The sequence below is a fragment of the Talpa europaea genome (assembly GCF_964194135.1).
Source record: "Talpa europaea genome assembly, chromosome: 11".
NCBI lineage: Eukaryota > Metazoa > Chordata > Mammalia > Eulipotyphla > Talpidae > Talpa > Talpa europaea.
In genome coordinates, this window is record NC_140078.1 from 79,373,347 (window position 1) to 79,661,704 (window position 288,358).

The 288,358-nt window shown below is 37.8% G+C and overlaps 1 protein-coding gene across 23 annotated transcripts; it reads right to left on the reverse strand.

Moving 5' to 3' along the window:
- Nucleotides 1–35,131: 35,131 nt before the first annotated feature.
- On the reverse strand, nt 35,132–140,272 carry ARPP21 (cAMP regulated phosphoprotein 21; the record flags this gene model as incomplete). 23 transcript variants are annotated; one of them, XM_084248011.1, is made up of 19 exons in its annotated part: nt 140,102–140,272; nt 139,178–139,219; nt 138,335–138,424; nt 134,269–134,413; nt 132,844–132,922; nt 132,128–132,187; nt 131,270–131,410; nt 117,356–117,461; nt 115,401–115,502; nt 109,480–109,517; nt 107,539–107,595; nt 103,257–103,486; nt 95,867–96,097; nt 88,879–89,060; nt 87,932–88,036; nt 87,314–87,574; nt 82,771–82,897; nt 37,271–37,419; nt 35,132–35,389 (listed from the first exon to the last, which is right to left on the reverse strand). In XM_084248011.1, exons 1-19 carry the CDS (start codon nt 140,228–140,230, stop codon nt 35,132–35,134), a joined length of 2,532 nt encoding a protein of 843 aa, XP_084104137.1. In that variant the 5' UTR covers nt 140,231–140,272. The 23 variants fall into 23 exon arrangements, with proteins under 23 accessions (XP_084104137.1, XP_084104135.1, XP_084104134.1 ...); XM_084248009.1 differs by having other exon boundaries at nt 107,539–107,598; XM_084248008.1 differs by having other exon boundaries at nt 117,353–117,461.
- Between the last annotated feature and the right edge of the window lie 148,086 nt (nt 140,273–288,358).

Sequence of the window (288,358 nt, forward strand, 5' to 3'; positions counted from 1 at the left end):
GGACTCCAAAAGTCCAGCAACTCACCATCCTGTCTACTTGCAGCTGGGATAGAATGTAATTGACAGTGCTTCAAATGCAGCTCATCTGGCAGTGCAAGGAAGCCTATTCCACCCACCTTGATTGAGAAATCTTATTGATGCAGGTTGGTGGAGGATGGAGAAGCCCCGGGCATGAATACTCATACCCAGGTGAGTAGATTTCATGAGTAAACAAGTATCAATTTAATATGTGCCTTTGGTTGAATTTCTGAACATCAAATTAGTTGTTTTGGACCATTTTCCCCCAAATATTAGTTGACTTCTGGGGAAGTGAGTTTTCCACTTTGTCACTCTATTGCTAGAAGTCAGAAGTCCGCTGCAGATTTTTCAATCCTGCCTTTTGGGCTAGTGGGTGTGTGCAAATTACTTAGCCCATTCCTTTGTATCTTCGAGGTTCTATATGTCTCTGTATACATTGCATAGAACTGTAGTTTTGTTTTCTGAGAACTTATCTGTGAACGACATAAGTTAATGCATTTTTATTGACATTTGCATTTTTCTATATTTTGCCTTCAATTGTTCCTATTTCCTCCTCCCTTAATCTGTCAAAGCTTTATTTCTTTTAAAACTTTTTCCTCCTTTGCTTATTGGAAAATTTCAAATTCACTTTGGTTCTTCAGTGATTAACATATATAACTGAAAATTTTAGTAGATGTAACTAAAAAAATGAATATTAATATTCTTATACTCTTAATATAAGGCAAATTTAATTTCAAATACTGTCTTCCATTTTTTATTTTGTCTTATATTTTGATTACCTGTGATCTGGACATTAAGTATGCATATACTTTGTATTTTTGTAGCTCTGACAATTAGATATTAAAATAGTCTTCTATACTATCAATACTTCTTATTGTTTACCTGTGGCTTCCTTTGCTCACTGTCCTACTTAGCATTCCTCTCACATCACAGGGTACTTTCATGCTTATTTTCCTTTATTCTGAAATCCCTTTGATTAAATTTTTGGGTAAAATAACCCTCATTTTTGTTTCTCTGAAACTTCTTTATTTTTACCTCTTTAAATAATTTTAAGTTTCTTTCAGTATTTTTCTGGTATTATTTTTCTGTTATAACTTATCTTTTGTGTTCTGTTTTTGCTGTTGAGAAAGAAACTGTCTTGTTTCTTTTTTTAGAGTTTTGTCACTGGTTGCTGAGATCTTTTTGCCTTTGTTTAATACCAGTCACTACTATGTATCTCAGTATGGATTTCTTTTTCTTCATCATGGTTGAGATTTTTTGTTCCCTCTTAGGAGTAAGTTTTGCCTTAGAAATCTGACGATGGACTTGAGCCTACAAGATACAGAGGAGGGAAGAAAACAAAGTGTGGGAGTAGCAGGACTGTGGGTATGTTGGTGGTAGGTATCGTGTAGTGACATGCATCTGAGGAGGTGTGACCCTATGCCTCTGAATCTGATGCAGCATTATTAACCAGTGTTATCTGAAAAAATTGAGTTTTTGTGGCTTCTAATCCAAATTAGTATTAAGTACCACTCCGCCCTTAATCTGCATTTTTCTATATTTTGCCTTCAATTGTTCATATTTCCTCCTTCCCTGAATCTGTCAAGGGTTTATTTCTAGATTATAAGCTTTGGTTGTGGGTCTTTAGTTGTGGGTATTTAGTCAAAGCTCTCTGGGCTGCAAAATACAGAAAACTAATTTTAGTTAGGCAGAATGGGGACTTTACTATGAGAATGTAGATGTAAAAAGTTTGAATAATTTTACTATGGAAAAGTCAGGGGTTCAGCTGGGCCTACAGACAACTGTTAGAGGGTTATAGGGCCACTCTGGGTCAGTTTGAATTAATGGCTTATCTAAGTGAAGTGTTATGTTCCCATTGGGGTCATGAAAGAATGCAATCAGAGTGAGGGGGTATTAAGATCTCTGGAAAAGGAACAGTGTCTGAAAATATATTTCTGTTGCTTCAGCCACCCAGTTTGTGCTGTTTTGTTATGGCAGCCCTAATAAACTAATAGTTATATATTGTATGATTCCATTTATGTACTATGTTTGAAATAGTATAATTATGGAGACAGAGAATATATTAGAGGTTACCCTGGATTAGGAGGGTTTTGGGGGACAGTGTGTGGTAGCACCCACAAAAGAGTAACATGAGAGATCCTTGCAATGAAATTTTTCTGCACTTGACTTTGCTGATCACATGAATCTAATATGATAAACTGTAATACACACACACACACACACACACACACGAGAGTGTATGTGAGACTGATGATGTCCAAATGAGGATGTGATATCTTACTATCATGATGCCAAAAGTTACCTTTGGGGAAAACTGTGAAGGGTGTGGAGAATGTCTCTGATGTTGTTCTTATGATTGCATGTGAGTATACAATTGTCTCAAAAGTGAAAAAATTATGTTATCTTCCTCTTGAGATAATTTGAATTTATTTCTGGCAAATGTCTGGGATCTATACAATCCATGATTTCCATAGGCCAGTTTAAGGGCTCTATATGAAGTAAAGCTGAGATGTAGTCCATATGAAAGCTCTCATATTTCCATTTTACCTTTCTAGAATATAGGCATTTGTAGTTAAAATCAAAAGATTGGCAAGCAGTTCACTACTTGGGTTTTATAATAGTTATTTTTTTAATTCGAACACAGTCAACTAATTTACAGATTGTCTACAATACTTTCAAGCTACAACAGCAGAGTTGAATAGTTGTAACAACTGGTAGGATATATGAAGGCAGTGATATTTGCTACTTGTGCCCTTAAAGAAAATCCCTACTCCTAGTTCTAAGTGTAAATATTTTATACTTGGCAAGCTTGGAATCCAATTTTTATGTCCCCCTAAACCCATGAGGACATCAAATTACTGTTTAGTTTCTCAATCTCCCTTTATTTTAAATTCTGAGAAGGACTTTGGAGCAAATAAGGTTCAAATAACATTCTTACCTCTCTAAGTTTTCTTTTTCACCTAGATCTTTTTTTCAGTAATTCTTTAGAACCTTGTTAATCAATCCAGTATCTTCAATCAGGCTTTATTTCTAGTGATTCTAGGGATTCCCAGCAAGAGAATTGGTCTAATCTGCCTAGTCTGCTGTTACTAGAAGCAAAAGTCATAATCCTCTAGTTACAGTTTTCAGAGCACCTGATCAAACTGAAACTTCACAAGCTATGAAACATGACTTTTCAAGATCATAGCATCTAGGTCATATCCATCTGAAACTTCCAAATTGTGTTTCAGCATTTACTGGGGTTTTAGTTATCTTCATGATAAGTCCTTAGGGAATTCATGAGACTGACTGGTCTTGAGAATAATCTGAGAATCATTAAGCAAGATAGTCCTTAGAATATCATTATCTTCAGGTAGCACTTTAGAGTAACCAAAAAGAACAAGGTCAGGGACCTTCAACTTTGGAGGCTATTTAAGGGGAGAATTAAAAAGACAGAGTACTTTGATAAGCTTCAAAGAGGCACTTGAAAGAAATAGGAAGCATGCTGACTGGATGGGTGAGATGGGGTTTTATGATCATGAAGAGCAGCAGTGAGAAATTCAGGAATATGTAGCTCCAGCAGAGAGAGGAGAGTAAAAGGAGCAAAGAGATCCAATCGGATGCATAGGATTTGTTTGCACACTCTCTCTATATTTGTCCTTCCATTGACCGGTGGTCAACTCTGACCCTTTTGTGATGGCACCTCCAAATGTTTTGCACTATTTTGGTGCAGCCTTTCATCTTAGAATGTGTTGTCATGAGAACATGAATTCAGACAGACTTTTCTTTTACAATGAGATGAAAGCATTTTCCATTCAGGACATGTGATAAAGCCCTAAAAATCCCCCCACTGTGAAGTTCTAACCCACTTTCATTATAGTTTGAAAGATAGTAGCAAAGATATTATAGCTGCGTAGGAGCCAGAGATAGCAAAGTGATATTGTGTTAATTAGGAAAGTGATAGTATCTAGTGCAATAAGCTCATCTCTGCTTCACTGGTGTTTTGTCAGTCCTGTCCATTTGATTGTACCTTGAGAAAGTTACTGACAGCCAAAAGGCAAATAGATTGGAAATAGTAAAGAGAATTCTAATCATATTTCAAATTCTTACAACTTAAAAACATATATATTTTTTAATATTTTATTTTATGTAATCCTTATATCATTTTTCATTTTTGCACAATGTATGCATTTTTATTTTGGTTATATTCCCCATACAATTGCACCCCCCTTATTTTTGACCTAATCCTTCCTCTCCCTGCCCCACACCCCTGTAGTGTGTCTCTGCTTTATAGTTGCTTGTTGATTTAGATTTTTACTAAATTAATTAGTATTAATTAGTATTAATTAGTACTGTATTAATTAGTCTTTTTCTTGGTCCCTTATTTAGGTTTTCTAAATTCCTGCTATGAGCGAGACCATCTGATATTTTTCTTTTTCTTTCTGACTTATTTCGCTGAGCATGATCCCTTATAGCTCCATCCATGTTGCTGCAAACTGCATGTGTATATCTTTTTGATTGCTGAAAAATATTCCATTGTGTATATGTACCACATCTTCTTGATCCAGTCATCATCTGTTTTTGGGCATTTGGGTTGTTTCCATAGCTTAGCTATTGTAAATAGTGCTGCAATAAACATAGGGGTGCAGGTGCCCTTCGGAATTAATGTTTGTGTGTCCTTTGGGTAAATACCTAGGAGTGGAATTGCTGGATCATATGGAAACTCCTTCTTTAGCAGGTTGAGGAATTTCCACACAGCTCTCCATAGTGGTTGGACCAGTTTGCACTCCCACCAGCAGTGCAGGAGAGTTCCTTTTTCTCCACATCCTTGTCAACATTTATTGTTGCTAGTTTTTTCAATGTGTGCCATTCTCACTGGGGTAAGATGGTATCTCATTTTAACTATACTTAAAATGTCATCTTTAGAAAGCTCTTCTCAGGTAAACTGTAGTATTGATTTTACTTCATTTGGAGCAGGTGGATATCCAATCCAACTTGGGTCACTGCTAGTCTACAAAACACCTTTGTGGGAATTTGAAGTTACACCTTTCTCTTTGGGGGAGATACTGTTGCATGTGGGCTCCAGTAAGTGGACAGTGGATATATGTGAATTAAGAAGAGGAACTATGGACTGATGATCGGCAAAGGGATGTTGGACTGTACTTCAGGTGCTACTTACCCTCTTGGGTAGTGGCTTTTATGGACAAAATTAAATTTATGATGTCTCTGGAAGAAATCCTGTATCAATTATCGGAGTTGTGGCTGTGATTTATCTAGCATATGACTTGTAAAGTCATTTACCTTTCCTTTTATAAAGTTCTATTTTGAGGTTCAATTATGAGCTAGAGTTTATCATTGAAGCAGCATTGGTTTAGATCACTATGTATTTAGGAGTAAAGGTTCACACCTCTTTAGATGTGTGTTACCACCTAATACCTACCACCAAAATATAAATCTCCATTGGGATTCATTGGATGAGCTTCCCCCATTCTTCCATCCTACCCTCTTGTAACCACAGTTCTGCATTTAGAATCCAAGGCTCAGTTTGGGTTGGGCTCAGTTCTGTTCTTTGCTCTATTTCTTTACACACTTCATGTGTAAAGAAATCATTACATATTTGTCTCTCCTTTGAACTTATTCTGCTTAGCATAGTGTACTCCAGTCCCACCCATACTGTTGTAACTAGCAGGACTTCATCTTTTTTTATGTCTCGTATTAGTATTCCACATCACCTCTTTATCCATTCATCTGTCATTGGACATTTGGGTTGTCTCCATATCTTGGTTATTGTGATTAGTGCTGGAATGGACATAGGGGTACATTTATCTTTTTGAATAAGTGTTTTCATATTCTTCAGATAGATACCTAGGAGTGGAATAGCTGGATCATATGGTAGATCTCCGTGGTAGGTTAAATAAAAGTATATATATAAGACACTTTTCATATTATATTTTGGCATGTAACATCGAGTAAGCTGTTGGCATATATGATAGTGTTTATTTTTAGTGTTCTAAAATTTTTTTAAAGATTTTTTAGATTTTAGATTTTAAAGATTTTTTAAAATCTTTTGAGATACACTATGCTGTTTCAAAGGGACTGGAACACTATATGTACCTATTAATAGTGTACAAGGGCTGCCTTTTCTCCACATCCTCACCAGCACTTGTTTCTGATCTATTTTGAAATAGGTCATTCTTCCTGTGTGTGCAGAAGATATTTAGTTTTAATTTGCTGTTTGCTAATAAGTGATGATGAACATTTTTTCAGGTGCCTGTTGACCACCTGTGTGCTTTCTTAGGAGAAGTATCTATTTAGATCTTCTGCACATTATTTGATGGTGCTTTTTGTTATTGAGTTGTATGAGTTCCTTATATATCTTAGCTGTTAACCCCTTGTCAGATGTGTGATGTGCAAATATTTTCTCTCCTTCAGTAGGATGTCTTTGCATTTTTAATGGTAGTTAATTTTCCTGTGCAGAAGCTTTTTAATTTGATAAAGCCCCATTTTTTTAAAAAGTCTTTTGTTAATGGAGTTAAATCCCCAAAGACATCTCTAAGTTCAATGTCATGGAGTATATAAAATATTTTCTTCTGTATATTTTATGATTTCAGGTCTTTCAAGATTACATTTTAAAAGCTTTGACAATTTTCATTATAAATACGGAATTTTGAACATGAATTTAGCAAAGTAGTGTTTGGATGTCTACTACCATTACAGCTACTACTTTAATTAGTACTAACAATAGCATCTAACATTTTATAGTTAAAAAATCCCTCAGGCCAGAGTGTACAGCACATAATATATCAACCCTACAGGTAAAATAAGACAACAGAAATCTGTTTCCTTTAGTTGTAACAGTCTGAGCAAATGTCCTTGCCCATATGTTTTTAGTAATTGTTGCTGCATGAATGAATGAATGAATAACAGAGCATGACAACTACCTCTGCTGCAGAGCCTTTGAAATAACTCACTGTCTTTGGTAAAATCATAATTGCTTTAAAATCATAAATCTGGCTTTGAATTCTGTATCCACGATTTATGAGCTAGGGACTTCAGGGATGTTAATCAATCTTCCTAAGATTTTTTTTTTTTTACCTGTAAAATTGGGAAATAATTCACCTCTACAGGGTAATGGTGAATATTAAATAAAAGTATGTATGTAAAACACTCTGTGCATTACCCAACAGCCAATAAGCTTTTGACATATATGATAGTGTTTATATTTAGTTTTCTAAAAAATAAATCATATCCTCCCCCCTTTGTTGGTGTTACAATCATCAATTCAGTGTTGAAAACCAGAAATGTAGGAGTCTCTCGCTTTCCTCCTTAAAGCCAACAGTCAAATACAAATTAACCCCTCACAATGTTAGATAGATGAATATAGTCACGTTCCTGAATTCTGTCCTCACCATACCATCCTTTTGCTGGCATCTTCAAACTACCCTTCTCACTTTCTAGAAAACAAGTTGCAAACTTTTCATATGAGCACTCAAGTCAATTTACAATCCCCTCTTGCCTATCCCTTTAAACGTACTTTCAGCTTCTCCTTTCCCTATACCAGTCTTAAGCCAAGAGACTTTTACCTAGCTTAAAACTCATTAGTCTTTATTATAAAAACAATGATTGTATTAAATGCACTTTTTGAAACTACTTGTGCACCTCGCATTTCTAAGAAGCTTTGGAATAATCCCTTAGAAGTATCATGCACCATTCCATTTGATTGAGATTCATCTCCACTAGGTTTTGAGTTCTATGCATGCTTTTCCCATGTGTGGAATTTTCCCATTAGCTCATTCAAAGCAAGAATCTGACCTATGGTGCAAGTAAAGTTACAGGTTTCAAAAGCCCCATGCATTGTTGCATTTGGGGTATCTGGCAGTGACTGATTTGGGCCCTGCAATACCGTTCCAAAGCTTACACAGTCTTGGGGGGATTTGGAAGGGTTGAATCTTGCTATTAAATTCCACTTACTGTAATAATGAAAACAAAATATAACTGTCTCAGTAAGTTATCCTTTTATGGATTAAACAGTGAATTCTGGTTACGATCCATAAAGGGAAATCTTATCAAAGTGAATAAAATATTTACTGATATTACCCTTATATTGTCCCACAGATTCATATTTTCAGAGCTTAGACAAATGTCTTATAAGTTTCTAGATCAACTGCCTTAAGGCTAACTTGTTTAGCTCAGTGAACTTAAGGGAGAGTCAAGAAATCTAATGCTTTTATTCTACTGCTTTTCAAATAAATATATGTTTCTCAGGTCTTAGACTCAGCAGCAATTCCTACAAAAACATCTATGTATTATCATGATGTGAGGTCCTCTTAATCTGATTAAGTTTATATTGAACACCTCTTTGCAACTATCTCTCAAACACACACCACATCTCTTGCTAAGGGCTGTTTTAATTTCTAAATTATACCCTCTGCTGCAGTGTTTTTTCCCCTTCATCAAAAAGCTAAATAGAAAAAAGGAGTGACAGGAATTTGACAGCATCTGAAAAAGAACAAGAGGTACCATAAATTCATGAAACATATTTGTACTTTGCAAAGATCAAACTGGCAAATGTTCATGTAATATATTCAGATGAGCCTAATTCCATCTTCCGTGTGATGCTCACATTTGAACAAACAAAATGGCATTGTGGTTGGTATTCCCCAAATGCTTGCTGTTTTATCCTGTGCCTCTGTAAAGACAGAGGGTAGTTTTCTTTGAAGGATATGTTCCTGTCATGTGATTTAATTGTAGTTGGTCTTATTGCACAACTAAGTTGTATGTTTCCTGTACACATAAATATATGTGCACACACAAACATCCTAATCCTCTCCTGTCTGTATTTCTTCTCTATCTCTGAGTCTGTTTCTGCCCCCCTCCCTCTCCATCTACAACACACAGATGAAAATAAGTATGTGACAAGCAAGCTCACTAGAACAAGGATGACATAGAGTTACATTTTTTAAAATTCATCTAAACTTACACCTAGGTAGAATATTGTTATCCTGTTTTATTAAAAGGAATGATGAGACTCAAAAAATTTTCCATGATGTTTAATAGGTGTTCACATAATAGCACCAATGCATTCCATTATATTCTGTGGAGGAAAGAATTGGAAATAGCAAGAATTCTTCACTCTTAAAATAAAGGGCAAGATATTAGAACATAATGCATCTCAGAGAGATTAAGGAAAATGAAAATTCTGTAGCTCTTCTTTATCATAAGAATGGTGAAGGTCATCATTAGTTGACCTTATAAAATGTAATGAAACAGGACCACCATCTGTCTTGTCTTTTGACTGTACTTTACTGTTTTTTTCATTCTCAGAAGTAGTCACCATAATGGAAAAATTATTTCTTTTTTGATTTGTCTTTACAAATCAATTTTGGATTTATAAAATAGAGAGATATGGATGAGAGAAGAGTCAAGTATTAATGCTGTATTTGGGTTTTATCACTAACACTATAAAAATTAAAACTTTCCTGCCTGTCTTTTTCAAGCTCTTAAATACACTTAAATATTTGCTTCAGACAATCCTATGTTAGTTATCAAACACCAGCATGAGGAGGAGAAAGTGAAGGGAAAGGAGAGGAGGAAGGAGAAGAGAGAGAAGGTATGGAAATGGGAAGAAATGGGGTAGCAGGAGGTAGAAAAGAAAACTATTTACTCTTGAGAAAATTGATTTTGTAAAATTTTGAGCTTGATTTTTCTGTTAGACTATACCATCTTGGAATTGTTATTCTTTTTAGCAAAAGGGAATGCAGTAGGGAGGTATAATAATACTACAGGAACGAGAATAGACTTGACATCTCTCTGCTTTTGTCTATGGGATTTTACTTAAGAAATTGTGAAAGTAAATGAAGATTCCTCGCTGTTTTTAACTTTGGGAGATTCCTACCATTTTGGTTTTAAGAACATTCTTCTTTAAGATGAACATTCTAAGTGCCTTATCACATTGCCTCAGGTGATCCTTAGAAGAGTGAATGACAAAACAACTATCGCTACCTCATTTTATAAGTAAGACTGAATCGCAGAGAGTGTGCATAATGTCCTTTAGTTGGTTCTGAGATGACGCTAGCTAGAAAATTCAAAATAATTCATTCTAAGAACAGAGACCAGGAATGGCGATGCAAGAGTACCAGTTATCATTTACTGTTTAATAAATCACCTATAACTTAGAAGTGTAAAAAAAACATTTTCTCTTGAATTTTCAGTTTGGGTAGAACTTGATGGGACTAATATACCTCTGCTCCTTGGAGCACAGCTGGGATGGCTTCAATAGGATTTGAAGAATCCACAAATTTGGAAATCCACGTATTTGAGAAATATTGGAAAGTTGAAATATTGGAAAGCATGGAAATTTCCAGAAATTGCATTTATGCATATGGTGCTTATTTGTGGGTTTGGTTATTTGCATTCCAACAGCAGCATTTGCCTTTAATCCAATATCTGAACATGAGAAATGTGCATGTCAAGAATTGACCGCCACATTCCAGAGCAAATGGCAGCCTATCCCAGACAATCCCAACTTTGAATTCCCATTATATAAATTCACAACTATAAAAAGGTTTGCAACTGTTGTAGATAAAGAACACATGTGAAATTGAATATCAGAGCCAAGTGCAGCCATGCTACGTGTTCACCTTTCATTGAATCATCGAAACAGGTGCTATCAGAACTGAGACTACAAATATCAGTCGTCTGGACTCATAGCTGAGGCCCCAGGATCTCTGACACCAGAATGATACACAGACAAGATTCTGCAGCTGTCAGAATATCTGGTGTTTGAAACTGCATTCCATGATTTTTCACTGATAGGCCTCTTCCAGATGCCTTGGGATTTTTGTTACCATCTGGCAATGTTCCATATCCTTTATAATCTCAGTGTTTTATGATGATTAACTGGTTAAGCTTCACAAAAGCAGAGCATATATTAGACAGGAGGAGGCAGTGATGTCTTCCTTTCAGCAAGAGATAGAGATGTTCAAGCATTGGAAATAAGTTAGATGACTCATACATGATCATAATTCCACAGATTTTGACACCAGATCTTGTGCTGTTACTCCTTCATAGGATTGAACAATTTTATGTGCTGACATCTAACTTGAATGCTGAGCTTACAGGAATATATAAGACAAAAGACTAGATTGTCCTTGTGGAGCTCTGAGACTTAGAAACATATATATACTCAAAATGTTGGAGTGGTGAGGCATATAAAAAGCACAGAACAAGAACATGGAAGCTTGCAAGTCAGCACTCAAGGAGGCAAGGTCAACCTTCAGTCTTCAAATATGAGAATTAATTTTTCCTAATGGTGGTCATGTATATTTGTGTGTGATAGGAACGAGAGTAAGAGAAACAGTTTCTAGTGTCTAGAATGTGTAGATAGCATTGTGCAAGAACACACAGGGACAAGACATAGAACTTGCTCATGTCTGTACAGTCTTTGGCCCAAAATGTGGGCTGTGTAGTGGGCAAAAAGTGGACAATATAAAAATTATTTATAATTTACATTTTCCGACCCACATGGAATAAACCAGAGTGGTCTTAAAGCATTTCTAGAATGAGAGCAGTAACTATGACAATATATTAAAAAATGGTTAGGTGACCTTTAAAAGACATGATAAACATTTTGGTTGAAAAATCTATCCTGAACAAGAAGACAAAAAATAATGAATATATCTCAATTCCATGAGGTACAGAGAATCTAGTGATGGACACATTATACTTTTGCTCTTTTAGGTAAAATATGTTTAGGGTATGTGTTTTAACACCTTAAAGTAAAATGTGAAATTGTAGATAGCCAAGTACTTCTTAATCATTGACTCCTTTCTACAAACATATCCAGCTTGAATCTGAATGGCCTCAAAAGAAAACAATCATACCTATGTATTCAATTATTCCTGTTCTTAGGAACTTCTGCTAACATCTTAATCTTGTCTTTTTTTTCCTCCACTCATATTTGTCTTAATCCATAGTAGTCTAACCAGCTGTCCACTGTTAACTCTACTCCCACCCCCTAAACACATCCATGTTGCATCAGTTACTCATTGTCATGTAATAATTCTCAAATCTGATAAAATATATCACAATTTGGTCAGGAATTGGAACAGGGCTCAACCTGGCAGTTCTTTTGTTCTCTTTGATGCTGACTGGGGCCACTCAAGTGATTGCAATCAAATAAATATGCAGATGGAACTGGAACCTCCAAGATGAACTCTTGGCTTTCAGGGTCTCCTTTCACTTGCTCTCTACTCATGCAGTATTTTAGCTTGGTTTTCCACAGAGCGTGGAGGCTGGGTTTCAAAAGAGAAGTAGAAATTGACTGACATCTTAAAAACTGGGTTTGGGGGCTCCACAGTGTCACTTCACTGCATTCTATTATCACAGAAAGATACACACCTATTGCCTTAACCCGTAGATATCAGGAATGGTATTCACTTATAAGAATGGGAGTGTTGACAACTGTCTGGAGACTGTCTACCAAACAACTACCTTCTAATAAAATTCCTCTCAGGGATCACATTTAGCATGATTCCAAAGAAATTATAAACCACTTTTTGCAAACTGTCACAAGGTTCATTTTTTTCACATTGTATTAATTTCCTAGGACTTTACCAAAATAAAGCACCCCAAATTGGGTGGCTTAAAACAATAAGAATTTAGACTCATAAATATAGAGGTTTGGGAGATTGTCTAAAATGCAGGTTTTGGGAGGACTGGTATCTTCTGAGGACTGTGAGAAAGAATGTGTTCCCTGCTTCCTTCTGAAGTTCTGGCATTGTGTTTCTCAGCAACCCATGGCATTATTTGGCTTGTAGATACATTACCCCAACCTCTACCTCTGTCTTCATATGGCCCCCTCCTGCCTGTGTCTAGTATCTAAGGTTTCCTTATCATATAATGATAGCAGTCATCTTGGGGTAGGGTACACCTTTATCACCTCATCTTAATGTGAATACAGTTGCTAAGACCCTATTTCCTGGTAGCTCACATTCTGAGATACTGGGAGTTAGGACTTCAACATGACCTTTAGGGAACATAATCCAACCCACCACATGTATCCTGGAGAAGCATCGCCAAGGTGCTAACATCAGCTGCAACTAAGCTGTTGAACATTGCCTACTGCTGTCCTCTCCAATCATCTAATACGTGAATCTTTTTTTTTTAATATTTATTTATGCATACAAGAGCTGGGGTACAGGCCAGAGGTGTGGTGGTGAGAGGATTCACCAGAGAGAGTGGGGAACAGAACAGGCAGACTGACTGAAATACTGCTGAGGGGAGCAGCAGGTGAGTCAGGAGAGGTGTGCTGTGCCATGTGGGTTTCTCCCTGTCCTGCCGGGGATCAAACTTGTGCTGCAGAGGCTGCGGATTGTTTTGTAGTATGGTGCTTAACCCCTTGTGCCACCAGGGAGGCCCTAAAACTTGAGTCTTGATGATGGTGTCTGTCTCATTTTGATTCATAGCTCCTAGCTTGCTGCTAAACAAATTACAAATACCTATTGAATGTAGTGTCTTTTGATTAAGTGACCTCCTGAGTTCACATGTAACAAGAAGAATTGGAACATCTCTACCACTGCTGCATAAATACATGAATATAATCATGTAAAATCCTACACAATTGAAATAGTCTGACAAGGAGAAGTCACAGATCTCTAAGTTCAGAAGTACACCATGGATTCTGAAATTACAGTTATTTATTTAAAAGATAAAATCTTGCCTTTTGCAACAACATGGATAGAATTTGAGGTGATTATGCTAAGTGGAATTAAGGTAAAAGACAATTACGAGAGGGGTTCACTCAATATAGACTATAAATAACCAAAGCAAATAAACTGGCAAAACACAACAAAATAACTGACTCTGTACATAGTTTTTTTTTTTTAAATGTATGCATTATTATATGTTATCAGTGGGGAAGGGGAAGGAGGATTATTCAGTCCTTACAGGGGGTCAATTTGACAAAGTGATGACACTAGGTCTTAGTGGTGGGTCGCCTGGAGGCAAAAGATATATGGGTTCTGTTTTTCTGATCCAAGCAGCCGCTGTAATGATTGAGTTCAGTCTGTTTACATTAAATGCAATTGTTGATATTTAAAGCCTTATTAATGCCACTTTGCCTTTGGTTTTATGGTTCTATCAGTTTCTTTGTTAATTTTGTGTAGACTTTCTGCCCTTTGATTTGATAGGATAACTCCTTTCAACATTTTTTTGTAGATCAGGTCAACAATTGGCAGACTTTTCTAGGTTTTATTTGTCTGGGAAAAAAAATCTTTATTTTTCCTTCACTCCAGGACATAGCATTCCTAGCTGTTGTTTTTTATCACTGAGTATTTTGATTGTCATTCATTCTCTCATTGCCTTTACAGTTTCTATTGAGAAATCCGTTAATGCCTAATGGGTCTCTTGGAAGTTTCACTATTCTTTGTTTTGGTGTGTATAACGTATATAATAGGTGTTTTTTTAACTTCATGAACTTGTATATTTAGTTCCTGCCTCAGGTTTGGAAAAATTTTCCTCTATTATTTGTTTGAATAAGCTCTTTATTTGCCCCCCTCTTTCCCTTTATGGAATACCTTTATTCTTATGTTGCCTTTCCTAATGGAGCCATATAATTCTCAAGAAGTAATTCATTTTTCTAATATCTCATTTCTTCCACTGGGGTTCATTGTGCCTTACTGTCTTAAAGGTTTGATCCTTTATTTCATCTTTTTTGCTTCCATCACTTTCTTTAGAATTGATCTCATTTATTGAACTCTTTGCAGTCTGAATTTCTGTTACTGTCTTTTTTTTTTTTTACAGATTTATTTATTTATTCATAGAAGCACTGGGTACAGTCAGAAGCACGGGAGGGTGAGAGAATTCACCAGAGCAGAGTGGGGAACAGAACAGGCAGAAGGACTGAAGTGCATTCCTGAGGGAAGCAGAGGGCGTGGCAGGAGTGGTCTGCATGCCATGTGGTACCCTTGCCGGGGGCTGGGGATCGAACCGGCGCTGCAGAGACTGCTGGCAGCTTCGCAACCCAGCGCTCAACCACTGCGCCACCAGGGGAGGCTCTCTGTTGCTGTCTTATCTAAAATTTCAGTTTCTAATTTTGTCATTAATGTAATGTTTGTGTTCATTAATTTGTTTTTCTGAAATTTGTTGTTTGATTAGGTTTTCCTATTGCTCTTGTACCACTTTTACTTGCCTCCCTGTTTTTTTTTAATCACTTTGACTTTGAACTCTATCTGATAGGGAGCTAAAATCTTCCATACCTTTGTGGTGGGATTCTGGAGAGTTATTCTATGTGCTGTCATGTTCCCTGGAGGTTTCTATTTGCCATGTGTTAAACGTATTTTTTTATCTGCTGATTTTACAGCTTTAGATTTCTCTATTTAAAAAAATCGTAGCTATAATACAGAGAATTGAACTACTTTTACTTTTATAGCAGGTGACTCTGTGTTTATTTTGATTTGAATTTTTTTGGCATTTTCTGTCTTCTGTACATTCTGAGACCTGGTCTTGCAGTTGCTGCATCAGCAAGGTGGGGGAGAGGGCTGGAGGTGTCCAGATGCTGGTGAGAATTGAATCCAGGCTCTCATACTTATAAGTTGTTTATCCTCTGTATACTCTAAGCTGACCTGAACTATAAATGAAACTATAAATACTATTGCAGAGGTTGACTAGGATTAAATTATCTAGTACTATATATTGAGTGCTTAGCACCTTGGCTGGTACATAATCATTGCCCAGTAAATTATGTTATTATTATTACTGCTATTACAACTGCTGCTGTTGCTGCTCATACCACAAACTACTGAATACTGATGCAATTCTAAAGAGAGTCTCTACCTGCCATTGCTGCCTCAGTAGCTGAAAATATGTCAGAGATGGTCTGACTTACAAACATGGTCTGTGTGCCCTTAGAAAAAATAATGACAATATATATTTTATATTAGCTCTGATGGAGGGATCTGGGAGGAAATATATTTTTAAAGATATAAAGTTAGTTGACTCATGTTTTCAAACAGTCCTAGTGTTATCTTGCTTGGTTCAGGAAATGCAATTATCTTGCCACTAACAGACTTTGTTACTGTGCATTTTGATTTAGAGTGTGAAAGTGAGTTGGGGTCGGGGAGAGAGAACAAACAGATGCAGTAAGTGTTCTGCAGCCTGTGCCATGCTAGAAGCAGATTTCCAAATGCAACAACAGCTCTATTGCTGTGGGTCTTGCTCTCTACCCAATACAGTAGGATCACTGTAGGCATTTGGTAAAGACACATGCACTCTTCATCTTATTTGACATAAGGGTTAAAAAAGAGAGAACTCCCCAGAGTTTCAGTGACATGGACAGCTTTGTCAAAGAACTCAGGAATAAAATGGAAATTTCAATTTTTGTTGAGCGACTTGTTTGTTCAGCCTCACAAAGTCCATTTTTCTCCCTGACTGATCCTATTTTCAGATAGAATCATCACATGTCCAAATGCAATTGCTTAAATTGAATACGTGTGACTCACGGTCATGTTTACATAGTATTCTTTCAACTCTGGAGACCAAGCTAGTGATTTTGTCATCATCATGAACACTTAGCCAGCCTCCATCAGACATCCAGGGCTCATTTGTTCTCATTAAGAAATAAAATTACTGGCCACCTGTGCCACTGGCACATATGACTAGAGAAAAAGTACAAAAACTGCAGCAAGTCAGGAAAATGGCTCATAGGCTTTTAAAAATAATGGTTTCTGAATCTTACTAACCTCAACTATTCCCTTTTAACTTGCAGTTATTTTGTACGCTGACGTCAGAGTAATTTTTCCACAGCACAGTTTGCTTTCAGCACTACCAGGCCAAAGTCATCGCTAGAGTTTTGACTTTCAAGAAGTGATTTGTAGAGATGATGATATTTGAAATGGCTCCTAAAGGATTGGTGGGATTTCTATACCATTGGGTCAAAATGAAATTAATGTTTTTTCTGGGAGACATCAGATAACTGAAGTTGCAGTGAAAAGTCACCCCCAAATCTGGAGTGGTAGACCCAGAATTACAGTTCAGATCTGCTTATCTAAAATAGCAACCCTAGAAGCTATAAATTGATCAGAATACTGAAATGTTAAGTTTGAGCAGTTTAATGAAAGAAGAATAATTTATATTTAAAATAGATAAACTTCTCAAACAGATAAACAATAAAAATAAACTTCTTTACAGGAGATCAGAACAGTTATCAAATGAAAATAAAACAGGAAAACAATAGAGAAAATTCAGGAAATCAAAAACTAGTTCTTTAAAAGATAAAATTGATAAGTCTGGCCAAACTAATAGAGAGAGAGAGAGAGAGAGAGAGAAAGAGAGAGAATTTACCAATATTACAATACATTGGATTCCATTAAAAAGAAGCAATAATAAATATTGTTAACACATCTATACCCACAAATATAACTTCAAAAAAAACCAAATTTATATAATCTTACACAAGGGACATTTGATAATCTTAATAGACCATGTATTAGTTTCCAAGGGCTATGGTAATAAATTACCAAAACTTGGTGTCTTATAGCAATAGAAAGTCATTCTCTATGAGTTCTGGTAGCTAGAAGTATGACACTGAGGTCACCAGAAGAGACAGACTCCCTGTGAGGACTGGAGGAGAGAGTCCTTGCTGTTCCTGCCAGCTTCTACTGATTCCTGGAGTTCCTTGATTTAGAGGTACCTTGCTACTCTATCTGCCTCTCTCTTTCTATCATGTCTTTTGAATCTCTGGATGTCTTTCTCTTCTAAGGACACAATTGATTTAGAACAATGTGCTCCCATCTTGAGCCTACATTAACTTGATATCAAACACCAGTCTAGATCTATCAAGTAAATTGAAGCAATAATTGATGATTTTCTAAAACAGAAAGTACCAAACCCAGTAGTTTTACTCATGGGTTATGTCAAACATTGAATGAAAAAGTGATGTCAGCATCCCACAATCTCTTCAAGAAAATAGTGAGAGAGAAAACACTTTGTAACTCACTCTATGAGGACAGCATTATCTTAATACCAAGTCTGATAAACACATTACAAGAAAGAAAACTACCAACCAATAATAGTTCTTAAGAATGCACATAAAAATATCCTCAAAAGATTAGCAAATAAAATACAGCAATGTTTAAAACAAATTATATGTACAGCTTAGTGGGAATTATTTCAGGTATGCAAGCCTGGCTCAGCATTTGAAAACTAATGTGATCTAGCACATCAACAGGCTGAACAATGAACAATCAGAATTTGAAATTTACCAAACAATGCCCTCTGCTATAGCACCACAAAAAAATAGTCATTAATCTGAAAAATACCTCACAGAATCTGTTTTCATTAAATTACATAACTGTTAAAAAAAAAGTTAAGGTCTAAATAAATGTAGAAAAAGTCTGTTGATGGATTGGAAGTCTCAATAATGCTAAAATTTAATTATCTCAAACTTGACCTATAGATTCAATGTAATTCAAATCAAAATCCTATTGAGTTATTTTGTAGATTACTGATTGTAGTTTAATGGAAAGGTAAAGGATCTTGCCTTTCAAAGTTTAGCATCAAAACTCTACGAAACAAAGGCTCACTACTGATACTAAAATGTTATCAAACTTGAGGAATCAGGAAGCCATGGCATGGAAGCCATGTTGATGGAAGAGGAAAAATAGGTCAATAGAATATAATCCTGATCCTAGAAAGCAAAGTCAACTGTAGATACTATCTCAAAGCAATGGAGCATAGTTTCTCACTCCTGAAGTGTGAATTGAGCATAGTGACTTCTTCCAAAGAATATGGAAACAGGACAAATGAATAGTGACTTTATTATGGTAAACTATCAACCTATGTCAGCAGTAATCACTCATGTTCATATATGTATATGTGAAAGTATGTGATGAAAATAGAACCTTGTGATTTTCTCTTCCAACACATTAGCCCCGTTTAATCATTTAAAAAAAATGCACAGACAAATCCCTTTGAGGTGCATTCTACAAAATATCTGGGCATCAATCTTTAAAACTGTTAAGATCACCAAAAGCAAAAAAAGTCCGAGAGGAAAAAAAAGTCACAACCAAGAGGAATCTTGGGGGATAGATGTATTTTATGTAATATCCTTGATGGGATCCTGGAACGGACAGAGAGAAATCAAGGAAACCTAAAATATGGGCTTTATTTGATATATATAAAATATATCAATGTCATTTCATTAATTGCGACAAATGTACATACTATTGTAAGTTATTAACAATTTCTCCATTGATAGCTACAGGGGTGTGGTATATACAGGAACTCGTATTTTTACAATAGTTTGTAATCCTGAAACTTTTGTAAAGTAAAACTTTATTTAAGAAAGGCAGACTTTACAGTGTCTTCCCCTTGGGAACCAATCTGTATATAAGAAGATATTCAAGAAGTCTTCCAAAAATAAACACAGAGAACTGAAAGCATTGGTAACACCCAAGGGGTCAGGATTTTCTCACTGTTGTATTCTCTCCTTCCATGAAGAGTTTTAGAACCAGATATTCTAACACATTTCTCCTAAAAGTTTTTTTTCTTATGTATGATTTTTTTAAAGATTTATTTATTTATTTATACAGGCACTGGGTACAGTCAGAAGCACAGGAGGGTGAGAGAATTCACCAGAGCCAGAGTGGGGAACAGAACAGTCAGATTGATGAAGTACACTGCTGAGGGGAGCAGCGGGCGCGGCAGGAGAGGTCTGCACACCATGTGGGACACTTGCTGGTGGCCGGGGATCGAACTGGCGCTGAAGAACCGCAGCAGCGCTGAGCTTCGCAGCCCAGTGCTCAACCGCTGCACCACCGAGGAGGCCCTAAAAGTTTTCATATATGTCCCCTCTTTATTGCCTCCATGTCTTTATCCAAATTTCTTTTTGTACCTAGAATGAAATTCATGATTAAGCGTAAGAACTCTAAGCTCCACCAATATCATCAGACACAGTTAGAAGCCTGCATCATCTTCCACAACTTGCCTTAATCCTTCCATCCAATTTTTCCAAGTCAGAATAAAGCTCCTGGATTTACAATAGGTATAAGTATTTTTCACAATATCCTTCACATGATGTGATTTTTTTTTTACATCATTTTTTGTGCATGTTTTATCTCTCTCTGAGAAACAAAAACTTGATTGCTGGACCAAAGGCTGATTCAGCTCATATTATTTTACAGTCTCTTGCATAAAACAGAAGTTGTCCATTTGGGGGTTATTCAATAGATGACCTGTTCAGTTTGTAAAGGAGAGAACAGTTCAATTCTATTAGATTATATATAAACATTCTCAATTGTGTCTTCATATCTAACCATGCAGGATAGATGGATGTTGCAAGATTAATTTTACATGAGCAAGGCAATTGATGTCAAAGGAGAAAAAAAATCAACAAGGACTTCACTTCTGATTTTGACACATGTATTTTCTTGGGCCTCTGGGCATCAAAGTTTCCACTACAAGATTTGATGCATCATTTCCACAATAATAAAGATCTTCTTCAAACTTCTCTATTTCACATATCCAACGTCCTTTAAAAGATCTGAACAAATGTCAATTGCTTCCTGTTCCAGTTCATCATTCAAGATTCTTGACAGCATCCAATTTTAATGAACACCACCAGAGTGCCTGGTCCTTGTAAAGCAACTTGCTTCTCTTCTTGGCTGGTGGCCCACACTGACACTGCCTTGAGGATGTGGGTACAACAGAGTCTGTCTGAACAGATGTAGACACAAGCTACCCTCCATTTAATAGTCAATCAATTTAGCTGACAGGATGTCCTTTTGGCTAGGTACTTATGTACTTGTAAGTGTTGTCGACTGCCTGTAAAATTCTTAATCAGACTGATCTGTTTTTCTAAACATGTGCACTGGTTACATCCCTCATTCCACCATATAAATTTAATTCAGTTTCTACTCCTCTCAGTGATGAGAAATTCAAACTCAGTCTGATGTGAGGAGTCCCCTTTTTAAAATTATTTTTAATTTTATTGAAGTATCATCTTTTCACATCTTTGCTTGTATTGTGAAAGTAAAGGATTCCAACCCCCCTCCCCACTCAGTTGTAGTCACTGTAGTAAATATTGTTGGATTTTACAGCATTCATATGACATGGGGATATAGGATGTTTGGTCTTAGAGATAAGGTCATATGATTGCCTCGTAAATGTTCCTTATCTGAACTTAGAAATTAGTTTAAAGATGGTGTTTTCCCTTGCTGCTTGTCTAACAGGCATCTATTGATACTCAGGAACAGCTACAAGATTTGTAGGGTTCAGTGCAAAATGGTACTAGTCTTTGGCATAGAGCAAGAAGTTACAAATGCAAATACTTCTAAAGACTGGGCAGGTAACCTGAAATTGGGTTAGCAGGTTGTGGGTGAGGTGTTGTGAATGCTAGGACTGGTGCAGGATGGGGACAAATTCTCTGGAATAGTTGGGGTAACAAAGCAGCTAAGGCCCAGTGCTATGGATCCGCTGCTGCTCAAGAAAGGGTTGAGTTTTGGATTTCATGTGAAATCCTCAGCAACTCAGGCAAAACTTTGAAAACACTTTATTTATTTATTTATTTATTTTTAAATAGAGGCATGTTTATTTATTTGTTTGTTTGTTTTTTGTTTATACATGCACTGGGTACAGTCAGAAGTGTGGGAGGGTGAGAGAATTCACCAGAGCCAGAGCAGGGAGCAGAGCAGGCAGAAGGACCGAAGTACACTGCTGAGGGGAGCAGCGGGCGGCAGGAGAGGTCTGCGCGCCATGTGGGCAGCTCCTCCGGTGGCCGGGGAGCAGCCGGGGATCGAACCGGTGCCGCAGAGGCTGAGGGCAGCTTCGTAACCCAGCGCTCAACCGCTGCGCCACCGGGGAGGCCCCTGAAAACACTTTAATGACTAAATAAAACACGTTCTGACATATATTTAGGTGGCAATGTGATCATTTGTAGAGCTTTATAGTTCATGGTTTGGAGAGGTATTTGGAAGGCAGAATATTAGGAGAGTGAAATCTCTACCATTCATGGTAATTATAAATAGATTACATGGCATCCTTTTTCTTCCATTCATAAAACCTAACCAGAACTGTGGTCACAGATGAGAGCAAAAGGTGTATATAGGCAAAGGGCTTTGGGTTTCCCAGATAAGCATCACAAGACTGTTATAAAATAGTCTGCAATTTTTGTCCCCAACCACTGTGTCCAGACTTCATAAAATGTGATTTTTAAGCTTTTATCTCATCAACAGAAGGACTGCATTTTGTTCTGGCTGATAGAATGTGGTAGAAGTGCATGTGTTAGTTCTGAAACAAACTTCTTTCTTAAAACCCTGCCTTGCTGCTGTGAGAATAAGCAGCATAGCCTGTGGGAGGATGAGAGGTCACATGGACCCAATAAAATCCATCCTACTGAGGGCCGTTCTTTATCACCCAGAACATATCATCTAGAATGTTCATTTGGTTGGTTGCTGGAATCCAGATCTCAGTTGAAATTCATCTTTTCAGTCATTAAAAAATACTTGACTGATTTATGATGGTTATTTTAAATGTCTCCACTGATTCCAATGTCTTATATTATCTTTGGGTTTGCTTCTAACGTATCTGATTATTCCTTTATTTTATTCCCCTTGCACGTTTTAAAATTTTTGTGTGTGTCTAAGGTGGGCATTATGAATAAAAAAGGTTAAGGCTGATGATTTTTTTTTTTTCTCACAGGAGAGAAAGTATGGAGTAAGTTCATTTCAGAATATGTAAATAGTAATATGGAAACCAAGACATCTGGAGTCTACTGACAGTCTCACTGTGAACACTCAAATCACCCCAAGGAACCTCTGGTAACGTTAGATGCTTTCTACAGTTTTGGTATGTGCAAGAGTTTACAATTCAATGATTTCCTATTATTAAAATGATGTACAACACCATGCTGAAAGAAGAATAAGTAATGTTTAAACTTGATAATACCTTTTTGAGACTAGGAAATTTGAGCCCAAAACATCTATCACCTTACCTGGAGTTGTAGAAATTACTCAGGCCTTTCAAATAAGCTTCATTAGCAGACATTTGGTTGAATCAAGAAAAGAAATCTGGACCCTGGAGAAGCATACTTATTTTAAGATAATCCTGAATATGATTAATTCATTTGTTCAGCTAGCCTGTAGTGTTGGTATTCAGTGAGTGCCTAGTCAATGCTATTTACAGCAGCAGTAAAAATAGAGATAAACAGGTTACGTGAATTCCACTGAACACAGCAGTACTAACAGTGCCCAAATATCCAAAAAGTTCTGGAAAATATGATTTTACTAATGTTAGCAAATTATCTACAGCCTGTGGCACACATACTTCTTTTCTCCTTTGACATAGCTTTAGTTTTTCTTTCTCTACCAAGGAAGTCATATAGCCAATTAGGCAGCTGCTGTTCAGATGACAATGTGAAGCTATTTTTTTCCTAAGCAAACAGAAAATAAAATGCTGGCAGTATTCATGGGTGGATTGACCACAAAACCTTGAAAATCTGTCCTTTTATACAATATAATGTTTGTAAGAAGAAATGTCAGATTTCTCACTTGCAAAGATTCCCCGAACTCAGAAATGAAGCAATAAAACTAAAAGAACAACAGAGCAACTTTGCCAATGTGTTTTTAAAAAATGTTTACATTGAAATAGCAAAGATTTCAGGAGAAACTTGAGAATAAATTTAGCAAGCAATCATGTGTTTAGACAATTATTTTTATGAAATTATTGTTTTTGCATTTATCTCACAGCTTATATTTCAAATTTTTGAAGTTTTTAATGTAAATATACTCAATCCATTCTTCACCCACTTCTCTCCAGAATTAACCAACCACTAGCAGAATTTAATGCTATTGTTCACATGCATATTTTATTGCACCTTTTGAATTATGCTTTATCCATATTCATAAACCATACATAGTCTTATTTGAATGCTTTAAAAATTAAATATAATATTTAAAATATTTCTATTTTATACATATTCATAAACCACACACAGTGATATTTTGAATGTTTTAAAATAAATGTCACATTTTAAATATTTTGTTTTGACTATGTTTATCACAAATTGATGTTTTTGAGATTTTTAAATTCTGATGAGTATAGCTCTCATTCATTCATTATTGCTGTTGTATTATATTTCATTGTATGAATGTGTTCATTTATCTATTCTGCTTGTAGGCATTTAAGTCGATTCTAGTTTTTCTCTCTTGAAAACACTGCTGCTAATCATTCTTGTAAACATGTTCTTGTTTATCAAATGCAAGGAATACTCTATTTTCTGAAAGTGAAATTATTAGATGCTGTATGTGATTATTTCAACATCACTTTCTTTACCAAAGTGATGGTACCCATTTATATTCCCCCGCCGTGGGAGGTAAGAGCTCTGATTGCTCATATTTTTCACCTAATACTTTTTGTTACCAGATTTGTTAATTTTTGCTAATGTGATTAAGGTCAAAAATGGTATCTGGAATTTTAAATCTGTCATTTCCTCGATCACTACTGATATAGAAACTTTATTGAAATATGTTTCTTAAATGTTGTCCATTCAAGTTTACTTTTCTGTGTGTTGTTTGCTCAGTTCTGATCTCTATTTTTCTGTTGGGTTGTGTGTCCTACTGATTTATCTGTGTTCTTTGTATATTTCTAATACATAATATAGTCTACCCAATGGTTTCTTGTTTTACCTTGCCATGTGACTTTTCTTTATAGGAGTTATAAGGTTTATGGTAGTTGAAATTTGTTAATTATTTTGCTTTATTGTGATTTTTGTGTTCTCTTTAAAAAAATCAACACATAACCTGAGGAAATGAAGGTATTCTTTGTTTCTCATAATATTTTATAGCTCTGAATTTCACATTTAGGATTTTTTCAGCTTTATTGAGATACAATTAACAAATAAAATTGTAAGGTATTTAAAAAGTACAATGTGATGATTTGATATCCTTATATATTAAGAAAGGAGATGTGATGTAATTAACACATTACATGTTTAAGTTTTCAATCTTGTCAATGTGATTTCAGTATACCTTGTGAGATAAAAAACTCTAACTTTATTTTTTCCAGAGATTGCATATTGTCTCAATCACATCATTAGGATTAAAGTATCATTGTCCCACAGTTGGCATTGCATTTTTTTGCATATAGGTGTTTCTATTTGGGACCCTTTATTTTAGTTCTAAGAATTCACTGATGTTAATACTATGCAACCTTAACTGTGTACCTTTATAAAATGTCTTCATATTTGCTAGGGCAATGCCCTAAACCTGTTGCTTAATATTCACTTGATGTTCTTTGCTGTTTGTTATTCCATGTGAACTTTAGGATATACTTTAGATGTTCCTTAAAAAATATTGAAATGTTGTTTAAAATTGATTTTAACTGACAGTGTAACATATGGAGAGTTGATGTACTAGTTTACTATCACTGCCACAACAAAATACCATATCCTGCATGGCCTAAACAACAGAAATTTATTTTCTCACAGTTCTGGAGTCTGGAAGTCCAAGATCAACATATTGGCAGAATTTATTTAATGCCTCTAATTTGACTATATTGTTCTTTCCTTGTTTTGTTTTCAAGGTTTTAGTAGACATATACTCTTTTCTGGGATGGTCTTTAAAAATATCTCTATAATGGTTTACTTAAGATAGCTTCTTGGGACTTGCATGTGAATATTTTTGGGACTAGAATCTTACTGTAATAAAAAAAATCTCATATGTTACTTAGGTTTTTCACCATTTTTGGTAGTATTTTCAAATATTTTATCTAGTTTTAAAATTTATATAAATTTATATTGGGCATGCTAATATTTTATTTTTGGTTTATACTGAATTTCAATTTTATACTGTTTTTCCTTTCTGATATTATTTATCTTTCTCATTTTTTTATCATCCATCTTGATTTTATTAGTCTTTCCATTCACTTTGTTTATTTAAAATGGCAGGAAGGCATGACCCACTTTTCATAGTGTAGATTTTTTGAAGCGAGAAAGAGAGAGGCAGACAATATCTACTACCAAAGAAAGGCCATAGTGGAGGGGCAGAACACCAAAGCCTGTTGCTCCAATAAAAAGCTGTTTAATAATGTATTTTAAAAATAAACTGTACAAAGGGAACTCATTTTTAGCAAATGTCCACACACTCTATTTGTTCTTGAGAGCTCTGTGCCTCCAAAGAGGGCAAACACATGGCCAAGAGTGGTTCCTTTTCACACTCAGTAAATTATCCTAAAGGCTCTCTTACTCCTGAATAACCTAGATGGAATTGCTTCTTAGGCCCTGAATCAGATATAGTCTACACAGGATACAAATGTATCTCTTGTGTCTGTCAGGGATTTCAGTGATCATCTAGTCCATCTCACTGATCAACATAGCCACTGGATGATCTTTCTAAAGAGATAAAATCCCAAAATCCTCTTCCCTACCACCCACCAACTTACTAGTTCTGTCTCCCAAACTTCACGTTGATCATGCACCACCATGGGAACTGTGTGAGAGGTGCTTGGACATAGCTTCCTACAGGGTAGACATTTAGTCTCACTTTGTCCTTATAGTTATCAAATGAAGGAGAAGACACTGTCTCTATTTTGGAAATTACCAAAGATTCTAAAATTGAAAAATTTAAGAGAAGAAGATGGAGCAAAGTCAGGAAGAGGGGGCTTCAATGCAGTTATGTGCAAGATAATGACAATAACAAGGACAGAGGGGTTCTTATTAAGGGTTCAAGAAACAAAAAAGTGACTAGAAGAAGAAATGCATATAAAGAAGTGGAGACCTATCCATTGTCAAACATACACCCTCTGCAAGGACTTGAATTGCGGTCTTTTTGATTCAAAGTATGAGTCTTTCAGAAACACAACCAACCTCTGTCAAAGTGACAATGGACTTGAGCAGAGAGCATAGTCTGAGATCTGGCCACAGTTGGAGATCTGTAGACTTTGGGTATGTTATGAGATGAATTGTGTTCCTGCAGAAGACATGTTGATGGCCTGATCCCCAATATCAGTGAATTTTAACCTTATTTGGAAATAGGGTCTTTGCAGGTATAATCAAAGTAAGAGGAAGTCATGAAAGTACATCCTAACCCAGCTGGCCTACTGTCCTTATGGTAGAAGGAGACAGGATACAGACAGAGAGACACATAATACAGGAGGTTATATGGAGACACTAGAGTTCTGCTGCCACAATCTAGGGACACCTGGGACTACCAGAAGCTGAAAGAAGGGAGGAAGGATTCTTCCTAAAAAGTTTGGAGGGAACCTATCCTCCCAAAACCTTGATTTTGGACTTCATCCTCCAGAACTGAGAGAGAATGTATTTTTGTTGTTTTTAAATTACCAGTTTGTGAAACTTTGTTGTGGTCACCCTAGGAAACTAATATAGGGTTTCAGGACAAAAAAAAAAGTATATTTTGAATACCTGGAGGCAATTGTGGATCCTTAGCCATTGTGAGGTGGTCACTCCATGTGAAGTTGAGTCCACACTCAGGCATCTGAAACACAGTGTGCCCATCACTGCTGTTTTTGCACTCAGATGCCTTGATAACCTTAAGGACAAACTGAGACTTTAGATAGGAATAGAATTTTAGGAAAAATTTCAGTCCAATGTGACAGCCTCTTGGTTCATTTTAGAATCACATGCCAGGTTGCACCAAAAATTGGCTTAACCTCTGGTGAATAGCACTCAGCTAATATAGCATTTTGCATTTCTATGTACAAATGTAGAGCATCAAACGGAGAAGTTAAGGAACTTGCGTGAACAAACCCCAGTGTAAGTATGTATGAGGCTGTGTGTACAGAGAGTTGGTGGGTGCTTTCTGTTATTCAAACTCGGCCTTCTGATATCAGGTAAGAATGCTTTTCATAACCCATGCAGTAGGTAGAGCAATATGTTGGTATGAAGGAATAATTATTTCATGCATCCCAATGCCCAGTAATAGTGACTAATAGTTAAAAATTTGAATGAATGAATCAATTGCTTTAATGTTTAAATAAGTTTAGATAGTTAGACAGATGATGTGAACATATAGGTGTGTGTGTATGCACTCAAATGCCAACAAATACCCTTCAACACTGTTACAAGGAATAATATTGCACAACTAGAGGTCCTATGCTCTCCTTGTCTCTTTCACCATTAAATTTCCATTTTGAGTTTTACATTTTTGCGTAAGGAAAAAGAGAATAGAGATATCAAAGTCCCCTGGTACCTGTGGGTCCTCCCCTGGTGGAGAGGCAGCTCAGAGAGCCTGGCAAATCTTCAGCGAGGATAATGTGCAGGCGCAGTAAAGCAATAAATCATAAAATGATCTTCCAGCAATCCACTTGCAAGTTTTTTTTTTTTTTTATCTACTCTCTTTTAAACAACTCTTTTAATGGCATCTCACTGTTTCTCCCTTAGGAAATTATTTCATTGTATAATTGCCCTTGCTTCAAGTGAAATTTTCTTAATGTCCAATTTAAATTGCTTCTTTTTTCAGTCTCACGTCATTGCTTTCTATTACATTACTATTAAGCACCTTAAGTAACTCCACTCTCTTTTGAAAAGTATGAAATTGACTTGTGATTTTCATTTGAGAATGTGGCCTCATTTTTGAAGACCAGGACTTTTAAACACTTGAAAACTAGAGTGACTTTACTGTTTCCTTAAAAAAATATATACCAAGTATTTTTTTTTTAAAGATTCATTTATTTATTTATACAAGCACTGGGTACAGTCAGAAGCACGGGAGGGTGAGAGAATTCACCAGAGCCAGAGTGGGGAACAGAACAGGCAGACTGACGAGATACACTGCTGAGGGGAGCAGCGGGCGCGGCAGGAGAGGTCTGTCACGCCATGTGGGACCCTTGCCTGTGGCCGGGGAATGAACCTGAGTTGCAGAGGCTGCGGGCAGCTTTGCAGCCCAGTACTCAACCTCTGCGCCACCAGGGGAGGCCTACATATTTTTTTTTTTAATCAGCTGATAAACAGTCCCTGGGATTGATACAAAGGATTTAGACTGCACTGTGTACCTGGTGCTTCTTTCAAACAACCTGGTGATGGAGAGGGATGCACATGCATATTTCATCCAGCAAATATGAACCTGAATTAGCTGAGGAATGAATTTTACACAAAAGGGGGGCATATTTGCACAGATAGAGGTGCTGAATGATTGACTTGCTTGAGAATCCAGGAGAATCAGCTGCAAACTCTGTGCACAACAGAAAATTTCCTGAATAAAAACTTTCAGGGTAGAGAGGGAGAAATAAGGCCTTAAGTTGCCCCCACATTTAATCATCAGATTCTTGTGCCATCTTTATGGTGGTGCTGGCTCCTTCAGCAAGAACATGATTCAAAACTTCATGGTAAGCTGCCCTATTTTGAATTCCAGGAACTCTAATCTCTTTGCTGCATCTTCTCCCTCCTCACCCTTTGCATACTCTCCCCCAACCCTCTGTATATACCTGCCCCTCAAAGAGTGAGGCCTTGAACATTCAAAAAATGGCCCTTTGCACAGGATGTTGTGTAGCCAAGCCAGTCTACTTGTGCTTCATCCGCACACACAGGGACTTAGGAATGCCTGCCATGTTTGTGCCTTGATTGACCATCATATCCAATTTTGGGGCTTGCCATATTCAGATTTCTGCCTCCTCCTGTGTATTTGATATCGGACCTCTCCCCTCTCACTCTATGCCAATTCTGAGTGTAAAGTGGAAGAAAGCAGTAAAACAAAACAAATCAAAAAATGGACACAAACTCAAAGCACACCCTGAGCTGCTGCAGTCAGAGGGCTAGTGATGTGGTCTTAGAAGAAGAATCCTTATGATTGGGAAAGTATTGCTCAGCAGAGGAATCAGTTCTCTGATAGAGATTAATCAGGGAGTGATTTTTCTCTACAGAAGAGTATCAGGTGCTTTTCAGCCCCCAGTGTACACAATGCCAAGAACAGCAGAGAAAGCAGCTCAAAGAGTGAGAGACTCTGGCCATTGATGACACATAATAGCAGCAAATCCTTTTGTCGAGAACACGGGAATGCACCCGCTGAAAGCAGGTGATAAAGCATTGAACTTGAAACAAACCATAAAGCTGAAAACTATTGGAAAATAAGTTCACAGTCTGAAAGAGAACAATTAGTAGAGAGTTTTGGAGTGACTAACACAAGAAGCAAAGATTTCTGGTTTTGTGTAAAAGGGTGCAGTAAAAAATAAGGGTGCAGTAAAAAAATAGAGACCTTGAATAAATGTTCTTACTGTTTTTTTCAAAAGGTGGGTAGGAAGTAGATATCAGATTCTACTGCATATTGCGTGTCAGTGCAGAATATATTATAGAGTGAGCCTGACGCTGTTTCTCCAATTGTAGCTCAGTCACTCTACTAGTTTTAACCTGGGAGTTTACAGTGACCATCCCAGAAGCAAAAATAAGACATAGACTTGGAAATATGTGTGTGCATGCAATGGAATTACTAACTGTTAAGCGTTTAGAACTAGAACTTATTTATGACTTCTTTCAACAGTTGGTAATGGTAGCAAGATTTCACTGCCAAGACTTTACTTTTGTGTTCATCTCCGGTTTCTGAAGAGAATATTTCAAGTCTAACCCATTCTTTTGAGACTTACACCTCTTTATGAACCATAGCTGAGATCACATTTCCTCTCATTCAGAATCTTCTGATGCTGGACTTGGGTTGCCTGTTAACTCCTGACCAGCTCTCAAGGTCATGCCATCCAGGCCCACCGTGACCTTCTCAGGTCCAAATAACCTGAATGATCATTCATATGTCCCTCAGTCTCTTTTTTTCCCCTTAATTTCAGGCATATCTCTTGGTTGGAAGTGTGACTTGCCCAGCCTCATGTCTGCAGGCCCAAATACCACCTATGCAAAAGGTTAGGTAGAAACCTCATCAAACTACATACAGGGTCCACCTGATCCTCTTCTAAAATACCATTTTTAGGTGTATTTTTCTCAAGAACCATGACTAATTTCCTATTTTTTCCAGTTATTTATACACTGTGTAATTTATTCAGAAAACTCAAACTTCTTAAAAGCAAGGATTCCAGACTGTGGCATGATTGCTTAAAATGACTAAATATACCATGAAAGCTTGTTGGAGAAATGAATGCACAAATTACTTCTGTTCTCTTTTACACTCATACAGATGTACAAGTTGTCATTAGCAATAACTATTTTTATAGATCTATATAACCACTAGTATAATGTTAGATATAAATCAAGTCCATCAACATCAAGAATTACAAAAAAAGAATTGCAGAGGTTTTGAATTTTGGCACTTAGTCATTACCTTCCAGGCTCCCCATTCACAGAGGAAATAGTACATACCAGAGACAGTGACCAAATAATGTTCCAGTTGAATCACTGTTTTGATATGGCATTTTGATGTCAAACAGTGTGTATAGAAATGAAAACTCTATTTCATATCATTTTAGGACTGATAAAATTTTAAAAAATATTTTCTCTTATATTACTAGTCTTCTAATAGGTTTTGTGAACAGGGATATTATATTTTAGCTTGAGAAACTCTGCAAATAATGTCTTCCTCTTGGAAATGCATAATGTGAATGACAGATTGAAAGTTTCCAGAAATCATATAGCTTCTAAAAAGATTGCTTAACCTTCATTAACCTTGTCTCCCAATTATAATTGTCCTTGGGACATTTCCTTGGAAATGTCTCAAGGAGAGTCTTTCGTGGAAAAGTCTAGTAACTACTATTATAACTTATTACTTGGGTGGCAAAATCCAAAATATTTGTTTTGACTCTGTAGGGAGCAACATTATTTTTTTTTTTCAGTTTAGCCACCTTTTTATTTATTTATTTTTTACATCATTGTTCATTTTTAAACAATATTTGCTTCCCCCATCCCCAGGTGTAGTCCCCATAGAGTTTCCTTCACCAATGCCCTGGTGCACCTCAGTCCCCTGTGCTCCTCCCTCCCTCCCTCTGATCCCTTTCCTTCCTCCTCCCCTGCAGGATGTCTCTGATTTATAATGTCTGTTTTGTTGTGTTGTGTTTTGTATTGTTAGTCTTTTTTTTACACTGATGTCTTATTTGGTTTCTCTATATTCCTGCTAAAAGTGAAACCATGTGATATTTTTCCTTTTCCTTCTGATTTATTTCCCTGAGCATAATTCCTTCTAGCTCCATCCACATTGCTGCAAATGGTATACGATATTACTTGGGTGGCAAAATCCAAAAGATTTCTTTTGACTCTGCTGGGGGCAACCCTTTCTTTTTGGTGTGTAAATGGCTAAGCTGCCTGTGAAAGAAGGTGCCAGGTACAGGTGAAGGGTGAATCAGCTCCTTTGTCCTCAGTGTGGACCAGTGTATGCAGATCCAGGTAACAGGACGGGAATATGAAAGCACCCCAGCACACTCTGGCCAGGGCAAAGGTGGAGGTAGCATCTAAGTTAGCACATATTACATCTCAGAAGTCATATCTGCTGAAGCAGTTTTCCCCGGATGCATTTGCTTTGTCCTTCAAATGTCTCTTATAAAGCATCTCTGGCATACTGTACCCCACTTCCTTTGTTTTAATGATGTATAACTTCACTCTAAATCTTCCAACTGTACTTATAATTAGTTACATAATTCCATTTCCATAATGTTGTATAACACACTCTCTTATTCCACCCCACATCCTGTGGAACTTTATTAAAACAATAAAATAATTATGACTGAAATTCATCCATTCAAGAACACTTAGTTCCAACTATCACAGAATAACCAAATGCATTATGAAAGTTTCAATCTAAGTGCTTTAAATTTATTTGTATTCTTATTTTGAATGGTGCCACATAATTAGGACATAATCAAGTATGCAATAAAAGCTTGCTGAATAAGTGAATGCATAACTCACTTTTGTTCTCTCTTCCACTCCCACAGAGGTGGAGGAGCATCAGGACGGCTGTATCTCTGTGAAGGTATGCGTCTACATATCTCTTTATTAAGCATATAAACTGAATAATTTAAAATTGTGGTTGTTAAGAAATTATTAACCAACATGAAGTAACTGAATGTTTTCCTGACAATAAATTAAGTCTGAAAAAGCTTCACTTATAAAAATCTACCTTTATAGACATTTCAAATGTTTTAGCATAATGTAAGTACAACATATGATATGGAAGAACATAATGCTGGATGTAAATATGTAGTGAAAGTAGGGAAGGAGCTTCAGGCTGACATGGTATGTGAGTGGATCTATGCACTAAAAGTCAAAGGTCTAAATATAAAATAATGTAATATATTGAGTGGCCAGAGAGAGGGAAGCCTGTCTTTTTTACCAGCATGTATATGTTTCAAATCCATTGCAAACAAGCATCAGTTATTCTAAGAATCATTAAAGAAAATATAAAAATTTCTCTGCTCTCTATGAAAAAATAAATGTTCAGACTCATATTTGAATTCGGGATCACCGCCAAAAGCAGAAGGCTAAGTGGAGAAGACCTATATTGAAATCAATCTTTATTGGTCAGCCCCTCTCCTTCCATTAGAGGAAGATATTTATTGGGCAAATACATTGCTCCTCAGAGCAGTTACTGGTTTAAGAGCTACTCAGCATATTGCTGTAATGACTCAATAAAAAATGTTGCATCTTTTTTTAAAATAACATATTTCATGGTTAGGACTTCTTTATGATGAAGAAATCAGTAGACAAAGTTTTGGAAAAATGGGACATAAATGAACCTACTGAGAATACATGTCAGAGTTCTCTTTTTCCTTTAAAAGAAGACAATGGTATGAAATTAGGAAAGATAATCTGTTATGTGGTGTTTTAGGCTAGTCATTTATATGGAATATGTGATCATGTGAAAAATAACGGGAACCTTTGCTCAGATACTTTCCATAGCTCTCTCAGTGGTAAGTGTTTTTTTTTAGCTAGGGAGTATAAAATATAAAACTATTAGTCATTGTATTGTGATAGCAAAGTGAAGGCTGTGGGGTTTTATTGTCCTATTAAATATCTCCCAAAAGGGCCAAAGCTGAGAGTCAGTGTACTATTATTATTTTTCAAAGGTTGTCATAAATCAATCTTACCTGCAGAATCCACAGGGGTTTAAATGTTTGGGGATTAGAATAATTTTCTTTTAAATGTTTTTGCCAATGTTCTGGGCTTTTGTGACCAAAGATATATTGCTATAGCTTAACTCATTTTAAGATATCAGGGAAAACATCAACACCCTTGGGTTTCTGAATCACTGTCAATACTTGAGGCACTTGAAATCATGTGACATGATATAATTGGTACATTTAGACAATGCCACTTCTAATTTCACTTTAAATATAAGGGAGGTGGTAGAACCTAAGTGAAGATTTGGTACTGAGCTGTTGTTCCCAGAAACACTCCAATGTTCCTACTTGGGGAAGTATAGTGACAGGCTTTCAATGGCCCCAAACTTCAAAGCCAGGTATACATTAGTGGGCGGATGAATAGATGGCCTCTGATGTCCAGGACCCTTGTACTGTACGCCCAGCTGGCTAAGTGTTTGCCTACCACCCCTCCCAATATAATGTCTGTTCACCGACGAGTATCTACACTATCTTTTTTTATGCATTACTTGTGAAATATGTGCTTAAATGGTGGAGAGAAACAGAGGACACATGCTAGAAGCGGCAGTGAACCAAACTGGTGGTAAAAACATGACCTTCCTCCATAAGGTCAAATAATTTTATTTTGATTAAACACTACAATACAGTATATATCCATTAAAAAAAGAAAACTCTATGGTGTATATAAATTATTCCTTCCATTCATCATTTCTCTTCATTTCCATTACAGCTTTGGTACAAGGTGATTTCAGTATATAATTTTTTAAATACTTTAGCATCACAAACTCAACACAAAGTACAAAACTAATAATCCAAATAAGGGATATAATCTACACAGTGGTATTCAGTGGTAGGAGAAAATCTTACCTTGATGAATTCATGTCACTAGCTAAGCTATAAAGGCATACCTAGCAGACATGACAGAAATATGCACCATTAACCAACTAACATGTGTATTAGTCTTTGCTTTGTACAGAATACCAGCAGCATACATTTGAGCAATGAGTGAATACTTAAGTCCTCAGCCAGTTTTCCCACCTTGCTCCTCTTCCCTTAAAGGCCATGCGTTAATAGCTGAAGAACTGTACCTCAGCCAGAGCTCTCAGAATTTGACCTGCCACCCAGCATTGCTCATACTTGCACAGTTTGTCCTGCAGCTAGCTGACATCACGGGGACAGTGCTGGAGGGGCAGTGTGGACCAATCAGCCTGACATTGCTCTGAGGGGTCGGCGGTGTGACATTGCAGTAAACAGGTATTCCAGTAGCTGGGAGTGACCCTTGACCCGCCTGGTTAGGGAGCATGATTGGCTGTTGGTAGGACTGCTGGGGCAGTCCTTGAGAACCTTGGGTCATTGGCACCTGTAGAAGACACAAGAGAACTTTACATAGAAGAGGCTATAGGGATGATCACTTGAGCTTTCCAATTCCCTTATAGATGACACCAACTTCCACAAAGCACACCCAACACGCACGCACAACAAGCACGCACGCACAACAAGCACGCACGCACAACAAGCACGCACACCCAACAACAAGCACGCACACCCAACAACAAGCACGCACACCCAACAACAAGCACGCACACGCCCTCCTAGGGGGAGCGCAGGAGCAGCAGGGCGCCCTTATGGGTTGGCTCCTTGGCCGGGGCTCGAACTCAGGCTGCAGTGGTTAGAGCTGTGAGCCTTAGCCCCTAGGGAAGCCCTAACTTAGGCTGTGAAAGAATACCTATTGAGAAGCTGGAGCTAGAACCTGCTGCGAAAAAGGATCACCAGGGCCTGATGACAGGCTCTCCAGGACCAGATGCACCGAATCAGCTGAATTTACTAAATAAAGCATTATCATTTTGACTCTTCACTTGTAACTTTCAGGATGTAAATCACAAAAAAGGGGTGTACAACACTTTTACTTACTCAATGTAGGCTTAGCTTGGAAAATGCAATTGCTAGTCCCACAAATTCCTTTCAAATGAATCTGAGATACCTCTTTAAAATACCATAATTGGGCCTCACCTGGTGGCGCAGTGGGTGAGCGCCGCACTGTGAAGCCATCCATGGCCTCTGCAATGCCAGTTCGATTCCCGGCCAGCCATGGAGAAACCCACATGGTGCGGCAGACCTCTCCTGCCTCACCCGCTGCTCCCCTCAGCAGTGTCTTCGGTCCATGGGCCTGTTCTGTTCCCCACTCTGTCTCTGGTGAGTCCTCTCACCCTCCCGCACCCCTGACTGTACCCCAGTTCTTGTGTAAATAAATAAATCTTAAAAAATAAAATACTATAACTTCTGTGGAATGAAGTTTCTTTGCATGTATACAAAAATGCATAGAGGTGGGGCCTCCCTGGTGGAGTAGGTGGTTGAGCACAGCACTGTGAGGCTGTCCACAGCCTCTGCAGCATGAGTTCGATCCCTGGCCGGCTGGGGAGCAGCCCACATGGCGCAGAAGACCTCTCCTGTCTCGCCCTCTGCTCCCCTCAGCAGTGTATTTTGGTACATTTGCCTGTTCTACTCCCCTCACTCTCTGGTGAATCTTCTCACCCCCTCCTCCCACCCATGACTCTGGCCAGTATCCCCACTTCTTAAAAATTGCATAGGAGTTTAGAGAAGGTGAGAGGGGGACCCCCGTGAACTATGAAGAATTACTGATGCCTTGGAAGTAGATGTGGAGTGGTAACATACAACTCAAGAGGTGTGAACCTATAACCTTGATAACATACACAATATACCCAAGGATAGGTCAATAAAAATTTAATATAAAAAAGTGATTTTTCCCCAGTAAACAAAAATTCAGTATAATTTGATTTTTTCCCCAATAAACAAAAATTCAGTCCAATGATCCTCATGGATAGAACTTGAAAGAATTTCGTTCCATGAATAAAAGTGGTATTATGGGACCAAATTTAGCAGAGCATTCACTAAACCACACAAAGTATAGAAGCATATCTTTCCCCTTTTCTACACTGATTCAAAGTCAGCCTTCTACTGTCTACATCAGCAGGGGAGAGGGAGGATGAGGGGTCAAAACAGGGGAGGGAAAAGCATAAGAGACTACAGTGGTGGGAGAAATCTATGGGGACTACTCCTGTGTGGTGGGGGGGGGGCGGGGAAATACTGTACCAAAATGAGTCATGAGCTAAGAAAATACATTAATAATTTTTTTTATAAAACATCAACCACCAATAGTAGCTAAGCCTAGCACCCACCATTGCTACTCTATAGCACAATTTGCAAAGCTGCTGATACGCACCTGATAAGAAGACATTGTTGGGTAGGAGACCATCACACTCTGCACCGGAGTTCCCTGTTGGTTGCTCATCACGCTCTGACTCTGAGGTGGCTGCTGCACTCCCATTAGGCCTTGGAACCCCTGTTGACCGGACAAAACCGGCTGGTAACCTGCAAAAATAAAAACAAAAAAACAAACAAAAAACACTTTTTGAATTGGATGTGCCAGGAAGAACAGGAAGAAGTGATATTTCATAGGGGAGGGCATGTGTTCCCAAGGCAGCTTTCAGGCATCTCCATCTCCATGTGGGGAATGTGAGATCCAGAAAATTTATTTCCTGAAATGCTTCTAAAAGTGGCTAAGATCATGGTTCCAAAACATCCAGTGATATGCGCATCCTCATGCAGAACGGCCCAACAGATACGTTGTGACAATGCTAGATTCTTCATGACAGACAGGGACCTGTACTGACATCTGGTGATTGCTAACAATTGTGACCTTTGCATTTTTCTTTATAATCTGTGCTTCTCCAGATGCTGACACTAAAGATTTTTTTCCTCATCAAATTGATTCATTCTCTTACTCTTTCACCTGTTTTGCCCAAAGTCACTTCACACAGATAACACCGGTCTATTAATTTTATATTTTTCATTATATTTTTCACATTGTAGTCAACAAAATGATTCATTAACGTGAGTAATTCAATGCCCAGTGATTTAGACAAAAGGCCACAGTAAGTAGAAGGCATGGCAAGCTTTTATTCTTTCTTACCACTAGTTCCCAAGAGAAGGTTCCTGCTAAAACACCTACTGAGTAATTGCATACATATAATACAGGATACAACAACTAAGAAACTTGTCTGGCTTTTGGGTTGCTTGGTATTCTTTCTTTTCTAAGTGCACTAAAATTTATATATTCTAATTGTTTTCATTGTCACCACCACAAGGGGTTTAATATGCATTCTTAAAGAAAAGCTGTGAATTGTCCATATAAATCTTGGAAACAAAGTTCTTATTAAGGTGAAAATGATATGGTGGTAGACAAATAAAAGATTCACTTCCTATTGTAAAACAACGTTCTTGACAGAATTCATATTGACTATACAGACTCAATAAGTGGACTGTCGTCTTCATACAATTCGGAGACAAAAATTTTTTAAATCCTACATTTCCTTAACATAAACCCTAAGCTAAGTTATACAACCATATTTAAAAATTGAAATATAGGGTAAACAAATTCCTAATCAATAAGCATTGCTAAATGAGTGCATTGGAGAGCTTCAACTGTATGGAAGACTGATAACATTCTATAGTCTTTACAGAAGACAATACTATGCTGTCTTCACCATACACTCACAGGGAAACACGACTTGCAAATAGTAGCTGAATGAGGTCAGCCCAATTCATGACAGGAGAATGAAAAAACAGTGCAGTAAATTTGGAACACCTGAGAGAACAAGGTTGGCAGGAAAGCCAGGATGGGAGCCCTGCCCGAGGCTTGTAATGGGGGTCGCAGCAAATGTGTGCTTTTTAGTTACCCTTTAGCCTTTACATATGCCCCATTGTTTTATTTATTTTCAATGTTTTATTTTATATAATTCTTACATCATTTTTCATCTTTGCACAATGTATGCATTTTCATTTCGGTTATATTCCCCATACAATTGCACCCCCCCCTTATTTTGACTCTAGTTCTTCCTCTGCCCACCCCTCCCCCCCCCCCACCCTGTAGTGTATCTCTGGTTTACAGTTTCTTGTTGATTTTGATTATTACTTTGTATTGATTAGTGCTTTCCCTGGTCTCTTATTTAGGTTTTCTAAATTCCTGCTATGAGTGAGACCATCCAGTATTTTTCTTTTTCTTTCTGACTTATTTCATTGAGCATGATCCCTTCTAGCTCCATCCATGTTGCTGCAAACTGCATGTGTTTATCTTTTTTGATTGCTGAGTAATATTCCATGGTGTATATGTACCCCGTTGTTTTACATTCACATTACTCACCCTCTATCACCTTCACAGTGGTTTTAACTTATTTAAAAACATTTCGTAAAGACACCACACATTAAAATATAATTACGTGTAATAGCCACCTTCCCGCCAGCTACATTTTGTCCACACTGCAATTAAACTCTTCCTTCAGCAGGTCTGTTTAAGACTAGTCACATCAGCTTAGAGGTCTGCATACCTAAATTGTTTACAGTTTATACAAGGAAAAAACATTGTATTTGGGAACCAGAAATGCTACAAAGGCACATTCACTGTCCTCACACCCTCCCAGAATGTTTATATACAGAGACATTTTGTAATATTACTTACAAAAATTGTTCTCTACCATTTACCATTCCAGAGATCTTCCCCTCCAATACCCACTGGCCCTGCAAAATGATTTTTCTCTCTTATTGTTTTATTATGGCATTATTGCTAACTCCATCAAATTCATTATAGAATAAATTGCTATAGATGGAGGAAAATATCAATAATTTGGCACAACAGTAGAAAACATATAGCCAACAGTCTTCCTTACCATTTAGTTTCAGAGCAAAATGCCAGCAAAGGGAATGCATTCTCAAGTCCTCGCAATGGTGCACATAATAAAACCTTACTTCTGGTTGAAGAAGAGCTATGCTTTTAAATTTTTTACTTATATTGGATAATATAATGCAAGCCCAGTTGCCCTCAATGGACATTTTGAAGAATACACACAGCTACTACATAAACAAAAGCAGAGAGGAAAGGCTGAGAGGAGGCATGGAGGGGGCAGTGGCCTTGCCTCTGAAGATTATTTATGTATTTACTTATTGGAAACTTCCATCCTTTCACAGAGTCATCTTCAAAATGACTGTTTCACAGAGCCTGCTCAAAAATAAATTAAGGTGGCCTCTGAGAGATTTATTTATTACACCAGCTCTAAACCAAAATTGGGGTGAAAGCAAAATAAGTCTTATGATAATAGAGCTATTAAGACACACAAAAACCAGCATGTCTTGGTAGAACAAGGAAGCAAACACCAAATACTATTCAAGGAGAGAAAGAGAGAGATGAGGTTGTGTGACTTCATCCCAATAAAGGTGCAGAGCCTGAGACCAGGATTTCTCTTAGCTGAGAGCACAGAAGAAGTCACACCTCAGCTTCTCCTCATCCCCAGGCCTCCTCTGCTGATGATTTGTGAACTTCAATATTCAGTTATGCAGAGCAGTGTGCTACCAGCTCTGCACTGGAGTTCCCACAGTATACACACTTAAGGCAAATAAAGATTTATGTGGGGAGCAAATAATGCTTTATATTTCAGAATGAAAACTTAAGAGTAAGGAAAGCCCAATTTTTATTCATGAATCTCATTCATTTCTCAATTTGCTCTTCAGGCAAGACATTTATGCCTGGAATGGCTGAATTGGCGGTGCCCATTTCTTTAAATGATGCTACCAAGATAGGTAGCAGTTTGGTCCTTAAGACAGGAGGCTGTTTGGAATGGGAATCAGAGTTCTGGTCCAGGAAGAGACGAATAGAAATGTGCTAGCAGTGACCTAAGGATGAACTAGGCATGTCTGCCTGGGGATACGGCACTCAGAAGGCAGATATGGCAGCCCTGGTCCAACCTACTCCTCTCATATATTCAAATGCGGAATGTGTTACTTTGTCAATGCCTTGCTGTGAAATGATCAGTTTTTCATGTTTATTGAGGATTAGCAAGCTATAAATCATCTTACTAAACAACACCAGCACAGCATCTGCCCTGTAGGTTTGCTACAGAGTTCATAAAGACATGAGCTGTTGTTATTCAGTCCTTCTCATTTGCGATTAATTCAATTTTTCACTCAGATGTGTCACTTATTTTATGCAGGTGAGAAAGTTAGCAATGGACAAATGCTTCCTAGCAAATGAAAGTATGTACTCTGCTAAACTCGAAGGGTGCTAAGATTTAATAGTTTGAATATTATAAATCTGAAAATTTAATAGTGCTTCTATGAAACTGCAACAATTACTGATTATTTATAATTTAAGGATAATTCATTAATATTCTGGCTAGGAAATGTTTTCCTTGATACACACAGTTATGAAAAATCAGAAAGTAAATGGATTAAGAATTATAAATTGGCTTGATTGCAACTGATATTTTAAATCTCATTTAAATACTTTGTCACAGATCCAACCTTTTGGATGAATGAAATGATCACATAGTACATAGATTCTCAGGGTTTGTTACCTGGCTGTTGCTGTTGGTTATGGAGGCTGAAGACGGGAAAGGGAGTACTTGAGAGGGCAAGTAGCTATAGAATAAATTGATTGCAGGGCCTCCCCTGGTGGCACAGTGGTTGAGTGCTGGGCTGTGAAGCTGCCCACAGCCTCTGCAGTGCCTGTTCGATCCCTGACCGCCAGCGAGGGTCCTACATGGTGCACAGACCTCTCCTGCTGCACCCGCTGCTTCCCTCAGCAGTGTATTTCGTCAGTCTGCCTGTTCTGTTCCCTGCTCTGGCTCTGGTGAATTCTCTCACCCTCCTGTACTTCTGACTGTACCCAGTGCTTGTATAAATAAATAAATAAATCTTTAAAAAAAATCAGCAGCTTCTGCATCTTTAAAAAAAATTATGAAAAAAAGAATAAATTGATTGCAAAGTTAATCAGTTCTCACTGCTTCCACCAACCAAGCAGAGCAAGTTACATGTTAAATTTATTGAATGAAGTATCTTAATATGGTAGATGTCTTTTTGATAATTAAAATTAATAATCTGCTTAACAGAAAAATCAGTTATCTTGGTATAAATATTTCTCAGAGTTCCTAAGGAACAGACTAGTTACTTGATTATGCATCTCAAATTTGCTCTTTGTAGTTTTGAGATGCAGTTACAGTAGTTCAGCTGTGGCAAGGGTGGAGAACAATACGAAGAAGAAAAATACTTATCCAGAACTGGCTTTTCCCTTTGATGAATTTTTATAGTTCAGCATTGTGTCACTTTCCAAATATTGGTCTACTTCTCTTTCTTGCTTTCGTATTGTTTCTACATTTCCATCTTTGAAGATTTTCCATTATAAACTATCTAACTAACTATATTTGTGGATCACTTACTTTATTCCAAGCAGTGCATTAAACTCTTTCACCTGTTGTCGCAAGTCTGAGAGGCAGTCACTATTAATCAGCTCTTTTACAACAGAGGAAACTGTGACTTAGAGAGTTGTAAGAATGAACTTGTTAGGTCAGGAGGCGAGAAATCTAGAATTTAAGTTGTGGTTTTCTGACTTCATCACACTTTGCTTTTACTCACTAAATTATAGTACTACTTATTACATTCTTCCTACTCTCATACCCTAACATAATACCTTTAGTGTGGCAAGTGCTCAATGGATATTTATTGCATTAATTCTTTTTTTCAATAGTTTATTAAGTAAAAAGAGGACAAGAGCTGTGATCTACAGTTTGTTGAAGAAGATCTTGCTCTCATCAAAGAAAGAAAATTAAAGGTAAAGCATAATCACCATGTCAAATCTGCTCATACCACTCAATGACATGGAAAGGTTTGTCAGGTAATTGGACAACAGACAGTAGGGTGGAGCAGGGTGGGGTTTAGTCAAAAGAATTCTAGTGACTTTCTTTACTTCATTAGTTTCCAATCAGCAGAAACTACAGTTTTCAATTACCAGGGCCGTTTCAAATTATGCCTTTTCTGGCACTCTTTGAAGACCATATCTTTACTCTGGAGTCCTTTTTAAAAATGATTTTAAAATAAAATATAAGATGAAAATAACCAACTTCTCTATTAAATGTAAGTCAGTTTTGTCATTTCACTCTTTCTGGCAATGGACTGCCCCTAGAAAATCACTGGGCTTTGGGATACAAAAATAGTTCTTATAGTGTCTGAAAGATAAAAATAGGTAAGAGAAAGAAGACACACAGGGATATGTCAAGACAGCCAAGGATAGCACATGTGGACCTGGAGAAATCAAGACTTCCCTGGTTCTTGGCGATGGTTGTACTTCTGGAGTTGGTAGACTGCAATCACTATGCTTTCTAATTCTGTGAAAACTATGGATTTGTTTCTGAGTTTTATTTTGTTACTGAGTTTTATTTTGTTACTATAGTACTTCTCTAAGGCCAGGGCACCATTCATGCTTTATCCACCTCTGCATTTTGGAAGGTTTTGGCGGGGAGAACAGATGAAGAGCATGCAATCCTGGTATCGCTAAGGTTCCCTGAAAGAGGAAACACAGCCTATTCTACAGCAAGGTGGGCTTGGGGTAATAGATGTCCCAGGCCAACTACCCCAACCTCATGTGAAGTGGAGATAAACTCAACAGTTGTATGGACAGTGAAGCCTCTCAGAACCAGGGGATCCTTGGACACTCAGGAATCCATCTGATTTCACTGGCCTTTACAGGTGCCCAGTACATCTACTAGGTGGCAAATCCCAATGGAGTGGGATCAACTTTGAAAAGCCAGGTTTGATTCTCTTAAAGCATTTTGACTAGATGCTCACCTCCCAATTTACATGACCCAAAACCCCAACTACAACTTAGAACAAGAAAACAGGTCTATTTAGAAAACATTTTTTTTTAATCTTAAAACACATCAAAAATTAAAACAGGGTAAAAATAGCTAGACTGGAAATCATAATCAGACAGTACTCTGGTCACATATATGAAGTAAAATAGTATTAACTAATTAAAATGTCCTAACATTTCAAAAAGGAAGTACAAGAAATTGCTTTTATTTTTCTTCCATGCTTGTGAAACCCATTATGACTTCTTTCATCTTGTGCTCATCTGCCTTGTTTATGGCCCATCTCCGTGTCTATTCTCTTTCTTATCCTCACCATTTATTATTCAGTGGTTTTAATTCCCAAGGAACATGATGCAGAATGGCCTGAGGGGAGCCGGCATGAGAAGGAGGTAATGCAGACACAGCCCGTGAAGGCCAGTCCATTCTAATGAATTTGAGGAAAGCTGTGACAGGCCTTAAGTGGAACTCTGCTTCCTGAAGCAGTAGTTTTTCTTCGTACTTGCTCTTTTGCTCATTAGCTTTCATATTGCACAGAGTGTAATTCTTAAAAGCCTCTTTACTGTCCCCCGAGAACATCCACGCATGGGTCACTTTCTAATGGCAGTACACATCAGATGAACCCTCCTATTACTGCAAGCTCGGGGGCTTCTTCACTGCAATTATACCATCCTGATCCATGTTATCGCAACTACAAAGCTGGTTTTCTTTCTCTCTCCCTCTTTTTTTTTTTTAAATCAGGGCAAACATGAGAGACATTGTTAAATGACTAGAGGAATGGATCATGCACAGAATTTCAATGAATGCCTCCAAGGGAAGCCAGCATTGAATTCCATTTTAAATGGAAGAGGCTGTCATATTATTGAAGTAATTCTCTGAACTTTCCTGGCCCATAGTGCTGTGCTGACAGCCAGAGAGCTTCAACAACCCAGGGGGAGAGAAGCTTCATGAAAGACTTACAAACGTTTTACTTTCTTAATGAGGTTGTGTGGCTTAGAAGAAAATATGGCTTTTCGGCATTCTTGCTCCACCAGTGTTAATTATGGACAGACTTGAAACCAGGCTGGGTGGCAGCAAACTGCTCTGGGCAAAGGTAAGGTACTCTTTTCCCAGACTGGCTTGGGGCAAAGTCAAGATGGAAGTGGCTGTAATCACTGTTCCCATATAAACATTCCCCCCCATGGATATTTTCATTGATGCATTGCAGTTGATCAGTTGACTAGAATAGGCTAATCATGAGGTCAAAAGTTGTAGGGTCCGTCCGAACACCATTGTGATCCAATGGCTGTCACTGTCACAGAACTTCAGGGTAGCCCTCGCCAACTATTTTGAAAATAAATGTTATACTCAGATATAATCTGTAAAAATCCAGCTATCACTACAACTGGAAAAACTATCTCATAAGCAACTAATGGTGAATAAAAAGTGACCTCTATTAACTTTCCAAAGTATGCAAGGATTCTTATCTTTTTAAAATTTATTTTTGCATAAAAGAACTGGGGTGCAGGCCAGAGGTGCGGGGGGTGAGAGTTCTCCACAGAGACAATGGGGAGAAGAACAGGCAGATCTACTGAAACACACTACTGAGGGGAGCAGCAGGGAGACAGGTGAGGTCTCCGATAACTATCTTCTTTTGTTCATTTCTAGACTAGTATAGTTCTTACCCAAACATTATTCGAGTGGTAGAGGTAGCAGTGTAATTGTTTCATTGGTAGAGTCTACAGGGAGAAAAGCACCAATCTAGGGCAGAGAAAAAGAATATGAACTAACGCAGAGTGGCAGGAATGGAAATAAGAGGCACATTGGCCAAGTACATAGGATGTGAACCACCAGAAAGAGGCACCTAGGGATTATAGTGTCACCTATTTGGTGAACATGAGCATGGATTACCTGATTATGCCATAATCATGAATATCCATTAATAACCAGAACAAAAAACAAAATCCATGATTTGTAATACTTGATGATTTCCCTGGAATAAATATCACCACCATGGCCAATTTCAAACTACAAATAGCTTACAACCAACCAGTAAAATTCCTGACTTTTCAGTTTTCTTCTGAGTTAAAGGAAAAAAAAAAGATTGCTCTAGCACACCACTGACCTAAATTCAATGTCAAGCAGTCAAATTTTCAGTTCACTTCAATTTTGTTCTTTTTCCCTTTCCTTTTCAGGGCTTGTTAACTATTTGTTCTTTGACATTTGGTGCAAGAACAACAGGTTAGAAACTTGCAGTGCACTGGGCTAGCACTATGGTAGCTAAAGAGGGAAAGCGACTTATGGTGTGAGTGGAAAATTGAGAGGCATGTAGTAGAAATCTTCCAGAAGATAGGCTTGAACCTAGCATTAGAAGAAGATGAGTAGGTGTTTGCTAATGGGGTGGCCAGAAATGGGGATAATCAGGAGAAAGGTGGTATAAACATGATGACCAGCATGTGAAAAGCCTAGAGAGGTGACAGCTATGTTCAATGATTCTAAGTATTTAGAGGTGGTAGCAGGTTAGAAATGGGGAGAAAGCATAGGAGGGTAGAAAGGGAACAGGGTGTAAATCCCAGGGCCTTGAAAACCATTTGTGACACTGGAACTTCATGATGAAATGTTGAGGGTACATTGTAAGGTTTATAAGCAAAATGATAAAATAATAGATAGCCATTTCAAAATTTCCTTCAGGAATCACTGAGAGGGTACATACCTGGAGGTAGGGATTCTCCTGCAAGGCCATAACTGACTCAAGACATGAACTAGGTTTGCTGTGGTAGCAATGGAGAGAAGGGACACATTAGAGTAATATTTGGTGGTCACCCATCAGAAATTTGCATTTATGAACAGTAGGTTGGGAAGACAGAAAGGAACGATCCAAGAAAAATCCTAAGTTCTGATTTGGATAAGGGAGTTGACTGTGTGCCTTTTCCTGTAGATACAAAGGAGACAAGTAAATGGAGATCATCAGTAAACCCATGAGCTAATGGGTTCTGGACCTCAGGCAATGAATTCAGAGGTGCAGATTTGGAAGGGAAGTTGTCAGAACACAGTTTCTTCCACAGACAGTATATAAGAGGGTATACATTGAGTAGACAATCAAGATGGAGCCCTAGGCCTCCCTGGTGGCACAGGTGGTTGAGCGTTTGACTGTACTTTGGTTGTACTTTGACACTGTGAAGTGTACTTTGACACTGTGAAGCTGTCTGCACCCTCTGCAGTGTGGGTTCAATCCCAGCCAACTGGCGAGAATCCCACATGGTGCAGCAGACCTCTTCTGGCTCGCCCGCTGCTCCCCTCAGCAGTGTGTTTCAGTCAGTCTGCCTGTTCTGTTCCCCACTCTGTCTCTGGTGAATCCTCTCACCCTCCTGCATCTCTGGCCTGTACCCCAGTTCTTGTATGCATAAATAAATAAATCTTAAAAAAAGATGGAGCCCTAAAACACTATATTATTCAAATATTGTTCTGAGGTAATGAAAGTTCAATAGAAGGGAAGGAAAATGAGAAAAGGACCAGAAGAGAATGGCATCACGGAAGAGAGAGAGGGGAGATTTCAAGAAAGACAAACATGTTGGTGACTAAATCTGCAGCACTTTCAAGACAGAGAAGAAAGTAGAATCTGGGTGCCAAATCCTACTGCTGATCTTGACAAAAGCCAAGACAATGATGACTAAAGCAGTCAGGTAGGAAATGAAAGGAAAAACAGGGATTCCTTTGATGAACCTGACAGTGAAACCAAGGGCATGGTGGAGAGCTGAGTAGAGAGTGAGAGGGGGGCTTAGAGTTCACAAGATTTTTTGTTGTTTTAACATGAGGGGTGTGTGTGTGTGTGTGTGTACATATTTTGAAAATGGAAATAAAGGGAAAAAAGATTAAACACCAGGGAGGAAATAAGAAAATTTATGGACCTGTCAGGATTCATAGCACATTAAAAATCATTGGATGCACACAACCAACAAGGTTGGAACCTGAGTGTCAGGTTCCAACCTGAATCTAATTTTTCTCTCTGGACCATCTGAAAGCTTTCAGTGTCACCTCTCACTACTCTACACCTCATTTGATCCAGCAGTGAAGTGTCTGGGTCTTTTATAGCTGCCAACTTGAAGACAAAGAGCTCAGAGAGTTTATGAGGAGACACAGTAAACGAGGGAGACAGTGGGCTATGAGGAAGGATTATGGATACTCTTGTGGTGGGTGTGGTGTGGTAACATACATCTGATGACATGTGAACATGCACCCCTAAATCATACCAACTGTCATACACCAATGTGATCTCAACTAAAAAAATGCCATAAAAATAATTTTAGGAAGGTAACAGAAGACAACCATGTTAACTTCTGAAAAGAATCTGAAGGAAAGAGGACCTTATTTATGTTATAAGCCTGTTCAGTATCCCTCAACTCACATGAAATTGTAATTACTGAAGGAAGTCTTCAGTAAAGATGGACATGAAGCCCATGATCCCCAAAACTCTTCATTCAAAATCAATCAACAGGTCTACTGCTCAAGTAGGGAATCAAATTAAATTTCCATGAAGAAACTAAAGTGTCATACGATGTTTTCTGTTACATAGTGGAGACATTCTTTGAACACATACATGACAAGGTGTAATCTTTCTAGGAACTAGTTGCTTTCCATTTTCCCTTTATATCCAGATAGATATGATCAGTCAGTTTTACACCGTAGGATGTCAAAAAATTAAAAGGTCAGTTTATTACAAGCAAGAATGATTGACTGAGTCTGTATCCTATAGCATCTAGGTCAACACCAAGATCCCACAACTGAACTTAGTATAAATTTATGTCTATTTATGTCTTCTCCTATAACCAACACGTTCCAAGGATAATTTGGGGATAGACATTTATAAAGTCCTCACTATAAAGTTTGGGGAGCATATCTGAGTCCCTATTATTATGTATTATCAATATTCCTTCAGATGCCCCAAAAGCAAAGCCTCTGGATACCAGATCTTTCAATTTTAAGCAACAAAGAGATACTTCCTATTCACATATATAAACTCCAGACTATCCTTGCTAGCAGTAATAGTAAATATATTTAATCTCACTGTGTAGCAAATTGTTAGTTAAAGTGTTATTTTCATCTACACTGAGACAATCAGAAATTCTCAGGTTTATACATACAGATGTGCTGAACTTTTCAGCTGGCAAAATTGGTGGCTCTGGTCAACATATCAATCTTATTTCACAACAATTAAAGTGAAAATGCAATGGAAAGACAGGTGGTCTGTTCTCAGGTCTCTTTCATCATCCCTCCAGGTCAGGCTATCTCTACCATGACAGAGCAGTTTCATTTTTTAATGGTCTACTCTAGGGCGGGAAGAGAAATGACTCAGATCCTTCACTTGCTGCCTGTTCCCTTCAACCCAAGGCATTCAAGGGTAATACTTCCAGTTCATCATGTTTAGCTGCTTTATAAGCACCCAAGTGGAGCATAAGTATCTTAAGATAGTCACCTTGGTTTCCTGGGGTTCCTGTTAAGACTTCTGTGGAGCCCCCGCTCTACCTCACCCCCCACATTGCTCAGCTGGCTCTCTGAACCCTCAGGCAGAGGGACCCCTCTGGGTTGACGCCCCACTGCTGTCTTCAATGTCCCAGGCTGAAGGCCTGGGAAGGCTGCAAAGCCTCAGGTTCTTGCCCTGGCAAGACCCCAGTCTTCTCGCTCCTCCTTACCCAGTGAGGCTTACACGCTAGCATCTCAGAGCTTCAGAGTCTCACTGTTGGCCACTCAACCTTGCCTCATTATCTGATCCCCAACTCTGATCCCCTGCTTTCCCTGCTTCCCCTGCTGGCTAGAGCTCATTGCACTTTGCTCTTTGCACTTTCCATCTGTAATAGACTCATATTATATTTATTACTTACTTAAGTCCTGCTTCCCAGTAGATGATAATCTTCTAGAAAAGAAAGCATATCCTCTGGATCTCCTCCTCAGCCCATATTCTACTTTCAGTGTCTCAAGAACTTATTGAAGATGTTGATAAAGAAACTGCCCTTATTGTACTCACTATCCCAGAATCCTGCACTGGTGCTTAGTGGAAAATATGCCTCTAGGGAGGCACTAAGGCAGGGTTGGTGGCTGGCTGGGGGCTCAGGAGGTAACGGAGCCTTCCAGCCCCCTGCAAATCTTGACTCCTTCTCTGGGCTCTCCCTGGCATTTTCTCATGTTTTTGCCACTCCTGTAATCACACTGCTTGTCCTCCCACAGCTGTCCTGCACCTCTCAGTGACCCCACCCTTAGAACTCTGATCTCCAGGTGCAGCTGTGCGCACTCACGCGTGCCCGCACCGATGCGCAGGTATCCACAATCGGGCCCGTGTGCCTGCGCCCACGCTCTCAAGCACCTTCTGCATTAACATGGTCAAGGCTGCAGGTGATAGCCATGGAAACTAGTGGTGCAAAAAACCTAGTCAATTCATTTACCCTACAATGCCCAAACACAAAAACTTGAAGAAGTAATGTACTCAGAACAGAGAGCCCCAGTCCTGCCAATGCATGAGGGTGGCAGAAGGGAAACAATTTGTCACCATCACAACAGAATAAAGAATGAGTTTAGCAGATGTCAACTGTTTCTTATTCCATTTGACTCTGGGAAAAAGAAATTCTTTCTAACAGCAAGTCAAGAAGTCACAGTATAACATCCTAATGGAACCTCTTGCTATTGAGACAGTGGCAGGAGATAAGTCCAAAAAGAAAGGGAAGAGGAAACATGGGAGGGAGCTGAAAAAGGGAGTGAGAGAAGGAAGAGCAATTCATCTGAACAGATCATGTTGACATCTCAGATCTCCTGCTAGCATTTGGTGAGGCCTCTGGAAAACCAAGCTTGGGGTTTGGGATTTCGTGTGCATTAGGACAGAGCTTGCTGTGAGTTCGCTACCCAGTAGTGAGGCTCCCATGTGACTTGGCCTCAACCCTCCTTTGGCTTAAAAGAAAAGCAAACAAGGAATCTGAACCTCACCTATTTCCCTTTGGAGCACACAGCTGATACTCTGAGTTAGCTAATCTCTTCTGGGCTCTCATCAAGCCTCCAGTCATTCAACCTGACTGAACAATGAATCTGAGATCTTCTGGTTAATAAGCTCTGGGGATGAAGCTGAGGTGTAGTGGTCTCAGAAAGAACTGATCCAGGATTACATGGAATTCCTCATAACCTGAGACAAAATCCTATTTCTGTTGGTCACTCCACCAGGATACATGCCATGATGCTTCCAGCAAGCAGGACAGCTGAACTACCAGGAGTCTCTGCTTCCCAGTCACACTAAGGAATTGTTGTGTGATGTAGGTGAAGGTTAACGTGTGTTTCAGAGCTGAACAAGAATGCCATTTCCCTCCCACACATGTCAGTCCTATTATGTTATTACTAAGAGCTTGGAGAATACATCTTGGGTATGTGAACTACAGCTCACCTAACCTATACCCAGTAGCTTCCAACAGGCTTTTTGAAGATAACACACAGGAGGACATCAGGAAGAAAAACATGAATATAAGTGTTTTGTAGGTTCAGGGAATCATGGTAATGAGTTGCAAAAAAATGGTATAAAACAATTTTGAAATCAGCCCATTAACTGCATTTCAATGTTTAGTGTAGACATGAGTAGTTTTGACCAATAGTTGACATTCTGAGGCAGTCACATAGTGGGTATGCACAGTCCAGACTTGCATGAACTCAACCAAGAAAAGCAAGCTTCCTGCTCCTTCATCCCAAATGATACTAAACATTTATTGCAAGTGTTTTATTGCAGTCATTGAGCTAGGTACAGTGGGAATGGGTCAGTTATTACTCTCATTTTACAGAGGATGAAAATGAAGCACAAGACATCAACTGGATTGTTTTGGGTCACACAGCCCAAAAGTACCAGAATTAAAATGGGCTGTACTCCATAATCATCAAAACTGCATGGTATTGGAACAAGAACAGACACACAGACCAATGGAATCAAATAGAAAATCCAGAAATAAACCCACAGATTTATGGTCAACTAATCTTTGACAAAGGAGCAAAGACTATGCATTGGAGCAAAGAAAGTTTGTTCAATAAATGGTGCTGGGAAAACTGGGTTGCTACATGCAAAAGAATGAAGCTTGACCACTACCTCACACCATACACAAAAATCAACTCAAAATGGATTAAAGAACTAGACATAAGACCTGAAACCATAAAATACATAGAAGGAAATATAGGTGAAACACTATGTGATATGCACATCAAAGACATCTTTACAGACACATCACCCAAAGCAGTGATAGTGAAGACAAAGATAAACAGCTGGGACTACATCAAATTAAAGAGCTTCTGTACAGCAAAAGAGACAATAACAAAAACAAAGAGAAACCCCACCAACTGGGAGAACATTTTTGCACCCAACACTAATGATAAAGGACTGATCACAAAAATCTGCAAAGAGCTGAGGAGACTCAACAACAACAAAGAAAATAATCCTGTCAAAAAATGGGCAGAAGAGCTAAAAAGAAACTTCCCTGAAGAGGAAATGCAAATGGCCAACAGGCATATGAAAAAATGTTCAATATCACTTGTAATCAGGGAAATGCAAATCAAAACTACCATGAGATACCATCTTACACCAGTGAGAATGGCACATATTAAAAAAACTAGCAACAACAAATGTTGACGAGGGTGTGGAGAAAAAGGAACTCTTCTGCACTGTTGGTGGGAGTGCAAACTGGTCCAGCCACTATGGAGAACTGAGTGGAGATTTCTTGACCTACTAAACATAGAGCTTCCATATGATCCAGCAATTCCACTCCTAGGTATTTACCCAAAGGACACAGAAACATCAATTCAAAAGAGCACCTGCACCCCTATGTTTATAGCAGCACTGTTTACAATAGCTAAGCTTTGGAAACAACCCAAATACCCAAAAATAGATGACTGGATCAAGATGTGGTACATATACACCATGGAATATTACTCAGCATTCAAAAAAGATAAACACATGCAATTTGCAGCAACATGAATGGCACTGGAGGGGATCATGCTCAGCGAAATAAGCCAGAAAGAAAAAGAAAAATACCGGATGGTCTCACTCATAGCAGGAATCTAGAAAACTTAAATAAGGGACCAGGAAAATGAATAATTATAAGAAGGTGAAAATCAAAATCAACAAAAAACTATGAACCAGAGATACTCTATGGGGGGCAGGGGGCGGGGTGGGGAGGGATTGGGGTCAAAATAAGGGGGTTGCGATTGTATGGGGAATATGAAAATAAAATTTATTTAAAATTAAATAAATAAATAAAAGTAAAAAAAAAATAAAATGGGCTGAACTGCTGATTTCTTTCCCACCACTTGGAAGTCATGGAAAGTAATAGAATTCCACTCAAATGGATTCATCTGAAAAACTATCAATGAAGCAATCATTGCCAAAGGTGTTGGCAAGCTAAGGCGCAACCTGTGAGGGAAGCACCCAGATAGAATCTAGCAAGAGTGGGGAACTGAGTTGTCCCCTAAGTCTGAGCTTTCGGGGAAGACCCTGTGTTGTGGAAAGTCAGTAGAGAGGCCATCTGGAGAATCAAGGAGATCCCAAGAGAGTGGACGAAGGCTGAAGGGACTGATCTCTCTCCTGCTCTCTCCCTCTGCCCTTCCATCGCTGGCTGCGGATGCTTCCATTAACAAACACGCTGCCAGCCACAGGGCAAAGAAAGCTGAGCGATGAGGTCATCAGGGTTGGGAGAGGAGGGCAGAGAGTGGATATATAGCCACATGATGGCCACATCCCTTCCATCCACAGAGCACAAAGAATGCATTCCCATGCAGGCAGCCTTTCTCAGGCCACGGCTGCAATCTGTTCACACGCAGACTTTTAAAGAGTTGGGTAATGATTTTAGCAGAATCCCCTCTTGGTCTGATAGATCTTTTTATTTCCCTCAGAAATTATCCTTTTTAACACCTGATAATATGTCAGACTATGCACTTAACATGACTGCTTCAGCAATTAAGTAAATGTTAACTCTCAAATTCATATATCATTAGATATTAGGGCAGAATATTTAAATCTTTGCCCTAATGCTTGCCTTTCCATTTTGAGGAAATGGCAACATTTGTAGGGAATTGATCATAATTTAGGAAGTACTATTAAGTAATGTTACTGTTTAAATATCCTGTAGAGCAAAGAAAAAAAAAGTCAAATTATGATTCAACTCAAGCAGTACTACTCATTTTGTTGAATTTGACATTTTCCTTTGCTGACTGCAGAACCAGATGGCCGAGATCAAATGGATAACAATGGGCAAAGAATATTTTAGGGGAAATGAAAAAGAAAAAAGGAGGATCTAGTTTATTTTCACCATGACCCTAACTGATCCTGGCATTTCCCAAGCACATTTGCTATAGAAAATGCTTGCCTGTGAATTAGTATCAAGTTTAGTACATTTAGTCATAATTTTTCCCCAAATTTAAAGTGACTATCAGCAAGATGAAACAATATAAAGGAATACTTAAATGAGACTTTAAATTACAATTCTGATGTGAAATCTAAGGAGTTTCTGCTTCCTAATGGAAAAATCACAGACCCCGTAATCACACAAGTACTGATCATTAGCTCTTCCACCCACTGGTTCTGTGACTCGAGGAAGTTATCTAATATCTTTGAGCTTTTTTTTTGGTTTTCCTATTAACTGGGCACTAATAATTCCAACTTCTAAGGGCTTTTGTGAAGGTCAAGTAGATATTGGGTAATGTGACTCATAGTTTCTTAGCAACTAGCATTTGCTGTATGGTAATTGACATTTGTTTCCACCAAATGGAACTATGTAAATGCTCATTAACGAAGAATAAATTGGTTGATGATACTACCAGGATGAACTCTATCCATGCTCCCCAAAAACATCCTGGAACTGCTCCTCCTTGCTGACAATGCTCAGGCTTTAGTATTCAAAAGTTTCTCTGGGCCAAGGCACATCATTAAGTGCCAACCATATGAATGCTGCCAAGGATGATGCAGCGGGTCTGACCGTGAAGGTAGGCAGGGAGTGGAAAGGTCAAATACATGACCCCTGGGGAGCAGAAGTCCAGTAGGAATCATTTGGAAAGGCGGGTGGGCCTAGACTCCAAGCCTTGGGGAAGGGGGACTGCTACCTTGTAGCTTTTCTACCTTGTAGCTTTAAGTCAGCTGGTTGAGTTAGAGGTTCTACTCCATGTTTATCCTTAAAGACTCAGAAAAACGTGAGTCCCATTTAAGAAACAAACCCAGTTCCCTTCGGTCTCTTGTCTCCTAGTAAAAGCTCTGCTATCATCTCCCAAAAGTTACATTTGCTCCCCCTAATCAGGAAAAGGAGAGCTCCCCTTTACTTAAAACTCCCTCAGAGCAATGGGGTGCTAAGTGCACTCTGGGTTCAGGCAGGTACTGTTAAACCTTTTTCTGCCGAATTATTTAATGGAACCCCTGTCATAAACTTATCAAAGATAAGATACAAATCAGTGCCCCCTCTTCAGGTCCCTTGCCTTGTTGGCTGCACATGCTAAGGGCCCATGACACTATTTCAATGCTTCCAGGCACCTAGAACAAACAATGTCCATGCAGAGGAACAATCTTCCATTTTACAAATATTTCTAACCTAACCATTTTGTACTGATTTTGTGTGTGTGTGAGATGAAGCAACTGATTTGTAAGAAAAAAGTTTCATATTTTCAACAAACTTTGATTGTGGTATTGTCTCAAATGCAATATTCAATAATATTCATAATATATGTGGACCAATTTTACTTTTCTCCATTTAACAAGTGATACATGATGTTTCATTTACTTTCTATTTACCTCCCAAAGGAAAAAAAAAAAAGTCATGATTTGTGAACAAATATCTTTTGAAATGTTGGGCTTGGGGACCAAATTAAAGGCATGTTAGAGGAAAAAAATACATTGAAAAATATTTTTTAACTTGTTTGGAAAGGTTATACTTTATGCATTGAATATCAACTGGCTGGTTTTGATAATTTTTGTGTTTTGTTTCTAATTGAGGAGATAAGACAAAAGGATTCATTCTGCTCACTGCGAGCACTTACCCACAAATACCACTGTAGATTACAGATAGCCTTCATTTCTTCTAAAACAGAAACTCAAATTGGATATAAATGTCACAATTTTCCTCTTTTAAACTTTGTAATGTATTTATTTTTATCACTGTTTTTTTTTTTGTTTCATATACATTGGACAAAGAGTCACATAATAAAGATGAGTATCTATCTCCCTTATGTCTAACATTGCTTTTAAAAATAATGGAAGCAAATTTTGCTTTTATAGATAGGGTGACCACAAGTGTCTGTTAGTGCCTATTGCTCTAGAGTAATTATCAATGGTCTTCCTTTTTACTCTCGAATGTGTATGGACCCAGATGTTGATTTGTATAAGTCAGTGTGTGAACATATACACACACGTGCATATATTTACACATATAATCAATCACACGTGTGTGTTTACATGTGAATGCACAATCAGACATGTCTGTATACACAAATGTTCTTTTTAAATAAAAACAGTGAGGATTTTATTGAAATGAATTTAGAGAAATGTCACTCTGTGCTGCCCATGTGTTACATTATGTTTGTCCTATTTTTAATCGAAGAACCACTGTGTGTATAAGCTAAACAATGTATGACTTAGAATTAAAACTATTTCACTTTGGCAGATAACTGGTTCAGAACAGGGCCAAAGGGACGAGTGACTGAGTCAGACCATGCTGGTTTCTCTAATCTAGCAGCCTCCCACACAGAGTGCTTCTCTAGAATTTTTTTTTTGGGGGGGTGAAGGAAGGAGGAGAGGCTTGGTTATATCAATTGATGTATTAATCTTCTTAAAATTGATTAATATACTGTTTTCAACTACAGGAACTCCTGGAAACCCTTGATCCAGGGTTTGGAATTTGCTACTTATTTTCCTCATTAATCTTTGAAAGGGGATAAGAGGGCAATACAATAGGCACCACTGGAAAGTTTATTGATCAGCGACGCTGACATTTCATAGGTATGGAGAGTATAGATCACAGTGAACATATAATGAGCATCGTCAACCGTTTTTCCTAGTTAATTATCCCAGGCACATGCAAAAAACCATGTTGCATAAAATTTCCCTGGTTTCAGAAACTCCAGACCTCAAGAAGTCAAGAATTTAAAACTCCTGATCTAGCAGAAGAGAGGAGCAATTCTCACTCTGTATCATTGAAATATAATGCAAGTCAAAATGAAGTCCAATATTCTTAATACACTTCTCCAGAAAGATCCTAAGTATTAAAAAGAAGTGGAAGAGAAGGGAGGGAGAGAGGAGGGAGGGCTTGAAGAATTCACAAGGAATACATTTGCATTGATAAAAGAGCAATTTAATGTCACTTAGACAAGTTCAGGCATCTATGACTGAGAATCAGGAGGGGCTACCAACAGAAGAAAGATGTTCCTTTGAGAGGTCTTTGTGAATTGAATGTTGGAGAGAAATTTTCCTGATATAGACATCCCCAAGTAGAAAGCATATCATTTAAAATATTTCTTATTTAGTAGTATTTCCAGCCATTTTTAAAAATTGCTTATCATATGGGAAATCCTTATTAATCTGTTATTAAAATGGTATGCACATTTTGGAGGGTGATCTCTCTATTCTCAGCTATAGTCACAAGGAACACTTAACAGAGCAGTTAGGCTTTAGTACCTCGTCATCAATATGACTGTCTAACAGCAAAGCTGGGACACACACGCTGTCTTACAAAAGCGTTTGATTAAAGTGGAGTCAGCAGAGCCTCCTGATAAAAACATCAGCTTAGCTGACGCTGTGCCTTCATAGTGCTGCCAGGGAACACAAAGCTACAAATACCCATATTGAAATCAATGTAGCCAAAGAGGCAGCGTAGCACAATAATTAGTTTCATTATTAACTTACTAAAAAACACATATAGTTGTTTCTTTTGAGAATAAAATTTTAATTAAGGAAAGTTGGCATTTCAGCAGGTGAGGGACCTTGGAAAGCTTCTATGATGAAATTTCAGGACTGATAAGTCCTGCGTGGCCTGGCATTATTAACAAGATCATGATGAAGGACACAGTTGAGCAGTTTAAAAATAGATGATTGTAATTGCTTTACCTAGATGTGAAAGAGCTGCTAGTTGATACCTAATACCCATGACTACACATCTAATGAGCTCTCAGCGGATGCAAACATCTCATCCTAAGACCGGTAAAAAACATTTCTTTGGGAGAAGCAAGTATGATTATTGTTTTATTTTGCAGGTGCAAATTGTCAAGTCATGAGAGGCAGGATATTACAGCCAAGACCCCGCCTTGGGAGAGAGACTCTTGTGTACCCTACAGCACTCACTTCCTCGTCAAACCTCTATTTCCATCATCTGTAAAATGGGGAAGGTGATGTAATTGTGCTATCGATCTCAGAGGCTTGGGCTGTGGATTAAGTGGCATATAGACACTTTAGGCTTCTATCTGGCATATAGAAAATACTCAAGTTACTTTTATTTATAACTTAAAAAATATGATTTGAACATAGAAATGCACTTGCTGCTGAGAGTACATCACCCCTGGGGTTTGCCCAAAAGGCATTGCACTCTAATAATAAGCTTTATCCTGGAGTGCTATACTTTTTACTCATTTTTCAAGACACGGTTTTGAGTCCTATGAATAATAAGAAACTCAATGCTTAGGCTGAAGATATGGCTAAGCAAGCCATTTTTTTCAAGTACAAAATCCTTTTTATCTCACTTCAATAAAAAGGAAGATATCTATGGAGAACAGTCGGCTGTAGGCAAAAATAATTGCAATCTAATAATGCCAGGCTCCATTACAGAAGTAATTCTGGAGGAGCAGCTGACCCAGGTGCCAGCACACACCCTGCAGTGGAAGGCTGGCACTACAACATCGATCCAGGCAAAGCCGGTGCAGCTGTTCTCAGGCATCCAAAGCTCTTCAGCTTATCTGCAGCTAAGAAATCTGTGAATACCACACAGATGATTGCCCAAAATAAAGTGAAAAAAAGGAAGAATAGCTGTATCTTGTAGAGTTAAAGTCACTGGACCAGAAACAAGGCAGTTTGAAAAGACACTTGAAAAGACACAATGGAATTGTGAGAGAATCTGAGGGCATGGGGACACCCCCAGGAGGGCAACCTCATCATGTAAAAACATGCTGATCTCTCGAACAAGGATTCACAGTACTAATTACTGACCCATGGTCTGGCACCATGAAAACCTTCTCATTTTTACTCAGTTGTATGATTCTGAGTGAGTTATTCAACTTTGCCCTTAGTTTTCTAGCCAACAATTGATCTGCAAAGCTTGGTACCTGAATTAATTTGTATCTGTTTAAGATCTCTTTTGAAGCTAGCATTGTAAAACCTAAACAGGATTGTTTTATTGAATAACTGAATGAATAATTACTCAGATTCAAACTTTTCAAACTCTGGAAGGTGTTTCTAATTTAAACATCTCTTTCTTTCTTGCTCAGTTCCAAGAACAGCTGATACTGATACTGGATACTTCAACAGATGCCCCCAAATGCTTCAAATTAAATTGGTCAGTTTTATCAAAGGTTACATTTCTGACTCAGTGTAATAACCAATGGCAACCAAAATTAGAATTTTAATGGCCTCAAATAACAGCTACATTTGCTATTAAAAAATGAATATTTAGCCCATATTAAATCTGATAGTGTGGCCAAAAAACATCTTGCTGGATGTGAATTGGATTTTCACAATCATTAAGGTCAGTGTATATTAATATCTTATGGGAGAAAACAAACCAATGAAACAAATCTTGAAGTGAATAGAGATACTCCAACGTTCTTCAAATATATTGTGTTAATGTGTATGACCACACAATGATTTTGAAAGTCAATTTTCTTCAGCTTGATGGTAATTCCTTGAAGAGAAGGCTGTGCCTCATTGCTTACCTCATACCCTCCAGGCAGTACAATGCCTGCATACAGCAGGTGCCTAATAAATGTATTGTCATTGTTGAATGAAAGTTGATAGTAAAACAGTCTTATCACCTCATGTTATGTAATCTTTCATCTAGATAGCTTTCCTCCACAGACTAGATCCTGGAGGACACATGCAAAGAGACAATGAACAACAATATGGGTAAACTGCTTTGCCATCGACTGGGAAGAATTATGATTGTCATTTCTGACTTTCCATCTAGCCACGTGGGATGCTAGCTTGTGGGGACAGGAAGTTTCTAACCAAAGTAAAAGAAAGGAAACTATGGAGCCTCAAACACACACAGATGAGCTCTAAGACTCTTGGCAAAGCATATAGCTCACTAGCCTCAGTTTTGTAGGTGAAAAATTCCTCCCACTGCAACATAAATCACATGAATGACACAAACTATTAGGGTGTAAAGAGCTGTGGCATGAGTGAAACAGTCCACAGTCTACTGCCTATGGTTTTAATATTTTATGTGGAATTCTTCTGGCAGGCTATCTGCCATACTCAAACCTGATACACACCAATTGTGCCATCAAGAAAAGTTGGTGGAGTCACTGCCTACCAATGAAAACTCATAGGTATGTTCGTGCTGGATGTCACCCAGCAAAAGTCTTCTAAAAATGTAGCAGCAACTGTTTCATCACAAGCAGTCGATGCTTTTTGTGCTAAAAAGAACCACATGCTATTTCAGAATGCTCTGTCCTCAAATCATCGAGATAAAAGGCTGCAATGCCCAGAGTGAGGCTGCTTATCAACACAAGCATCAAATGGTTCCCAAGACTAAGAATGCTGAAGCATTTTACTAATCTTCCTAATCTATACTCTAAAAAGACAACCATTGGTAAAATCACACTACTCTTTCCTAAGTCAAGTTAGTGAAAAGGAAACAAAATATGCACAAGGAGTAATTTTAGACTTCAAAAAAAAAAAAAAAAAAAAAGATGTTCCTTTGTAAGGGAATTTAGAAGCCCAGCTGGGGGTGATGGGGAAAGACCATCCTGTAGAACAGGTTTGGCTTTCATCCCAGCAAAAGGGTATATTTCAGATGAATATTTTGCAGTCCACAAATGCTGTGGTTGAAAAGCTTCCTAGCCTTTAGACTGACACTAGTATAATGGGTCCTGTTCACTGTGACAACATAGCAAATCTAAGTAGTGAGTCACCGCGATTGTGAAACCTCTTCTTAGTGGGCTGAGTACCCCAACCTCCCACTGAATTGGATTTGGTTGGGTTTGCAGAAGATAAGCAAGGGGGCAACTGATGGAGTCAGGAACTGGGTAAGAGAGCGTGGATAATGAGGAGAGAAAATCCTGGTTAAACTGGGGATGATGGGAGAGTGTGGATGCTGACTTGAACACTGATTCTAAAGGATTGATAGGCAGGACTTTTTTTAAGAGGTAGGAAACGCTGATTTAGAGAGCCCCTTATCAGGTATAAACTATAAGGGTATGAAGTTATTACACATAGCTAGTGGGCAGTTGGTATAAAAATAAATAATCATTGCAAACTTCTACAGATGGGTGGAGAAGTTTAAAATTCCATGACAGGATAAGTCTCCTCTTGATAATAAAAGCAAAAAGAACTAAAACAAACTCAAATTTGGCAATGTGCATGGGAAAGCACTGATTTTGAAGACTTAAGTTTCTAATTATAAATCCAGCTTCTCCACACTCTTTTCACTACTTGGCATGAACTATCAAGTCCATGACAAACAAAAGTATTTTTCTTATCACCACAGAAGTGATGGCAAATTAATTTATAAATATTTAGCAGTTTTTCAGCCATGCCAATAAAAAATACACACACTTTATTGTCCATCATTCTGAATAGAGTCCTGAAATCATATCAAATTATGTTTTCCTCACTGGAAACTTCAGGCATAATGTTGTTATGTAATATATTTTCCCTCTCAAGAATCTAAGGGGTCAAATCAGGTTTGATTTCAGGTTTGGTTATTGTGATATAAAGGGGGAATTGGAAGTCGGTCCCAGGGATCACCATGGGCAAACATTTGACTCTGCAGTCTGATTTCTTGGCCTGCAGTCTACAAAGTCATGAGCAGAGTAGGTGATTTGCTCATCAGGTTTCTCCATGCATGGCAGATCCTCCAGGAACCATTTGTGCCTGGTCTTGTTTCTTTGAGCACTGTATTCACTGAGAACTGGAGTAGTCAGAGCTAAATGAAGTTTAACCCCAATTGCAAACATTTAATGCTCACGTCATTATAGCAATAACAAAGAAGTAAATTGCTACAACAAAATAAGCAGGATAAAAATTGCCTCATTTCTTGGTGAGTTTACATGACTGCTTTGGAATACTTTCTTCTTTCTTAAAAAAATATATATGTATATATTATGAGTTTCCTAATTTCATTCTAGGAAATGGGTTATGATGCATTACGATTTACACAAATGAAAGTCTTGGAGAGCATTGTGTCTATAAAGCATGAAGATAACTTATTGTTCTGGCAAATGATAAAACTGCTTACAGTGGCAGCTGTGATTTATTGAAGCAATTCAAATACACTTGGAAAGTATATTAGCTTTGCCTCTGCCCACAAAGGGCGCATTTGAGCAGGGTAGGACACACCAATGATAAATTACAGACCAGATACAAGTGAAGGCAATTGGCACATCAAATGCCTAAAGGCTCCAAATTATAGCAAGGATGTGTTTTCCATGATAATCCCTCACATGCAGTGGTATCTAGGGTAGGCAAAGAAACAAATTAGTGCCCGATTGTTTTATTCTGTGATAGTGCTTTTTTTCTTTTTAAATAACAAAGCTCCTCTTGCTATCAACCCTAACGAGATCAGCACCTACGCATTGCATTCAGCATTACCTTCTGCACATGTGCCATTAAAACTACAACTGGTGGAGACTTACAAATTGGTTCCAGAATGGAATTTGGCAGAACCGTGTGCCTATATTTTACCGAAGATTCCCAAATGCTCAGTTTCCTCTTTAAAGAATAAAAATGTGAGTTTTTAGCTATGCGACAGCATTTCAAACCAAGAGAGGTAAATTCCTAGTGGAAGTTCACTGAATGGAACATTTCACTGCTGTTGGCTATTAGATACTTCCCCATAGGGGAAAAGAGGTATCTTAGAATAGAGAGCCTTCAGAATTGGCTCTGGACACCTCATTTCTTCTGCAGCCTCTGCCAGGTATACAGAACTGCATTAGTGCTCAGTCATTACCATTCAGGTATCAAGATCTTACTAGCTGTCAACATTTTAAGTAAGCAATCTACTCTCATTATTGCATTTAGGCTTGGCTGAGCGAGTTCCAGGTTATCTTCATTTTACAGATAGAAAACAGTGGGGCATAGAGAGGTGAATTTGTCCAAGAACACATAGTTATATGTGGTGAAGAGTTGAAACCAGGTTATCTAACTCCTCAGTTCTTATCCCTACCCATGCCATTGTATATGACAAATTACATGCAATAATTATTGAGACTAATTTATTTAAAAGGACAGATTTTTTTCTTTTCTCATTTTTGATCTCAGTAGGTGGAAACTATATTCAATTAATTTAATAAACATTAAAAAGTTCCACTTTCATTTAGCCTCTTTCTTGGAGGGCTGAGTTTTGTTTTCTTGGCAAGAAAGCATGCAAATGGTATCCAAATTGACAAGAAATTCTGTGAAATAGATTTTTAAGGTCACTGATATTTCACTTATGCAATAAACTGAAGGAGCTAAGGCAAAGGGAAGGAGCATGTTAAGTACATGTTACAGCATTTCTGGGTTAAACAATATGCTTTTTGTTGTTCTTAGATAAACTTCTCAGTCATCATTCAGAATCAGTCTCAGATGTGCTTCTGCCAACACTCTCTCAATGCAAAACACAGTAGAAGAAAAAAATATGGGGCCATGGCAGTCCTGCTTAGAACTGGACAGTATGACAAATTTAAGCCAGGAAAAAGAAGTGCTGTGTTGGGATACTTAGGGGAAAAGACAACAACAACAACAACAACAAAAACCCAAACAAACAAAAAAACCCCTCAAAACTTATGTTCAGTGTATATTCTTTGTTCTAGCAAGGTGGGGAAGTGAAACCACTCCTACAAAAGTTCACTCCAAAACTGAAGTTCAATTACTTAAAAGGAAAATTTTCATAAAAATTCACCCAAATATCATTTTCCCTTTCCTTCAGCAATGAGACAAAAATGTACTTCTCAAGATTTTAATTCTAATGTTGTGACTTTGTATTTAATCAAAGAAATACAGAGAATAACTTCAGATCCTGAGGAGTGAAGAAGTTTTGGAAATAATAATCATTGAACTCCTTACTATAACTTAGCAGTTAAAAAACTCTCTTAACGCTTTGCATATCCATCCTCCTAAATATCTCTTACACCTATATTTATCATTCCTTGGCAAACTCTAAAACTAATTTTTTTTTTTTAGTAAAATTACCTTAAAAGCACAAAATGCATAGATATCTATGCAGGGTAACTGGAATGATCTAGCTTTTCTCTACCTTCCCACTGCTAGTTTCCACAGCAGCCACCTGTGGCCTATGCAAAAAGCACTTGGGAAGGCCTCCCTGGTGGCACAGGGGTTAAACACAGCACTGTCAAGCTACTGCCAGCCACTACAGCATAAGTTCAGCAGACCTCTCCTGTCTCACCCACTGCTCCCCTCAGCAGTATATTTCAGTACATCCACCTGAACTGCTCCCCATTCTGTTTCTGGTGAATCTTTTCACCACCTACACTTCTGGCTTACACCCCAGTTCTTGTATACATAAGTACATAAAAATCTTTGAAAAAAAAAGCACTTGGGAGCGTGAGCACAGGGCTCACACACCTGTAACTATTGACACTTGGGTCCAGAGATCATAGGGCACTCTCCCCTCAGGGCCAGTCAGCTTTTAAAGTAAAGACAACTATTAAAAATGAGCATTTCTAAAAATGCTATTGTTAATCATGTATGGGAAAGCAAGTCAATGCTGTAGCTATAATTTTTCTTGACAAGTATGTCTAAGAGATTTCACAGGAACTAAAATTATTATTTTTCTTAGCTTACCAACAAAAGTAAAACTGTCACCATATTTTTCTATGGGACAAGAAAAGGCACTACCATTTAATTTCTTAAAAAAAAGTCAAATTTTTAAAATGTCATTTTTTAGTTTAGTCATCGTTAGTAATTCAACCCCTTCTTAAAATCATATTTCCACTAAAAAATAGTCATTAGCAAAATTTTATTACTTCTAGATAATTTCTGACTATTTCCACAAGTAACAGTAATAAAAACTTTGGAGTAATAACAGTGAATGCATGATTTCTATATAGGTACTGTGGGGTGCCCCAACCTCTAAATTGCACTACAGTCACTCATGACTTTAAACACACAATTAATGCATTATATTCACTTCTGTCAAGTTCATAAGATTTTCAAATGACCCCTAAAGGAATTGTGATGGCCAGAATAGAATCACTGGGTTCCCTTTTTAGTGACTGTCCAAGCTCTATGTGGGTCCTGGGATTAAGTAACAACTCTATTCCTTAATAGGAGTAATTACACAATGCAAAGCACTGTGGAGGAGGTAACCTTCACCCAACTCATCACTCTTCATGAGGCATGTCATTGAGAGACAGGTGGCTGTTACCCACATAGGAAGACTTTTACCAAAACAATTTTATCAGATGCATAAACTGCAGTTCTAGGCAGGGACATCTTCCTCAGGATTTCAATCACAGCACAGGGTGTTCTCTTATGAGTTGAGAATGACTATGTAAGAATCCCACCTTCCACCCAGAGCCAGTTAGATGGGAAACACCTAGAGGGAGAACTATTCACCAAAACAATTGGGGTCATAACACATTCAAGGTATGCCATTAAATCATGAGAGAACTCTTGATATGTTCCTTAAGCCCTATCTATAGGATCTTCATACCCCCAAAATACACAGAATCACCAGTCATTGTGTTCAGTCTTCCTCTACCATGTTTAATTACATGCCCTTCTCAGTTGTCCCGTGGTTATTTCTAAACTCTACAGTATTACAGACTCAGAAAAACTGGGCTTTCTGAGTAAAGAATTAGTGACATTTAGTGAAAGAAGTCTTGGAGGGACAATGGAGAAGAACCCTCCCCAGCAGAATTGAGTAAGCAGGATAATGATGGTGTATTGCAGTTTACTGGATATCAGTGACCAATCTGGGTTTACGCTTCTGGTCATCAATACAATGCTAAATAAGGACAACAAATCCTGAATATATTCATGTTTTCAATTTTACTCTTAGAACTATCCTCTCCAATATTCAGTCTTACTAATTTAGGAAATGGTGCCATTTGTTCATTCAAGCAATATTGACTGCATACCTGCCATGCAAGGTCCACATTCACACATTTGGTATAAACTGGTAGTAAGTGGTCAAGGATATTTTCTTGCCCTTTACCCTCCATGAAACCAATATTTATAAAATATAGTAATGGCCTCTCTTGTGGTGCAGCGGGTAGAGCACAGCGCTGTGAAACTAGTTGCAGCCTCTGCAGTGCTGGTTCAATTCCTGGTCAGCCGTGGAGATACCCACATGGTGTGGCAGACCTCTCCTGTCTCACCCACTGCTCCTCTCAGCAGTGTATTTTGGTCAGTCTGCCTGTTCTGTTCCCCGCTATATCTCTGGTGAGTCCTCTTATCCTCCCGGGCCTCTGGCCTCTACCCCAGCTCTTGTATAAATAAATAAATCTTTTAAAAAAATAGTAGACATTGAGTAGACATAATAAAAAAAAATGAGGGTTTCAAATTCATCTCAGTCAGAGAAATAACCTGAATAACATCACACCTACATATGTATGCAATGCAGTTGCCAACATTATTCATTGCAGAAAATAAGTAAAATCTGAGAAAGAGTATCAGACCAGCATTGAAAACAGCACTTTTACTGCATTCAGGGCATAATCTACCTTGTTAACAACACAAATCAAGTCTTTTTGGCCTTTCCACTACAGAATATTTCTATAATTTTAGCTTAAAACATTTGAAGAACTGATAACTGACTTTTGGGAAAAAGTTTGTATATAAATAATGATATGCATTTCATGTATGTATGGCTGCATGCGTGTGTGTGTGTAGTTATACAAAGTTTTTTCCACACAAAGTTGGTGTCAAGTGCTCTGTGCTAATGGTACTGTTGCAGGATGCCATGAGGTCTGTGTCTCCAGGTATCAGTGGATTTTTGCCTGCTTTTAGTAGGTGTTCAATACACTGAATAAATAGATGCTCAGTTACAAAATCAGTGTTCTACTTTTCCTTAGAAATGAACCCTAGGGAGGGAAGAACACAAGGGACTGTGGAGATGGATCACGGGTGCTGTGGTGATGGGAGAATTTTGGGGACTCCACCTCAGAGGAGATATCAAATATTGCACAAAAATGAACAATGCTGTAAGAAAATAATATAAAATAATTGTTGAAACAGAACTCACGATATGTCTTCACAATACTCAATGACCTTACAAACAACTGTTACTCTTTCCAGTCTCCACATACTAAAATACATGCTATCTTAACTTTCCATTTCCCTCATTTAATAATAAAGAATTGCATTGGTTCTTACTTCCACTTGAATTAAATTGCCCTCAGAGAACATTAAAATATGCCTTTTAAAAGCAGAGTAGAACACAAAGTCTAAAATACTTCCTTGGGTTTCAAAGCAAGAGAAGAGGAAAAGGTGGGGCAGGCAGGATATTCTCCAGTAAAAGGTCCCTGACTTCATGTGAGCAGTGTTCATAAGTAAAGAAGAAACATTCATGAAGGCACAGAGGTCATGCAAGTAATTTATAAATAGTCAAAACCGTGGCAAAGCATCACTTTTCTTGTGTATCTTGCCTCCACCTGGCACTCAGTCACCTCCTAGCCTTCATCATCTCTTATCACAATCCTACATAGAGGTAAAGCAAACACTTTTTCTACCAGAATGTATTCCTGACAACACAACACCTCTGAAAATGTGGAAGGAAATGTGCCCCCAAGATGAACCTGATGGCATCCTGCCCACATGGATTTTTTAGAACATAGGGAAGGAAATACAAATCAGAAGAGTTCTCAAAGCAGATTAGCTTCAGGCCAGTGGTTCTTAAATATTAATGTCATATTAATTGCTTGAGAACGCATTTTGGCAAAGCTTATTTGTCTGAGCATTAGAATCAGTTATGCTTAGTTTATTTAAAAAAGGCTTATAAAAGAGACTGGAGAAATGCACCCTGCCCACAAAAATGGAGTAATCCTTGGGGACCAGTGGGGGCCAGTACTCAGCAATTCAGAAAAACTTAGTTATCTGCATTGTACATGAGCCGCCTTCCCTATTCTAATGCTGGTGGAACATCTCTGGATGCACAGTGATTTCAGGACTGTGAACATGTCGCTTATCCAGGGCTAGTTTACTTCATGTCACCACCTTTCCTGAAGAACAGTCTAACGGCCACAGTGCCGGGGTCTTTCACTTTACAATCTTTAAACTTTCAGGTTGCTTTCACAAAGCCTCCAAATCCTAGGTATGTAATGTCATCCAAATAAGTCAATAAAGTTCATTTCAAATTCCTTGAAGACCAACAGACATCAAACTCCTGGCTGATTTATTTTTCTACTTCCTACTTGTACTTCCATGCCTGTTAGCTCCCCAAATAAAGCCATCTGTGGTGATTTCACAGAGGTATGACTTCCCTGGAGAGTTCTCACATCCCCAAAGCCCTAGAGAGACTTCTGCAGAAATCCAGCGAGGGCCAGATGGCAGTGGTCACACAAGCGCTGGTTGTCACCAGCAGGCGGATGTGCAGAAGGCGACTTGCCGATCTTTGGGACAAGGCCACAGACCCCAAGGGCCACCACTGCGTGCACAGAACAGGAAGGGAGCTTCCGCCCCAGAGCTGGCCTTACTGTCCACATAGTTGGTAGGCAGCTCCTGTCACCGCAAACCATTAACAAACACAACAGTGGGGGGTTTAAAACAAAAACAAAAGAAATCTATATGTTGTCTTTTTACTCTACTATTCACAGCCTCTGGAATGGAAACCCAGACATGTCCTTTTTAGTTTCTAATCTCCATTTATGAACACTCACACAGATATTGTGTGATGTTTAATAGAGGTCATCCAGTCCCCGAAGGTATAATGTAATTTCTGCAACATGAGACTGGCTCAAAATGGGAAGGAACACAGGACTGCTGTTCCTGTGTTGGTTCATTCTAGTTGGTGGAGAACAATTCAGAATGCCAGTGCTCCCTGACAAATCATAAGGCGGCTTTCACAGAGCCCCCAGGTGCTTTTCCACACTTGATCTCTTTCTCCAAAACTGCAGCTGAAAAAAAAAAAAGGTAAATTCCTGCAAGTCAAGGAGAAAGGCCTCAGATAAAATAACAACAACAACAAAACCCTCCAACAACCTGATCTGGAATTGTAGACTCCAGAACTGTGACAAAGTGTTAATTATTTATGCCACAAAAAATTGCTGATGCCACTAATTCTCTGAACTTTTCTACATGCACCAAAGACTTATACGTGAGTAAGAGACAATAAATCTATTGGCAAATTCTTACATTATTAAAATTCCAAGATTAACAGGTACTTTGATTACTCTGAACTAGAAGAGAAAGCCTCTAGAGCTCAGTAAAGATCCTTCAATAACTGACATACTCAGCGGCAGAATAATTTAGAAATTGCCAGTTAATATGCATATTCCCTATCATTGTTTTGAGGAAGGAAATAATACAAGCTCAGTAAAGATCCTTCAATAACTGACATACTCAGTGGCAGAATAATTTAGAAATTGCCAGTTAATATGCATATTCCCTATCATTGTTTTGAGGAAGGAAATAATACAGGCAAGAGGGAAAAGTGGACTGGGAAGAGGGTGAGCTTAGGCTCTAGCTAATTGAAATTCATTGTTTTCCTGGGGTCTAGTGAAAGCTTAGGACTTGGAATCACTTCATCTGGTCCCCATCCTTGCTGCACAGTGTCCCTGAAATTACACTGCATAGATTCACCTACCCATAAATTGACATCTCTATTTTTCTTCCTGTCTTAAATAGGAGAAAAGCCTTCTGAGCTCACTGAGGACTGATTTAGAAACATACTTAATAAGTAGGTGATAAATTCTGCCAAATTAATACATTAATTTTCCCAGCCGTCACCAAACATACCATTACATGCTGCCCAAGTTTAAAAAATGTTTTATGCAGATCTCAGAGGCTGAAATAAAATATAGAAATAAGTGCTACCAGTCATTGCAATGGAGTTCATTTGGAAAACTACACACACACACATTTCTTGAAGCCCTATGTCACTTCTCTTTAAAGGGCTAGAAAACACTAGCTGACAGCAATATTGAAAAAAGGTCCATTTCACAGCTGAACTATTCTCAAACTAGAGCATGTGGTTGGTACTGGAGCTTTGAGCCAGAGGTTAAACCAATTCAGAGCAGCCCATTCTCATCTCAAGTGTAGTTTCTTTGCCTGGCAAACAGCAGTGCTGAGGGGCCCTCAGGAAGGATGTAGGGAGCAAAAATGTTTCCTTTTTTTTTTTTTTTTTTTTTGCCATATTCCTGTTGCCAAGGAAACAGTCCCTTTGTGTGGCATATGCACAGAGGCACTTGAGGTAGACTCCAACTCAGAGCTGAGAGTCTTGAATTGTGTCATTTCAACAATGGGAAATTGCAAAGACAAAAGAGCTTGACAGAAGGTGGAAAAATACCCTGAAACTTCTGTGGAGTCTTCCTTGTTTGGGGAGAGAAGCAGCAAAGCCAATAACAACAATATATTATGAAATATTTGATGAATATGGAACTTAAGAAAGACAGATGAGAGAGTTGACAATCTTAGCTCCCTATAATCTATGTTTTTTGATTAGAGAGGAAAGCAGGAGGGCAAGGATTGTGTCAGAAAACATCTCAAGTTGTCGTGAGTTACACAAGATGTTGTGGGGTATTTGGGGCTCCATCTGAATGGTCCTGGATGACTCAGGCAATGTCCGAGACCTCTCTAGACCTACAAGGTTAAGAGCAAGGTAATTAATCATTGATATTAAAATTGTGTCACATTATTACAGATTCCTGATGTTCCCCTCCTTATTGTTGCCACTATATAGAAATACACTCGAACCCTATGTAGTGTCCGTATATTCTGTCACATTATTAAATTCATTTAGTTCCAGTATTTTTATGTAGATTATTTGATTTTTTTGTGTATAAAAATGAGTATTTCCATAAATATGGTTTTACTTTAAGAAATTATGTCACAGAGGGGGCCTCCCTGGTGGTGCAAGGTGTTGAGCACTGCAGAGTGAAGCAGTGTACTTCGGTTAGTCTGCCTGTTCTGTTCCCCACTCTGTCTCTGGTGAATCCTCTTACCCTCCTGCATCTCTGGCCTGTGCCCACAGCTCTTGTATGCATAAATAAATAAATCTTCCAAAAAAAGAAATTTTGTCACAGAAATGTGGGCAGAATCATTTTACATGCAAGCATAATGTCATGAGGTATTTTGAATAAATAAAAATGCTATGTTAAGAAGAAAGTGGCATGATCTATGTTTATAATAAGTATATGTGTTGACAAAATGCATATACATACGCATAAAGGCAGGGAAAGAAGAGGCAAAAATAAAAATTCATTGTTAATAGGGAGATTCTGGGTCTTTAAAATTTTTTTTCCATTTACTCTAAAGACTATACAGTTTTCACAATTTATTAACAGTCACATACACAAAGTGAAACACACAAAAATACTGTTAAGATTGTATTCTCTTTTGCCTAACTCTTGCCGAAATGTCGAGCTAGGTAGGAGCCTTCCTCTCTGATTGGCAGAGGATTGTCCTCCATCTCACCTACCCAGCAAGAGCTGAGCCTTTGTTGTGACAGAGATCTAGTTTGCCTCTGCTGGGGAGATCAAGGCCTCCATCAAGATCCACTGAAAAGAGCCTTAAGCCTCGGACCTCTGGAACTTAACACTACACACTCCATGCACAGATGAGGAATCAGAGTGACATTTGTTTATAAATTGTTTTCCTTGGGAAAAAATGCATTCAAACACACTGGGAACTAGCGTGACAGACTCTCCTGCACATTCTCACAATTCCTCAAAATATACATCTTTCAGTAGTCTGCATTCTGCAAAGTACGTCTTTGGTGCTATTCTGACTCCTTTTCCTGCCATTTATTTATTTATCTTTATTTTACTTTTCCAGAATCAGGATCCAAAATGGCTCATAAGAAGTGCAATGGCGCTGGACCTACTGCAAAAATAAAAACAAAAAACAACAGAGCAAGAGCATCTGGGAGAACGTGAAAAATGCCATTTTAATGAGTCTCCAGGTACTTTCAAGGAAATGGTGTGGGAATCAGGGAGATGGCAGCAGGCAATTAGGGATGGGTGGGAATCCTGGAAAGGCATGCAAAGCATCTCTGCAGCCTGGGAGGATGGGCTGACAACTGTGAATAGCACCTGGATGAAGCCACAGAGGGATGCCTGTCGCAGCATGGAGACCTGGACAGGAGCAAAGTGTGAAGGCTTTTGCACATTGCTCAAGTGTTCTTCTGATGAACAGATGTATAAAAATGCCTCTGCCATGGAATTGTGCTGTAACAACTGAATCAATCTGTGACTTTACTTGTAAGATGTGATCCCCATCTGCTCTAAAGAGGGTATGTGAGTCACTGTGTTTCTTTTGCTAATACACTAACTCTACTGCACCTACACAATCTGGTAGCCATCCTGGGTTTCTGGACACAGGCACATCTGAAGTTCAAAGAGCAGCATATTTCAAGGCTACTTAGTGATTTGCCCAAAGGTTTCATTCAAATCTGAAACACCAAAGTATTTCATTAATAGTGAATCCCTGGGAAATGACCCATTTAAATGCTATGCAAAAGCCTGACAATTTTCCTGTAGTGGACCATGGTGTCTTTGAATTTGAGAAGAAAAAAAAAAAAAGTTCTTGAAGCAAAAAAAAAAAAAAAAAAAGAAACTTTACCAAAGACTCGAGAATAACTCCTAGATCTCAGTAACAGCTGACAGCAAAAATTATTAGTAACAAATGAACAAGAAATAAATGGGGGGGAGAAAATGTGGGGGGCCAAGTCAAGGCTACATATGGCACAAAAATTTCCAACTTCTCTTGATTTAGTTCAGTTAATCAGGTTTAGTTCAGTTAATCAAGCCTGATAGCTTGAGCAAGTAGTTTGGGCTCGTTAGCTATTTCTAAACCACACATGTTCTCTCTTAGAAAACTTAAGCCAAAAGTAAGAAAAGGAGAAATAGATAAGATAGAAACTAGTAGATCAATTTATAATAGAGGACAATCAATAAAAAAGGAAAAAATGGACAAGGATGATAGAATTTTTAAAAGTAAGAATTTGTACAATTTTCTTGCTACCTTTCTTTCCTTGTCATTTCTAATCCAACTCTCTCTCTTACTACTTCCCTTATCTTTATTCCTCCTTCTCTCCCTCTCCCTCTTCCTTTTCTCTCTCCTTTCTCTTTAAGATTTGCTATGTTTTCCTTATTCTTATTGCACAATACAAAGCAAACAGATAACGCTATGATCTGTCTTTACAGAAAAATAGAAATCCTAAGCATACTTATGTATACCAATAGTCCTTAACTGCCTAACAAATGAATTTGTAAACACCAAAAGGTGCATAAAATACAATGTGCTAAGGCAACTATTGCAAATCTATTAATAAATCCCTTTTATATTACCTCCTATGACACAGGGGAACCTGGACATCCACAGTGTTTTGGGAACCTATAAGATTTTTAGGCCTAAAAATAGAATGAATCCTATTATGGTTCCTAATAATGTTCACCTTTCTTGTGATCCCAGTTTAATACTTTTCAATTCCATTTCTATGTAAATGGAATAATTAAACCAATTAATGACAGACACATGAACATTTCCATAGAAACCCATTCCAGACGAGTATTTTCAGAACAGCATGTTCCACAAGGATTTATCCATGTGATTTCCACTAATGTTAACAGAAGTCAGACAATTAAATCTTCATGTAACTCCGTTATAATTTACCTCTGTGCTTTTAGTAACAATAATGCAGACATCCAATGTATAAATCTCTTCCTTAGAGCTGTTAAGTGTAACAATTTTTGTATTGCTTCTCTGAGTGATTATTCGTTATACATTTTCCCCTCAAATTAAAAAAAATACAGAGTTTAATGGGGTTTCAAATATTAACATGTTTGAAAATTATAAGTAGGATAATTTGTCAAGTACATTTTTTTAAAAATCATTAATTTCAGGAAGGTAATTTAAGATAAAAAGACAAAATCCTACTATCTCTAAATTAATGTATTTTATTGGTCACAATGGTATTTCAAATTCTTTAGCTCTGATGCTCCCTCTCCCCAACTTTGCCAACCCCAAGTGGGGAAAAAATCTAAGTAGGGAATCTCATAAGAACAAAGGGAGAGAAAGGAACTTTTTGTTTTTAAAGGTAATTTTATATTTTATTTATACAAGAGCTGGGGTACAGGGCAGAGATGTGGGGGGTGAGAGGATCCACCAGAGACAGAGTGGGGAACAGAACAGGCAGACGGACCGAAAGCACTGCTGAGGGGAGCAGTGGGTGAGACAGGAGAGGTCTGTCTCGCCATGTGGGATTCTCCCTGGCTGGCCTGGAATCGAACAGGCACTGCAGAGGCTGCGGACAGCTTCACAGTGCTGCTCTCAACCCGCTGCGCCACTGGGGAGGCCCGAGAAAGGAACTTTTAAAAATAAAACTCATCTCAGTTATATAGACTCTGACTGCTTAATAAGTCAAGCTAGAAATACAGGATTCACTGTCAGCTTTACTCAACTGCTCTGGTTAAATAAATTTATAGACTCCATTAAGGTACATTTTGCCACATCCCAAATGTGTTTCAGAACAACATTAAAGAGGCAATAACATTCTTTCTTACCAGAGCTGTTAGTATTAACAATATACTATTACAACAGAAACATTACTCCTCACCAAAAAGACTAAACACACTTCAGCTTATTGAACTTCCATGTACACCTTTCAGCACAGGAACAGAGACTTTTGTCTATTTCCAAATATACACATGACACAAATGATTAGACCTCACTAGAGATGCCAGCAAGCCATTGCATTGTTAAGCATTCAGAAGGAAACTGAAACGACTGAAGGAAAGAGCTGCCAGGCATCAAGGGTGATGTGAGCACATTTTCAGGGCCTGTTTATTCCCTGCCCTCTGAACATTTTCAAAACTAATCACTTGAAATGTATTTCAATGGGAGCATTATGGCTTTAAATTTATAGAAATTCCTAAGTAGCTAAACACACCAATAGCCAAATATACCGAACCCCCGAAAGGGTGCAAAAGGCCTGTGACATATTCTTTGGTGTTTGAGCTTTGAAAAATGTATATGTTATTCACTGATGTAATTGGTTTGTTGGATTTTCTATTTGATTTCATACCATTCAACTGCAGTTGTGCTTTCATTTATATTTGAATTGGGTGGCTGAGATGTTTCCACTTAGCCTTTTTAAATGTTCAAACATTCTCCCTTGAATTTCTCTCTCTCTCTCTCACTCTCCCTCTTCCCTCCCTCACAAACACACACATACACCCACACACACACACACACACACACACTCCCTGTAGGTACTAATATGAAAATAGATATGCATATCATTCTTTCAACACTTATGCATGCCTACTGTGTAGAGAGATCATGTTGTCATCTACAATTCAGATTTGTAAATGCTTACATATTATTTCTAAATGCTTACTAGCTATAATTTTTAAGATATATGCTGACTATGAAGCATTACATTTGTGTCTAAAACACAAGTCATGCTAAATCAAAGAGCAAATTTGAAGTGGGTCTTTTCCTTTTGAAAGAGCTTATACACAGACTGGCCATGGTTAAAAAAATCCTATCACATTGCTTTCACAATGGTAGACCAGTAGACCAGTAACATCAGCATCATTTGGAAGTGTGCTAGAATGCAGAATTCCAGAACATACCTCAGTACTGCTGAATTAAAATATGCTTTTGAGTAAGAATCTGGGTGGCTTATATATACTATAATATGAGGAACACTGGCTTCAGTAACCCTTCACCAAATACTCATATCATTTAAAGAGGAGGGAATGTCACTTAAAAGCTCTTGTTAGGAATCTTCAGAGGCTAAGAGTTGATTTGAATGTGGAAGGGACTAGAGGGAGTAGAATTGTTCTGCCTAGAGATAGAGGATATTTTGCATTTATGTTCCTGAGATGAACAGAAAAATACAATTTCCTGACACGTAGTTTCTATATCTGGGTGACTGACCCCCTTCAACTGTAAACTTCTTCACTGAAGAACTCCCAACACTAAATGTTGTTATGAATATGTAGAATGGAGTTTTGAATCAATGCAATCTATACCCTAAATGTCAGAGTATCCCCTACAAATTCTGGGATTGCTATTATCCTATCATCACTTAGAAAAATGAAATAAACAGGATCCACATTCCCTCTTTTGATTTCCTCTTTCCTAATGACTATTCTATCTGCTTTTTATTCATATACATTTTTCAATGCATTGTAATCTTCTTTATTTGCATTCATCGTTCTTCTCTCTGATTAACAGAACAGAGGAGATGGGTTGCAAGGCTTATTTCCTTATCAGAGCAGCAAAAGATGATACTCTGAGAGGCAGGAGCTTCCATCTTCTCTTTTATGAATGGGAAGGGGTGATGACCTTTCTCCAAGTTGTCTGGATGCAATTTTGACCCTTGTTTGTGTGCTCTCCATACAAGTGACATATGTTAAATGTTATTTAGTTCAAATAGTCCAAGGCAATACCCTAAGTCAGACTTTGTCAGACTTGTGAAACCAGCATTGGTTACTAAATCTGAGTAATGAAGGAGCAGAAGCCCCCTTTGTGGCTCTGAAGAAAAAGACTATGCTTTGTGCAGAGAAGATTGACCTTCTTCAGTTTCCCCACTTAGCTAATCTGTGTATTTAAGCTGCACTTCTATTTCCAAACATATCTTCTGATGGCTATTGAGAAGAGTAATACTAAGAAAAGAAAGTCCAAGTAAGGATTAGATGAAATGAGAGTGAAAAAAGTGAGTAAAGAAACAAAAAAAGTCTAAAGACCTCTACTATTGTCTCCAACAAGAAATTCTGACTCTGCTATTATAAGGCCAGCTGGAACTTCACTTAGTCAACAGAGATATGAGTTGAACAGAGTAGAAGTATATTAATAGGCTTAAGGAAGTTCCACAAAAGATGCTGGGGTTTTGCAAGTGTGATGCTTTTCTGAACTATATTTTGAAAGGTAAAACATTTTCATATAAAATGCTAGATGAAGCTGTTTTTTTTTTCTTTTCCCAAAACAAACCATCCAGCAGATGGTTGAGAGCTGGGGGAGGTGGGAGAGGACATGGATTAAAAAAAAAAAAGGATGACATATTGTCACAGTTTATAGAATCCATACCCCCAGGTTTTGTGTTTTTCCTCCCCTCCTGCTCTGCAACCATCTTAACTTCCTGTTGCTCTATTTTCATGATGTTTAAGAATACAAAACCTCCTGGTACATTTAGAAAATGTAGAACTGCTGGATTCTCTATGGTAAACAGCTATCAATATTATTTTTTTTAAACCTAAGCCTAACATAACTTTATTGACAATAAGCAGCAGTGCTGAAAGTATGGCAAGTGAGAGATAAGGGCATACGTTTATAGAAACAGCTTACCCAAACCCCAGTGGTCAGATGACCTTCACCTCCTATGCAATGTTTCTATATTCTTCGAGGAAATAAAACATTTATTTATTTGGGAAAGGAACATGACAACATGCTTCAAATAACTTCAAAGCCTACATTCTTGCACTTGAGGGACACTGGGAGTAACCTTAGCTTTGAGGTTCATTTTAGAACTCTACAAAGTCTTATTATAATCGAAGACATGAGCATCTACCTCTCAGCAACTGATAGACCTAGTGAATAGGAACTGAAAAACAAGGGGAAAAAGCAGGATTTAATTGACATGTTTAGAACATTTCAATCAGCAACAGCAGAATACCCAGTTTTTCAAGATGGAACCAAGATCACTCATATCCTGGACCATAAAACCAACATCAATACTTTTATAATAATTGAAACCATACATATCATATTCTCTGAATATATTGGAATGGGTCTATAATCAATAGCGGAGATGAAACAGGAAACTCTCCAAATCCCTGGGCATTAAACAACACAACTCTGAATAATCCATAGGCCAGAGAGGAAGACTCAAATGAAATATATATATACAAATGTATAAAAACAAAGATACAGTACATCAAAATAGTAGGGCACAGAATATGTAGGGGTGTGAAGGAAACTTAGAGTACTAAATACTTGCTTTAGAAAAAATGTCTACAACAATAATCTACCTTCCTACCTCAAAACCTACACAGTGTAGCACAAAACAAAACTAAAATGAGCAGAAGGGAGAAAATAATGAAGGCAAGAGTAGAAATCAATGAAATTGAAAGAGTAAAACATTAGAGAAAATCAATGGCAAAAGAGCTTGTTCTCAAAAAAATGGTCAATAAAATTGATAAATCTACCAATGTTGACAAAAATAAAAAGAAAGTAGCCATTTAGAAGTATTATAATATGAATGTTACTGATAACTTTCTTCTCATTGATTCAACAACTTAGAAGAAATGGGACCATTCTTTCATTATCCCAACTGCCCTAACGTGGAAAAGGTAAAATAGATAATCTGGAAATCCCTATAGCCATAGCAAATTGAACTCATAACTACAAAGTTCCAGAAATTGTTTTCAAATACAGTAAAAAACAGTGCTTCTGAAAATGTCAAGTCTAGATTATTTTACTGAAGAATTCTATCAAACATTTAAAAAAGATTTGGCACCATTTTTACACATTTCCCCCCCAAACAGAAAAGAATGGAGCACTTCCCAGCTCATTTCACGAGACTGATAATCTTTTGATAATAAACCTGAGATTAATCTTCCCCAAATGTCCATTTATGATTTTGGATAGCCCTTTACCACCTCATTTTTGTTGCTTTAGGAAATGTTCAAGATTTTGGTAAGCTCAAGAATGAAGCTACATATCTTCATTTTTAAGTCAAAATGAAACAGGAATTTGGAGTGGAGACACAGACCACGAGGATTTCCCCAATATCTTCTGTGTGATTTGTGCACAGATGTCTTGGCTCTTCTGCCATTTATTACTGACCAACTTTGCAAAGTAATATGGAACCCACTATAGGTTGCGAGGTAGAAGTTCAGAGTCCATTGTGTTCTGCTATTAAGCCAACCTGTAAACTTTCATAACTAATTAAATGTTACTTGCCTCTGTAACATGGGTTTCCTGATTTAATCCCAACATGCTTGTTTCTACATAATCATCCAAGCCAGTAAACTAATTCAAAACTAGTAACCGTGTTTACATTGTTACCATTCAGTCTTAAAATCACTTAAGTCTGATTGCTCCTCTGCAGTTGATCAGCCTTGGAACCCCAAGTAACTTACTTCACCTGTCTGAGTATCCATGTTGTACAAGAAGGGTGCTAGCAGCCAATATCTCTTATGTAAATTTGGAGTGGAGATTAAACAATGCTGCGTTTGTAAATACTGAGTACAGCAACTAGCCCTAATGGTGGATATAATCATTAACCTTTTTGTGTTCTTTTTGTGTTCTTAAAGATATTTTTAAGCAAGTGCTAACTTATAGTGACACCAATATTATCTGAAAGTGGTGTAATAGCTGCCTACTGAGATAAACTTGAATATTAAGGAACAAAAGATATGTTCACCAGTATTCTATTTCAGTATCTGATCACTGAGATAAATCTGTTCACATGTAAGGCAACCCCACTTCCAAATCATTTGAAATGTGAATATTTTGAAAACTACAAGGTTTTTAGCTATAACTTGTTAATCTGTCTTTCTATGCAGCTTTGGGTTATCAATGACTGCCTAATGCAGAATACTGTGCCCTTGAGTTGGGGATACCTGATCATACCAAATTGACATTTAAAAATTTTCCACTAGAGGTTTTTCTATAATACCTTTTCCCTATATATATGTAGTTACAAAGTCCAGACATCACTGGGCAAATCTACCATTTAATTTCAGCAACACTTTTTAACATAATATCCTTTACTTATAATCACTATCAACACAAGCTTCTTCTTCCATATGCAACTTTATCACCCACTTGTAGAGCCAATACCACAAAATCACCAGGAAGAAGAGCTGAAGACCCAATATTAGACCTCAGTCATGCAAGTCTCCTCTTTAATCAACTGTAAAATATCCAATTCTTTTTATACAAATTCAGTGTGTCTAGGTTTAAGGCCTAGGGAAGATATAGTGACTTACAGTGATTTCAATTTTGCCAAGAATGCAGGAGAAGGAAGAGACACTTTTCACTGCAATTAAATAAAGATTAAGAACATTGCCAAGAAGCAAATGGGATTAAAATCTCATTCGGCTAAAACTGACATAATTTTGTCCCACTCTAATACTTAATCAAGTGAAAGCTGAGTTTACTGTGGTACAATGGTAAATCTGGTGTCAGTGCCAGATGAAGATGGGAGAGGCTCAGATCCCAAGTGTATAAGATGGTGGGAGGTGGAGGAAGAGCCAGTCAGGGTATCACTGGAATGGTGTCATTTCTCACTGGTCTGGAGGCAGATTAAAGTTCTCCCAGGAAATATGACGTGTACAGTCATCCAAAGAGACTTCCCTCTATGAGACAGAGCATTAACATAGAGCTACTTCCCCCAAAACTCTGCCATGTTCCTTTGGGAGGCCTCCCTTAGTCTCCCCAAGCTCAGCATGAGGCCACCCTGGCTGTAGGGTGCAGTCTGTATACACTGTGACAGAACTGCCTGGATTTGATTAGCAGAGATGATTCTCAGTGAGGTTGGGGAGACCATCTGCCTCCTCAGACACTCAGTAAATCAACAATGTGGAAACCGCACTGGGAATTTAGGCTTGGTATGATGTGTGCTGGTCACAGAAGCCAGATGCTCAAAGGTCTTAGTCTTCATGTGTATGATGTTGTCACTTCCAGGGAAGTAAGTGCTTGTGTGCCATTTTCCCTTCTCTCCACCCCCACCCCTGCCCCCGACCACGTTAACTGCCATGCCTTTCCATGATACCTGGCACGCCTGTTTGCATTTTGAGGCTGCTGCTTGAGAATGCATTCTTTTGATTACAGTGCCATTATGCTGCTTTGGAGGTGGTATTTCCAGGTGATGTGGGAGCCTGGGACACGTTAAAGCCACCAGGCTGCCTTGGATTGGAGTTGGGGTCAGATAGGTCCCCATGTCGAGGGACTCCTGCCCACCTCCATGCTCTCCATGCTGTCTTTTAAAAGAGCAGAAACGTTCACACATGTTCTCCCTTGTATTGACACTCATCAGGAGTTGGTGGAGAAAAGTCAGTGAGAAACTCGAGGCTTGTCCTAAATCTAATTTTGTTGCCCAGTTAACATAGGCATTAAATTCTCTCAGTCCCTCACACACACCAGAGTTTGCAGGTTTGTGTTCTAGCACATTCCTTTGCGTGGACTATACTACTCTCACACCAACTCTGAGATCTCTCTTCAGACAATGGTCACTCCATGGCACTAAACAAAAGTTTAGAAAAATAATTATAATTACATATCTGCATGTTTCTTCTTCTAAAGGTATTGGTAACCAAAAGGAAAACCTCCCTCCTGACCCTAGACCCATGGCTAGGAGATTATAAATCACAAACATGAGATAAACATCAGGAGAAAATGAGACAGTTCAGAACGCCAACAACACATTTCAGGAGTGTAGATCTGAAATGACAGCAGTTAGCACTGAATGATAGAGACAATAACATTTCCCAACAATTAGAGACAACAAGCATTCCCAAATATCTTTTGTAAGATAGCTTATAATTTGAAACCCTTTTGTGTTCTTACCAATTAAAAGTATAAAGTCAACTCGGAGTCAAGATACACTCTTTCCCGAATGACTAAGGATCAAAACAAGAAAAGGTCTGCTTAACTGTACATTTCTCTAGTTCTTCTCCCACAGACTTCAGCTAGGCCATGCCATGAATGAACAAACAAGCAGTTATCCCCAAGTCAGAGGAATTTAATTATTGCTCCAACCTGACAAAACGCCACCGGTGTCAGCGTTGGGACCCTTAGGATGTCCCACTGGTATTCACCCTTGGCAAGAATCGTGCTTTTGGCCACAGCTTCTAAAAATGGCGCCTCTCCTATCTGTACAACAGACACATATCTGGACGCATTCCAGATGCAGAGACATATACGGAAGGCAGACAGCAGATGGGGAGCAGGCATTGCGCGCAGTGGTGGGGAGCGCGAGCCCTGTGGCATGACCTACTTACGGAAGGCAGAGTCCTGGGGCAGGCATCTTCGGCATGACAATGAGCAGTGTTCACTGCAGTTTGGTCAGCAGGAAGGGTACAAACCTCTCCCTGGCCCAAGTCCCTCAGCCCTGCTAGGATCCTGCTGAGCTCTGGGTCACGGCATCCCCTTGGGCGTGTGACACAGTAGGGAAAGAGACCGGTTCACTGTGAGACCTGCTACTCACTCTCGTACAGTGCATCGGCCCCCCTTCCCACTGCACAGTGGCTGCCGAGCTCTGGGCGGGAGGCTGTGGCCTTGGAGAGAGTGAGCCGTCCAGTCAGTTCCTGCGGGGCAGGGCTGTGCTGTCAGGGACCTTCTAAAAAGAGTGCATTCAGGAGGGTCTGGAACCACCTCGTCTGGTTCCCTAGCCTTAGGAACAGGGGCTAGAACGCTCTTTAAGTTGAAAAGGAAAAATAACAAAGGTTGACCTAGGAAGACAGGGCTGTGGGTGACCCTCTGCTTTAAAACAGACTGCGAAGTCCTAGCGCTGGTTTCTGGAGGGCTAGTGTAGGGTACATGCCTGTGCTGGGTGTCACCTTCTTGCACCTGCTACTTTTCCAATGGAGTTCATCAGAAACTCCATTTTCTTCTCTGAGGAAGGAAAATGATCCAATTTAAATGGCCAAGCTTGGATACTCATCCGAAGAGGGCAACTGAGATATTGACATGTAAAAATTCCCAGGTAAGAGGAGAAAATGGGCAACGGATTCCAAGTACCTGCTTGCTGTGCTGCCTGTGGCATCTGCTGAGCCCTCTGAGTGCTGTACTGAACAGAGGCGATGGGCCGGTACTGCTGTGTGGTTGAGGTAGGGTACTGACCAGATGGGTAGTAATAGATGGGCATCTGTGGAAGAAAGAGACAAATAGCAGGAAACTGAGAATTAAGAAATGTCTTTAAAACATACAACATATTATCATCTCATGAAGTGATATGATTCGAGTGTGAGGACAGCATGCAACCTTCCATGTCCTTGTGTGTGCATGTCACTCTTCCTGGGAAGAAACAGAACCTATTTCCCAAATCCTTGAATCTGAGCTGGCTTTGGGTCTCATATTGACCAATGCTGTTGGCAGAAATGATTATCTCCAAGACTCCCCAGGTCATCCTTAGGAAGACCTGCAGCTTCCACTCTCTAGCAGGAAAACCCACCCACTGGGAAAAAAAAGTGCAGATGCTCCTGCTGGAGAAAAAGGCATGTGCCTTATAGAGGCACCCTGCTCATGGGCCACACTAGCTTGCTGGGGAGACAGGCCATCTGAAATTGTCCAGCCCCAATCAATCACCAGAGTCAGTACCACATGCGACAGAATGAGCCACCCCTGCTGACCCTGCAGAGCTGGTCACCAGCACGATGACAGTTGTCTTGAGACACCGAATTTTGTTTTTTTAAAAAAAACAAGAGTGGATGATGATCATCTACAGCCAACTTGTTGTGGTAGTTTTAAATAGACCTAACTTGCATTTTTTTAATGGAAACACAGGTGAGACAAAAAAACTGCTACTCTCCAGCCTACAAGAAGCAGTGAAGGTGTTATGAAACATGGTGAGGTCTATTAAAGTGCTTGTTCTGCTTGGTATCTAGCCAGGATCCAAAAAAATGACATTCAGAGTAAAAAGGGATATATGTTTAAAATGTTGTTTGAGTCACCTATCACTTTGTAATGACTGAGAATGGCTGAAAATATTGTCATTACTTCCAATAAGATTCAAATCCAATGTCATCTGATCTGGAAAGATGTTTGCCCATCTCAGATCATCCATATTAAGGCCATTTTTTTTCTTACTAATCATATTTATTTTCATTTACAGACCTCTGACTTTTCTTCTCTCACCTTCTTTAAAGTATAAATAAAGGCATGTCAGTACATAGCCTGAGAGTATTACATGTACTTAGAATGAAACTGAGTGGGCCTCCCTGGTGGCAAGCTATGAGCTATTCACAGCCACTGTAGTATGAGTTTGATCCCCAGCCAGCCAGGGAGCATCCCACATAGTGCAGCAGACCTCTTCTGACTTGCCTGCTTCTCCCCTCAGCAGTGGATTTCAGTCAGTCTGCCTGTTCTGTTCCCCACTCTGCTTCTGGTGAATCCTCTCACCCCCTGCACCTCTGGCCCTACATCTCAGTTCTAGTATGCATAAATAAATAAATATTTTTAAAAAATGAATTAAACTGTGAGTGACCCATTTGAAAACTGTGATTTTGATGGTTATTTTGATTTCTGATTTGCGTGTGTCAGGTTGGACCTATCTATTTCATTATTGTGTTGAAACATAGGTTAGCTTGTTTCCCTGCCTTAGAGTAGTGACAAAAGATGACTTCACTTTGTGGATCCACGATTCTGCAATCCCAGGGAGTCATTGTGAACTATAATTCTGACTGTCTTAACAATGTGGCTATTCAAGGGTAAGAAATTGAATGAATCTGCAGCAAATACGGCTCGGTTGTAGACAACCGAATAATTTATTGTACATATTGCTTATAGTGATTTGATCTTACTACTTCGCCCTTGCTTTGTAAGGCAATTTATACCAATCAAAACCCAAATAATTATGGAGCAATAATAGGATTTAATTATGCTCTGGTAAATTGGAATGCCATTAAAGATTATTACTACCACATATCAGAAACCTTCTAATATTAAGAAAAAGGACAGCTGTTATCTAATTTTATTCATCACCATTATATTTCTATGTCTTCTAGGAAGAACAGCATTTCATTTCTTTAGGAAAGACTGTTTTGATTAACTCTGGTCTCTTCTCTTACATTCAATATGAAATATGAAAATACCTCAGGGATAAGAGATGGAGGCCAAACATTTGACAATTTCCTGATGGGCACCAAGGATATGAAGAAAAGCACAACTCCTTTTCAAGGGGAGGGGAAGGAATACAGGTTAAGGGAGGAGAGAGGAAGCCCCTCAGTTTTAGGACACAGAGGTTTTGATTTCTTCTTATTTGTTCTCCCAGTCTCCCCTACCTTCTTTGATACCTGACAAGATTTGCTAGGGTTTAGTTACTTCTGCTAACCTCTCCTTGATGCAGTGTCAGCCAACTTTTGGGCATTACATTCCCAACCATATGAAGCAAGTGGGAAATGGACACTTGGCTAATTGTCTTTCTCTCACATAGAGGAAGGGAGCTGTGCTGGCCCCAGAGGACTCTTTCAAGGATCATCATGAAAAGGTGGAAGGGAAGAGAGAAAGGAGCAAAAACAGCCTAAAGAGGAGGAAATGTATATTTTCAAGGAACTACATGAAAACATGAAGAATCAAAAAGTCAGTGGATTAGGAGGGAAAAAGAACAAGACACTATAAAATATAAGCACACTGATCACTTTCCTTCTTCAGTCCCTTTGTCTTGTACATGGGCTTCCTGCTTCAAATTCCAAGGGGCATTTAGAAAGCTCACATGATGTGCTACATGAAGTTGACCTTGAAGGTTATTAAATAAGTTCATTCTCTGCATAAATGTAATACATAGACCCATAGACCATCACTCAGGAGTCACTGTCCATAGTCAGGTAATCCTGTTTTCAAATGTTTGCTGCCATCAATGTCACTGTGGATTACCCCCTTCCCCTTTCACTGCAGTTCTTTTCAAAAGAAGTTCATGGATGTCCAGACTGATCACAAACAATGGACATGTGCTTTGTCTTTTTTTCTTCCTTACCTCTTCTATTTTTAAAACTATTGAAGAAGGAATGAATGTATCTCTGTTGCAGACACACCAGGGGATCTGAGCTGCCTCTGTTCCTGCAGTGCACAGATATTGAAATTCCTTCATCAAGATTTTTAAAATATCTTCAATTGCCTACTCTGCCAACTCTTTTTTTTTTAGATTTTATTTATTTATTTATATAAGCACTGGGTACAGTCAGAAGCACGGGAGGGTGAGAGAATTCACCAGAGCCAGAGTGGGGAACAGAACAGGCAGACTGACAAGATACACTGCTGAGGGGAGCAGCGGGCGCGGCAGGAGAGGTCTGTCACGCCATGTGGGACCCTCCCTGGTGGCCGGGGATCCAATCGGCGCTGCAGAGGCTGTGGGCAGCTTCGCAGCACAGTGCTCAACTGCTGTGCCACCAGGGGAGGCACGTACAACTCTTCTTTTTGATAGCAAAAATGGGTAAAAACAGATCTTACTTAGGCTAAAAAATAGCCCAATAATTAAACTTAAATAATTTAATTTATTAATAAAATGTATTAATATATTAATGAAGCCTTTTTTGCTATAACTTTCAATTTTTTCCACATCTCTTTAAATCCTACTAGCAAAGAGACATTACAAAGATGGCAACTGAAGATGAACTATTAATTAATCACTCAAAATAAAATGAACAACTGAGTGGAAATCTTTTTATGGTAGAGGGTTTTAGATGGTTTGAAAAGAAAATAATTTATTCAAGATGTTAAAGCAGTGAAATGAATGATACAAAGGTGACACTGTACTTTAAACAGCCCATCCAATGCAATATTTCATAATTAGGATAGAATTTGCTTGGGATATGTGTGCCTTGAAAATGGACCAGAAAATGTCTCTGTGCATTTTACAACTTGACAGTAATCACTTGCAATATTCTGCAAAGGGATACCCAAGAGAGCACCAGAGATGTTTGGTGGTGAACAGTAACACATAATCAGTCTTTGAAAAGACAGTAAAAATCAGTGATCTGTGGTGTCTTACATGCTCAAGTCAATTAAATATGATTAATGGCTACCTGTGAGAGCATGCGTGAGCTCCGCTTGCCCCCGGGGGAAGGAAAGGACAGTGGATGTCGACTTAGCTTCCTCTTTATATTCATAGAAGGTGCTCCTGCTTGGAGTACCCAATCAGCTCCAGAAAATATTTACGAATCAATAAAGAAGGAAAGAACACATTCCAGAGCAGCAGCAAGGGAGGCGAAATGTCCCCCGGGGCAGGCTGAGCCCACCCCAAGACTTTCCCCCTCTAGGCCATGCAGTAAGCAGGACACCAGACTGCAGGGACTGTTCTCCTTTGGCCTCTGCACCAGCAGCCCAGAAAATGGGATGTTCTCCCTTTGTGCTATGGGTGGCTGAGTTGGTCTCATGAAACCCATGTTTTGAGTCCCAAGCCTTTTCACCAGTGATAAGTAGAACAGGCCAGATTCCATAGGTGGAGAATAGAAAATAGCCCAGCAAGGCAAGCAGGCTGACCTATGGTGTCCTACATGGAAATATGGAGGTCAAAATGCATCACACATCAGCTTGAGGTCACAGATAGGAACAAAAGCACAATTACCTGTGCAGGTGGAGGCTGTTGCACAAATCCCTGTGGTGAGGGAGGGGCCTGGAGGACTTGTTGGGAGATGGGAGGCCCAGAGCCTGAGAACCCTCCTGCAGAAAGCTGCTGGCCTGTAGGAGCGATGACATAGCTTGGTTGTTGGGTTGGTTGCGGCATGAGGGATGATGGGTAGACAGGACCAGATGGGGGCTCAGGAGTCTCTCTTGAGGATTGCCGGCTCAAGGTCATCTGGCTGAACTGTGTGGTCACATCATCTCTCTGCAAGCCACAGAAATAAAGGAGGCAATCAGCAAGACCAGCCCAGTGATGGGAAGCACATAGAGGCAGATTCGTTTTCCTGCTTAGCTAGTAAACTCTTCAAAGTGGACAGATGACAGAAAGGAAACCATTCTTTTGGGGATGGGTTGCCATGTTCTGGAATGAAACATATTCTCTCTCTCTCTCTCTCTCACACACACACACACACACACACAAACACCTCTCAGAGTCACCCCAGGGCACCCACCCAGCACATGCAAGTGGTAAAGCCAGTGAATAACAGCCCCCCCCATCCCCTCTCCTTCCCCCCCCCCCCCCCCGCCCCGGGGGAAAAGCCACACACAGACAGTTCAGTACCATGGAGAACGGCTGCGGCGGAGTCACAGGCAGGAGATGCTGCGGAGGAAAAGACACGGCTGGATATTGCACTGACTGGGAGGAGGCCTGCAGCCCCTGCACAGACTGGAGGGAAAGAAACAGTGATCAGGTCACAGGGGAGACTGGAGTTAAATCTCACCAAAGGCTGTCTCATCTGAAGCATTCTGCTGTCCCTTAGTGTCTTGGGGATCAGTGCACCCAGGAGAGGGGAGCCAGCCACCCCCGGGGAAGTGGAAGCCATGCAGAACAGACCATCCGGTCTTGAGGGAGGCTTGGTGCACAGCGTGAGCGCTCCTTTAAGAAGTCACTGTGATACTCCTCATGTTATTTTGGGGGGTTACTGCCCTAAGACTAAGTAAGGAAAATAATGAATAACAAGGTTCACCCTAGTAACCTACCCTGGAATCCTTCAGGTCTCTTTGGACACTTCCATGTGTTTCCCTAGGAAACGAGGGCAGCTCAATCTCTCTCAAGGAGTTTATGAACATCCAGAGCACCTTGGAGAGAACTGACTGCTAATCTTCCCATTGATAAAGACTTTAATATGGTCTCTTTGCAGGCGGGAGCACTAGGTCTGTTGGCAGTAGGTGAGCAAGATGAGGCAAAGGCCTGGATGTCAATAGGAGTTCAGTCTATCTCTTGTGTACATTAAAAATAGTATCTAGACTTAAGAAAAAAACTTGCCATCCATTGCCCTAGTGTCATGTCCTCATTATGCAAGTTGTTGAATGGGGCACCCGTCTGTATGCAGATGAAATTCTCTCAGCCCAAACTAGGCACTCTGAGCTGCCAGGTTTTACTCATGAGGTAGAGTGGATGATGGTGTCACCAATGGAAAATACCTCCTCTTCCTGGTTAACTGCCACTCTGAGGACTATGCTTCATCTAGAACCCCTCACCTCTCTGCCTTCCAGCCATCTCCTCACCTGAGTGACCAGTGGGCTGGCCAGCTGTGGCTGCGGTGGCTGGACCTGCTGTTGTGGTTGAGGAGAGGGCTGCTGCTGAGGCTGCTGCTGGGACTGTCCCACCATTGCACTTCGCAGGGGCTGCTGGCCGGTGGGGGGGTTGTATATTGCAGGGGTTCCATCAGGATTCACAAAGGGCTGGCCTGCAAGGCAAAAGGACAGTGGCAATCCAGGACATTGGAGCCTTCACCAACATGAAGACTTAAATGCATATGACCCATTGGGTGAAGCCAGGTAACAGTGTGAGCCCAGAACGAAGTGAGCAGCAACAAATATGTCACACAGCTGCAGGGAGATTTGCTGAAGCTACACACCCCTGGGGACAGTGGCATCCAGTGAAGAAGGCCATTTGAGAAACGATCTACATGAAACCCTGTGTTTTGCAGCCCTGCATCTTCGCCATCAGCAAGATGGAAAATGACTACTTTCCATTTCCACAACTCCAGTTTCAGTGACTCATTATTTACCCGAAGACATTTGTTTAACTTCATCAGCCTCGTCATCAATTCAGAATCATTATTAATCCCAACATATATTATATATACAGCAGAACTTAACACATCTACTCACATACTTCTAAGATTGACACAACAAGGATTACAAGGGGATTTAGATTTTAAATGTGATGTGTAATAAACTCTTCACAGAATTATCTTGAAATAGCAAATACATATTACTTGCCTTTTGAAATAACATCATTCAGTACAGTTATTATTGCTGCTATTTCTGAATGTTTGTCTCTAAGCTGAAGTCATGGAAATATTTCCCATGAACCTGAGCAAAATGCCTGAAAAAAACAGAACTCCCAAAAGGAGGCTAGTATTTTAGAGGAGATCTTCCTTGTCTTGGTATCAAGGAGCTGGCTGGGTTCTTCACAAACACATCCCTGAAGCCTCCCCACACATCGGTGTGGTATCCAGGGCTTATGTGAGCACTTACTCAGGGTGCATGCATGTGATGGCAGAGGAGACCAGCCTTGTTCTGTAGTAGTAGATATAGGAAGACAAATGAAAGGTTACCAGAAATATGAGAAAATTCCCAACCAAAAGAAATAGGACAGAGGGGGAGAATATAGAATCTGACCCAAAGGAAACAATGCTCCAGTGAAAGAAATGTACGGTATTCAGTCAGAGCATTCATAAAATGGATGCTACACTAATTAGCTGATATATGTTAAGTCAAACCAGCTACATATGGGCAGCTTCTGTATGATTCCATTTTTATTACATGCAAGACCAGGCAACATGTATCAGTGACAATAGAAGTACAAATAATTGGGACCTCTGAGGGGAGGCAGGGAGCCTTCATGGGGACTAGACATGTGTACTACGATTCACTCTGCAAGTTGTTTACTCAGGTATTCACATATGCAAGTTTGTACCCAGGGCTACATGCCAGGTGTGTGTAGATCAGGCTCTTCATTGATTCGTAAGTTAAATTAAGAAAGTGAACTAGAATAGAATAGGTTGGAATTCAAATGCTGAGGTCATAAGGAAATACTGTCAGGTAGAGAGAAATGGACAACATTTCAGGTCAATTAGAAATTGCAGTAGCAGCTCTCCATTCCCATTATTATAGAAAATTTCAGCCCAAATATTTGTGTGCATGTGCAACAGGACACCTTAAATCCTGTCTATTCATACATATACCTGCCAGAAGTAAAGAAGTTCTGATAACAGTTTCACAACCAATCACAGTATGCTATGATGAAACAGCAAATGCACCAGAATTATATTCACAGAACAATCACTAAATTTAGAAAATGTTCTTCAAATGGCGCTTGTTTTCCTATCACTGTCATTTAATTTTAGCTGCATTTTGTTTAACTTAGTTTTTAAGTAAGTTTCTTCTAGATTTGATATCTGTAAGCATTTTCCCTCCAAAAACAGCAATTTGGGAAAGGATAAAAAAATCATTCAATATTCATAATGGATCAGCTCATTTAGTGGTCTATTATTTAGTTTCTTTTTTTAAATGTGTATCTTAAAAAATATAAGAGGACAATCTCAGGTACCGTAATATTCCAAAAACAAAATTCTTCACAGCAACCTCACCTGAAATCATTCCAAAATCCATCTCATTGTGTGCTTACACACACACACAAACACACACACACAAAATGACATGAGAAGAACATTGACGATATTCTTTGACTTTTGGTTTACCCCAGTGAGAACTGAGGAAGTGTGAAAAGTGACCATCCTACGGGTCATAAAAGTAACTCCAAAATATTCAGATGTTCTTTTTGATAAATTTTAGATTCTTTGTTTGAATCTTATTAATATGCTGTAGCCCAGAAGACAGAAATACTCCTAAATAATTGCATGTGAAAAGGACTAAGAGTTGTCTTCAGTGGAGGGAGATGGCAGGTTCTTCTGGAAAGAGAAGAGAGTATAGGTGATTGATTTTTATGCTCGCTGGAGAAGCCCACAGAACAGAGAAAAGCGAAAGAAGATGGATGTAAGCAAGAAAACAAATCAAGGGCAGCTAGCATAGGTGACTGCTGGTTTTTAAGAAGGCAATGATTCTGTCTAATCTCTCTATTCTACCATTTTTACCAATCCAGATGCAATTACAAGTGAATACAGGCAATTAGTAGGAGATCAGCTGAAGACCAAAGGCGAACAAAAGGCTAGCTGACTCAGGACTATACAGCTTCAGGGTGTTTTCATCTCAGGGACTGCACAAGCATGCCCTGTGGGGTCCTGGCACATGTGTTGGCACAGGTAGGAGAATGCAGTGGCAGAGGTAAGGCAGGGTGGTGTGACTGGAGCCAAGGCAGAGAAAAGGATTAAATGCAGAGAAATCATTCCTCTCAAACACAAGGAATTCTGTGCAAAACCACTCCTCTATCCATGTCAATATATATAATGTCTACTAGATATTATTTTGTTAATATCTAATTATTGAGTCCTTGCTCAGTGACCAAGACTTTGTTATCTAATCCAGAGAAACAAACAAGAAAGAAACCAAATACCATTCCTCCCCACAAAGAGCTTTTAAATGTGCTGCTAACAAGGAAATGAACCCTGGGACAATTCAAACTAGAAGCAAGTAGGAGGGGGAGGGAGAGGGATGGGGGGGAAGGGAGGAGCACAGGAGACTGAGGTGATGGTGCACAGGTGCATTGGTGAAGGGAATTCTATGGGGACTACACCTGAGGGGGGGGGAAGCAATTATTGTTTAAAAATGAACAATGATGTAAAATACATATAAGTAAATAAACTAAAAAAAAAAAAGAAATTAGGGGCCTCCTTGGTGGTGCAAGGGGTTAAGGGTCACCACTATTAGCAATCTGCAGCTACTGCAGCACCAGTTTGATCCCCAGCCAGGGAGGTGACCCACATGGCACAGCAGACCTCTCCTGACTCACCAGCTGCTCCCCTCAGCTGTGTATTTCAGTTAATCTGCCTGTTCTTCTCCCTGCTCTGTCTCTGGTGAATCCTCTCACCAGCACACCCCCATACCTCTGGCCTGTACCCCAGTTCTTGTATGCATAAATAAAAAATCCCCTTGGTTTCTATCACCAAAGTATTTCTGTCATGTACCTGCTAGAAGGACATTTATTTCAACAGAAAGAGGAGAATTTTTTGCTTGCCTAGTTCTTAGAGGGTGATTAAATTATAAGCAACCTACTGATTATTGATGGCAGGATGAATGCATATCTTATAAAGATATAGACTTCACACAAAGGCTCCAGGGAAGCAGTTTGGATAGAGATGTGAGAATTCCCCTGTAAGGCAAAGGGTAGTGTTATGGAAGCCCATCAGGAGCATTTAAAGGAAAAATAGCGGAAGAAACTGCTCCAGGTGAAGTAGCTACAGATGACGGCCCTGACATCAAACATATGAATTTGCACCAGATGAAGGCAAAGCAAAATGGCAGACAACAGACACAGACATTAATGTGTACTTCAGGGATGCCAATGGCTGTTGGCATCTCTGGATAATGGTGTGTTGAAAGAAAGCAGACAGAGATGAGCTTTCCGCTAACATTTTCCAGAAGGAGGTTAAGTCCATGACAGCTGGAGGGAGATCAAACTCAGGTTTGCCTTGCAAGGATGAAGATATTATAAATGGGGAAAACTTTGAAAATGAGCCTCTGTGGCAACTCACTCATCCAGATGCCTGAAAAGCAAAGAAAGTGGCAGGTGATCCGGAGTTATGAACAGATCAGCTGAGTGCCAGGGTCAAAGGTCAGACAATATAAAAGTCTGTGATTGTATTTGGGATCTGCAAGACTGTGCTGGTGGGGTTGGGTTCAGCGTGCTAAATATTTAGTACTTAGAATCAGGCCAGTTGTGCTGACAAATGAAGTTTTCTTTCATTTACTACATGCAAGCACTTCAGCACTTTCAAGTCATTGCTTGTCTTATATATTTTAAGACAGATATTTTATCATAGTTTTTATACCTGAGCCACACTCTCAAATGTAATATATAAGATGAAAAATCGTTCCACTATCCACATCAGCATATACAATGGGTGGTAGATATTATTGCAATAATATCTAATTATCAAGCAACTGTGCCCAAGACTACTTTGTGATCTACTTGAGGGAAGTAAAAAAATAAAAAAAATCTAACCATGACCCTCCCTCTAAAGAGCTTAGAAAAATGCTGATAACGGAGAAATGAAGCCAGAGGCAGTTCACACAAAAGTAGCCATGTGCTCTAGTTTCCTTATACCCAAACATTTCTGTCATGTATTTGGCAGAAAGGCATTAGGTGAAGGTGAGAGACATGGTTTTCCAGACATCGACAGCAATGAGTAAGATGAGTTCCGGGCCAAAGTAGGCAATTGCCGATCGCAACAGTGGAGTTACATAAGAGATTAGGTAGATACATAGACATACACGCAGCCACCAAACAGACACACGCCTGTATATGTGATACATGATATGTCTACATGCATACGTGCACATTATCAATGGGCATAAAATAAACATCTGGAAAAGAAGAAGAATGATTTATCTTATATCCCACCATGCAAGCACAGTACATGCATTCGCACATTTTTTTCTTCCAAAATAGGGTTATTTTAATATCTAGCATTTGTTAGATTAGAGAAGTGTTCATGGAGAAGCTGTTCAGTGGTGTTAATAGAATCTTTCCTTTAGTTAAGGTCCTTTTTCAAAGGATGTATTTTCATTACAATACACGACTTGATCCAATGAATAAAAATTGGGATTTGGCACTAGCACTTGATTTCTTTTTCTATAAACAAGATTATAGATGATAATATATACACACACAGGCACAACTAGGACATCATTACAAATAATATTCTTGCATTGTACCCAAAAAAATATTGAGCTTTTTTGAAACACTGTGATTTTGCTGAAAACAAACTCCCCAAAACTGTTAAGTGCGTGGTCTGGTCTGCAAGCTCTCCACCTCCATTAAATTTGAAAGAATGGCAGTCAACAGTTTGTTTTGATCAGTGCCCAGATAATGAATGCAAATGTGGTTTTCTTTTAATTTCCTTTGCAGAGGTTATAATGATCTAACTAAAGTAAAAGCAATCTAGTATTCTTAAAAGTATCTAAGTTGAAAGCTTTCAAATGGTTTTCAATAAAATGATTATGCATCCTTTTCCCTCTAGTTTATGGCATTTTCAAAATGTCTCCATCAAATACCATACCTTGAGATTACACCATATGTTTTCATGAAAATGTGGTAATTATTCAAGTAAGTATTTCACTATCATTCTCCTTTTTCTGTGAATTTCCTAGCTGCTAGTAGCAATATATGTGAGAATACTGAGCCAAACACTTTCATGAGATTTGCATCCAGTTTTACATCTTCAGGTTTAGCTAATCAAAGCTATTTTCTATAATAACCTAAGCTAAACCACAGACACATTTGGAGAAAATTAAATTTCTTAAAAAAAATTTACTAATCAAGGTCTCTAAAGAAGTGACTTAAGAAGTGAATGTCAAGCTTCTGACCCAGGGTTTCTTAACCACTGCACCGATGACATTCCAGGTTGAACAATCCTTTCTTAAAGAGGCAGTGTCCTGGGCATTGTAGATGTTTTATAGCATTTCTGATCTTTACTTTCTTAGATGCCAGAAGGAGTCCCTTCCTCCCTTGATCATAATAATCAAAACATCTGCAGAAATGCCAAATGACCTTGGAGGCAGGGCAAAGTTGACAGTGGTGAGTTTGCCCCATGAAGATTCCCTGAAGCTTCCCCAGGAAGCAGATGTTTGTCAGTCTACTGGCTGATGTTAGAATCTCAGTGCTCTGGATCCTTTGTAATAATGTGGAAGTTAACTGACCGCTAGAGAAATTAGACAGTAACCAATAGCCATTCATCATGGAAGATAACATAGTCATGAAGTTACCAATTCTCCCACCCCCACTTCCCCCCAAAACTTCTCTAGGGTAGGTAGCTCTAAAATACTTGGGTATTTTCTCACTGTATTCTCTTTGCCACTGTGATTTCGTATTCTCCAGTAGGAGTTGAGTGAAATTGTAAGATGAGAAAGAAATTCATATAGTTAAGAATTTACTATGTTTTCCAACCAGTATCTCAAGTTTCTTGAAATATCTCAGATGTAAAACAACTTTTAATGAAATAATAGGCTACCTGGGAATTTAGTCTGGAAATGCAAATTTAACTCAGTATATTCCAGTTCATTACTCCATGGTGTCTGGTTTTAGAATGAGACTCACTGTGGTCAGTGAAGAGAGGGTAGAGAGAAAAATGGACATTTCTGGGAAGCAGCACTATTTATATATCTGCATTGGTAGTAATAGCAAATTATGGAGGTCTACATTATAGCTAAGATCTGCTATTCCTAATTGAAAATTCTACACAGCAGTTCATACACTGAGCTTTCCTGATCAGAAATTTTCAGAAACTTCACTAGTGAATTCTTAAGCTCAAACATAAGAACAAATCCCTACTTTGTGTCCCTGCCAAAGCAGAGGAAATACACTAACCTGTGTGTGGATTAAGAAGGATGCTTCCAGGTGGGATGCCTGTTGCAGCTTCAAGTGGAAGAAGGATGTAGCTGGTGCTGCTGGGTGCGACCTGACCCCCCATTCCATTCTCTGGGTAGGGCACACAGCCTGAAGTGGCTGCCACACTGGAGACCAGGGGTGCACTCTGGAGAGGTGGATGGGTGCGGGACAGCGATCCTGAGGAACCCGCACTGCTGGAAGACTCAGAACCTGCCACAGAGGTACATGTCGACAAGTCACTCTAGGGAGAGAACATGTGAGAATCCACAGTTCTGGGTCTAAAGTTCTGCTTACTTTTATATAATGCATTAAAGAATCTGAGGTGAGTGCTGCAGGACAAGATTAGTGCTCTCCCCACATTTTGAGATCAGATTTTACTGAAATATTTGCTACATCTTTTTCAACTGTGTCAATATCCTAGGAAAAGGGAGATTAAGAATGAACACTCCCTTTCAACATTCTCACATGCCACTAGAGTGATGAGTGGTAAATGGTATACCCTAAAGCTCTGAAATAGGTGCCTGAATACTCCCTTCACCCTGAGTGATTTATGCCATGGAAATATCTTACCGAGGAGTTGTGAGAAAATAGGCCAGGGATGCACTTTAAGCAAGAATCGTATGATATGCTGAGGATGGAGATGACTCTAAAGCACTGGTTTTCCAACTCATAAAAATGGATTTTGAAGGGGCGTGCTCATAATCTCTCACTGCAGGTGTGAGTAGAACTGGATCATGCCTACTGCCAGTGCTTAACACCTAAAATGCATTTCACATATCCATAGAGATCTTATTAATATGATCAATGGGACTTGACCTTTATGATAAAGATGGAGCTCCTGTCAGATGACACAGAAGGGTAAAATCAGAGGATGTCTGTGGATAGTGTATTTCTCAAACACGCAGGTAACTAGATCAGTGTTCAAAAGCCCACATTGTGGAATCTACCCCCGATCAGGTCCCCTCTCCCTCCACTGTGGAATAAGAAACACCTGCTTCATCCCATATACACTGGGCACTAGCTACCCTTCACTGCACACACAATCAAGCAACTCTAGCACCTTCACCATGGGTGTCCTGGGTCTGAAAATTAACTAAAGGATCAGGGAGAAAACACAGCAATCAATATCCCCATTTCAATAAATTCAAACCAATAGATGATTTGGATGATGTGATCAGCACAAGAATGGAGTACAAGAAATTTATTAAATTATTTGTCCACAATTATTGACTTAGATAATTAAAATGCAATTATTCTGTCTCTTTAAAGACCAAGGCATATAAGGAATACTTAACTTTATTTTTTAGATTCTAAAATGGGCCCTTAAATTAAACTGGAGCCCTTTTAAAGTAAGTTTTAGAAATGCAACATAGAGGGGCCACTAGAGAGTGCAATAATTTCTGAGACGGGCAGACAGTAATATTTAATGAGCACTTAGTATGTGAAAGCACATGGATACGATATGCACTTTAACAATAAGTGCTATCACTGCCTATATTGATGGTGAAATTGTAGCATAGAGAAGTTAGATAACCCATAGCTAGACAATAACAGATCTGGGATTTGATTTAGGTCAGCTGATTTAGATTGAACCATGACCTCACACTGCCTCGTACAAGCATGCATGTGCACGTGCCATGGATTGTTCTTAGCTGGGACTCCTCTCAGCTGTTCTCATGACTCGCTATGAATAATGATAAGTTACATTTTAATTTAGGGTGTTTCATCTAAATGGTATAAAATGCTGATGGATTCTTAATAATGAATAGGGAGAAAAATAAAGAATTTAAAAGGAAATCTGGAAACACTCAGCATAGTTTTGAGTCTGCATCGCCGACATTTTGACCTTGAAGTCAGAGCCCCAGTGCAAACTGTAGTGTGTCTGGAGACGTGTTCTCTATGACTTGACACTATAGTCCAAATGTGACACTAGTGCAGAGTCAACAACTGCAGCACAGCAATACCACAACAAAACAAGACATTTTGTGCCAAGACACTGAAGGTGATCCAAAGCCCATTTATCCTGTCTCCAGATTGAGGGGTACATGGTGACAAACATTGGGAGCCAGGAGTCATGTCTTAACTGTGACTGGAGGTGAGAGCTAGTGCCAGCAGATGCTTGTGAGCACGTGTGCTGTGTGGGGACGATGCACATAGCCTGAAGCGCCATGTCTAATCCACAGAGTAATTTGAATTTGGCTTTCAGGAGACAGTCATTCATCGATAATGTGCAGTATCACTCCCTTCTATCAGTGAGAAGGGCGGGGGTGGGGTGGGAGAGGAAGCAGCACCATCAACAGGAACAAAAAGAAGACAGGGAAAATAATACAAATGATCTGATTCTACAGGTTAAGAAGGAAAATAAATTTGACTTGAACTCGCAACATTTGTTAAGATGGAGACAAAATCAAATATCATAGAGGGGCCTTAGCCATCAGCATGCAGCTGGGGTGGGGTACTGGCCCTTTTGGCTGGCTTATAACCACTCTGGAAACATCAGGGACCTAGAATCAGGTGGCGCACTATTCTCATATCTAGCACGACTGAGATTCTTAATCAAAAACGGAGACTAGCAATGGTAATAAAAGGCCGGCGATGGGATGTGTTCAAAAGACTTTTTTAAAAAATGAAACTGATATTCGAGAACTTTACTATTTTGCATGCTGAGAGTTAAAATGTTTCTGGTTTCCCTTTTCAAGGACTTAATGAGAGCAATGGGAAATATTTAAACAGTATGTCTGTGTGACAAGCACTGTGCTAATCACTCTATAGGAATTATCGGATCTAATTTTCACAGCAACCTCATTTTCAAGATGAGAAGTGATCCTCAGAGACATTCAGTAAATTTCCCAGGCGCATTGAACATGTCACACCCAGACAATGTAGCTCCAGGATCACGTGTTAAGCCTGCAGGTCATATTTTGCCAGGGAGTCATCCGAGAGACCAAAGGGCAGAACCCTGCAGGCCTGTGCCAAGCTCTAGGAGCTGCTGCCCAGAATGTCAATGCTGCTCACTATGGCAGACTGAGAAGTCAAAGTTGCCCTAGAGGGCTGGTAGGTGCATACGGGAGGAAGATAGGATGGGTGCTGTGAGACCCTTGTGGACACTGGAGGGACAAATGATTAGAAAATGGAAGAAAGACTGGAAAAGAGATCAGAAAGCAAAGCAAAAAGAAACGCCAGGGAAGAGACAGGGCAGAGGGGCAGGACAGTCTCCTTGGCAGGAGGGACAGTAATCTCCAGCTCCCCAGAGAGGAAGCATCCTGAGTTGGGGGTTCCAGGTCTGCCATTGACTAGCTGTTTTCTTTAGGAAGTGACTGCTTCTTTTGACCTCAATTTCTTCATTTGCAAAACGTAAGTCACCAGCCTCAATGTGAGCTGTGTGGAGGAGGAGAAGGAACTAAAGTTCTCCTCAGCTTGAGGAAACTCCAGACTAGTTTCTTTCAGACCATTGACCCTTTACCTTCCTTTTCTTTTTTTTTTAAGATTTATTTATTTATACAAGAACTGGGGTACAGTACAGATGTGTGGGAGGGTGAGAGGATTCACCAGAGACAGAGCAGGGAACAGAACAGGCAGACCAAAGAAATACACTGCTGAGGGGAGCAGTGGGCAAGACAGGAGAGGTCTGTCATGCCATGTGGGACCCTTGCCGGTGGCCGGGGATTGAACCGGCGCTGGAAAGGCTGCGGGCAGCTTCACAGCGCAGGGCTCAACCGCCTGCGCCACCAGGTGAGGCCCTACCTTCCTTTTCTTAGAGCATGTCTGTCCCCTGAAGATGGAAACCTTCCAACCTCTTACCAGTTTTACAACTCAGGTATATCCAAGGACATGGGGGTCATTAAGAAAAACAGCAATCATTATCCCCCAGTTTCTGTGGGAGCCTGATTTCCAGAAGCACCAATTAGCAAATGCAGATGGCTCAATCAAATTGGAGAATCACCTCTCTCACACTCTCCAAAACTTTTTTATCAGCTCACTGCAGCACTAAAAACTCCCCACTTTTGTTTCAGGGGGGTTGAGTTCCATCTCGCTCCCTCATTGTTATATGTTCTTGATCCCATTGCAATAGCTATAAAGTTTTTATTTATGTTTGGCTCCTCTAGTGCAATTTTCTTTTGCAAGATCCCTGAACCATAAGTATTTTCCCCCTGAATTAATAATTCAAGAAAATGTTTCTCGATTCAGGGGTCAAAGTTTAGTAAAGTAGCATGAAGCTTCTGAAACTACGGAAGAGGAGACCAGCCAGGATGCATATAGTGTAATATTAAGAAGTAACACCAGGAACAGGAAGTAGTGGAGAGATGAAGTGTCTTGTGTTGGTTCCCAAAATTCTCTGGAAAAGGAGAGTGGCAGCAATAAGAATCCCTTTGTGCCCAGAAAACAAAATACCAGGCCACCTAAAATGATTAACCTGAAATAGAAGGGTATCTTATTTCTCTAGAGCAGTTGCTCTCAAAGTGTGACTAGAGAAAAAGTAACCTGTGCTTTAACAAATCTTTAGGTGAGTCTGTTGCACTATAATTGAGACCCTCTGCTCTGGAGAACAGAAAGGAGGGATGAAAGTAAAGACAAGTGGTCCAGTTAGTGTGGACTGAGAGAGACGGTTTGTTCTTGTTTCTGAACTGTCGCCACCAAGAAGCAGCTGAGATGACAAGGCAAGCACCACTCAATCCCTCTTCACAAGGCGATGCCATGGCCATATACCTCCATCGGTGTGTGCGGGCCATCTGCTAGGTGACCATGACTGTGCTAAGGGTGGGGTCATCAAACAGGAAAGAGCCAGGCCTTCAGAGACTGTGCTCAAACCCTCAGACTTCAGGAATAGGCTCTACCCAAATTGTAGGGAAACATTTTTCTCACCTGGAAAAATTCTCCTTATTATCTATTTAAAGCTAGAAGCTATGCAATTAGAGGAGGAGAAGAGTAACTTACATGTCACAACTCCAGACTCGATTTCTGAAAGGTCAAAAACAAGTTTGCAATTCTACTGTGAACAATGAGGTAAAAAATTGGGAACTTGTGCTGTTCTGAAGCTCCATGACAGCAAAACTGACAGCTTTGCTTCATAAAACCATCTTAGGAAATTGGAAGTTTGTTTTGACATCCTATCTTGATCTCCTTTAAATCTTTTCTTTTCTTTTTTTCTTTTTTTTGGCTTTCCATTCCTGTGCCTTGACAAGCTTTCAGGTGACGACAGACAGGACACTTAGATTTAAAGGAAAAAAAAAAAAAGTCTCGAGCACTTACAATTTCTAATCATTCTTCAAAGAACATGGCATTTTAGCATTCTTGAAGTGTTTAAAATGTTTCCAAAGAGCTTTGCTGTGGAAGTGATTGGGGGTTGGCACATGGAAAATGACGATTAATTTAAAAATCTTAAGAGCTCTTTTGGTGTGCTGGAATTTTTAAGTGCACCGTTTAAGGTACTTGGTTTCTGCATTTTAAAGAGATTTAAAACAATTTAACCTTTCTTAGTTTACAAGAGCTCAAGTGCACCACAGTGGATTTTCTTGACTTCAGTTGTTGCAATAGTGGGATATGAGAGCAATTAATTAGAGTCAGAAATCAAGAATTCACCCACTGGTGAGTAAAAATGACAGAGGCAATGTGAGCCCATCAGAATCTTTCCAAGAAGCTATATCTATATAAGGAAATATATATATATATATCTCCATATATATAAAAAGTAGTAGCTGTGACTAAATACTAATAATTTTCTGACTATGTAGGAAAACATGAGCTAATTTCTTCGGAAGCATTTATCAACAACATAATTATATTAAACCATTAGCATAATGAGCCTTGATTTTACAGACTCCCTGTTGGTGTGAGTGTGCTGTTTGGCTGGGAAAGTATATGTGGTCTAGGACAACCTCTGGTTGGTGTTATCCATTCACCCTCCCTAGTTCCCTGCACCCCAGGCCCAAGCTTGCACCACCAGCAAATCCTGGCCTCCCAGGGCAATTCACTGAACCACAGCTGTCAACCCCCACCCTTGCAGATACAAATTGTAAAACAAACAAAACAATTAGATACTAAAAAAAGAAAAGTAAATTCATGGAGTACTAATGGATGGTCATCTGTCATCTCCATGGGATTTCAAGAGGGTGTTTTAATTAGGGATATTTGAAATAATTTGCAAAGAATGGTGAGGAATTCTTGAGAGACAAAAGAGCTAGGAATGGCAGATGAGGTAGTATTTGCAAGCTGTGTATGATTTCCATGTTGTTTATGCTTCGACAATTTAAAGTTGTTTCAAGTTAATGGTCCTCCTGATTGCTCATCACAGTCCCAAGACTGTCCATGCAAACTTGACCTACCAACTTCAAAAGGTCACCATTCACTTAGAAGGAAAGGAAAACAAACCAGGAAAAATAAAATGCATTCACCTGACAACTTGGGAACTCAAAACCTCTCTGCAACTCAGGTTCCTTATCTGCCAGTCAGGGATGATAACATTAAAATGGCAATAACAAAAATAAACAAAAATATCTGCTACTTATTGAAGGCTTGTGTATATTAACTCAGTCTTCACCACAATCTGACAATCTTACAACATAGGTATATCACTATTCTCGCTTCTCAGATGAGGAAACTGAGTCACACATAGGTTAAATAACTGGTTCAGGATCACATTAACTAATGCCAAAACAGGAACTGAAACTATTAATGTTATAATTACCTTACAACATAGTTTTAAGGAAAAACTGTAGTATTAAATTAAAAAAAATAATAGTTAATTTTAGTTAAATAGTTGTACTTTGTATGTGCCAGGGTAGTCATTTTTATTTTTTTTTATTTTATTTTTTTTAAGATTTATTTATTTATTTATACAAGCACTGGGTACAGTCAGAAGTGCGGGAGGGTGAGCAAATTCACCAAAGCCAGAGCGGGGAGCAGAGCAGGCAGAAGGACCAAAGTACACTGCTGAGTGGAGCAGCGGGCGGCAGGAGAGGACTGCGCGCCTTGTGGGACCCTCCTGCCGTGGTCTGGAGCAGCTGGGGATCGAACCGGCGCTGCAGAGGCTGTGGGCAGCTTCGCAACCCAGCGCTCAACCGCTGCGCCACCGGGGAGGCCCAGGGTAGTCATTTTTATATAGATGACAAAATGTAAACTGTAATAGTCTATTGACATGGGTTAGAGTAACAATTTATCATTAAGGAAACAGAAGGTTAGAAATGTTAATAATTTGATCTAGGCATAGAACTAGCAAGAGGCACTATTGATATTTTCATTGCATTTTCTGGCTTCCCAGCTATCCTAGTAATTAATATCATCAAAAGTTCACAGCAGTCAGAAGAAATAGTGACTGTAGCATCAGCAGCACAAAACACGACAGGACATAAACCCATTCAGTACTAACTACCTGCTTTGGATAGCTTCCCGGTACTCCTTGTACTGGATGTGCTGTCACCCCTGGTCAGCACCGTGATGCCCCCAAAACTCGCCGTCTTGGTCATGGTGGGCTTGAGATTGCGGTGGGAGCTATCTGAGTCCGTGCTGCTCCAGGCCCGCTGGTGGTCAGACCACTTGAGTTCATTCTCCGAGCTGCTCTGTCGACTCCCGGATGTTCTCCCTGAGCCATCTCTGTTGCCCCTGAAGCACGGTCATCAGAAAGATGCACAGGGACAGGGTTATATTCCGTGAACAATGTGGGTAGAGACTGGGACCTTTCTTGGAAGAGTGGTCTACTCAGACCCTGTTTGTCAACCCTTTCCATTAAACCTGTTGCCTCCCAAACAGTGCCACATATACCTCATTGGTGCACGAACAGATAACACATCACACAGAACACTCATGTTACAAACAGGAAAAAACCAAACCTAAAAATGTCACGTAATCTCTCTGCCAGTGAAGGAGAAACAACTTGGAAAATATGGTTAAAAAATATTATTAATTCCCCTTGTGGAGAAGAGAGGGAATAAACTGTGACCCAAGTCAACATTGAACCAATGTTTAGAAGCAGTTATGATCTTGAATGATACTAAAAGCAACTCCCGCAGGAGAAGAGTTTGGTCTCTCCATTTTGCATGAAATCATTGAACTCTGTGTGTATTTGTGGGGGGGGGGCACACAAATCCCAAGAAATCATTTATTAATTCATTTTCTAGCCTTATGAGCCATAGATCTGAACTCATAAGGCTTTGATGGACAGGGCAGAAATTATAGAAATTACTCTGTTAACCTATGATGAGTATTTTGCCCTGTGAGCTTAACCTTCATGGGCAGAGGGGAGAGCCCTTTAATCCTTTTCCACATAGAAGAACTGGTGATAATAACAACAACTGTGTAAACACTACACTGACATGAAACTTCCCAAGTGGATCAATGGAAATAGCAAAAAAGCTCCATAGGTAAAGAACATGTTTGTTCAAAATTCAAATATAAAGAGAGGGAATGTGTTGGAAGAGATCCAATAGCCAGAAGTGAATTTGGAAGATGCCAGGGTATCTCTAGATAGTGTGCAAAATTGAGAAAGTTGATGAAATTTGCATTTTCATTGGTTTCCAATCTTCTTAAAAATAACTTAGTTAATATTTTCAAAGCTTTTTCTGCAGCTGGAAATAATGCATCATAAAAATACTCTAAGATTCTCCTGAATTATAAATAGATGAAGAGGACACAAATCATCAAAAATAGATGTAAGTTCTAATTTTGTATTATTGTGTAATGGGACATACTCTAGTCTCATTCCAAATCTCACAGATGCGGTCAATAGTTTTGTTAATAAGTATTCTTCTAAAGAACACAGAGGACTATTAGGATATGAGAAGTATCTGATATCTGATAAAAACCCCAATCAAATTTTACAGAAGAGACAGAGAATTTTAGGTTTTGCTTCCATCTTACTTCAATTTACTTGTATTTATGTCATAAAATCCTGCTTTTTTTAAATTGAAGTAACATTGTGAGCATCATTAACAGTCAAGTTGTGTGTTTAGCACATTAAATTTACCACGACAAGTCCAGTTGGATCCAATAGGTCATAAAAATGAAACAGCTAATCTGTGATAGGGAATTTGTAAATTAAGGGCAAGGAGTAGAACAGAAAACTCACAAAACAGAAAACACTCAGTGCCTGCTGTTCTCCATCAGTGCTTTCTCACAAACATACTCTTTGTTCTCAGTACCTCTGGGATGTTTGGTGTTAGAAGTAAGGACCATCTAAGAAAAACACCAGTTTGCAAATAGGAAGTGTTATGAAACTTTTGTTCTGGAAAGCCCATGAAGTTGGGTGCAGAAAAACTATCCGTTTCAAGCACCTGGTCCTCCATTCCTGATTGTTTCCTGTTCAGTCTTCAAACTCAAATTCATTCTTTCTCCATATATAAATGATTCTTTCAGCTCACCTTTAACAAAGCTTGGCTAAGCTATGTAGCAACTGTGAATACACCGGTGATATGACAATCATCTAATCTGTCTTAGATAATCTTGGAAATTTATCATCGGAAAAGGTTTGGAGTAGTCCCTAGCACACAGGATGCTTCAGAAGGAAGCTAGCCAATCACACTGATCTTCATTAATTCTGCTCAATTATTCCTCTTTTTGTGAACACAGAGTTCCTCTGAGTGCCAGTGCAGCTGAAACTTTCTCTGCAACATGCTGGTCACCACTAGTCCTGGGTGCTGATCAGTGTGCTGTAATTGCAGCCTTCACCTTGGTAGAGCTCTTTCTAGAGAACTGGGTAGTTCCTCTCTCTAGACTTCTGCTACAGCCTCTAGCTGATAAGCTACGCAAAGATTTTCTTGATTTCATTTATTCCTATGCTACCAGCTCCAATCACCATCCCAGGGTAAGATCTTTGCAAAGATATATGCATTTATAAAAAATGAACTTTAAGTCAGCACATTATGGAGTTGTATTAATGGAATTCAAAATAATATATTTATGACTGCTAGATATGTAAACATTGAAACAATATTTTAAACTGCTCTATATACTGATTATCCACCTTAATATCAGCAAAGTGAGATCCAGAATTGAATTTCTTATCTATATGTGTGTGGAATCACAGACATCATAGAAACACACATCCACCAGTGCCTTCCCATACTGCCAAAGCCCACTCCTAGTTATGCTGGAACACAGGGAGACACTGGCAATGAGAAGTTTGGCCATCAAGAGTTGCTGGTTTTCTTGTATGTGACTAGAACTGGATCTTAGAGTAGCATAAAGCACATACTCTAAATTGTTTCTCTGCTGATAAACATAATTCATAACATTCATTTTCTTTCATGTCTGAACATGGTATTTTTTGTCCTACTTAGCTATGATGTATACTTTAAATTGCTTTTATTGTTGTGTGATGGCTTGTGCTAAGTCATCTCCCTGAAGTTCTGTGGTTGGTGTGGGTGAGGGACGGCATCCATATTTGGGATGGCTGATCTGAGTAGATGGTAGCTCTGGTTAGGGCCCAGATTTGGGGTTATGCAAAACTAACTGGCCTCAAGAGGGCAAGAACCCACATGTTATCTACCCAATCAAATGGAGTGTGGCATGTGATTGAGGAGTACTAGTAAATTCTAGTCCTTCTCTGGGCTTGCAAGGGAAAAATGCAAGGTTATTTGCTTAATTTTCATGTGCAAAATTAATTGTCTAATGGTATAAGAGGAAGGTATTAGACTCTGTCATTTCATCTAGAAATATGAAGGAAAATTTTAAAAAGTCCGATATTTTGTTTTTTCCAAAGTGTAAAGGGAAAAAAAAAATACTCTAACTTTTCTAACAATGAAATACCAAGTTCAAATTTTCTGTGACACAATACTATCTAAGCATACAATTTATTTATTTTTCTGGGTATTTTCTTTCTTCTAAATGTGCAAGAGGTTTTTGTTTGTCTTGTCTTTCCTACCACAAAGATGAATCTTAATACTCACAAAACCCCTAACATATTAAATATATGTGCTAGGTAATGAGTATGTATATAATACATACATAAATAGACTGTGTATCCTTTGCCCTATAATGGATGCTAAAGATACATTTAATAGGGTAGTGAGAAATAAGTATAGTCCCTCTCCTTTCATGGAATGTTTAGTTTTCCAGTCTTCATAATGTATATACACACGTATATATATGTATATGTATATATGTCACATATATCACATATATAATATTCCCCTTATCCTGCATAGATTTTGATTTAAGTACTTTATTATAATTGGAAGCAACCCCATATTATCTGCTGGAAGTAAAATCTGTGCTTGAAAGAATCACTTAGAAATATTATGACGGATAGTAGTGGCTAAAAATCAGCTACTCAAATGGAGTTACCATTGATTTGTTTTCCAGTGCTGGGAATGTATATACAATTGCAGCCTGCCAGAGAAATTTTAACTTGGTGTAGTTCACAAAAGTTGATTTGGGAATGTTAAATCAGTGTGCTGCCAAAGTTAGCCCTTGAGCGAAGAGAAAAATGGAAATCAAAGGGAGAGCCCTAAAGGATTATAAACAAAGTAATGTTTTACTGATCCTATATCTCACATTATCCAATAGTACGTCAACACTAGCTCTGTAACAACCTTCACAGAGAAACCAAACATGTTTTATTGGATGAACAGATATATTTTACACTAATACACTTATATTTAACATTGAATCTGCCACATATCTGAAAACACAGTTTTAAAAAAGTAAACCATACCAACCGAAAGAGCAGTCTTTTCCTATAGGTCTCATTGCATATGTTACTGTCTTCCAAGAGCCTACTGTAAAGAAAAACATGGTTTTTATGATATAAAATCTAAGGGTCCATAATGCCCTATGTTAAATGGATGTGTAGCTTAGTATAGAATTCCTGGTCTGGAAATCAAATCCACACACTATATTTTATTTGCATGATACTATAGTTTTCCTGAATAAGTTGATGGCGACATGATTTTACCCTACTCTAGGATTAAGACACTGAAACTAGATAAGAGAGAAAGGTGGGAAGAGGAAATAGATGGAATGGAAGAAGAGGGAATAAAAGAAATTGATGTAATAAAATAGATATTTAATGAAATATATTAATTGTGATTTTTTTCTTTGAACTATTGTTTTCTTTATTTCTTGAGCATAGTAGGATATTGACATTCCAAAAGCAGTATCCAAGAAACTTTTATAGAGTACCCACTTTATTAGATTTTTGCTTTTTGGGGACCATCAAGAATGGCTCACATATCAATGTATGTATGTCAGCAACTACTATATTGATGAATAGAATCCAATTTGAATACAAGGGACACATAAGCGCACTATCGATCTTTTTAATACAAAACACAAATAAGGGAATAAAATCAGAGAATAAAGGTGTGAAAATGACTGACTAGAAGACTAGGGAATGCTTCCCATTAAACTGAATTATAAATGCTCATTTCATATTTTGGAGAAGAATGTAGAATTTTTGAATGATTAAGAATCATCCCTAAGAGACTAACTTCTCACAGATTCTTAATTTTACTATAAAGAGAGACTATCTGTCTAAATCTGTATAAGTTTGGAAGTTGTTTTGCCTTATGTGGACTTGTTTTCTAGTTTTATCCATTCTTCTCAAATAAGTCATTCAATTGAGGGGTTTAGTTACTTGAAGACTTCTGTTAATATTAATGATGACTTTTAAATAAACCATCATCTCTAAAGCCCAGTTTAAATGGTCTCTAACTAAGGTGGTTTAATCAATTTCCATTTTAATCAATTTTATAGGGGTCACCCTATAAGCCAATACCTTAAAAATTCTTTTAAAATATTTTTTAACGGATTTTATTTCTTGAGCAGTGGGATATTGACATTCCACCATATTTTTAATGGATACTATATTTCCAATAGAAGTTGCTCATTTTGATGCATCTTAAGTGTGATTAGTACAACTGATTGTGGAATTCTCTAATTCCCTTTGAAATTCCTTAATTAAATCAATGGAACATAATATCTATGTCAGTTGAGAGATATTTTTAAGGGTATATGTTAAATTTGAAAAATTTCTGCTCTTATATTCAGGGCATTGCATCAATTTTATAAGCTATCATTTCACAACCACCACCTCCTACTCACTCCCCAGCCAGGTATACTGCTACATCCAGTTTAGATAAGATTTCCAAATTAGGGCTATTATGAAGGCTAATAGATTGTTTAGCACGAGGAACTTAAAACAATGACTCAAGTCATACATTATCTGCATAGCTATATATAATTATAGTGCACAGGAAGTGGTTAATAGTACCAGATATGCAAGTACTTTTAATAGCCTATTCAATAAGCCAATGAAACTGCAAGTTCCTATGTGCTCTTGACATTTATACTTTTTAATGCAAGATGAAAGTAACAGGGATTACACCTTTGGGAGGACCAGAAGTTGACACTTTAAGTAAGGAAAATGTTAAACTTATGATTGAAGGTAAGAGAGAGAACTTTTCCCCAAACTAGTTTTTTGACATGCTAAATAACATATATGTTTGCATATATATGTGTGAACACATAGATATATGTATTTATTTATACATATATTCAAGCACACACATATATGGGAGATATATGTATCTATGAATATACAGGACACACATGACAGACTTTGTTCCTCCAAAGACATAAAAAAGCAAATTTCATTTTACCTGTTTTCCACAAAAAGGCTTTCCTGGGAGCAAACTGACTGAAAAATAAAAGAAGGCATTGTATCAGATGTTCTGGAGATGCTGAGGGATCCCAAACGCTTGCCTGATTTTAACACTACCTTTTCCCTCCAACAGGAAAAGAATGCAGCAAAATAAGTACCATTTTTAGAAAAATGGAAATAAAACTGAGAAAAAATAAGTTAGAGTTATAAACCATTCTCATGCAGCATACAGTACTTTTCCATCGGGCATCTCCAGGTTTCACAGATTTAGCCCGGTAAGCATCAAGGTCAGGAGAAGAGAGATGTTGTGAATGAAACGTGACCGTCGGACTCTGAGGTAGCAGTTTCCTCAGAGGCTGTGAAGATACAGCCACCAAGAGCCAAAAGGACAAGCTCAAGTCAAGGTAGACCATGCAATCTTGGCCCTCTGTATCTGAGGCTGGGAGAGTGGGAAGTTGCCACTGCAAACTTGTTGCCTGGCAACGACAAACTCTCAAGAGATTGAAAGACTCTTAACATTGAAGTAATGCCATCAATCATTAATCTTAAGTGTGTGTGTGTGGGGGGTGGGGTGGGAGTGAGAGGAGACATGTGAGAACAAGAAGCTAATTGGAAAAAAAAAATGTCAAGGTGTCAAGGTCCATCTAAGATAAAGTTTTTTTTTTGCATAGAAAACCAGCGACTTTCTTCTTAGCTTCCATTTCCCAAGCATTCATTTATCTACTATCTTTTAGATACTATCTTGTATTTGTTACATAATATAGAGAAGATAAAATTCATTATCATTACATGCTGGGGAAAGGCAGAGCAAAGTAAATTCTAATAAACAGTAAAAGAGAAGTCTAAAAATAGGGTGGGACAAGGGTCCCACAATATAGTGACTGAGATTAGGGATTAAGAAGCCATTTTCAAACAACTACATTTCTAAACATAAATATGTACACCAGGTTATATGTGTGGATTTTCTAAATGATGAATAAGTGATCTGCTAAATGGATAGAGATTTAACAGGTCCACAGTAAGATAAATACAACTAAAGAAATAATAATGACCTTTCAATAACAAATCTTTGAATTAAAAGATGCTGCTAATATAACCACCGCTCAGAGAGACAAACAGGATATTGATTTCTCTTTACATTTTGCTTGAGAAATCATTTCCTCCCACTAAAGCCAAAGGGCACAGCTGGACAAAATGTTTTCCTCAGTGGTTTGAGCATTTCAGTGAGGGCATCTCTTAGAAGCATTTCTTGTTTTAACCTTTGCGCAATAAGTGTGCATCCTGAATAGCAACTGGGCAAAAACCTTATTTAATAAAAAAACAGTCATTTAAGAAAGCAGCTTTCCAGAATAGGTTTTAAATTTAACATTTGTATATATAAAGGCAAAACAAAAGCAAGTGACCTACCCTGTCATTATTCTTAAGAAAATCTCTTTAAGGTGAGTTAAATATCCCACCGCCTTTATTTCCTTTAGTTTGATTTTACTACCAGGTTGATTCAGTCACTATATGTTAAGTGAGACTGTCTCAGATATACAGTGTGAATCTAGGATTTTGCTACCTCTCAACTCTTGTCATTGTAAAGCGGTCAATCAAGTTTATAATCTTCTGACTGGGTGCTAGAATTACTCTACTTTCAAAGAATTACTTCTTTGAAAGAGTTGATCAATGACAAATTGACCTCTTTAGACTTGTTAATCTAAAAGCATTTGGGGCAAAGTGAAGTAGCCCAAACTCTTTGAATTAAAAAATAAGGCACCTGCAAGTCAAAGATAACTTTGCCCAAAAGGTATCTTCAGAATGTTTCCACTTTTTGTGGAAAGGTCCCCCCAAATCATCTCATCATTCCTCCACCACATTTTCATAAATAAGACAGAGACAGTTATGGGTTATGATTCAGTAGCTGATGAAAATAAACTTTAAAAAAAAGTATTATTAATACTTGCAAATTTTAATAGCAGAGAAAGAAAAAAAATTGTCACAGTAATTAAGAGCAGCATTCAAAGCTGTCACTTATATGCATTCTTAGATATAAAGAGCTCATTTTTTAAGGAGAAAAAAGATTTTGCCTAATGGGTTACAGAACTCTCTCCCACTTTCCACCCCCAAGCCAGGTGACACCACATGCCCTTATCATCAGTTACTGCTGAGGAGAAACCCCAACATGCCAAGGAGATCTGAGATGAGTCCCCTCCTTGATTCCCTATCTTTACCTAAATAGCCTTCAGGAGTTACCTCCCAGGAAGAACATGTCTTTCTCAAATATATTGCTTTATCAATGATCAAGCTGGCAACATTGCATAGAATTAATCATAAGTTGAAATTCATGTCAAAGGAAACAGTAATATATTTTAAGTACTTCTGACTACAAAAATGCATTTACAGTTTGAGAACTACATTGTTGTATGCATTGAGTTACAACTATGTAGTTCTAAAATAATAAATTTGTCTTATCTTAAGATACCAAAATTCTCAACCTACATTTGAAATTTTATTTGAAAATCCCCAAATGATCTGCATGATTTGATTGTGCGCCTACATACAAACACATACACACACACACCTTAGACATCAACATGCATTATAAAATAGCCAAGATTACTTCTAATCTTAAAACAATCTGAATTTACTAAAATGCAAATACTAGGAAATATTTCTTTATTGTAACTTAGTAGGAAAAAATGCTACCTAAGTATTATGAGCCTATTTGGATGCTTCTCTAAATTAAATAACAATCGTCAAGGAAAGACAGTTTATTACCCCCATTTTTAGTTATGAAGAAACTAAAGACCAGCTAAGAAAAAGAATAGATGTTTGTAACTTAGTTTCCTTATGCTGGATTCTTTGCATTTGTTTTAGAAAACAATTACTATAACTTTAATTATTATCTTGTGTACCTCAGCACTTCAGACAATGATAATGATTATTTGGGAAATTGCAATTGCATAGATGAAGCTGTCTTTATGTAAATGCTAAGAAGATCTATGATCATATGTATTCAAGAAAGTTCATATAGCTATGTCACGTCTTTGAGTTTGTTATAATAGTAGATGTATAATATCTTGTTAATGCAGAGTCACCCCCAAAGAGCCCTACCTATTGGCATTTATAATCTTATCTAGTACCTCCTACACTGTTCTAGGGTTCATCTGTGTGTCCAACAAAATACAACAGAAGGAAAGATGCACTGCTTCTAAGAGTAGGTTATAAAAGACTGTGGCTTCCATCTTGGGTTTCTCTCTCTCTGATAACTTGTTCTGGGGAAGCTTGGTAACAAATCACGAAGACATTCCACAGCCCACAAAGAGAACTGCATAGTGGGATATGAGATCGACAGCTTATAACCAGCAAGAAACTGAGGTCCGCCACCATGAGTGAATTTGGAAGTGGATCACCACTCTATCAAGCCTTCAAGATGACTGCAGCCCCAGCTGACAGTTACCTTGTGAAAGACCTTGAGCCAGAATCATCGAGCAAAGCCACCGCTGGATTCCTGCCTCTCAGAAATGGTGAGATTAGAAGTATTTTGGCTTTAAGCTGTCAAATTCTGGGGTGATCTGTTATGTGCCAATAAGTAGCTTATACCTTGAGAACACAGTGCAGGTTGCATCTCTCCAGCAGAGTTACGGGGCATTAGGAGACAGACACTGGGCATTTTTTTCTCTCTCTAAAAGAGCAACTCAGCCATTAAGGGGCATGGAAAGGTATAAAAATGAGAATATTATAAACAATAGAGGGCTTTTCCTTAGAAAAATGCATATGTGCTCAATATATAATACTTTGCACATGAAGTCAGGGGTTTCTTTCTTCCCTGAAATTCTAGGTTCTCTGGGTTCAGAATGCCTATGAGAAATTCCCTACCCTGGGACTTCAGGTGATCAGTGTCAGTCACCCCACTTAAAGTAGTAAAGCCTGAAGCGCTGGCTGCCAGAGAGCCTATCAGAGGAACTCACACCTCTACTCCTAAAGAGGGAAGAAGATACAGCATCTCAAAGAAGGCCACAGAATTATTTCATGGGATAGAAAGGCTATGGTAATAGCTTGGCACTTAGGCTTTCTCATATGTAAGCCAGGTTGTACTTAAAAAAAATGTTAATTAAATAGAGGTTTTTAACAGCAGTACTTATTTCCAATTTTTAGCCTGGTACCCAGGTTCCTTACAATTAACCTCCTTCTGGGGTCATCAGGAAAGGCAATGTGTAATGGAAGTTATGCTGACCCCTTCTTCCTGTGATGAACTCCCCACAGCCGTGAGAATCTGCAAAGGGAGTATGGCAATGTGTGTCATCCTCATCAAAGGCAGCCATCAGCGATGTCACCTTCTGTCATCTAGCCCTATGGCGATGTGGCACAAGTTTGAACAAAAACAAATAATATTTTTACATTAACAGAATGAGTGTTTGTTTTTCAACATAACATCTAGCAAGTTACTCATAAGTTATATAGAACCAAAAAGAAGAAGAGAGAGTGTGTGTGGAGGGGTGTGGGAAGAGAGGGGGAAGAATAAAGAATAAAATATGAACTTCTCTCCGTGATGGTTATGGAAAGGAACAGGCTACTTCCCAGCCCACTGGAGACATCCATACACTATCATGAATAGAAGAGATCTGATCCTCTTATCACTTCATTCCTATATCCACAGGCACAAGTAAAACTACCATGTAAGACTGTGCTTTGCACTATTGATAATTCTGAACACAATAAAAGTCTAAGTAGACCAGATATCTGTAGAATCTTCTAGAATTGTACCCAGACCTCATCGAACTATGTGTGCTTCTACCTCCCTCTCTCACATCATCTTAATTCCAGAGCTCTGGGACAGATTATTCAATTATCAAAAGTATAATTTGTTGTACTCAAGAAAGGCAGAGAAGATCTAGAAGCGGCCATGGAAACCTGAAAAAATGTGAAAGAAGTGCAGTGTTGGAGGCTTGAACTTCTGTGCAGCTTCACATTAAAGGGTTCAGCATCAGCAAGAGGGTCAGGGACACTGAATTGGACCTGAAAGCTCTGGGACAGTAGGCTGCTTCCATGCTAAGCCCCGAAGCCCTGCTGGTGATCAGCTTGGCTTTGTAATAGCCCCCAGGAGTAAGCTGATGCCCCACCTTATTTTGCAAACAGGGAAGTGTTGTCCACCTACACAAAAAGCTCACACCTCTGCTTCTGCAGAAGGGGGAAAATCACAATGATTTTAAGGGCTGCCAAATGATTTCACAGAATGTAAAAGCTATGGCAATAGTTTACTTTTGTTTCATCATCTTGCACTAAAACCCAGGTTTTTTAAAACCTACTTTTAATTTTTATTTAATTTCATTTGTATTTTATTTTGACAACAGTAGGAAAAAGGATAGTAAAATCCCAACCACATTATTTATTGGGATTTGAATAAAAATTGTTTTATCATTACTCCCTTGACAAATGGCGCACAGGCCTGACTTGATAAACTGAAGGGGCATATGAATGTTATTATTTAACACTGATATAATAAAGTGTCCCTCCTTGCTAAGAATGCAGAAATTTCCATATATGTTGAACAACAGACTCTTTGAATTATCCTTTCCTGTGAATAATGCAGGTTTTAAGAAAACAACAATGGGGCTATCTGCTGCCTAATATGGACATGAAGGTGACTTTTCTCAAATCTAGCACCACCTCTCTGTACTTAGCCTATTCCACTGACAAAAATTGTCCCTCTCTTCCCCCACAGTCATAATGGAGGGACTCAAGCAGACCCTTGGCTACCTTTCCATCACTTCCCTGAATGAGGTCCTCTTCCAGAAACACCTCTAGTTTGCTGCAGTTTAATTTGTTCCCTGGCTCCAGCTTCCCTAGTCCCTGCCAGGTCCCCGTCTGGGGAATGAGCTGCCTTTCTGCTGATGGAGGGGCCGCACTAAAGAGGCAATTAAAACAACTACTCACATCGTGTGAAAATATTCTCTCCCTCACTCTCTGATATTCCTCTTCTCTCTCTTCAATTGATTTACTTCGTCTGTCATCTCTAAATGGATGCATTCTGTTTTGCTGAACAGAGAAAAGAAATCAGGAGGGTTATCCACGTTGAGCTGTTAGAAATCTGCAGTTAAGTAACTGTCAGCTGAGAATAATAAATGTTCACTTAAACAAATGGGGCATGAAAAGTCGCACTCCCTCTGGTCCCGGGGGAAGCTGTGCCAGCTACAAGTGTGGTGTGTGTGCACGACATGTGGGAACACCAGAGACCTGCTGCTCCTGGTTGCCTCCTCGCTGGAGGTAAATAGCACAGGCGTTTCTGGAATGAACGCACCTGGATGTGCCTCAGGTTTCAGCCAGTTCAGCTACATGATGGGTCACCAGTGATGGCCTCAGACTCCTCTGCTAACCTGTGTGATTTTGGCTCCTCATTGGAGGAAGTGACTTGCTCAAGGTGGTTAAGAGAAGGGAAGAAATGGTTTTGGAAAATCTCAGGGGCTACAGCAACAGCAAGGGAATCAAGAAAGTAATGGGCAGGAAGGAAGAGGTGGACTCTATTTCTCTCTATCTAAATTTGTGTTCTTGATTCACTTGATTGATTCTGGGGTTATCTCTGGCATAGAAAGTAGAAACTAAATTTGATAAGCTAGTTTGCTGATTTGGGTCAATATCAAGGGATCTTAAAGAACAATTCAAAGAACCCAGCATGAGGACTGCTCCTCCATCTTTCACCTGGACCACTTCCTGCATTTCAACTCCCCTCCCGTCTCTTTCCACCCAACATGCTCTGCGCTAACTACGTTCATCCATCCATTCAACAAACACCCACGAGTACACGACATAGGCACATGTTTTATAGTCAACTCGAGCCATGGGGTATCTCAGTGGTGGTGGCAGTGGTGGTGGGAGGAAACGAGATACAAATGATGAACAGGTTTCAAAAAAAGTGCGTCAGAGATGCACATACTGGCTTACAATGACTCACTGAGAGTAATTAAAGTAATAGCTTAAGGGAGATGCGTATTGTCTTACCTTCAAGAATTCTAAGGCAAAGGCATTTGCAAAAAAATCTATTTTGATTGTCAGAGACATCAAGTGTAATTGTCATGACATTTATAGGGCTTGCTACTGTTCTTATCACTTAAAATTTGTTTTCTTTTGCCATTTACTTCGTTTTCTTGCTCACCCCTCTGGATCCCACCTCCCCCATCTGGAGAAGAGAGTAAGTGAAGTGTCTCTCCACCCGTGTTGAGGTACATGAAGAAGGCTACTCTAGGACATAAGGTTTTGTCACAGGCAAAATACACGTAAGGAGAAAGTTCGGCTACAGTTCATGCAAAACAAGCAGACGATTTACATGGACAGTAAAACATGGGAAGGAGAAGGGGTGTGAGACTAGAACATGAACTTGATTGTTTTCTGTGAAGACTTATTTTAGGATAGTTGCAAAATCCACCTGTCCTCACCATAACAAGGTTTGTTCTTTACAGCTACACCAGGTGATCATCGGTCCGTATTGATAATCCAGCTCAATTTGTGCACAACTGAAGGACAAAGCTGTAGGGATTGGAACGACTGCCATAGTTACACAGACATCTGGAAATGCGACTGACAAAGCTTTTCCCAACAGCTCCGAGTCTGCGGCATCCCCCCCCCCCCACATGCAGCAGGAACTGCGCCAAGCACCACCCATGCAGCCCAACACAGAGCCATGGCTAAAGCAACCAGGACACAGTTATTTTGCTACCCATTGAATGCCAAAGGGGAAGGCAAGGAGGTCCAGGAGGTTGGAGGGAGGACGGTAGATCAGAGGCAGGGGAGAGGTGGGAGCAGGAGGAGGGAACAACAGAAGAATGACATGAACATCAGTCAGCCCACCTTCAAAAACAACAATGTCAGCCACTCTCAAACTTGAGACCAACCTGATTGTCTTCTTTATCAATACTAGAGTTATCTCGCTTCAAGATAAACCGCTTCTGGGATTCTTCACCTTTTTCATCTTTTAAATGTTCACAAAACCTTTGCTCTGGTCTGCCAGCAAAGTAAAACATATCAATAAAAAAGTTTTTTCCCCTGTTGCAAATTATTTCTCAGTGTTGTTTTTTCCCCCACCGTGGCATTCAACTTAAAAAAAAAAAAAAAGTTTACATGTGGTTTTGATACTTGACTTGCTGGCATTATACAGGCGAGTAACAGTATGTCACGTCCCGGTCCCAGATGTACCTTTGGTTGTTTTGAATTCAGATTCTTGTTTGCTGCATGCTGCTTTCCTATAGCTGAAGTTATAAGAAATGTAAAGACCTGCTTTCTACAGTTATTGTCACCTCCATCTCTCCTGAATTCAATCAAGCTCCTGCCCATGTCTCCAATAAAATGTTTGGAATCTTGGAAATGAAACTACCTCCCACCATTTAGTCCATTCAAGAGCCTTCAGAATCCATAATGAGAGGGGGTCACCTAGATTTAATTTCTGTCTTTCTCTAGTGACAAATGCTCTGGAATCTGATGTGTGTAGATTCTGACATCCTTGACCATGTCTTGTAAATCAGTTCAGTAATTGGGGAAACTGAAGATGTTTAGTTTAAACAACTTAATGACTGATTAGCATGGGGAAAAACGCTCCAAGCAGTTACACACTATCGATTATCCAATTGATTATTTTAGATCCCCTTAATCATTTTGTACTATTAGAGGAAAGGGCTCCACTTCCTTGTTAATTTCCCACAATTGTCACTACACACCACAGAACTCAATGGATGACTTGGACTGGGGTTCATCCCCAGAGGAAGTGCTAAAATGTTTGTTCCGGGTTTAGAAGCAGGGGTAATTTATGACTCTCATTACAGTGTCGCTGTCACGTCTGATGTATTACTTCTGAAGTCCAGTGGGTTTTCTATCCCTCCTGGGTTCATTACGCATTCAGTCATTGGGAAGCTGCTTTTCAGTGCCTTGCTTAATATGAGGGACCGATAATTAAGAGAATCTCATCTTCTTATATCTCCAAAATGAGCAAACAGCACTTTGAAAACAAAGGAGTAGCTTAAATGTGTATTCCAAATTTTAAAGGGAAACATTCTTTCCTTAAATACATGTACATAAATTATAATAATACTGGTGGGCAATGACAGAAAACTGGAATGATACCATTTATAGCTTCTAGAACTGTGTATAATTGTTGCAAAGTGATATCATTATCTCATTCAATCTTCAATCCCTCCAATACAACTGGTGTAGGAGGGGTAAATATTTTTGGCCTCTTTTATAAAGAAACCATTCCTCAGTAGTCCTTTTGATTCCAAGTTTATAGATTTTCCAAGTAAACCACAGGCACAAAACAGCCTATTCTCTCTGTTTATATACAGAACACAGAGAACGCAGGTCCTCAAAATCAGCAAAAGAACAAAAACACAGTTTAAAGTACAACAAACAAACCAACCAACCCCCGCATGACATCATCTTAAATGCCAATGTAAATGTTTCCCAGCAAAATTAAAACGTAGTAAAATATAACTATCTGAAATTGCAAATATTGCCTTTTTAAAATCAGAATACTATGGGAATAAAGTAAACTTGCACTATACCATGAAGAGGCCATTTATCGTAGCAAAATTAAACATATTTCAGGTAGACTCTACTTCAATTGCTTATCACATTTAAATATAATATAAGCATGAAGAGTTGCAAGTCACAATCAAGATAACAATCCCCTATGAATTTTTTTAAGCATCCTAACATTTTCAACTGAAATTTAGATGTTATATCACTTTCTATGTAGCAAGTGAAATTAGGATACTAGCTTAAATACAAATACAGATTGTATCAATGCTAATTAAGTCTCTCCTAATGTCTCCAAGCTCTGTATTCTGGTAAACTCTAATAAATGAAATTATTAGCTTACTGCTAGATGTATAGATATGTTGCTTGTAATTGTTGCTAATAGTCTGTAACCGCTCACTTAGAAATTAAATGGCCTGAGAATGTGAACTTTTTGATTCACGGGCATAGGGTGATTTGGCTTTAGAATAAATTCTTTAAGAAGACCATTTAGAGTGGGGTTTCAGCATATTAACTACACTGAGAATGTAAGTTCAGGTGAGTAAGAAATTTATTTTTTTAATGTTTAGCTGTATGTGCCTAGAACCATGTCTGGCATATGGGAGGTGTTTGGTTGAATAAATAAATGAATCAGTGTATGAATGAATGAATGAAAATGTAGCGCACATCTCTATATAAGTCACTGTAATTCAAGGAAAGATCAAAGAGTATTGAATAAGACATACTGTCCTAAACTTTTTCAGTCATAATAAAGGGGAGCTTCTGTTTACTAGGAACATGAATTTACATTTGGAACAGGAAGATTTTTAAAATTCAGATTTTGTAGTTCAAGTTGACAAAAAAATAATCACATTATTAAGAAAATATGAGATTTGAGAGTATCCTGGGAAGAGAGGTGGAAATTGGAACCTTGGTTTTTCTAGTTTTGGAATTGCTTGGTTTAAAGTTTCATTATAGCACAAGAGAACTATTTAAACTTTGTCTTTAAAATTTCACTGCACTTTTTCATAGTTCTGGTTTGTTTTTCTTAGCAAGACATATTTAGAGAAATGCATCCATTGCATAAACAAGAGTAGTTGAAGAGCTTATTCTAATCAATAATGTAAATACCATGTAGAGCCATATAATTTCTTACTGATATAAATTATGCAAAATGCATTTTCCATAACTGCTTTTCAAATGTTTAAATTTCTATCACACATCAGAATCTAATCGTGCAGATTGTTAATTCTTTTATAATTTTCCCAAACAAATCAAATGATTATAAATTTGCCATGTGAAGTTTATATAAAAGGAATAAAATAAGCCTAATAATATTTTTCCAGGTGGATTTTATAGAGAATTATCTCTGACTCCAGAGCTAAGCATAATCCGCAGTTTAAGCTCAGGCAAACTAAAGTATTGCATGTGGTTAAACTAAAAATTGCCAGTAATGCACTACAATATCACAGTGATAAAAGATCCTTTTTACCACTAATTCAACATAACAATATTATTTCTTAGCCATAAAATGAATGAAACCAGTGCATTATGTTGATCTTTATTTAAAATGGTGAAGAATTAACTTAAAATGTTTCAAGATAAGGGTGTAACTCTAAGAAAAACTCCTCAAAACTGTGAAATATCCCAGTCTTTATTAACAATGATAACTAGAGTTTACTATATGCTTCATGGTCATGCATTATATGTCCTTGCTATTTCATCCTGGCGGTTTTGGTCCATGCTATCTTATTTCTATAGAGCTTTCCCTACATCATCTTCAAAAAGCAGAGAAAATGTATTTAATGTTTCTTCTTGATGAAAAATATTCCTTTTCTTAGGGTTAAGAAAAATATCTTCTCATAATTTGTAGTAGGTATCTATGGTGAAACTCAATGGTATTTCCATCAGTGTCTAAGCCTTCCCAATTAAGCTTCTGAAAAGTCAGAATTAACTCTTTATTGCTACTTATTAGACCTAATCCATGAACTGAGAGGGAGAGTAGCTCAATGAAATACTTTGTAAGAAGAGAATCAAATTCCTTCAGTTAATCAATTGCAATTTTAGTTAATTTTTTTTTCTTTAGGCTCAAAATGGATGAGTAGTCATATTTTAAAAATCTTCTTGATCCAGAATTAGTTTCAATGGTTTAGTCTCACTACTAGGTTCTTGAGACCAAGTTCATTACTTTTCTTTCAAATAGGTCAGCTTACTCCCTGCCTGTTCACTCCACATACATATGTACATACAAAGAATTCAATTCTACTAACTACAGGAGTCTTTAAATTTTATACTGAATGACTGAAATATTGTCATTAACATGCATAGGTATCTTAATGAAGAAAGCTGCTATGTAAAATAGGACAAAATATTCTGGGTAAGAAAGACATCTATCCAAAATATTTTAGTAATCAAACATACTAGAGAAATATAATGGCACTCTTCTCTTAATACCTTGATATTTTCAATTTAAAGATCGATGACTGATATCTTTTATTTTAAGAAAGAAAATCATACATTCTTCTTTAAGTATTTCATAATTTCTACTATCACTTTGCCCTATTACATTTTATTCTCTTTGATTGAGACCACAACTTACACACCCAGCAGATGCAGTGCTAAGTGTTCAGATTCTTTCACAAGCATCTTTCAAACTCCTGTTCTTCATTCTATACTCTTCATTTTGTACAGTTTTGAAAATTTCATTTTATCCTCTCTGTTTCTGTTTTGCACTGTATATACAGAGGCATGCAAACTAATACAGAAATCGCCTGGACACTCTTTTAACATAAGGCTATTCATGAACAACAAAACTAAGCCCTCATTAGAACTAAGTACAAAACACAAAGGTAACAAGGGTTTATATGATCTATTCTCTTAAATTGGTACCATCTCTCTGGCAAATTGGTGATAGCATTAAGAGCTTTAAAAATATTGATAACGTGATTCCATTTGATAACCTGATTCCATTTCTCAGGACAAAACCAAAGAAAATAGCAATAAATGAACTCACAGTTCCATTGCTCACGCCAGCAAAATAGTGGAAAACCATGATAGGCTGGTTAAGTTAAAATAGCTCTGTATGTAAAATGCAGCTTTCCAAATAATAAACAATACTATTGACTAGCATAGGAATGCAATATATAAGAAAAGAGATATGTCATATCTTATTTAATTTGAAACTATAATAAATGTAGTATATGAAGAAGAATGACAGCGGTGGTTATCTCTGGATGGTGGGATTATGGAGCACGTTAATTTTAAAATTTTACGTATTTGTGGTTACAATAAACATATATTATTATTTTATAACAACAAAATAATAAAGACTCTTTGTAGAATACTTGGAAACCAAGTCAACAACTCAAAAGTGGTTTGTATTAATCACTGGATTGTGGACAGTTACAATATTCTTGTATTTTGAATATTTTCTAAATTTTTATCACTATATTATTTTATAATCTGCTACACTGAACACTTAATTGGTTTTATTTTGCTATGTTTTCAAAATATTATTTTTAAAAATATTAGTATTAATTATACTACCTACCTCTGATCTTGGCTTATCACTTTCTTGGCTTATCACTTTCATATATGTAAATAAAACAAAAACTCATCCTTTTATTGTTATGTCTTTTTTGATCTTTATGCATAGCAACATGTTCTTATTAATGATAATAAATAAGTGGGGGTGGCTAATATCAAGATTTTTTAATATCAAGATTTACTTTTCTCTGTACAGTAGAAATCCAAATAGTAATGATATAGAAAAAGACAAGTGGGTAAGGGAAGAAGTAGAAAGTATGAAATTTGAAAAAATGAGAGCTACTTTTCAAAAGTAGCAGCTTTAATATATCTAAAGCTCCACAATCCACTTCCCCTTAAAAAATACTGCATGTTAGCACACAGCCTAATAGCATTAAAAAAAATGGATATGATTAAAACGAACATAGTCATAGTTTAAAATAATTAAATAAAATTTTAAACATAGATACTGTTAAACGAGCATAACAAAAATTTACCTTCGAAAACACGCATTATTGTGCCTTTTCTGCTTTTTGATTTATGAACTGCAGCTGCTTCTGACAAGCTTCCTAACTGTGGCTTTTTTGTGGTATTTCCATGTAAAAACTGAAAAGTACCTAAATGTACCCTAGAGCATTTGAAAGATTCTATGAGATACAAGATATTGCAATAAAAGTATCAAGTCCAGTGCCAGGCATTAGCAAAATACTCAATAAATGTTATAAATTGTTATTACATGATTCCTATTTTTCTGAGCCAAAATCTAAAGATACACTAATGAATAGTGAATCGACATTTTTATTAGCATTAACCTTAATAAGGATAGATTCAATCTGTATTATGTGATCCAAATATTTGCTTGATTCATGAGTTCCAAACCAAGCAGTCATAATTTCCTTAAAGTAATATTTTGCTTGGAACTGCTGAAGTTGATTGCTGTTTCTTGGTACTAAAAAGGTTTTGCTTATATATTATAATACTGTATACAAAAGTATTCTATTTAAGTTTATAATCAACTACAGTATTTTACTTTCTGAAAGCACAGACTGATCAATGTACTTTGTAATTTAGATACAATTACCAAATATTTTTTGGATGTACAAATAAAATACATATATTTTAATTTTCCTCATTTGAAGGACAGGAGTATGGAAAATAGAGATTGGGAAGTTGGGGTCTGTGTTTCCCTAAGAACATTGTAGAATCTAGGGTGGCTAAAGTTTGGAAGGAGTCCAGTCAAAAAATAAAATATAATAGGTAAATGTCCACTTCTCGGTAGCGTTCTATTTATCGTGTGAAGATACGTATCTAGGATGATAACCCAGCGTTTAAAGTATACAAATTAGTGGAAACCAAATACTTTCAACCAATTCACCACAACTTCTATTTCTAGCTTTTTCCATCTTCCCAAAAACCATGATAATATACTAGTAGCCTCTCTACTATTAGCCTCTTTTTACATTAGCAGGGCACGAGAATTACACCGAAAAGACCAGCTATCCAATATACACAACCAGACTCTCAGTGCCCTAACACTTTTGCCAAAGTACATGTGCAAAATGACTGCCAATACTAAAGATGGATTTAGAAACAACAAAGGGTATCCTCAGGAATTGGGTCTGATTCTGTTCATACAACAAGTACAGCTGCAGATGGAAGGAACAAAGTCCTAGCAAGCTCTCTCCCGATAAAATTATTTTCTATTGGACAACATGCTTTGTAGTATGTATTTGTAACAGTGAACTTTCTCTACATCGCCCCACTTGTATAACACAGATTATATAGATACACACTTACACACATTCATATACACAGACACTATGAGCATACACACACAGTCTAGATCAGAATTGTCATGGATCCTCATTTTATGAGCAGAAGATGGATGTGATCTACAGCCTGCATTTCCTTTGCTCAAGCATGGTTTTGAACACTTGAGAATCACTTTGTTCTTGGCACAATATAGCGACACAGAACTGGTATTGTCTTGCTTTGACCTGTCAGGACACATTTTAATCCAGTGTGTTCTGTGGAGTTGTATAGGTGAATCATTTCAACATCCACCTGAGTATTAATATTATTTCATTGGGTTCTCATTTCATTAAAAAAAACACATTCAAAAAATAAAATAAATACATTCAAGATTTTGTAAGTGAACCAGTGAAAGAAGAGTGTTTTATTTTTCTTCTTGGTTTTATTATCATTGAAGAGTATTGATTCTATTTAAATGACGTCTGTCCCTAATCTTAGGAGAAGAGCCAAGGCAGATGGCAAGAACAATGGATTTCAGCCTTGGTTTTCTATGAATTAAGTGGGTATGATGAAAGCATAGTTGTCAGTTTCTCTCCTGTAAAAAGATCTAGCTTTATGTACCTAGAATGTTGTGAGCAAAACAGATTAACATTTCAAAGTACTATTACTCTATAGAAAATCTCTTTCAAAAAGTTATAGTAAAAATATATTAATGTTATACAAGGCACTTGCATGTTGATTTCCAAGATTAAATAGTAACACTTAAAGTCTCATAAATAACTTCAAGTAGGGAAAGGAACACAAAATTTATCTATTCACAATATATTTCTGTGATTTATCTGCCTCATCTATAGAATTTAATGTTCTCTGAAGTATTTGGGAATAATTTGAGAATACAATACTTGAGAGAATGAATGGAGTTTGACCAATTTTAATACATGTCTTACTTTGAACCCAAGTGTTGATTAAAGAATGAGGTAGTCTGTTCAGTAAATTAGACTTCATGGCTTTCCTGAGAGCAATGTGATCCTTAGTTAGGTTTCTAATCAGATGGTTTTCAATGCTATCTATTTCTAGAAAAAGTGTGGAGTAAATTTACCATGTTTAGAAATGACAGGAAGCCAACCAACCACTCAGATTTCTAAGAGGCACTTAAATAAATTGATGCTTGGTCTTCTTTAGAGGACTACGAATGTTGCTCAGCTTATTCTCGGTATTATTCACAATCCCAGTCAAAGGAAAATAAGTGTAACAAATGTGGGGAGGAAAAGCATTTTTTTATGTTTGTTTGTGTACAAATGCACTGAATCATCTGCAGAGAGTGGAATGCCCAAGGGTCAAAAAAAACCAATGATTGCCATTTTAAGCTGTAGCCTCTTCAGAAAACGAAGCAGAACCGATGTGATTAGCCTCCATGTGCTGGGTCCACTAGTTTTGGGGTCTGTCCACTGAGAAGGAGGTACACACTTCTATCCTGCCTCTTACTGTAGCAATTATCCATCACTTCACTTCACTTCAAGGACTCTTAACAAACTCAACTGCTTCATCTATAGAGAAGCTTTATTTAATACTAGAACACATTTCATGGTTCCTGTGAATCACCAAATAGCCAACATCATTAATTATCTTTTCTAAAACAAGCATTCCAGGGCCTCCCTTGTGGTACAAGAGGTTAACCACAGCACTATGAAGCAATCTGCAGCCTCTGCAGCATGAGTTCGATCCCCGGCCAGGGAGCAACCCACATGGTGCAGCAGACCTCTCCTGTCTCTCCCGCTGCTCCCCTTAGCAGTGTATTTCAGTCAATCTGCCTGTTCTGCTCCCTACTCTGTCTCTGATGAATCCTCTCACCCCCCAAATCTCTGGCCTGTACCCCAGAGATCTATGCATAAATAAATCAATCTCTTGTATGCATAAATAAATAAATCTTTAAAAATAAAAAATAAAACAAGCATGCCAACTACTGTAGTTGCTACACACTACCAATCACCCCAGGCAAATAACCAGGCCCTACTTCTCAGATATCAGGGCACTGTGTTCTTGGGTACTGGACTCTTAGGTGACCCATCAAACCACTGTATTTGGGACACTATTCTTGTCTCACCATCACTGGGGCTGTAACCACTCTCTTTAAGTGGCTCTGCCATCCCCTTCTTTCCTCTGTATTCCTAGCATAGGGGATTTCAGGCAATGACAGTGGGTGGATGTGAAAGACAAAAGAAAAAATATTCAAGCGATGACAACCTTTTAACATGAAAATTATCTGAGATTAGAGAAACATTGACTCTGACATGCGCTAAGACACCCAGCTACACATGGGACTCTGCCTGGCACAGACCTTAGCCTTCTAGAAAAAAAACAGTGCAAGCAGATGGTTTCTGGCCTCCAGATGACACAGAAATAGCATACAGCCTTTCTCTACAATGGAGAAAAGGAGAGGAGGTGAAAAACATTACCCAATAAAAGAAGAATAAACAAAAAAAAAGAAAGCAGAGATCAGAAAGATAAAGGGCATAGGTCATATAAAAATACTCATTTGCAGTATTAAATTTGTTTAAAGTCACTGTTCATATTTCTAGTCTCACCCCTAAACACCAAAAAAGCAACATTATAAAGAGTAAATGTGTTATAAATATCATTTGCAATACCAAAATAGCATAGACTCTAATACTTCTGCCCTAGATTTCCAAGGGGCCCATTAAGAATTATCACTAATTTAAAAGTTGACAAATAATTCCAACAGAAAATAAAAAAAAAAGTTAAAGTACAAGAGAGAAAAATATATTTCTGGCAAATATGGGGGAGAGCTAAACTAAAGGTGAAAAGCAAAACTTTGTGTGTCTCTACTCAAAACTCCATTCATGATTTCAGCCAAAAGGCAATAAATTCTCATGAAATGTGTCCCAGCCAGTAAGACCCATTTGTAGACCACTAGGTGTGCTAAAAGCTGATGATTTCATACACTCACCTGTTTGTACCCTGGTTAGCTTTGAAAACAAACAAGTCTGCCATGCTAAGTGGGTGAAGTGGCTTCCCTTTGCTAATTCTCTAAGTGCATCTGTTCTCTCCGATGAAGGGACTTTCTTGGATAGACACCACACCATGTGTGTGACTGTTATTTCCTGTTCTCTCTAAATCACTATATCCTTCATGTCCAGTCCATGCCCTTGTGACTCTGGCATGAAATCATGGATTTGGACAATTGGGCTACTTGTAGCAATAATTTTGTAGTAATACAATGAATAGGTTCATTGCCTACACTGACATTATTGATAAATGCAGCTTTTTCATTCTGAAGGAAAAAAGATTAAAATGAAGTAAAACAAGGTTTACATTGAATGGATATAATCCCTTTGCAAATATTACTTCTTGTAGCAGAGACAAATACAGAAAAATCCAGTAAAAACTATCAAATTGTTGGAAGTATCTGTTATTGAATGATACTCTTGTGTTAATCATAAAACATATTTTCTTCAATCATTGATTATCAAACGACAAAAGACTTCAAATTCCCAACAAATCCAGCAAATTTTCTTGAAGATTTTGCTCAAGGTATTCTGTATGTTTTTGCTTTAAGAGAATTAGATTATATAAGAAAATTAATGCTGGCATCCAACACACTGGTTTAAGAATCTAGCCACAGTAACCATTGTTCTCTGTAAGTCCAAATTTGAACTTGAGTTGGTGTTTCATTTTCTTCTTTTGTAAAATGAGGTGCTAATTAGTAAGGTTGTAAATATGTTTTAGGGTAAAACAGAATTAAAACATGAGATAGAAGTAAAGTACTCATGGCAATGAATAAATAGTAGGTAATGCTATTATAAGCAAGACGTTACATCACTAAACTAAAGGGAAAATCTGTCTGGAGACTATTTTTTTCCATCATGAAAAGACAGACTTATTTTATCAGAGCATATTAGAGGAAATAATAAAGTTCAGTTCGTATACATGTAGATATGTTCTTCATGGTCTGTTGCCAAGGTTTAAACATTCTGAATTCATATGAAACTACTTTCTTCCCATGCAAAACTTACTATTCAGAAGTTACATTATTCAATTGCTTGAATTGACTACAATCTAGAAAAACAGGGATTCTGGAAAATAAATCCCAGCCAATATGCTGCTGATCTGTGTCCTTGTCAGAGGATCACCTTAAGTGCCAACCAAGTGCCATTGAAAAAGAAAAAGAAAAAGTTATACTCGAAAGTTCTTTCTCTCCTTCAATTCTTGATTCATGTTCATCATCTGTCCACAGTTTTTTTTTTTTGCATTTTCCCAAGCTATAGTGCTATTACAATATGCATTTTCATGCATTTATATTGGTAGCATAAAATAGTATATATTGAATTTCTACAAGAAATTTCCATCTAGTCCATCTCCTTTATATAAGTGGAAACATTTCCATCCAACAACATATATGAAGGAATGTGGTCTCCATGACCATCACATGTCAATCATCCTGAGGCACAGCTCTGAGCATTTTCAGGGAAGGAACAAAACCAAGACACCTAGAACATGACTAGAATTTCTTGAATAGCACGTTCCATTTTAAACTTCAACTCCAAAAACACATGACATGAAAAGAGATTTAAAATCAAACATAACATTCTACAGAGCAACATTTTTCCTTTGCTAATACTGACAATATTCAAGTCTTGAAAATGTTGCTCACTATTAATTAAAAGAAAGATATTGATATCATCCTCTTCTCTCACTCTAAAAGATATCAGTTCCTCTCTCCCAACCTTCCCAAAGTCACTCAAATATATATGGCATATATATACATACATATATATATATATGCATTTTTCTTTTTGTTGAGCATGATTGCTAAGCATGATTTGTTAAGTATTGTTTGACTCACAAGTAGGGTCTAAGGGTGACGTGCAAGAGCAGGAGCTAGGCAGAGCCCAGAAATTCTACACTGGAAGGTTTTCTCTGCTAAGATTCTTTTACTATTCCTGGGGGCATAAAAATTGGGGTTATTTTGAAATTGAAAATAAAGTTTAAAAAAGTGGTGCTCACCCAGAATTGAAGTCTAGTCATAGGATAAGATGCTTATTAGCTAGAAAATGAAAGTTTTAAGGGGCAAAGTATATCCTTAGTGGTATCTGATGACTTACAAGAATCATAAGAATTTAGGGAAGAACTGATCAATAAAACTTTCTGAAATAATGAAAATGCTCTAAATATGTTCTGTCTAATTTGAGCTCTTGAAATGTGGCTAGATGACAGAGGAACTAAATTTCAAAGTTTAATTTTATTTAAATTGGATTAACTTAAAGTAGAAGTAACCGTACTTGCTGGTGGCTACCAGATTGGACAGAGAAAGCTTAGAGCCATCACTCAAACTTGACCAAGAGTCTACACAAGGCTGAATTTTTTCAAAATCTATTCTACCAAGATTTCAAAGGTATATTGATATTCAACCCCATGTGACTGTGAAATCAATGTGAATTACACATAAATGTACTAGCTCTACTATTGAACTTATAGCCAACAATCTGTTCAATCTGTGGACTTTTCCATGTCTGTTATGACCTTATAGAGAAAGAGAAAAACAAATGAAAGCAAAGTAAATTAAAAGTCAATTACTTGCTTGTACTGCAATTAGCCTTTCCCTGCATTTTGGTATCTGAAAGTCATACAAATGCAGAATGAAGAATGAAAACTTCAACTAGGAGTATTGAGGAAGAGGGAAGATGTAAAGGATCAAATAATGCTAATCTTTCATTCCTTCCACTGTTCAAAACAGGGGCACATGTGGCAACCATCAGATAAAGTGCAAAAATGATCAATTTCAAAATACATTTTCTTTCCAGCACAATAGAATGCAACCACAGGTTCCAATAATTCTGAAGAGCCCTCAAACATTATCCGCCTCGAATTCTTTTGCAGATAACTAAGTAATTTGAAGTCCAGAGAAGTGAAGTGCCCAGTGTCCTCAGACAAAGCCAAGCTCAGTTCCAGCTCACCCAGTCTGTAGTCTCGCCACCATGATCTGCTTTTAACTCTACTGAATCTTGAGTAGAGAAAGATTTCCGCCCCTACTTGTCCCAGCCTCTGGTGAGCAGAAAATAGTGCTTTAACCATGCTGCTCTGCTGATTTGCTTGGCACAAAAGTTGCCTTCATAAACACAGAATTCCTAAAAACCATGCAATTTATCGAGCACATCGTGAAAAAAGGAAATTATAATACACAAATATTTTGAGAGGTTGTTTTACATAGGGGCAATTTTTCACTTAATATTTATTTTGCTATAAAAGTAGCTTGCTCAGCACTAAAAAAAGATAGATGGGCTCCAAGCAGACAGCTCCCAGAGTCTAAGCAAGTGACCCTGCTCTTAAGCTTTTGGGGACTCAGTGAGAACATGGAAAGATACTACATGAAATAAAAGTGAACGATTATTTTAAGGACAAAACAAAGACCACCGCTGTCTTCCTTTTAGAGCTAAATGTTAGATGTCATGAAGCTTAAAACTCTCATTTTACAGGCGACAAAACTAAGATGTCAGATTTCCTATGATTTAAGTCACACAGCTAGGAAAAAAAATTGGTCTTAGACATGTAAATATAGAGCTTCTGTCTTTAAACTAACAACTTTCTGTTACTTTTGAAACCACAATAAGTGATATTCACAAACCAGAGAAAGAAAGGGACAGTTATCCTGCACCTGTCATTGTTGTTGCAAAATGTCTGCAAATTTCAATTTGAGTTATGTTGTGACATAAGCTATTCCACAGTTTGGTGTGTCATCACATGGAGTACTGACAGAAGAAAGAAAATTATGTTTCAGGTGCTATGTTAAAGACCAGGAATAAATCTACTTTATTACCTGCATTTTTAAAAATTTTCTGGTCTTCAGATAATCTTCTACAGATATATACCACACTACTGCTGATAAGAGCAAGAAATAAATAACACTGCACATTTTAAATGTCATGTACTTTGAATTTTATACGGTGCTCTTATAAATGAATCCATAAGAGACAAAGAAAATGCTAAATAAATAGAGTGATGGGGCTTACATTCTTGTGCTGCTGGTCTTGTTGATGATAACAGATTTCCCTGTTTGATCCACATTATGATCCAAACCAAAGTAAGCAGCTACTCGATGGACAAGCATCCTCTGGTAGGATGACATCTGAGGGAACTTTTTATAATGATTACTGGAAAGAAATACAACAAAAAGTGGAATCAGCATTTTCCTTTTTGACCTGGAGTTACATTTTACAGGTACATACAGAAACCACTTCTTTCATCCAAACCACTAAACCTTTTTCATCTCTGGTATCACTTAATGCCATCATTTCCAGACAAATTTTTCCACTCAACATAGATTTATTGATTAAGCTACCATTAGGATCTTTGTCTCATAGTTGCACATTTCTCTCACCAATAAGAACTTAATGCCTGCTGGGAAGTATTTTATTTTAGTCCATGATACCTTATCAACAGAACCAGGCACAGGACAAATGATGTAACATAATACATGACTGCAGATGCCTATCTGGAGATGTGTCATTACATGCTTTATACTGAAAGCAGCACAATTATTTCCAGGCATAACTGACTGCAGCCAGCTGGAGCCCATTAAAAAACTATAATAAAAATGAAAAGGGTCGCTTCTTGTTAGAGCAGCTCTATGCTAATCAGCGCCCCCTGTTTATAGCCATTTTGTTAGGAATTTAACAAGCAGGCTCTCACATGGTCCAAGCAAACCATTCCCATCAGCATCTAGCCCCTAACTCCAAAAGCATCTCCATTTACCAAATCAGCAAACATATTAAACAGGGTTTCGTCTGTCCCTAAATCTTTCCAGAATTAAACCCAAACACCGAACAGAGACATATCAGGAAAATGAACAGCACGACAATTTCACATACTTGTTGTCACCAATGAAATCAATAATTTCCTGCTCCATTTTCAAGAGTATCATCCTGTCCCTGAAAAACAAATGTCAAAATGAAAAAGTTTTAGGTTACTTTCCACCCCCAAACCTAAAGCATTCAATTGGATGTATGGAAAAGATTATTTAAATCTGTGTGACTACAAATCTGTATCTAACTCTTCTCTGAAGATTGCTGTCCATTTATATATATATGTTTAATTTTACTGAAGGTCAGTTTTTATCTCTCTTGTTAAATATTTTGTATTCTGGAAACTTCTGTAGTTTTAATGTTAGTTACAACATGCAAAGTAATAGGTCCATCAAATACATCAAATTAATTGTACATTTTAAATGAATAAGAAATCACAACAAAGTAAAGCCCAAGAGCATGGTTGTATAACTGCACTGAAGCAAAACTGGTTTATTTGACATTGATTCTTATTTTCTCTTTCCCCACCCCTTAATCAGTATCTCTTTTTGACCAGAACTCATAAGCTATGATTTACTAAGTAATTGCCAGGAATTAAGACTATCCATAAAGCGTAAACATGCAAATCATTAACATAAAAAAGAAAATACAAGAGAGAGTTTAAGACATCAGAGGTGGTTTCTGTAGTTTACACTCCCTTCTTAGAAGAGAAATTGGATTAATGACTTTGTGATATTGGACAGGACCCCCATAAAAAATAAGAGGTTCATTTAATAATTTACCTGGAATTATTCTTTAATGTGTTAATCAGAAACTCGTGTAAGTCTATGCCAGTAGAATCCGTATATTCTTGGCTGCAATCTGAAATAAACAGCAGGATGGAACTGTCAGGGATGACAGTGGGGACTGGGGAGGAAAGTTTTTCCCTTCCCTACTTCCTTCCCGCGCAAGTGAATTTTAGGTGAAGCTATCAGTATAAAAGACAACTTTCAAAACTAACAACATGTCAGTATAACATCAGGATGAAAATTAGTTTCAAGGTGTGAGAACACCCTGAATGTGGAGAGACCCAATTGTCACAGGAGGAAGAGTGGGCACCATCTAGGGGAGGGGTGGTGTCAAAAATCACATGTTCATCCTGTGCTGTCAATCGGGGAGGACAGGCCCTCACTGGACAGTCCTTGCAGCTCAGAGAGAGAGCGCGCTCCAGTTTGAGACCCCAATAACCCTCTTTCTCTTAAACCAGAGAAAGCAAAGAAGGAACATACTGTTACAGAACTATCTAAATGAGTACAAAACATGGGCAGGCACTAGGTATTTCCACCTCTTTTAAATCTTAGCATGCTGGCAAAAACTTAATGGCTAAAACTGTTTAAGGAACCTGCTCTTTATTCTTGTATATACCGTGGGGTAAGGAGATTCAGCAACAGAGACCATCACTATAAGCAGATATTTGCCTATAGAGCATAATATTAACATCACCATCCCTCAGCTGAGCAGATGTCTTCCTCTTTCACAGTTATCAAAAATATCTACTGCAAAGCTATTTAATCACAGTATTCATTTCAACTCAACTTGGTTTTGTTTTTGACTTCTGTTTCCTTTTTTTGCTTTGGTTCTGGATAATTATATGTATGAAAACAATTTGAAACGTCTGGATTGTAGGTTTGGGGTTTTAGAAAGAATGGCTTTTATTGGAAAGCTTTTTATTGAGGTAGAAGTGGTATATTTTAAATGAGACATTATGTGGCATTATATGGGTTGCAGAGAGCACATTCATCTGTGCCATAGAAGAGTGAACATCTATTCCATTGATGTACACATTTGTGCTTTGGAAATTTCATCACCTATCCACTGGTAATTACTAATCTATTATCTGTCTTTTAAGATTAACATGAAGTTAAGATACACAGTTGAGTATTATTTTTATCCATCAATCATTAACTGGACTGATATTAAGAGCAGTTTTAAATTCATTCTTCATACAAGCTTATAATTGAAAACAGACGATCCAAACTTGCTGCTTACACAAATAATGACACGATAAACAGAAAATCAAGTTCCTATCTTTACACACACACACACATACACACACACGCAATTATATGCAGAGCTTCAATAAGAGGTGATTATGGGTATAAAATCTAGAATGTATTCTGTGACTATGTCCTCAAATTGAGTAAGTTAAGGAACATGTTTGCATTCACCTTTTGATAACATTCTGATCTTGGGTTTTTCAGAGGTTCTATCTTTGTTTTTATCCTTTTCTTTTTCTCTTTCAGAGTCATCTTTCCTAGATTTATCATCCTCTTGAAGGCTGGAAAAACTGGAAAGCTGTAAATGAATTGATTCCTGTTGGGGAAAAAATATAATAATTTAGGGCCAGATTTAGTAATTTCTGTCTGGTTTCCATTTTGCATAGAGGTTATTAAGCAAAGGAAAATGAAAGCCAGGTGCAGATTTTTTTTTTCTTAAATGGTAAAAAATTAAACCTGTCATAGAAATAATTGCCCTTTAAGGTGAATTAAACTTCAGAAGTCAATGGGAGGTCATGAGAAGCAGCTAATATTAAAACTTTGCCTCATGAATATTAACGTTAAGCAAGTTACTTCCCGTAGATCACAACTCTTATTTTCTCTACAGGTTTATTTTTAAACACCTAGGAAACATTTCTTTAGCAGTAAGCTTGCATCATAGCCACTGACTGTCATATCTTAAAAAAAGAGAGACTTCTGCAGTTCTTTTATATAATTCCTTATAAGGAGAAATTGGTACAAACACAGACAGACAGGTATTACGAATCATGATTACAGGTAGAACAGACATAAATAAAGGCCCTAGTAGCCAATTTACAATAAAAAGTCTATTTTTGAATTGTATCAACAATGATCTCTACCAATAAGAAAAGTTAAGCTATATAACTGCAGGAATCCTAGGAATGAATTACTATCATACATTGCTTACCAATATCATTACTAAATCATTATATAGTTATGCAAAACATCACCCCTTAGAAAAGGTAGAAAGTAGAATTCTATTTTTCATCAATTATATGTCAGTATTTAATACTGTTTTAATTTTAGTATCAATTAATCCTTTCTGAAATGTTAAGATTCTCTTGAACTGATGTTCAGTATAAGATTGACCACTTACAGTATAGGGGGTGGATAAATTTTTATCTTTATTTGTTTTGCACTGAGAACACATAATTTTGTATTAACTCATGTATCAGTCATTTGGTTGGTAGTATGTTCACTGTTTTGAAGAAGAATGAGCCAAATTATGTTTTTTTTTTTAGTTTTATGAAAAATCTGTTATGATTAAAAACTATGACAAATTAGTCAACATTAAGCCTACTTGTGCTTATATAAGAGATCATTTGATGGAAAAGCTTCCTTCCACTAGTGGCATTAAAATTTATGATGTAGGAAAAAAATTCCAATGACTAATAGTGTTTCTCACTGAAAACTGAATTAATGCTTTGCTACATGTGACTATATTGATGCCTGCAGATCCTCAAATTATGGCCAATCTGGGATTCTTAATGGTTCTTTGTAAACCTAGCTAATCTAACAAGTATAAAAACAGAAGTGCTCCAAAGTCAAGTTGCCTTTTGGGGAGGGGATTCACTGTGAGCTACTGGATAGAATAAAAGTCAGCATGGTTGGAGAGACACGTAACACAGCGGGTGAGATAAACCACATTCTCATGCTAAATATTCACCTGAGCAGGTCTCCTGACAGCCACATTCTTATCCTGGTGGTGGACATACACAAAATATGTAAAGTAGACTGTAGTTTGATTATAGGGTCTTCTGTCACATAGTTGGGATGGGAATGTTTTAGTCTACAAAAGTTTAGGGCTATGATTTGCTTCTATTTGCTAAGGAGACAGCTGGAATATTTCTGGTCAAGAAGACAGGACTCAGTGGAGGAGAATCAGCTCAACAGTTGATCAGGTGGGAAAAGTGAGGGTACCAGGCCTTGGGGGTAGACTCATTGCTTCTTCAAAATCGACTAAACCGTTTAGCCTCTGTAAGTACAGCTCTAAAATCAAAGAGGCTTGGAAATATGAATGCAAAAGCAGAGGCTAAATAACGTCATGCACAAAAAGATCATACAAACTGATGCCTTGTGTGGACAGAGACTATACTCTGAAAAATACCTATCTTTTCTATACATAAATATACATTACGGTGTTGAAAGAACACACAGAAGTGCTATAGAGTTGGTAAAAAACAATCTGTTATTTTTTAATATTTTTATTGATGTGCTCAATAATAAAATACAAGTGTTAATAAATACATTGGTACAGGATAAGTTTATATCCAACAACAGTAAAAGAATGATTCAAGTTGCAGTAATACACTGATAAGTAAATAGTATAACATTAGAAAAGCAAAACTCCTTTAACTTAAAGACAGACTGGACCATCAGCTATGGGTCTGAGATCAAGTAATACAGGTAGCAAAAGTTTTCCCTACACAGGAAAATGAAGGCAGTTTTCCAAATACTGAGAATATACAAACATTGGGGAAGCAATACATTCCGTATATCATATACTTCTGCCAGTGTTTTCTGGGATGCAGTTGCCAAATTTTGTAAGTGCCGGTGGTACCTAACGAAGGCATTGCATAAACTCAAAATTCTGCTTCTTTATTTTCTAAAAAAGTAGCATGGCCACTTGCTTATATGTGTCTGGGTATTCTCTATCAGCCCCCTGCTCCCATCACCTCTCAGTCAGTCCAAAGAGAAGCTTGCAGGTTCTAATTCTCCCCTACAAAGCTAGACTTGGTTACTGAGCTCGGAACCAGCAGGAACAAAGCACCATTTGCGTCTGATTTCTCTGCACCAATGGTAGGGAGAAATTAGACTTAGGTCCAGGACGGGCACTATATACAGATGATCTCTTAAAAAAATTTCCTCCTGGTACCTTGTCAAATGGAATAAAAAGCAGATTAAGTCTATCCTCCTCTGCCTGGCATTAGAAGTGTGGGGACAACAGGGCGTTACTTCTCCCGAGTCTGTCCTTCTGCAGAGTTAACATCCACCAGGTACAGAGCATTGCAAGTCCTTGATCAACATTTAATAATACAAGCCATGGTATTCACATTATTCCCCCTTTTCAGTCTCCATTGAAAATAGAAGCACAGATAAATGCTGAAGAAAAGCCACACATTTCTCAGAGCCCAAGTAAAATAAAGCTTGTGTATGAAACATAGTGATAGCCACTGGTGGCCTACCCATGCCTCACGACATGAGCCATGGCAAGAAAACAAGGCTAGGCAAAAAGAAAAAAAAAATACTCTTAGGACAAAATCCAGAAGGAATTTATTTTTGGTCCTTTTAAAGAAAGTGCTCTCATTGCTCTCTGTGTCCATGAGGAGACTTTAGAGTATTTCAATTAAAGTAAAAAAGAGTGAAGTCAAAACCAAACCAAACAAAAATAATGATATCTTAATCAATTCTCCCTCCTCTGGGCTCAGATACATCATTTACCTCTGTCTTGCCCGTGTTCAGCCTCTGAAAAAGTAAGGGAACTTTCAGCAGCAAGACTATTTTTATAAAAGCTAATGAGATAGCTAAAAGGCAAACAGAAATAAATATGATGTGAAGTTTTCCATTTTGTCAGGGAGGGTTTTGTTGCAATTTGAAATTTTAGAGCCTAATAGTCTCACTGTAAGAAGCAGAAATGGTGTAAGGAAATGCAGCGATGCGTTAATAGTATTAACTTAAATTCACCATCAGCTCAGATTCATTTCTGGACAAATTTTCCATTCTGAGAAATCTCCACAAAAAGCCCTAAGAGCATGTCTCCAAAGCTCAATGCACCTTATTCGTTATTTCTTAAGTTCCCTAAGTGCCAAGAGCTGTGTTTCTTATAGGCAAGTGCATCTGGGGGACTTGAGAGGTAAGAATCTCCAAAAAGGAAGGAGACGGGACACTTATGACTGTATTTGGATCAGTCTTATCAAGAAAGAGCCTTTGAGGAAATGTAGCACTACTGTGCTTACTTTTTAAGTTTTAATCTAAATTCTTTTGAATTCCTTTCCATTTGCAGTTTTCAGAGGGTCTGGAAAAAAAACAGATGTGATACTCTGTGACAAACTGTTAAACTACTTTAGGAGGTCTCATTCACAGGGGATAAAGTGAGAAAAACTCTTCCTTCAGTTATTTTTTTTCTCCCCCAATCACTGCTTCACGTCAAATTAATGCCCATGCACTCCAAGGAGGATCCCGTTCATGCAGTTAAGGAGAATGGCCTGGGGTATACCTGATCCTGAAGACTTTCTCCTCCTGGTCTGGCTGAGGATTCTTCACAGACAGCAAGACTGCGAGTCAGTTTACCTTTCCCTGCTCCTGACTGGGAAGGGCAAAGAAAAAGGAAGGAAAGGAAAATAAAGAAAACAAACAGAACATATTCTCCCACTGTCAATTCAACTTCCACCTTCACTTGACACGCCCAAGGCAGATGTTTACAACTGAGCTTCAACCTCAGACTCAGCTGTCTACACTGGCTCCAAATATCAGAAGCCTGTGTTGGGGACGCGGGTACAGGAGAATGTGAGTGGACGCGTGTTAAGGAACACTTTCAGAGTATGAAGAAGAGGAAACAGGAAACAAGAAGAATGAATTGTTGCCATTTCGTGAAAATAAAAGCAAGAAAAGGCAGCAAATTTAATTTCTACCAAAACTGACTTTAGGAGGAATTTGACTGAGAAGATACTGTAAAGGATGAAGAATGTGTTCTAAACACCAGCTTGTTTACTTCAAGTCAGAAATCAATTGTAGAGACTAAAAATCGACATCAAGTTTTATTTAAAGTGGAAACTGAAGAAGCAACCCTTTGTTTTGTGGCGCACTGCCCAATCTGTGACCAAATATATGCATTTGAAGCCATTTGAACCCTAAATGTTCAAATTAAAAAGCATACAGAGCAAGAGAGAAAGAGACATGAAAACAATCCCATTAAATACAGACAGCACCAGGGCAGCCAAGACCCACCCCAATATCTACACATGACCACCTAAACTGTTTCCAAGGCCTTTAACGCCGACGTGTAATAAGCAACTGCTACCCATAGGATCAGATCTACATAGAATCCCCAGAACCCTACCTTAGATTTTCTTCTCTCTTGATTCTGAGCTGCCAGCTGCCTCTGTGTGTTAGGAACAAAAAAAAAGGGAAAAGAAACAAACAAACACAGAGTAAATAAACAGAGAGAGAGAGAGACAGAGAAAGGTAAAAAGTGTCACTATAGAAATCAACAGTAACAGCAACAAGATCCCTTGCCTCCTGCCCCAAACACCTCATCATTTAACTGGCAGATCTCTCTCCTGACAGGTACTATTGGAAAGGGGAAAAGCTGACCTTGAAGACTTTTGATCACTGTCATTATCTGCCTTTGCTCCATACAGGCAATTTGCAAATGCAGCTTGTTTTCCCTTTCTGACATTTCTTTCTTTTGTAAATCATGGTGTACTTAACCACATCATTTTTTCTATCCCATCAATCACTCCCAGCCTTCTCTCCTCTTCCCCCACTCTCTCTGACCTGGAGTTCTAGGGTTTGGTTTGTTCGCTACTAAGGATTGAACCTTATCCTGCCTATGAAAGCCAACTGAGCGACTATCTTTGATTTTTCTTAGTCTATCATGAGTTGGGGCTCTTTATCTTTCCCTGGAATAGCAAATCCATTTTTAAAATTCATTAGCCTAAAGCTGCCTCCGGAGAAGTCCTCCATTAACACCTTGAAGTGGACCGGAAATAAGGATCAAGATGCTGTGGGCAACTGTAATGTCATTAAATACATTCTCTGAGTGGTTTACATTTCAAAGAGCATTTTAGAATATGATTCAGTCAGAACAAAAAGTAATACATGGGAGAGGAGAAGGTTAGCTCTATGGATTTCCTTGTCATTTAACTAGTCAATTTGGTTTTTTTTTTTTTTAAAGAAAACAACCTTTCAAAAATAGCCTCAAAATGAAAGACAGGAATTGCACGCAGTGGAATGAGAACCAGGGTTTTGTTTTCAGACTTACCTGAAGTTCCAGTTTCTCCTCTTCATCTAGACTCCCAGCTTTCACGATGCCATTCTCTGGAGTGGCCGTTTCCTGCTCAGTCCCACCTTCTTCCACTATCGCCTGATTCAGGTCCCCTTGCTCAGACATTCTCCCAGATGCAAATTAAAACACTGAGGTTTGATTCCCTATAAGGTGAATATGTCAAAAAATAAAGTCAGTGCAGGGTGAACCATTTACTATTAGTCTGGAGATAATCCCACGTCCCCCCTTGTACTCAACTTTAGATGAGCAACTTGGGCATCCTTGCCAATGTCATACAAAAGGCGAATAAGACAAGATGAAAGGAAGCACCCAAGGCAAACACAAGAGGCAGTGTCAGTAGTCCTGGCCATACCCCTCCACACATTGGCACATTCATTCCTGGATACACCCGCCACCAAAATGGATCAACCGATCTTAAATAGAAACATTTAACTCCCACTATCTACCAGTTCCCGTGCCCCACTAGAAAGGAAAAAGAGAGTATCTTTCCAGCTCTTGAACGGATGACCCTCAATCTCAGAGTCAAGAGCATCTCTAGGATGACCCTGAAGTTATTTGCAAGTTTCAGCCACAGACACACTTGCCCTGGTATAACAAATACAGTACATTCCACAAGGGGCAAAACTCATTGAAAAAGTAATAATTCAGTATAAACATAAAGATTTAAATGTGGCAATAAACCTTTCAGGGCCCACATTTTCAGGCTTCAATCTGACAGCTACATTATTAAAACCATAAGCCCTCTCACGAGCTCCTGTCAGTTCCCGGGGCTGCGGAGCTGCGGAAGGAAGCTTTGGCAGGCAGCTCTAATGAAGCTATTGCCACCCAACTCTGCTACTTCAGGCTCACAATAGACTACTGTACAGAGACTGGCAATGGCTTCTCAAAGTTAAAGGCTGTTATTATTTTTTTTTTCTCCCTACCTCCCTAAAACTCCTGACACATCCCCTTCTGATGTGCTGTCAAATGAGGCTCATGAATAATTTAGCATATACTTCCTCCTCATTTTTTTATGATGTGAGAAAATAAGATGGTAAAAGAGAAAGAACTGGGAAAGAAGGGGAAGGGGTTCAGGTAAAGGAGGGGTTCAGGAAGGCAGGAAGGGAGATAGGAAGGAAGGAAGGAAGGAGAGAGGACACTGTAGCCTAGAAAGTTGGTTCTTTTACAAAAATTCCCTAGCAGTGAGTGTCCTCTTTATAGTCATTACAGTGATAATTATTATTGGACAAATTAGTGCTTTGATGTCTCTATGGAGTATCAAATTACCATTTACTAACTTAGTAACTTTATTTGCAACTGGATATAAGCAGCATGAGAAATATCTAAAGCACAGCAATTTCCGTTGCAGATTTGCTAACACTCTACCATGACAGAACAGCTGGCCGCGAAGGCTAGCTCTTGAAAACACAGGCTCATCTGGCAAAGGATTGTGGGAATGCAGAAAGAAAAGTTTTCCTGAAGGCTGGTGGTTTGAGTCTGTAAGTGTCTAATGAACAATGCTTTTAGGTTTTGGGAGCTTTTAGGAGATTTCATCCTGGGTATTCTGACAGATTTCTCAAATTTCAGTGATACTGGAGATGGGTGTAGTTAACAAAATTAAAAGTTCTGTTCCCCATTGGCAAACAGGGTGTTTTTCAAAGTATTGGGGAGGGGGAGGAGATGAGATTTCTGTTACCCTAACTCTTTTTTTTTGCTCTCCAGAGCATTTCAACAACAATAACAAAAATGATCACCAACAGATTTAAAATGGAATGCATAAACTGAGCTCTAATTTTACAAACTCTAAGCCAACTGAGTCCCTGTCCAGATCCTGTCTGTTTGTGTTACTCTTAAACAACCGTTTTATGGAAACAGGCATATATGACAATAACAACAACAATAATAGAAACACAGCTGAGTGGACAGCCAGACAACAACAGCACCTTTACCTTTTGTGCAGGATTCCTGCTGTGGCTCTTGGAGACTTACTAAGGGCTTCTGTCGTCCTATACCCGGTAAGTCCACACAAGTGATCAGAGACAACTGGAGTCCCATGTCCCCGTTAACATTTCGGAACGCCCATCTCCATGCGATTCCCTTACACAGTTTGACACATCGTCAACCTGAAAAAAGATGGAAAATCAATAATAATAATTGCAATAATCATGGTAGAGTGAAGGACGAAATAAGTAAGACTGGCTTTCTAACACTAATGACCAGCTTCCAGCAAATCACGTTCACAGCTTGATCCGCTCCACCTGTCTCAAGCTGCCTGCTTCTTCTCTAATGAAGGCTACAGCCGGCTGTTCAAGTCAGAACGGCACCCACGCAAGGAGCTAAAATTAACAATTGCATTATGCACCGAAGATTACTCACTTCAATTTTAACCTTTTTTAGTGAAATCTTGCACTTTATATTAAAAAAAAAAAGCCATGCTTGTGTGTTTGCCTTCATGAGAATCAAGATAACCTAGGAGCCAAAGTCTTGCCTCCTTTTTTAACCAGTCTTTGTCTTAATTATAGATGAATGCAATATAATTTAATGTTGTTTCAGTGGCTCTTTACGAGAGTTATCCCAATGAGGTGTATGTCAAGATTTTGATTGACAGAAGCTTGATGTATAAAAGTTTGAAAATAAAGGAAAGGAAAAAGAAAACTTTCCTAATGGTATGGCTGAAAGAGTGCTTTCCTCTCAGCTTATAGTTCGGGAAGGATCCACATATTCTTGGTGCACAGTGAACACTGTCTAGCTGCACCCTGCCTTCCCCATCAGGATTGCCACCACCAGCTGGGCATTCTGTGAGACAGCAAAGAAACACTGTCAGAGGGATTCAACAGATTTGCAAACTTTGAGCCTGCTGAAAACAATCCATGCTATAATGTGCACTTTCTTTTCTCACAACTCCTACAGGAGCAGAGGCAAAGACAGCTTGAATGCAAACATAGAGACAGATTCCTAATAACATTTGCCAAAACCAAGCGATATCTGCCTCCTTTCGCTGAACTCAACTCTGGTGTGTGCACCTGCTGAAACCACCAGCATGTTCACCTCTCCAATGATATGCCACCTTTGAAAACACTACATGCATCTCAGTTATTTACTGTGAAGTTTAGAAATGTGCTTTGCCTCCCCCACCCTGGCCCCCTCCTAAGTTCAAATGAGCACAGCTGGCTCCTCACCGGATTTCACTGCAGCTATATTAACAACATATTGGGTTACAAAGCCATTTGTTGTGCAAGAGGAAAACAACTGTTGAAAATGCAATCGCTTATACATTCAATAATTTCTAGCTTGACTCCTATTTTAGTAAAATGGATAATTTGGTTTCCCAATAGTTATGGTATTAGAAATTATATAGTTGTTGAGAGATGGGCAAATATGCACTTAAGGCAAAAATGGATCACTGATCAACAGTAATTTTAATTTTTTGATTTGGACTAGCTTCCTCATGGCTACTATGAGTAACACTCAATATTATACAGAAGTCAGCATGTATTAAAATTAAGATCTATTTGAGGGCCTCCCCGGTCATGCAGCGGTTGAGAGCTGGGCTGCGAAGCTGCCCACAGCCTCTGCAGCACCGGTTCAATCCCGGGCTGGCCAGAGAGGGTCCCACATGGCATGCAGACCCTCTCCTGCCATGCCCGCTGCTCCCCTCAGCAGTGTACTTCCTCAGTCTGCCTGTTCTGCTCCCCTCTCTGGCTCTGGTGAATTCTCTCACCCTCCCATGCTTCTGACTGTACCCAGTGCTTATATAAATAAATAAATAAATCTTAAAAAAAAAAAAAAGGTCTATTTGAGTAGTTAGCCCATTATCTCTTTGTCTCAGAATAGGTACCAATGTTGGATGGAATGTGATGGATGGAATGACCAAATGCTTCTGGATGCTGTTTTGCTTTTTCCCAAAATATAAAGTTATCAACAGGCACCTCAACCTTTATCTCCTCCTCCTGATCCTCACATTTGTACAGTGGCATTTCATCTAGCAGTTGACTGGCAATGCAATTCTCAAAGCAAGCTGTAGATGCAGTACTCTAGCCAAAGTAGGTGGATGCAAGATATAATTCTTTCCACAAAGAAAGAGAAAGAACAAACTGATATTCACGTAACTAAGTCAAAGCGCGAACAGACTGGAAATATGTGTGTGCGTAATTACCAGGACACATTTTGAAATAGCACTGAGCTCTAAAGTCAGCGAGGTATTATTCTTGCATGCCTGAATCATAAAGTCATCATCCACCAAGATAAAAGAGAATATGGGCATATGGGAATGAGCAGAGTGGAACATATGGATCACAAATATTTTTGTAACTGATTAAAATTGTTCTCTTTGCGAAGAAGGCAGTGCCAGGAAACCAGCCATACTCCAGCTTTCTGCTCGCCAAACTAACCCGTCTCTTCCACTGCCTCCTAATCTTATTCTATTCCAGTTTCTCTCTTTTTCAGAAAGAAGCAAAACTATTTTTAACAAATATCTTTTATCCAACATTAGATTAATAGATATTCTGGCCAAGTTTCAATAGTTACAGTTGGAGAGATGGCAGCAGAGAGAAGAGACGGCATAAATACACCAAACAAAAGCTACTCTATTTTCCCATGTTCTATTTTATTCTCTTGGTGAAATTAGGCTATCAACCATCATTTGGAGGGTTGTATATAGCAAAAACAATTAATCTTTTGCAAAACAAGCAATAGAAAATGGATCTACAATGTTGTTAGTTATTTACAATGAAGGGAACATGTATAATAATCACTATTTCACACTAGATTTATATTGTTTCTTTTATTTTTTTAGCTGAATTCAGAATTGAAAATAGTAGCAATTGTGTGATTGCAGCTCTGTGAAAGAGAGGAAGAGAGAAGAAAGGCACTTTACAAAGCACCAACTACTCTGTCATCAACATCAACAAAATAGGCTTGCTCTAGGTGTGTGTGTGTATGTGTGTGTTACATGTATTAATCATTGGGCTGCCGTGTGGGAAAGAAAGATCAGGATTTGATTCAAATTCCAGCAGTGATTTAGACCTCAGGGGATATCTCAAACAGGAAACTAAAACTGCATTCAATTAGCAAATGGTGATGGTCATTTTATTAACCACTTTCCTCAAAATTCTTTTACTGAAAATTAATGTAGGATGATCACTCTTATCCCAAATCAGTGTAGGTACTTTAGGATGAATCAAAACAATCAAGACTTACCTAAATTTGAACAATTGAAATATCTCTCCCATAGCTGCTTTTTTTTTTTTTAAACCTGGCTACAGTTCTACAAATGTCAGGCACTTGCATATTTGGTGATAGCAGTGATTTGACAATTTGCTATACAAGGTATTTAAGTGCTGCATACTTTATAAACCAAAGACACATCCTATTTTCAAAACTGTTATTCTCTTGAAGGTTTTGACAAATATTTTGAACACAAAAATTAGGTTTAAATAATAAAGAAGTAATTGGACTACAATCCCTTCAGAAATGAAAGCATCAATGGCATAAACAAAGTGTACCCATTAATTATTCAGTAAGTTTGAAATTTTCCCAAGGTGATGAAAAACATCAATAAGAAATTTTCACATAACATTAATCTTCAAAAGAAGATTTTCTCTTTCAATACATGTATAACCAATTCTCAAACAGGAGCTCTCCTCTTTAATTCAACTCTTTCTGGTCAACCCAATATATAAACATTATAGAGATTGTTGAACTACCCATGCAAAGATAAAAGTTAAATTTTGGAAGAACTTAGGAAGATACTTAAGAACAAGAATTTTCATATCAGGGTTTCAGGGATATAAATATTTTACATGAATATTTTTAATATTCATGTCTGTGTTAAGAGTTAGACTGTTAATAAAGATATAATTGTTCACATATACAATATTATTTTTTCTTCTTTAAATAATAGCAAACTAGATATAAACATAGCCTACACTGACACTTAGCAGAATCCCAGTAAGGGGGACACCTGATGTGAAAGTTTTGGACATAAGAATAGCTCCACAAAAATCACAAGTGGCTGTAAAACTAAATATCTGAAGAAGAAAGGCCAGCATTTCAACTCTTCATTCTTTTAACAAGTATTCATAAAGCCTCTACTATGCACAAAGATGTCTCCACGGTGACATGATATTCATGTTACCTAAGACAATCTCAAGATAAAGATGTAAAAGTTAAATATTTCTAATGGTCCACATGAGAAATTTTAAAGATGAATGAATTTTATCTTGACCATTGTTTTTTTCATTATTCATGAACTCTAAAAGAAAGATGAATTCTGATTTTATCACCTGAAATGCTTTTTAGTATATTTCAAAGGCAGGGTGACATAACTTTGGGAGAGGTGTCCAAGGCACTGGATCTCAGAATAAACATTTGGTTATTCTCACACAGTGAACAAATTGATGAAAGTAATAAGTGGAATATAGTTGGGATTGATAAAATATCTTATTTTGTGCCTTCTCCATGACAAAAAAAAAATAGTTGCATCACTTGGAATTTTAAGGTTAGGCACATATAGGGAGAAAAGGTAGCCATTTTCAAATGCTAGAAAGAGGACTTGGTCTTGCTTAGTATTACTCCAAATGTTAGAATGAGGAAAAAAAAAGTAGAACCTGCCTTTTGAGAAATAGAACTATCATTTGAACCATTTATCCCACTCCTAGGTATGCACTGAAAAGAAATGAGAATAGACACTTGAGCTGTTATTTGTGCACTCAGGTTCACAGCAGCGTGATTCATTATGGCTACAAGGTGAAAGCAACTCTTGTGTCCATCAAAAGATGAATGGCTAAACAAAACGTGGTATGTGTATACAACGAAATATTGCTTAACCTTATAAAGGAATGGAATTCTGACACCTGGAATTTCATGGATGGACTTTGGAAACACTGTTTTGTAATATAAGCCAGACACAGAACGAATATAACATGATTCCGATTACATGAGGTATTTAGAATAAGCCAAATCACAGAAACAGAAAGTAGACTAGATGTTACCAGTGACTAGGAGTTGGGAGGAAAAGAACTATGGTTTAACTGGTACAGAGAGGGGAAGAGGAAAAATTTGTGAGTACAGATGTGGTGATAGTTATACAACATTGTGAATATATTTATGCCACTGAATTACTTAGGTACTTGCAAGTGGCTAAATTGAGAGACATTATAACAGTATATTTTAATGTTAAAAATGTTACTAAAAACAAAAAAAAATGAACCTAAACAACTGTTCTCCTTTTTGAATATGATGTAAGTCAATATATATATATATATATATATATATATATATATATAAATAACAACCAATCAAGAAAATGATATATAAGAGAAGCAACTGACATTCTACTTTACAAAATTTCCTGATATATTGATAACACACACATGTAAAGACAAGTTCTGTGGTTGTAATTTGCCCAGGTTTGTATTTAACTCACATAACCCAACAAACTAGACCATTCTCATTCTGCTCATCATCATCATCTTACCAATCTTGTCTTTGACATTTTCTCTGTGATGTAGACATTGAACTCAGAGGAACAAAACAAAGGGTCAGATGAAACCAAACCAATAACAAACCCTACATCTCTGATCATAGAAGTGAGGCTACTGAGTGGCAGGGAGTAGGCCAAGAGCAAAGTGTGGATGGAGTACAACAGACTATGGTGGAAGACTGTGAGTGCTTTGGTGATGGGTGTAGGGTGATAACATCACCTGAAGAGGGAGATCCTATACTTCTAAATCATATACAACACTGTAAACCAATGTTACCTAAATTTAAAAAAAGAAAAGGATACAGTTTTTGAGAAACTTCTATTGCATCTCTACTAGAATCAATGATTGTGTGGACAATGTGCTCTCACCCCAAACCAGTAATAGGCACTGTTTCTAACTGAAAAAGACAAATCTATCAAGTTTTTTGCCCAAAGCTTACTGTGGACATGGTCTTCCTACAATACAAACATCAGGCTGTCAATAACCTTGATGAGGGAACTGGCTGTAATGACACAGCTAATCAGTAGCTTTATCACATCACTGACTCAGTTTTTTGCATATTTTTCTTACTTCAGATGGGAAGAATATTCTGACCAAGATCATTACAGAGATCAGGGCCAATGGCCCTAGTGGCATGTTAGAAAATAACCAAGATGCTGAGACAGGACTAAGGCTGTTTTTGGTTTGCCTGTGTGTCTAGTCTCAGGCTTTTTAAACAGTCTCAGATTTCATAGCTCAGGAAGGCTAATCATTACTTTTTACTTCATTTTGTTAAGAGGCATGATTTTTCCTTCTAAAACAGAGGTTCATCAACCTTTAATCAAGGTGCAAAGTACCCCAATACCACAGTGCTTCAAAGTACTTGGAAATCAGTTTAGTTGACATTAAATCTAGCGATTGGACAAGATCCACGACCACAGAGCAAGGTCAAAAACCTTGTCACTTTGACTACAGGGTGAGAATTCTTTTCAATATCCCACCTTCCTCAAGTGGACAGCTCTATTAGAAATCTACACTAAACTTACCTGATCTCAGCAATTAATTCCCAGAATATTTTTTAAAATATTTATTTATTTATACAAGAACCAGGGTACAAGCCAGATGTGCAGGAGGGTGAGAGGATTCACCCGAGACAGAGCGGGGAACAGAACAGGCACACTGACAAAATACACTGCTGAAGGGAGCAGTGGGCAAGACAGGAGAGGTCTGCCTCGCCATGTGGGCATCTCTGCTGCCAGCGGGGATTGAACCAGCACTGCAGAGGCTTCGGACAGCTTCATAACGCTGCACTCAACTGCCAGCACCACCAGGGAAGCCCAATTCCAAGAATATTATAAGAGAGAGCCACACATTATTTTTTTCCTTAAACCACTATTTCACTTCCTCTTGCACAAGCCAGAAAATACTACAGAGAATGTGCAAATTTTTTTTTTTTTTTCTGAGGATGGTATGTGTTGCTTTCCTGATTTTCTCCCTAAAATCACATGTGCACATTTGGGTTCAATGACATTATGCTCATTTTTTCTTCTTTGAAAGTCCTAAAAGGCAATATACCACAATGATCAGAATGAACTAAAGTTCTCTCTTAGCTATCCACCCGATTTCTTTCTCCCACTTCTAGAACTCACAGCGCCTGTCTTTTCAGAAGCCTTCCAGAAAAATCATGTCTACATGATTCCCAGATAAAGTGTGCCCGAGTCTTGCTGAAAGAAATTATAACATTTTAATGGAGAAAAATTAATTAGAATCTGTAGTGGTGCCAGAACACATATAACATCCATCCATCCATGCATCCTTGCATCATCCATCCATCCATCCATCCATCCATCCATCCATCCATCCATCCATCCTTCCATTATCCATCCATCTATCTGCAATACCAAAACAAATTTATTTTTTATTTTTATTGAGGAAACATTGTTTTACAACATTGTTTGCATGTTAGAGGTATGGATTCTCCCTTGTCAGGTGTTGGTCCCACTCCACATGCATCACCAAAGCACCCACCCTCCTCCTTTGTGCTTCCTCCCTACTTTGTTCTCACCCCTCCCCCTCTGGTAGGCTCAGGTCTACAGTCATATTTCTAGGGTTTGTTATCAGCCTGACTTTATCTGATCCTTAGTTTTGTTTCTCTATATTTCATATAAAAGTGACACCATCCAAAATTTGTCTTTCTCCTGACTTACATCACTACTGAGATAGAACAAGTAAAGCTATCATTATATACTCAAAACCTTAAAGACTCCACTAAAAATTAACTGAAACAATAAATCAGTTCAGCAAGGAGGCAGGCTATCTGTAACATTGAGAAAGAGCACCCCCCACCCCAATCTTCAAGCACAAAGACACAATCTCAGAACTGGGGAGTTTTCTTGTCACTCCAAATATAACCAAGAGGAATGAGACAGGAACTTAGGAAACACTGCTGGAATCTTGTTAATAACTATGCCATATAACTTTGCTAAGACAAAAATGACCCAAAATAGATCTTTCAGGAATCCCACCAAGTTACACAATCATCCTAAACCATTTCCCTCAGTATGAGTATCTCCTACAACAAGGAATGTTATTTCAGGGATGGGAGAGAATGATCAAGGAATGATACTTTCGTTTGAGTATGCCACACAGATGCTAGAACTTCTGCCTTCTAAATTCAGCTCCATTCAGTTAGTACACTGTTTTTAAAATATCCTTTTGATCTGGATACCAAGCAAATAGTCTATTCTTTCAGTTATTTCTACTGGAGGCACCTTGTAATGGAACACGCGTTTATGACAAAAAGCGCATTCTCTAACTCTGGCTTTAAGGATTCAAAATTAGAAAAAATTCATCATAAAGAGAAGAGGCACTTCAAAAAAATGGGGGGAGTAAATATTAATTTTATTCAGTATATTTGACATGAACTCTTTTCTCCTTCATTCTTACAAGAAGTGAATGAAGGATATGTCACTTCAAAAACAATGAAACTTAACAAATGTGAAGCAGTTATAGGTGCCAGAGTGGGAGTTAATGTTTGATTTATTAAAACCTTTCTTGCAGAAAAGAAGAAAGGAAGAAGCATTTAGATAAAATGAATAAAAGTGATGATAAATTGGTAAATTGTTATTCTGTCAGATTTTTTGAAATGGCGATAAAATTCATGCTTTGTTCAGAAGAAAATCAGGGAAATAAGAACTATCCATTGCTATGATGTCTTTGTTTTCCCAAATGTCGATGCTTAGTAATTGGTACCTTAGCTCATAAATATTATATGCCTCAATGTTGCCTTTTCAGATTATTATTAACATCATTAGTAAACCTAATCAAATGGAATCAACATAGAATTTGAAGTTACCCACCCATGACCTCAGCTGCTTCCCACCACAAAGAGAAGAGGAATGAAAAGGTTTTCAAGGGGATCAAGGAAATCAAAGGGTAGTTTCTTAGAACAAAAATTGAAAATGTGGTCCAAAGGGTATATGATTGCAGCAAGTGTGTTCTACTCCCAAAAGGAAATGGAGAAAGTCAGGAGAGAAATTTAGCAGGAATTGATGTGTGCTGCCATCCCAAGTATATCATGTGGAATTTCAGCAGACATGGGAACAAAAGGAGCCTCTTGTTAGGTAGGGTAGTTCTGGACCAGAATTGTGTGTTCAGACAGTGATAGCCAGCTCTTTCTACAGGACTCAACAGCCACACCAATAAAGGTTTGATTTGTATAGTTACTATGGCATGGGTAATTTTTGATGGAGTATTTTTCAGAGATTATTACCATTTACCCTCATAGCTACTGCATTCTTCATTGCTAACTTACAGCAGGGAAGTCAGTGAGCTGCCTACTTGTCCTGTCTCTTTGGTTTTAAATCAGCTGGCTGTTGCCTCCTTCAGTCACTGGATCCCCCATATCTTAGCCATGTAGATGAGTCATTCTTTAACAAGACTCAAAATTTGAACCAAGTAGTAAAAAAATCATCTTTCTTCCATTATTATATAAGCTGTGTTTCTGCTTCTTCCACCTAAAAGCGAAGCATCTAATCACTTAGAGACCTATTAACCAAGGTGGCATGGGTCAAGGAAAAATGCCCCCCAAAATGCCAGAAGGTACTCAAGGGCAAAACTATGCATGAATGCCAAGAAGTTTCAATCGAGCTAAGCTCTGTGATAATGGGTTTATCCAGTCAAAGAAAATGCTGAAACTTATTAAGCACCTCCTATGCAGAGCATTTTGTGATCTTCTGAAGAGGATACTAGAAAAGAGAAACAGATGATGCTCCCCTTTGAAGGAGCGAGGAATCTAACTAGAAAATTCAACAGACAAAGGAATTGGGAGCCAGACCATCCAGAGGAATAAATAAAGTATATGATGGTCTCACTCATAGCCGGAATTTAGAAAACCTAAATAAGGGACCAGGAAAAAGACTAATTATAATAAAGTGAAAATCAAAATCAACAAGCAACTGTAAACCAGAGACACACTATTGGGGGGTGATGGGAGGAGGGATTAGGGTCAAAATAAGGGGAGTGGGAATTGTATGGGGACTATAACCAAGATGAAAATGCATACATTGTGCAAAAATGAAAAATGATGTAAAAATATATAAAATAAAAAAAAGTCAATATGTACAGAGCTCACCTGGGACCAGGTGAGCTGGGACCAAAGCTCACTCAGAGATCTCGTCATCAAAGACTCTTTTATAAAGCAATCTTAAGGGAACTAGTAGATATAATTAACAGAAAATGGACAGCAGAATGATATTTTCAAGACAAAAAGAGAAAGCTGAACCCCTGAGCTGAAAACACAGGTGCACGGGAGTTCCTTCAGGCTGTTTGTAGTTTCTGAGTTTTCCTGAAAAAGTGATGACATCAAGCAAATGCATGATCTATTGTAATTAAAGTAGCCAGGTTTTGCACACATTTCCTGCTTAAAAAGCATAGAGAAGTGGCACCTCTCACTCCTTCTCAACTCTGGTCCTCTCAGCTGTGACATGAAGTTGCTTCCAGGGCTCAAGTTAATCGGGCTCTCACCTGCATGTCCCCTTGCCGCTCAGGTTGAAGTTCACCCACTTTAGGTCCAAGGTGGTGGTACCAGACATGGGGGATGATACACCTTCATCACATGTGCCTCCTCTGCCCCTTCTGGAATGTGAGAACCTTTCCCTTCATTCCATTTTGTTTTCCCTTTCTCTATGCTGTCTAATATAATGCTCCACAAAATGACATATTAACACTCCTGCAGACACAGTCAAGGAAAGAAAAAATCTACTGTGCTGAGATCAACATCTATTTGTTAGATGAGAATATAAGTGTTCAATAAATAATTCCTTCTACCTTCAGACTTGCTGGAAGAAGAAGTACTTGAGATGTAGGATAAATGAATTCATTTGATGGTGGCTTGTTTCTGTTCTAATGGCCAGCCGACATTGTGTTGGGATCATTCCTCGCCACAATGAAGTCTCTATAAAACATTTTTAAATGGCATAAGTGGGAGAATCACTTAGTGTGTTTGTGGAGACACAGCAGGTCCAGGTTTAGGATCTAAAGATGGGAAGGAAGGGGTGGCAGACGTGTTTCATATGATGCCTCCTTTCCTGGAAGACAGAGCAGAGCAGCCAGGGGAGAGAAAGGAGCTATTTGTCTTCCGAGAGAGGATTTACAGAGACTCAGGTAGAACAGTGGCTATTACATGAAATCAAATAAGCAAAAGAATGCTGAAGCTTTTATTTCTAGTCATCAAGGACTTGGCTTGCATTTGGATCCTTCTTTTAAATATAAGTCTTCAAAAGAAAAGTTCCAGATGATGGGGACGTTAGTCTCTAAATTCTTTGGAGAATGGATCCTTAGGTCAGTGTGTCTTGGACTGCTGATAAGGTTTAACACATAGCAGTGACACAATCTATGCCAGTTTTGTAAAAGGAGAAATAGATACATCCCTGGTGGGGAAAGACTTTCAGGAAACGTAGAACATGATGAGGGGACAGGATCTGTATTTTTGCCTGCATCGGGGGCTACGTAGGATGTAATTTCCTACCTAAGCTATGTGCACCCATGTGTGCCTGGCCTGTCTGCGGGGCATGGCTCCAGCCCTGGGGTCACCTGTGTGATGCTGGTTGGACCCCAGATGCGTCACCTGGAAAATTACCTACAGGGAGCATGAGGTTGGTCAGTGGTGTGAAAGGCTGCAGTTTAAAATTGGCCTGCCTGCTGCCATTGACTGGCAGACTGCAGTCACATGACAGCTCTCCACTGCTAAGGGCTGGCCAGACATGAAGCTGTCACACTTTCTCCCTGCCCCAGCCTGACCTCACATAATTTTTTTTTCTTTTTTTTAAACGGAACATTCTTGCTTGAAGAGACAGTTTCAGTTACAGACAGGGGCACCAGCATTTTGCAGGGGCATGCCTTCTGCATTAATGGACTCTCCTGCTGGGGACTCCATGTGCAGGCCTTCCATAATATCCAACAATCATAAGAAATGCAGGTAAAGGAAAATGCTTTGAAAAGGTTTAATCCATTTGGATAATCTTATTAAAATATGAGCCGTCATAAGCTCTGTAAAGTTTTAGCTGCCATGGTTACTCATTTGACACGACCCATTGCTGAAAAAAAAGGGAAACTACAGATTCTGAAACTATTCCATATGAAGGAACTGGCAGGAACTACTGATGGAATCAGGAGACATCTGAAAAAGGTGAGGAGGGATGTTGGTGTGTGGTCCCAGGGTAGAATGATTCCGGGGTGACTGGAGGGAAAAGGGGGTGTTGTGTGCAGGAGTTCTCTGGGGTTCCTGAAGGTGAAGTTGAAGATTTGGGGTCATTCTATTCATGGATTATATTATGACTAAGCTAAGGGCCTGGAAGGAGCTATTATTAGCTTGTACATGTGTGGAGAGATTAGAATAGTCTTGAAGCCCACTTGCTTTTCAGAGGCTTTGAAAGAAGCCAGCAGACCCAGTGCAAGCTGACATTTTGGGGGAGAAAGACATGAGCCTAACCCACTCACTCAGATTCCTCTAATATGCAATCTTACACTTACAAATCAAATGAGATGTAGACTCCTTACAACAAAGTAGGATAACCTGATCCCTGGGAAGGGAGCTGGAAATCTGGTGTTGCATCCAATACTGGAAATGGAAGTGGTGATGTTAAAAGTTTGTAAGAGTACACATACAGACAACGCAGTGGAGACAGCCAGGCTGGAATTATCTGGAAGAGAATCATTTTTATTCCATATATAAATGAAATATCTGTCACTCTCTATACATGTAATATGTAATATCTGTAACAAGCTTTTGAGCTGCAGACTAATGTGTAACACCATCAAGATTTTAAAAAGAGATAAGAAAGAAGTCAGTAGCTGTATTCAGAATATATAGCAAGGTATGCTCAGAAGCACTCTTTTATATTGATTATGTCCTCCTTAACAAAAAGTCCAAGGTCTAAGCTTGGGGGAAAATTATAGACTGGAAAAATGATCATCACCTTCCTTTGCTCAAAAATAATTTAGGAAAGAGGGAGGGAGGCAGTGGAGGGAGGAAGGGAGGCAGGCCAGCTGCTCCAACTGTCAGAAAAAAAAATCTGTAAAATTAATATGTGAAAATGGAATGCGAAATATTTGGAGGAACTCATAACAGAGCCTGCAACAAAATTTAATTTTCACGACTAGATTTTAAAACTAGGAAGACAAAAGGAGCCATTCACTCATTGTTATTAGCATCTAAACAGAAGCAGGACTGTTCATCATGATCACCAAGTAATATGTTAGGAATAACTTTTTTGTCTCTGTTAAAGTATGGTATGTAGCAAAATGTGTTTTATATTTCAAATGATTATGCATTTCCACTGAAATAAATAAAGATGATACAAGAAAAAAAAAAAAAACAGAACATAACGGGATCCTGTTTCTCTTTGAGCCATGCACATGATGACAGGAAAAGCCATTTAGATCTGCAAGTACCAAAGAATTCTAAGCACGTAACATAAATGACTACCTGTAGCCTCACAAGACAATGGTAATGTCCTATTTTAAATATTGAGGATTAAAGATGAGAGAGAGAATATATTTATAATACATAAATTTGTCAGATCCCTTATAATAACCTGCAAGGTTCGATTTCTGTTCTAGGAGTGCCCACGGCCTGCTGGGAACTCTATGGACCAACCGTTACTGTGGGGTGCAGTGCCCACAGATGCCAACATCAGATCAGGCCATAACTTTCCAAATAGGAGTGAGGGCAATAGCACAGGAGCTGGACCCACAGACTGTGCCCTTTGTAGGTGGGTCCACAGGGCTCACCTTGGTCCCCAAATTAAGGTGATGCTGCAAAAGTGAAAAGAAATGGTGGCTGAGGAAATACTTCCCACTGCTCATCATGTACATGTGAAGTCAGTCAGTCAATTTTGGAAGACTTTTGTTTGAAAAGATGCTCAGGTTACAAAAAGGACCAAGCTTACAGGACCAGGCCTTCTCAAGGCTCAATCAAGTTGAGAGCCCTGGGCATTGTTGCTGATTTCCTGTTCTGGAAACATGATTAAAAATTGTTTAGAAAATTAAGGGAGCTTTCCCTTGACAGGCACTGTGCTGCAGCACTTCCCATTTTTTTAAACTGCATATGCAAATTAGGACTACCTTTATTCCGTTTTTTGTTTTTCTTTCTTCTTAACACATTATAGCTGAATTTGGGGGGCAAGTCTTTTTATGGATTTCTAGAAGATAATTTACAGCCTTTTTTTGAAATAAATCTTGGAACAAAAGTTTGTTTTCCAATCAGCAATAATTAACTATTGACAATATATATTTATGGCATCTGTATAGTCTCAAGCCATCTTAATATAACATTGCCATAGAAACACATTCACACACACATGTACCCCCAAACATGCTCACATCTGGGATATAAATGAAGGATGCAATAGATATCTTTATTAGAAGTGATATAAACAGCTTTTGCCAAAAAGATTTTTAGACTTTCTTCTTCTCAAATGGATAAAACAAAAAACAGTTAGAAACAATATCCTGCAATGAAAAGTAGCAAGAACTTTTTGAGGGACCTTGTCAAAGCCCTCAGAGGGAAGTTTGTAGTCTCATTTAACTTCATAGTTTGGAAAAAATGTGTTCCAGATGACATTCAGTTTGGCTGGGATGCTCCAGTCACCATTACTGGTACCCAAATGTTATAATCCCAGCATTGAAAGGTCTGCATTTAAAAAGTCAGCATCTCTTCAAGGATATATGTGCTGTCCAAGTGCCTGCTCCATTGCTAGCTTCCAAAGTGTGTTATTTTCGAGTGCTGCTATATCAATACTATTCAAAATGTCATTATAAATTATATTTGTGTTCATTGTAATTCCCATTTCAGACTACATTACGTTTTCCTTCAATTAGCTATAAAGAATCTTACATTGCTGTCTACTCTCCCTTTAATCCAGAACCTCTCCAAGATGGATTAGGAAATGAGATATCTACAAATGAAGTCCAATGTCCTAGGAACATTCTGGAAAAGACTGTCACTTCTCTAGGAAGAATGTGTACGTTACTTACCTCCCTCTCATGTATACATTCTCCAAAAGTAGGAACTACACTTATTTCTATTGTACTGAAATTCTTGGTGCTCAGTAACAGTTTGATAAAACACTTATTTAAAGAATTAATACATAAACAAGTCATGCGATTAGGGTTCCCAGTCATAATGCAAAACCTCTGAGGTCTCATTTCCAAACTAGCAATTATTTCTCCATTATGATTATCACTGCTATAAATCATATTGGTAAATAAACTACTTTTGCTATGATGCATTCAGAAATTTCACATAAAAATACACTTTAAATACTAACATAAGAGGATCTATTTAAAAAAAATTCTAATACATCCATGGGATATACATTCTGTACCTGGTGTTAATTTGATTTAAAATTATAGAGTGAAAGGATTAACCCTTAAAGAAAGGAGGAAGCCACACAGACATTAATTATCAAGGCCACAAGATCACTCTAGGAAAATGTGGGGCAGAATTCAAATCCTCACAGACTGGTCCCAGGACTTCAAGGTCAACCACAGCTAAGAGTCACCATACGCCTGAAAATAATAATAGCATGCCATAGTGACGATTCTTGGCGTGGAAGCACAAGGGATATTTGAGGGCTTCTGCTTGCTCAAGTCTTTCCAAATCCTCTCAAACAAACCTATTTTACTTTTATAACAAAAGAAGCAAAGATTGAGAATAGACCAAAAACTAATGAATGGATTCAAATTGCCTGTCTGCCGCGTTAGTTGTACCATGCAGCATGTTTGTGTTTGCAATGTAATTACCCATTTAATCAGAAAACAGGACAGAAAAGATAATGTAAAGAATTGTTAATAAGACAAAAAGCAGTGAATAAATACATCTAATCAAATGTGCAATAAAGACTTAAATGAATTAAGTCTATGAAAAGCATGTTATAAAAAATGTCAACAATAAAATAAAAAAAAACCCTATACACAAACTAAGTAATTTAATGCAATGTTGAAAACTATCTTAATAATGCCCAAAGAATCTCAAGACTGAATACTTACACACTGAAATTATCACAGACTATGTTTTGTGATTAGAATGAATATCGAAACCAAGAGAACTGAAATGAATTAAAAACAAAGGCAAGAATCATTGCAAGTCAGGCAGGGTTCAAGTTTCTTAAAGAATTCAAGAATATTTTTATGTGCAGTCACTGACTAGAACATTGTGTTCTAAGTTCATTTCCCTTCACAAGGAGTCAAGCAGAAAGTTTCTGAGAAATTAGTAGTTTGTGGGTAGATCCTAGAATGTCATTAAAATATGTTTCTCTTCTGTTTCATAGGTTTAGATTCAGGGGAGACAGCATCAGGGCACCTGTAATCAACTACAGTATTCCCCACAGACAACCCCTTGACTGAACAGTCCCCATATAGGTTTGCCACCGTTCCTGTCTGCAGTCAGCATTTTAGGGTAAGATTGGAAGGTCTGAGAAGGACAAAGCCCAGTTCAGTTCCTCTATGGTGAACCAGGGTGTGAGAAATTTTAAAACCAGGACAACACATGTAATTCATCAGTTTTCTTTTGAAAACCATAATAAAAAAGATAAACCGAATATATCTCTCCATTTGTTCTGCATACTCTTAATAAAACCTTGGCAGGAATGAAGGATACAATTTTACTAGAACAAAGTCCCATTCTTTAGAAGGACCTAGGCTTGCGTGGGAATTTGTATAATTTTTTTAAATGGATAGAGTTCAATATGTGTCTTCATCAACAGTGTTACCTCAAAATAGGAGGATAGTTTCCTGAACTCAGGTGATATTTACCCAGAGAACGCTTTTCTTTTATTCCTTAAATGTAGAAAATAACTAAATCCTAAATGTTTGATGCAACCTCTTGCCTTCAAGTGGTATGTTTACATTATATAAAATAACTCTGTGTAAGCCATTTTAAAAGACATGTCAATTCTTGCTATGTAGAGACAGAGAGATGAATGTATGTATATGCATGTGTTATGTAAGTATACATTTGGGTGGTCAAAGTGGCTAACAGAACTTGTTCCTTCATCTGAAATCATAATCTGAAGGCAGTGAAGCATGAATTCTAGAAAAACTGTTGGGCTGAACAAATCATGTCTACGGAGCTATAGTGATGATAATAGATGACCAGTTTGGAGTTCTTGATCCAGAAGGACAAATTAAAACAGGAATGCAATTCTAACTTTCATTAGAATTGAAATTGCTTGTTATTGTAGAGTTTCCATACTTACTAATGCTTTCCCAGAATTTTCAGAGATCATCAAACAGACCCTTCCCATCTACTATGTTGACAAGGATGTCATATCATACTCTCCTTTACCTAAAATATATGCTTAAAGACAGAAAAGTTTCTAAGTTGATTTTTCCTGTAATAATATTTGATGAAAAAATAAACTATTTGATTCTGTGGATAATTGTAGTGTATCCATATGTACAGAATTGTGCCCCAAACTTTCCAGTTAGTTTAACTTCCTTACTTCTTCAAAAAAAAAGATCTCATAATCTGATTCATGAAAGCGATTGTCCTCTGTTAATCACACACACACACACACACACACACACACACACCTCAAAACAAACTAAAGCCAAAGGCAAAGATGATGTCCAAAATCACACATCTATCTTTGTCAGGTCACACAACTGTGTCTCAGTTCTTTTTGTTGTTAGCCCAATATTATTTCCAAGTTGCTTTTATGTGCATGTCTAGAGACACTTTAAAAAATACTTATTTTAAGTATATACATTCAGTTTTATGTTTTAAAATAATTCCTTTAAAATATGCAAATCCATCAGACCCAAAAAGAATGAGAGCTTTTTTTGTTTTTCCTCTGACCTAAACTTTTTCTTGTAATTTAAATGTCAGAGATGTTTTCTCTTAAATTAGGTCACACCACACCACACACACACACACACACACACACACACACACACACAAATAGCAGGTGGATGAAGTCACCCAGAATGTGCAAGTAAACTCCTCCCTGCCCCTCCCCAGATGCCAGATCAGGCCACATTGCAGCCTGGAGTTGGTTCCAGCTCAGAGAACAGAGTAGCAGCTGCTGGGAGCTGGCTGCAGTTCAAGTCTCAGCTGTAGTCTTGGCCTCCTGCCTCCTCCAAGCACTTACCAGGGGCGTGTGACCAAGGAAACAGCTGAGCCCCCACCTCTAAGAGGAAATGCAACCGCCGGCAACCCACCACCACCTGCTCAGGGGCCAAACAACCAATTCCTGCTTGGTTGACAGGGCTAATGCGGACACTGATCCCTCCTCAGTATGCAGTTCTGCTCAGGACACAGCAGGCACACACACGGCCTCACAGGCCGGAGATGTCATCTGAACCCTTGGCAGACCCACCTGGAGACTCAAATTGGCAAGGGTATCAGAAATACTCTGGATGCTCAAGGCACAGGGCTTTAGTAAGATCCCAAACATGGCTTTAGATATTTTCTGTAGAATTTCCCTAAGATAGTCCTGTGCTAACCAGAAATTTTGATTTTGGCTTTATATGGGGCTGACAGTTTTCTGAGAACACAGGAAACTGGTAGGTTACTTCTTCCTTCACCAGTTTTCAGGAGGCCCCGCAAAACATCATAATAATGAACTCGGAGTGAGCACATCAAATGCCCCGCACCCTCGGTGACCCGCCACTCCTTCCTGGTGCCATGCATACTGACACAGCTGCAGGCATCGGCATGCATCCCAGCTCGAATCCAGTTCCCATGGACAAGCAGCCAACCCAGGAAGGTGTAAATGGGGGAGGGGGGCAGGCACTGCTCTGGGGGTCCTTGGGGAGGGGCATGCCACTTCCCAGAAGCACAGCTCTGACAGCTCTAACAGCGCTCACGTCAGTGCTATTAAGAGATTTTCGTGACTTTAAACATTGTGAAATCTCACCCTGTTCTGAGGACACGCCCGTCCGGATCTGTCTCAGATCAAGCAGGAGGTTATACTTTATGCTATTAAAAATTCCTCTGGAATGAAAAGGGCAAAATGTTGATACTCCTTGATGTGCACTTGGGGATTTGTTACTCAAATATATCTATTATATGCATGTTTTGAAATTTTCCGTGGTAAATAAGTTGAAAGCATAATATTTCCTGTTAGATTAAATTGTCTTCAGATAAAAATTGTATGTACCCAAACTGGTTTCAATCCAGTTGGAAGAGATTCTGATCTGTAGGTATTGTTATTTTCTGGAAGAAATGGAGAAGTTTGAAAACCTCTTAAAAACCACAACTTCTTTGAAAAAGATCCACATCTAGTTAAGGCTTTTCTCCCCAGGAGTGATGCATGACAATTTTTGTTCAAGATGGCTGTAGGCATTGCTATACACTTGTAGAGCATCAGGATGTCAATCTTTCACCCTTCTGGCCAACTTTGCTTGTACATACAGAACCCTTTTAAAGGAAGGACCTGCTTCCCCTTGCAGAATTATTTTAGCTGCAGAGAGCTGAGTCCACGCCAATGCCATACTCTTCCCTATGGCAGTCCACATTCAATAACTGATCAAGGTGGAAATAGAAGGATTGGCCATTCCAGACCTCCTCAAGACATCTGACCACCACTGTTGTCTGCACAGCGCCCCCTAGAGCTGGTCAAGGCAGAGCTCAGCCTTTAGCCTGAACTGCAGTGTTTTCTCCTCTGCCCAGATCTGCTCCCTTCCATGCCCCTCCACGGTGTTGGTCCCAAGAACTCTCTTTGGAAACACCCAACCTGAGACACCTTAGGCTCCTTAGGCTCCATGAATAATCTTCTTAACCCCTGACATCTCATTGCTGATCCAAATCTTGCAATATTTATAGAAGTATTAAACCTGTCCTTAAAAAAAGTGTACCTGTAGATGAAGCTAAACTTCTAAATCATTGGTTCTTATGAGACCATATATTTCATGCTAGTCAATTAAAATTAAAATTTACAATTCTCCTAGGATTTTAAATTCTCACATATACATGAAATTATCTCCTGTTTTTTATCTTCAACTCTCAGGCCTTTATAAGGTTGTACAATCTTCTAATCTCAAATCTATGTCTACTTGTAGGCACCTCTGAACCTTATATCCCCAAATGAAATTTGAAAACCAATAGCTAATGCCATGTCTGTCATGTAGTAAGCATTTAAGAGAACACAGAAATATAACAATATATTAGCTAATTCCTATACAATGCTAAGCAGCTTTTACAAATTATCTCACTATTCCCTCACAATCACTAGTAGCCGTTACTATTTCCAGTATCCAAATGGGGTGAAACTGAGATTCTTTGGGGCCAAAAACTTGCCCAAGATTATGCAAGAAGTTAAAAGGCACTGGCCATACCTCACTTTTGCCTGAGGGGAGATATATAATTGATGCATACATAAAATCCTCTTTTGAGGAATGGATAGAGCATACCAACATCAATTAAAATTGAATACTGTTGATTTTTAAAATTTTATAGCTGGCTACAAATATTTATGTTTTCTGATTTCTCTGCATTTACCCTGTAGGGAACATGGACATTAACTTCAAACAAAAATAAAGAATCAGCCTAAATAAGCATAAAAGCAACACATACATAGGCCAAGCATTAACCTGTGAACCTGTGAACTTAACCAGGAAGGACTCAGACAGTCACTTCATCTCTGTCCCTCTTTAGGTGCCATTGTTCACTACTTTATGCATAGGCCTGGGGAGATTAAGTTATAACAGCAGGACTCATTAGTCTCATGAGCACAGCTCAATAAATGATTTTCATACTATGACAATGAATCAATAAGAGAATATTAAATTGTATTCAGTATTTGATGCTTTACAAGGCTGAGATTTGTACTTAAATTGACCAAAGTAAAACGTTTGGTGTTTTGGAGGACCCAGGTTTAATGGTCCAGGCAACCCATATGTGTGTGATCACGTGGGTAATCCAGACTTGTTAATGTCAACAGGGTCCATAATTGATGTACTTGGCTTCTCCTAAGTACCCGCATTCTGGGAGGATTCGTGAGAGGTACAAAGATTGATATGGTCCAGTACCTGCCTTCAAGAAATGTACAACTGATGAATGATGAGGAGTCCCTCAATATGGCTTTCCAAGGACTGGTCTGTTTACAGTAGTATGCTAAGCAGTGAATGCCAATGAGTCCTTATGGGGTATTTCATGTATTTCCAAAGAAAAAAGTTAGACTAATTCAGTATTTGAAGAAAACTGCCTCACATCCAATAAGATGAAGAGAGTGGTGACCTGTCAGTAAGAAAAAAAAAAATATTTGCACCAAGTCACATTCAAGAGTTCATAATTATTCTTTTGAGTCTAGCTATTACCCATTAGAAGTGAACATTAAGAATGAAGTTTGTCATTATCATAGTTTTTTGTTATACACTGAAGAGTTGGGAACGACTTCCCTCTCATGCTCCTGGAGAGACCAAGCATGACTCTCTGTTTCCAGACCTTTCTCTAGGAATGGACAGCAGAGATCAGAAAGGAGTCAGAGGTGGTTGGAAGGCAAGGGGGTGGGTGGAGGAAACAAAGGATCAGGTTAGATTGGAGATACATTTAGGGTATGCATGTGGGAGAGGGAAGATGGAGGCAGAGTTTAGACTGTCCACATCCAGAAGGATTGGTCCAGAACTGGAAGCTAAAATCATGAACAAATACAGATAGAGGAGAATAGAGGTGATCTGGTGACCAGGTCCACCATTTATATACGTCACCTCAGCTCACTGCTCACTCTGTGAATAGAATAGCACCCTAGGTGTCCCTGGAGGACAGGAAAAGCACCACTGAAATGTAAATATTTAAGAGCATCTTTAGTAGTTTTGAAGGGATGCTTGTGATGATTACTTCAATTAGGGCACTTGCCCTGAACCCAGGAAAGAGGAATAACAAAGTCAAGGTCTGTAACCTGAAAGTCCCTGAGAAGGATGCCAGGAAAGCTTGTCAGGGCAGAACATGGCTCTGGCCCTTGGCAGCATAGCTCATGTGCACCCTGTGCCAGCAGATGGTGCAACGCACGCCTGTGACTCTCATCACAACAGTTCTTTCATGTTTTTATTATAGGAACTTACATGGATCTTTACACATCCAGGCATCATCATGTACCCATGCTCCTTGAATTAACTGCTTCTGAAAATATAGTGCTTTTGCATAAAATAGAAAGGCCCTTCACCCCAGATACCTACATACTACAAGGGATTCTCTCTTTGGAAAAACTCACTTTATAACACATGAGCGATCACTGTTTTAAACCTATGAATTAACCAACAAGATAAGATTCAGAATTACCTCTTCCGGAGCAAACCGTTGCCTACCTCCCTACTTCCCATGATCTACCCCCTACCCACAACCCCTGATGTGTTCACCTTGACATCTATCTGGGCACACAGCTCCATTTCAGCATATATCACAGGGGTCAGAAACTGTTTAAAAATCAGGCTGTAAGTTTCCCATGAGCAGGGACCATGCCTTGCTTTATCTCTGGGCCTCCAAGGACCCCAGGTATCTGAAACATAATAGGAAATTAATAATATTTTGGGTGGTAGGGGGTGGGGAGGGAATAAATACCTTCTATGAGTTTCTTCCAATCATCTTAGCCAGGAAAGATGTGTTAATTTATTGCTTCAAATATTAACAACTGATTGTATTATATTACTGTTATCACATTTTAAAATGTTCATAAAGCTTATACCTTTAAATAAAACTGACCTTGTATGCTGCAGTTATATGAAGAACACAACTCAGTTCAGCAAACATTTTCTAGGATTATACTGAACACATATTCAAGAAGTCCCTCTTCTGGGAAAACTGGATACAGTTTAATAATGAATCAGATGCATGATTTCTAAAATAAATTATCTGACTCATTAGTACGTACTTATTGAATGAGTAGATTTCAGTTACATAACTAAAGATAAAAAAAACACAGGTACAGGAATACCAGGGAGAGAAGATACAATCAGAAGTAAATTTATATGTGGATCAATATTTTTCAAACTTTGGGTTGCCAACTGTTAGTAAAAGATGAGGTCAAGTCACCGGTTGTAACTTGAATTTTTAAAATCAAATACATACATCACAGGATGGACTGGAATAAAATAGACTAGAACAGACTGGGTAAAAATTAGAGTACATCACTCTTGTTAGTGATGACTTATTTTGTAAAATTTTATTTTGCATGTGGGTGCAAGTTTTTACAAGAGGGTGCGCAAATGTGAGCATGTGTGCTGGGGCTTCACATAAAATTGATTTTTAAAAATAGATTGGAGTCCGAAATATGGCTGGAATAGATCACATAATGTGTTCATATCTATTCGAAGAATGACTTGGCATATGTGTCAACTCATGACTTGACTACCAAAATCAGCCTAGGCAAGAGAAAATGCAGACTGTGACAGCATCCCTGCTGCAAAATGCAAACACTATTTGTGAGATTCAAAGACTTATCATTTAAATATGAGAATTGATGCCTCTGATTTAGATAGAGCATCTTAGTTAAAACAAACAAATGATTATCTTGGACAACAGTATAAACAAGACCCTAATTCATGAAGCTGCTAATTGCTCTTCCCAGCTGCAGAAGATTGGCCTGTACTCTGTCTCTCACCACACAGTTTGTGTGTAACATTTGCACACTTACTCTTGTGATTGGCTCAGCACAAGTGCAGCCACACACACCAGGGTCAGAGGTCAAAAAAGGCTGAGTTCAGAAAGACCCTTTGCAAACAATAGCTACGTAAAGGCATTAAGTACTTCGTTTTATAGACATATGTTTAGCTCTACATTGTGCTGAAAATTTTATTTCCACACAAAATATACTGAGGGGCCTCCGTGGTGGCCCAGGGGTTAAGTCTCAGTGCTATCATGCTATGGCCTGAGTTTGATTCCTGGCCAGGGAGCTGACCCACATATGGTGCAGCAGACCTCTCCTGTCTCGCCTGCTGCGCCCCTCAGCAGTGTATTTCAGTCATTCGGGCTGTTCTGCTCCCCACTCTGTCTCTGATGAATCCCCTTACCCCCTGCACCTCTGGCCTGTACCCCAATTCTTCTACACAAAACAAACAAATGAAAATCAAAATGTACTGATAGGTCACCAGGAGGCGAATCTTGGGAGGATACTTTGTAGTTGATGGATATTAACACTCCCTATCACATTTTTTAAGAGTATATCACAAAATTGACACCCCATAATTAAAGTCCCAAAGTTATTCATTATTCATTCAACTTGAACACACATATATTAACCCATATTAAAAAAGATAATAGTTGCTGTGTTTTCACATATATGTCCTGTTATATGTCAAATGCGACATGGAGCACTTTCTACATGGTGTTTTTTACTCCTCATATCACTAATCTTATTCAAACATATTAAAAAAATAAAAGGAATGGAGGCAGGCAAGGAGGAAGGAAGGAGGGAGGGAGGGATAGACAGATGGAGATAATCCCCCTTCGCCTTCAAGGTTAAATGGCACTGATATTTATTCAAATGTTGGTCTCAAAAACCTGGGCTTGCTGCATCCACTGCCTCCCACCATGTGTTCAATGCAGTCAACCTGTATTCATGGAGAAATGAACATAACACCCACACATGCTATCAAGAAAGTACTTAAGAAAGCCATCAGCTCACATAATAATTACATTTTTTTGGTAATAAAATGGCATCGTTTCTGCTATCCCTAACTAGAAATGTTCAAATTCTTTTCCCATTAATAAAATTGCCTGGACTGGCCAACTAAACTACAAAAGAGTATACTCAATACTTGAGTTCTATCAGCAGCCACTGCAGCATGAGTTCCATCCCCCGGCCAGGGAGCTAACCCACATGGTGCAGCAGACCTCTCCTGTCTAGTCCACTTTTCCCCTCAGCAGTGTATTTCAGTTGATCATCCTGTTCTGTTCCCCACTCTCTCTCTGGTGAATCCTCTCAACCACTGCACCTCTGGCCTATTCCCCAGCTCTTGTATGCCTAGAAGGAGCTGGTTAGTACTGAGCCCAGGGGAAGCCTGATTATGTTTAAGATTTGCATTGGATCCTTATTCTCCCCTGTCTACTCCACAAATGGAACCAGAGATAGAGTGAGCAGACTGTATCTCCCTTACATTTCTCAGTCAAATCCACCTCTACTCATCCAAGGTGATTAGAAAATCAGACTCCCAGGCAAGTAGTAGGCTTCCTGGACACACTTCTGATTTAACCAGGCAGCACTCAGTCCTCATGGACATGAGAGCAGCTTCCCAGTACTGCAAGGTCAAAGCATCCACAATACAGAAAATACCATATTGTGGAGGTTGCCTCACAGACACATTTTCAAGAGCCCCACAGCACATCAAAGCCACCAGGTGTTAGCTGACCTCCCTCTCTGCCCATGGGTTGCAAGTTTACCCACACATGTTCCCACACCCAGATTGGGAGGGTCACACAGACAATGGCATCCTGTGGGGCTGGGTTCAGACACTAGAGTCTTGATGTACTATTCCATTGGTACAACACAGTCAGTTCTGCATAAGAGCTGATTAATTACCTCAGGGTTGGTAGATCACATGTAAGTTGAAATATAACATTAACAGAAATCGTAGTCTGTTATAGAAGGAGAACATACAGGCAAAACAAAGCACAACAGAAAACATCACTTGGTATAATTGGACCCTAAAATGAATGTCCAGGGCTTATTCCACCAGCAACTAACCAAGTTACTAAGTGTCTTTGTGTCTCAGTTTCTTTGTCCAAAATGGAAATAATGAGAGTTTTAGATCTCATAGATGGTCATGAGGATTAAACGAGTTCAGATATGTGGAGCAGTCAGAAAAATACTCACAGTGTTTTATCTATTAGTTGATAAATCTTTCAATTTATGACTGTACCTATATATAGACATATAGATACATGTCTATTTATACACATATATTAGTGATTGACCATATTTCACTGAAAGAGACACAGGCATCCACTAAATAGGTATTTACTGATATCACCTTAGTAGAGCTCTGGCAAAAGTTAATCTGCAACCACTTCTGGCGACCCCACATTATAGACACTTCTAGAGACCTCAATAACTCTAAAAATTATAGACACTTCAAAATGGCTTCCTTCTAGGGCTCCCAAGGTGCCGTCACTGGGCTGTTGAAGCTGTGAGTGGATGACAATGACAATTTCGGTGGGCTCCTACATATAAGTGAGAGGTATTTGAATGAAAATTCTAAGGCTTCCAGTATGTTTACTTTTTAAAAATTATTATATAGCAGGGAACTATGTTGTTCTATGAAGTAACACATGAAGAAGCATGTTTAGCATACCACAATCAAGTTACAAAACAATTCCATCATCTGTAAATATGTCTTCATGCATTTCCTTTATCAGCATATAGTATCCTCCCCTTTGACCTGTCTCCTGACAATCATTAATCTGTCCTCTGGCACTATGGTTTTATTATTGTTAGCAACATAAATGGGATGACAGTCTGCGACATCCTGACATTGGCTCCGTTCACTCAGCATAATGCCTTTGAGGTCAAGACAAATTGTTCCTTTATTGGAAGTTCACTGCTTTTTAATTGCCAAATAATATGCCATTGTATGGATTTACTACAGATTATTCGGTCACTTTTTGAACCACATTGGGTTGTTTCCAGTTCAGCTATATTTTCCAGCTATAAATATAGCTGCCACAAACCTCTGTGTACATATTGTTGTGTTAATAGTTTTAACTTTTAGTGCTCACCTGTTTTTATTTTAAAGCTTTTATTGATCCTTAGAATACCCAATCTTGTGGTACTAGGAATTATTAAATCTCCATGGAATTTAGAGTGCAACATTAGAGACTCTTAGAATATAATCTCAGGGGAAAACTTGTGTCCTCCTATCGTCATCTAAAACAGAGACTCCTAACTCCCTAACTAGTGGAATTTGCAATCCTCATCTCCCTTTTTAAGAAGCTATGTTTTAAGAATAATTTGTAAATAAAAGTAAAATTTACTCTGAGGCTTGTTTTGAAATTTTACAGTACCCCATTAATATTTCAGATGATGAAATATCCACCATGCAAATTCTATATTCTGGTGAGAAGTTTTGTTGTAGATCAGGGGTTCTCAAGTTGGGGTCCCAGCACCAGCAGGATTAGCAACTCCTAGGAATATAAATACCTGGGTCTCATCTCAGATCCACTGAATCAGAAATACTGGTGGCAGGACCTGACAATTTGTATTTGAATAAACCCTCCAGGTGTTTCTTAGGGACATGCAGATTTGAGAACCACTGTTTTAGGAATGACACTTCTATGTGGCACAAAGAAAGAATGTCATAGTGTGAGACTTCCACTTAAGATGACACACTTGTTCACTTACATTTCCTTCTGTAATAGGATTCACTGAAGGATTAGGATGGCTCATTTGCGTTAAAATATGAGCCATAGATCAGCAACTGACATTTATAAGACAGATAACAGAGTTGATTTTGGTCACTGGAGCAGAGTTATGGACTCAAAACCTAACAGGTACAGAAATCCATAACTCCTCATTTAAAATAAATCCAACATCTTGCCCTTTATTTCCATCTTGCATCTATCACTGCTGACTGGAAGAGGCAGGGGTGAGTGCAAGTTTCCTCTCTTGGCTGGTCCCCTTTGGTAGCCCTATCCCGAAGAGGATATTGTTCATTAGCAGTGAAATAAATGACTTCAGAAGAAAATGAAGTAGGAAAAAATCTATCTTAGATCACTCCATCACTGATATCACAATAATGGGAATGACTCTTTGTAATATAATCATATTTAAATATATTTGTATGTATATGCATACATTTAAAATGTCCTATAGCTCTACATATATATATAGAAAGGTATATATCACTATGCATATGCATATGTTTATCAAAGAATATGCATACATATTTATTTACTATTATTCTGTTGTCTTTGGAAAAAATTTCCCAACAATAAAATTGCAGGAAATCCCCTTGTCCTGGTCAATGTTTATCCAAATAAATCTAAATTAATGCATATAATGCATTTCCTAGGTAAAAAAGAAAAATAAAGTAATACATTCTTTGTGTGCAAGGTAAACTATATGGATATCAAATAAATCCTTACACTTATCTATAAATCATATGTTTAAGATTTCCCAATTCTTCAGGTTGGCTAAATGGGAAATAAATAAGATTATGTTGGTTGTTACTTTGCTTCAGGTTACAAAATAAAATTTAAATAATTACTCAAAAGTAAGTATAACACCTAAATTTCTCTCCAAATGGTTTCATAAAGCACTACCTTTGGCAAATAAGCAATAAATAGATTTATTTACCTAGAACACAACTTTCATTGCAAGTTTGGGCTGAAAATTCTGTTAACTTCACCACTTCCTTTAAGAAACGGACTCCCTGAGGGTAGAAGGATTAAAAGGGCCCTTTGATCCTGCACATCTAGCCAGCAACTGTCATTTTCTGGGCTAAACTCACACGTGGAGCTCAGGCAAAGATTGAGTGTGTGTGTGTTCCAGGTGTTTGCTTGGTAGAAAACAAGCTGAGGACAAATAATCTAGGCAGAGAGCTGCACACTGGATCATTCTAATTTCAGTTTCCCAGAAGATAATTTTCAGGGAAACATAAAAGTAAAAACTGATCACTTCATTCTTAATATCAGTAAAATATATAAATACGTGCTTGCAGGAGCTGAAGTAGGTTTAACTGGTATTTTTCTTTCCACAGGGCAGTAGGCAGAGTATAAATAAACAGTGCAGCACTTTCCCCCAACCTGCAGAGGGCAGCTTAGAAGACATATTTGAACAAGGAAAAATGCCTTAACTATAAAGAATCACAAGGGTAACCATCAAACCTGCATTTAAAATTTCAAATCTCATGATTCCATTAGAAAAATCCCAGAAAGACATTTTTTCTATAAATTTCACTTAATGTGCACCTTCAAAACCATTTCTTTACTTATTCATTCATTTTTTTCTGAAATATTAATATTTTCCCTTAATTCTTAATGCTGAGCTGAGTATCTATTTACACTTAAGCAAAACTGGTTAAATCCCTAAATCAACAGCATGGCTTCAGACTAAATTGGGTAGGAAGTAAAGATAAAGGTTGAGACACACTGTAGTTTTTTTTAATTATTGTTTTTTTATTAAGATATGATTTGTATTAACATCTTATAAAAATCAACACAAAAGAAACTCTTTTTTTCCAGAACTTTGTGTACAAATAAAATACGAGTGACTCAAACTACAACTTTGTAATATTTTTCAAAACAAGTATTAATATATAATCCCTTTACAAATGTGTTCTTAAAGGTTTCACTGTTTTAATGGTTCCATAATCCCTGCAGGAGAAAGCAGAAAGGTGATCACATTTCTATTATGTGGCAAAAATTTGCCCTATAACTTGAAGGAAGCATCATTGCCCACATATTGTTATAAGGAAGCTAAAGCTCACAAGGTTAACTAACTTGACCAGGTAGAGGGGCAGAGATGGAGTTCAAACTTAGGTCCCCTTACCCCCAAATCTCTTGTCTTTCCATAACACCAGGACAAAGAATGTCCCAAGGAGAGAAACCAGAAATCAGAAACCTGAAATTAGAAACCAAGAAGCCAACTTTAAGCCCAAATGGCAGCCACAAATATCGACTGAAGATGCATTAGAAACAATTTTCATCCACTCTGTATGGGTTTTGAAAGCTAATTTCCATGGTTTTCTTAATCATGGCTCCACCACCTATTCTTACATGACCCCCTAATTCTCAATTCCTGAGCTCTAGGTTAGACCCAATTCTCTGTTTCATGTGGCTGTTACTTATTACCATGTAAATCATATTGCAAAGAAAAATAAAAAGGATGAAGTATAACCTCTACCTTCTTCTGAGACAAAGAACCCCAAATACACTACAACAGCATTTGACTAGGGCTGAGACCACAACCAAGAGGCAGACGGGTATGGACATAACCTGGGCACACTAGTCCTTCACACAACAGTGGAAGTTCATAAACATCAGTTCACATGCACACTGCAATACAATACAACAAATAATGTTTCCAAATTAACAACCCCATAAGTTTTGTTTTACAAAAATGATCAAAAGGTCAATTCAGTAGAAGGATGTATAGATTTTTCCTTATCACTGTCCCTGAGGTTTCAGCAGAAGATGCAGGCAGGGCTACAGAAATCTCAGATCTCTATATTGGTAAGAACTTTTGTCTGGCAAAACAAGTTAATTCAGAGTACAGAAGGAGCAAGCCAAGTGAATAATTCCTGCAGAGCAGAACAAATGGCACTAATGACCTAATCAATACAGAAGTAAGTACAGATTTCCTCTGCAAAGGGCCACTCAGTAGCTTTCCTAAAAAGTTCAGAAAAGCATCCCATTCCTTTCATTTAGATTTTCCTGCTGTTTACTGATACCCAAAAGTTGGTTTTCCCTCAAGTCAATAAGTTAGATAAGTTCAGATCAGTCTTTTCAAGTTTGCAGTACTAGGTCTGTCTCACTGCTGCAAATTCCTTGACTAATGGTGCAAATGGTTGGATCCCAATCTAAGCCTGAGGACATAAACTCTAAACAATGAGACAAGAGATATCCTCGTCCTTTCTAAAAACATATAACCAGACTATTTTCACAATCAGGATCAGAATAATGAAATAGTGTTTCTAGTCATTGCAGAAAACCAAACCAACCAAACAAAAAACTGACTTTAGAGCAAGCGATCTTCTCTTGCTAGATTGGTTGGGCAAGTCTCTGGTTATAGAAATGGGCTTCTGTTGTACAGGGCTATTGGTTTTATATGCAAAGGTACAGGTTGTAAGGCTACCCCAACTTTAATAGACATCATCTCTAGTTCTTTGATGAAGTCCCTAATTTCTCCTAGGAGAGGATTAAGACTAAATTGAAACTCTATTTCTAGATGAATCTAGAAGGTGATCTAGTTACCTTTGTAAATCAGCCTTGGAGTCACCATCATATCTCCTGGGTCATCATCGATAGACAATGAAAGATACTGTATGGCATTTTTGTACATGTGGAATTCTAAATCATCCATGCTCAAGTCTCTCTCTCTCTCTCTCTCACTCTCTCTCTCTCTCTCTAAGGTCTACGTCCACCCAAGCTTATAAAATGTCAAATGCTGGTGTTTGTGCAAAGGAGCATTTCTATAAAATCCTCTGAATTTTAGGTGTTGAGGATGACCTTTCCTTACCAAATCATTGAGTTGGCAGTGTTTATCCTGGATAGTATGGCTGTCTTGAAAATGAACTCCAAATATGAATGAAAAAAAAAAAAACAATATAACTGCCATATCATGAAAATATTCTCAAGAATGAGAGTATTTGTAGGAGTTGTATTATTTGTGTGAAGCCCATGGAATCGAGCAAAAGTAGGTGATAAGGAAAAAACAAACTAAAAATATGAGTTTCCAGAATAACTAAATAATAATAATTAAAACTGGGCTAAGAACTTTAATTCATATAGTAAGCCCATATTAGAAATGAGGAAGCTAAAGTTTAAAAAGCTTAAAAACTTGGGCCTCCCTGGTGGCACAAGGGGTTAAGCACAGCACTATGAAGCAATCCGCAGCCACTGCAAGACAAGTTCAATCCCTGGCCAGGAAGCAACCCAAATGGCGCAGGAGACCTCTCCTGACTCGCCCCACTGCTCCCCTCAGCAGTGTACGTCGATCTGCCTGTTCTGTTCCCCACTTTTTCTCTGGTGAATCCTCTCACCCACCCTGCACCTCTGGCCTGTACCCCCCAGCTCTTGTATGCATAAATAAATAAATCTTTAAAAAAAAGGCTAAAAAACTTAGCATTAAGTTGTAGTGTCATCTTAACCCAGGTCTGTGATCCTAAATACTCTTTTCTTATATAAACAGCTATTTTTGATAAAAGTACAATCTAATCACTCTTATTTTGTAGTATTAGTGTTTATTTTCAAGGCTAAAATGAAAACATAACCAAAATTTATGAACCATTCAATATAAAACTGATCTGTGCATGTTATATAAAATAATGTAATTGAATCCTACAAATTATAAACAGGAAGAAATTTTCGATATCTGGTGTAATCTTGTGGCTTTATGGATAGCTACTAAAAGTAAGTTCTTTTTCAGTGTCTCAGGGTAAGACAATTGAACATAAAACAAGTCTAAGGCAATGTATCCAGGTACCTCTCACTTCAAATGCCTAAATTTTATTTTTGCTAACAGAAATAATTGCATCCTTAAAGAAAATAAAATTATCCTCAGGTAACCTGGCTTATCCCAATTCCATATACACTTGTCTCAGTCAGTAGACTTTTCTCTTGTGAGAATTTCCCAACTGATAGTTTTAGTTAGTGGTGTATTACCATCAACAAAACTTTTCCACGGTCACCTACCAATGGAGATCATTTTTCCATGTTTGTTTGCTAGAAACAATAGTTTCTACCCTTCAGGTATACTCCTTATCTATTTTCCTAACTTTGCTGGTAGAAAAATACTTTTCTAATTTGTCAAAACCAATTTATAATACTTTTTTATCCAACATGTTATGCATCTCTCATTTTGGAGTTCCCACATACTCTGAATTATTCAATTCATTGTTCAAAGTGTTAAAATGCATGTATCTCTTCCAACTGCCTATAAAATCCTACACAGCACATTTCTCAAGTACTTAGCATGAGACTTGACACATGGAAAGCCCTCAATAAATATTTGAAAAACAAGAATGAATAAATGAATGAATGATTCTAATATCTAATGCGAAGACAAGACTTGCTGAGTGCCACACAAGAACTCAGCTCTCCTCAATTCAGCTTGCGTCCAAGTTCACCTACTTTGATATAGCATGGTCCAGAATATATTTTTCTGGTTCCCTGATGAAAATAACAGCTATGTCAAAATGTATTGCTTTCTACATATTCCTGCAGGCTGCACAGTCTCAGAAAAGAAAGAGATTGTGCTCCTCACCTGGTTAAGGTTAAGGTAACTGATTCTGCTTCACTTTGGGAGTAGATGGGTGAGTAATCTATCAGAGTTTTCTTAGTGTATCTTAAAGTGTAGGCAGTAAATTAAGAAAGAAGACTCACATTACCCTCAATCAGATATAACTCTTCCTTTTGGACTAGCATTATTTTTAAAATAGGGATAAAACATTAATCCAGTTCTCTATGGTCCTATGTAGATTAAATGGTTTGCCATTTAACCCTCATTAGTTCTATAGTTATTCCTATTTGCAGAAAGAGAAGGGCAAATCTTGGTTGGAACTATTCTGCTTAAAGCAGGAAAAACAGACCACCATGGGGAAGGAATATTTATCAGTATTCCCTCCCTGCCCCTGCCTTCTAATCCAGCAATGGCTATTTGCCTCATCCTTTAGAAGAATAAAGGCTTTCCCCATATCCTGGGTCACCTTCACCATGCATGTGACCAGTAAACATGAGTTGTCTTTAGCTCTGTGCACTAATGATTTGAAAATTGTTTGTAAACAAGCTATAATTTCATCCCTTTTCCTGGGGCCATATTAATGAGTGTTAACTGTAATTCCTTTCTACCTAAATGGAACAGCACTATATGTATTCAATTTAAGCAGACTGATGTTTCAGGGGACTTATTATTCTTATAGAAGCCCTAATCACTGCCCAAGATCTGAAGAAGAAACTTCTTCAGAAACTTCTTCTTCAGACAGCCAAAATAATGCAGTTATAATTCTACATATAAGGACACATTTTTGTTCTTATTTTTTCAGACAGATGAACGTCAAATCCACTTAAGCTGAAACTTTAGGGAAAAATACAATTAAAACATTACTTAGAGCTAATTTTAAATACTGAATGTTAGCTGCAATAACCAATATTAAGGCCAATTTTAAATTCAACCCACTTTGATTAAATATCTGCCACATGTAAATAAGGACAGTGAAAGAATTGAGAAGTGTGCTTTTGGACTAAATTATTTCTTTATTTAATGTGATTAAATAACTCTTGTATTTAAACATTTGTATTATATTGACATATACAAATTATACACACACACACACATAGATGTGTGTGTGTGTATATATATATATATATATATATATATATATATACATATACACATTTGCAGAAAGAGAAGGTTAAAACTATTCTGCTTAAAGCAGGAAGAAACAGTCCACCATGGGGAAGGTCCTAATTTATCAAAATTCCCCCTTCCACTCCCTGCCTTCTAATCTTCTAATCTAATCTCTATATATGATTTCATTATATAGAAAAGGTCTACCCTTTGTGTGCTATTTGTTTTCCAGCAAATATTAGAAAAGCAGAGGATTATATAAATTTATTGCCAGATTCCTTCTGAGGAACGTCACTAGATACCTTTCTTACTGAGATATCCCTAAAGACAATCACTAGTATTCAAATTATAATTTAAAATATGAGATTATCTGACTAATTTACTGCTTTATATAATCCCTCTTCTGTGCTGAACCCTACTTGTGGTTCTTCTTTCCCTGAAAAAGGAACCAACTGATTAAACCCAACTGGGAGAGAAGTTTTTTCCCTTCTCTGCCATTTTCTCACAGGTAGAGAAATGTCTTCTTTTAACCAAATGAAGTGCCGTACTTGAGGAACAAAAGCCAGATGAGCTGCCTGCCCTGTGTGAACAGCTTCCACTCAGAGCTTGGAGACAAGAAAGCAAAACCTTCTGTGGGGAGGCTAGCAAGTCCAAAGTGCCGCTTGCTTTAATATCTCAGAGGTCAGTGAAAAACATGTCCATTTGCCAGGCCATTGTGAATGTGCTGCTCGCTATTCCCACCTACCAGTACGGGATCTAAGGTTATTCCTTCATGGGTGCATTCCAAGCCCTTCCTATAGAATGATTTGGCTCATTAGCCATCATTTTAAGATGGTGAAATGACAATCAAAATGTTTGGGAGAAATAACACCTATATATTCACAGTTTAGACAACTCTGAATTGGGTCATTCTTTCCCTTAGAGGCTGACAGAAGATACAGACTTATTACATCATGAGGCTTATGTAATGCCTATCTTCTAGGTTAGTTACTACATTGGTTTGGCCTTTGATATTTCATAAGCACAGAAAGAGTAAAGTTAGTCTTCAGTTTTCACAGTCAGAAATTTCAGAGGGTGAAAATGGAAGAGAGCTATACTCAAATTACTAAAGAAAAAATTCTTAAAGGGTGGTTTAGTTCATGCATGTAATGAGGTTAAATCTTTCTCTAAAGATTTTTATATGAAAGGATGATGGTTTATTTTTAGTGAATAATGCCTATATGCCAGGTATTTTGTTTCTTACTCAAGCCTGCAAGGTAGGCCTTATCCTACTTTATAAATGAGAAAATTGAAGCAAAGAGGAATTAACTAAATTACTAATGTTACATACCTAGTAATTTGTTTAGATTGGAATAGTGACATTTTTACCTGCAGAAACTTCCTACAGATGTAGTCTTGGCCATAGTCACACTATTAACTATTTACTCAATCTCAGCAGCTCAGCCCAGGACTGGCTGTTCAGGTAGTAAGTTGAAAATTTATGGAGGTAAGTCTTTGGAGAAGTGAGATTTGGATTTAACACCTTAAAGGTCTAGCTTCCCTAGACATCTTATTTTAATTCAAAATTTGAGCATGTCTCTAAACTGCAGACTCCCCGAGAAGACTGCAGGCCTCTGCAGTAAAGCCCTCTTTCATTTGCACAGCCCAGTTACCTGCTTCCACTCCCTGAAGTCAGGAGCACACCTTTGGTACATCACCCCTTCATTAGTCTTAATCTGAGTTTTGATGGGCAGCTCACTTTTGATGAATTCAAAACATCTCTCAGTCTATTGCGTCTCACAACATATCTGACAAATAATGTAGACATGATCATTTCGCTAATAACAGTGCTTCTCTTGGAAGGACATTTGCATCTCTGTCCTAGAAAATGTAATTTTTTTTAATATATAAACACTCATATCTAACCACTTGAAGCTGAAAAAAATACTAAGTCATCCAGAGCTCTGGATGAAGATAATTATAATAATAATTAAAGATGAGGCACCAGTTGTTGGAAGGCTTAACCGTGCTTAAGTAGATAGCAGCAGCATGTACACAGACATGATTGCAGGCTGTATTATTTTATCTTTCCAGAACTCTGTTAGTGATTATGTGAGAATTCCAGGGTTGGAGAAAGATTTTAATCTTTACTAAGGAAATATGTGCTGTGACCAAAGTTGAATCAACACCAGAGTGAAGAAAGTAAAGGATCATTAATATCAGCCAGTTGTTGGCAGTGGGAGTTTCAAATTTGTCTTTAGTGCTGTCAGTTGTTTGATAATTTTCTAAAATCCTTATGGTACCAACATATCTAAGTAAATTTAAAATAAACAAACATAATTCTGGGATATAAAAATGTTAGCTCAAGCATTCCCATAAGTCAGATAATAAAAGAAATAGCATCATAGAAATGCTATGTATAGTCCTGACAATTAAGTAAATGTTGGCAGAATTCAACAGCAATTTTAACACAACTGGTGTGCACTATGTTGGCTTAAAGATTCACCATTTAACTATGAACGCGATTCTTCCTTCTCTTAAAAAGGGAAGTGAAGTGCTACATTTCCAACCAAATGTTTTATCACTCTCAATTTTTTAAATGGCATTTTAAAAAAGCAATGAGGATTTGAAGCTTGCAAGTGCAAAAAAACTTGATTCTGCTACATACTCACATGAAATCTACTTATTTTTTGTCTAGCAGCATTCTGATGATTAAATTAAGTCAGACGCCAGCAATGCTGGGATTTTTCACCAGTGTTATGCACATATTAACAAGCAACATGGAAGAAAACCATGTCAATGTGGACTATAGATATTGTTCTATCAATAAATATTAGACCTTCACATGAAGATTTTAGTTTGTGGTTTCAAAAAAGCTACAAGAACAATTTGATAGCAGTTTATTGTCTTGTTGAGTTTATGAGCAAATAAATGTCAATCAATTATGTATCATCCCTGAATTTCAGTGAGTTTCCACACCTTTCCTTCTTTCTCTGCAGACCCATGACTTGATTCTTCCAGATTTTACGTAACAGTGATGAGATCACCTAGAAACAATTCAGGTTCCTGCACAATTAGATGATCGCTGAGCTTGGCTGATTTACATTGTATTGGGGATTACACAACAGAAAAACTTTCAGAAATTGATGTTCCGTTTTGTTCTCTGAAGATGTCGAAATATTTCTCTTCAATTATTGATATGGATTCTGAATTTCAACTTAATCAAAATATGTTCATGTGTATTAACTTTTTTTCTTTTAAGGTATGATGTTATGGGTTGGAATGCTTTAAAGTATTCTGTATTGGAAATTAGAAGAAATCTGCTAAATAGTTGAATACCATTCCTCTAATATAGTTCCCTGGAGAGAGCCCTATTCTTACTTATCTCAAGTATTTAGTGAGTAATAAAGAAGCAACCATGAATAATACACATATAAGAGCATGTGGATCCATTATTAAGAATTCCAGTACCAATTCTGGCTGATAAGTCACTAAGTTCTTTTTTGGCATGTTTCTATCACAAGGAATTATTTCCTAGCTTGTATGGGTATCAGGGAGAGATTACTGGGTTTATTTAAGTATATAGGCTATGTGAATATATCTCAGTGAAAAAACCTGCAGGAAAAATTGTTTATTGCATTATTCCATTCTGCATAGAAATGTTAACCACAACATGTCACTTATTCTCTACAAAATTTGCCAAAATATTTGAAATAAAAAGTGGCGTACTTGTTTTCCTCTTGAAAAGTTTAAATCCTTCCTTTCAATTACAGCCATATTTTATTTTTCATTTTTCTTAAAACTGATGTTGTCATTTACAGTTATTATTTAGTTAAGAAAATATACATATTTTGTGTGCTATCCACAGTGGATGGATTCCTAATATAAGAATTGTTGCATTATCTTAAAGTAGCATAAATGTAAGAATGTGATAGGCCTATTTTTAAAAGAAATAATTATTAGTGGACCCATTTTACTTGGAGAACATGAAATTATTTTCTTTTGGTAGATGAAATGAACAACTAACAAGTTATTACTTTAAAAATGTTATATGAAAATGTGAGAGTGCTAATTATGAATATGTGTCTTGAGTGAGACAATTTTGGACTAATTCTGCATTTTAGTAGGTCATAACTATAGTTTTATCCTAATAGATGTCAACAGATAGAAATTGATTATAAAACTTATAAAAATGTTACATAATCTGTGACATTACACACATATTAAGCAGAGGTTATAAAAAACTCTCAGAAGAAATTTCCTTGGGAAAAATATGTAGGATAATTTAAAATATTGATCTATTTGGTCATAGACATCATTAGTGCCCTCTCTACGTGGTAAAATTAAGGTCTAAGTTGACAAGAAGAGCATATCATTATGCTAAGAATGTAACTGGAAAATAGTTGGTTTGTAATTTCAATTCTTTTGTTTTTTAATATCTCCTTAATTGTCCTGATATAATTTTGATTCACTTTTTGGTTTACCTGCATAGTATTTCCCAGGGTGCACATATGTCTCAGTAATTTTAAAGAAAGGTAAATTCAAAATAATATGTAGACACCTTATGCCTTAAGAAAATCTCATCAGACTGCAGAGGTTTTTGAAACCAGAAGGTAATTACATTGCTGAACATTAAAAATCTGCTGAATGTACTTGATATTACATCCCAAGCACTTTATTATTTACCCAGCATATCATATTAATGTATATAATTTAAATGCATTGTATCTCAACGCATATCTAATTCATATAGAAATGAAATGGTTATGATATAAATACAAACAAGACTTTGAACATTCAGGGCCAAGATTAAACCTAGATGAGCAAAATTAATTTAAGTCATAAGACTGAGGCACTGAAAAAACCAATTTATTGTAACTTGGCATAACACCTTTTAGAAACTGACACTCAGAAGCAAAGATAGCTTGAGAAAAACAATCCTGTCACAGATATATCTTGCTAATATTATTTTTCACTTTTAATAGTCTTTCAGCATTTACTTATTGCTTGAAATCATTCATCATATTTCACTTTAAATGTTAGAATGGAAAATAAAACAAAGTCAGCAAAAATGCAGAGGCTCTGGAACCAAAGATTTCCTAAAAAAATTAAGATCCTTTGTCTAAAGAGTAGACGTATGTATTTTATAAGTTCATCATCACTCACTTAAAATATGTTCAGAACTTTTCAGGTGACATAATGCATTTTTAAGGAAGCCAATTCTTTTTCTGATTAGAGATTCAGAAATTTCTAAATACGCTACCACCGTGTGGTACCAGTTAGAATGATGCCAGTACTTACCATTTGAAGAAATGGCTTTCAGTGTCGACATCACTTTTAAGCCCCATATTCTTTCCTAACCTTGTTGCAAAGCAGATCTGAATTAAACTAACATATACAAATGGCTCATTTGCAATTTCCAACCGTATGGACTTCAAACTGCCTCCCCATGCTAATGAGCATTCTCAATCAGATCTACTCCTGGCTATGCTGTATATTGTGTCTTCAGTGGCTGACTAGCCCACTCTACTCATGTAGCTTATCATTATCTTGTCCACAGACAAAATGCACATCGACTTCAGATGAGAATGCCCACTGAATTGAGAACCTCGAGAAAGGTCTCAGCATTGTGGTCCAAACAGCATGATCACTAAGGAAATATTCTAGCCAGAGTAGATTAATTCCATTCCCCTTTCCCCTGAAGTACAAAGTAGAAAACATAAAATGACCACAACACATTGCAGCAACTCTTTGCAATGCGTTTGCCTTTTTTTTAATGGATACTTTCAAATTGGCAAACACAGAACAACTTTATACATTGTTCTAACAGCTTCATTTAATAACAGTTATATGACTCTCCACACAATAAAAACTCACTTTATGTTTATTAATTTTGAAACTACTCATGTATTTGTTTACCTAGCTTCACTCTGAACAAAGAATAACCAGATTATATATGTTGTTCCTATGAAAATGACCAGCAGAGACATTGCTGATGGAAACTTCTCACTTTCTACTTTAAGACAGGTGTTCTGCATATATGCAAATATTGCAGACAGATGGCTTCTTATGTGCTACTCACTATAATATTAAGACATTGTCTCTCTCATTATAGTATTCTAAAAATGATCAGCGCAGCCTCTGCTATCTACATTTTAAAAATATTTGACCTTCAGTAAGATAATCCATTGTGCTTATCTCAAAGCAAGGAGAGAAAACAACTCAAATATACTATCAAGTTCAACAAAACTTCCTGCTTTACTTAGTTGCCACAATTCTGGACCTAGACTCTAACTTTTAATAGAAGATGAAAATCACAAAGTAGAACTCTTCAAGTTGCCACAATATCTTAAAGGGATGTCAGTTTTTTTATGCCCAGAATATGCCACAAGCTCTAAACCCAGGACTAGAGCAACATTTTAAGAATCTGAAATTATTTCTGCACTTCTCACCACCCCAGAATCTGACAGCTTGTGTTAAAAATAGCATGTATGCAAGAACTCCCTGGTTAGTATCTCCCTTAAGTTTTAAGGCATTCAAATAATTGAGTCTTCTTTCCAAGAATTACTGAAGAGGTTATGAAAACATATCACATTATTCATGTGTAATTCTCTCCCTAAAATCAATTGATTCCTATTAGTATAATATAGAGCTAATTGAAATTACCATATCCAGCAGCCAGTCTGTGCCTTTCCAAATATCCTTCTCCAGTATCCATAACCATGCACTGCTGTCTTCCATCATGCTTCTTTTATTGCTGAGTGAGGCGCTCGCTCCTTCATTAAATAGCATTAAAAATAGACTGCACCGAACTCCCCAGTGGAGCATGCTCTAACAGGGCTAATGCCACAGTTCTCAAGGTAACCATACTCTGCTGGGATCTAAGAGGGAAAAGTCACTGGGAGACCAGCAATTTGCAAATCTAATAGTGCACACAAACCTGTCTTGGTCTGAGCTGAATACTGTAAAAGAGAAATCAGCATGCAGTGAAATTAAGTCACTGAGAAGCTGAAAGTCAATTCCTAGAGTTGTATAAATTTCACTGCACCCAAACAAAGTACTCTGTTAAATAGACATTTACCTCCCCTACAGCAACTTAGTTCTACTATTTATCAAATAACATAAATCATGCCCCGAGAGGGTAAATCAAGACACATATCCACAGCACTCCAAATGTCTTAAAAATTACATTTATATCAAATCATAATGATATTGATAAGCAAAGATAATAATAGGTAGCTTTTTGCATCTTCTATTAGTGTAATTCTTAAAGTATAACTCACATCACCAGAAAAATCTAAAACGTAATTTTGCTAGTTGAGTGATATAAAAATCAAAAGAATGTGATAAGAAAGAATTATAGGATTCTGCACAAATACATACCTTAAAGATCCATATAAATCTGAAAAGCACATACATAATTTCTCAGAGAGATTCATATTAGTGTAACAGAAGCAATTACTGCCAAGATAGTAGGTTATTGAGCTATTTGAACAAAACATAGCTAGAGCTTTCAGCTTCCAAATGACTGTCTTTTGTGAAAATGACATTAACTAAAATCGTATTAAGACAGACAAACCCTGTGGTGACACAAATACAGGGGATCAAAGAAGTAGATGCATTTATTTTAAAGTGTGTGTCAAAGGTTTTCTAACTTTTACCAAATAAAAAAATCTTGTCATTCTATTTCTGTTTATTTAAAATAATCATAGCATATTAATCTCCAAAGCAAATGAGGAAGGGGTGGGCATTATTTGGGTTAATTCAGTGTTTGAACTAAATCTGGTACGGATTCATTTCAACTTTGGGGGAGATCATCCTTGTTTGGAGAGGCTGAAGTGTCATACCTATAAACTTCAAAAATCCCTCTTTGTTTTCTTTTTAGGCTTCCTCTCAGTCCTAATTCTGTGTCTTCAGGAGGCGATCAAATGCTAAACCTGAATAGCTGATAGCAACCACATTCTGTTCTTTTTCTATGCACAAACATTGAATGAATCAATTTCTCTTAAGAAACTTTCCAAACACCTGTCTAATTCAACTCAATTCTTCCACCATATTCACAGAAGATAGTAAATGGATTCCAAACACGTAAAAATAAAACAGATAGTCTTTTCCCCCTAATACGCTGGGAAGCCAGGACCCCAAATTGTGCCAGGACAACAAACAGATTACAACTTTTGCCTCTTGTATAATTCTCTTTCAAATGAAATAAGTGCATTCCAAACTTTCTACCACAAAACCTGCATAAATCACTGCAGACTTCTCTAATGAAAAGAACTGTCCTTTTCCATTCACTACCAGTTTTCCATATTCTGCCTCATTTAGGGTAGGGACTCTACCTCCCTCCATTGAATAAATATAAAATCACACTATATATGTATGTATAGATACATACATATAACAACAACAACTTTCTACAAACACAAAGGAGAAATACAAACTACAAACAATTAGAAAACAAAACAGATGGCAGAAAGGAGAAAAAAAAAAAAAGACCACAAAAGGTGTGCAATATTCACGTTGAAGACCTTGATTATTACCTTGAGGAAACAGTGGATATCCCCCCAGCGTCGTGGTGTCTTGATGGATTTGATCTAGCTTTTGGCTTTTATTAATATTATTGTTTCTCAGTTACTGATTTGGCTGAATTTGTTTGGTTTGGCTTGGCTTTTTTGTTTTGTTTTTTTCGGCCGATTTATTGAACTGTTAGTAAGAGGCGCTTTCTGCAGCATAAACTGGGATCCTCAAGAGACTAGGGGCCACTGTTGGGCGGTGGTGGTGGCTTCTGCTCGCGACCCGGATGCCCCTGCTGCTTGTGCTGCTCCGGACGCGCTCAGGGGGCGCCGCTGCCTTCTCTGCCCCGCTGGTTGTGGGGTGAACGTGCCCCCGCCTCCTCCTGTCTGCCAGTCTGTCCCTCTGCACCTCTGTCTGTCTGACCGTCTGTCAGCACAGCCTGGCAGTTCTGCGCGGGATTCTCGATTTCCTGGGCTCTGTTCTTGGAGCTGCCACTCTCCCTGGCTGTCAGTCTGGGAGTGAGTCGGTCGGTTTGCCCCTCCGAGCCTCTCAGTCCCCCTAGAAAAGCGGGGTTCCTCTTCCTGTTTTCTGTGCCCGCATCTCCCGCCTCTCCCAGTCGGTGCCCCTAGGTCCCTCCGACAGAGGAGGGCGGCTGGAGGGGAGGGCGCACGCTGCCAGCCTCTCTCTCTTTCTCTCTCTCTCTCCCTCTCTCTCTGTTCTGGTCGCCACGTCAAGCGGTCTAACTGCTCCCACCTGTCCGTGACTCTGTCACACTGTCAGTTCCACCCTGAACTAGCCAGCCTCGGTCTGCACCTCGGTCCCGCGTCCCCTGCCTCCCGCCTCCGTCGTCTGCCCCTCCACGAGTCCCTGCCCTCCCACGCGGCTGGCACTGGCACCGGGGGCGGCGCCCAGCTCCTCCCCGCAGCCCCAGCCGCGTCCGGTCCCCGCCCCGGCTGGAGGCGATTCGCGCGTTGCAAGTGGCCCCGCAGCTGCTCCGACTGCAGACTCCAGTGCCCCGACCCGCCACACCCGGGAGATGGCCGCGGCTGGGCGCCGAAGGGGGTCGTCGGCCGCCCTGACACCCGGCGCGGCCAGAGTTGCTGGAGTCAGAACAGGGCACCTGCCCTGTGCGCCCGGCGCGCGCCGTGCCATCCATTCCCCTGGCCGGTCTCCGCCAGCCCCAAGGCTAGAGACAAAGCGCATGAGCCACGCGCGGCAGCGTGAGCATCATTAATCAGAGAGAAAACTGGCACGTTGCCCCCTGCCCCTCCACACCGCCTCCCCGCTCCCCGCCGGCACGCGCTAAGCACCCCCACCCGGCCCTGCGCGCCCGTGCCCTCCGGCGTACCGCTCAGGGGGCGCCTCGAGGCTCCTGCGGACACTTGGCCAAGCCTTATCACTCCCTCGCTCTGGTGCTCACTCTCCAGGCCAACTCTGCAGAGAATATCCCACAATAATAACACCTCACTCCACCCAAATGAATCTGTAGTCTCGGTGCGCGCAAAGATCCGCCGCTTTCAGCAAGACCAAAGTGCCGGCGTGCAGTGCCAAGTGTTCTCGCTGTGGGCGACTGCCCAGCCGGCTGCCCACCCGAGCACTGATTTAGAATCACAGAGTCACAGAGGTGCCGCAGAGACCGGGCAGGGGAGGGCGTGGGGCAGGGAACAGAGTTGACATCCGAAGAAATAAAAGCGCTGCATTTCCGTTTGTTTTGGAAATGTGCTATTTTTATTATATGTAATTCATTTTTTTTATTCATTGTCTCAGGGCACACACTATCAAAAAAAAAAAAATTAAGGAGAGGGAATACATTTCCGGAATGCCGCCCACTTCTGAGTGAATGTGGAGCCTACTTTCTCAACATTATAGGTCACCAGCCAAGATATATCACTCTGGCTTTCTGCCCCCAGCTGGGAGTAAGGCACTTGATTCTGGGCTTCTTTGCTAGGTTGTTATTAATGTGAAGCAAAATTATAGTTGTACACGCCTGCGTGGAATTGCCAAAGCTCATTTTGACAGTATCCAGCATTCAGCTTCTGAAATGTAAATGCTGAATAACTCTGAAACTGGTGCATCGAACGCCCCATCCCACAATAAATTAAAGAGGAGAAAATCAACTTTTACCAACTGCAATTAGTAACCCAATGAACAGACAACAAATAAATAACTTGCATAAAACATGTCTTAAAAATTTCCATGTCCTTTTTAGATTCATTTATTGACAACTATTCCTAATGCCAGATGGCATAAAAAATTAGGGGAAGCATCTTCTACTTTTTATACAAATGTAATTTCAACAGCTGGAGCCATGTTTATATATGCTAAGATAATGACTACAAATCATCAACATGATATGTGTAGTTCTATAATATTATGGAAAAATAGGATAAGGTTGTACTGGTCCTTGATGAATAGATAATTATTTTCCAAATATTACAAAAACTGTCTCACTTGGGAATTAGCTCTTGCTGGAATAACAATGAGTCTGCTGTATGAGATTTCAGGCAAATGAAGCCTAAAGAAATCAGGACCTTGAACGGAAACCCTTTGTGAGTGCTTATATTCAGTCTTCTCCAATGGCATTTTGACAGGCATCTCCCCACCCCAAACCCTTATTCCAGTCATATGAAGTCAAGGACAATTAATAAAAAGTACTTTTAATTCTCTTCCCTTTTCCTTCCTCTCAAACCATGTTTTAAAAAGTCTACTTTTGAGGGCAAGAAATTGTTACTACAAGTTGTGCAGTGTGTTAAATTCACACAATTGGAACTACATGGCATTCAGATGGGTGTATTTAATTTTCTTCCTGGACAGGAATATACCTACGCTTCTCATGAATGGATGGATGGGTAATCTACAAACAGGAAACCTTAACAGCTTGCTCATAATACAAAGTCTTCCTAGAATGAGTCATATTTTGCTAAAAAAAAAAAAGGCACTGGATCCTATAAACTGGAATAGAAATTACAGCTATGGCGGGGGGGGGGGTTGATTTGGAAGGGGAACTCAGCCCTCTTTGTACAAACTCCAGTGATTATATAAAAGAACATGACAGAATGTTTCAATATGGAACAGTACATAGACAAATTTGATGACAAAATTTGTTGCAATATCACCAGGATGTTGACCTTTATTTAAAAAAAAAAAAAGCATCCCAAAGAATAACATTAACTTGCTTCAACTCAATTTTCCTACCTTTCTCATAATATTTTATCAACAAATGGGGACCTGCAGAAGGCTCAAGTTTATTTGAGGCCATGCAGCTAATTAGCATCCAGCTATCCAATTTTAAATTTTGTATCCCAATGTGGGACTAAAATATGCTCCTGGGAATATTAGGCAGGCAGTGAGCAGTAAGTGATTCTTCTATGCCTTCAGAAAAGGTATTTCCTTAACCAATTTGAAACAGATACCATTCTGTAAGGTCCTTGGCCTGCCACATATTAACTACCAGTAAACTCACTAAAACTGTTTTCTACCTTATTGTACCTCTGGGTAACACCTCCACAATGCACTGAAAGGATGCACTCCAGGATGCACTGAAAACATCCTAACTTTAGCAATGGAAAGTTGCAAACATGTGAGATGAAGTGGTACTGTTACTCTTCTGATCCTGGTGCTACTGAATTTATTTGTTATCATGTTTGAAATGAAAGCGCATCCATGTAACTAGGTAACCCCTGCTTGGGGAGTTGAGATCACCTACACACCGGGAAACATCTAAGATTGTTGACAAGCTCCTTTAAACACATATTCCCCCAAGACACTGAATTAGTGCCCTTTAATGAAGCTTCCAAATTGGATTTTCAAAATAAGGCAAATTGCTAAAATAGCCCAGCTACCTTTGTAAGCACCTTTTCAGCTGAAGCGAGAAGTACAATTTCCATGCTGTTGAACTTCCATCATTCCTCAACAATTAGGCTGTGAGGAACTCCCCTTTAGGGCATTCTCCCCCTCCACAATAAAGGCCCACAAGTCCCCTAGAGAGATTTCTCATTTGCCCTCTTTCCAACAAAACAGTCTAGGGTCTATTAAACACCAGTCTTAGGTTTAAAGCCATATAAATATATGTGGTACAGAAAGGCAGGGAAATAAGAAGGAGGGGGGGAGATGATTAGCATTTCAACCAGAAAAGTTTAGTTTCCCATTCTTATTTTGTGCAAAGCCAAAATAACTCTAAAACACATTTCAGAACATCAACAAAAAATGTTACATCATGTATGCATCTGAGCATGAAGAAATGTCACGATCAAAAACAAAAAGGACTTGGGAGACGAGAAACCAAATGTTCAGATGGCACAGCTCCCTTGCCAGGCAGCCATGTTCCTCAGTAGTCGGCTGTGTGCAAGAGAAGAAAATGATCTCCCTGAACCCTCTGTGTTCTCACAGGCAGACTGTAAATGAACACTGGTCCTCACGTGCACACAGGGACGCTTTGCTGAGAATGCAAACCCAGACACTTCCTTCCAAATGAATGCATGTAGTACTTTCATGGGGATAGATCTAAATCAGAAGAGGAACCAGAAGAAACAGGAGGAAGCAACTAAAGAGGTTTAAGCAACCTGTCACTCACAGATCTGAGCATCAAACAATGACTATTGACTCAATTGCCTTATTTCTTGTCGGCATATTTTGGGAAAGAAATCTCAGCATCTAGACATAGCCTTCGTGTTTGGGGGGTGGTTCATCTTCCCCACCCGAGACCCCAGAGCTCTGTTTCCTTCTCTGCACTGGCTGCCCTGAGGGACCCCTGTTTTTGGTGCATCTGAGGCCTGTGCAGTGTCAGCATGGCAGTCTGTCTGGCTGTGGGGCAGATCCCTGCAGTGGCTGTCTGTCCAGCAGACATTCTGCTTGAACCCCATCATCACTCCCCTTCTGGATCCATTTCAGCATGAAGTATTCTCAACCTCCTATGGAAACTTGCAAAAGATGTTTTTGATATTTAAAAACTAAGCCCAAAATTGAAAGAGAAAACGAAGCAGAAGCAGTAGAGAATACATGGGGAGAAGAGAAGCTTTAGCCCCTGGAAATGCCAACACGGACACCGAACATAACCTAACACTCGTCAAACCATGGGGGCTGATCCTGCCTCTCCCGTTAAGTTCCTGTTTCTGAGATACACTGATTTCCACCACATGGACACTGTTCCTTTTTTCCCACGGACAAAGACAAAGTTTGCCAGGTTATTCAGAACTTATAATACCATATTTGACTTCTGGACAATGAGATGAAATTAGAAGGTCTATGAATGAGCCTTGACAATTAAACAGGTATAACCCATTTCTAATGAAATATAGGGTATTTGATTTTAAATCTGTTCTCCATAACTTAAAAATGGAGAGTGCGTGTGTGTGTGTGTTTGTGTGTGTACCTAGATGAAAACTGAGACATATCCACAGTGTTAATATTTCACAAGACTACAAAGATCTTACTGGAAGTCCAACTGTAGGCCCAAATTCTACATCTAAAGCATACTATGCAGATTTGTGTTCTCCAAAACTCATCATTAAATAAAGTTTCTCTTTTTCTTTTGTAAACAAAAGCCCATTTGTAAAATTTATAGGGTATGGGAGACAAAAGGTGGGGGTGTTGGGAGGGCACGGAGAGGGAATCCAAATAAAAAAGGAACAAAATTAAAATGTCTCAAAATACCACTAGGCAAACAGCCATCCCTTCTGTGCTTGGCTAATCTATGGGCATATATACCCATAAATGTGTAACTATATTTCGCATAAATAGACAACATGCTACCTGCTCTCTATTTTACAATAAGGCAGGGGGTTCTTTCCATGACATTGACAGTATCAACATAGTAATTACAAATTGTAGAATACTAAGTACAAAGTGTATTACCCAGAGCGAAAGCTACTGATGGGCATGGTTTCAAAACTGAGGGACTATTTCTTTAGGGCTGATTTTTCAATTTTGAATTGTTCATCAAAGAGTATCTATAGATTACATTTTGGCATAAAACTAGATTTAAATTTACTATATCAGTTTCAAAACATCTTCCTTTTTGATTACTAATCTTTATTAAAGAGTTGATTGACCTTTGCTTCCTGGTATAAATTATATAGATTGAAAAATCACTATGGCATTAAAATCTTACACATCATATTTTTTGTATTTTAATCTTAATTGTATTAAGAAAAATGTTATGAAAAGTAAACTAAATAAAAAATTCTGTGAGTTTACTAATAGTCTTTTTGCTTCAGATTTTCTTCTTAACACAGGCACCAAATAATTTTTTTTTTCTATAAAAAGGTTAAATATTTGAGGAAGCTGTTTGAATCCTTTCAGGCCCAGAAGTTACAATTTGGTGGACTGTGGCTCTGCCTTCATCACTCTAAAAATGTAGCAGATCCCTGGAAACCACCGGCAAGTTTCTAGCCCATTATTTGAGCTTCTTTCTTTTTCTTCAGCATTTTAACCACACAGAACAAAATTCACTGATTTACATTATCATATAATTGTAATATATACATTTCTAGGATGGGGTACAGATGCAGGTATTCAGGAATACAATAAAAACAAAACAAACAAAACAAAACAAAACAAAACAAAAAAACGAAAACTGAAAGCCCCAAGAGGAAAGAATGACTCTGATATGCAAAATCAGCCTAACCAATTTTAGAGTTACTTTCACTTTCCTACACATCATTGGAATCCAGGGTTTACCAAGTTCAGCTCTTCTTCCTTTTTTAGACAAATAGGACTCCATATTCTCTCTTTATTTACAGTCAGACAGACCATGTTATGAGTCCTCATCAATGACTCTGAATGGAGCCAATACTTGCTGCTTTGGAGCTGAGGCATGAAGAGACTCTGTTAAATTCCTTTGGTTCTCCTTGACCACTCACAGCCACAGATGAGATCAAATGTCCAGACAGTCTAGCTATCCAATGTTGGAGTCTACCTACATCAGCCTGGGCCACTGAGTGACTATATGGAGCAGACATCAAACTGACCCACATCAGAAATGTCAATTAAGCAACAAAAACAGGATATATGTTTTAAGATGCTGACCTTTAGTATTGTTTAGTATTATTACCCTATTTAGATTATCATGGCTTAGAAAATCTCTACTTGTGTAACAGTGTATAAGAAAGTAACATGTGCTGTAATAACTTTTTTTTGGTACTGTTAACGCTGGGCTTTTTTTTTTTAGGAATTAATACAAAAATTTAGCTGGCAATATTAATGTTAAAATAGGTAATGATGGCACAGTTGAACATCTTTAGAAATTAATGAGGCCATAACTTGAAATAATATGGATATATGCTGAGGGACATTAACAAAGTCCTAGAATTCAGGGACAAGAATTTTTGGCTGGAATCAGCTACCAATACACTAGGAGACTTGAACAAATCATTTCCAACTTAAAGTTCTAGTTGTACTTTTTAATTTTTTTTTTTAAATGAGGCCCTGGCACTGATTTTTCATATAATATCATACTCTTCAAATTATTAGATTATATTAAGGCTTGACATCTTCCCCTATCCCTTGTTTTATTTTTTTTTTCCTTTTCAGCATATATATTCAGGTATAACTGACAAATAAAATTGCAAATTTATAAAAAAAATAAGTTTTTTAAACTTCTAAAATTAGGTGATAGCAATAAGTTTTCATGTAACCAATATCTACTGTCCTCATCACAGTGTGATATTAAGACTTGATAGATTTGGGACAAGACCACATTCTTCTTTTCCTCATCTTCCTTCCACTTCCCTTCTCTGCCCTTCTCCAAAATCCTCCTTCAGTAACCCTCCCTTCTCCCCTACCTCTTGTTCTTCTTCTCTGCTCTCTTGTTATTCCTTTTCAGCATTTTTGAGGTATAACTGACTAATGAAATTGTAATGTATTTAAAGTACATTGTGATGATCTGATACATGTATACACCATCTACTTATCTTTCTTTCTATTTTTTTAATAAAGATTTATTTATTTATGCATACAAGAACTGGGGCACAGGCCAGAGATGTGGGGGGCGTGGATGGAGGGGAGTGACAGGACTCACCAGAGACAGAGGAGAGCAGAACAGGCAGACTGACTGAAATACACTGCTGAGGGGAACAGTAGGCAAGACAAGAGAGGTCTGTTGCACCATGTGGGTAACTCCCTGGCTGGGGATCTAACTTATGCTGCAGTGGCTGAGGACAGCTTCATAGGTTGTGTCTTAATCCCTTTCACCACCAGGGAGGCCCTCTTTCCTTTTTTTAAAAAGATTTATTTATTTATGCATACAAGAATGGGGGTGCAGGCCAGATGTGTGGGTGGTAAAAGGATTCACCAGAGACTGAGTAGGGAACACAACAGGCAGACTGACTGAAATACACTGCTGAGGGGAGCAGCGGGCTAGACAGGAGAGGTCTGCTGCACCATGTGGGTAACCCCCTGGCTGGTGGGGATCCAACTTGAGCTGCAGAGGCTGTGGATAGCTTCACAATGCTGTGCTTAACCCCTTGCCCTATACTACCTAGTTTTCTGACTCACCCATTAAGTCACATATTTATCTTTCATTGCGTGAAAATTGTTCATAAAAATTATTTGACTTTCGGGCCTCTCTGGTGGCACAGCGGTTGAGTGCTGGGTTGCGAGGCTGCCCGCAGCCTCTGCAGCCCTGGTTCCATCCCTGGCTGTCGGGCAACGGTCCCTCATGGCGTGCAGACCTCTCCTGCCGCCTGCTGCTCCCCTCAGCAGTGTATTTCATTGGTCTGCCTGTTCTGCTCCCCACTCTGGCTCTGGTGAATTCTCTCACCCTCCCAAGCTTCTGACTGTACCCAGTGCTTGTATAAATAAATAAATAAATAAACAAATAAATAAATAAATAAAAATTATTTGACTTTTATTTTTCACTAGTCTTTTATCTGTTATTTGAATTCTATAAAAAGCTTAGAAAATTCATAGAATACATTGTTGGTATTTTTTTTAAATTGGCATTTAATTGAGTTTATAAATTGACTAGAGGAGACTCTGGCATCTTTGCTACACATGTAAATATAAAGAATCTCTCCTATTTCTCAGTTGGTATTTAAATGACTCTCAGCATATATCCATATTATTTCTAGTTATGGAATAATTAATTTCTAGAGCTGTTCGATTGTGCCATCATTACCTAGTTTTTAATTAATATTGCCAGCTAAATTTTTGTATTAATTCTTCAAAAAAATAGCTTTAAAAATCCCACATTTCTTATTTCATTATGTCCTCATTTTTAATTTTCTTTCTAATAATTTTGGGATTTGTTCAGTGATACCTTACATATTTAAGTATATTTTCATCTTAGTGCATAATAGCTCATAAGAGAACTTTACCAATAGAATCTTATCATTTGACTCTACACTGTAATTCCTATCAGAAATTACTTTCATTCCGTGTACTATTTTAAAATATTTTTCTCTTTTATTTTAGCTTAAGAATTTTCTTATGGAGTGGTCACTTTTTATTATTAGATTTCAGTTTTATTTCATTTTAGTTACTTATTTTAAATTTGTGGAGACCTTATTTAGACTCTGGATTATGAACACTTTTGTTAATAATCCCTGCATTCCTGAAAAAAAAAATGTGTTTTCGTTTAGTATAGGATTCTGTAAAATCTACTAATTCATATTTGTAAAATTAAACTGTTTATATTATTTAAATGTTTTATTGTCCTTTCATTCTGTCTGCTTGGTCCATCTGTTTCTAAGAGAACTGTGTGAACATATTCAATTATTCTTAGGGATTTGTTCATTTTTTCAATAATTTCAGTTTTGTTTTATTCATTTTTGATATGTTTTGTTAGACAAAATTTATAAATAGCATGTCTTCACTATAAATTGCTCTTTTCTTCAATAATTAGCCGTGCTTTTCATGGCTAGCTATGATTTTTATATTAGATTCTATTTTGTTATGTCATTAATATAGATAGATACAAAAACTTCTTTTTGACTGGAATGTGCCACATTACATTTATTTCAACTTTTCTGATTTATACATACGTTTCTACTGTATTGTAGCAATATTTCATTTATTTATTTATTTATTTTTTTTTTCTAGAGGCATGTCTTATTTATTTATCTATTTGTTTGTTTGTTTGTTTTTTTTTTTTTGTTTGGTTTATACATGCACTGGGTACAGTCAGAAGCCGGGAGGGTGAGAGAATTCACCAGAGCCAGAGCAGGGAGCAGAACAGGCAGAAGGACCGAAGTACACTGCTGAGGGGAGCAGCGGGCGGCAGGAGAAGTCTGCGCACCATGTGGGACCCTCCTCCGGTGGCTGGGGAGCAGCCGGGGATCGAACCGGCGTCGCGGAGGCCGCGGGCAGCTTCGCAACCCAGCGCTCAACCGCTGCGCCACCTGGGAGGCCCGCAATATTTCATTTAAAACCATACAAATTAATATAACACATATTACATATGTGTTATAGACTCACACTCATGAAATTTCCTTACCCCACCACACAGATTGCTGTATGATTTTCTTTTACCAATTGTTGCCATTTTTCTTTTCATTATGTTTACTGTATTCTTAATACACTCATTGATTTTCATTATCTATCTATCATATTTGGCTCGTTTATGGTAACCAGTTTAAAGATAAAATTTGTGTATTATATAATATGTATTTACACATAAATGCCCATATATAACAGCATATATATTATGTTATACCACATGTAATACACAATATATATGTAAATTTTTCAGCAAGTTTCTTTGGTAGTTCTATAGTGCCTAGCTTCAAGTTTTTTCTTTTCATCTGGTCTAGTCTGTTTTTTAATTTATTTTTTTTACTTCTTTTTTAATTAGGTAAGATTGGTTTACAATGCTGTTTATGATTTAGGGGGAAAGTTTCACACATCCTCAGATGTAAGTCAACGTGCCAGCCCACCACCAAAGTACCCATGGGCCTTTACAACAGACCATTGGGTGCCCTCCTACCTATGTTTAAAACATGCACTGGCATGTGTGTGCATGTTCACATATACCATATAACATACATATAGTATAATAAATGCAATGAATCATATTGCATATTATGTCATACCATGCATCATACATGTTCTATACTGCGTGTGTGTTCACACACCAGTGGATGTTTTAAGTAGTATGTAATGCACAGTGATGTGTAATGTATATTATAGAAATACAGTGGATATAATGATATATATAATTAAGACATACACATGCATACAGGTATTGAAACTTTGGGTAGGCTTCATTGATAGTTGTGAAGCTTATTTTATCTGAGTTTTAAAGTAGTGTTGCTAACATATGTAATATACTATCAAATTTACCCAGAAAAACATATTTAGCCTAATTAAAGCAACTTCAAGCTAGTGATTTTTAACATTTCAGTTAATACAACATTCAGGATCAGACTGTCCATTTCATTATTTTTCAAATTTTATTTCTTTACTAAGCTCTCCTATGTTCTTATTCATTGGAAGTATATTTTCTTTTATCTCATTTAGCTTCCTCATAATAACTGCTTTAAAGTTATATACTAATTTCCAAATCAGGGCTATTTGGAAGTCAGCTTTCATTGACTTTTATTTTTTCTCTTAAGAATCAGTAACTTTTTGTACTTTTGTATGTCAATCATTTTTTGATTGCATCATGGATAATGTGAGTGTTGCATTGTGGGGATTTTATGTTATGTTATAACTCAATGAAGAGTGTTGATATTTGGTTTTAACTTGATTGGGCTCAAACTGTACACTAAATTTTTCAGTTAGCAGCTGAAATCTCATATAATTGTTTTTCTCCATAACTTTACTTGCAGTCAGCATAGATTCTGGAATGGTTTACAGACAGAATCTGGGGCTTCTCTTCTCTTGATCTTTCCAAAAGTCTCTCCTTACTTTCCAATTTTTCTTAGTGTTATTAAGCTTATGATTTTTTAAAGTCAGAGTTTTAGCTGCCATAGAGGGCTGATGGTTTATTGCTCTCAGGCTGCAAGTCATAAAAAATGTTTAACTCAACCCATGCCCATCATTTAATTCAAGATCAACTCCATTCCCAAATCTGCAGGCTGTATTTCCCAGAGATTACTGTTGTTAGCTGAGGGAGTTGTTAGAAGTTTACTCAGTCATACAGGAAGCAGCTCTCAATATTCCCTTGAGTTCCTTGAAGGAGGAAAGAAGAAAATTGGAAGTCAATGAGAAAAAATTCTATTTAAAAACTTTGCATCTGAGGATAGGAGAAAAATATCACCTCCAGATTCCCTTGCTTATATTCCATTGTCAAAAGCTATATCATGCCTAGATGTAAGGTAATCTTGGCATTCACATACCTTTCTTTACATGTCCCATAACCAAGGAAGACTGGGAAAAGGAAGCTAAAATTAGTGTTAATTAGACGGAACTATATTATCTGACAGTGCATGTTTGTTTCTTAATTTATTACAGGCCTCATCTTTTTTATGAAACCTGAAAGCTGGATTTTTCCTCTGAAACTTAAGCATATTATTTCAATTAGCCTGTCTTGCATAAATTTTAGGGAATACAGTTTGTCAAGAAGAGATGAAAGGCATCTTATCTCAGCATTTCTCAGGATAAGATGACAGTAGACACTTAAATCCTTTCACCAGATGTATATAAACAGACAAACTATTTCTTGGGGCTTTTGGAGCATTTTGTATATCTTCCTATTGGGTCTATGAACTAGGATAAGGTAGATTAAAATCTAAGCTGGTTTATATGGTTAAAATAAAAATATTTGTGAATGTTTCTTTTTGCTCAGTAATTATTAACCACCATGCAGTATACTGGAATACTGTAATCAGTTACGAAACATATCTCAGTTTGTTACTAGTAGTATTGATATTTAAATGTCAAGATTTTCCAGGTAATTTTAAAATTAATTAAATTAAGTCTATAATGTAACAATGCTGCTTAAACTTCTTACATCCTAATGAGCTTACTTGTTTAGAAAGTAGAGAAAGCAAAATATTTTAAAATTTTACTTAGGGATGTTTAACTCATATGAAAAATTTCTGGAACATGTCATAGAAAACAAATTTTCAGAACAACCTGTCTTGCTCACTTGATAACACAAGTCCCTCATCAAAACAGAGGGGTTGTTAAATAAAATGAAGGCAGGAACAAGAAGTTTTAAATGGTTCGAAGATATTGTCAAAAATATCAATGTGGCCATAAACGGATGACCATCAGTAACAAATTAGAACACTGCATAAGTAAACATGATATCCTATGTGGCACTTAATTTGAAAGGGAAAGGGTCATGATAAGAAAAATAAAACAACGAAGGAGTATAGTAATGTTATAAATGTTAAAAAAGATTATGCATCTGCTGAGTGATTTTTAAACTAAAGCAGAGAAAATTTAGGTGGAAATAAACAGAGAGGGTGGTATAGTGAGACTGTTGTGGGAATGAATGTTTAGCCAGATGGACACTGGATTCCTGGTGCTGATCATAAAACTGACAAAGGGGGAGATCCAACAGTCACAAGGGATTTCACCCAACACTAGCTACTGCTTCGAGACCCATTTGTCTAAGAGCTATATGTCTGATAATATCCTTATGTGTTCACTCAGAATTTCATCATTTAAAAAGTCCAAGAGCCTATTTTAGCCCCAATTGTACATGTTAGGGAGAAATTAGTGGACAAAGTGAATGTGAGAGCAACCTTGGAATATAATTTGATATGTTGGGCAAGTCAGAACTGTTCTCTAGACTTCAAAGAAACAGACCTGTAAAATTGTAGAAATAAATTGACACCAAACTCCATAGCCTGAGTCCCTAAAGTAATATATATCATATATATATAGAGAGTGTGTATATATGTATGTATATATATATATACACACAATAGAACAATTATAAGACATGAAATGCTTCATTTTTTTTCCTAAAGACACAAACAAGATAATGATTAAAAGAATCAGAGCAAAATTATTATGTCACAGATTCTTACTTTTTTTTTTACAGTGTTCTGATATCTGTAGAGGTTTGAAATGTGCAACTCTGTGAAGTACATAATCTAGCCCAGTAATGATGAAAGGATTTCAAAATAAGTAAAGGTTTTAACAAAATATATAAGATGTGGCAACACTACTACCCAAAATGCTTTTTCCACAAGCCCACTCCATGCTTCCTAAACACCTGCCCATCACATCTTCCCTTACAATTCCCCCCAATTTTTTTTCCTGACCTTCTTATTTTTCTTCCCTCCATTACCTTATTCTTCCATTCTTCTAATACATAATACCTGGAAAACTAATTCTTTCAAAGTATAGAATTGATTCTAGTATTGATTCCAGCTATGCTCTGTCAGGGGGAACCTCCAAAATCCTTCTGGTTGACCCTAGTTGATGTTTGCTTTGTTTAACCTGCTGCTACTTGTTTGTCAGGCTCTTCTCCAGGGTGACAAAAGTGACAGTCATGGAAAGAAGACAGGTGAAGGGTGTCACACCAGTTCTGACATGATTTGGCATAAATATAACATGGTTCTGCTCACAGGTTACTGTCCAGACTAGTCCCATGGACTAAAGGAGGCTTACATAGGGGACTGGGACATGAGGTATGTCTGGAGTCTAAGTTATTCATCTTCCACCTGAGTATCAGGGATGTCTACTCTGATTCTGGGCTGATTTCATCACACAGTCACACACACACACACACACACACACACACACACACACACACACATACAAATAGACGTGCCCCAATGTCACTGGGGATCAAGGACTTAGCACTGCAGAGAGTGAGTCATGACTCTAAATCTCCTTTCTCATGACTAACACCACTCCAGGTCTCAGGTCTCAGGGGAAAACCCTTCTCCAGGACATCTGCCCTATGGCATAGAAACAGAAGGCAACTGTGTTTCACCACCAGGAAAATATTTTTCCATTGCTAAATGTGAAGATAGAGGCTGCTTCAGAATGCAGGCAGAATTTGAGCACTGGAAGCACTTAGGTAAGAAAAGAGACAAATTAATTAACTTGTCATATCTTTCCTCTGGGTGGGAATTTAATGCTTTTTCTTTATATATTGAAATGCATTTCTGTTATTGCCAAGTGTGTGTTTTGTTGCTACTTGTGATTTTCAATTAATCCCTCCTCAGGTATTTACTTATACTTTTGCAACAGTTGTACCTAGTGGCTCAGGAACATGTTGCAATATTAAACAAATTATATTGCTCTTCAATTTATATATACATTAGGGTTGCCAGATAAAATACAGGATAGCCATATTAAGTTTGAGTTTTAGATAAAAATGATATCTTTTTAAGAATAAGTATGTCTTAAGCAATACAAAAATCACTGTCATTTATATGAAATTCACATTTAATGGAGTGCATTATGCTTTTTTTGATTAAAGTGAAAATGTCTAAAGGACAATAGGAACAGTTTGCTTGACAACCAGATGAACACGAAAGGCTAGCCTTTTGAGTAATTCTGAACACGACTGATGTAAACTTCAAAGTACAAATGTATATCAATTTTTTTTAAAGATTTATTTATTCATGCCTACACGAGCCGGGGTACAGGTCAGATGTGCGAGAGGGTGAGAGGATTCACCAGAGACAGAGTGGGGAACAGAACAGGTGGATTGACTGAAACACACTGCTGAGGGGAGCAGCGGGCGAGTCAGGAGAGGTCTGCTGTGCCTTGTGGGCTGCTCCCCGGCCAGCTGGGATCAAACCCGTACTGCAGAGGTTGTGGACAGCTTCACAGGGCTGTGTTCAACCACCTGGCCCCCTGTGTATCAATTTTTAAATGTTTGTTTAAATTTGTGATTTTTTCCCCTTCTTTTAGTAGAAAATAGTGAATGCTTTAGAAAAAGTGGGATTCCTAAAACATATACTTTGCATGTTTTGATTGTTATCAATTGTTAATAATGAAATATGTCTGCATTTTTATTATATTTCTGCTTCTATTTTAATATTTTAGACTATTTCCACTTGATGACAAATTAGGAAACCAACTTCATGTAACAAGATAATTACTAATTTTTCCTGAAGTGAAGGCAACAATGGCATATTTTATAGAATAAACAAGCACTGGTTCCTAAAGTATGTATGACTTCATGCTATTATTCAGCTAAACAATGCTAAGTGATCAGTAGAATACCTAGATATGAATAATAATTATCAATTTTATTTGATTTTTTGACTTTAAATTGCCCAAATATATAATTCCCATAATTTTCCACACTACTGATCATATATCTCTTGGTTCTCTTCTTCCCACACATTAAAAAAAAAACTCTGTTATAGGAGTCGAGCCCAAATACTACCTAGTCGACACATTTATTTCAATACCTAGGATCTCTTAGTGCTTATTGTGGATTATAACCTACATCTCTCTACTTGTTACCTAGTGTAAGGTTAATGATTTTCAGGCTTTTCTGTCCTCCTGCCATTAGAATTGCATGTCTGATGGCTGGGCACCTGCATTTTGTTGCATTTTTATATTTAGTTGTATTGTTTACTTCTGTAGGCCATGTCTGCAGTATATAGATTCGCCAAGAGAACGCTAGAGAGTCCGATAGAGAGTGAAGATTCACCAGGGCCTTAGAGGTCTACCATCCTCCTGCTCCCCCACCCCCACCTCTGCCTGTCATGTACCTGACTGCCACACTACATGTAAAAGCTTAACAAAAGCCTGAAAAAGCCACTGAGGGCTCCAGGATGCTCCTTTACTGTCTGTTTGAATCAGAGAGAACCAGCTCTGTGCCTTTCTGGCACTACACCTAGTGTGCTTTGAGTTATTTTATGTAACTGCCTAGGAAACTGGTGAAGGACCTTGCTTCAGTTAGGTGTGAAGTTGTATTTTGCTCACTATCCAAGATGTTATTTTGAAGGATGGAATGTCAGTGTGTCAAAACTGTCCCATGTATGACAAATCAGATGTCCTTGGTGTATATACTAGTCCTCTCTTCATGGAAGACTTTAGCTTCCCAAGCAAATGCTATCTCCATAGCCCTTTATGTACAGCTTGTTATCTGTATTAAGGTACCACACATTTTACTCAGCCCCATGAGGGAAGACTCTCTATCTTTTTATTAGCACTTTAAAATGGTGTTTGGAATATAAGTACCTAATACTCAGAGAAAAAAAATCAAGGACACACAAACATTCTAAAAATTTCTGCAAAGCACCAAGTTGAAGACAGAAAGCTCTGACAAGAAATGCTGAGTATCAACATTTTAATACTTCTCCACCACCCAGTCTAGTTATTTCCAAAAGATCTTATGCTTACTGAATAAGCCCTACTCAGGATCTGGGTGGTAATTTTTAAAATATGAAATAAATCATATAATTTAAAGCTACTCATATCTAATATATATAATTTCAAGGTTAATTGTCTTTCTAATGTGTGTTTTCCTTGAAAAATTTTAGGTAGGTTGGTAAGTAGATAGATCGATAGATAAGTATATAGAGAATTTTTTAGCAATTTTATGGTACATGATACTTTTAATAATAATAATGGAATACTTGACTATGGAATGAGAAGACTAGAAGCAAATGGTATGATTTGTTAAATCATAGATAAAACATTCACATGTTAAGAGACAGAATTCCTTAAAATTCCCATAAGTATATAAAAATATTATGACATACATTAAAAGTTGGAGATGAAAGCATTTTACTAGCCCCATGTTTCAATTTTCAACAGTATTGCTAGACTCCATGCTAAGAAACAAGAAATAGGTCTTTTAATTCTTTTCAATTTTTGTTACTCAGCAAACATAAAGAATTGATTATTGAATATGAGTAACATAAATTCATGGTCTTACACAATATCAAGGTTTATTAATAACTTCAATATGCAAGAATTGAGAGGCCTAAGCAAAGGCAGAGATTCTAAGTTCTCTTGGGTTTTCCCCCTGTTATGGGACAAAGGGTCATATGATTAAAGTAATATATGATATTTCTAATTAAAAAGTCCTATACCTTTACATAGTGCAATATATTTAGTGTTTCATAGATAAAAACCCTCCCTCTTAGGAAACATCAATAGTCTATTTATCAAGGGCTATAGATACCAATACATTTAAAAGAAGATGAGACTGGGTCGATAGCCTTTTACTTTCCCCAACAACATCCTCCCAATAATCTCTGGAGATATGGGTTGTGGATCAGCTGTTTTATTTTTTCCCAGTAACATTCTAAGTTTTTTCCATTGTCAGAGTATAAATTATGCAGATTTTGTGCTGTGACTATGATAAGTTAATTTTATTTTGATGAATTGTATTTACCATAGTTTCCCTAATGCAATGAGATTGTTTATTTTGAGTCCTCTCCTATGTGGCTGGGTATTTGCAAGTAATTATTTCAGGAAGGTCTCAAAGATACTTACATTTGATATTGTCCATGCTGAACAGTGTTGGCCTTTTGCACAGAAAAGTAACCTGACTAAGAATATACATACATATAGGTTAGCTTTTATAGAAATACTATTGTTTTACAGCCTTGTTAGTGTTCTTTCACAACAAACCTAGTAGACACTGTCCAAATTTACTTTCTTACCTTGACTGATAATGTTTTAAACAGAGAGGGCAAAGAGGTTTTAACTGAAGGGCAAACAGTTATCAGTTGGTAACCACTGATTCAAACAGCATATTCCAAGGTAGCATCTGGACTCTACAGGAAGGAAAATCTTGATCAATTATAGTCATGTCTGGCAAAGTCTCAGGAGAGGAGAGATGGCATAAATACCTTGTGATTTCTAGGCCAATTGGAAGTATCACCTTTTCCAAGGATGATGGGATTTTATTTAAAAATTTCAGAATTTTTGAAAATAAAAATCCATTTGGTTCCAAAGGAATCAATTTTTGTGATAGAATTTTTAAAATATAAAGAGATTTTTGCAATAACTTTCAAATATATATACATATATTAGAAATGGGAAAATTTATAGGAGAAACTGACATATCTAAAAGAAGGGAATATAGTAAAGACATCAGATTCAAATGACACAATTAATAAAGATCCAATCACTCTCTAGAGTAGCTTAACTCTTTCAAAGAAGAACTATGCATTCTTTTCAAACATATGAAACATTATAAATACAGGTTATAAGTCAGGCAATAAGGAATTATTGCTAGTTAAAAAAATGCAGGCAACCTTTTGTTTTACCCCGGATGAAATATGAAGAATACACAAATACATTCAGAAAGTAAAAGGGTACCACTGCTAAAATGTGAGATTCTTTCTGTTTAATTTTAAAAGTTTACAAAAAACTTGTACAACAAATTTGCAAAGGTTTGGAGGAATGATAGTCTGAAGAAGAGTGTAAATTATAAAAACAAACATACAAAATAATCGAAAACTCTAAGAAAAAACAAGCAAATACATCATCCACTTATGAACAGAATCTCTAGTTCAATAATCTCTACGACCGAAAGAAAACTGGTAGGTTAATCAGAATGGGTTTATCTTTCCACTCCTTCAGAACTAATATATTTTTTTTTATTATTATGCTATTATATTCATATGTTATCCATGCAATTTAAGCAAATGAACAAACAAAACTAAACCCTTTCTTTAACATCTGCCAGGGACTCAGCCGCACTCCTAGAGTAGTCTAGGTCTTGCTCTCTTTTACTTAGACTCAGTAGTCTGAGGCCATGGAAGAAATTCATCAAGACATTGTCACTTATATGATGTTTTTACCTCCAGGCGAGCTCCCTAGGGATGACCCAGATGCAAGAGGGATTCTCCTCAGGATGGGATAGAGATGTGGGCTGCAACCCTCCCGCCTCGGAACGAGCCTGCTCGGTTCTCATGTTATCATGTGTGCTTGACATCGTTTCTACCGTTCACTCAACTGTAGGCTCAGTAACATTTTCTGAAACTTTGTGTTCAGGATTGTGTTCCTGGTTGAACAGACTGACTAGTTGCCCTCACATTCTCATGGAGATCTCCTAGCTACTAACTCTACCGCCTTCCTCTGCAGACTCCAAACAGTCTCCATGTGGGTTTCCCAGAAAGCATGAGTTAAAGTTTAGTCTGAGGACCGTTTATTAAAAGACCACTTGGGATCCACTCCTGTGAAGGTTACAGAAGGGACATGGGATGGTGAGAGGAGCGGAGTTACCCAGCAGGCTGATGACAGCTTCAACCAGGACTCTCTCCATTCCCATTCACGAGGAGCCCTAAATCTGTAAAGGCCCTTCCGAGTTCTTCCTGAGTTGGGTATCAGTGCTTTTCTAGTCTCACAGCCATCAGTCATCAAATACAGACTATCTTAGGAAGTTTATGATATGATTCTTGATGAATGAATCAAACCTTGAAGGACTTAGGAGACAGTATATTAAGTTCTTCCAGGAACTGGGGCTACTCGTCCTTCCTTGAAGGGGCATTTGGGCATCTTATATCACATGCACTAGGAAATTTATGCATCTAGGGAACCATAGCAGAGATTTCAACCCAAGTTTCTGACTCAATTTCAAAGTTTTTCCAAAATCCCAGCTGTCTCTATGGCCTTTTTGCTACAGAACATGCTTCTGTGGGGAATTTGGATAGTTCCAGGTGAGTGAGCTAAAAGGCAGCTTGGTTCAACTGGAATGAAAGAGAGAAGGAATTTAAATTGTAATTCCTCCAGTGGCAGCTATGTGACTTTGAGTGTGGCCATCATAAAAACGAACATTTATTGAGTGTTTATTATGTACCAATGGCTATTTTAACCATTTTACATGCATTAAACTATTTAATCCTTTGTCCCCTCAATTATAGGCAATAATACCTGCTGAGTAGCTTTACAATGTGGATTAAATGAGCTAACATGTTATCTAAATCTCTTTGCCTAGAGTGGGCTTGACACAGATGTCAGTTTATCCCTCCCTCTTCCCCATCATGCATGAATAATCTAGACCCCCCATACATGGATCGCTCTGCCGGCCTTGATGTACAATAACACTTATAATGATAGTGATTATAGCTCCCATTTATTGAGGGTTTACCATTTTCCAGTCAGCGTGCTAAGTCTTTTACATATGTAGACTCATTGAGTCCTCATGATACCCCTGTCTGGCAGGGACTGGAAGAAAATGCATAGAAAAATATTTCTCTTCCCAAACCACCCTTATTTATCATCCTCTTCCTTTGAATGCACACGCACACACTTCATCTTAATTTTCTCCCATTTTTTATAACTGCTTTCTTTTTGTTTCTCCTTGCCTCCATCTCTAGACATTTTTAAATTCTTTCCTTTGTTTTATAGTCTGAATTATTTCATGCTCAAAAATTACAGTCCCAGAGAGAGAGAGAAAAAAATTCTTCCTCTTTGCAAAGCGCAGCACGAGTGGGAATCCTGCCATTGAACAGTCTGTCCGTGTTCAATTTTAGCATCATATAATTTCCTGCATAATTGTTTAAATGTCCTCATTCTCATCCCTGTCGCTCTCCCCACACTTTGCTATTTTTTAAAGAAAGCATCCAAACTGCATGGCTGGTGCATCAGGGAATTTCACGCAGGAAAAATGCCAGACTGCATCATATGCCTTGAGTTACCGCAACACCTAAGGAAGAAGTCATGTATCCAACACAGAAGCCTCCATTTTGCTGCCGCCTTCAGTGACCTCTCTTCTCTGCCAGCCGCTCAAGGCCAAGCATGTGAATACTCCTCATGTGTTTGTGTCATTCGATTCCCAAATATCACATAACCAAAAATATTAAAATAAAACTGCTCATAACATTTTCCTGAATGCCATCTGGGCCCCACTGGAAGCTGACACTATCTGTCAAACTCAAGATAACCACATTTCCCCCTCCTTTGTATGTGTTAATGTTTGTCATAATGGATTTCACTTTAATGCCCCAATTACATTTATGACATTCTTTCAACTGAGTGGCACTAATGACTTTCATTATTATTTATGCTCCTCCTTAATTATAAGACTCTCACCTCTCTCATTACACACACTCCTTCATAACCCCCTTACTTGCATACATGCTCTCTGGTATGAGGCTAATGTGCCTTGGCTTCCAATTTCTGAAAACACAATGATTAATTACTCTTGTTAAATCACCCTACCCGAGGGTGATCAGATTGGCAAAATGAGAAGAAGGGCCAGATTGCCACTCCAGAAGGATTTCCCAGGATACCTCTCAGGAAAAAAAAAAAAAAAAAGGGTGGAGCCCTCAACCCCCAATTAAATAAATGTATGGAATCTATGCTTGTGTTTGCTCCAGGATGAATCACAAGGAGGGGCAATTTTAAAACAAAATAACAAAGCTGTGGTACAAGTGCCCTGTTTTGTAGATGATGATAGTCAGACTTACTGAATGACTAGGCACTAAGCATTAGGCTATTCAGCACAGTCTTCCATCCATCCATGGAAACAGACTCCACAGAGAACTTACCTGCCACGTAGGCTGAAAAGATTGTACCAATTCTTTCAGCAACTCCACCAAGAGAAGGAGTTTCTTTTATGGCCTTTAAGTCTGGACTGGGCTTATGATTGGACTTAACCAAAACACTGGAAGAAGCACACTGTAATTTTTCCAAACTTGGGTCTCAATAGGTCTTCAGCTTTTACTCTGTTCTCTTGGTATCTCCAATATTTTCTAGGGAACAAGTCACTATCTCCATTTGGAGAGGGTCTGGTTTTCCCAGACAGTCTTAGTTAATTTACCAGCTAAATGCAGATGCAAGAGCAAGCCCAGGCAAGATCAGCCAAATCCATAACATGCCATACAGCTAAGTGCAGACCAAACTGCCAATCTGCAGAAGCTTGAGCTCAGGAAATTATTGGTGCTTCAAATGTTCATTATGCAACACAAGCTCACTGGTGTGCCTATCAAAACAAAGACATGCTGTTATAGGCAGCCCCGATATTGAACGGGTTGCCTGGCTGTGGGTCCTCACCCGCACGCTTAAAAGGGACTTATTAATACTCCACTACAGGCATACACAAAAGGTTAATAAAAGGTTTATTTACAAGGGAAAAGGAAATAAGGAAAATGTACAACTCAGGGAGAAAATAGGGAAATAAAGTCTTCAATGCGTCCTACCCGATCTGCTGACCTGGAAACCCAAAGGCACTCTCAGAGCTGGCCGGATGCTGCGAGCTGGCGGAGAGCCAAAATGGGGGATCCCTCCAAAGCCCACGTGTCTGACTTTATACCAACCTGGCTGCTTAAACTCACCCTCAGGTCCCAGCCACCTTCCCTTTGGTGGTGATGGGATTTGGAGTTCCCAGTGTCTTTGGCTTTCGCCTGGGGTGGGGGTGGAGTCCACAAAGACTGTATGGAATTAACTTTAGGACATCCTTTTCCCCCTAACAATTTGAGCATGGAATCTGTGATGATGGTTGAGGAGAAAACCAATCATTGAGGCACACGCAGGAAAACAAACTTGGCAAATGTGAGATGGTGCTACTATTCTTATCTTTCTCACTTCAGAAGTGAGAAAACTAAGACCCACAGATGGCACGTGATCAGACTGATGCAATCATTCACGCCAGATCCCAGAGGAGAAAACAAGGTGTAAACCTAGGACGAATTGGCTCCTAGGATGATCTGTGTCCCAGCACTACCCTTGCTGGCACCCACATTGAGACAGACTCAGCATCAGAAGCATTTCCTGTATCTGCCTTTCCCACTGTTCTCACCAGGACAGGCTAAAGGAGGTAGTGTGGGCAGGAGCAGCATGGAGGATAGTATAGACACTTAATTCACTCCTAATCAGGACCCAGAGTTGGCTACTTTTCACCTTTTTCATAATCTGATGAACATAAGAACAGAAGGAAGCACTGTTTAAGCCAAAGCCAAAAGCACATATAGGCAGAGCCATGAAGTTTGTCAAATGCCGCATTTTGGTGGATAAAATGAATTTGCTAAGAAGTGAGAGGTGTGATTAAAGAGTCTGAACATCTGCTTAAAGGACCAAGCCTTTTTTTCAGCCCTGAGAATTGCTAGCATTGGTACGCTGGCCTTTATTCTTTCTTCCTAGAAAATTTTCCATCTAAAATCAAAGTGTCTCAAAAATTGAGTTCAGTCTCACTGCTTTTCCCCCCTTTTCTGAGAAATGAAAGAGGATGAATCCCTTACTTGTAAACCATTGTGTGCCCAAACTTGATTTCAAATGAATACAAGTTGAGAAATAACAGTGATTTGCAAAGTTCCCATGTAATCTATATTCTAATTTGAATTAAATGTCCCACTTTTCCCATTTTCTTTTTTATTTATTCTCATCAATTTCAAATTTCATGTGTATATAATTCTATGATTAATTTATTTTGTATACAATTTATTATTTTATTCACAAAAATAATAATAACTCATTTTCCTCACTTTGACTCAGGGTTTAGATCTGCTATTATATAGGTATTGACCCTTTTCGTCCTAATCAATCTTTGAAAAATGTGGAGATTTTTGAGATCTCTTTGAAGTTTGTAAAATTCATTATTTTGTAAAGAAAGGTATCACTACTTTACCTACTTTGGATTAAGTTGGATTTTCCAATTTGAATACTATGAAAGTCAACTATATTTGTAAATTGAGAATTTTTTAAGAGATGTTTTGTAGTCTTCATTTATGAGGCCAAAATCTTGAGTAGATTCTTACTGTCAGATGATTTCTTCTAGAGGGACAGAAGAAGGAAGTTGTGACCAACTTTCCATAGCCTCCTCACTGGACTCTGTGTCATGTGACACTATAGACACCAATGAGTTTTTTGCAGAAATCTGCACAATGAGACTGGGAAGACCCTCTGCTCACTCAGAGGCTAAGTGAAACTCTATATGTAAATGAACTCTATATGTCATTCTTCCCTAGCTGAACTTCTATCCCTATAACAAGTTAAATATTACTCATATATGCTTCTGAACAGGAGTTGTAAGTTCCAGTTGTATGAGTCACAGCTTTCCTAGAATAATAAGTCCAGGGGCAAATCCCAAGTCTGTTGCCCTGTGGGTAACATCCCAATCACCTGGTTGGTCTGATAAAACAATTCATCTCTCATTCTGACATAGCAAATTTTAATTTATTGATTATGAGATGGAGTCAAAGATTCTGTGTTGCTAACAAACACTTGAGTTTCTGATATTCATTGTTCTGCAAATTACTTCATGTGAGGAGATGAAGAGATGAAACGAGTTTCCTTCCAAGTGATCAAAATGTTAGACTTAACTTTGCACCCAACTCTTAATATTTGTCACTAAAGAAACCTGGGTGCTTAACCATGGTAAGGTTGGTTTGTTATAGCAACTCTGGTTGTGTGACCCCAAGTGATCACTTAGCTTTGGGGGGTATAATATGCCTACCTCTCAGAATCAGGTTTTAGACATGACAATTATCTCTATCTTTGATCAGGGGACAGGGTATCCTTGGAGCTTTTTCCGGGGTCACTGCAGCTGTGAGTCTGAGCTGTGATTGCACAGGCCACACCAGGCCTCGTTAAGTCAAGCGCTCCTCTTAGATTTGTTTACAATGTTAAATAGGATTTTGTCTAGAGGAAGGGCTGGACACAATAATAAAAGTCTGGACAAGATGTCTCCAAGGGCCATTCTGGCGCTGCTGTTCTGTATAAATAGCCATTACAAGGAGAATTACACCAGAACAGGATCACTTGAGAAGTAAGGGTTGATAACACGGTCAGACCCACAGTTACAGAGCAATTAGTAGCTGCTCTGTCTGAAAGACTTACAGCAAAGCATGGTCTCTCATTGATTTCTTCAGCTATTAGAACTGACTCCCTAAGCTAAGGAAAACAAGACTGGCAGTCATGATTAGAACTCAATAATTGTGACCCTTTATTAGTCATGTTTTGCCTCTGCTGTAATACAAGGCTGCAAACTAGCTGAACCATGCTTGCTACCATTATAATAACATTTTTTTTTAGCACATTTTCAGTATTCAGAGGAAGTAGCTTAGAGTACATGGCACATTCCTACTCATTCTTCAAGAGATTGTTCAAATGCTACCTCAGCGGTGGGTGAAACCACTTCAGCTCCAGCACATCTCTACTCAGGGAAGAATGAATCACTCACAAACCTGAGTTTTCTCAACATCTAATGTGAATAGTAAATAAAAATGAAAACAATGAATCTAATTTCTTCTCTGGACAAGACTTTCTGGCTTATCTGGGGAATTCCCATGTTTTACCCAGATAATAACCTGGTACATAACCATTTTCACTCTAATCTATCTTGCTGCACCATCAGACTGAGTATTGCCTGGAGATTAGCAATCTTTTCAGTTGATGAATACATAAATAAATATGAGTACTTTATACCATCTCTGTTCTCATTATTCCAATCTTTGTAAAATCTTGTTTCCCAATCAAGGTGGTTAGTCTGGATTCAGTTACTCAGTGAGGTTTTGCTCTAATGACAAGGGAAGGCATGAAATATGCATGACCAGTGGACAAACTAACTTATCAGCCACTTAACCTCTCCAAAGGGAGACAAGAGAGCTTTCCAATTTCCGTGCAAGCACAGGTGGCAAGGTTTAGAAGTGTACTTTCTTACTCCCTGGATCCACCATTGGATCCCTTGCCTCTAAAGCCCAAAGGACAAATGTCTGGTTTCTCGTTTGTTCTTTTTCAAAATTTCCAGCTGTTTTGGTGCTCAAATGGTCTAGAAATGACGCAGCAGCAAAGCATATGTCTCTCTCTGCCCCACCAGATAGGCTCTCCCACTTCCTTTCTTTATTTACCCTCTAGGTTGAACAAACTTTATTTTCTTACACTCAGAGGGAAAAGAGCATTCCTGTGAAGATAACTTTAGAGCTGTTGACTACCACGCAACAGCAAAAGCAAGCTGGTGTCAACCCAAACCTCCAGACAATGTTGCAAGGATGGACATGCTGACCCTTCCCCACATCCCCTCTACTCCCTTATAACTATGGATAAATACCCCTGCCCTCCTCCAAAGAGCAGGGTGGTGGTCTTTCAGACACTGCTCTGCCACCCCCCTTAATTTGTCAACAAATTAAACTACTTTCTTTGTCCTCAAACTCTGTTTCCTTTTATTGGCCAAGGGAACTGAGACCCCTCCCCACCCCCATTCTGGTAACAGAAGGCTGCCAGCAGTGGGATAGCATAGATTTTACATCCTTGACCCACAGACTGCCTTGCAAAGTAGACCTCAATGTTCCTCACTGAGACACAGCATTAATTTCTTGAAGATTGTAAATTGTGAATGGGGAGGAGGAAGGAAAAGTACAGAGATACTCTTTTGCTGGAACTCCCCCCCCCCTTATTGCAGGGGTTTGTATTTTCAAGTTGAGTGATTTTTAACTTGTAGGCAGTGTCTTATTTCCCACTCTGGCCATTGCTAACCATGTGACTCTGAAGTTTCTTATAACTTCTAAGATTTAATTTCCTTGTATGTAAATTATGAGTAATAACAGCATTCACCTCCTAGTATTTTTACTAAAATATAAATGAGTTCATGATATAAAGTACTGAATATTGTACTAGGGATTGTTGTGAAGATGATAAAGGAAACATTGAAAATGAATGATGGAAAATTTAATTTGAAATTATCATCTGTCTGTTAATGCACTGAAATAGAAAAGTTGATTTTTAGCATTAAAGCAACTTCTCAATTCTAGGGTAGGTCCTTATACTCAACATTAATGTGTGATTTGCCTTGGATTTGACATGAATTGGTAATGGACCCAAAGGAAAATATCAAAAAACAACAGGAGGATAATGTGGATTGTTTGCAAAAATGGCCACAATTACTTGATTCCTTTTACTAAAGATGACTTTGCCCTTCCATCAGGGGGTTGAGTTCTTGAAGTGGGGTTGAGCTTGTGCCTTTCTTAGGAAAACAGACTACAATAAACATGAGTGTGGTTTCAAATCTAGACCATAAAGCTTTCTGTGTTTATGTTTATTCTCTTAGAAGTCTTCCTAGTCACAAGAGAACTCCCAAGAATTAGGCTGCTGGAGAATGGCAAAGACTCATGCTTTGTTGTCTCTGTACCACCCAGGACATTACCTGAAACACTCAGAACACAGATGTGCTGAACTGCAGCTAACATGATCGAGAGGGAGCCCAGCTGAGCCCAGAAGTTTCACTCAGCTGAGCCCAGGCTGGTATCTGATTTAAGCTACTAGGTTGGTAGGCGGTTTATTACAAACCAACAGCTAAATAATACAAAGACTTTGAGATCTGTGAGTCAGTCAGTAGGAAGTTCTGCTCCACAGAAATATAACGGATGACATATTGTTTGACATTGGTGCATGCACGTTGAACTGGATGTCACCCAATTGTGAGATAGTCACACTTACCCTGTGATTAGGAAAAGCCATCAGTTAGATTTGGCTTGACTACACAGCTCAAATTTTATTCCAATTAAAAAAATAAGCTCAAGTTTCATGTAAAAGACAAGGAGAACTTCACAATCAACACGTACACATCACACACACACAAACACATTGATTCTCACATTAAAATCCTAGAGACTGTCCTTGCTAGATCTGTTGGGCTGCAAAGATTTTTAATTCTATTATGAAACAGCAGAACAACAACAACAAAAAAGAACAGGATAAAAAAAAAACATGATTTAAGTCTTGCAGTTGGTGTGTGTACCACAATTCTCTTACCACAAACTTTCTCACTGTCCTCAGCGAGTTGATTGGCATCAGGTTTTGTCTGATAATGTCTATAATGCAGTGTGTTCCCCAGAGACAAGTTCTCTTGTGAGCTATTTACACAAGAAATGCTATATTAGCATTCTCCCATCTTCACTGCCTGTCTTCCTTTCCTCCCTTCCTTCCATGCCCTCTTCCTACCTCCCTTACTCCTGATCTCCCTTCATTTTTTATTTTATTTTCCCCTATTAATGTAAATTGTCCACTGTGGTTGTAAAAGAACAGTCTGGTTCATTGCCCACGTTCCTCTGTTTTGAATAAGGTTGCAGTTTTGGTGAAGCCTTATTTTCTTAATTAGAGCATAATCGGAAAGGTAGAACTTGAAGGTTCTGGGAATATCTTACAGTCAGCAGTTCTGCATGTAATCAAAGAGACACTGAGTGGGAGGAAGGTCACATGAAAATCAAAAAGCAACTCCGAAGAGCGAAAAAGAGGAAGTGATAGAAAATCAAGGCTTTTCTGGCACAACCTAACAAATAATGAAAATCCCGAAGGGTATTAATCTTATATAAAAGATAATTTTAGAAGTGTAAATGAGAAGAATATGGGGCCTATAGGAGCTTAATAACTTTAAAGCAAATTGTGTTTGGTATTGAAGAAATCTATTTATAAGGTTTTCTGAATCTGGTCTGCTTTGAAAATCGCTGTGAAAATAATACAAAATTTAAGTACTAACTCAATCTGTACTGATGGAGTTAAATGGATTTAAAGATTTGTCTCCCTCTCCTCCTGGCCCAGTTTTACCCCCCCAAGAGTAAACAATCGGGGCCTCCCTGGTGGCACAAGGGGTTGAGACACAACCTATGAAGCTATCTGCAGCCACTGCAGCACGAGGTTCAATCCCCAGCCAGGGAGCTAACTCATATGGTGAGGCAGACCTCTCCTGACTCGCCTGCTGCTCCCCTCAGCAGTGTATATCAGTCAGTCTGCCTGTTCTGTTCCCCACTCTGTCTCTGGTGAATCCTCTCACCCCCCACACCTCTGGCCTGTAACCCAGTTCTTGTATAAACAAACAAACAAACAAACAAATAAATAAATAAATCTTTAAAAAAAAAGAGTAGACAACCATTGCAGGTGATCAATACATACTCTCATGTGGACTTTCTTTTCACTGCCCCTTTTTTTCAGTGGGACCATTAAGTTGAATCTCTCATTTACCCTCCACCCTCGCCTACTTCATTTTACTTTATTTTATGGTGTTCTGACATTTCTTTAAGCCATTTGTTTTTCCCAAGAAAGTTTATGGAAAATAACACAGCATGTATACGTTTCATAGTTTCTTGTGAGTTGAAGATATTACAAATAATTTGTCCATTTTTCAGGCTTCCCTGATTTATTTATTTATGCATACAAGAGCTGGGGTACAGGGGTTAAAGACACAGCACTATCAAGATATCGCCAGCCACTGCAATGCGAGTTCAATCCCCAGCCAGGGAGCTAACCCACATGGCAAAGCAGACCTCTCCTGGCTCTCCGGCTGCTCCCCTCAGCAGTGTATTTCGGTCAATCTGCCTGTTCTGCTCCCCACTCTTTCTCTGATGAATCCTCTCACCTCCACACCTCTGGCCTACAGCCCAGTTCTTGTACACATAAACAAATCTTTAAAAAAATTGTCCTTTTTAGATACATTTATATACATTATTAATATAAAGTTTTCCAGAATATCTTATTCACATTTTTTAAAAGGATTTATTTACTTATACATACAAGAGCTGGGATGCAGGCCAGAGGTGAGAGGATTCACCAGAGACAGAGCGAGGAGCAGATCAGGAAGATCTACTGAAATACACTGCTGAGGGGAGCGGTAAGTGAGGCAGGAGAGGTCTGCTGCACCATGTGGGTAGCTCCCTAACCAGGGATCAAACTCATACTGCAGTGGCTGCTGATAGCTTCCTTGTGCTGAGACTCAACCCCTTGCACCACCAGGGAGGCCCTCTTACTCACATTTTTTATGAATGAAAGAACTAAGGTCCTTTTTTTCTTACTGAGATTTGTTATTCACTCTTGTCTGTTACTGTTACTTGATTATTTTTCTTAAGGTTTATCAATTTCTAACTATTTTTTATTGAGGTAACATAGGTTTACAAGACTATTCAAGTGCAGGAGCACAGCTTCACACCTTGCTGCACACACCACATCATGCCCATACCAAGTGAAGTTTCTATCTACTACCACCCAAGGTTTATCAATCTTAATACTCTTTTTAAAGAATTGAACTTTTGACCATGTCGATGTTCTCTATTGTGTGTATTATTTCCATTTGTATTCTAAGCTTATCTTGACAATTTTCCTTCTCTACCTTCTTTGAAAGACGTTTATTCTTTTCTAAATACTTAGTATAAAGGCTAAGTCTTCTGATTTACGTTTGAGCATTTCTCTCTCCTAATATCTGCATCTTAAGCTATAAATTTCACTCTAAGCATGGCTTAAATGGCATCTAATTTCCATTGTGATATCTTTCTCCCCCATGGATTATTTTGGTGTGTATTTTAAATTTGCAGATACAATAAATAACTCATTTCTAACCACACAAGATTTCTAACCACACAAGAATGGATAGATTGTGGAATATTCAGAGGATGAACTGCTGCTAGCAATGACAACGAAGGAACTTCTGTTACCAAAAGTGGCATGAAATAATATCCATAGTATTATTTATCAGAAAACAACAAAAAAGAAACTCATCTATGCACATGTATTATACGTAGGTAGGCATATACAGTACAGACAGAAAAATAAACCTGTAGGGTTGAAGCGAGGGGGTAGTGATATCATCTGTGTGGGAGGTGGTAGCTGTGATTGACAGGACTCAGAGGTGGCTTCCAGGGTGCTGATACAGGCTGGTGATAACTGTTATCTAACATCAGTGGTGATTTACAAACCTATTCATTTTGCATCTTCACATCTTGTGATATAACTGCAGTTTTTGTAACTTTATGCTTGTAAGTTATATTACAGTAAAAGGCTTGAATAAATGTTGAATTTACTCAGATGTTTTTGAGTTACTGGATGTAATTAAAAAATGCTTTGCTGTTGGGCCTCCCCTGGTGGCGCAGCGGTTGAGCACTGGGTTGCGAAGCTGCCTGCAGCCTCTGCAGCGCAGGTTCGATCCCTGGCCACCGGCGAGGGTCCCACATGGCACAGACCTCTCCTGCCGCCCACTGCTCCCCTCAGCAGTGTATTTCATCAGTCTGCCTGCTCTGCTCTCCCCTCTGGCTCTGGTGAATTCTCTCACCCTCCCGCGCTTCTGACTGTACCCAGTGCTTATATAAATAAATAAATAAATCTTTAAAAAAAATGCTTTGTTGTTTATTGTCAGCAAGATACTACACTGGACATTAGATAGTACAAATGGTGAATAAAAAATGGCTTCTGCCCTTACCATGTAATTTAAAACAGAAAAAAAAATAGAATTTATATAACAATTTCTATGCTATCTATTGGAATATGTGCCATGAAAAGGACAAATATGGAGCTTACAGACACATGGGAGAAGCAAAGAAAATTTCTGAGATAAGGTAAGATTTTATGGGGAACATGAAAGGTAAGGTTTTATGGGGCACCTGCCAGCGTTGGGTAGGTTGAAAGCTGGAGATAATCATTAAGTCATTGACTGAACATTACAATATATCGGCATTAACTCACTTAATCTTTGCAGCAACTGAGCAGGTCCTACTCTCTTCATTTTACAGTAAAGGAAGTGAAAGTTCTCATACATGAAATAACTTGCACACCAATATCCTTTAAAAGGAAGGTCAAGAAACAAACCCAGGTTTGCTTGGCTGTAAAGTTTATAGATGACCCTTCATACTTCCCCTTTTGAAAAGATCTTGTCAACAAGCAGGAGGTGTGAGCACAGTCACACTGGAAAGTAAGTAGAAGGTGTAGTTTGGGATAATAGAATGTTTCAGCTTCATTTTATACTTAAGAGGAAAAAGCAATTCCTGAAGCTCCTCTTCCCCTGATTATTCTATTCCATACAGATTTGAGTAAGGATAAGATACTGCAGAGGTTTGTGGTATAAAAAGGGGAAATAGAAAGGATCATTTTTATAGCTTTGAATTTGACTGTCCTAATTCTTAGTTGAGAGGGTTGACATCCCACCAATTAAAGCAGATTCTTGAATCTTGCTGATCTGCTTTTTGCAAAATGCATCTGGAAATGGAAGGTGTGAGCAGGAGACAGAGAGAAAGGGCAAGCTCTGTAGGCATTATCACCCATTTCTTTTTTTCGTAGTTGATGTAGGTGTTAATTGGAAATGATCCACTTATTTCTCAGAAGAAAAAAATTAAAAGACTGGATTTCTGGTCTGGCTTTTTACAATGCCCTTGAACTTCTTCCTCTCATCAGGAGGCTGCAAACTGGCAAACTGCTCTGTAGCTGTCCTTGGCTACTGAATCTTTTTTAAAATTAAAAAGAATATAACAAAATAAATTAAAACAAAATCTTTCTAAGAAACATGCATGAGTTGTTTCTTTCCCACAGGCACCCTCACTCCTGATGTTTTACACTCAACTTGCATCATTCACTTACATCACCTTCTGGCCCCAGCGAGCATCTGAATTGCCTATTTCTGAATATAGGGTAGCAGTAAAGCACCTGATTTGAGAGTCAGAGTATGTGCAATAGAATCTTGACATCTGTGACTTATGTAAGTTATATGTGCTATTTAATCTGCCTTCCCATCTGTAGAATGGAAGAGCATATCCCCTTGAATTATTGTATAGAAAGTTCTGAGCAGTGCCTGACAGAGGACAGTCCCAGTAACTGTTACTACAGCCTGATTTGGTTCCTGCTTTAATTACAGACAAGGTGACCGGGGCCAATTGCATTAGAACTTTTTCTCTTTCTATGATATCACAATTCCTAGGAACTTTTCACCTTGCTTCTCTTTCCTCCTATATTTATTGGGTTCAAATAGCCAAGCAAAATGAAATTTCTTTCACTTGAAGTCTAGTCCTTGAAAGTTGTCAGTGCTAAATTTGCTTCCCTGATAAACTCACTTTTGATAATTAGGGTGTATTAGAAGTCATGTCATGGACCAAACACTCCCATTTTACCATTTAACCACTCGCATTTTTATCAGAGAGTCTACTGATACCATTTTTCAAAATTATCTTACCTAAAACAATGACTGATGTTTCAAAATTCCACCTATAGTAACAATAATTCTTTAAAGTATAATTACATGATTCCTAGCTTGCTAGAAAATTGCCTAGAGTTCATGTTGGCTATTTAGATTCATGGTTTTTAATATTCTACATTCATGAAGGTACACTGTTCACATTAATTTCTTTCCTGAGCTCTCCATCCACATATCTATTCTCTACTGGATAACTTCATTTGAAGAACTCACAACTTCCAAACATAAGTCTTAATTTATATTCAGATCTGATCTTTTCCATTCTCAGTGTTGTGGTTGATTAAATGGAATTATATGTAAATATAATTACTAATAAATTAACAGATGTATAGCACATAACTCTGTTTTGGTTTATTGATTTTTCTTCCTTCTCCTTCCTTCACTCCCCTCTTATTTTTCTACTTTTTTTTTTCAAATTCCCTTAGTGATCCTATTTTCATTAAAGGATAAGTGGTTCTTGTTACTTGATGAAATGACTCTGATGAGTGACTAAGGAAAAAGTGAAAACCATATTCTAAACCATTTTGTGTCTTCTTACATCATCTTGGCCTCATTATGTAGTCTCATGCTGTCTAAATTTATACGAGTTTTCAACAGAAAGTGAAATACTAGGCAAAAATAAAAATGTGGATGAACTCAGAGAACACTATATATCCTCAATGTTTGCAAAAGGAAATACAATAAAATGCTCAAGCAGAATGCTAGTTCTACAGCTACTCAATGATATTTTGCACAAGGGATGAAGTTTGTCCAAAATAGACTTGTTGAGTAACTCAGACTGAAGAATTATGATGACTCAATGACTATCCAAAAGAAAGAGCGATACACCTCCTCTTGCCTAGTAATTCACATAATAATTGAAAGTATGCCAGACAACCTAGCTATTGGCATATTTGAAGAACTCCATGAGTCCTACATTCACTCTGCCTGGAGTTTTGGTTCCTATGGTAACAAAAACAGAGAGAACTGTTCTTAAATTTTCTTTTAAAAAGTTAAATATTTTAACTGCTTTATAAGTTTAGGTGCTACATTTAAGTCTATGGTTTACTCTGAGATAATTTTTGTGTATGATACAAGAACCTCCTTTTGCATGTATATACCCAGTGTTTCTAGCACCATTCCTTGAAAGGTATATTCTACCCACACTGAACTATCTTGAAACCCTTGTCAAAAATCAATTGACCCTAGAGGTATGGATAGATTTCCTGACTTTCTTTTCTATTCTATTGACCCATATGTTGTTTCTTATTCAAGAACCATGCTTTATTGATTAATTTATTTTGGTGATTAATTAAGATTTCAAATCAAAATGTATGAGTCCTTCAACTTTGTTCTTTTTTAAGGTTCCTTAGGTTGTTTGTGTTCCTACAATTTCCATTAGAATTTTAGGATTAGTCTGACAATTTCTGCAAAGAAGCCATCTGGAATTGTGACAGGGATTACATCAACTCAAAAGAGTATTTTAGGAATTATTGCCATTTTTAACAGAATATATCTTCAGTACATATTTAGGATGACTTTCCTTTCATTGAATTTCTTCTGAAAACTTTTTGTTGTTTATAGAGGATGAATTTTGCATCTCTTTTTAAAAATGTGTGAGTATTTTGTTCTTTTTAAACCTATTATATCTGAATTAGCTTTTAAATTTAACTTTGGATTGTCTATTGCTTGTGTATAGAAATACATTTAATTATATTGATCTTTTACTCTAACCATGTTGAACTTGTTTATCAGTTCCAATAGTTTTTTAGTGCATTCCTTAGGAGTTTTCTACATAAATGATCAGGTCATCTGCAAATAGAGGTGATATCACGATTCCTTTCCAATTTAGATAACTTATTTAAATATCTATAACCCTCAGAAAAATATTGAATAGATACGTAAGTATGAATAGATATTATAAGAAATCCTTATCTTGTTCCTAATTATAGAGGGAAAACATTTAACATTTCACCATTAAGTATAATTTTAACTGTAGGTGTTTTGTAGGTATTAGCAGATTGAGGAACTTCCCTTTGGTTCCTTGTTTGTTAAATGTTTTATAATGGACTGCTGGTTTTTGTCAAAGACCTGTTATGCTTCTCTTGAGATAATGTTATTTTATCCTTTATTTTACTGATACAGTATAATATTATGAATCTTGTATTGAATTATAATTTACACAATGATATAAAATTCACTCCTTTAGGGGCCATCCCTGGTGGCACAGGGGGTTAAATCTCAGCACTATGAAGCTATCTTCAGCCACTGCAGTGTGGGTTCAATCCCCAGCCAGGGAACTAACCCACATGGCACAGTAGATCTCTCTTATCTCTCCCGCTGCTGCCCTCAGCAGTGTATTTCAGTCAGTCTGCTTTTTCTGCTCCCCACTCTGTCTCTGGTGAATCCTCTCACCCCTTGCACCTCTGACCTACACCCCAGCTCCTGTATGCATAAATTAATAAATCTTTAAAAAAAATTACTCCTTTAAGTTGCACAATTCAGTCCTTTTTATCTTCACAGAATTCTGCAACTATTAACTTACCACTATTTTGTATATTTTTATGATCCTCCATCATTTTTCAAGAGAATATCTATTAGCTGTCATTCTCCCCTGGCTCCTGCCCCACCTGTTTGTAACTACTAGTCCACTTGCAGTTCCTATGAATTTTCTCACATTGGATATTATATACCTATACTCAGGTTATATGTACCTTTGTGACTGAATTAATTGATGGGATAGTATTCTCAAGATTCATGCATTTTCTGGTAAGCATCACTAGTATATCCCTTTTTATGGTATCATACTATTCCATTGAAGGCATATTTAATCATCTGTTTACCCATTCTTCATTGATGGGCATTTGAGCTGTTTCTGCTTTTTTACTCGCATGAAAAAAAATATGCCATGCAAATTTATGTGCAAATTTGAGGTTGCATATTTTCTTAAAATCCTCATGACTATATACTTATGAGTAGAATTTCTGTGTCACCTGATTTCTGTTTGACTTTTTTGAAGAAATTAAAATTGTTTTCCAAAATACTATTTTAGGGCCTCCCTGGTGGCACAAGGGGTTAAGATGTAACCTATGAAGCTCTCTACAGCCACTGCAGCATGACTCCCATCCCCGGCCAGAGAGCTACCCACATGTTGCAGCAGACCTCACCTGACTCACCTGTTGCTCCCCTCAGCAGTGTATTTCAGTCAGTCTGCCTGTTCTGGTCCCCACTCTGTCTCTGGTGAATCCTGTCGCCCTCTATACCTCTGACCTGTACCCCAGCTCTTGTATGCATGAATAAACAAATCTTTAAAAAATAACAAAATACTATTTTATATATCTATAAGCAGTATATAAGGATTGATATGATGTATACTTTATATGATAATTTTATGAAGTTAATCTTACAAGTTAAACAAACCTCTCATTTGTAGAATAAACTGCAAAGGGTTATAGTATATAATCTGTTTTATGTGATACTTATTCATTTTTTTTTTACTATTCTGTAGAGGATATAACATTTGTATTAACAAATGTGATACTTGCCTATAGATTTCTTGTGATGTCTTTATTGGGTCTTAGCATCAGGGTAATACCAACCTTACAGGATGACCTAGAAGTGTTCTTTCCTCTTCTGATGTTTACAAAGCATGTTTAAAGACTTACTATTAGTTCTTCTCTTATCAATTATAGATACATAAAAAAAAATCACACAATATATCACCAAGATGTGAGGTATACTATTGTTATATGCCCTCCCTCTCTACCTTACTTCATAGCTGGTAGGGACGCCCAACACCAGTTTCTCCCTAGGGAGTAAAAGTTTGGACTGTATATATAGCATCTCAACTTTGAAGGCTGCTTCCAAAAGATCTACCTTGGAAAGTCAATGGATCTTGCATTTCAAATCATAAAGAAATAAATGAAATCATTTGTATTTGCAGATGACATATATTGAAAACCTTTGAACTTTAAAGCTGTTAGAAGAAAGAAATGAATTTGGTTAAATTGCCATTTCCACTCCAGCTTTTCAAAGACTTGTATGTTCATTATGTATATTTTGTCATCATTTACTTTTAACATATCTGTATCTTTAAATATAAAGTGTAGATAGTTGGATCTTTTTTAAATCTAGTTTGATAATCTCTACCTTATGATTGGATTAATTAATCTGGTTACTTTTGACATTATTATTAATATAACACAATTTATGTCTTCCATTTCACTTTTTGTTTTCTTTATAACTTCTATCTTTATAGATTATCTATTATTCTTTGGATACTTTCTTTTTTTAAAGATTTATTTATTTATGCATACAAGAACTGGAGTGTAGGCCAGAGGTTTGTGGTGGGGGGGGGGTGAGTGAATTCACCAAAGACAGAGTGAGGAGCAGAACAGGCAGATCTACTGAAACACACTGCTGAGGGGAGTAGCGGGCAAGACAGGAGAGGTCTGCTGCACGATGTGTGTGAGCTCCCTGACTGGCCAGGCAATGGACCTCATACCGCAGTTCCGCAGTTGTTGGCAATAGCTTGAAAGTGCTATCTTTAACCCCTGTGCCACCAGGGAGGCCCCACTGGCTACTTTCTATTGCATTAAGTGAATTAATGCTGGTATAATGTATTAATTCTAATATTTTTTCACCATGATTTTATTTTCTAGGACTTTTATATCCTGATAACTCCTTGAGAAACTTTCCAGCTTTTGTTCTATGATTCCTTAACTGCATTTCTGTGCTAACTCCCTTAATCCTTGTAAGGCGGTGATGTTGTAAGACAATGGAATATGGTGCTTGCAAAATGGCAGTGTTCATGGATCAGTCCTTGCATCCAAGTTCTCATAAGCAAACACAGTAACATGGGTGGTGCTGTATGTGTTCAGAAATCTTAATTTACTCCCCTTTGCCATGGGCTTTTGACAGAGACCTAGTCTAAGATGCTATTGTCTCTACCCATGTATAATTAATTCTCCTACAGTTAGTGGAAATTACCAGTTGCAGTAAACAGTCTGGAACAGCAAACTACTAGAGTTCATTGCTTTCCCTTGTTCTCTTTGTAAAGCACGGGGAAATTAATGAAAGGCTTTATCTTTTATCATAAAACAACAGTCTCCATAGTTTGAGAATATAGGCAGTCACAAAACAGAAGTGCACTGGAAAGATTAGTGGCAGAGAAAAGTAATGAATAATGTAGCAAGATCTTAAACTGGATTATCACACTGAGGTAGCTTGTCAGAGCACCGGGTAGCTTATTTGACAATTCATCTTCCTCAGCAGTCTCTGCGTATGTGTTGGCCAGCCTCGTTAGAACACCTCAGTGCAGCTCTTGTCCAGCATTCTCATATATTAAATTCATGCCAAAAGACATAGTGATGATGGGCCAAAGCTTCAAGCCACAAATCACAAGGCACACATGCTACCCGTTTCCATATAAGCCAAGAGACAATGGCTTGGGGTCATCAAAACAATAGCAACTTTTCCATGATAGACATTTATTTCACAAGAGAAAGACTTAAGTCCTCATAGAAATTTCCACTAAATATTCAAACAGCAGAAAACTGTTTTGGAGTAATTAAGACAGTGTCTGTGTAGGCCCATGTTAAATTAGTTGAAACAAATAAACAACTATGCAGTTAGGCTAATCCATTATATTAGCTGGCTCTAAAATCGGGTATCACTATCATGGCTCGCAAATGTTCTCAGATGTATCTATACACCCAGCAATATTTTGCAGGAATAAACACCATCTACTTATTCTAAAGTTCTCTGGTATGCACACTAAATACTGTACAGGAAGAGGAGCAGAGGGCCAAAATATTTGCACAGAAAAAGTATGATCTGAAGAGAATTCATTGAAGGTCAGGAGACACAACTTGTATTTGTTTGACACTACCCAAACCAGATAGCTAAATTTGATTCACAAAGCAAAAGCTCATTCTAGTTCAGCATGAAGCGGCTGTTCAATTCCATCCTGCCGAGCTTTGTGTGAATCCTGAATTGAACAGACACAGGTGACCAAGTGACAAAGGCTTATCTAGGAGGCGTCACAAGTCTCCAGTGCACTAAGCTGGGTGCAAATGTTGCAGGGCTTTTTTGTTCCAACCAAACTTTTCTTAGGGCCTCCTTGGTGGTGCAGGGGTTAAAGTCTCAGCATTATTAGGCTATTTGCCAGCTACTGCTTCCCTAGTTAGATCGTGGCCAGACAGCTGACCCACATGGTGCAGCTGACCTCTCCATTCTTGCCTGCTGCTCCCCTCAGCAGTGTATTTCAGTGGATCCATGTTTTGCTCCCCACTTTTATGTGCATAAATGAAAAATATTAAAAAAAACTTTTCTTAACCAAAAAAATAAAGGGCACTGTGTGTTTCCAGGTAGACTTTACAATTCTTGCCCAGTATGAATCACAAGGGCAGATTTGATATCGTCAGCTAAGAGACTGGATGGATACCAAAATTTCTTGACATTAAGGTAGATGGTTCTCTGTGGTGGGCCAGTGACTGATATGAGTTTTACAGAATCTAGAAAACTCACCATCCTGAATTTGTTAATACTTTATTATAACATTCCTGATGAATTATTTAAAATTACAATACAATTTTGCTAACAAAATTTCTTACAATGACCATCTTTGAGGCGGAATCAAGTGATTTTACCATATAACTTTCACAAAATTAGAGATTTTTTAATCTATTGAATTTCCTTTTGAAGTTTGATTTCAACTGTTTTGGACTGGGGTCCGTAATTTAATACGTTTTGGGCAAATAAACAAATCTAATAGCATCTATATCTATTTATGTTATGTATTTAATCTCCAAAATAGGGAATCTGTTGTAGGGAATTAATCTTATACAGTTGGTTTCTGCCCCTGGTATTAGGTCTAAATGAGCAGGTCAGGCAATACTGACAATATTCAGAAATATTGTTAAGTCATTGGTATTCAAGTTAGATACCAGCATGCCTTTATTTTTTTTTTTTTTTAAGATTTATTTATTTATTTATTTATACAAGCACTGGGTACAGTCAGAAGCGCGGGAGGGTGAGAGAATTCACCAGAGCCAGAGCAGAGAGCAGAGCAGGCAGAAGGACCGAAGTACACTGCTGAGGGGAGCAGCGGGCGGCAGGAGAGGTCTGCATGCCATGTGGGACCCTCGCCGGCCACCAGGGATCGAACCGGCGCTGCAGAGGCTGTGGGCAGTTTCGCATCCCAGCGCTCAATCACTGCGCCACCGGGGAGGCCCACCAGCATGCCTTTAGAGAGGTGATATGAGGGGGTGTGAGAGTGAGAACAAAGTGAAAACGCAAGATTGTGTTAAAATCCATGAGCTGGCCACCTTCGTGGTGCAGGGGGTTAAGACACAACCTGTGAAGCTATATGGAGCCACTGCAGCATGGCCAGGGAGCAACCCTCATGGCACAGGAGACTTTTCCTGTCTCACCCGCTGCTTCCCTCAGCAGTGTATTTCAGTCGAGCTGCCTGTTCTGTTCCCCACTCTGTCTCTGGTGAATCCTCTTACCTCCCACACCTCTGTCCTGTACCCCAGTTCTTGTATGCATAAATAAATAAATCTTTAAAGAAAAATAAAATCCATGAGCACGAGACAGAGCCACCATCATCTTTCATTGCCTTGAATCACCAACTCTGATGGTGCAAACGGCCTGCACTATGGAATTAAACACACACCTGCAACAAGAGTGAAGGTGCAAAAGGAAGAAAATAAGTGGTAGTTGGAGGAAAGAGGGGCCCCCACCAATGCTCACTGGCCTGCAAGGTGGGCCAGCATATGTACAGCAAAGAGCAGCAGCAACAACTCAGACCTCCACTAACTTTTCAAGGGTAAACACAGGTGTGGTTTCACTTCTACCATCCAGACACTGACTAACTCTATGACCAGTCCTTGTCCATACTATATAGGTAGAGAAAATCTGGGAAACCTCATAGCAGACCTGCTAAACTAACAGTAGAAATCCACCATAACAAGCAAGTAAGTATAACTCATATATTCCACTAGTTAATTTGCCCCATTAATATGTCATTATTAAGTACTTTTTTTTAAGATTTTTTTAAATTAATTAATTAATTTATTTATTTATTTATTTATACAAGCACTGGGTACAGTCAGAAGCGTGGGAGGGTGAGAGAATTCACCAGAGGCAGAGCGGGGAGCAGAGCAGGCAGAAGGACCGAAGTACACTGCTGAGGGGAGCAGCGGGCGGCAGGAGAGGTCTGCGCGCCATGTGGGACCCTCCTCTGATGGCCGGGGAGCAGCCGGGGATCGAACCGGCGCCGCAGAGGCCGCGGGCAGCTTCGCAACCCAGCGCTCAACCGCTGCGCCAGCGGGGAGGCCCATTAAGTACTTTTTTTAAAAAAAGAATGGAATGACAAAGTTGTGGGGAGACCCAATGATTATGGTGGAGGACTATGGGTGCCTTGATGGTGGGTGTGGTGTGGAAACATACCTGAAATGTGTGATCCTATAGCACTGATCATATACAGTGCTATAAGCTAATGTAACCTCAAAACAAATTGTTAAAGATTATTTCAAAAAATGGACCAAATATTTGTCCTCCTCTCAAAAACCAGAGTGTAACCATCCTGTTTTAGGCTGAAGAAGTATATTCTCTCACAGATGACAAGGCACCCCACAGTGCAGTTGCAATGAACAGAGTAAACTGATACACATCATTTTGCAAGTCAAATTTTCTTTTCAATCCTATGGTTCTTAGGTTTAGGCAATACAGCCTAAAACCAATTTTAAATAGATTTAAATAGTGAGTTTTGTAGATGGTTGGAAATGAATTTAAAACGTCTGACAAGGACCAGGTTGTGAGGCTTTCAACTTCAGAAAGTTGAAAAACTTCTACAAAGAAACTTGAAGGGTGTTTCAAATAGAGGGAATTTTCATGTCAAGGCACAAGGCTTGTTCAAGACAGGAAGATGGTAAGAAATAGAAATAGTCATAAAATGTGTTCACCTTTCTATATGTTATCTTCATTTTTTTCTTTCTTTTATTTTTATTGAAAGATTGAAAGCTGCTGACAGGTATTCTGAGGTTGTGTAAGTCTTTGAAGAAATATATTAAATATTTAAAAATCATTTAAGCCCTAAGAAATGAGCCTGTAGGAATGTCATGGTGTTGTTTAACAGGTGTGAACACATTTTATGAAAGGTGAACTGGGGAAACCTCTTCTTTCCCAGCAGTGCCAGCATTTATTTTTTGCTTATTAGTTATCTCAGTTACTGCTCTGCAGAATGAAAGGACCATCTGGCTTGGAATATATTGTAGACTAGAAAAGCTCTAAAGTTCACAGGATCAGCTTTTAGTAGAAGAAAGAAAATCTGAATGCTGAAGGGATCCCCATGGAAGGATTTTAGCCCAGGTAAATGCAAGGTTCTCATGACCTCTCAATCTTTCTGTCTCCTCAGTCTGTCTGTCTCTCAGAGTGTTCAAGTGTGTGTGTGTGTGTGTGTGTGTGTGTGTGTCTGTCTGTCTCTCTTCTTATCTCTCTCTTACAAGATATTTTGTGAGAGTCAGCTCTCAAGGAGATATTTTCCATGGTTCCATATGTTTCAGCCAGTTCTATGAACTAAGCAGAAGAAACTCTGCCATGTCTAGCACTCTCCACCCTTCTCTCAAAGTCCCATATCCCCAGACTTTCTACCAAATATTCCTTTTCCTCAATGGAATGGAAGAGTGCAGAAGTTAATCAGGGGTTCAGCACCAGATCTGCTGCAATGTAATGACCATGTCATGTGCTTCTCCCAGTGATTGCTGTTTCCTCTGAAAGTTCCCTTTTGGTAGCTAGGCTAATCTGTGATTTACATAATTCCAGAACTTTCTCAGGCATTTGGAGGTGGCATAGTGATACTTTCCTGTGTAAGAAAATACTGCATAAAAGCATACAGCAGATCATCGATGTCTGTTTGCACACGATTCAACTATTTGCTATGATTTTTTTGAGGTATTGGATTAGCAAGGAACACAGGGAACAGGAATCACCAGTGATTATAAAATAGGTAACTTTTTACAGGAGTTGGAAGAAATAAGATACAGCTATTAAGGCATTGCCTAAAACATAAGCTGAAGGGTGATGACTTGATTAGGGGAGTTCTCAATACCTGGAAATACAATGACATTACTCAGTGAAAAAGCAGAGGGCCACTGATAATCAAGTTTGATGACAAGTTTACCTTGAGCACTCCTTGTAGGAACACATAAAGGTGTCTAAAGCAAGTAGCTGATCATCCAACTTCTTCATCTGATCCTATCAGAAATTATTGTATGCTGTGCTTTTAAGACATAAAATTTTCTAATACATTACATGTATTAGAAGGGATTTGCATTTCTAATACATGACATTCAGAGATGTCACTTATGGCAGGACCAACTGAGTTAATAGAATAACAACAAATTAAAAATAAACCAAAACCAAAAAATTTTCAAAAAGTCATGTCTGGGAATATGGATCATTTTTACTTTTATCAAAGAGATCAACATGCTGTGAAGAGGGATTTTCAGATTCCTGGCTATCTATTTATACCTTCTGAGTTAACAAAGGCATCCACCTAAAGCTTCAGAAAGAAGATTCTAAGACCCAGTCCCATCAAAATATTAACTGTACAAGTCAAGAATGTACAGCTGAATGTTAAAAATAAAACTCTGTTACTGCATAACTTAAAGACACTCAGGCATCTGCAATGACTTACAGCAGAATCACAAAGATCTCTGTAGAAAGTGTAGTTTTCTAGAAATCCAGTCAAAGAATATTCTAACAGCTTTTCCCTTATAATTATAACAGAAATTACTACACATTGTTAATAACTTTTAAAACAGAAGAAGGGTAAGGAAGAAAATAAACGTAACTATTATCAGTAATAGTATATCTTTTTTTCCCTAAAAAAAAAAAAAAAACAACTTGACTGTAGTAGACTTTACAGGCTAACCAATTTGTGTATTATTAATTATTCACATTTTTACATTTTTCATAAATATACTTACTTTTTTCATTAAAATGTTTAAAATTATGACAGAACAGTGATTCTTCCATAATGTTTTTAATCTACATTAATAGCAAATACATACTTTTTCAATTTTTTATTCATTTTGCTAGTTTTAAAATAAATGATTTGTACAACATGATTGATATACTACCTCTGAACTACTAGCATTCCACCCCTTCACAGTTACTAGTATGTGTTTGTGGTGAGATCTCTTAGCAAATTTCCAGCAGTCAATACAGTGTTATTAATTATAGTTATCATGCTATACCTTATATCTCTAGATTTTTATCCTACATAACTACAAATTCTTGCTATCATTAGGATCTCCAGTATTAATGACTAATATTACCTAATAGATTGCTGATATGGATAATGTATTTCTACTAAGACTTATGTGACTAATGTGTTTAGTGTATTTACAGGTCCTCTAAGCCAGTGAGAGTGTCATAAATATGAGGACCTGATTTTAAAGCTAACTGTGTTAGTAATTTCCTCAATTCTCCTGTCAAGTTAAAAAATTAAGCAATGCTGGAATCCAAGCAAAACAGGAATCTCAATGCAACTTGGAAGTATAGACAGAGAATTTCAATGACAAATTGCCTTCCCTTCAACCAGGGCCAGTTTTTAGAATTAGTCTGCCACCTTCTAATTCCAGAGCCTTTGACCTAGTGTACTGTTTGGCTCTTAAGGTTTGATAAACTTCCTGTTTTTCATACCAACTATTGGGAATGTGTATTCACAGAGGAATCATATCTTTTACAGAAATTGGGCAGAATAAATACTTCAATGGAACCAAAAATACTTTGAGTTACCCCTCAAAGCAAAGCACTCCCTCTGTTAGGATTAAACTTTGCCCTCATCATGCAGACACTGAGTGGGGAAATATCCCCCACCCAGAATGGTATTGCAATGTGGTAATAAAAGAAAGACCAGAGAAAAGGTCTTCAACTCTCAGTAAGTGGGGGAAAAAATTGACCCACAGAATCATCTACATTTTTCTGATTATATTTGTTTGGGGTTATTGTTTTAAAGAGGGTTGTTAAATATAATTGTTTCTTTTTCTCTAGGGAATCATGTAAAAAACATCCAGTTAGTATCCTGTAAGACACTTGCTATTATAAATGTGGTTGGTTAAAAATAAACCTAAATAGTTTTCATTTTATTACCCATCTGTGATTTGACAGTGTGAATGAGTGAGAAGTGTGGCAAGGTAGAAAATCTTTTATCTAGAAACCTCATTCACATTACCAGTAAGTCAAATGGTATAGGTACTCCTATTAACCTACTGGGTGAAAAAGGAGGTTTAGTTTTCTTGTCTATTTTGGGTTTTTTGAACCCATTAGTTGGTCACATTAGTAGCTGTGCACAAGACTTTAGAGCACAGGATTGGCTTCTGGAGTGTTCAGTGATACTTTATAGGCCCAAATGGCCCCAATAAGTGATGAAACAGTAGTTCCTGGCTACCGAATGCAGCATTTACCTCAGTGTGGACGGAGTTTTGTCATTACCACTTTTGTGTGAGCAAGTAAAATTTCTACAAAATACCTAACTGAAATTCCCCACAGGCAGCAATTAATGAATTAATCAGATAATTGAAGGCAAACTGTATAGGCAGTTTTCAAGGAAATATTGATTAATGACCACTCCACACACCATATTCTGTTATAACTTTCACAATGCATTGCTTTAAAATGCCAAACTCAGTGAAATGATTCAAACTTCCTGCCAAGTCTATCAGTTGCTTTGGATTCCTCACATATACTTTATGATCTCTAGCTTCTCAAAACAGCAAAATTCTACGGCAAAGGGGAAGTGAAGGTGAGGTGATTCAAATATTCATGGACGACACAGAGCCGAGGAAGCAAAGGGAATTTATTAGTATTCTGCTTCCATTTTAAAAAAATTCCACCATTAATAGAGTGCAAACATAAATCTCAAATTGGTTCTCCAGGTAAATATAAAACCAGGGGTTGCTGTTGTATGTAGCTGCTCAGTCTGGCACAAAGTATTTGGAATTCTGTACTGACGATGGTGGATAAAGAACAGGATCCCTCTGACCCCTAATTTGCTGTACTTTACAGCAAATTCTACAATTTTTTTGAGCTCTGCATTTTCAAAAAAATCTTTCATCTGACACTGAAATACAAAATCTGCTTCTATATGCCCAAAGGCATACCCATGGTAACTCTATATGGATTTCAATCCCAGGGCACCATTTTTATCATTGGGAGATGTTGTAATAGAGGACCTAGCCATGAGTCCATTCTCATGTGCCTTCAGTGGGTCCCATGAATGTGTTTCTTAAAAGAAAATATACAGCTGATGGAGGTTTGGGGAAATTTTGATGGTGATGAAGACTGACCTAGCTATGAGCCATCAATTCTTTTATGTCTGTACCACATCCGGGTGGCTTAGTATTACTTCAGTCCTTTACAGAGTTTTATTTAATGAATAACTTCAGCTAACTTTGCTTGCATCTACATACAAAGGAAGCAGGACTGATATTTTTATTATAAGTTATGAGAAAATATACTCAAGGGTTTAATGACTTGCTCAGATTCTCCAGCAAGATTAGAATCCACATCTCTCCTCTCCTGGTTGAGGGCCTTTCTTCAGATGACAATGGTGGCATGAGGAAGCACTTCTCATAACAAATCAATAAATGGACAACATCACCATCATCATACTCTGTGCATAATGCTACTCTCTTAGCCAGCATAATCCTGTAAACGCCACCATTTCTTAAAAATATAGAAATGCTTTTTTATTAAACATGAGATATGTGCTAAGTACCATTCAAGGTACTTTGTAAATAATTTCCTTGGGCAAGTCTGGGCTCACTTCTAAATTAGAAGATCTGTTGAAGATCCTTCCAAGTTAAGGTGACATAATTCAAAGACTTGAGATTCTAACTTGAAACATAAGACCAAGCTAAATGTTTACCCCTTTTTGAAAGCAAACATTTAAATCAACCATCTGTTTTTCCACTTTGTATACCTGTGCTTGAGTATATTCATGCCATACTTGTTAGCAGGCACACCAAAGGGTAACACGTGACTCTCCAAACTTACACACTCTAAAGGGGTGCAACCATGCTTATGCACAAAGACAAAGGGAACATGGTGCCTCCTCTTAGATTGTGATGACTTTCTTGCAACTTTACCTATATTAGTCTAATCTCCCCTAATCTGACAAAACTGGTACTCATTAAATGTCACAACGGAACATTTTAGCCTATTTTACCATAGGCTAGTGACTTAACTATGTGCTTCATCTTCTTTTGAAACCATTTGAATCTAACTAGTACCTGATATCTTCCAGTATTTAATGGCCCCCTTACAACATAAATGTTAAGAGGTAGAATTTTTGACAGCCTTATTTATTGATAAATTGGCAAAACCTAAAACTGTGTCTGTAACCATAAGTATCTCACTGGATATTTGTTGAGTGAATAACTGGGGAAACATCTAAACAAGGAAAGATTTCTTGGAGGAGGAGAAAGAGGATGTACAGAATGTTGAGAATTGAAAGGAGTTCCTGGGATGGGTTGCAAATAAGGGTAGAGAGTTAGTTCTGATCAGCCCAAATAAAATGGCAAAGCTTCAGATCGCAGGGTTCTCTCCAAAAATTGAGAAGCCTCCAGGCTTACTGAACACTAAGTTGGACAAACCAACTGCCCTTCTGTATTACATTTCTAGTATGGTCTAGTATAGTCTGTATTACATTTCTAGTATGGTCTAGTATGGTCTAGTATGCTATTAGGCAAGCAGAAAATCTGAAGATGCTTTCTAGCCTTTTTCATTGGGACAGCAGTTTATAAATCTTGTTATATAAAGAGAGAAATGAGGCACAAAATACAGAACAGACTTGTTGAAGGCCCCTCATTAATTGAACTGATCTTAGAACTTCAGTCACTAAATACCACCTTATGCCCACGCAACTACTCGCCTGATTTCGTTTAGCAAACTGAAGCCAAACATGGTCAAGACTGAGCACAAAACCTGTTATTTAACAATCTATGTGAGGGCTCTGCCACCTTCCAGATTCCACCTGCTTCATTTGCCCTCCCTGTCCCCCCTCCTTATTGCAGCCAACATGGAAGAAAGGAAAATAAACTAGTAATGAAGCCCATGAACCCCAGCGAGCACCAGCTGTCTCCAGGGAGTATTTGAGAGAAAACTATGCAAGCTTTAAATTGTTCCTCAGGATTTAATTATTGAAAAGCACTTGAAAGTCTTGGTTTTGGGATGCTATCTCCTCATCAATGCATTTTTATGACTTCACACAAAAGCTATTCTCAGGAATTGAGCAAAAACATTAAGATGAGTCTACATAGTGAATTTGTGCAATATTCTATTCAGCAAGCATTTATTGAGTCTTCAACAAGTCTGGGAACTGGGGACTGGGTATATGCAGTTCAAATTTTTCATATCCTCAATGACTGTACAGTCAGAAACAAACAAAATAATTATAACACAGTAATAGTAATGCTGTTTTGGTTATTTAGCATACCATGATATTAAAAGGAAAGACGAACAAAAATTAGCATTTCCTTTTCCTATCTCCCTCTACAAGAAAAAAGTCACAATCACGGTTCTCAAGGTCAAATGGATATTATACTGGATTTGGATTATCCCAATGGTGGGAGGGAACAGATCAAAATTTTTGAGTAGAGAAAATTGAGGTGTTTGGGCTTGAAACTTGAGTTTTTCACAAGAATTGGGTACCAAGTTGGTTACTGATAGGTATGTTTTTGGCACCTAGTGTTCTAGATGATGGGCTAGCAGAAGGATAGCTACGATGTGGCACATGTGGTCAGTGTCATGGACTAATAAGAGTGCCCAAGAGACAGATGGCAGAGACCATGGCAGACCAGGAACAGGGCTCTCCCTTCCTCTTCCCAACATATTAGTCCCCATTTCTTGAATGTCTCACAGTAAGGTGAAGAAATATCTTTAGCCCACACAGAGTCTCAGAATCTCGTTTGCTTTCTCATTGTCCCCCACCTACTGTGACTTCTTACTGTAGTGATCCTTACAATCCACATCCCTGACATACTTTTGCCTGCTTCCACCATCCATACTCTGCCCACATAGTGTTGAGTCAAATCCCAAAAAGGACTATTTCGTTATTTTGAGTCAACCCTTTGCTTTTAAAGATGGGTAATGCAAGAATTGCAAAGACAAAGGAATTTCTGTAAAAATATAGAGGGCTACTTTCAGATAGAGGGCTACTTTCTACTTTTATGAGCCTTTGGAGAATGGCAAATAAGCTAAACTATTTTTTTTTTATAGAGGCATGTTTTATTTATTTGTTTGTTTGTTTTGTTTATACATGCACTGGGTACAGTCAGAAGCGCGGACGGGTGAGAGAATTCACCAGAGCCAGAGCGGGGAGCAGAGCAGGCAGAAGGACCGAAGCACACTGCTGAGGGGAGCAGCGGGCGGCAGGAGAGGTCTGCGCGCCATGTGGGACCACCCTCCGGTGGCCGGGGAGCAGCCGGGGATCGAACCGGCGCCGCAGAGGCCACGGGCAACTTCGCAACCCAGCGCTCAACCGCTGCGCCACCGGGGAGGCCCAAATAAGCTAAACTATCACTTTATATAAGATAGTTCAATTAAATGTATGTGAACTTAGTAGTAGATACATTTATATAAAATCAATGATTCAAAATTTGAAAGAATTAAAATATACTTTTAGGAGTATCTGGTTCAAAATCCATGCTATATAGAAGAAACAATTTCACCTCAGGACTACTGGGCCATGTCCCATAGTGAGTAAAGGGGCCTGCAGGGCTGGACTCCTGATCTCCTGTGGTTATTGCTCTTTCCAAATGTCTTGCTGCCTTCATTGCAATTAAATGATGCAAGATTACTTTGTAGTACAATAGGCATAGGAAATAAATATTTAATAATAACATTTAGGATATACTTCCATTTTGGAGGCACTATTCTAAGTGCATTATGTATGTTAGTTTATTAGATTCTTGCAAAAAGAAATATGTAAGTTAAAATTAGTAACCAGATATTACAAATAAGGAAACTGAGGCTCAGAGAGTGGTACACTTTCTAGTGGCAACTTGCAGTGTTGGCATTGCTGGAGATAGAATGATGATCTAATGAGGTGCAATCTCTAGCACTGCTCAGTGTCAGTCAGTGGTAATGTTCACTGAGCAATTGCTATTTTTATTTTTAAATGGCATGTGGAATATACTTTACCTCAAATACTCCAATGCAACCCAGTTATCACCTGGAGACACAATGGATTGGTAACAAATTCTACTGCATCTATGACTGGAAACCCATAATTTTCTTGGAATTTTATATGGTTTACTAATACCCTGAGAAAGGCATCTCCACAACATTCATGCCCCAGAGTCCCAGAACTCAAGGCTTTTTCTGTTGCATTCCTTCACTGGGATTTGTCCATAACGGACATGGAGGTCTCATGTTGCTTTACAACCAGCGAACAGTGTAAAAATAGGTATTATTCAAGAACCACTTTCTTAGAAGGCCTCTAGCCACTCCCTGTGGCAAACACACAGGGACCCCACTTTCTTCACCTTAGTGAGCTTCTTTCCAGTCCTGAAACTTGAAATTTCTCATTTATTCTGTAGGGCAATTTAATCCCCTCTGTTTCCCAGAATTCCTTTGTCATTACATCTGGAGTTTGATATTGTCACAGCCAAATGTGTCATCATTTTGTTTTGCTAAACAAAAGGTCACCTACTCCTGAGAGAAATGATACCATGCCCTCAGGGGGTAAAAGTTGTAGAAACTGCAGCAATCAGAAGAGTTGTGGTTTTAAATAATGTTCTCTGTCTCTGTCTTGCTCTGTCTCTCTCAGTGGACATGTGGAGAGGCTAAATGACGTGCTCTCAATCAATCATTTTCTTAGAAAATGAAGGAGCAGGGTTTCCACTCTTATGCTTTTAAAACTAGCTTTCTTCTCTGTTTAATCTCCATCTGCAGCTCTAGATGACAATTTCTGCATGAATTGTCATAAATCTGTACATGTTCTCACATCTTCTCGACATCCTACTCATCTTCCATGTAAATGTATATCTAATCTTTTCTGAAGTTAACATTATAGTAAAATAGTTTGACAGTAAATTTGTAAATGTAAAATTATTTGATTTAGTTCAAGCCTTCAGAATCACTGATTCTCTAAAATATTCATTTTTTAAGGTAGTAGTCAAAAAATCTTGTAACGTTTATTTTAACAACATTCCAACCGCTTGATTTGCTTTATAATTCTTATAATTTGTATTTGAGATATGCAATCAACAAATGAGCATAATATTGGTGCAAAAATAAAAATTAAAATAAGTCATGAAAAAGTGTTTCATTCCTACCCAGTCAAGCCCACTGTGGTCTCAGAAATATTTCTCTTGTCTGTTTGGTGTGTTGTTTTCCATGTCTCTCCTGAGACCTTTCTAAATAAGCATTTACACGGGCTTTCACATACACAATTTGAAAGTACTAATTTTGCATAGCTAGTATCACACATTAGAAATGTTTTGTTTTTTTTTTAAATAAAAAATAAGACTTTGAGATTTTTCCCTATAATTCCATATAGAACTTTGACCATCATCTTTCTTGAAGCTGATGCAAAAGCCCACCAAAATATATTCTTCCTCCTCAATGCACTTGATCTTAAAAAATGCAAATATGAAGGTTACTTTTTGTTCAAAAGTCCCCAGTGGTTTCCCTGCAATGCAATTTGAAATAAAGTCTAAACTCTGTACATGACTTCTTAGACCCTCCAGGGTCTGCCTCTTCCCTATTGCTTTTCCTTTGAACTGGAATCTCTTCCCAAGCCTTACTTCCTTCTCTGTTCAAATACTATTGACTCCAAAACTTTTTTCTTGGACTATACCCTACTCTACTATTCTCTCCGTCTCTTTATTTCAAATTATTTCCACCAACTACCATCATACTACTTATTGATTTGTTTGATTTTTGTTGCCTGTCTCCCTCACCCCAATGTCAACTCTAAAAGAACATGAATCTTTATTTTGTTCACCTTCACATCTTTAGAAGCTAGGACTGTGTCTACACATGCACAAATAAAGGATTAACTAACTGATTCATCTTAATTTTTGTAACTGCTGCATAGTATTCCACAAATTTACTGTATTCATTATTTCTCCTTTTCAGCAAGTTTTTTTTTTTTTATTCATTGATTCATTTTTTGTGATTAATGACAATGCTTCAGTGGCCATCTGGAGAGAGGGACATTTGGAAGGAGGGAAGGGCTTTGTGAAATAGCTTGCAGAGTTCTTAACTCTATTGCTTTCTCTGATATGGGTGTTTCTTATTTCACCAAGTTAATCTTTGTTGTGGTCTGATTTTTTTGTAACTGAATTTTATTTTAAAATCAAAAGGTAGGAGGGAAAGAGCAAGATGCAGAGATAGTTTTCAAGTTGATTCTAGCCTGAACCTAGGATGCATGGGACATGAGTGAGGTGAGCCCAGGGCACAGTGGTCCTCAATTTACCTCTCTGTTGGAGAGAAGTTGCTGCTATCATCTTTTCATATCCTTTAAAAGGATCATTTACCCAGTAAATGTCCATTTAGATCCTCTCTACTTGATGAATAAACTTGGAAATGCTAGGCCTGGTTGCTTATTGTAACTGAGAAAAGTAGTTAAAGAGATAATGGGGCTTTGGGTGAGAGGGGGTCAATACCACCTAAACACCCAGGAAGACACTGCAGGATATACCTCAGCCTATGGCTTCATCAAATCTTCAATTATTTAAATGAAGTTTTCCTCAGTGATATAGTTATATCTATTTTTATTTATTATTCATATGCATCCCACTTAATCGGTGGATGACCCTTCCTTCATCCTGCCTTCATTTCATCATTGTGTCTTAGGATTTGTAAGTCTAACACTCTGCCTCAAATCTCCCAGGTGGCAATATGTGAAGGAAAAGTTTCCTTAAGGAAGCAAACATATATTGATGGACTCGGAGTATATTTTCATTGAACATTTCCCATTTCAATATTTAGGCAAATATTGAATATTTGAGTGTTATTTTAACACTCAAAATTGAACACTACTGTGGTGCTTTTTTTGTGAAACTGTATCTCATTACCTTTTCAATCCAATCAGGGAAAAGGACTCAAAATCCTAAATTAAGAAAATGAAATAACTTTGGCACAGAGGGAAATGCTTAACTACTAAAAGGAGGGGAACACTGATATTGAATCAAATTCAGTTAAATTCTTAGCAGATGCTTTTTGTATTTAGGTCAGAATTATAATAATACCCCCCTAAGTAGCTATATTGCTTTATGTAAGTCATGAAATGAGTCGCTTGACCTCTATGAGTCTAACTATCTATGTGATTTTTTGAATAAATATCCACCTTTTAGAGCCAGTTAAGACACAACTTTAAATATGTAAATGCTTCTAATTTGCAAACCTTTGGAGGAAAAAAAAATCCCTGGATGTAGGCTTTATTTTTTTTGATTTATTTTTGTTAGATTATCTCTCACTTAGTGAAAGGTCACTAACCCAGACTAAGGCTCATGCCCTAGTTCCAGAAGTAAAGATTGAGTCTGTTATTACTTTTAAAGGAAGAGAGCTGTTGGAACCAACCACTTCTACCCACCGTTTTTAAGTGGATAGCAAATGTAATTGCACCTCTTGATGTTATTGTTATTTATTGATTTATATCCCATTCTTCACAAGATTAAAAGAACTTCAGCATTTCAAGCAACTCTTTTCCCCTCCAAAGACTTGCTTATTATTTTTCCAGCAGTAGCTGGTTACAGAGGTTAAGTATGTATAGCTTTGTGTTCTTTTTGATGTGAGAATCAATCCACTATCATCCACTGAACTGGATTAGGGGAAGCTGAAATTCAAAATCCAGGCATACACTCCAATGTGAAGAACCTCCCCAAGTTGTCATTTATGTGATGGTTATTCTGCCGAGGATTTAAATTAAGACAGGGTTTCATTGTTAGTGCAAGTGACTCTTGCAATAGAAAATAATTTCCTCTTGAAGCAAATCTACCATGGATGTATATTTTTAGACCTGTTATCTTTTCTTAGAATGTGAGCTCCTCAAGGGCAAGGCCTATGACTTATTCACATGCAGTTAAAAGAGTTTTATGCCTGACATACATTGTTTACATTGTAATAATTCTGAAATCACTACTCATAATTTCTTTCTTGATATGAAATAATTTGATATACACTAAGAAAATGGCCTGGTGAAGCTATACATTTAGTTTACTCATTCAACATATATTTATTTTCCTGATATGTATCAGATACTGTGTTAACCTATATACCATGTATATGTGTGTGTGTGTGTATATATTCTGTGTACATATACACATATAGAAATAAGATAAAACCTAGTGCTAAGGACAACTGATGCAAATAGATGATAAGAATAAGATGGAAAATATGTGAGGAGAGCCAACATTTTGGTAAAATTTTTGAGACAAATGTTAGTGAACGGAGGGGATATTTTTAACAGTGGTAATGAACTATAAGGATGCATATTTTTAGGTTATGTACTCGATATGCATGCAAACAGGTTTCCAGGTGGCATGCAGAAAAAGGAGGAGACTTAGAGGTGTAGACTGGGAGGTTACTTGCCTGCATATGTCACCTGAAGTGATCATGATGCCCAACGAGAGTGCAACCAAAGGAGAGCAGAAGGCACCAGGGAATGCCAGAGAGGAAGACAGTCATGGAACTTAAATAGAAGGATGGGAAACGTGGCACAGGCGAAGTCATGATAAGTCAAAATCTGGTGATTCTTGCCTGACTGTGAGTAAATACAGGTCACTAAAGAGCTGATTTGAAGCAAAGCATACATATAGGGCTTATAAATGAATAAACTTCTTAATCAAGCAGCTTCCTCACTCTTTTATTTGTAGGTTTTCAGTTCTGTCAAATTGAACCCCTCATCTAATTAACATACTATTTGACTATTATAACTTTATAGCTATATATTACTCTATAACTGTTTTACACCACTGCCATTTCTCATCCAGGTCCAAAATTGTTTTTAGAATATTTTAATGCAATTTGGCTGTTTTGCAAGTGCTCAAAATTGCACCAAAACCAAATAAGGCTAAATGATTACAAATTAAAACAGAACAATAATACAAAAATGTTAATTATAAATGATGGCATGTGCATAAGTCTTCATAGAAATTATATCTTTATAATATCAATGATTACTATGTCGGAACGGGTCACAGTTGTCCATTTATTCAAATATTATTTGCAATCCAAAAACAAAGATTCAAAATGTTATTGCTTTCAATTCTCTATACTTTCCTTATGTTCACTTTATAACTTTTTATCTACTGTGCAAATCATTTTCATTATGTTGTGTAAGTGGGTAGTGCTGACTATTGATTTTTATACATTTAACTGCTTCCTGGTTCTCATACTGTCTCTGTTTTATGTAACTCTGTATTATTATTTTGGCTGTGACAATATCTATATAATTGTACCTCTTTCATTTCTATTCTCACCTCTTATTTTTGTGTCATCTTCTAGAACTTTAAAAGAAAATATTTATTAATGGCAGTGACAATGACCATCCTATTTTTGATTCATTGCTTCAAGTATTTTATGGTTCAGCATGCTAATGTTAATAATAAAGAAAACACTTTTCCCACTGTGCTTCACAAAGAATTTTCTATCAAAATGGGAGTTAAATATTATCAAATATCCTTTTGAAACCAATGAGAATACTCATTTTAGTAGTTAATACTAAAATAAATTATATTAGTAGATTTTCTTATATCAAATGTTGGATTACAAAATGCAATTTACTCATACATAGTATGCAATATAGATTTGAGTTGCAAGTAGTTTTAATTAAAATTCAATTTTATGAATATTTTAGCTGAGACTAGTCTTTACCTTTCCTGTTAGACCATTTTTAAGAAAATCTAATTTCATTTTAGGCTTATGCTAGCTGTCTACATTTTAGAACTTAATATTGCATTTGGTATTATCATTCTTTGAAGGTTTCATAGACTTCATCCCTAAGACTCTCTGAACTGAGGAACTTATTTAAAACTAGTGATTACTGCATATTTATCTTTGCAAATAAAATATTTGGATTTTAATGGAAGACCATTCTGACGACACATACAACATTACTCCAACATCTCCTGTAGATTTCAATGGAAACTGTTTGTTTATTTATTCCAGCCATGTGTGCTACTTGAATAAATAGAATCTACTGGAACCCATCAGTAAGGAAAAGCAAACGTGAGTTTTTATATTTCTTACGCAATATTCACAATTTCAGCAATAATCTTTCTTTTAAATTCAAATGTTTCCCCTAACACATTATCTATTTCAAAAATAAAATTGTAAGCCAATATATTTTTCACTAATAAAAAAATATTGCCCAGGAAATAGATGCTTATGAAACATTTTGTGGGATACTTTAGGCAAGTTTTAAAACTTTCAGTGTTATTAGTCTCTTTCCAAGTAAGATGTAGTAATTTATCATTCCCTAAAATAGGCATTTCTGCATGATTTCAAAATGCTTTTGCACGGCGTGTTATACAGTACACTCATATTTAATGTCTCATATGTCTGATTATATCATTAACAGTATTTCAAAATTTGGTAAGAGTTTAGCTTAATTTTTATAAATTTGCAAAAGTTCTGCTTTAATCTCTTTTTAAAAATATAAACATTGATACACTACATGACATGCACCTCAAAGACATCTTTACAGATGCATCACCCAAAGCAGTGATAGTGAAGGCAAAGATAAACAGCTGGGACTACATCAAATTAAAGAGCTTCTGCACAGCAAAAGAGACAATAAACAAAACAAAGAGAAACCCCACCAACTGGGAGAAAATTTTTGAACCCAACACTAATGATAAAGGACTGATCACAAAAATCTACAAAGAGCTGATGAGACTCAACAAAAACAAAGAAAATAATCCAGTCAAAAAATGGGCAGAAGAGCTAAAAAGAAACTTCCCTAAAGAAGAAATACAAATGGCCAACAGGCATATGAAAAAATGTTCAACATCACTTGCAGTCAGGGAAATGCAAATCAAAACTACAATGAGATACCATCTCACACCAGTGAGAATGGCACATATTAAAAAACTAGCAACAACAAATGTTGGCGAGGGTGTGGAGAAAAAGGAACTCTCCTGCACTGCTGGTGGGAGTGCAAACTGGTCCAACCACTATGGAGAGCTGTGTGGAGATTCCTCAACCTACTAAAGATAGAGCTTCCATATGATCCAGCAATTCCACTCCTAGGTATTTACCCAAAGGACACAGAAACATCAATTCCAAAGAGCACCTGTACCCCTATGTTTATAGCAGCACAATTTACAATAGCTAAACCTTGGGAACAACCCAAATGCCCAAAAATAGATGACTGGATCAAGAAGATGTGGTACATATACACCATGGAATATTACTCAGCATTTAAAAAAGATAAACACATGCAATTTGCAGCAACATGGATGGAGCTAGAAGGGATTATGCTCAGCGAAATAAGTCAGAAAGAAAAAGAAAAATACCGGATGGTCTCATTCATAACAGGAATGCAGAAAACCTAAATAAGGGACCAGGAAAAAGAATAACTATAAGAAAGAAAAAAATCAAAATCAATAAACAACTATGAACAATAGACAGGGGGGTGGGGAAAGGAGGGATATGGGTCAAAATCAGGGGTTGCAATTGTATGGGGAATATAAAAATAAAAAAATAAATTAATAATATAAACATTCATGAATATTTTTAAAAATATCTATAATTTTCTAAGTGATTATTATAAATTATGAGTGATTATAAATTTATTATTTTCTCCCCTCATATACTACTGTATTTTTTTGTTTAAATATCATATATTATTTTGATTATAATAAAGTAAAGCAGTTTCCACTATGAAATTACAAAGAACTCTGAAGCTGGAATTTCTGAACTGACAACATATTCCCAAAGCTGCTGCCATTAAGGTCTGTGCTCAGTAGTAGTATCAGGAGGACAACTCTTGTGATAGTAACAAGCACACCATGTACAGCTGAATTCTAGTTTAGAGAAACAGGACCTTCAGAAAAAAAGAATACATGCACAATTTGCCCTTTGAGGACAAGAGAAGAACAAATTGACTGCAGGGCAGAGCAAATGCATCACAGAGACACACCTGGGTGGAATGGTCTCTTCTGAAGAGCACTATAAGCTGACCACAGAGCAGAAGGCCTGACACAGACTCCACAAAGGAGCTCATGATGGCTGGACATGACATTAGAGTGTGATCTCTGGGGAATTCAGAAATACTACAAGATTCTATGGAATTGCATGAAATTGTTTAATTATTTAACTGTCTTTGTAATTTTTCTTAAGATTGATTAAAACTATGAGCAATATTAAACACACAAGATTAAAAGAAACAAATCCAAGTATATTTAGTTTGTATTACCTTCCCCTACCCTCTCCTGCAACCTTAATCCTCCCAGGATTATCATGAAAATATACCTAAAAAAACTGGGTCTTTTGGTGCCACAGTTGTCCCTTCTATAAGGAATAAATAGGCATGGACACTGACAGTTTTATTTTTTACCCAATGCATTTTCTAGACCTGTGTATAGTTTCTTACTCTGATATTTTTTTTTTCCAGCTGAGTGAATTTTTCAAAGAATTTTTGTGTTGTGGAAATGGACATGTGTGGTGTTTATTTGTGCTGCAAATAAGTATTTTCTTTCAAGTAGGAAAAAGAGTGGGAACCCATTTACTTGTTCAAAAGCAATTCAATTTCCTTGTTGACTGTCAAACAAGCCAGGGATGAAATTGATCAATTTCAGAAAAGTAATGAAAAGAATTGTCCAGGGATCCTAAAGTGTCCATTTTAGGAGAAAAGCAGTATGTAGATATACTTCAAACTAATGAAATTATAGCTAAACTGAAAAACTACAATTTTTGGATATCAACATTGTTTCAGAAAAAAAAAAATACTATTGGGTTTTTTACTAAGTAGAGTATAGATCTGAGCTGCCACCATCCTTGGTGGTTCCTCACAGGCCAAGGTCCTCATGTATTAGTTTGCTCTTCCAGTTATTTCAATGGACCTCTGTAGCACCGATGAGATTCTGTTGGGCAAAAGTACACTGTGAATCTATGTTTGCAGATGCTTGTATCGTGAAGTGGGGTAAACTGCTGGCAAGAGGTAGAGAAGCAGTTGTCAACCATCAGATAGAGAAAGCAAATCAAGTGTCCTGTTCAATGAGGCTGTATTCAGCTGTATAAGAAAACCAACATAGCTGTGCACAGTGGGTCATAGTAAGACGTGGCTATTTCTGAGTGATAGTTTGACATTACTGAAGGCTTAAAATGCACTTGGGAGTGTTCATTTTATCTTGGAAATATTTATATTAGTGCTTATTTTCAACCTGGAAATTAAAATTATGATGAGAGTGTATTGGGAAAACTTAGCTAGTGTCAAGAGCAGGACTGATTGGAGCAGTAGATGCTTGTCCTAATGTTAGTGTGAGAAGAAAAGAAAAAATAGTGTTGGGAAGGATGAAAACAGAGAAGGGAAACTTTGAAGGAATTCTACTAATTTGGTAAAAAAAAGGGACACTCAAAGATAATGTGAAAGTTGGAATTATTTTTTCCTTTAATACGAGACACTGGGATCTAGGACTCAGGAATTCTCTCTTCCGCAGTGGCCTCCACTAGTTGTGCATTAGTAAGTTGGTTCTTTAAATTCAAAGAATCTTAGACCCTTCAACTGATTAAAAGGAAGGTGAACTAAAACAGAGTGCACTATTTCTAGTACCAGTGACCTCACTCTGAAGTCCCATGATTGAACTGCATCATTACTCAATCCTGGAGCTTCAGTATAAATGAATCTTCACAATGCTCACCCATTAGTTTCTTTAGACAACCAGGCACTACAGACTGAATTTTGCATTTACAATAAATCAGTTTCCAAATATAGAATATAGATGTTTTCCAATGTCTCTTCTTGTCCTTGTATTTTTATCCTGTAATTCTATTGTTCACAGCTCATACAAATACAGTAACAGAAGAGGCTTTGATGGAAGTAGGAGAGTTGGAAAGTGGAGTGGGGCAGAAGAGACTAGAGGAAAGGTGTGTGGAACAAGCTTGTGCCAGCAGGTATTTATGTTGGGTGGTCAAACTTGAACACACTTGGGTACCACAACTATAACCTTTCCAACAGCAACAAAAATGCTTCACTGAATGAGCACTAGCTAAAAATCAAACAAGCACAAATCAGTGCACTGGAGAACTAATAGAATTCATACTGAAATAAGCAAGTATCAGGATGAAAATCCTTTTCTTTCGTTGGGGAGAAGCCTTTCCTACTTAGAAGAAGAGTTGATGTAAGGCAGCTATTGTGACGAGGAAGGGTAATGTGAGAATGAGTGCTCAAAGGCATCAGCAGTGAGATCCAGAAGTCAGAGTGATGAAGGATGTTCCTTCAATATTCAGTGTTTGGTCCTGGTATGTCTAGTTCATTTCTTATGCATATTTGAGTCCCTGGTGTGAAAACCACAGTCGGTGCCCCTCTCAGGTGCATTCATTCCCTACCTGCTGCAAGCATATTTACTAATGACTCATGTGCGCGCGCGCTCGCTCACTCACTCCCAATTCTATTTTAATTGACTTTTTTCCCAATGAAGAAAACCCAAGTCAGTAAGATTCCAATTTTGTAGCTGGCAGTCTAATGTCTGTGATATAGTTTTCAATGATACAAAAATCTATTTCCATAGAGGGCTTTAGAATCTGTCTTGAGTGCAAATGAAGGTGATGTACAAGCGGAATTAACTGACAGTTTCTGATTAGGGAGATTTTGGATCTGTATAAGGAAATGCCATCTCATTTTGTTTTCACCAGTAAATTTCCTTTCCTATTTTCATATTTTATGAAGACCTTTAATAAAGGAGTTTCATTAAATTCTATATTGAAAGTGAATTAAATATACAAATAATCCAGATGTTACATGTTTATTTAAAATATATTACATCTCAATTATAAGCAATCATATAATGATGTGACTATTAAGTTTATTTTCTAGTTATGTTGCCAAATGATATTAACATTTTTATTTGATTTCTCAATTTATTTCATGGATGACATTTGGCTCTTCATATGGTTGTATTCTCCAGTTAGGTCTTCATTGTATGGTCCAAATTTTATGTCTTTTTCTATCTTCCTTGGTCTTATACAGTTATTGATTTTCTCGATCTTGTATGGAGACAAGTGTATGTATACTTCCCAGTCATTAGCTTATTCTCTGGCTTTTATCCTCTCTCCCTCTCTTTTATTCAGTATATCCCTAATGATCTCTCATTAGAATTTTCCTTAGTTTTACCGAAATAACTTAATTCTGGGACTTCATGCCATTGCTTATTTCACTCAGATTCATCTCGTATTGTTCATTTGCCCCTTTATTTGTTACTTTTTTAAAAAGATTTATTTATGCATATAATAAATTGGGTACAGGCCAGAGGTGTGTGTGTGGGGGTGGTGGTGAGAGGATTCATCAGAGACAAAGTGGGGAGCAGAACAGGTGGAATGACTGAAATACATTCCTGAGGGAGGCAGCAGGTAAGCCAGGAGAGGTCTGCTGTGCCTATTCGTTCATATTTTTGTAGAGAGATTATTATCAGAATCAGAGACCAAACCTACCAGTTCTCTTAATAGCAAATGACCTGGAAATGGATATCAGGTAGGTAGTGAATTATATGAAAATAAGACTTAGAGGAATATGTTTGGAAATAATATTGACATTTACCAGTTAGACCCTTATTGGACTCAGATATTATTTAGAGAATAAAATATATATTCCACTAGTTGCATGATTATATGACCAATCTGTTAAATAGGGGTAGCAGTAACAACATTACAAAATTGTACAGAGGATAATTTAGAGAATATGCATATTATAAATAATTACAAGTATATACATGTTTATTTATAATAAATGTATATATATTTAATCCTCTCTCTATATATCATTACTATCCCTCTAAAAATATTGAATTGCCGCTACCACTATGCCTAATTAACAGATTGAGGAGAAGAGACCTAGAGAAACCTCTAATTCTCCGGCTGCGGAACGCGAGTCCTAGTAATCCTTTATCCCTCCACAGGCAGATCCATACCCATGCTGGTAAGAACTATATAGATGAGGAATTTCTCCATATATGTGTAATTGCAGTGGGGGTAATGATACAACTGAGCTCTCTAGGGGTTTCTAGAAAAAGAGATGGGAGTCCAGGACACTGGGTTTAAGGAACTACAGATGTTTATGATAAATAGGAAGGGTATGCTGCAGAGGGAGTTGAGAAGAATTATTCCAAGGGTTGGGAAGGATCTCTAGAATATAGTGCAGCCCTTTGTGCTGAGAGAAGCAGAGCTTTAGAAGGCAGAATTGGCCAGCAGCATCGAAGGCTACTAAGGGGTCAACCAGAATGAGGATTAAAAGTGGGCATCCAGGGCCTCCCCGGTGGCGCAGCGGTTGAGCGCTGGGTTGCGAAGCTGCCCGCGGCCTCTGTGGCGCCGGTTCGATCCCCGGCTGCTCCCCGGCCACCAGAGGCGGGTCCCACATGGTGCGCAGACCTCTCCTGCCGCCCGCTGCTCCCCTCAGCAGTGTACTTCGGTCCTTCTGCCTGCTCTGCTCCCCGCTCTGGCTCTGGTGAATTCTCTCACCCTCCTGCGCTTCTGACTGTACCCAGTGCATGTATAAAAACAAGCAAACAAACAAATAAAAAATAAATAAATAAATAAAGTGACACTATCTTTAAAAAAAAAAAAAAAAAAAAAGTGGGCATCCAAATTCACTTTGGCCCATGGCTATAAGAAAATGTCCACTACTTCAAATTCTGGGCCATATTTTACTTTGGTAAATTATTTTTAAATAACTTTCTATAATGAACAATTTTGAAGACATATAAGTGAAGAGAGTATTATGATAAACCTTCATATATTTATCACACAGATATGAGATGAACTTTTTGTCATTTTATATTTCACTTATTTTATGGAAAGTATTGAAATTATGACATGTCATTTTTATCTCTTAGTACTTTAGTTTGTGTTAAAACAATAAGGATGGATTTTTTACGCAAATACAATATTGTCAAACTTAATAAAGTAACATTTCCTTATTACAATCTAATACCAAGTCTACATTCAAATTTTCCCTGTTGTTTCAAAAATGCCATTGTTCAGTTAACTTATTTGAATATGAACAAAATTTTAATCTTTCCAAGTATTAAAATATTTGCATATGAAAATGGCTATTTTATTTTCATTTAGCTATTGAAATTTAATATAGTTTGTCATCTTTTGTATTTTTTTCAGTTTATTGACTTTTATTATTCTTTTTGACCTTGTTTCCCTTGAAGCTGACTTTATTTCTTAACAGCTGTAAAACTTCTTTGAAAACAACAAAAAGATTGTCTGAAATATAAATTTATCTGTAAATATATAAATGTAAAACATGCCTAAATTATACCTTTAGCGTATCAACTGTATTTTAATAAAATCCATATTTAGAATTAACATATTAACTTCAAATTTAATCATTATTCCTGGAACTTAAAATTAGAAATGCCTTTCCCTCTCATGTAAGACACAAATACATCACTCATGCATCCTTTGAGTTCCTTTAAATATATTATCAAATTTAAAATTTTAATCAAACTTCTATTTTAGTAGAAAGAGAGAAGGGCTCAGCATCTTTTTTCTTTCTTTCCAAACATAAATCACATTACCTTTTTTTTTAATATTTATTTATTTTTATACAAGAACCGGGGTACAGGCCAGATAGATGTGCAATAGGGCAAGAGGATTCACCAGAGACAGAGTGGGGAACAGAAGAGGCAGACTGATGAAATACACTGCTGAGGGGAAGCAGCGGGTGCAACAGGAGAGATCTGCAGTGCCATGTGGGACCTTCACAGGCCAGGATCAAACTGGCACTGCAGAGGCTGCAGACAGCTTCACAGCTCTGCGCTCAACTGCCTGTGCCACCAGGGAGGCCCCACATTACCTTTTTTTTAATATTTTATTTTACATAATTCTTACATCATTTTTCATTTTTGCATAATGTATGCATTTTCATTTTGGTTATATTCCCCATACAATTGCACCCCCCCTTATTTTGACCCTAATCCTTCCTCTCCCGCCCTCTTCCCTGCCATAATGTGTCTCTAGTTTATAGTTGTTTGCTGATTTTGATTTTTACTTCGTATTAATTAGTCTTTTACCTGGTTCCTTATTTAGGTTTTCTAAATTCCTGCTATGAGTGAGACCATCTGGTATTTTTCTTTTTCTTTCTGGCTTATTTCGCTGAGCATGATCCCTTCTAGCCCCATCCATGTTGCTGCAAACTGCATGTGTTTATCTTTTTTGAATGCTGAGTAATATTCCATGGTGTATATGTACCACATCTTCTTGATCCAGTCATCTATTTTTGGGCATTTGGGTTGTTTCCATAGCTTAGCTATTGTAAATAGTGCTGCTATAAACGTAGGGGTGCAGGTGCCCTTTGGAACTAATGTTTCCATGTCATTTGGGTAAATACCTAGGAGTGGAATTGCTGGATCATATGGAAGCTCTATCTTTAGTAGGTTGAGGAATCTCCACACAGCTCTCCATAGTGGTTGGACAAGTTTGCACTACTATCCTCATCACATACTTATTGCAGTTTTATTTGAGGCTATGTTTGAAATTTATGTTATTGCATTAATTTTGATGTTTATTTAAAAACCAGAATCAAATTATTACACTCTATAAGGTCTATTATCTGGTAGACCCACACTTCTCTTACACATAGATATTTTAAAAATTTTGTCATTTTTTCCACATCAATTTTGGTACGTTATTTTCCACATCCATTTTACCTGATTGTTTCCCCTATTCTTTTTTCTTCCCCCACCTCTTTCTCTTTGTTTCTTTCTCTGTCTTTTTCTCTCATACACACACACACACACACACGCACACACACACACACACACACTCTCTTTCTCTCTCTCTAACTCATATACATATATATATTATAATAAACCACAATAAATTCAGATAAATTTCATATAAACTCATTTGAAATGAAAATGTAAAGATTATAGCAGGGAGTACAGTGTCTTTGTAATGTTGAGTTTTCTTATCCAATACTATTCAGTCACATTTCTGCTTTATTCAAAACTTCTTTGATGTCATTAAGTAGAATTTCAATTCCTTCTTCATATATTATTCTACTGGCTAACTTCAACTGAGGAATGCAATCTTTTATGTAACTAATTTGAAAGGAATCTCCTCTCTCATATATTTTCTAATTTGTTATTGTTTGCAAAAATGAAATATATTGATCTGGTAACTCACTACTGTACTGGATTCCTATATCTTTCTATTTTTTTTCTCATGTATATTCCAGGCATGTATTCATAACATCTGCAAATAATAATTTTGTCTCTTTGAATCTAATATTTTCATCTATTATTTTATACTCTTATTGCTAGGGCTAAGTATAGCCACAATACCTTTATATCAAAGTGATATTCAAGGAGATTTTTAAATGTTTCTCAGCATTGGATGTGTATGTGTATGAATGTGTGTGTATGAAAGAGAAAGACAGAGAGAGATATGTCCTATCAAAATTACCCATTTATTTTTACTTTACTAAAGACCTAAAAATCAGAAATGGCTATTGAATATTTTTCTAAAGCATTTTAGTAATCCTGGAGTTAATTTGATTTTTACATTTCTAAAAAATACGTAAAAATGTCACAACTTTGCATATGGTTTTATGTCACAATTTTCTGTTTCTATTTTCCAAGATATGAGCATTTGCCTTTTCTTCTTTTTACTAATTTTTGATTTGTTTACCTTTTAAAATTTATTTCCAGGGGACTCCCTGGTGGCGCAAGGGGTTGAGCACCGCATTATGAAGCAATCTGCAGCCCGAGTTTAATCCCCAGCCAGCCAGGGAGAAACCCACATGGCGAGGCAGACCTCTCCTGTCTCGCCCACTGCTCCCCTCAGCAGTGTATTTCAGTCAGTCTGCCTGTTCTGTTCCCGGCTCTGACTCTGGTGAATCCTCTCACCCCCTGTATCTCTGGCCTGTACCCTAGCTCTTGTATGCATAAATAAATAAATCTTTAAAAAATAAAATAAAATTTATTTCCAAAATCTAGATGTTATTAGATTTAATAAAAAAAGTCAGTACTTGAATTTATATTTTAAGGCTTTTTATTACAGTAGTACTTTCTAATTTATTAATTTGTGTGTCTTTTTTTATTAGTGGTTTTCTTCTATTTTCCTTATTGTGTTGTTCTTAATGATTTTGAAAAACATCATTCATTTTCCTTTTTCTTGTTTAATAATGCAAGTATTTAATACTCTGCAGTGTCTTTTTATGCAATTTTAACACTTGGTTCATATTCAGAGACTTTATTATTGCTATTTTTGTAATGTACAGTTGGGACTGTGATTTTCTCTGCAATTTCAAAGTTGTTCAAATAACAGTTTTAATATAATCCAAGTAGATGAGATTTAAAATTTTTCTAATTATGCTATTATTTACCAATTTCACTATATTGTGGTCTATAATCTCTCTACTTAGAAAATAGTAAAACACATGGTTATCTTTATCCAGACCACCTACTTACTCAAATATATTTTGGGTGTCTCTTCCTTGACTTATTTCAGATCTTCTCTAGGCCCTGTGAATGACATCATTGAGTCTTATTTGAAAACTACTTACTTTCTTGTTTCCTTTTTCCACTGCCAAAGCAGCAGAGCTAGAATAATAAGAAAGAGAAGATAGGCATATCTCTTAACTATGGATCATTTTGATCATCTTTGGAAGTGAGATTTTTTTCAAAAGGCAGTTTTTTCTTTTTCATTTCTTTTATTCTTTTTAAAAAATTCCTGATTAGTTTAGGGAGATCTCTGTGCCCACTCCTGCATTCTTCCTAGCTAGGGAAAAATAAGTGGCAAATTAAATAATTTTTTCTTCTCCTTTGAGTCATTAATTATCCAGTGTGGCAGGTATGGTTTTTGTTTTGTTTTGTTTTGCTTTTTTCCTAAGGGATCTTCTAGTTTTTACACCTCAACTACAAATATTATTCCATCCATTCACATTATTCCTTATGAGGCCAACAATGTAGTGTTTCTGCTTTACTTTGTATTCAAGGATTTGATTTTCTTCACTTACTGATTGATTAGTGAAAACTTGAAGCATAAGAGGTTTTGTAATGTTGGCACATTTTAAATTTATACTAGTATTTGGTATTGGAGGAAGGTGATGTGAATCTGCTTTTATGTCACTAGTTACTCCTACATTGAGTTCTTCCTTTTATTTTTTATCTTCTTCTTAGTCATTAAGTGATGACAAAGACTAATCAAGCAAGCTATAATTTTCATCATGTAAATTAAGATTCATCCCTGAATCCATCTGAAAGTCTCCTCTACTTCTCCCTTGTCACAGTGTAGATACTGCAGCATCAGCTTTTCAAATTATCATTCTCCTCTATCACCAAAGAGTAACTATCCACATTATATGACAACAGTTGCTGAAGACATTATGGTAAAAACATGAAAAAAAAAACACAAAACAAACAACTCATTATCTTTTTCGAATCATCTTAAAATTTGTTATTTTTTAAACTGTAGTAAAACACACCAACATAAAATTTGCCATCTTAACTCTTTTTAAAATATGCAATTCAGAGGCATTAAGTACATACACATTACTGAATAACAGCAAAAATTAAAACTAACTCATAATAAAGATTGATGATTCCCTACTATGGAAGGACGTGTGACTAAGGAAATTATAAGAAAAACAGACACAGCTATGATGCAGCTTACAATCAAATGAAACAGATGGACCATAACCATCTAGTCACACAAATTATGGAAAATACCATTATATTAATTGCTAGTGAAAAGAGATACAGGTTGCTTTGAAATGTCAATGTTGAGGTAAAGTCTCATCTGAAAAATCAGGGAAGGCTGTTTTGAGCAAGTTAAAATTGAACGGAGGGTGAAAGGAGAGTGTTTTGAGTCATTAAGTTAAGGGAAACAGTATCTGCAAAGGCATTAACGCATTGTGGTAGAAAGAACATATTGGATTGAGGAAAGAACCCGTGTAGAGTAAGCAAGTGGGCTGCCATGAAGGTGGTATAAATGAAGTTAAAGAGACATGTATGGGCCAATTTGTGTAAGACCCCATAGAAAAAATTAAAAAAAAGATTTATTTATTTATGCATACAAGAGCTGGGGTACAGGCCAGAGGTGCAGAGGGTGAGAGGATTCACCAGAGACAGAGCAGGGAACAGAACAGGCAGATTAACTGAAATACAGTGCTGAGGGGAGCAGCAGGCAAGTCAGGAGAGGTCTGCTACGCCATGTGAGTAGCTTCCTGGCTGGGGATATAACTCATGCTGCAGTGGCTGAGGATTGTTTCATAGGTTGCAACTTATGCCTTGCACCATCAGGGAGGCCCCCCTATAGAAAATTTTAACCAACATCCAAAAGTGTTGGAAAATGGGGGCTACATCATCCTCCACGGCAAACTACTCTTTGCCATGTTAAATCCCATCTATTCTTTTCAAGATCTGACTCATGATCTTCAGCATCCACACATCTATACTGATGAATTCAGGCATGATAGACATTTATGCTTGAGTCTCTGCTCCAAGACTTCAGATCAACTGGGGACAAGGTAAAAAAAATGATCTTAAACAAAACTTTTTTTTTTTTTAATAGAGGCATGTTTATTTATTTATTTGTTTGTTTTGTTTATACATGTACTGGGTACAGTCAGAAGCGCGGGAGGGTGAGAGAATTTGCCAGAGGGGGGAGCAGAGCAGGCAGGAGCACAGAAGTACACTGCTGAGGGGAGCAGCGGGCCACAGGAGAGGTCTGCGCGCCATGTGGGACCCTCCTCCGGTGGCTGGGGAGCAGCTGGGGATCGAACCAGCGCCGCAGAGGCTGCGGGCAGGTTCGCAACCCAGCGCTCAACCGCTGCGCCACCGGGGAGGCCCTTAAACAAAACTTTTTGAGGCTATTCCAGGGTGACTTTTTAACAGAGGACAGATGTGAGAGCTATGCAGTTGCTCTTGATCTATGTTATTAAGGAGCAGAAACACTGTCTAGGGTTCCACACTCCTGACTTATGATGTAAGGCACACAGATTTTCTCCCTACCTTTTATTTAAGGAATCATTTTTTTTATTTAAATATTTTATTTTATATAATTCTTACATCTTTTTTCATCTTTGCACAATATATGCATTTTCATTTTGGTTATATTCCCCATACAATTGCACCCCCCCCCTTATTTTGGCTCTAGTCCTTCTTTTCCCGGCCCCTTGCCACCCCCACCCCCTCCATAGTGTGTCTCTGGTTTATAGTTGCTTGTTGACTTTGATTTTTACTTTGTATTGATTAGTCTTTTTCCTGGTCTCTTATTTAGGTTTTCTAAATTCCTGCTATGAGTGAGACCATCCGGTATTTTTCTTTTTCTTTCTGACTTATTCCTACTTTTGAATGAAGTAACAACTGGGTACTATAAACTTAAGACTATTTGGAGTTTATAACTAATGTAGCAGAAAACAGCTTGGTGTGGAGTAAAAGAATAGGGCTCCTTTACTTAAATTAACATTAAAAATGTCAAAGCACTCAGTCATTTAAAAACAATAAGCCCCAAACAATTAAAAAGAAAAAAAGAAACTAAGTGGAAAGGCTATGGATTCGCAAAGCTGGTTTTATAGCTTGAGCTACTATATTTGATATAGCTTGAGCTACTATATTTAACTATGGATAGTGATGTCACTCTTCTATAATATAGGAAGTTTATCAATTATAATATTATATTCTCCAAAATTTAAAGTATAGTGGTTTTATATAGTAAGTGCTTTCATGATCGTTTTGAATGAATATAGTTATTTCTGAATAGTTCAGCTGAACTTTTCAAGAAGTAGTCTAAATTAATGAGCCCTAGTTGTTTGAAAGAAATTAGCCTTGTCCAAGAGACAATGGGATGGACATAAATGATCACTTCCTCTGAAAAATTCATTCTGCAGATGTACAATAAGGAAAGTCCAGACAAATGCACAAGAGGTGGATTCTATTCCCAGTCTAGTAGACCCTAACTTTAGCATGCTTCATTCAATAAAATACATCAATCTATTCTCTCTATAGATTATTGTATTTATTAAAGTTCCAAGCAACTCATCAGAGATTTGTTTCTACATATGGTTGACAATTTCTTCTGTATGAATTTCATTGTCTATTTAAATTAATTCATTATTAGAGACTATTATTTTATTCAATGTACCTACTGAAGTTACAGTGTTAAAATGACACTCAAGTCATATGTGTTATGATATAGACAGCCAGGACCAGTCCTCACCTTGCTTCCCAACTTAAGAAAAATGCATAGGACCTCCCCTGGTGGCACAGGTAGTTGAGCGTTGTGCTTTGGAGCTGCTCGCAGCCTCTGCAGCGTGGGTTCCATCCCGGCCAGCTGGCAAGAATCCCACATGGCGCGGTAGACCTCTCCTGTCTTGTTCGCTGCTCTCCTCAAGAGTGTATTTCGTCAGTCTGCCTGTTCTGTTCCCTGCTCTGTCTCTGGTGAGTCCTCTCATGCTCCCGCACATCTAGCCTGTACCCCCGTTCTTGTGTAAATGAATAAATAAATCTTAAAAAAAAGAAAAATGCATAGCATCAGCAGAACTAGTATAAGACAATATAAGAGAGAAGAGAAAGAAGAGAGCAAGAAAGAGAAGTTACAGGCAGAAGGTTTGTTGCCATCTTTGTTGCAGAACTTTTGTTGCCATCTCTCTAATTATATTAAAAATATAAATACATTAATGATTCACATGCTAAAAAATGATTCCCAAGACCCCTAATTTCTGGCATCTATGTGTGACATTCCTGCCCATTGACAATGAATTGGACCCTGTGACTTACTTCTAACAAAAAGAATGTGGCAAAGGTAATGAATTGTCACTATCATGCTAATGTTACATAAGATTTTAACCCATCTTGCCTGGAGACTTTTTCATTTGCAGGCTTTGAAAAGCAAATGGTTATAGTGTAAAAGTTTAACGACATTAAACAGATAATAAGCTATAGCTGACAGCCAGTAAGAGTTGAAGGTTCTCAGCTCCCTACCTCACAAGAGACTAACTACTGGCAACAACTGTTGACCTTGGAAATGCATGTTTTTCCATCTGAACTTCAGATGAGACTGCAGCCCCAATCAGATGAGATTGCAGACTTGTGAAATCCTGAAACAGATACCAAGTTAAGCTGTATCAAGACTCTTGATACAAAAATTGTGAGATAATTAATGTGTGTTTTTTTTCAGTCAATAAGTTTGTGTTAACATTGTTATATAGCAATGAATGTATAGTTAATATAATCCTATAGATTTACATTTTGAGTATAAGATATAATGTATTGTGTTAGCAACATAGGTTATTTAATTTACACAGTATTTATCTGGAATATAACCAAAGGTGAATAAATCAAAGGAAAGTGTTGATGTTTCTACACATACTGCTAGGACTTTCTACTCATACACTCTTCTTGTACTTCAGGGATAAGTCAAATTATGTCATACAGATTAGATTTAGAAGATTGAATATTTTTGGTGCAATATGGGATTTGATTTTTCAATGTGGTGTTTAAAAATTTAATTATGTACATATTGAGTTTGATGTGAATTATAAAGCCAGAGAGCAACATAAGATAAATGAAAAAACACAGCTGCATTCTGCCACTTTTGATTTGAGAATATTTTATTAGGCATATACTTTTGAATAATAATGTTTCTGAACATAAAATTTCAGATTGATGATTGTCTTTTCCTCATAGTTTTATAGATATCATTTAACTCTTTTAACCCTTACTTTTGCTTTTTAGAAATCTTCTGTATCATTCAGTTACTCTGATAATTACTTTCTGCTTGTAAGTTTTCCCTTTTCTTTAGTGTTGTACAATTTTATTATTAAAAGTGGATTTCTTAATCTTCAGTCAGATTGCTAGGTTTTATTACTGGTTTGGATTTATCTGACCTTTTGTTTTGTTTCTCTATATTCCACATATAAATGAAATAATCTGGTATTAGTCTTTCTCCTTCTGCCTTATTTTGCTTAACGCAATTCCATCCACATTATCACAAATAGCAAGAGTTCACCTTTTTTTTTTTATAGCTGAGTAGTAATTCTTTGTGTACATGTACCACATCGTCCTAATCCATCTGCCTTTGGGCACTTAGGCTGCTTCTATAGCTTGTATATAGCACTATTGTAAATAGTGTTACAGTGAATATAGAAGTGCATATATCCCTTCAGATTGTGTTTTTACACTACTGGGTAGATATCTAGGAGTGGAATTGCTGAATCATATGGTAGATCCACTTGCAATATTTTGAGAAATTTCCATACTGTTTTCCATACTGAACAGATCTACATTCTCACCAATGGTATATGAGAGTTCCTTTTCCTCCACATCCTCACCAACACTTGTTGATATGGGCCATTCTCACAGGTGTGAGGCTGTATCTTGTGGTTTTGATTTGCATTTCCCTGACAATAGGTGATGATAAGTATTTTTTTCATGGTCCTGTTCTGCCCATTTTTTTGGGCGAATTACTTGTTTTCTTTTTGTTACATTGTATGCATTCTTTGTACATCAGTTCCTTGTCAGATATAAGGTTTGCAAATATTTTCTTCCATTCAGTAGGGTTCCTTTGTATTTTACTGTTAGTTTATTTTGCTGTGAAGTAGCTCTTTAGCTTGAGGTAGTGCCACTTGTTTACATTCTCTCTTGTTTTTCTTGCTGTTGGAAATTTAATTCACAAAGACATCACTAAAGTATATATTGTGTTTCATCTACGTATTTTATGTTTTTAGGTCTTACATCCATTTCTTTTATTCATATTGAGTTCATTTTTTTATATCATGTGAAATAATGGTTTAGTTTAATGTGGTTTTCCTAACACAAATTATCAGAGACACTTTCTTTTTTATAAAGCATACTCTTGGCTCCTTTGTCATAGAGTAATTTTCTATATAGGGATTGGTTTATTTCTGGGCTCTTAATTCTATTCCACTGCTTTGTGTGTCTGTTTTTGTTCTAGTACCATGCTCTTTTGATTATTATAGTTTCTCAGTGAAGTTTGAAGTATTGGAATGAGATATAATCTTTTTTTTTTTTTTTTTTTTGGTCAGGATTGCTTGGGCTAATCAGAGTCTCTTTGGTTCCTCACAAATTTCTGTAATGTTTGTCTATTTATTTGAAAACTACCAATGAACCTTTGATATGCATTGCATTCAATTGTTGTATTGCTTTGGGAAAGATGACCATTTCAGCAATGTTAATTCTTTTGATCCATGAGCAGGGAATAACTTTTCCTCTCATTGTATCTCCTTCCATCCCTTTCAACAATGTTTTATAGTTTTTCTTTGCATTGGTCTATAACCTCTTTTTTAAAATTTACTCCTATGCATTCAATTATTTTGACACAATTGTATATGGGATTGCTTTTTTTCCTCTTCTACCTCATTGTTTGCATATAGGAAGGCAATTGATTTTAGCATGTTAATTTTGTAAACTGCCACTTTCCTTAACTGATTTATTGTTTCAATTAGCTTTTTTCAGTGGACTCTTACGGTTTTCCATGCATATTATCATGTTATCTGTATATAATGATAGTTTTGCTTCTACTTTCCCAATTTGGATTCCTTTTATGTCTTTGTCTTGCCTAATTGTTCTATGTAGGACTTCTAATACAATGTTGAAAATCAGTAGTAAAAGCAGACATCCTTGTCTTGACCCTATTTTAGTGCAAAAGTTTTCAGTTTTTCACCATTGAGAATGATGGCAGTTAAATGTTTGTTATTTATGTCCTTTATTAAGTTGAGGTATGTTGTATATAGCCCCAATTTTTTGAGGGTTTTTAATCATAAATGGATATTGAATATTATCAAATGCTTTCTTTGCATCGATTGATACAAATATATGCTTTTTGTCTTCTTTATTGTTGATGTCATGAATTATCCTGATGGTTTTCAGATGTCAAACATCTTGTGTCTCTGGATTAAATTCCACTTTTTCAGAAGTGTATTGATGTCACTGGTACGTTTAAAGTGCTCTTTGTTGTATCTCATTTAATATTTCCTGGTATTCATATAAAGAGATTTTTTCACAGTATCTATTTTTCCAGAAACTCCTTTCAAGACGCAGGTGACAGTTGAGCTGAGTCTTAAAGAGGTACTGGAATTTCATTATGAAAGATGTGCTTAGGATTTAATATAGTCCTTGCTCACAACAATATTTTTTTTTTTTGTAGAATACAATAATTTCTTTTTTCTATTTGTAAGACACTGGGCTCTCAACAAACTTACTTGAATAAACAGTTACCAGTACAGAGACAGATAATAAATCTACATTGATAAAAAGATATAAAAGTACATCTTATGATTCCAATGTATGCAGTTTAAAAAAAATCAAAATTAATCAATGCTTATAGAATTCAGACTGGTGTTTACCTCTGGGGTTATTGCTGGGAAGTGGTTTAAGGGTAACTTCTGGAGTGTTGCAAATTTTATATCCTAATCAAGGTGGTGGCTTTTTCATTACTTTTGTACTTTATGGAAAAATTCATCCAACCTCATACTTAACATTATTACACTTTATGCTATATATCTTAAAACTCAATCAAAGATATTCAAGTCTTGGAGAAGTCCTATTGCCATCCTTAGAATGATATTAACTCAGTTATTTTTTACTTGATTTTAGCCATAAAGTGTTAATTATTTCCTTAAAACCTCAGAATAACATTGTGAGAGTTAATGAGGTGGAGGTTGGAGTAAAAATTACACATAAACTGACATTCCCTCTATTCAAGCCATGACAGACATTATTAATCTATCACAGAGTCTTTTCTCCTGTTTCAGTACAAAACCCTGTAATCCTTCTGAGCATGCCTAATCTGACAGTCATTACCAGTCAATTAGGGTTTGGAGGTAAGAATAGTTCTATTTAGGATTATCTTTAAAGACAGACCAATCTCATTCATTATGTTGATAAGGGGCTTATTTTGCCTATCAGTAAACTAAAGAGACAAAGTTCAAAAGAAGTGATAATTCACTATTATCTTTGTTTTTGGAAGAAAGCATTACTACTACTCTATATATGGTGATCTGTTAATTTTCTAGCCTCAAATGAATTTAAGCCAGCATATTACTGGTTTCCCTTCAAAGTCAGTCATTTCCAGGGTATTGATTATATTGAGTTGATAAATTCCATTAAGTTACAGAAGGTTTAAGAAAACAGTACCATAGAAAACCATTGGCTCATGATCCATAATAACCTGAGAACACTGTGAGCTAATCCAATGTTTGCACCAGTTACATCAGTATGGGCTGCTTCTCTTTTTCTGGATTTTCTCATACAGAAGGAGTGCACATCTTTGCTATATACAGAGCAGAACTGAAAGAGGGAAAGTACTATAAAGTAGTGGTAAAAAGGGGATACCTGGTCAGTTTTATCATGCTTGATTTGTGTTACCAAATAAGTTAGAAGCCTTGGATCTTTGTTACCACTATTTTGAGACCAATTATTTGCTCAAATATCTTTTCAGGGAAGACAGCAGAGAGGAAACAAATTTCAGAATCAGCTGATTTCATATTTGTTCCTATTGGTAAAATCCATTATTTTCAAATAAAAATCATTAATTCTTGAAGAAAAGGTTCTAATATTTATATATCCTTTTATTTATTACCTTCATGTAGACCATCTTTGGAAAGAAAAAGCCTTCACTAAAAAGTTGCACTTACTGAAAAATGCACATTTTGCCAATTTTTGTAAAGTTCAGAATATTGTTTTAGTTCAGTCTTCTGCAGAAAGAAAGACAGAGAACAGGACAAACTGACTACTGGGGATTGATTTCAGAAGAGATCCCAAGAAGCATGAATGAGGAATAGAGAGAACGAGAAAAGAAAAGTCAGATAAAGATTTATCACGAATGCCCTTCCTTCCTTCCTTGATTCTACCAGGGAGGCCTTCTGAATATTTAGGATTGCCTAACTAAACACAGAAAAACAGTGTGAGCCTGGTTAGCCTGGTTGCAACTCCCCTCCCCAGCCCGTCCCACCCCAAACTGGGTAAAATTCCTTATAGGATATTAAGTTAATGTACTTCCAGAATGCACCTGTGGTTTTGGACCCAGTGAGCACAAGAACATAGAGAAGCCCAAGGCAGGATGCAGAAAGGTCTTGGTACTACCTGGCATATGCTGTCAGTGAAAAGTGAGCCTAAACTTGCAAAGAACCTGTCTCTGCAGCTGTAGCTGAAATCAACGTACACTGGCTGCTCACGTTTGCAAAGTGAACTGTCCACGCTGGCCTCAGGCCTTAATAGCATGGCCTGGTGTGTTTGGGCTCAGTCTCTGATTGCACAGCAGAGCCTCTGGCCTGCCTTAACACCTAGTACCTCTAAGTCAGTTCATTGAGAGAGAAATATTTTACTTTCTAGTGGGTATTTCAGAGACAGAGGAGTTTGTCTTTGAGATTCTATTTTTTTTTTAACACTCCCTGTTAGAAAAGTATTTGGTAAATCATTAATAGAGTGAATAGGGCAGAATAATGACAGTGGGGCAGTGTTCTCTGGCTCTGCCCACCCCTTGGTACAGCCAGGCCTGGACTTTTCTGAAGAGCTACAAACTACAAACATCTCTACCCAGGCACAAGCCTTCTTATTCCCCTATGAGTACCAGTTATCCCAAAGAGTACCAGTTGCTCATATCAGGCATTTCTGTTTAATATTAAAATCAGCAATCAGTCTACACTACAAGACTACAGTAAGGAAGACACTTATACCAAACTTCCTGGGAGCAGTTACCTTTTAAAAGATGATACTAGGGCCTCCCTGGTGGTGCAGCAGGTTGAGCACAGCACTATGAAGCTGTTCACAGCCTCTGCAGCACAGGTTCAATTCCCGGCTAGCCAGGGAGATACCCACACGACACAGCAGACCTCTCCTGTCATGCCCGCTACTCCCCTCAGCAGTGCTTTTGGTCTGTCTGCCTGTTCTGCTTCCCACTCTGTCTCTGGTGAATCCTCTCACCCTCCTGCGCCTCAGGCCTATACCCCAGCTATTGTATAAATAAAATAAATAAATAAATCTTTTTTTTTTTTAAAAAAGATGATACTAATTCACCCATGTAAGTCTCCAAATGGCAGCAAGAAGAAATTAAGTGGATTAGGAGGGTAATATCTGAAGGTCAAAACCAAGTACATTTGTTATTCTTTTGAAGAATGTGGTTGTCTCGCAGGAGTATGTGTTTTCTTTGTTATATTCACTATGCAATTATAGATAAAGCAAAGTGTGAACATGAGTTCCTTTTCCTTCTAAAGGGTTAAGTTTGTAGAAATACTGAGAGGAAGATACAGATATTCTCTATATACCACTCGCTCCTCCATACGTATAACCTCCCTCTCTAGCAACATCACTGACCAGATGGTATTTTTCTTATAACTGATGAAGCCACTTTGACAAATCATAATCATCAAAGTTCACAGCTGACATTGGGTACAGTCTTGGTATACGTTCTACAGGTTTAGATAAATGTATGATGACAAGTACTCATTAATACAATACCATACGATTTTCACCATCTAAAAGCCCTTTGTGTTCTACTCATTCCATCCTCACCTCTCTTCCATACCTCTTCTGGAAACCACTGATAATTTTACTATCGCTTGAGATTTTCCTAATGAACACATAAACTCAAAATATCTTTGGATAGCAAATGCTATTTCAACTTCAGGTGATCCTGTATATTGAAGCAGAATACAAAAAGTTGGTGTATCTATATCATTCTATAAAATCCCATTTCCTTTATACAAATGTGTTAATTGCATATAGCAATTAATTGTAAAATATTATTTCTTTCAAAACTGCATGCTGTTATCTCTCTCTGTAGATATGCTTTTATATGTGGGTGTATTAATAATACAAATAAAGATTATAATGAAATTTCCATCCCAGATATATTCAAACGAAACTGGAATAATCAGATTTTTTAACTTTCACACCAAAGACACAATTTAGAAAATAAAAATCTGATGACCATCCTGATGTTTTTACTTGAATTTATATCAGTTTGATGTTTTTACTTTAAAAAAGTAAGAGAATATAGCACTCTGTTTTTCTACTTTGATGTATTTTTCAAGCAATCACATAGACATTTTCCTAAGATATCAATCTTCATTAAATTACTGAGAAACACCTAGATACCCTGAAGATCCTATCACAGATGTAGACAGTGTCCAGAATTCTCTCCATTGGACAGGAAATCTGAATGTTCAGTTAGGGACTGGATAAGTATAGTCTTGTTCACTTATCCCTAACATATTCTGCATCCACAACAATTACATTATAGGGAATATTTAATAACATGGAAAATCATAACAACACATCAGGAAATTATCATGAAAGTAAGGTCCTTACCTTTTAAAATGTATAGATATAAACAGCTAACAGTGGTTAGAATACATTTTATATCAGTTAATTAAAAGATTTAAATTTCACCTTTATGCCTTTCTATATTTTCACTTATTCCATAGTTTATGATCATTCATGTAGTAATTATTTTAAAAGAAGAACCAGCTGAACATTCCCATGTGAATTTAAAATTGGATTTTAATGCAAATGGCCAACAGGCATATGAAAAAATGTTCAACATCACTTGTCATCAGGGAAATGCAAATCAAAACTACCATGAGATACCATCTTACACCAGTGAGAATGGCACATATTAAAAAAACTAGTAACAACAAATGTTGGCGAGGGTGTGGAGAAAAAGGAACTCTTCTGCACTGTTGGTGGGAGTGCAAACTGGTCCAACCACTGTGGAAAGCTGTGTGGAGATTTCTGGACCTACTAAACATAGAGCTTCCATATGATCCAGCAGTTCCACTCCTAGGTATTTACCCAAAGGACACAGAAACATCAATTCCAAACAACACCTGCACCCCTATGTTTATAGCAGCACTGTTTACAGTAGCTAAGCTTTGGAAACAGCCCAAATGCCCAAAAATAGATGACTGGATCAAGAAGATGTGGTACATATACACCATGGAATATTACTCAGCATTCAAAAAAGATAAACACATGCAATTTGCAGCAACATGGATGGCGCTGGAAGGGATCATGCTCAGCGAAATAAGCCAGAAAGAAAAAGAAAAATACCGGATGGTCTCACTCATAGCAGGAATCTAGAAAACTTAAATAAGGGACCAGGAAAATGAATAACTATAAGAAAGTGAAAATCAAAATCAACAAAAAACTATGAACCAGAGACACTTTTAGGGGGGCGGGGGCGGGAGGGGAGGGATTGGGGTCAGAAGGGGGGGGCTGCAATTGTATGGGGAATATAAAAATAAAATTTATTATTCAAAAATAAATAAATAAATAAAATTGGATTTTAAAACCTGAACCCACTTGCCCAAAATTATCTAAAGCATACTATATCTTGTAGATGTTGAGAATCTGAGAAATCTTTTGAAAGAATTGACAGATTAATAAACCAGATATCGGGCCTCCCCGGTGGGGCAGCGGTTGAGCGCTGGGTTGCAAAGCTGCCCGCAGCCTCTGCAGAGCCAGTTCTATCCCCAGCCTCCTGCGAGGGTCCCACATGGCGCGCAGACCTCTCCTGCCGCCCGCTGTTCCCCTCAGTAGTGTACCTTGGTCCTTCTGCCTGTTCTGCTCCCTGCTCTGGCTCTGGTGAATTCTCTCACCCTCCAGCACTTCTGACTGTACCTGGTGCTTGTATAAATAAATAAATGCTTAAAAAAATAAACCAGATATTATCTATAAAATTATAATTGTTAATGATAAAGGATAAAGTCTTACTTTTCATACTACAGAGGTCAATCATCTCACATTCCTTATAGTTTATGTCTAAATTAGCACCTTTTCTCCATCCTAATGCCTCAAAGTGTTAAACTAGCTGACACTAAAGCAGGGTGATTTCTTATTAATTTTTAGACAATGTATTCAGAATAGTTTGCCCAATTACTGAAAATAACAATATGTAAGGGCCATTTGCATTTTCCAGGAGGCCCTATCCTCCCTGTGCCATTAATGTCTAACTACATAACTGATGAATGCAGAGAATGAGGGGTTTTTTTTTTGTAAGTATTTTACTTTTAAAAGGAAAATCCATGCAGACTAAAATCCTTTCAGAACAAGATGAGAGGCAAGATGGCATTGCTGTTAAGAGCAAGAGTTTCTGTTCTATCCTTTATTTGCTACATCATCACAGAAAAGCCCTTCTACTCATTTATTTATCCTTTCTAAACAAATATTTAAGGGCACTTAAGAGACACTATAATGTAGTATCTAAAAGTATAGACTCTGATCTGTATTTCCTTTTCTGTTCTGAACATTCATTACTTTGAGCAATTTACTTATCCTCTCCTACCTTTCTCTCATCAGTAAGTGGGAATAAAATAATAATTCCTCCCTCATAAGGTTGTTATTAAATATGTAAGATAGATAGAAAGACAGAGAAGTAGATGATAGATTGATAGATAATAGGTAGATAGTTGATAGACAGACAGATAGATAATAGACCTGATCCACATATTAAGTGAAACATAAGTGACTGCAATGAGTACTATAAAGTACTTTTTGGGTTTTCTTTTCTATAAAATGAAATTATTAGTAATACCCACCTGAGAGTGTTACTGTCAAGTGTTGGTGTTGTGTTTGGCAAATAGCAAGAGATCAATAGATTTATATCAATGTCATCATCATCATCATTGTTTCCATTTATATGTAAAAACAGAAAATATTTCTTTTTTTTTTTATATTAATTTTTTTTTTTTATAAATTTTATTGTTATATTCCCCATACAATTGCAGCCCCCCATTCTGACCCCAATCCCTCCCCTCCCGCCCCCGCCCCCCTAAAAGTGTCTCTGGTTCATAGTTTTTTGTTGATTTTGATTTTCACTTTCTTATAGTTATTCATTTTCCTGGTCCCTTATTTAAGTTTTCTAGATTCCTGCTATGAGTGAGACCATCCGGTATTTTTCTTTTTCTTTTTGGCTTATTTCGCTGAGCATGATCCCTTCCAGCGCCATCCATGTTGCAGCAAATTGCATGTGTTTATCTTTTTTGAATGCTGAGTAATATTCCATGGTATATATGTACCACATCTTCTTGATCCAGTCATCTATTTTTGGGCATTTGGGTTGTTTCCAAAGCTTAGCTATTGTAAACAGTGCTGCTATAAACATAGGGGTGCAGGTGTTCTTTGGAATTGATGTTTCTGTGTCCTTTGGGTAAATACCTAGGAGTGGAATTGCTGGGTCATATGGAAGCTCTATGTTTAGTAGGTCCAGAAATCTCCACACAGCTTTCCACAGTGTTTGGACCAGTTTGCACTCCCACCAACAGTGCAGAAGAGTTCCTTTTTCTCCACACCCTCGCCAACATTTGTTGTTGCTAGTTTTTTTAATATGTGCCATTCTCACTGGTGTAAGATGGTATCTCATGGTAGTTTTGATTTGCATTTCCCTGATGACAAGTGATGTTGAACATTTTTTCATATGCCTGTTGGCCATTTGCATTTCCTCTTCAGAGAAGTTTCTTTTAAGCTCTTCTGCCCATTTTTTGACTGGATTATTTTCTTTGTTGTTGTTGAGTCTCATCAGCTCTTTGCAGATTTTTGTGATCAGTCCTTTATCATTAGTGTTGGGTGCAAAAATGTTCTCCCAGTTGGTGGGGTTTCTCTTTGTTTTTGTTATTGTCTCTTTTGCTGTGCAAAAGCTCTTTAATTTGATATAGTCCCAGCTGTTTATCTTTGCCTTCACTATCACTGCTTTGGGTGATGTGTCTGTAAAGATGTCTTTGATGTGCAAATCACGTAGTGTTTCGCCTATATTTCCTTCTATATATTTTATGGTTTCAGGTCTTATGTCTAGTTCTTTAATCCATTTTGAGTTGATTTTTGTGTATGGTGTGAGGTGGTGGTCAAGCTTCATTCTTTTGCATGTAGCGACCCAGTTTTCCCAGCACCATTTATTGAACAAACTTTCTTTGCTCCAATGCATAGCCTTTGCTCCTTTGTCAAAGATTAGTTGACCATAAACCTGTGGGTTTATTTCTGGATTTTCTATTCGATTCCATTGGTCTGTATGTCTGTTCTTGTTCCAATACCATGCAGTTTTGATGATTATGGCTTTGTAGTATAGTTTGAAGTCTGGGAGTCTGATGCCTCCATTCCCTTCTTTTTTTTTCAGGAGAGCTTTGGCTATTCGGGGTTTTTTGTGATTCCATATGAATTTCATCAATAATTGTTCTATTTCTTTGAAGAATGACATTGAAATTTTGATTGGAATAGCATTGAATCTGTATATTGCTTTTGGAAGGATGGCCATTTTAATAATGTTTATTCTTCCAATCCATGAGCAGGGGATGTCTCTCCATTTCTTTGTGTCTTCTATTTCTTTTAACAGTGTTTTATAGTTTTCTTTGTATAGGTCCTTTACCTCTTTTGTTAGATTTATTCCCAAATATTTGATTTTTTTTGTTTCAATAACAAAAGGGATGGTCTTTTTGATTTCTTCTTCTTCAGATTTATTGTTTGTGTATAGGAAGGCTACTGACTTTTGCGTGTTGATTTTGTATCCTGCCACTTTACTGAACTGATTGATGAGTTGAATTAGCTTTTCTGTGGAGTTTTTGGGGTTCTCTATGTATAATATCATATCGTCTGCAAATAGTGATAGTTTGCCTTCTTCTTTTCCTATTTGGATTCCTTGGATGTCTTTCTCTTGTCTTATTGCCCTGGCTAGGACTTCCAGTATTATATTGAAAAGCAGTGGTGAGAGTGGACATCCTTGTCTTGTTCCAGATCTTAATGGAATTGCTTTCAGCTTTTCACCATTGAGAATGATACTGGCTGTTGGCTTGTCATAGATGGCCTTTATGATGTTGAGGTATGTTCCTTGTATCCCAAGAACTTCAAGGGCTTTTATCATGAATGGGTGTTGCACTTTGTCGAAAGCTTTCTCAGCATCTATTGATATTATCATATGGTTTTTATATTTCTTTTTGTTGATGTGTTGGATAACGTTGATTGATTTTCGGATGTTAAACCATCCTTGTGCCCCTGGAATGAATCCAACTTGGTCGTGGTGAATTATCTTATGGATACATTGTTGGATTCTGATAGCTAAAATTTTATTGAGGATTTTTGCATCAGTGTTCATTAGGGAGATTGGCCTGTAGTTTTCCTTTTTTGTGTTGTCCTTGTTCGGTTTTGGTATTAGTGTAATGTTGGCTTCATAGAACGTGTTTGGTATTGTCCCTTCCTTCTCAATTTTTTGGAAGAGTTTGTGAAGGATAGGCACTAATTCGTCTCTGAATGAAAACAGAAAATATTTCTAAGGCTGCTTGAAATACTGAAATTTCTCAGGTTCTACTTGACGTCTAGCTTATATATAATAAAAGATGGTTTAATGCTGACCTGACAAATTGCTATTCCAGCCACAGCACCTACAAAGCAATGGTCAAAAAATTTCAACATCTAAATGTGTGTTTCGACCTAGGTGTCTACCATGGAATATTCTTTTCAGAGCCTCTTCCATGTCAATATTACATATCATTAGAAGACTTACGGTAGTCTCTTCTTTGAAAACAACAATTAACTGGGAAAGCATGGGGTTTGGCCTACAGGATCAAATATTTGTCACTGAACCATGGAGATGGCTTGAAATGACCATTGATATTCTTCATTCTCCAGTCCCTGCTCACACACACAAACACACATGCACACACCAACACCACCACCCCTACTTCCCAAGGGAAGCAGATCTGTGGTCAAGCAGATGGTGAGCACCTGGACACTGCAGATCTTAAATCAAAGGCTGTTTCCCCTTAAGGGTAGCCTCATTACTCCCAGGCCCAGAATCTTTGCCACAGTGGGACTATCCTGAGCAGCAACACCTATGTCAGAGAAGAGCTGATGACTACGGGCTCCTTTATACTTCCTGTTAGTAGTCCACGTAAGAGGCCCCTCACAGGGAAGGTGGGAAACAGGATATATGGGCCACATGCCAGGAAAAGTCCAGGGTATATCATTCCTGTTGTTGTTTTGTCAGGGACACATTTATTATATCTGACTCTGTGTCAAGCCATGTACAGGCAAGGTGACTGAGTTTCAGAGACAAAACAAGTACTGAAGTGAGAACTCAGATTGAGGTGTATATATGCCCAGATAATTGGAGATGCCCTAATGATAACTGGATGTTCTTTCAGCACCTGCTGCCTGGTATATGACCTTGGACAGATACTTAACTTCTATGAACCACAGCACCGTGAGGTGCCACGACACAATCTCTGCTTTGGCTATTAGACACAGCTATGATGAAGACCACACTTTCAATGAATCTGTCTGAAATTTACTTCAGACATTTTCTTAAAAAATGGCTTTTAATTGTCCTGGATGGTTTCAGGATCTAATGTTCTCATTGTTCCATCAACCAATGGCATTTTCCAAGGTATGTTGTGTGTTTGTGGGTCTTCTGCACCAGGGTAAACAATTTATAAAAATGAAAAAATGTTTTATTGTGTGTTGCGCATGGGAAGTGAGGTCTGCCTGCATTTGAACAAGGAAGTCAGATTAACAAAGGACCAAAGTAAGGGGACATTCTTTGTTTCTTCCCTAACTCTCTGTCCAAGATGCTTTGGGTTCGTCCCACGACTTGATAGCTCAGAGTCTGTGCCCATTTGTGCAAAATTTCCCTATAACAACAGGTGCATGCATAACTGAGATATACTTTTATTGCATCTTGATGTCATTTCTGCAGCTGCTGGAATATAAATAAACTAGAGGCCATCCAGGGTGTGTGTGTGTGTGTGTGTGTGTGTGTAAGACCTATAGAAGAAATGTCAACATAATTTTTTTAGCTTTTAAACAGGCTAGGAGACTGGGAAAACTTCCTCTGCAATTGATGTTAGCATCTGAACAAAGACTCTACTAGAGCAGAAGTAAAAAGGCAAGCAAATATGGGTTAAATCTTGGTGGACACTTAAGTTTTTTGCAGGTATGTAGATTTTACTCAAATGGTATTTTCTTCACTTGCTTCCTTTTCTACTATCTAAATTTTATACATGGCAACACTGAAAGATTATAGTTATTAAGAGGTAGATCCATTGCAGGCAAAGGAATTGCTAAAATGCCCCAGTTAGATAAAATAATTTCACTTGCTTTTAAAGAGCAAAAAAAAAAAAAAAAAAGGAGATATTACCCATAGAAAACTCCTGTGTGTGCATGTGTGTATTTCTTTTTCTTTCTTCCTTATTGCTGAACTTGTGAGATTTAATTTATTTGCTGGTACAATCGGTAGCCTGTAACTAATAGGAAAATTAGCTATGGCTCTGAGGAGCTTTTAAAGATGGGATACAACAATGGAGTATTACACTCTGCCACCATCCAGTCTTTGAGAATGGCAGGAACTGAATTTTAAGTAATTCTTTCAATACCTCCATTTCAACACATTTAATAGTACATGTCCTTTAACCAAAGAATACAGATGGTTCAATGAGGTTTTAATTAGATTTCATGTTCAATGCAATTAGTTAGAGTTGCAAATGTAAAATCTACAAAAGAGAATTAAGAAGTAACTTTATCAAGTCACTTCAATTGGTTAGGTTACTGTCCTTTGTGGCTTGTAGTGGACATGTAATAGCTCAAGATAACAATGGTATGAATTTACCTTAAAAACCAAATTTCATTGGTTAAAAATGTCTTATTTGCATGCCCAGAAACAGTCTTAGTTTCTTTACATTTGAAAATATGAATTAACACGAAAGCCTTTCCAACACTCATAGAAAACATAATTTCAGAATTGGGAAGGAATTTATCCTAATAATAAAGCCAATTAAGCTGGATTAGATTTAACCACAGCTATTGACATATCTAAAACACACCAGATAAATCAGTGGACTTCTCTTCACAGAAAAGAACTGGGGGGTGGGTGGGTGGTGGTGCAGGGGTCAGGAAGACAGCTCATATATGTCCCATGATTTTGCATCAACGTAATAATCAAAAAAGTAAATAATGAGAAATAACCTGCCTTACTAGATTTTTCCTAACCCACTCCTACTATGTGTTGCTTTTCAAGATGTTAGGGCTTATTATTTCCTTTGTATCAATAGTGCCTCCTATTTTTAACACTTCATCCTCACTAAAAAAAGATAGAAGAAAAATCTAGGTCTAATAAGTCAATTGGGATGGTCAGAAGGTTCAGTCTTATACTCTGATAGGCCATAGCTCCTACAATTAAAGCAGGAAGTGCAGAGAGGAGCCTATTAGCAGGGCACACTGAGGATAGTGATGGTACAAGTGCAACAAACTCTCACTGTAACTGATAAGATTCTCAGAAATTGAACCTTTAAGGAAAATGACATTGAATGAAAGTAAGTCGTTGAGTAATGCTGTTTTTGTCATCATCATTGGTTTTATCTATTGGTGTTCTAATGTGATGATGAAGTGATTATATGTGATCCCCCTGCTATACTGTATCAACACAGAGTGATGGAGAAATGGGAACTGGAGACATCCAATGATTTCACAAAAGGTGATCAGAGACACACAAACTGAAACTAGGAACCACATTTCTGTCAACACAACAGTGCTGGCTGATAGTGGAGTCCTGGGTTGTTTTCTGTTAAAAAAGCTCTGTACATTCTTTATAGGAAGAGTTGTTTAGTTGGTTAGACATTATTCTGTGTGTTTCTGTGAGGGAGTTTTTTAATAAGATTAGCATTTTTGTTAGTAAACTTGAGTAAAGCAGATTGCTCTTCCTAATGTGGTGGGCTTCATCTAATCAGTTGAAGACCTGCATTTAAAAAAAAAAAAAATAGCAGCTTCCCCGAATAAGAGAGAATCCTCTTACGTATCCACCTGTGGATTTTATCTTCAACATTGACTTTTCCTGCCTGATTGGCCTTGGAACTGAAACACCTGCAATCCTTTGGTTTACTGGACCACTGGTCCACATTTTATAATGTCTGTCTGTCTTTCTGTCTATCTGTCGATACACCTACCTACATATTATATGTGTCATATCATTGGTTCTGATTCTCAAGGATAATCTTGACACTTTATGCACATTAAAAAAAACATGTTATAATTAAAATTTCTTTTAAAGAATATTTAGTATCAGAAAATACTCATTTCATGTAATGTAAAAAAAAAAAAGAAAAGAAATGCATTCCAAATAGCAATACTGTATTTTATATAACATTTGTATACAAATACAAGGAAGGCTTGAAGGAGATTTCACAGATATTAATAATGATCTTCTCTGGGTATTCGGGTCATTGGATAATTTCAACTTTCTTTTTAATTGCTCAGATTTCTAAAATTTTCTGCCGTGAATATATATTGCTTCTTAATTAGTAGGAAAAATGCCATTGCTTTTTCTTAAATGTAAGCAGCTTAAAAGTCAAGTATCCTGGTTAAATTTTTTTCTGCTTGCAAGGAATAATAAGAAGTAATTCAGTTCCCAAGAGAACAAAAACAAAGCATATGTCAAAGAATTGAAGGAACAGTTTCTTTCAGCAGGTATCCTATCTGAGCAGATGGTATTTAAGAAAGAAATCACTGCATCTTAAAGGAAGGCAAAAATATAATTTTCCATAAGCTGACATTGGAAAGAGGTGACATTTGGGGGCCTGTACCTTTTGTCAACAGTCTACTTTCTACTGATTTGTAGCTGCTCCTTTTACAGAGATGTGCTTCCAAAGACCAGACACCCCCAATCTCCAGCTTTTGGTACTCTATAAATCATGAGACACTAAGAAAACAAACAGGGAGAGATAAGATTTCTTGTTTCCAATTGTGGGGCTGAAATTTACTGTTTTCATTACAGATTAGTAGAACATGGCTCAGCATAGACTGAATATACATTCCTCCCCATGCCTGTTCCTTATTTTTCACTATTAAAGTTACATAATTTATCATAAATTTTACTTATTTGTTTATGTACATGTATCACAGAAATATAGTTTATGTATAAACATGCATGCATATGCTATATATCATGTGTCTCTATATGCATATTACATATCATACATCACATTTAAGTACATTATGTATCATATGTATGTATCATACACACACATATTTTCTGTGTCCTTTTACTTTCTTCCCTTCTCTTCCTGCCCATGGAGGTAACTATATCATGCTCTCTCCCTTACTTCTTAATCTGTGATGAAGGGACTTTGTGTGCTGGCATTTGCTTTCAGAAAGCCAGCACAGACTTCTAAATTGTTGATACTTTGGTCCATCATGACTTGAAAAATAATAAATAATAAGTCACTTCTCCTTCCTAACCCTATATCCTCCTCCTCCTTTTCATTTTTTGAGTATCTAGTTTCTAGTACCCAGATGACTTGCTAAGTGACTAACCTACCAAGCAGGTAACCTTTGCAAACTGGCAGGTTGTTTTGGCGATTATTCAACAGCTAGTAAATTTCGTCTTGAAATAACTTTTGTTTTTGAAGCACTGCTTAGCACATGTATACCCTTTTACTCTTAAAAACAGAATTTGGTTTCTTTTCTGTTTTCAACTTTTTGTCTCCTTGTTTATAAAATCTGTTTATCTCTCTCTTGCACATCATCACCTACTCCATGTACTCCAGCTTTTTTCTTCATTTCCTTTTCTACTCTTTGCATGCTGAGTGAACAGAAGTTACACAGTGACCTGCTCAACAGCAAGCACCAGCTATCCCTCAGCTCACCCTCTGGCATCAGCCAAAGAAATTCCTCATGTCCAATCCCAGAAGAAGAACACAGTTGGAAGCAGGTTAAAGAGGGGCCTAGACCTTGGAGTGAACACTAATGTCACTAACAAAGACCTCTATGACCTTGAAGATAACTTCCCTAACCATCTTCCACTTCACTTCCTTTTTCTGTCAAATAGATTAATAATATATGCTCAAGGCTCCTTATAGAGTAAATATGTTTTAAATGAGTGAATATGTGTCACTAAAGCAAATGAAATTGCTGTTTTGTGGGACAAAACTGATAATTGTTAGCAATTTCACATTTCAGTCTAATACCCCCCTCTTATCAGTGTAGAATACCAGTCACCCATAAATATTAGCTAGTCTTGTTCCTAGTAGCATCCTCTGACATAGAAATAAAAATAAGATGTCTCATTTAGAGCATCACGGTGGCTGAATGAATCTGAGGACATGGACATCTTATGTGACAGAGTGTGTGCAGTAGAATGAAATCAGCCCTTTCAAAATATGTATTCAAGACCTACTCCATAAAACCTGGGAAGGTTAACTTATTTGGAAAAAGAGTCTTGTCATCAGATGGGATTAAGGTAAGATTCTTAAGATGCGAAAATCATACAGATGATCTGAGTGGATTCTAAAACTCATGATGAGTGTCCTTCTGAGCAGGGAAAATAGACAAATAGCAGAGAAGGTGGTAATGCAACCAAGGAAGCAGAGATTGGAGGGGAGGGTACTAAGCAACAAAACAGATGCTACCAGTCGTTAAAAGATGCAAAGAACAGCTTTCCTTCTGGAGTGAGGGAGCTCAGCCCTGTCAAACCCTTGATTTACGCCAAATGATACTGCTTGAAGACTTCTGGTTTCTAGAATGGTGAGAGAATAGATTTCTCTTGTTTCAAGCCACCAATTTTGTGGCAATTGGTTCCACAAACTCTATGAAATTAATGTCTAGTTTAAATGTCAGGTACTTAAATCCATTATTCAGGACTGATATTTTAAATATTCCCTCCCATCCATTTTTCTATTTTGAAGAAAGCATGAGTTAATATTTACCCTAATGTTTAAGCAATATGTGAGAAGTATTGCATCCATACTTACTTTTTATTTCAAAGTTCCCAAAAGCTAATTTTCAAAATAAATGTCTATTTGGATGATTAAAGCACACAGATGCTGATGAGAAAGTTGCTTCTTTGCCATAGAGGTAACCAGTGGCAATCACTCCTTTTGGTTGTATTACACTCACAGCCTGTGCAGGTGCCGGGGAACTACAGAGATCCTCTTTGCCATATTGACCTCTACTGGATGGAATGTCAACCAACCCAGCTTAGCTGGGACAGATCCTTGCTCCAAGCCCAAACCCAGCCAGTAGGCAGAGAAAATACAAAGGCAGAGGGAAAAGTGATGAAGAAGGAAGGGAGGAAAAACAAGGAAAACAAATGGGGGTAGTAAAAAACAAAAAAAAGATGATAACCTGGCAAAGAAAATAGAGAGAATGTCTAAGAGGCAAAAAGTTTGACGTCTGGGGAATAAAGCCTGTAACCTGATCACACTAACAATCCCTGCCTGTCAAAAGGGGACATAGCAGTTAACAGTTGTCAAGTTAATTTGGTGATTTAATTAACTAGAGACAAACTTGATGATTTACATATTTGTTTGTTTATTTAGATACTTGCATGCTTGGGGTTGAACGTTTCCATACATCTCCACCGATCAGATATAAGGGGCTTGTTATATGTCTCATTTCACTTCAGCTCTGCAGACCACACTGAGAGAGCAATGCAAAGTCACCAAAATGATTGGGTTCATCATAGTGAGTTACACACCATGTTCACTGGCTTAAAGGCCTAAATTAGCTATTTAATGATGACATGGTTTGAAAAATCCAACTATATCATCAAAAGGTATATATGTCTTACCGACACCCTTTCAAAATAGGAAAACATTAGGGTATGTGAGGTTTCCCCTGCCTTCCTCATAGTCAGTTCCTCTTTCAGTGGTGAGTTTCCTCTACCAACTGCTCTGCTTCATGTCACTGTTAGCCTAAGAGAAGAGCAAGACTAGCAGGAAACCAAAATGTGTTGATTTGAGAGCAGAAGAGAACTGAATTCCAGGCCTACAGATTGAGGCTGGAACTTACAACATGGTATGTGGAGGCCTCCAGGTCAGGGGTTTCTTAGAGAGGAAAAAGAGGAGAGTGAGGTCATGGATGATGAGGTCATGGGTGAGGTCATGGCCAGATGAAGAGTCAGAGGTAAAAATGGTCAAGTGGAGGGGGTCACAAAGTAAAAAAGCATGTAATAGTTCCCTTATTAATCCTTTCAAAGATGACACTATCATTCTTGCTGGCGTCTAGGAATGTTGGCAGCTCAGCCCATTTCAAGCATCAGATGCAGGTTAGAGGGCAGTCAATTGGCTTTTACTGCAGTGGTTTTCTCTGAGCCTATTTTCATATGTTTCCAGTGATGACCACTTTCACATCCCTCACACCATCATGGGGTTACTGGTGGTATACAGGGAGTGTGTGTTTTCTCATCATGCCTGGAAATAAGGAAGACATCAATTCTGCTGGCCGCCTAAGTGTTCCAGGCCTGTTTGCCACATTAAGTAGCGTGACCCACTCTCCCCACTTTTTTTACCCTCAGAGGAAGGTAACTTCTCAGGCTTGTTTCAAAAAATTGCAGACCAAAATAACTGTCACTTCCTTTTGTCTTTCTTTTTTTCTACTCTTCTCATTTTTTTTTTTTTCTCACCTCATCACTCTACCTTTGAGAAAGGTATGCACAATAATGTGGCTTGACTTAAATTATGACCCTGGTGCACTATTTCTTTGAGCTGCTATTTTCCCTGCCTGTTCCAGCTGCTGAGCACAATTGCTACAGCTCAATTATTAAAGAGATGCTAAAAATAGCCCAGTGCAAGGCTGTCGACAAAGAAAAATCATTCAAACCCAGCAAGAGATACAACCTGGGCAGCAAGTGCTCACTGTTATTAGAGCCTTAATTCTCCCCACCCCCCTCTCCCTTTATGCTTTTCTTTTCTTTCTTTCAGCAATAATAAAGTAATAGGCAGCTTAAAAGGTCCCTGTTTTTTGCACCCACAGGAATTTGCATAAGCTGATGACTGCTTTGCAACAGTAAAGACTCCTTAATAAAAAAGAACAGCTTTGCTTTAGGGGTCGCGTGTCCTCACTGCATGCAGAGGAATTTACAAATGATTTCTTTTCCTTACAGGTGGTGTGTGCATTTCATCCACAAGATGAGGCAGCCTCCAAAGGGCCTCTCCAGAAATGCACACCTACAAGCTGTTGAAATCAAGTTTTCCTTTATGGTAAATTTTAGACAAGCATTTTGAAACATTAGCGATTAGAAATATAAAAAAAGATAGCCCCATGTTTAGAAAGTTACTAGCTTACTGTTTTCTCTGTCCCCTAATCTACTATGTGACACTGACTGACATAAATTACCTGTCTGAGGTTCACTTTTTCTATGAATCTATATTTTTATGTTAACTGAATATATTCATTTTCTCTTAAATTGTAAAATCCTCTGGATTTCAGAAAGTTCAGCAATCTGTAAATGGGGATGTGATATCCCTCTTAAGGGCCATTGTGAATACATGATGAAACAATAATGAAAATACATAGAAGAAAATATTCAAATAAATAATACAGAACATTTTCGAAAATAAAAAAAATAGATGTGTTTGTTAATAGAAATGATGAGATTCAGGCAAAATGAAGGAAAATAAACTAACACATGGTAACATTTTGAAAAGTTCAAATTGTTTTTTCCCCGAAGCATCCAGGCAAGAAAACACACACACAAACACACACATACACACACACAATTGATTAATGCCAGATTGTCTACAATGAAAAAAAAATTGGCAACAGTATTTTTATGCAATACAAAGTATTAGATTTTTTAAAAAGGGAGGAATTATAAGTTCTGAGGAAAAGAAAATACTGCGTGCAAATCAGTTATTGTCTTTATGCCAAAAGAAAAAAAGTAACCAGAGATATCCAGGAGAGATAATTTACCAATCGTGTGCTTCTCTTGAAAGTATTACCTAAAGATATACAGTGGTCAACAGGACTAAATCAAAACCAAGATATCACAAATCAAGAACACAAAGCATTGTGGGTGAAAAGGACTATGGATGCAAAACCTATAAAAATAAAATAGATGTTTTATAACATTTTGTTTTGTTAAGCATGAGTGAGAAAATGTAAATATCAGAAATGTTAAAAAATATTAAAGAAGACAGTTCAGATGATGCAAACTTTGCTTTAACAACTTCATGAAGTGATTGATCCCCAATTGGAGACCTGCAAAATGAAGCAGAAGACAGGAAGCTTCTATAGGATAACAGGTAAGAAGCAAGCAAGAGAAAAACAGACAATCTGTTATCTGGGGGCATAAACTCAACCTTATTTGGAGTGAGAAGGAACAAGGAAAGAAGCAGAGTTCAAGTTGCCTTAGCATTTGGGGACTGGCTGACTGAACATCCTTCCTTTAGGGTAAAGTGGAACATTTATTGGGACACAAAAATTATCTGAGTTTTATTCTGCTCCCTTGGCCCCCAGGCAAGAGCAACTCCATTTGGGATCTAGAAATTTATTACAACAAATATAATTTCTAAAGGAAAATGTATAGGGGCAAAAAATGAAATCAATCTTGTGTGAAACCCACATTATTATAACAAATGTGGGAGATTGACCTAGGGAAGTATAATATGGAAGTTTTTAATTTTAAATGATCAATTATACTGTGTATTTGAGGAAATACATAGGTATGCAGATCTTTGCTGTTATATAAAAGGTAATTATTATTAAAATAAAAATAAGATTAATAATTCACAAATCAATAGAAGAGTTTTTAAATTTGTACAATGGGGAAATTAAGAAATTTTTAATAGTGAAGAAGCATGAAAATGAATGTAAAAATCTAATATAAGAAAAATATGATCATGCCTATTTGCTATTGCAATATTTGAAGTTGGGATACTTCAAATAGGAAAAAAACAATTTTTTTTTGTTGAGAAAAAAACAATTTCCCACTTTTTCCCTTCTAAATTTTTAGCTGGGGTCCCTAAAACAAAACAATCGTACAAAAATGAAAAATGATATAAGAATTATATAAAATAAAATATTAAAAAAAGAACTGAAAACAAACAAGTATAAGAAGCTACATTTATTAACACACATACCTCATATATAGCTGGAAGACACAGTAATCAGGACAACATGGTATGGGTGAGAGAATGAACACATAGATCAATGAAACATTTTTAAGAGCCCAAAAACAGACAGACAGACAGACAGACAGAGACTGACTCAAATAATCTTTGACAGAGGGGTAAAGCAATTCATTAGAGAAATCAGTCTTTTCAGTGAATGGTACTATGAGAATTAAAGACATAATTGAAATACAGTGAATATAGAAGCAAAACTTACCATTTCACAAAGTTAGCACAAATGGGTAATGGACTTAAATGTAAAGCACAAATCTACAAAAAATTTTAAGAGAAAATATGGTGATATTGGGTTTGATGATGACTTTTTTACATATCAAAACCATGATGAAAAAAAAAATCATAAGATGATCTTTAAAAAATAATACTTCTGCTCTGAGAAACACAATATTTAGAGAATGGAAGAGACAAACCATACATGAGATATCTGCCAAAGACATGGGGCAGAGAATTTTGTTCACTCATAGCAGGAATTTAGAAAACCTAAATAAGGGACCAGGAAAAAGACTAAATATAATATAGAAAAAATCAAACAACTATAAACCAGAGACACACTAATGGGGGGTGGGGGAGGAGAGGAGGGATTAGAGCCAAAATAAGGGGGGGGGGTGAGAATTGTATGGGGATATAACCAAAATGCATACATTGTGCAAAAATGAAAATATGATGTAAGAATTATATAAAATAAAAATTACCTTTAAAAAGTTCTCAAAGGACTGTTAAAATTCAACAATAAGAAATACAATCCAATCAAAAAATGGGCAATGAACTGAACAGACACAACCAAATAGATATACAGATGGCAAATGCTCACATGCATAGATTCTCAAAACCATTTGGCATTAGAGAACTGCAAATTATAATGACAATTAGGTACCATTACAGACCTATTAGAAGGACCAAAATTCAAAGTGACAATACCAATTGCTGGTAAGGACTGACACAACAGGAATTCTCATTCATTGCTGGTAGGAATGAAAAATGGCTCAGCCATTTTGGAAGCCAGTTTGGCAGTTTCTTTTATAGCTAAATTTAGTCGAACCATATGATCAAGCTATCACACTCCTAGGTATTTATCCAACTGATATGAACACTTATGTCCACTCAAAATTGCACATAAATGTTTATGGAAGCTTTATTCATTATCCTAAAAAACTGGAAGTAGCAAAGATGTCCTTCAATAGATAAATGAGTAAAAATAAAACTGTCGTATCTACACAATGGGTTATTATTTAGCTCGAAACTAAATGAGCTATCAAACCATAACAAGACATGAGTCTTAAATACATATTGCTAGGGTGGTGATAGGATCCTGTACTAGTAGATACATTACCTGTGCTTTTGTTAAAACCATTCAAACATCACGGTAACAAGAAAGAATCTTAATCTTCAATTAATTTTTAAAAGATTTATTTATTTATTTATACAAACACTGGGTACAGTCAGAAGTGCAGGAGGGTGAGAGAATTCAGCAGAGCCAGAACAGGGAAACAGAACAGGCAGACTGATGAAATATACTGCTGAGGGGAGGCAGCGGGCGACAGGAGAGGTCTGCGTGCCATGTGGGACCCTCACCGGCGGCCAGGGATCGAACCGGCACTGCAGAAGCTGTGGGCAGCTTCACAGCCCAGTGCTCAACCGCTGTGCCACCAGGGGAGGCCTTCTTCAATTAATTTTTGAAAAGCATTTAGAATGTTGGGAAATCCCAAGATGGAATACAGAATACGACAAAATATACTGTTATTACAAATGTATGAAACAATCTCATTGAAAAGTGTTAGAGAGAAATGTATGGACTCAAGTAACTGGGAATGCTTGGAGTCTGTTAAACTAAAGACATGGGGTATCATGCATAGTCACTGTGCAATAGTTGATAAAGTTGATTCCCATGAGCATTTGAGTCACTTTGACACCACTACCCATCTATGCTAGAATCGAACAACTAATCAGATGGATGGCGGGTGGTGGAAGGCAGGTTTCTCTTAGGGTTGGAGGGAGTAGTAGCTCACAGACAGGCAGTGGGGAATAAGATGGGATATCTCCTGTGATCACAGATTATGATTGGATCAATATGAATACAATTTTAGCTAATATCAATACAGTTGATTACAAGTAGAAGTATTGAGATGTGTAAATCTAACACTCAGAGTCATTTCTAATACTGTTTTTCAATAAAGGGGACCAGAGAGTTCTGGCAAGATGATGGAAGAATAAATATACCACCTTTACCCTTTCTCTCTCTCTCTCTACACACACAGAGGACAAAAGAATACACAGACAAAAACTACAGTCCCTGAAAGATGACTGGAGGACCATCAATTCACATGGAAAGCTACAAAGCAGAGAGGGTAGGATAAATTGCAGTATCATTTGGCTTGGAACACTGCTGGGATAGTGCAATCCAAGAGAGGGGATGGCTGAGACAATGAGGCTTGTGTTACTTGGTGACTGAAGAACTCATGTCTACATGGGGATTTTAGAACCTGGGTACAGAACTGTAGAGGGAGATGAACATAACTGAGTGTGGAAAATGAAGAACAGGACCCCATTGGGTAGAGATCCATGGCCAAGTGCCTGGGTTCAGAGGGATGCAGGCAAGGGCAGACATACTGATAGAAATTGACCAAGGAATCAGAGACAGAGGTTGAAGCATCCTTAGCCTTCTACTAATGACTGCCAGCGGAGCATACCTAAGGTGGGACTGTCAGTTTGAGTCTGCAACAGCCAGATATAGGCAGCAGGAGTTCAACCTTATTGATAAGAAGAACTAATACAAGTGAGAAGACACATGCATGTGATCCCATATGTGAAAGGTTCCTCTTTACAAGTGTCTTTGCTATTAACTGCAACACCTGTTCCACACCCACCAGAAGCCATTGCTGGGATAATTGCTGCCTCTCATCAGTGTTTAAAGCACTTAAGTTCTAAGAGCAGAGGCTTGTGCCTCAAGGGAAGATTCAGTACTTGAATGTCACTGGGAACATACCCCAGGCACAGCTCTACCCTAACTCCAAGCTTCCACCTCCCACCCCTGTACCAATCCTCTAAAGAGGACTACAGAGGGCTGCAAGAGAGGGAATCTTTTCATGGGTGATACTTCCAGACTGCAAGAGACACACATCTTTCATCTACCTATGACCACGGTTGGGCCTATAGTGAGTCCACAGTCCAATCCTGTAGTGTCCAGAGTCTCTGCTCTGACCCACACCCCTGGGAAAAAACTGTAATTTCAGGATCTTCAAACCATAGGTGGGCCACAGTTGAGAAGGAAGTGTTAGCTTGAAGCTAGCGGGGAAGTTGAGGAACTGGAGGGTGGTATAGATACCTGTAGGGTAAGGTAAACAAAATCAGGCTTTTCTGCCCTCCTGCCATTAGGATTGATGATGGATCCCTGTGGTCCTGAATGCATGCCTGATGGCGGGCACCTGGAGTAGGATGTGGGTATATGTAGATGGGAAACACCAGGGTTGAGAGACTGGGGATAAGGGTGGTGTCATGGGGATGACAGCAGAGGTAAAAAGAAGGAGAACAAGCAGAGGCAATAAGAGAACACTGGAGAGCCCAGAAAGAGTGAAGACTTGCTGGGGACTGGGAGGTCTGCCCCCTGGCCCTCCTGCCTGCCATGTACCTGGTAAGCCCAATAAAATCCTGCAACAGCCATGAGGCCTCTGGGACTCTCCTTATTTACCCTGTCTTCACAGGGTTCATAGAAAACCTGCTCCGTGCTCTTCCTTGCACTATAATACCCCCTCAGCTAGAGCACCTGTAGTCCTTAAGTAGGCTCAACTCCTGCTTACTCTTTCACAGCAACCACTCAGCTTCCACTGCACTGGCTCCTATCTCTACTGGCACTAGAGCTCCCATAGCTAAATGGGTGCAGAAGCATCATTTTAAAAAAATATTTATTCATTTATTTTTACTTATACAAGAGCCAGGGTTCAGGCCAGATGTGCGGGAGGGTGAGAGGATTCACCAGAGACAGAGTGGGGAACAGAACAGCCAGACTGAAGAAATACACTGCTGAGGGGAGCAGCGGGCACGGCAGGAGAGGTCTGCTTTGCCATGTGGGACCCTTGCCGGCAGGGATTGAACCGGCGCTGCAGAGGCTGCAGACAGCTTCACAGAGTTGTGCTCAACCACCTGCGCCACCAGGGAGGCCCAGAACCATCATTTTATAAAACAATAAACACTCCAGGATCCTGGGCAAGTGACCCCTAAGTAACCTAGGATTATATTCCACAACATGTAACATTAACATAAGGCCAACACATTCTAGTTAAGGAAAGATACATGATTAGCACAATATAGAAAAACTAAAAATGAAGAGAAAGAGGTATACCACACATGATGGATTAACAATAAGCCAGGGGAAAAAACCTAAATCCAGCAAACCTAGGTAACATATGTGAAGAAGAGTTTAAAATAACAGTTGGGACTTTTCTTATTGAAATAAGAAAAAGAAACAACTGATCACAATGACATCACAATTTCAAGGACAGAGAAGATATAAGAAAGCTTCAAATAGGAATGTGCTTAAATAATTCTATAACTGAACTAAAAAATACAATAAGGAGGATCAACAGTAGACAAGACAAGGCAGGAAACAGAATCAGCAATGGTTTTGGGAAACACAAAATAAAATAAAGGAACTGGGGATCTGCGAAAAATACCTGATCTGGGACTAGGTAAGGGTGAGAGTTACAAACTTCAGTTGGCTCTTCAGACTTCCCATCCAGGAAATAATTTGTCTGTAACTTTGTGGAGAAGGCCCTGGTGCTGGTAAATGCTACTGTGAGTAACTCAAATCCTTAGGTTTTTGGCACTATGCCAAAGTTGAGTGGGTTCAGCAATTCCCTATTGAAAGTTTGACAAAAACACTACTGCTAAACCTAGTAGCTTCAGACAGCTCAGAGTTGAGGAAGCTCCGCTGAACAGCTTCGTGGCCACTAAGGTGTGGGTGTGATTTGATGTCAGCAATGTCATATACAAGTGTGGCATACTGGCTTACAATTAAAGACTAATCTTTAACATCTAACTATATTTTGTTTATTATCTGAGTGTTCTGGGACTTGTGTGATCAGAAGGGTATTGCAATAAAATAAGATAATGTGTCAAAAAAAAAAAAAGTCCACTGAGGTATGATAAAAGGATACAGAAACCCACTGAGTGAACTTCCAGGCAAAGCTAGAAAAATCTGAGTGACAAAATACTGTTGGATTGTAATCCAAAGTACAAAATAAATACAAATGAGTTTACACTGATATTCATTGGTCAATAATATATGTGGAGAAGGGACACATCTCCCTTTTTCAGAGGAAATTCCAAGCAATTTATATAAACATTCTACTCTGAAGAGGCCCATAATCTTAAGTGTTCACAGCCTAGCGTGACTTCCTTCCAAAGATATGGTATGACAGGTTGGGGGAAGGGGAAGGGGTGGCTTTACAATCAGGAATCCTGGCAACCTATCTAGTCAGGTGATGAAGTTGCACATACATTTTAAAAACTATGTACCCTTGATCTGATGTAGCATGCATGTTTCCTTTGTTTTCTGAGACTAGCATGTTTCCTTTGTTTTCCTCCTCAAAACCCATAACTCCAGTCTAATTAAGTGGAACATATTAGACAAATCCCATTTGAGGAACATACCACACAACACCTGATATGCTCTCCCAAGCTATCAAGAGCATCAAACACAGAAGCTATCTGAGAAACTGTCACAGTCTGGAGAAGCCTGTGGAGACAGGAAGTCCAACTCTAATGTGGTGAACTGGATTCTGAAAAAGGACGGCCAAATAGGTGGGAAAAAAACCTAAGGAAATCTGAATACAGTATCTACTTTAGTTAAAATAAAACACCTAATTAACATATATGACAAAATTACTAAGCATTTTTCTAGGAAGAAACAGAACTCAATATTTAGGTGTTATACAGGAGATATTTTTAAGAATAACATCAATTTGCTTAATTAACAGATATGAAACTTTCTACCTTTGAGAGAATTTGCATACTTTTTGAATGCCCATGGGTCATTTAGCACAATTAATTATATTTTAGTTCTTGGAGAAAAATCTCAATATATTTTAAGTTTCATTCTGTTTTCTGACCACAACTCACTAAGTTGCAAAATTAATAACTAGGGATAACTATATTAATTAAATGACGGAAGATGAACATACATTATCATGATACAAAGATGCTATTTGCTCACCACACCATTTCTTTCTCCTGGATGCTGGAAAAGACTAAATTTCCTAGTCTGTCATGTGACTAAATTCTTTTTCAAAAAATGTTTCAAGGTAATGTTGATTTATTAGACTGTCTCCATTTTAGGGGTACAGGTTCCTATCTCTTCAAATGCATATTACCACATCAAGCCCACCATCAGAGTACCAGTAATCTACCATAGTCCACTGGGGTCCCTCCTACCTTTGCTCTCCACTCCCCACTCTCCCTCTCTGGTAGTGTCAGTTCTGCAGTCCAATTTCAAGAGTTTGGTTTGGTTTAGTTTTATATGATCCTGTGCTTCATTTTTTTTTTTTTTTTTTACATTGCACATGAGGTATTTGGTATTTGGCTTTCTTCTTCTGACATACTACACTTAGTATAATCCCTTCCAGTTCCATCCTCCATCCATGTTGTTGCAAATGGTAAACTTTCATTTTGTATTACACCTGAGTAGTAGTCCACTTTTTTTTTTTATTCTGCAAATTATTACTGGGCAGTCAGATTGATTCCATAGCTTGGCTATTGTAACTAATACTGCAATGAATCTAGGAGGGCACATGTCCCTTTGAATTGGTGCCTGTGTATTATTGGGGCAGATACTTAAGAGTGGAATTGCTGGATCATATAGTAAATCTATTTTTAATGTATTGACAAACCGCCACCTAGTTTTAGAGACTGGACCAATCTATATTTTATTATATTGGTAATATAGACCAATATTATATTGGTAATATAGACCAATCTATATTATCAATCTATCTATAGAGACTGGACCAATCAATATTCCCACTGATGCTCTCCCAGGGCTCCACACCACAACCAACACTTGTTTCTGGTCTTTTTGATGTGGGCCATTCTTCCAGGTGTTAGGTGGCATCTTATTTACATTTCCCTGATAATAAATGATGATGACCAATTTTTGTGTTTGTTTCCCATGTGTAAGTCTTCTTTGGAGAACTATTTTGCTCTTCTGTCCAACTTTTGTTTTGCTTATCTTTTCCTCTCTTTGTGTTGCTTTGTATGAGTTCACTCTATGTCTTAGATAAAAGCGCCTCGTCAGATGCATGATGGGTAATATTTTCTCCCATTCACGAGAGTGTCTTTTCATTTTAATGATCGTTTCTTTTGCTGTATGGAAGTTTTTCAGTTTGATGCAAACACATTTAATTTTGTCTTTGTTTACCTTGCCACCAGAGTCAAAGTCCCCAAACACATCATCGAAGCCAATGTGTGACTGATTTTTTTTTTTTTTTTGTCAGAAGAAATGTGGAAAGAAGAAATGTGTGAGAGGGTTTGAGCAGAGTAGGGACAGAGGAACAGTGGACTTGGGGTTGGACTGTGGGGTTGGAATATGAGTGCCCTGGTGGTGAGAGTGGTAACATACATGAGAAGGTTGTGAGCCTATACTTCTAAATCCAATGTTGCCTTCAAAACAAAACAAAACAAAAGTAAAACTAATTAAAATGCAGCAGTTTACTGATAGGAAAACTAACAGAGGTGAGATTTTAGTTAAGATTTATTAAAAATACATATTTCCAATTAAAAATGATATAACTATAGGTGTGAATGGACACTAAACATGTAAAGTGGGCCTCCCTGGTGGCACAAGGTGTTGAGACGCAACCTATGAAGCTATCCACAGCCATTGCAGCACAAATTTGATCCCTGGCCAGGGAGCTACCCACATGGTGCAGCAGACCTCTCCTGACTCACCCACTGCTCCCCTCAGCTGTGTATTGGAGTCGATCTGCCTGTTCTGTTCCCCACTCTGTCTCTGGTGAATCCTCTCAACCCCCACACCTCTGGCCTGTACCCCAGTTCTTGTATGCATAAATAAATCTTTAAAAAAAATACATGTAAAGTACTGTAAATTACCAGATTTCACTCAAGTACTTGTACCTAAACAGAGCAATAATTTAAAAAAAAATTAAAATTGTTGACAAAAATACTAATGTAACTCCAAATTATCCCATCCATGTAGCTTGATGAGTGAATTATATTTGCTAATTTCTTTGCTATTTTGAGGTCTCATCTAAGAAATGATATAATGCTTTCCAATTACTTTTGATGAAGGTAAAATTTCTTGGTAATAAATACCACTAACAACCAACTTTTTTATAATTTTGTAATGTAATCCATGTATACACAAACCTAATATATTACTTATTAAATGAAAAGGTATAAAAACAAAATTTTTCACCAAGGAACATGACTTTTATTAAAATATTACATTAATTTTAAAAGTAAGAGATTATTAATTTATTTATTTTTGTGGGACCCTCGCCGGTACCTGGGGATCAAACTGGCACTGCAGAGGTTGCGGGCAGCCTCGCAACCCAGTGCTCAACTGCTGCACCACCAGGGGAGGCCCAAGAATAAGAGATTATTATACTATTTTCAACTCAGTATAACCTCATTATACTGACATTATAATATAGGATATACCAATAAGATTGAAATATATTGACATTTTGCAGTAAAAAATTCAATTCCTATCAGAAATGCTAAAAATGCTAAAAACATATTTGATCATATTTAACATTTGTAGCTCATAAAATTTTTTATTATAACTGAACAAGCATATTGCTTGTGCATTCTATCTGAAAATGAAATAACAATAGTAAAATAATTGATGCATTCCAAGTAAAATCAAGAATTAAAATTGAATTGTGGCCTTGACAACAATGATTTAGCTCTTGTTGACTAGAACATCACATTAGGAAAAGATTAATATTAAAACCTCATTTAAATTATCATGTACTTTTATTAAATTGGTGCCAAGTGTTTGAAACCTGA